Source organism: Podarcis filfolensis, assembly GCF_964270895.1.
Source record: "Podarcis filfolensis genome assembly, chromosome: 9".
Classification (NCBI taxonomy): Eukaryota; Metazoa; Chordata; class Lepidosauria; order Squamata; family Lacertidae; genus Podarcis; species Podarcis filfolensis.
The window spans coordinates 5960519-6242227 of NC_139610.1; the positions used below are offsets into that span (position 1 = coordinate 5960519).

The 281709-nt window shown below is 47.4% G+C and overlaps 11 protein-coding genes across 22 annotated transcripts in view; 5 read left to right on the plus strand and 6 right to left on the minus strand.

The window, feature by feature from the left end:
* Positions 1 to 12543, minus strand: part of LOC310770147 (cytochrome P450 1A5-like) — a 13700-nt gene extending 1157 nt beyond the window's left edge. Inside the window, exons 1-6 of the mRNA XM_083630535.1 lie at positions 12373 to 12543; positions 6590 to 7460; positions 5805 to 5916; positions 4930 to 5019; positions 4462 to 4585; positions 2396 to 2482 (exon numbers count right to left, since the gene is read on the minus strand). Coding sequence (XP_083486661.1) covers positions 2396 to 2482; positions 4462 to 4585; positions 4930 to 5019; positions 5805 to 5916; positions 6590 to 7423 — 1247 coding nt within the window. The 5' untranslated portion in view covers positions 7424 to 7460; positions 12373 to 12543. The remainder of the gene's footprint in view (positions 1 to 2395; positions 2483 to 4461; positions 4586 to 4929; positions 5020 to 5804; positions 5917 to 6589; positions 7461 to 12372) is intronic.
* Positions 12544 to 42864: 30321 nt separating this feature from the next.
* CYP1A1 (cytochrome P450 family 1 subfamily A member 1) lies at positions 42865 to 51128 on the plus strand. The gene is made up of 7 exons (XM_083630536.1): positions 42865 to 43021; positions 45294 to 46149; positions 47182 to 47308; positions 47704 to 47793; positions 47893 to 48016; positions 48513 to 48599; positions 49652 to 51128. Exons 2-7 carry the CDS (start codon positions 45313 to 45315, stop codon positions 49938 to 49940), a joined length of 1554 nt encoding a protein of 517 aa, XP_083486662.1. The 5' UTR covers positions 42865 to 43021; positions 45294 to 45312; the 3' UTR covers positions 49941 to 51128.
* A 1066-nt stretch (positions 51129 to 52194) lies between these two features.
* Positions 52195 to 75349, plus strand: EDC3 (enhancer of mRNA decapping 3). 4 transcript variants are annotated; one of them, XM_083630555.1, is made up of 7 exons: positions 52195 to 52810; positions 54573 to 54750; positions 58972 to 59291; positions 65868 to 66200; positions 71376 to 71529; positions 72534 to 72751; positions 73571 to 75349. In XM_083630555.1, coding segments are annotated over exons 1-7 (1539 nt in total). In that variant the 5' UTR covers positions 52195 to 52809; the 3' UTR covers positions 73906 to 75349. The 4 variants fall into 4 exon arrangements, with proteins under 4 accessions (XP_083486681.1, XP_083486683.1, XP_083486682.1 ...); XM_083630557.1 differs by having other exon boundaries at positions 52718 to 52814; XM_083630556.1 differs by having other exon boundaries at positions 52719 to 52818.
* Positions 75350 to 76472: 1123 nt separating this feature from the next.
* On the minus strand, positions 76473 to 96405 carry CLK3 (CDC like kinase 3). 4 transcript variants are annotated; one of them, XM_083630503.1, is made up of 14 exons: positions 96102 to 96405; positions 89634 to 89785; positions 88932 to 89148; positions 86437 to 86530; positions 86104 to 86170; positions 84952 to 85068; positions 82556 to 82603; positions 82038 to 82204; positions 81587 to 81681; positions 81020 to 81149; positions 79549 to 79631; positions 78634 to 78713; positions 78232 to 78322; positions 76473 to 76994 (listed from the first exon to the last, which is right to left on the minus strand). In XM_083630503.1, the coding sequence occupies exons 2-14, from the start codon at positions 89783 to 89785 to the stop codon at positions 76809 to 76811; spliced, it is 1527 nt and encodes a 508-aa protein (XP_083486629.1). In that variant the 5' UTR covers positions 96102 to 96405; the 3' UTR covers positions 76473 to 76808. The 4 variants fall into 4 exon arrangements, with proteins under 4 accessions (XP_083486629.1, XP_083486627.1, XP_083486630.1 ...); XM_083630501.1 differs by lacking the exon at positions 96102 to 96405 and adding an exon at positions 95587 to 95812; XM_083630504.1 differs by lacking the exon at positions 82556 to 82603 and having other exon boundaries at positions 96102 to 96256.
* Positions 96406 to 100187: 3782 nt separating this feature from the next.
* Positions 100188 to 127018, plus strand: LOC310770069 (uncharacterized protein). 4 transcript variants are annotated; one of them, XM_083630262.1, is made up of 16 exons: positions 100188 to 100358; positions 101643 to 101997; positions 102098 to 102249; positions 103908 to 104172; positions 105672 to 105766; positions 107318 to 107420; positions 108107 to 108214; positions 111587 to 111670; positions 112035 to 112223; positions 113517 to 113752; positions 115284 to 115506; positions 117960 to 118052; positions 121789 to 121890; positions 123429 to 123545; positions 124043 to 124103; positions 126138 to 127018. In XM_083630262.1, exons 2-16 carry the CDS (start codon positions 101770 to 101772, stop codon positions 126692 to 126694), a joined length of 2613 nt encoding a protein of 870 aa, XP_083486388.1. In that variant the 5' UTR covers positions 100188 to 100358; positions 101643 to 101769; the 3' UTR covers positions 126695 to 127018. The 4 variants fall into 4 exon arrangements, with proteins under 4 accessions (XP_083486388.1, XP_083486389.1, XP_083486391.1 ...); XM_083630263.1 differs by having other exon boundaries at positions 100188 to 100353; XM_083630264.1 differs by lacking the exon at positions 100188 to 100358 and adding an exon at positions 100450 to 100475.
* Positions 127019 to 131032: 4014 nt separating this feature from the next.
* LOC310770173 (synaptotagmin-5-like) lies at positions 131033 to 148925 on the minus strand. The gene is made up of 5 exons (XM_083630622.1): positions 148081 to 148925; positions 137445 to 138277; positions 135831 to 135996; positions 134604 to 134770; positions 131033 to 132148 (listed from the first exon to the last, which is right to left on the minus strand). The coding sequence occupies exons 1-5, from the start codon at positions 148154 to 148156 to the stop codon at positions 131987 to 131989; spliced, it is 1404 nt and encodes a 467-aa protein (XP_083486748.1). The 5' UTR covers positions 148157 to 148925; the 3' UTR covers positions 131033 to 131986.
* Positions 148926 to 154631: 5706 nt separating this feature from the next.
* ARID3B (AT-rich interaction domain 3B) lies at positions 154632 to 211687 on the minus strand. Of its 2 annotated transcripts, none has more exons than XM_083630480.1 (9): positions 211255 to 211687; positions 204660 to 205315; positions 188105 to 188176; positions 187600 to 187672; positions 166257 to 166440; positions 165180 to 165439; positions 163548 to 163808; positions 161852 to 161956; positions 154632 to 161321 (listed from the first exon to the last, which is right to left on the minus strand). In XM_083630480.1, exons 2-9 carry the CDS (start codon positions 205233 to 205235, stop codon positions 161164 to 161166), a joined length of 1689 nt encoding a protein of 562 aa, XP_083486606.1. In that variant the 5' UTR covers positions 205236 to 205315; positions 211255 to 211687; the 3' UTR covers positions 154632 to 161163. The 2 variants fall into 2 exon arrangements, with proteins under 2 accessions (XP_083486606.1, XP_083486607.1); XM_083630481.1 differs by lacking the exon at positions 211255 to 211687 and adding an exon at positions 211118 to 211137.
* Positions 211688 to 215499: 3812 nt separating this feature from the next.
* Positions 215500 to 227300, minus strand: LOC310742706 (actin, cytoplasmic 3). Its single transcript, XM_083572133.1, has 2 exons — positions 227176 to 227300; positions 215500 to 216659 (listed from the first exon to the last, which is right to left on the minus strand). The coding sequence occupies exon 2, from the start codon at positions 216646 to 216648 to the stop codon at positions 215518 to 215520; it is 1131 nt and encodes a 376-aa protein (XP_083428259.1). The 5' UTR covers positions 216649 to 216659; positions 227176 to 227300; the 3' UTR covers positions 215500 to 215517.
* Positions 227301 to 232707: 5407 nt separating this feature from the next.
* Positions 232708 to 235319, minus strand: LOC310770205 (actin, cytoplasmic 3-like). The gene is made up of 2 exons (XM_083630696.1): positions 234964 to 235319; positions 232708 to 234200 (listed from the first exon to the last, which is right to left on the minus strand). Exon 2 carries the CDS (start codon positions 234187 to 234189, stop codon positions 233059 to 233061), a length of 1131 nt encoding a protein of 376 aa, XP_083486822.1. The 5' UTR covers positions 234190 to 234200; positions 234964 to 235319; the 3' UTR covers positions 232708 to 233058.
* A 6418-nt stretch (positions 235320 to 241737) lies between these two features.
* Positions 241738 to 245294, plus strand: LOC310770209 (actin, cytoplasmic 3-like). Its single transcript, XM_083630704.1, is given in 3 exon segments — positions 241738 to 241817; positions 243774 to 243853; positions 243855 to 245294. Coding segments are annotated over 2 exon segments (1113 nt in total). The 5' UTR covers positions 241738 to 241817; positions 243774 to 243784; the 3' UTR covers positions 244899 to 245294.
* Positions 245295 to 250927: 5633 nt separating this feature from the next.
* Positions 250928 to 264516, plus strand: UBL7 (ubiquitin like 7). 2 transcript variants are annotated; one of them, XM_083630662.1, is made up of 11 exons: positions 250928 to 251081; positions 254504 to 254749; positions 255604 to 255723; positions 255960 to 256042; positions 256172 to 256256; positions 258023 to 258080; positions 259503 to 259636; positions 260634 to 260683; positions 262119 to 262286; positions 262895 to 263017; positions 263896 to 264516. In XM_083630662.1, the coding sequence occupies exons 1-11, from the start codon at positions 251018 to 251020 to the stop codon at positions 264031 to 264033; spliced, it is 1269 nt and encodes a 422-aa protein (XP_083486788.1). In that variant the 5' UTR covers positions 250928 to 251017; the 3' UTR covers positions 264034 to 264516. The 2 variants fall into 2 exon arrangements, with proteins under 2 accessions (XP_083486788.1, XP_083486789.1); XM_083630663.1 differs by lacking the exon at positions 250928 to 251081 and adding an exon at positions 251142 to 251246.
* The last annotated feature ends 17193 nt before the right edge of the window (positions 264517 to 281709 follow it).

Consider the following 281709-nt stretch of genomic DNA (forward strand, 5'->3'; position numbering starts at 1 on the left):
TATGTGTCTACAAGGAGAAATTTGTTGAATTATTATCATGAGGACATTTTTTAAAAGAAGATTTTTAAAGAAGATAACTGAAAGAAACTAAAACTGGCCAATTCATCAATCCCTAATCTCATGTGCATCTATTTAATATTTCTCTGAACTGGGGTGTGGCGTGGCAGGGCAGGGTGATATGGCCCCGGGCACACACTTTTGAGGGGGTGCCCCCCCAGGGATCCTCATCCTGCCCTGCCTACCACTGGGGGGGGTCTCTGGGCCCCAGAGCCCAGCCTGGCCATGCCGCCAAGTCCCTGGGCCCCTCGCTCAGATGGCAAGCAGGTACAGATGGAAGGAGGCAGGCAAGGAATGACTCCAGTGTAGCCTGGCGCTCCTCTCCGCAGGCACTGGGGGGATTCACCTGCCAAGGGCTGTGTCGACTGGCTGGGCTCCGCTGTACGTAGGCGGCAGGCAGCACGGCTCAGCCCCACTTCTGTCTGGTGGTGAGGGCTGGGCTGGTGCAGCAGACTTTGTTCAACTTCCGCGCCCGGGTGCCAGCAAACGCCACTACGCCACTGATCTGATATGGCCAATGTGGTGCCCTCACCTCATCCTTGACCATTAGCTATGTTGGTTGGGACTAAATGGACATTGAATTCAGCAATACCTGGAGTACAACACAAGTTGTACTCATTTTTTGTTTTAAAAAGCTACTTGTGGTTGTTGTTGTTGTTTTTGTTGTTGTTAATAATAATAAATAGCATTCCTTGGGCCAGGGAGTAGCTTCACGATTGCCAGAGGGAGCAGCTAACCAGGACTCTCTCTTCTAGACTGGAAACAGGGAGAAGCAGCTGCCCTTGAATTCGACATTTTGAGGAAGGTTGTGATGTCTGTTCAAAAAGGCATAATGGTGAATCCAAAGCTGGTTCGCTGTTCAAGATACATTCTCTTACACACTACCTCATCTCCACAGCAGTGTGAGATTTCGGGGGTCCAGGCTTACCCAGGGTCTGAGAATCCTTTGGAAATGAGGCACAGAGGAGTCTGTGGCATCTTTAGGGTATATGGTTTCATTTACACATATATACAACCTGCCCCTGGGTGGTGAGACTGCAGAGCAGTCACATCCCAAGAGGGCCTTGTTTCACCCACGGCTGCAGCCTCAGATTCCAAGAGACCCCAAACATCATGTGTGACCCTCTCTGCAGGATAAAACAGACAGACCGCCTTGTGCTTTGCCCCACCCCCTCCAGCTTGCAAAATCGACCCTTTTTTCTTTTTCGCTTAGCTCATCTCCCACTTCAGTCCTGGATGCTTCCTCTCCCATCTCTGGTATGGTCTCAGCAGTGAGTGTTTTGCCTTGTTGATGGCTTTCCTTGAGGGTTACCATATTTTTCACTCTATAGGACACACTTTTCCCCCTCCAAAAATGAAGGGGAAATGTGTGTGCGTCCTATGGAGCGAATGCAGGCTTTCGCTGAAGCCTGGAGAGCGAGAGGGGTCGGTGCGCACTGACCCCTCTCGCTCTCCAGGCTTCAGGCAGCTATCCGCAAGCCTTCGGAGCATGGCAGGAGTTCCCGCCGGGCTCTGAAGGCTTGCAGATAGCAGCCTGCAGCCTGAAGCCCGGGGAGCGCAGCGCCAACTCCTGCTGCGCTCCCTGGGCTTCCCCCGCCCCAGCCCCGCGGCTAAAAACGAAGCCAAGACAGTGAGTGGAATCCATCCCGCTCGCTGTCTTGGCTTCTGCCAAAGCCACGTGCAGCCTCTCCCGGCTGGATAGGTTGTGCGTGGCTAAAGAGGAAGCCAAGACAGCCAGCGGGATGGATCCCGCTCGCTGTCTTGGCTTCTTTGCTCTTTGGGGCTGGGGGGGGAATAATTAATTTTTTCTTTATTTCCCCCCTTAAAAACTAGGTGCGCCCTATGGTTCAATGTGCCCTATGGAGCGAAAAATACAGTAATAACTGGCCATCATCTTCTTCTGTCTTCCTAATGACCCTCCCTCAGGGAGCTGGTCTGACTTGTAAACATAAACTAAGCCCAGGGATTTCCATCTTTAACACAGTTTAGTCAAACTTTGATCAATTCTAACTTTTACTGAATCCAAGAATTTTGGGTGAGTTGCACTCACAAACTCTGGCACCCAGAACCTATACCAGTATGTCTGTAACATATTCACACTTAAAATCAGGGATGGGGAACCTGCAGCCCTCCAGATGTCGTTGGACTCCAACTCACATCATCTCTGACCACTGGTTACACATGCTGGGACTTTCGGGAGCTGGAGCACAACAATATCTAGAGAGCACCCAATTCCCCATCCCTGCTTAAATGAGTGCTAAGGAACATGACTGATCGGTACAGTGAGCATGCACAAGGTGTGGGGAACATGTCTTCCCAAGGGCTGAGATACACTTACTCATCATGGTTGACTTGCCACTGGTTGACAAAGACACAGAGGTCCCTTGGGATGTAGTAGCCATTCAAAACGGTGTCTTTGGTTGTACTGAAATGGGAAATAAATGTATTCATTGGGAAAACACCACAAAGCACCTGAAGGGATGGAAGAGTGGAAGGAATATCAAATGGAATTTGGGAGGCTGTAGGAAGGAAATGAATGCCATGCAATGGGGAAAGGGATGGAGATTAATAGGGCAGTTTCAGTTTTGGTCTTCTCCGACCCTGCCCATTTCCCCTCTGATCCCATCCGCTTGGTCCCCAGAAGGCACAAATCTGCCCCCATGGGCTGAAAAAAACCCTGCCCCCTGCTGCAGTGGCCAAGGTCAAGTCATATTAGGCACCCGTAATGACAAAACAAGAAGAAAGCCACTCCAATCTTCCTAGGTTGCCATGCATTGCCCTTAAACATTGATCAGTCTCAAACTAAGGTTACAGGTTTTTTTACAGGTTACAGGTGTGTATCTGAAGAAGTGGGCATGCACACGAAAGCTCATAGCAAGAACTAACTTAGTTGGTCTTTAAGGTGCTACTGGAAGGGAAAAAAAAATTTGTTTTGACTATGGCAGACCAACACGGCTACCTATCTGTAACAGGTTTTTTTCAGTAAATCTGGGGACACTTTAAATGAATGAATGAATGAATGTTCGGGACATTGATGCTGCAGTGATAGCGGTGGCAGAGAGGCAGCCACCGCCTTGACCTCAACCACCATGTTTCCCCTTCCTCCGAGGCTCCTTTCTCCTTTCTCCATGAGCCTGGCAGCCCCTGAGTTGTTGGTTCTTTGGTGGCGGTGGTGGGGAAGCGGTGCACGGTGGGTCAGGCATGGAAGGCGGGCAGGGGGCAGGGATCTCTCAGGCAGTGCGATGTCTCCTTTCTCCAATCCCATTCCTACTTTCGTGCAAGCAGGAGGGGGCGGGGATCCCTCAGCTGGGAAGGGAGGCTTCCCGTTGCCTAACTGAGAGATCCCTGCCCCCTTCTGCTTGCACACAAGCTCTGATAGGCAGCATGAAGCCTCCCTTCACAGCTTGGTTGCTGGGGTCAAGGAAGGTGGAGGCATCCCGGAAGCTGCATCTTTGAGCCCCTGCACCACCATCATATGGGGACTTCTGAGCAGCTCCTGAAGCCAGCCAGAGCCAACTGCTCCGGGCTGCTGAGACTGCCGCTGCTGCGTTTCCTGGGGACATTAGATGAAATCCGGAGACGTTCCGGGGATGGAATTTGTCTGGGGACATATTCGCAAATCCGGGGACTGTCCCCGGGAAATGGGGACGTCTGGTAACTCTATCTCAGATGTTTCTCTCCCTGATCATGAAGAGCTGGAGTTTTCTTCATTTTTGAAAGGTGGAAACCCTGAAAATGCTGATAATTCCATACCAGATGACCCACCCCATGTAGACGCAAGGAAGGCACAGGCCGAGGGTGAGGCCCCTCGTGGACATGAGCTGGGGAATTGGGATGGGTTTGTGTGGCGATCACACAGGGTCCCTGGATGTTTAACGGTCTATTGATCCCTGTGCCACCACTGTGCTCGCTTCCCCGCTGCCGCCAACCAGTTACTCTCTGGTAAAACACTGAGTCCAGTCAGTTGTTAAAAGTGAACCAAAAAAACCAAGTTTATTTTACAAACATTAACAAGTTTATGGTTTCTCAGATAATATTCCTGTCAGTATCTTAACTTTAGTTTCTTTACCGGCCTGTACCTTCCTAATACCTTCTGACTGATTATCTCAACTGTTTGACTGACTCCTCTTAACAAATTCTCTCCCTCTCTCACATCAGACTAGCCCAACCCACAGACTTATCTTCCCTCTCTCCCTTAACTCCAGACTGTCTTCTCAACCACCCTAACTCACTAAAAAACCTCTGTGCTTAAACCTTATGCACAGTTAACTCCTCCCCCTGGGTTCCCATTGGTTAGTCATTTTACAATTAGTTACCCCTTTTCCTATGAACCCAGTATGATGTCACACACATAGGAAGGCAAACGCCACAGTTTGCCTGTCTCTTTGGAGGCTCAGGACTTACCAGTGAGGGATTGTGAAGGGCAGGAAGGAGGAGTGCCTGAACACCTCCAGGATGAAGGCTTCGGTGTAAGGCATCAGGGGACGGTCCGACAGCCGGGGCTTGCGCTCTCGGCCAATGCTCTCATCTACAGGTTAAGCATAAGAACATCAGAAGACTCCACTGGATCAGGCCAGTGACCCGTCTAGTCCAGCCTCCAGTTCTCACAGGGGCCAACCAGATGCCCATTCTGTGAAACCAGCAAGCAGGACCCCAGCACAATAGTCTTCTCCCCTCCTCTGGTTTCCAGCAACTGGTATTCAGAACTATTGCTGGCTCTGTCTGTGGAGGCAGCCATTGCAGCTAGCAACCACTGAGAGTCCTTTCCTCCGTGAATTTATCTTTTAAAGCCATCCAGGTTAAAAAGGAGAGAAAGAAACTGGGATCCAGTCTGCCAAAGAGACGTGTGAACTATTATAAACAGAGTTTTACCTATTTCTTCCTGAATCTTCTTTTGGATTTCTGGATAGACAACAAGATACATGAGGCACCAAGACAAGGCTGTGGTCACTGTGTCAAACCCTGGGGGGGAAACAGAGCAGTGTTTTTTAAAACAAAATAAAACAAAACAAAACACAAAAGCCTTTTTTTAAAAAAGTGAACCTCCTTTTTTAAAGGTGAATATAATTTTAGTCCGCATCAATTAAATAGTATCCAAGTCTCAATAGTTCCCATCTAAGTGAGTGTGTATGTAATTAGACATGCTGTTGAGAATGGGGACACATATCTGTACGTCTCCCAGATGTTCATAATACCAGAGCTCAGGTTCATCCAAAGCAGCGGACTGTGGGCAGATTCAAGACAGACCAAAGAGAATTGGGGAACTACCTTACAATTACAGTGGTACCTCAGGTTAAGAACTTAATTCCTTCTGGAGGTCCATTCTTAACCTGAAACTGTTCTTAACCTGAGGTACCACTTTAGCTAATGGGGCCTCCCACTGCTGCCGTGCCGCCAGAGCACGATTTCTGTTCTCATCCTGAAGCAAAGTTCTTAACCCGAGGTACTATTTCTGGGTTAGCGGAGTCTGTAACCTGAAGCATCTGTAACCCGAGGTACCACTGTACTTGGTACTGGGAAACCAATTCATCACAGCTCAAGAATCCCTGACAGATGGTCATGCAACCTTCAAAGGAAACCTGTTCAATGGGTCTTATCATCAGAAAGATCTTCTGAATGTTTAGTTGGAACCTCCTTTCATGTCATTAGAATCCATTGGTTCTGAACCTCCCTCTGGAGCACAAGAAACGAGCTTGCTCCATCTTCCATGGGGAAGCCCTTCAGATATTTTCTCGAAACCTCCTTACCTGCCCCAAATAGGTCATTGACGAGGTTCACTACTTTTTCAGATGAGAGTTGAAGCTTTGCGTTTTCTTGGCTTTGGTCGATGAGGGAGTCTGTGATGTCCCGGATGCTGTCCTGGGAAGGAATAGAGACTCAGTTCACAATTATGGCAATTAGAAGCCAGTTCTTGGCTTCCCAGCTTTTGTTCTGGTGCTGCTCTTGTGATTTGACATCAAGGACAGCCTGTATTTGTTAAAACATGCATTTTCATTGGATTTTAATGGGTACACACTCTTAAAATGAAACTTCATCGAGGTTTTTCTAGTGTTGACTCTGGTTTTGTTTTGTTTTTTAACAACAACCAACCATGTGGTGGCCATCACATACAAGATGAAATGCAATCAGAAGGTGGAAGAGAAGTAACATGGAGGGCATAACGTTTCATGGCCTATCTGGGAAGTCCTTATTTCAGGCATAGGCAAACTCGGTCCTCCAGATGTTTTGGGACTACAACTCCCATCATCCCTAGCTAGCAGGACCAGTCTGTCAGGGATGATGGGAGTTGTAGTCCCAAAACATCTGGAGGGCTGAGTTTGCCTATGGCTGCCTTAGTTCATTATACAGGGAAGGGCCATAGCTCAGTGGTAGAAGATCTCCGGTTCAGTCCCCACTGGCATTGCAGGGAAGGGCTGGAAATATTTCCTGCCTGGAACGATGGAGAACCACTGCTGCCAGTCAGAATGGACAATGGTGAGCCTGAAGGACTTATAGCCCAACCTGGCATGAAGCAGTTCCCTGCATCCCTTACCTTGCTGAAGCTCTCATAGTGCTCTTGGACGATCTTCTGCAGGAAGGTAGTGAAGCGTTGGTTGATGGCCTTAAACTTCTGTATGTTGTTGCTCGGGAGGTACTGGAGGGCAGGGATGTAGTCAGCTGGGTTGCCGGAGGATGCAAACTCCACAAAGTCCTCGCTCACGTTCACTATGCTGAGCAGCTCCTCATCTTCATGTCTGTAGCGCTTGCCAAAGCAAATGGCACTGATGACGTTGGCCACAGAGACCACCAGGTACCGGTAAGGGTCGAGGCTCTTCTTCTCCAGCATCACCTGCTGCAGTTTCATCACCAGGTAGGTGGCCTCTTTGGAGACGTGCTCTTCCAATAGGCAGGTGGAGGAGGAGTCAGGGCTGGGGGAAGCAGCGAAGCTTTTGAGGGCACTCTGGGCCAGTTTCCGACGCATCTGCCACACCTCCCCAGAGTCTGTGCTGAAAACCAGGCTGTTGCCTCCTGACACAAAGCGGGAGCTGAACAGGTCAGGACGGCCCATGAAGTCTCCTCCTTGCCTCACCAAGGCCTGCTTGATGGTCTCGAGGCCACTTAGCACTACCACCGGCCTCATACCAATATGGATCTTCATCACATCTCCGTACTTCTTGCTCATTTGTGTCAGACTCAAGTGGGGGTTCTGCCCCAGATCCAACATGTTGCCAATGAATGGGTAGCCCCATGGCCCTGGGAGACTCTTTAGGCCCTGTGGCACCGGTGTCTGGAGGGATTTGATAGCGATGAAGATCAGGCAGAAAACAGCAATGGCGATGAGGGCTTCTGCAGCCGAGATGGTGCCCAGGATTCCCATCAGCGACATGGCAAATGGGGGCAGGGTGGACGGGTAAGAAACCCTCCTGAAATAAGCCAAAGGACAGCCCAGGAGGCAGGGTTAGCGGGCGAAAGTCTGTGTTTGGCTTTGTTGAACTCAGAGAGTTGCAAGCAAAGAACCAAATACTTGCAGATTAAGTTACATCATGCAAGAGAGTGTGTTCAGAAAGGACTCATTCAGGTGTCCTACATGCCAGGAAACGAAATTCCTGCAGATCTGTTGTCTAAGGTTGTTAACAGAGAACAACTTAAGGTTTATGTACAGCAGTTGCAATTGGGTTGAACCACAGGTGAAACAGGTTACACGGAAAGGGGGAGGATGTTAGAACATTCCGTTCCACCTTAAAAGGAACAGGCATGATTGTTGTGTGTCACATGCATGTTTACCTTCCAGCACAGCTTGCTGGGAACTTCCGTTGTGTATAGCTTTTGCTTATGCTTCTTGCTCGGACACGAAAGGGGGAAGACATGTTTTTTTTCTTTGTCCTGATGTATGCTGAATAAACTGCTTGTAAATACGCTTTACATATGCCTCTATCTGCCTTTCTGTTGCGAAGTTTGCTGGCTTGTGTGCTCAGCTTCTGAAAGACTTCTGAAGCTCTGAGTCACAGTTTTGATGCAGAACCAAGGACTTGAGTTTGGCCGGCAACTGGCCGGTGGGCTGGAGCCAGCTGATAGGACATGGAGTCCAAACACTCTTGGAGGGCCGCAGTTTCCCCAGCCCTAGTCTATAGGGATATCGCTCTATGAGTAATACCAGTTTTCATGGTTGTTAAATCAAACTACCACTCCCTCGGAAGGTGGTGAACTCTCCCTCCTTAGAGGTTTTTAAAGCAGAGATTGGGTGGCCATCTGTCAGTGATGCTTTAGTTGAGATTCCTGCATTGCAGGGGCTGGACTAGATGACCATCGGGGTCCCTTCTAACTCTACAGTTCTATTATTCTAAAACAGCTAGATACCATGTATATGGAGGCAATGCATGACCTTCCTTAGTTGGGGCTGATTCATACGACCATTAAAAATGCATTTGCTATTATTTTTAATTTAACCACTGCTCCTTTCACAACGTCCTCCATCTGCTTCCTACTTGTCTTGCCATTTTCAGTGTCTTTCTGCTTCTCTCTGTTCTCAGAGCTGATTGCCAATGACCTTTCATTACTGGTTGTCAATGAACTTGCAATGGTCAATAAAAACACATTCTCCATCTGCTATATATTTTGGAAAGTTCGAGGAAGTTGTTTGTTTGTTCTTCATCTGGACACTTCTATCATAACTGAATTTTGCATATTGGCTATTGAGATCAAGGAGCAGGTTTTTGCCTCTCTTTGGAGACAAGTGGATGCCAGTTTGAATCAAGGGCTGAACCTTTCACAACAGAGCTGGTTTTTTTATTTTGGGGTTGTTGTTTTTCGGTGTCTCAGAATTCCTGAGCAATGCCAGGTATGAGGCTGCTAGCCTATAATAAATGTTCTACATCATAGGAATAGAAATCTATTCTTTGACTTTTTGGTGGAGAAGCAGCAGAGACTGTACCACAGTCGCTAACATTAACCAGTTGTAGAAACTTTTCAAATGCCTGTCATAATCTTCCAATCTTCCAAACTGCTTCCTTCTTTCCCTCTGTGGAGAGCGGGGAAACCTTCCCAGATCGCCCCCAGCAGCAAAAGTGTGCTATAACTTATAGAAAATCTTCTTAAACTTATTTTTTTGGGGGGTGGGCAGAGGGGGTTCTCCAGATTTATTTATTTTCTTACATGTATATCTCTACCTTCAGGTAGCCCTAAAGTTTTTAATGTTTGACGTTTTACTATGTTTTTATATACACTGTAAGCTGCCCAGAGCGGCTAGGGAAACCCAGCCAGATGGGTGGGATATAAATAATAATAATAATAATAATAATAATAATAATAATAACAATAATTACACCATATGACACGACTCTGCAGTAAACTTCCAGGCTCTGGCCAGATTCAGTGTCAGCCCACCAATAATAATAATAATAATAAATTTTATTTATATCCCGCCCTCCCCAGCCGAAGCCGGGCTCAGGGCAGCTAACAACAATAAAATAGTGCAACATTCTAAAAACATTATAAAAATTAATTAAAATCAAATTGATGGCAACCATAAGCTAAAGTTCTGTAAAGATTGCCAAAGGAGGGAGTCAGGCTGCGCCCTGACCAAAGGCCTGGTGGAACAGCTCTGTCTTGCAGGCCCTGCGGAAAGATGTCAAGTCCCGCCGGGCCCTAGTCTCTTGTGACAGAGCGTTCCACCAGATTGGAGCTGCAGCCGAAAAAGCCCTGGCTCTAAATGAGGCCAGCCTAACCTCTCTGTGGCCTGGGACCTTCAGGATGTTTTTATTTGAAGACCGTAAGTTCCTCTGTGGGGCATACCAGGAGAGGTGGTCCCGTAGGTACAAGGGTCCTAGGCCGTATAAGGCTTTGAAGGTTAAAACCAGCACCTTAAACCTGATCCCACGTAACCATCCAGCCACAGCTTCCAAACATCTGATCAGTGTGTCTGGGGCCGAGTCAGGATGGCCATCCATCAACAGATAGAGTTGGGTGTCATCAGCATACTGATGGCAGCCCAGCCCAAAACTCCGGACAAGCTGGGCGAGGGGGCGCATAAAGATGTTAAAAAGCATTGGGGAGAGTATCGCACCCTGAGGCACTCCACACACCAAGGAGTGGCGCCATGACAATTCCCCCCCAAGCGCCACCCTCTGTCCCTGACCAGAGAGAAACGAGTGCAGCCATTGAAGGACTGTGCCCTGGATCCCCACGTCAGCAAGGCGGTGGTCCAGGAGTTCGTGATCGACCATGTCGAATGCTGCTGACAGGTCTAGAAGAATCAGCAGCCCCGACCCGCCTCGATCCAGCTGCCTGCGGAGATCATCTGTTAGGGCGACCAGAGCCGTCTCGGTCCCATGACCAGCGCGGAAGCTGGACTGGAATGGATCCGGAGCCGATGTTTCATCCAGAAACCTGCCAAGCTGTTCAGCAACCACTCTCTCAATCACCTTACCCAGGAATGGAAGATTCGAAACCGGGCAGTAATTGGATAGATCTAAGGGATCTAATGATGTTTTCTTTAAGAGCGGGCACACCACTGCCTCCTTCCGTTCCCCTGGGAATGTCCCGGTGCCAAGGGACAAATTGATGATATCCCCCAGGGGGGCCCGCACCTCATCTGGACACGCTCTAATCAGCCAAGACGGGCACAGGTCGAGAGGACAGGTGGTGGGCATTCCAGCTCGGAGGAGTCTGTCCACATCAGCTGGGGATATCCGGTCAAAGTGGTCCAATACTGGACTCGAGGACAGTCGAGGGGCCTCCAGTTCCTTTATTGTATCCAAATTGGCAGGGAGGTCACGGCGGAGCAACAGGACCTTCTCCGCAAAAACCTCGAGGGACATTAAAGACCTAATTATACTAAATAATTGCACCGGGTGAGAGCTAGCGGATGCAATGGAGGCCGCGAAGTAAGACTTCTTAGCGGCCTTCACTGCCATCTTGTAGGTTTTCATAAAAACCCTATAAGATGTTCTTAAAGCTCCGTCAGGGGCACCCCGCCATACTCGCTCTAGCTGTCTGAGATCCCGCTTCATTTTCCAAAGCTCCTCAGTAAACCAGGGAGCCCGGTTTCTGCGGGGTCGCAGAGGGCGCTTAGGTGCGATCTCATCGATGGCTGCCAGGAGCTGGATATTCCAGCCCTCAACAAGCTCAGTCAATGAGTCGCCAGGGGGAGCAAGGTCCCGCAAGGCTTGGCGGAATCTATCAGGGTCCATCAGCCTCTGCGGGCGAGCCCAAATTGGCTCGCCACCTAAGCAGTGTGGGGGTGGAAAGTCAATCCTGGCTTTCAGAGCGTAGTGATCAGACCATGGCACCTTTATCGAAGGAGACATGATCACATCTATACCGATGCCAAAGATCAAATCCAGCGTGTGGCCTGCTTGATGTGTGGGGCCCGAAACAAACTGGGAGAGCCCTAGTGTCGCCATGGAAGACACCAGGTCCAGAGCCTGTGAGGAGGGAGTGGCATCAGCATGGATGTTGAAGTCCCCCAATACCAATAGGTTAGGGAACTCCAAGGCCCAGCCGACCACCGCCTCCAGCAGGCCTGACAGGGTGGCTGCTGGTGCACTAGGTGGCCGGTACACCAGCCAGACAGCCAAGCTCACCTCGGAGCCCCGCACTAGGCCAACACATTCAATGCCGGGGATCGATGGCGATGGTAGAGCCCTGAAAGAACAATCTTAATAATGCCACCCCTCCCCCCCCGGCCCACAGTCCGCGACTGGTGGAGGACAGAGAAACCTGGGGGACCATCTCTCGTAAGGTAACAGTTTCCCCTTCGCGCACCCAGGTCTCCGTCACACAAGCCAGGTCAACCCCCTGCGAGGTGAAGAAATCTCGCAGGGTGGCAGTTTTGTTGCCTATAGACCTGGCATTGCACAACACCAGTGACGGGGGTGAGAAATCCTTGCTCACCCTACCCTCGTCCCTTGGGATGGGGCGCAGATTGGAAGGGGTACAAGCATATCCGTATCTCGATCCCCTTCGCCCCAGGCGCCTTCAGACTACATTTGGGACAGATAACAGAGTCCACCCAGGCCCCATCTCTGCTTCTACAGGTTTCCCCATATTCCATCCCTGCTACTTATGGTCAAAATCCCCTTCCCTGCCTGGGAAGGGTGCACTTTCCCAGCTGGGACCATCTCTATCCTATATCCCCTATACAACAACTAGCACATAGCAGACTTATACTAAACAGGTAAAATGACACATTGCTATGCTACCTTATAATAGGATGATGCAGAAAAAGGCCTGCAGTGGAAATCTATGCATGTTGACTTGGAGGTAAATCCCAGCATGTTTTCTGGGGCTTGCCAGCAGGCAATCATGCAAACATTTACAGCTTAGCACAATACAGACCTGTATAGCTCAGATGGGCGAAGGAACTAGAGTCTTGACCAGTACTGTAGCTAATCCAGTCAGGATTTTCTGTCTAGATCTCTCTCTTCCCCCTGTGGACATGCTGCGCTGAGCAGTTCCAGAGGTCATTTTATGCACTGCCCTCAGATTGGCCAATCCACGCCCTCTTCCGCTGGCCAAATCCACATCTTCCCAGCCAAGGCTGGACTAACAAACAGCTAGTACTGGATGAAGCCCAACCCACTCCACTCCAGATTGTGGTGGAAGCAAAGAACATGTCCCATATCAGCCAGCCACAGCCTTGTTGATTGCCACAAGCACATTCCAAGTGTTCTTGAGCTGTTGCGGTTTTTGCGTTGTCTTGAGTTATAATGCTGCATTGAATAAAATCGGATTTCATTTTTTTTTATCAAAGCAAGCTCTTGGTCATTGCAAGAGAAATTCACCAAACTAAAAAGACTTCTGCTTGTTGAAATGTATAGCTTGCACCAACTCAGCTCAGCAAATTGGAACGAAACAATGAGTGGTATTAAACCAGGTTTTAATAACCAGGTTTCAGAGTAAACCCATCAAAACCAATGGGCCGAAATTAATCATGTTCATTGATTTCTGTGGGTCTACACTTAGTTGAATATCACCCAAATGCAACTGATTGACATTTCTCCAGTCTTCCTGCCTGAGCCCCAATGTCCAGCTACAAAGGGCAGAGGTTTCCCAGGACTTCGAAAGAGAGTAAAGATGTCTAGTTTGAAGATAAAGAAACATACAAAGGAAGGTTAGGAGCCTTGAAGTTGCCCACCATCCCCAGTTAGCACTTCGACAGCAGACTGAGCAGACATGCAGGGGACTTGGCCACTTGGCCAAAGCCCACCCCACCAGGAGAAAGAAGAGGTCTTGTGTTTCTGTTGGAATGGTGGTGATTATTTCTATGCATTTAACTTAGCATATGCACATGTTGTGCAAGGCGAGAAGAGACAGGAGAGCAATCCAAAGCCGGAAGGTCTGTTGCCTGGAAGATGGGGCAAGCTTGTCTTCTACTGCTCCGGCGGGGCGGACCCAAACCAGCTGATTCAAATGTCAAGAAAGGTGATTCCAGCTAAAGGTTAGGAAGAACATTTGAGGGTAAGAGTGATGGCTATGACCTATAAAACCTTAAATGGCTGAGGAGCACAATGCCTCAAGGACCGCCGCTCTATTTAAGAACCTACCTGGACCCTGAAATCATCTTCTGAGTCCCTTCTTCATGTGCCTCCTCCATGAGAGGTCCAGAGGGTGAGAACACAAGAACAGGCCTTTTCTGCAGTGGCTCCCTGTTTGTGTATTGCTCTCCCCAGGAAGGCTGATCTGGAATCTTTGTTACACCAGGTGAAAATGTTCCTCTTTAACCAGGCCTTTGGCTCAACATCTGATGCCCTTTTAAAATGTCTTATGGAAGGGGGGAATAATTGGATTGTTTTCGGTTTTACAGTGGTCCCTCGGGTTAAGAACTTAATTTGTTCCAGAGGTCCGTTCTTAACCTGAAACGGTTCTTAACCTGAGGCGCACTTTTGCTAATGGGGCCTCCTGCTGCCACTGCGCCGCTGGCACACGATTTCTGTTCTTATCCTGGGGCAAAGTTCTTAACCTGGAACAACCACTTCCTGGTTAGCGGAGTTTGTAACGCAAAGCATCTGTAACTTGAAGCGTCTGTAACCCGAGGTACCACTATATTATGTATTTTCTGTTTTTTATGTTGTGATTTTATGTTGTGAACTGCCCTGAGTTCTACAGGTATATAGCAGTATAATAATAATAATAATAATAATAATAATAATAATAATAATATAATAGCTGTTTGACAGTGGAATGAACTCCCTTGCATGGCGATGGACTCTTCTTCACAGGAAGTTTTTAAACAGAAGTTGGGCATGCATCTGTCAGAGATTCTTGAGCTGTGTTATTCCTGCATTGCAGGGGATTAGACTAAATGATCCTTTGGGATCCCTTCCAAATGTACATTTCTATGATATTTCTGTCCTTAATTTCCTTTTGAGGGTGGAAGACAATGTGTTGGTGGCCGACTCATCTTTGAAAGGTGCTGAGGATTGGATTTTGATGAACCTGAATTGGAAAGGGGTCCCCAGCTGGTCCCTAAGGTGTGTTGGGCAAGAAGAGTGGTGCTGAGCGCCATGGACAGGAAATTTTCTTCCTACAACAGAACAAGAATACTGATATTGCCTGTGTGCACATAGGATTTCTTAGTTACCTTTAACCATAAGGTCCCAGAACAGGTTGCCATAAATTAATGACACAAGTTAGAATTAAATAAAACTAACAATATCTACAATACCAAATAAATAGCTTAAAACAGAGAGTAAAGGTGGGTTGAAACACGTGTTCTGAGTGGCTTGTCCCCATTCACAGGGCAGAAGATGCTCATTTTGAATAATTTGTTGTTGTTGTTGTTTAGTCGTTTAGTCGTGTCGGACTCTTCGTGACCCCCTGGACCAGAGCACGCCAGGCACTTCTGTCCTCCACTGCCTCCCGCAGTTTGGTCAGACTCATGTTGGTAGCTTCAAGAACACTGTCCAACCATCTCGTCCTCTGTCATCCCCTTCTCCTTGTGCCCTCCATCTTTCCCAACATCAGGGTCTTTTCCAGGGAGTCTTCTCTTCTCATGAGGTGGCCAAAGTATTGGAGCCTCAGCTTCACGATCTGTCCTTCCAGTGAGCACTCAGGGCTGATTTCCTTCAGAATGGATAGGTTTGATCTTCTTGCAGTCCATGGGACTCTCAAGAGTGAATAATAGAATTATAGAATTATAGAATAATAGAATTGTAGAATTGGAAGTCCAACCCCCTGCAATGCAGGAATTTTGGTACCCTAGAAAGGTAGAAACTGTTCTTATAGTGAGCCAGACCATTGGTCCATCTAGTTTGTATTGCCAACTCTGGCTGGCAGCAGACAAGACAGGAGTCTTTCCCAGACCTAACTGGAGGTGTCAGGGCTGAAACTGGAATGCTCTGTGTGCAAAGCAGAATATCTAATGCTGAGCTGCAGTCCTACCCATGTCTCTGGACCTAGCTGACTATTTCGCTCTGTGTGACGCCAAACATGTGATGCGTTGGGTCCAAAAGTGGAAATTTTGTGGGTGAGGCACCCAGCTCACCCACCCTGAGATGCTGGCTATGTTAAGGTTACCAGATCCCCCCCCCCCCCGCCATGAATCCAGGGACACTTTTCAACTTCAATGGATTTTGTATGGGGATTTTGTAATTCTGGGGACTGTCTGGTAACCTTATGTGGTTGGGTAACCACGAAGGCCTGTCCTGAGGCAAGGAGGAAGAAAGGGAAAGGAAGGCCAGTGTTGGTTAAAGCAGGTGATCAAACTCCAAAGTCCCTGGTCAGGAGCAGCACTGCAGCTTGCGACAGGTCAGGTCAAACTCTGGTTAAAGATTGTCCAGCTTTGCGTGAGAAGCCTTTTGGCTGAGCTTCCCATTGTGCCCTGGGGTCCAGCAGTTGTCACAGCAGGCAAGAGGAATGTGGTGAAAGAAGAGGTCAAGGCAGAGGAGGCTGGACTGGAAAGAGGGAGCAGCCTTTGGGGTGAATCATAGAATCACGCAACTGTAGCATTGGAAGGGATCCCAAGGGATCATCCAGCCCAACCCTCTGCAATGCAGGAATCACAAGTGAAAGTGACAGACAGTGGAACAGTTATGGAGCACAGGTATGAAGTTTACGGCATGTAATGCCTTAAAAGAGAATCTAATGAAAATGATCTACAGGTGGTACATAACACCAGTCAAGCTTGCAAAAATCTACCATTTGCCCGATAATAAATGCTGGAAATGTAATGAGACTGAAGGTACATTCTTTCACCTTTGGTGGACGTGCCCAAGGATTAAGACTTTCTGGGAGATGATTTATAATGAAATGAAAAAGGTATTTAAATATACCTTCCTGAAGAAACCAGAGGCCTTTCTCCTGGGCATGGTCGGCCAATTGGTGCCAAAGAAGGATAGAACTTTCTTTATGTATGCTACAACAGCAGCAAGAATACTTATCGCAAAGCATTGGAAGACACAAGATCTACCCACCCGGGAAGAATGGCAGATGAAGTTGATGGACTACATGGAACTGGCGGAAATGACTGGCAGAATCCGAGACCAGGGAGAAGAGTCGGTGGAAGAAGATTGGAAAAAATTTAAAGTTTATTTACAGAAATACTGCAAAATTAATGAATGTTAGAAGGATGCTGGAATGAAGTTATATGGCTTTAGCAGAAATGTTATAAAGAATGAAGTAAAAATAGATTGTTAATGGGCCAAAGTGGAAAAATTAAGGTTAGATTGTGTTAAGATAAATTATAAAGATGGAAAGGATTTGCTGAAATAGCTAATTGAATTAGAATACAAAAAAGGGAGGTGTGAGGAGGTCGATGAAACAAGTAAATGAAAGACAAAGATATGGAAATATTGGAGTGCTTTTAATTGTTTTTGTTTTTCTTTTTGTTTTGCTGTATTGTTTTTTGTTTTTTTTCTATGTATTGTAAGGTATTGATTTGTTTTGTTTAACTTTTCATTTTTTCTTTCTTCTTTTTTCTGTAATCTTTTTACTTTTAATAAATATTATTTTTAAAAAAAGAAAAAAGAAAGTGACAGACAGTGGCGTCACATGAGGAGGGCCAGTGGCCCAGGGAGCATTTGAGGGGGGGGGAGCGCATTTTACCCCAAAATGCCCTGCCCACCCGTGGCCACACACCTGAGGAGTGCACTCATGCTGTTTTGACAGCCTGTGTGAGAAGGATGAAACAGACATGCACCCTTCCTTTTCAGGGCGCATGCGTGTTGCATCCTCCTCATGCAGCGTTGCAGCATCACCAAGTGGCACAGGACTGGAAGGCAATTTGAGTGTGCCCTTTGGGCGCATACTTGTTGCATTCACCGAGGGCTGCAGGCAGGCAGGGGCACAGCGCAGTCTCACTTGGCGGCAGCAGAAGGGGCTGGGTGTGGGCTCCATTCACTTTCTGAGCCTCTGTGCCCGCACCATCCCAGGGGCACACCCGCCCCCAGCCATCTGCCACGTGCGGTATGCAGCTGCTTACAGTGTGTGGTGTGGTGCAGCATGGCGTGCTAGGTGGGCCGTTGTCCCGGCGCAAAAAAATTCAAGGGCACAAGTTGGGTGAGGGATGCTTCCTCACCTCTGAATGTGTTTATTACATTGACGACCCAAACTACAACCCCTGTTTACCTAAAACGGCCATTCGTGTATGCGCAAGGAGGACGACCCAGATGCAAGAGCTCTGTGGGAAGGTGAGGTGAGGCACCCTCTTTGGGGGCCACCCCCTTGCCAGGCTGTTGCCACCTCTGCCTCCTCCTTTGCCCCAGTGTCCTGTGCTACACAGTTCTGGAGCCCCACAAGCTCCGCCCAGGCTCCAGAGCGCAAGGCAACGACCAAGGCGACTCTCAAGGGGCGTGCCAGCCTAGGCTCAGCGGGGCAGCCCTTGCTGCATGCAGGCGAGCAGGGTCTTCTCCTAAGACTCTCTCTTTGTGTGTGTTTGTGTTTGTGTGTGTGTGTGAGAGAGAGAGAGAGAGAGAAAGAGAGAGAGAGAGAGAGAGAGAGAGAGAGAGAGAGAGAGAGAGAGAGCAGCCTGCAGCTGCCAACCCATGATACGCCACTGCCGACACATTGTTGTCTAACCTCTGCTTAAAAACCTCCTCTTTTTGGTAAACAAAAGAAGAATAAATAAACAATAGTTGCAACTGCATGCAAAAATGTGGATATTAGGAGACATGCGTGCCAAAAGGCATACAAATTTACATACTATTTTTTTTACAAAAAATGAATTGGGGTGAACTGAGCTAAAGATTTGAAAAATGAGAAACGAGTTTGAGAGATGCATTGATTCATCCCTATTTCCCCTGGTGCTGTTTCCATCGCCTTCCAATTAAGAACATAAGAAGAACCTCCTGTATCAGGCCAAGGGTCTAGCTAGTCCCACATCTTCTTCCCACAGTGGCCAAGCAGATGACCCCAAGGAAATCCTGAAAGCAGGACCTGAGCAGAAGAGGACTTCCAGCGACTGGGATTCAGAAGCACGGCTGCCTCCAACCATTGATAGCCCTCACCTCCTCCATGAATTTGCCCAGTCCTCTTTTAAAGCCATCCAAGTTGATTGCTATCACTGCCTCCTGTGGTAACAAGTTCTATAGTTTGTGCTGCATGAAGAACTTCATTTTATCTGTTCTGAATCTCCCAATACTGAATCTTCCACTGAATTCATGGAAAACGCAACTGTTTGAAACCGGAAGTGTGCAGGGAAAATCCATGGGGGGTCCCTGCTTGCTTGTTTAGAACCCAGAAGATTTCATGCCAGACTCTCCTCTGCTTTCCTCCCGGCACACGGGATGTTGACACTCCTCAGATGACAAAGCAGAATCTGCCCTCTCCAGCCCAGGTTAACCATTGCCTAGGTTTGTGTGAGGAGCTTGTTGGATCACTTTCAACCTCCTCTGCCATCACAAGCAGGGAGAGGGGAAACACAGGCAGATTTAGGGCACCACAACTAGTTTGGCCACACTGGGTTCTGAACCTTGGGCAGGGGTCAGCAAACCTTTTCAGCAGGGGGCCAGTCCACTGTCCCTCAGACTTTGTGGGGGCCAGACTATATTTTTTGGGGGGGATGAACGAATTCCTATGCCCCACAAATAACCCAGAGATGCATTTTAAATAAAATAACACATTCTCCTCATGTAAAAACACCAGGCAGGCCCCACAAAGAACCCAGAGATGCATTTTACATAAAAGGACACATTCTACTCATGTAAAAACACGCTGATTCCCGGACTGTCCGCAGGCCGGATTGAGAAGGCGATTGGGCCGCATCCGGCCCCCGGGCCTTAGGTTGTATACCCCTGACCTAGCGGGTGCTGCAGAGAGTCACAACTATGACATAGTGAATTGAGCAGAACGGAAGGTGAGAAGGCAGGTGGAGCCAGATTCTGCATCTTGCACATGGCGCTGCTGAAATTTGATCCTGGTAGGGTGCCATAGCGGCTGCCCCCCCCACCCATGCTGGGCGCCATGCCCCTGCAGGTGGTGTGCCCCGCCCCCAGGACGCATGCCTGCTCCGCCACTGCCTGAGGAAAGGAGCTGAGAAGCCATGAAGGTCCACCCTTCCCACTTTCTGGAACCATGTACGGTGTTGGCACCAGGGTTTTGGAGGCCTTTGTTTAATTATTTTTTAAATTTTGTATACCATCCCTTCATCCAAAGCTCTCAGGGTGGTCTTGAGGCAAGACCTGCTTCGCTGGGCCCACCTCCCTCAGTGGGTCCACCACCACACTGCCGTTGCCAGCTGCCAAACTCCGTATTCTATTCCACCTTCCCCATCGCTTGCTTGCTTGGCAGGAAGCCCACAAGCCACTGGGCGTCACCATCTCTTCCTCCTCCTCCTCCTCTGCACCCTTGTCTTGGATTGAGTCTGAAGTGGGGGAACGATCATGTCCATGATGATACACACAATCTAAATCCACATCCAGTGTTGAACAGAATAGGGTTAGTACATAGAATCCTAAAATTGTAGACTTGGGAGGTACGCCCAAGGATCATCTAGTCCAACCCCCTGCAGTGCAGGAATTTCAACTAAAGCAGGCACCCCCAACCTTCGGCCCTCCAGATGTTTTGGACTACAATTCCCATCATCCCTGACCACTGGTCCTGTTAGCTAGGGATCATGGGAGTTGTAGGCAAAAACATCTGGAGGGCCACAGGTTGGGGATGCCTGAACTAAAACATCCCTGACAGATGGCCACCTGATCTCTGCTTGAAAACCTCCACCATCTTCTGAGGGAGTCTGTTCCACACTCAAACAGCTTTTACCACCTGCAGATTCTTCCTAATGTTTTACCAGAATCTCCTTTCTTGTAACTTGAAGCCATTGGTTTGGGTTCTCCCCTTCGGAGCAGGAGAAAACAAGCTTGCTTCGTCTTCCACGTGGTAGCCCTTAACATATCTGAAGATGGTTGTCATATCTCCTCTCAGTCTCCTCTTTCCCAGGTTAAACATACCTAACTCCCTCAACCATTCCACATAGGGCTTAGTTTCCAGACCCTCGATCATCTTGGTTGCCCTTCTCTGCACATGTTCCAGCTTGTCAACATCCTTCTTAAATTGTGGTGCCCAGAACTGAACACAGGACTCCAGCTGTGGTCTGACCAAGGCAGAATAGAGTGGTACCATTACCTCCCTTGATCTGGACACTATACTTCTGTGGATGCAGCCTGAAATAACATCGCTTTTTTGCTGCTGCATCACAGTGTTGACTCACACTCAGCTTATGGTCTACTAAGACCCGTAGACCCTTTTCACATGTATTCCTGGCAAGCCAAGTGTCCCCCATTCTATACTGGTGCATCTGGTTCTTCCTGCCTAAGTGTAGAGCTTTACATTTGTCCCTAATGAAATTCATTTTGTTGGTTTGGGCATGGTTCTCCCATCTTTTAAGGTAATCTTGAATCCTGATTCTGTCTTCTGTGGCGTTAGCTACCCTTGCCAGTTTGGTGTCCTCTGCAAATTGGTTGAGCATCCCCTCAATTCCTTCATCCAAGTCATTTATAAAGATGTTAAGGAGCCACAGGCCCCAGATAGAATCATGTGGCAGCGACTTGTCATCTTTTTCCAGGATGATGAGGAACCTTTAGTGAGCCCTCCTTGTAGCTGGTCAGTCAACCAGTTACAAATCCACCTCACAGTTACCTCAGCAGTGAGGAAGTGCTCTGGCATGAATGAAGAAGGGTCTTTCCAGAGCTTCCTGGAAGAGGAAAGAGAGACAGACTGTGATGGAAGGAACCTAGCTGGGGTTGAATTATTCATGTTTGATCCAATAGAATCACAGAAATTTAGAGTTGGAAAGAACCCAGGGGTCATCTAGTCCAACCCCCTGCAATGCAAGAATCTCAACTAGACCATACATGACAGATGGTCAGTACAATCAATGACCCTTGGGCTGGAGAGCTAAAGGGCAGCACACTCCAGCTTGTGCCGTTGGCCATGAAAATATATCTCAGTGGCTTACAACAGTATAAAAACATAAAAACCAAATAATAAATCACAAAAAGTTAAAAACAAGTTAACCATCAAAATTAAAATTAAAAAACAAGCATCAATAGACCATTGCAGGAGGCTTTCAGCAGGCATTTAAATGTTGGTGCAGAAGGTGCCCACTGAATCTCTAGTGGCAGAGGGTTCCACAGGACTGAGCCAGGGGCACTAAAGTCTCCATTTCTTGTTGTTGTCAAATGAGCCTCGCCAACTCAGGGAACGACCAAAGATATCAAGCAGGCACCTTTGTGGTGGTGCTTTTGGTGCCTGCTAAAAACATTCTTCTCGCACAGAGAGGTCTGTCCAGATGCTTAGAGAGTCGGTGTGAGTTTTCTTCTTAGCATTTTAACTTTTTGTATGTTTTAAACAGTTACTGTAATTTTTTCTTAATAATTTTGTTGTCTTATCCTTTATGTTAACTGCTTTGAGTGGTTGTAAATTTTATTTAAATATCTATATAATAGCAAGAATAATAATGAAGAATTGATGCTTTTGAATTATGGTGCTGGAGGAGACTCTTGAGAGTCCCATGGACTGCAAGAAGATCAAACCTCTCCATTCTTAAGGAAATCAGCCCTGAGTGCTCACTGGAAGGACAGACCCTGAAGCTGAGGCTCCAATACTTTGGCCACCTCATGAGAAGAGAAGAATCCCTGGAACAGACCCTGATGTTGGGAAAGATGGAGGGCACAAGGAGAAGGGGACGACACAGGACAAGATGGTTGGGCAGTGTTCTCGAAGGTACCAGCATGAGTTTGACCAAACTGCGGGAGGCAGTGGAAGACAGGAGTGCCTGGCGTGCTCTGGTCCAGGGGGTCACGAAGAGTCGGACACGACTAAACGACTAAACAACAACAACAATGCTTGGAGGAGCGTCAATCTGGATGATACCTGTGGGCTCCTTCTAAATCTGGGATCCTGTGCACATGAGGAAACTTGCTGAAACAGTCAGACCAGGTCCTTTGAAGGAGAAGAAGAACAGTTTGGATTTGATATGCCGCTTTATCACTACCCAAAGGAGTCTCAAAGCGGCTAGCAATCTCCTTTCCCTTCCTCCTCCACAACAAACACTTTGCGAGGTGAGTGGGGCTGAGAGACTTCAGAGAAGTGTGACTGGCCCAAGGTCACCCAGCAGCTGCATGTGGAGGAGCGGAGACGCGAACCTGGTTCACCAGATTACGAATCTACCTCTCTTAACCACTACACCACACTGGCTCTCAAAGTAATGGCCCAGCAAAGTAAAGAGTGAGCCCTGTTGCCCTTCTCCACCTTACCTGGCCGGGTCCTGTATCATCCCAGGATAGGGGATGAGAAGCCATGACAGCAGGCTGTGTGGGTTTTGGCTGTTGCTGGAAGCTGGAGACACAGAGACCTGCCTGCTCTGTGCTGGACCCAGAGCTGTGCCTCAGGGTTTCCCCCGATGCTATGAGCCCCTCCATCTTCTGCTCAGGAGGTCCATATGTGAAAAATAAGTGCATATACCCCAAAGACACCACAGTCTCCACTGACCTTCCAAGGAAACTGAACCCTGGCTAAGCACCCGGAACATCTCTCACCGCTCAGAACAATCATAGTCATCACCATCTCCAGCGCCAATCATCTTGCAACTCTCTCATAAGGTTCGCTAGAGATGCCCACTAGGGGGCACTACTGCCAGCAGGACTCACCAGTGAGGAATTCTGAAATGCAGGTAAGAGGAACTTACCATCTAAGAGGCTTCCCATCTGACAGCCTGGGCATCCTCTCTCTGCCAATGGCTTGATCTGTGGGGCAGAGAGGAGGAAGGAGGTGGGGTTGGAACCAAGCCGTGTAAGAATGGCTTTTCAAACAGTGATAGACGATCTCCTCAAGACTCTCCAGCTTCTCCCGCCATTTGCAAGTGTAAATTGAATTATTTAATTATTTCCCAGCACAGCACGTATACGTGGTCACGTGTGAGTAGAATGCGTGTAAGGGTGTGTGTGCTTGTAACGCGTGCAAAAATGTAGGTGCTGTGGGGGGGGGGTGTTGTAAAGTGTGCATAGAAGTTTATATATTAGTGCAAAAGGACGGACAAAAAAACCCCACATTCTTTTACATTGCATTATATACCGCCCTTCATCAAAAGTTCTCAGGGCGATTCGCAAGATAAAAATGCAAGATAAAAGCACAAATATTTAAACCAGAAGCAACAAAACAATGACCCCCCCCCAAGCACATTTAAAATGTGTTGTTGTAACCTGCCTTGGGGCCTTCTGAAGAGCAGATACTAAATTTAAAACAGTATAGAAATATATACAGATGCTCAAAAAGTGGGCTCTAGCATTGGCTTATGGGTAATCTGCTTTTACCTGCCAATGTTTGGGGAGGGTTACAGAGCTTCCTTTCAGAGTAGCATACTGACAGCTTCCAAAATCAGTGGTAACTCTTGTGCTCCCATTTCCTCTTCCTGGAATGGCATGAGCTTGATATAATGGAGCATGCCAGCAAGGGAAGGGAGCCCCTTGCTGGCAAGCAGTGTATAAATTTTATGAAATAAAGTAAACAATGTAAATTGTTTCGGAGGTAATAGTTGCATGATACCTTACTCTTGAAATAAAAAAGGTAAAAGGTAAAGGAGCCCTGGATGGTTAAGTCCAGTCAAAGGTGACTATGGAGTGCGGCACTCATCTCACTTTCAGGCCGAGGGAGCCGGCCTTTGTCCACAGACAGCTTGCTGGGTCATGTGGCCAGCAGGACTAAACCACTTCTGGCGCTTGGAAGACTGTGAAACTGAAAGAAGCTGGAAAGGACACATTGGCCCATCCCTGGTAGGGAGGCCATTGCCCTCCCTGCAGCTGCTCTGGCTGATGGATGGCTCCAGGTTGGCCTTCCCCTGGCCACGAGGTCCTTCCTGGTAGGCAGAGGGGTCCCCTTCGCAGGGGCACACGGGCCTCTGGAGAACAGATGGGGTCGGAGTGTGCTTCCCTTCAGCCCAGCTCTTTGGCAGGTAGCCTTTATTAAAAAAAAGTGTCACAAATGCACCCATCGTGGTATTTTACTGTTATTCAAATAAATAAATAAAAAACACACATTTGTCTTAACATATTGTGTTAAGGGCTTCCACGTCCACTAAGTCTCCAACATGCCAGGGAACTGTAGCTGTTTATCCTCCTGAATTCAGAGCCTGGAAGCTCCAATCAAGCTTAGTAAAGGGTAAAGGGACCCCTAACCATTAGGTCCAGTCGTGGCCGACTCTGGGGTTGTGGTGCTCATCTTGCTTTACTGGCTGAGGGAGCCGGCGTACAGCTTCCGGGTCATGTGGCCAGCATGACTAAGCCGCTTCTGGCAAACCAGAGCAGCGCACGGAAACACTGTTTACCTTCCCACCGGAGCGGTACCTATTTATCTACTTGCACTTTGATGTGCTTTCGAACTGCTAGATGGGCAGGAGCAGGGACCGAGCAACGGGAGCTCACCCCGTCACGGGGATTCAAACCACTGACCTTCTGATCGGCAAGCCCTAGGCTCTGTGGTTTAACCCACAGCGCCACCCGCGTCCCTAAGGTAAGGTAAAGGGCAACTCACAGCCTGGAGGGCCACATGGCTCTCCATCTCCTTAAGTGTGCCCCCCAAAACCCAGAGAGAGAGGGGGGGGAATGGGTGATGTGTGAATGAAGAGAAAAAACGCTTCTGTGCTTTGTGAATGGGTATGTGAGTGAAAAAGGGATGTGGAAGCTGTACGCCGGCTCCCTCAGCCAGTAAAGTGAGATGAGCGCCGCAAGCCCAGAGTCGGCCATGACTGGACCTAATGGTCAGGGGTCCCTTTACTTTTATGCGAGTGAAAGAGAGGAGAAGGCTGGCTCAATGGGTGGCAGATAAATTAAAGGGAGACAAAGGGGAAAAGAAAGCACCTCACCCACTCTTTTGGTTTGGTGCTACCTGCTCACACTGAAAAGAAGCCAAACATGGGTTGCTGTGTCTCGCCGCTTAGAGAAGGGGCCTGAATGAGACATGCTGTCACAGTCTGGGAAGCTGAGGCTGCAGAAGAGGTGCCCCCAGCACCCAGAGTCAAGAGAGTGAAGGCATGCAACTGAGAAATCATGCCCAAGCAATTGCAGGAATGCTTCCTCACACACAAGTCCAGCATGTGCGTGACAACAAGAATTTGGAACAAAGCGCTTTGCCTATGCCAGGCAGGGCTGGATACCTGCCGTGCCTCCTCCTGCCTGCTGGGTATCAGGTACCATCTTTGCGTGCCAGGCAGCTGTAGCTCTGCCTTACCCACTTGAACACACCCTGCTGATCTCCACCTGGGACTCTGGGCTCTTGAAGATAATTCTCTGCCACGCAAAACGTGCGCCACACTTCTCTCACAGCAAGAGCAAGTAAACAACATTGAGGGCTCCACTTGGAGTTGACTTATTTTCTCATGGGTAGTCACTGCAGTCCAGCTGGAACAAACAATCCCTTTCATGTTCAGTCTAGTAAATCAGGGCCAAAACAGGCATGACAGATTTGTGATTGTATCTCTCTATTCATTAACATGATAAAGTTTCCAAGCTATGGTGAATATTGGATGGCATGCAATGATGTTTTACTCAGAGTGGGCCCGATGAAATTCATAAGCATGGCTAAGTTGTCCCTTTAATTTCAATAGGTCTACTCTGAGTAAAACTTTGTTAAACACCATCTTTTTTTTGCATGTGCAATCATGTGTTAATTGTTTTCTTATCTGCTGCAAGCTATGACTGAAACATTCAAGGCTGACTGTTCCTGAATGTAACTAAGCCCACAAAAGTGACTGGCCTCTGGCAACTTCCAGAGAAGGGCCGGGGGGGGGGGGAGAATTCCACTTGCAAGAACCTGTGGCATCTTCACTGGGGCAGAGAAGCCCTCTGCCACTCCCCTGCCAGTCCAGCTCTATGGGGGGCTCCCCTCGCGCCTGACCCAGAAGCTGCAGTGAGTGCAGAATGCTGCAGCATGATTGCTGACAGGAGTTAGGCCTCTCCAGCATATCACACCTGTTTCATCTTTACTGGTTGCCAGTTTGCTACTGGGCCAAGTTCAAGGAGCTACTATTAGTATATAAAACCCTTAACAACCTAGGACCAGTTTACCTACAAGATTGCCCTACCCCACCTGTGGCCACTGGACTGCTTTGATCGGTGGAACTGGCAGAGTTTCAGGTCCCACACAATACCCTCTCTGCACTTTTAAGAACTCGGCTGGCCATTTAGTGCAGCGGCACCTACACTTTGGAACTCCCCGCCTCTTGATACGAGGCATTGGCATCTTTGTGACATTCTTTGGATTGGACAACCCTACCCAGACATGTAGAAGGGATGTGAGTTTCAATCTGTTTTTTTTTTTTTAGTTTATTGCTGATGTTATCCTTTGAATGTTGAATCCTTTGAGAAGGGTTGTTTTTTCCTGGCAGTTTTATTCTCTTGGGAAACCGCTTTTGTAGCTGTCAAGCGGTTTATAAATTTTAGGATTTTTATTTTTTTTTAGGGCATTTTCAGAAAAAGCTGCTGGTGGCTCTCAGCTGCTCCCTCTCAGCTGCTCGCTCCTAGTTTGTGGGAGGCTGTTTTTAAGGCGTGACGCGGGGGGGGGGCGGGTTGCGTGCGAAGAAGGGCAACCTCTCCCCACTCCGCCGCTTTGCTCCACCCTGGCAGGCAGGCTGGCAGGCTGGCAGGCTGGCTACACGCGACGCGCTCCGAGAGGGCTTCCGGATCGTCCCCCGGGCTGGGCAAGGGCTCCTTCTCACGCAGCGGCTGTTGCGCAGCCTCGCCGCCGCCGCCCTTGCTCCTTCGCGTGCGGGGAAAGGCCGCCGGCAGCCCTGGGAGCGCCTCCCTCCGCCCCTTCACACGCAGCTGTGCCAGCCCGGCAGGCGGCTCCCATCATCCCCGAGCCCGGCCGGGCTAGCGGGGGTTGTGAGCCGCCTGCAGAGAGCCGGGGGTCCTAGCAGGCTCCCTCGGAAGGTGGAGCGGGGCCCTCCTTCGCTGGAGCTTGGGTGGCCAGCTGCGAGGATTTCTTAAGCTGCGATTCCTGCCTTGTAGCGGGTTGGACTAGATGACCCTTGGAGTCCCTTCCAAATCTAGGGTCCTATGGTAATCCGTGCTCTGGATGATGATGTTCAACTGTTTGCCGGTTTTCTTAGCCTCCTTTCTTTAGAGGAGTCCAGCGTATATGAAAAACAGCAATAGGACAAAATGCAATCCTTCATAAAACTATAAGAATAAATTTTTAAGCATTTTTGTAAAAAAGAGAGAGAGAGAGAGAAATAATATAGCCTCTTTAAAATTAATCTGAAAAGAGATAAGCCTTAATCTGGTGCAGAGAAAGAGTGGCATGTGGACCCCAGTGGCACATCTCTTCCAAAGTTATTGGTTGGTTTGGCTTCACTCCAAAAGTAACAGGAGGATAATAAAAACCTTTATCAGGACCTATTAAAAATGGGATGGGCAGGCCCAGGGCCATTTGTGGCCCTCCCGGCTTCTATGCCCGGCCCTCAGGACTCTCCTTAGCCACACTCCATCTCACGTGTTGATCAGTTTATTCTGCAAGAGAGATCATTGGTCCTCTTGATGCATTGCAATTCCAAAGTCTCAAGTTGCAAATCCCGTCCCCCCCCCCCCCCGCTGGCTTGTGAACCATGATGTCATATTTGTGTCCTTTGGTGTAGAGACTGGCCTGTTTGTCATACAGAGAATGCCGAAGAGCACCCGTTGACAGTTGATGCCACCTTGAAGAATGGGCAGCTGGATGACATTGTGGGTGGCATTATTAAGTCCCGTAAAAGTGTTGTCGGAACAAATGTAGAAACAGTTGACTCCTTGCAGGGGCCAGCTCCTGCACCCACACCTCTTTGACATTCTGTTGTTGCTGGTGAGCAATGAGGGGGCCTTTCACAAGCAAGCAAATAACTCAAATAAAATAAACAGTACAGGCCTATCACATTCCTACAGGCCTGCGAGAGAGAAGGTTCATGGTGTAGGACACGCAGTGGGGAGCCTTTTTCAGGCGGAGGTCTGCATTCCCCTCTGGGACAGCCTTCGAAGGGCCACATGCCAGTCACACCCTCCTCTCTGTACTCCCCATCCAGGCATCAAAGATCAAGGACACATTTCCAGACAGGCAAAAGTACTCAAGGAGGGTGCCAAGCAGGGCCAGTGGGAGGTTTGGCTTGGAGAGAGGCCTTTGCCCCCTCCCCTGAAACCTAGGTCCCCCACCCCTGGTCTAGGATGGCCCATGAATCACTGGTGATACATTTGAGGAGCTGCAGCTGGGTCTGGGAACCCCAAGTGACAACGAGTGATGGTCAGTCATATTCTTTTCCAGGTGTGCTCTGTAATAGATCACTCCTGAGAATCAGTCTAGCCTTGTTCATCTGCTCTTGTTGCTTTTACTTTGTTGGGTAGTTTATTTACTTACTTATTTCATAAAATTAGGATATAGTGGTACCTCAGATTAAGTACTTAACCGACCCCCTGCTGAAAAAGTTTGCTGAGCCCTGCTCTATTCTATTTAACCTTGGCGAAGGATACAATCCTGAACGAAACATGTTATTTGAGCTGGTCATGTTGTTCCTCGACTGATACCTCTCCTCCCACCCTGACTCTGACACCAGTGTGAGAAAGAAAAACACATCCCAGCACAAACCAGTGTGATTCAGTCTCTTCGTGTTCCTATGAGAAAGAACTATTGGGTATACAACGTTAGTTCTATTCAAGATAGACTGACTTAGGCTCATTAATTTCATTTTTTTATTTTTTTATTTTCTATATAAATATTACATGCATGCCAAAAAAAGAGTACAGTTATACAAATAATACAAGTTACCGAATACCAAAAAGCTACTAATAAGAAGAAAAAATTAAAAAGTGATACATATTGAAAAGAAAAGGGGAAAAAAGAAAGAGAGGGGGGAAAATAAAAAGGAAAAGGAAAATAGAAAAAGCTGACTTCCTTTGACCACTATACAGTTACTATGATCTCATATCTTTAGTTGTCTGTAATCATTTTGCATTAATGGAGAGACTTGTTGTTTAGTCATTTAGTCGTATCCGACTCTTCGTGACCCCCTGGACCAGAGCACGCCAGGCACTCCAGTCTTCCACTGCCTCCCGCAGTTTGGTCAAACTCATACTTGTAGCTTCGAGAACACTGTCCAACCATCTTGTCCTCTGTCATCCCCTTCTCCTTGTACCCTCAATCTTTCCCAACATCAGGGTCTTTTCCAGGGAGTCTTCTCTTCTCATGAGGTGGCCAAAGTATTGGAGCCTCAGCTTCAGGATCTGTCCTTCCAGTGAGCACTCAGGGCTGATTTCCTTCAGAATGGATAGGTTTCATCTTCTTGCAGTCCACGGGACTCTCAAGAGTCTCCTCCAACACCATAAACTATTTGTTTAGCTGTGGAATTTTTAGTCTAGACCATGCCAATTATAATTTTGGGAACCGACTGTCTTCATATAATTTGTAAAGACATCCCATTCTCTCCTGATTTTTTCACTTGGATGGTTTCTTACTACTTCCATTAATTTCCCGAGTTCAAGGTATTCGCTTAATTTTAATAACCATTTTTCTTGGTTGGGATTATGTTGCTTTTCCAATATTTTGCAGTCACTATCCTGGTGGCCGTTACTGCGTACAGAAAAAAATCTTTTATTATCTTTTGGGATGTCTGTTGTGAATAAACGTAAGTAGAATAGTTCTGGGTTTTTGTTTTTTGTAAAGGTGTATCTTAACATCTTTTTTAATTCTTCATATAGCATGTCCCAAAATACTTTTATTCTGGGACATGTCCATCACATGTGGAATATATTCCCATCCTTGTGATTGCACCTCCAGCACTTACTACTGTGTTTTTTATTCATTTTCGCCAATTTTGATGGAGTGAGGTGCCACCTATACATCATTAAAAAATTTTTTTTAATTAAATAGCAGGCTGTGAACTTGATGTCATATTTCTAAAGATTTCCCCATTTCTCTAAATCTATTGTATATCCAAAGTCCCGGGTCCATTTTACCATTACATCTTTTAAATGCCAATTTAATAATAACTTGTACATTTTGGATAAGTTCTTTGTGTTGTTTGAGAGCAACTCCCTATCTAAATCTGATATTTCATTGTCAAATCCTTTTGTTGTTTTTTTTATCATCCTCAAAGATGCCATTTAATTGATGATACTGTAGCCAACGTAGCTCAGTTTGTTTGAGTATACAGTGGTACCTCGGGTTAAGTACTTAATTTGTTCCGGAGGTCCGTTCTTAACCTGAAACTGTTCTTAACCTGAAGCACCACTTTAGCTAATGGGGCCTCCTGCTGCTGCTGCGCCGCCGGAGCACGATTTCTGTTCTCATCCTGAAGCAAAGTTCTTAACCTGAGGTACTATTTCTGGGTAAGCGGAGTCTGTAACCTGAAGCGTATGTAACCTGAAGTGTATGTAACCCAAGGTACCACTGTATCATATTTTTTCAATTTTAATTGGTTATTTTCTTTTATTAATAAGTCTTTACATCTGTCAGTTGGTATCTATATTCTTCCTTTTCACCACCACCTCCTCCACTGGTGATAACAAATAGGGGGTTTTCGATTCCAGCAGCAATCTATTTCTGTCCCAAACTTTGTACAGTGCTTTTCTGATGATATGGTTGAGAAATCCTTTATGTATTTTGATTTTATTGTATCCCAAATATCCATGCCATCCTACTCTATTATCCCACCCCTCTATATCAAGTATCTTAGCATTTTTTAGTACCATCCATTCTTTCAACCAAACCAGGCAGGCAGCTTCATAGTACAATTTTAGATCAGGGAGTGCAAAACCACCTCTATCCTTAGAATCTGTCAATAATTTAAATTTTATTCTGGGTTTTTTGCCTTGCCAAATATACCTTGCTAAGTACCTATGCCATTCTTTGAAACAATTGAGTCCATTAATTATTGGAATAGATTGAAAAAGAAACATCATTTTCGGGAGGACAACAATTTTAATTGTTGAAATTCTTCCCCATAGTGATAGTTTAAGTCTGTTCCCAGATTCCAACTCTTTTTTTAATCTCACCCCAGACCCTTACATAGTTGTCTTTGTAAAGATTAATATTTTTCATGGTGATCCAGCTACCCAGACACTTGGCCTTATTTGTCACTTTTAACCCTGTCGCTTTTTCTAGCTCTGCTTTTTCTTCTGTGTCCAGATATTTTACCATTAGTTTAGTCTTCTCTATATTAATTTTGAAACCAGATATGTGACCATATTCGTTCATTTTCTCCAATGTTCCTAAAATATGGGTTTTCGATTTTTATTATTAAATAATCTGCAAAGGCTTTAACTTTGTAGGCTCTTTGTCCCAGTTTTATTCCTTCTATATAGGCTCATTAATTTCAATGGGTCTACTCCAAGTAGAACTTAGTTGGCTACAGCCCTTCATTTTGGCAGCTACCTTGATGATGCAGATCAGTCCACTCCTGGCATCAGGGAAACCTCCAGGCTGTCAGTGTTTTTAGGGCAGGATTAAACCGCTTTCCAGAACTCTCCGTTTGTGTACTGAAAGAGGATTAAAGCACTTTGTCACCCTAGCACAACATTGCCACTTCTTGTGGTTTGGAAAATGACAGAGAAATTCTCTGGAAGGTATGGGGTGAATGAATGGCATGCAAGCAGCTATGCACAGCGTAAATCTGAATGAATGGTCACCAGAATGATTGAGGGGATGGAGCAACTCCCCCATGAGGAAGGTTGCAACTTTGGGTGGCTTTTCAGTTCTGAGGAAAGGCGAGTAAGATGGAAGTGTGTAAAAGAAGTATATAAAATCATGCATGACATGGAGAAGGTGCATAGAGAACAGTTTCTCTCCCTCTTGCATAACAACTAGAGCTCAGACATCCAATGGCTGAAGATTTAGGGGACACACACACACACACACCCCTGAACTCTGGAACCCCCTCCCACAGGAGGCAGTGATGACCACCAATTTGGAGGGCTTTAAAAGAGGACCAGACCAAAGATGGCGGAAGGCTGTTAGCCATGATGGCTAAGAAATGCTTGTGAAAAAGACATTCGGTGGAAACAAAAGACGCTATGCCCGTGGCTGAGGATAATTGTCTGAACCCTTCCAATGGATATTGGAGGAGGGGGGAGGAAAAATTGTACGGGAAATTTTTTAAAAATTGGAAAGAGGTAATATAATGTATGTAAAAATCCCGAAATAAAAATTTAAAAAGGAAAAAAGGAAAATGCTTGTGAATAGCATCTGCTGGAATGAAGGAAGAACACCATGGGCGTAGACAGGATTTGTGTTGGGGGGCAGGCCTTACGTTAGGGGAGGGGCAGAACTGAGCTGTTAGTTAAGTATTTCTATTTATTTATTTGATTTAGGGCAGGCAGCTGCCCCGCCTATCCTTGGCTATGCTTGTGCTTGAATCCTGCTTGTGAGTTTCCCACTGAGGCATCTGGTTGTCCACTGTGAGAACAGAATGCTGGACTAGATGGGCCCTTGGCCTGATCCAGCAGGGCTCTCCTTATGCTCTTATGGTCCAATCAGTACAGTCCTGGGAGCCACAATTTAAGAAGGATATTGACAAACTGGAACGTATACAGACAAGGGCAACCAAGATGATCAAGGGCATAGAAACCAAGCCTTATGAGGAATGGTTGAGAAAGTTGGGTATGTTTAGCCTGGAAAGGAGGAGAGTGAGAGGAGATATGATAACCATCTTCAAATATCTGAAGGGCTGTCACATGGAAGATGGAGCAAGATTGTTTTCCGCTGCTCCAGAGGAGAGGAACTGAACCAATGGCTTCAAGTTACAAGAAAGGGACCCCTGACCATTAGGTCCAGTCGTGACCGACTCTGGGGTTGCGGCGCTCATCTCGCTTTATTGGCCAAGGGAGCCGGCGTACAGCTTCCGGATCATGTGGCCAGCATGACTAAGCCGCTTCTGGCGAACCAGAGCAACGCACGGAAATGCCATTTACCTTCCCGCCAGAGCGGTACCTATTTATCTACTTGCACTTTGATGTGCTTTCGAACTGCTAGGTTGGCAGGAGCAGGGACCGAGCAACGGGAGCTCACCCCGTCATGGGGATTCGAACCACCGACCTTCTGATCAGCAAGTCCAGGCTCTGTGGTTTAACCCACAGCGCCACCCACGTCCCTTTACAAGAAAGGAGATTCCAACTAAACATTGGGAAGAACTTTCTGACAGTAAGAGCTGTTCGACAGTGGAACAGACTCCCTCAGAAGGTTGGATGGCCATCTGTCATGGATGCTTTAGTCGAGATTCCTACATTGCAGCGGGTTGGACTAGAGGAACCTCAGGGTACCTTCCAACTATGATTCTATGAAGGCATGTTGTGATATAACCACCCTGTAAATAAACAGGACAAATGCTCAATAAAACCAAGATACAGTTTAACCTCCTTGTAGGCTTGGGACGCGGTGGCGCTGTGGGTTAAACCACAGAGCCTAGGGCTTGCCGATCAGAAGGTCGGTGGTTCGAATCCCCGTGACAGGGTGAGCTCCCGTTGCTCGGTCCCTGCTCCTGCCAACCTAGCAGTTTGAAGTGCAAGTAGATAAATAGGAACCGCTCCGGCAGGAAGGTAAACGGAGTTTCCGTGCGCTGCTCTGGTTCGCCAGAAGCGGCTTAGTCATGCTGGCCACATGACCCGGAAGCTGTACGCCGGCTCCCTCGGCCAGTAAAGCGAGATGAGCGCCGCAACCCTAGAGTCATCCGCAACTGGACCTAATGGTCAGGGGTCCCTTTACCCTTACCTTTAAGCTTTGTGGAAGCACATCAGGGTGGATGTTCCATAAACAGGTCATCCGCAGAAGCCCTGAGACCGCTAGGCATTGAATACACAAGGCCGAGACAGACTATTAGTCCATCTAGCATCGTCAGCTCCAACTGGCAATGGCTCCTAGTGGTCTCAAAGGAGGAGGATTTCTCCCACCCACTACCTGATATTTGAACTGGACTGGAGGTGCCACTAGGGATGGAACCTGGGACATTCTGCCAGCAAAGCGCTTGCTCTGCCAGTGAGCTACCAGCCACCCTTGATATTCCTGGTAGCGTTACAGAGGCCTCCTTTCATAGAATACGAGAGCAGGAAAGCACACAAGGAATCGTGCAGGTGACGCATTCATTGCAAAGAAAAGAAAAGAAATTGTTTTACAAGACACAACTGACACGTGCAAGTCAATTATGGAGGAACACTACAAACCAATGGATTTCCTAAAAAGAACCAATGTGTTTGCTGGAGTAGCCACCAGGGCCATGATTTATGACGACGGGCCTTGCTCTACGGTGCTACAGTCCTTCCTCCTATCTTAGGTTCCCATTAAGATTATGAGTCCCATCATCCCTGAACATGGGCTGTGCTGCTTGGGGCTAATGGGAACGCAGCAACCTCTGGAGCAGGGGTAAGGAATTTGCAGCCCTCTAGATGTTGTCTGGCTTCAGCTCTAGTCAGCCTCAACCAGCATGGCCAACAGCCGGTGGGGGTAGAAATTGTAGTCCAGAATCACAGAAGCCCCAGTCCCAATCTTCTCCGTTGGCCAGCACCCTTCCTGAAGAATTTAGGCCTGGGTGCCTGTAATGGGCCTCTTGTTTCAGCCTTGCTTGACAGTTCTTCTGTCCCTTTCATCTGGTGCTAACTTGAACAGGTTCTGGAAGCAGGGTGTGTTCAGGTGTGTGAGACTCAGCCGCTGCCTGGCACGCAAGGCTGATATCTTGACCTCATTAACCCTGGGAACAGGCAGCCTCTCTCGCTTTGGCAGAGATCATGAGATAGACACAAGGGAGCCACTTACAGACAGCTGGCATGTTTGCTCAGAAAGGAATCCCCACTCTTCAACGAGGCCTACTCCTAACCAGTTAAGTGTGTGCAGGATTGTAGCCACTGAGGCTAAAAAATTCAATGAAGCTGAATGGAGAAAGAGTCCAAAGAGACAAAGTCCTTAACACAGCACACCATGGAATGATGGAACTCACTTCTGCAAGATGTCCTGATGCCTGCCAATAATGACTTTGAAGAGGGGTTAGATCGGGCATAGGCAATCTCTGGCCCTCCAGATGTTTGGGATTACAATTCCCATCATCCCTAGCTAACAGGACCAGTGGTCAGGGATGATGGGAATTGTAGTCCCAAACATCTGGAGGGCCGGAGTTTGCCTATGCCTGGGTTAGATAAATTAATGGGGGACAAGGCTATTCATTGCTACCTGACATCATATTAACTGTGTGCTACTTGCAGTGTCAGGGACGCGGGTGGCGCTGTGGGTAAAACCTCAGCACCTAGGACTTGCCGATCGCATGGTTGGCGGTTTGAATCCCCGTGGCGGGGTGCGCTCCCGTCGCTCGGTCCCAGCGCCTGCCAACCTAGCAGTTCGAAAGCACCTCCAGGTGCAAGTAGATAAATAGGGACCGCTTAGCAGCGAGAAGGTAAACGGCATTCCGTGTGCTGCACTGGCTCGCCAGATGCAGCTTGTCACGCTGGCCACGTGACCCAGAAGTGTCTGCGGACAGCGCTGGCTCCCGGCCTCTAGAGTGAGATGAGCGCACAACCCTAGAGTCTAGCAAGACTGGCCTGAACGGGCAGGGGTACCTTTACTTGCAGTGTCAGAGGTAGTTTGCTGGAGAACACAAGCAGGAGAATGCTGCTGCACTCCCGTCTCACTTGTGGGTTTCCCCAGAGGCAGCTGAGCCAGTGTGGTGTAGGGGTCTGAGTGTTCAACTGGAACCTGGGAGACCAGGGTTCAAATCTGCACTCAGCCATGGAACCAGACAACTGATTCTCAACCTAACCTACCTGTAGGGATTAAATGAGGAAAGGGGAAACCATGGAGAAAAATGCAATGAAATAATAAATTTTTAAAACCTGGCTGGCCACTGTGAGAACAGGATCCTGGACTTGGTGGGCCATGGCATGATCCAGCAGGGCTCTGCTTATGCTCTTCTGCATGTGAAGGACTGAGTTCACAGGAATGGCTACTGGCCGCAATGGCTGTATTTGACCTCCACTGTCGGAGACAGTATGCCCTTGAGTACCAGCTGGAGGGGGCCACAAGTGGGCAGAGTGCTCTTGCTCTTGGGTCCTGCTTGTGGGCTCCCTTTGGCGCAACTGGCTGGCCACTGTGAGAAGACGGGGCTGGACTGCATGGGCCTTTAATCCAGCAAAGCTCTACTTCTGTCCTTATTGGCTCTGCTGATGGGAGCTCGAGGCCAGCAACCTGGGAGGGGGGTCACGGGTTCCCTATCCCCGTTGTGGTATAATTTAAAGGTATATCAATAATGATAACCAACAGTATATTTAATCAAAACTATGTTTATTTTTTTAAAAAATATTTCGTTAAAAAGTATTTCCACCCTAGCAAAAAGGCATTGATCTCTGATGGTGCTTTGGGGGCTGTAGAATCAGAAGAATGCAGCCCGAGCAGTTTGGGACCCGGAGGAGAGAGCAGAGCCTCTAGGTCTGCCAGGGCTGGCCCAGGGGTCAAAGTTTATCAGGCAGCATCCCAGTTCTTAGAGGCCACAGTCCGCCCCCCTCACCCTCGGGTTAAAGTTTGCCCTGGTTTGCGTGAGAAGGCGTTTGGCTGCCGTTCATCAGGTTTCCCGTGCAAACACAAACAGGGACTGGGGGGAAGGGGGAATGGTCCTTGGGGCCGGGGAGGTCACGTTCGGGACAGGACATCGCGTGAGAGGAGTGGAGCAGGAGGCAGGAGCAGGGAGGGGCTGTCGGCCTTAGGGAGAACCAAGGAGGGCAAAGTGCTCCCCGCATCAAGGCCACCCAGCACAACAGCCTTCAGCACCAGGACTGGGCTAGAGGTGACGACTTCATGCTTTCTTAGATACATCCTGTAGGCTGCTGCAGATTCTTATTGCACAGCCAAGCGATATCCTCCAGTTCATTCATTCATTCATTCATTCATTCATTCATTCTCAAATCAATTCCACACCTGTGGAGATCAAATGGGCTTTACAAAACAGCACGTTGATGTCAGCTATCCAAACTACAGACATGGTCTAGTCAGGCTTGCAACTCTATGCATACTTTTCTGGAAGCAAGTCCCACTGAATTCAGCCTGACTTACTCCTGAGTATGAATGGGCAGATAGACAGGTGGATAGACAGGGCTGAGGTGTACAGTATAGCACTTAGAAGAACCAACGGTTTTGATGAGAGAGTCCTACACGTGCTTAAATCTCTCCTGTTGAGATTAATATCATTAAAAATATATATATTAACAATTTCAACATAGCAAATTATCAAAACAAATCATCTTCATTATTCCCCCCCATTTCCCCCTCCCTCTCTCTGATTTCTCATCCAATGTTAACTTCTGCATATTATAAAACTGTATACAGTGGTACCTCGGGTTACATACGCTTCAGGTTACATATGCTTCAGGTTACAGACTCCGCTAACCCAGAAATAGTACCTCAGGTTAAGAAATTTGCTTCAGGATGAGAACAGAAATTGTGCCCCGGCGGCGCGGCAGCAGCAGGAGGCCCCATTAGCTAAAGTGGTGCTTCAGGTTAAGAACAGTTTCAGGTTACGAACGGACCTCTGGAACGAATTAAGTACTTAACCCGAGGTACCACTGTACATCCTTATATTATCTACCTTCTATGTTATCCCTCAGTGAATTTGTGTATGTTTATTCAAAACCTGCCAAGGAGTCCAATTCATTTTGTTGTCTTTTTAAATAATTTGTGAAGGGTTCCCCTTCTTCTTTGAAGTTACAGTTGTCCTTGTCTCGTAATTTGCATGTCAGTTTCGCCAGTTCTGCATAGTTCATCAATTTCTCTTGCCACTGTTCTTTTGTCGGGGTTTCCTCATTCTTCCATCCTTGTGCAATCAAGACTCTTGCTGCTGTTGTAGCATACATAAATAAATTCTTTCTTTTCCTTGGCAGGTCTTGTCCTATAATCCCTAACAAAAATGCCTCTGGTTTTTTTTTATAAATGTTATTTTGAACATCTTCTTCAACTCATTATATATCATTTCCCAGAATTTTTTTATTTCTCTGCATTCCCACCACATATGGTAAAATGTCCCTTCCTTTTCTTTACATTTCCAACATATGTTTGACCCCTGTTGAGATTAATATCGAGCAATTACAGGTGCTCTCACACAGAAGCAAGTTCCATTAAGTTTACTGGCGCTTACCTACAAGTAAGCAGGTTTAGGGCAGCAATCCTGTGTAGTCTTCCCTGCCAGCAAATGCATCCGAACTCAGGGCACCCCTGGAAAGACATGTGCTTTTAAGATGGGCAGAATTACTCAAAAAATGTTTGATTTCGTGACCCACTCCCCAAAAAATGCTTTTATTTTTCTCACGCTTCTTTTTCTTTCATTTTGGAAGGACAATCTCCAAAAGGCAATATTATTATTTCCATTTTTCTCTATTGCTAGAGGTATGCAAACGGTGGCATGGTGTTGTGGGTTTTTAAAATAATGTTCCACATTTTGAACTAGTAAAACAAAAGGCAATTATTTGAAAGGAGGTTAAAATAATAAAAAAGCCATAAAACTGTAGAGTTGGAAGGAACTCCTAGTGTCAAACCCCCTGCGATGTAGAAATCTTTCACCCAAGGTGAGACTTGAACCCACAACCCTGAAATTAAGACAAAAATCGCCTAAGTGATGGAAGCTGCTTTTGGGAAGTGGGAGGGGAACCTAATGTGATGCTTTCAGAAATTTATGCCTTCGGTTCTTAGTAAAGGCAGGATTAAAATCTATGAGCAGAGAGGTTCTTTGGAACTCCCTGCCACTTGACACCAGGCAGGCAGGCAGGCGCCATTACTGTCCTCTTTTTGGTACCTGCCTGAAACATTTGTGTTTAGGGAAGCCAATTCAGACATGTAGGGCGTTGACAGGCGTTTTTAATCTGGCCATTCGCTTTACTGCTGATTTGAAACTATTTTTTTTACTATTTCAAACCAGGGGTTCCCAAAGTGGGAGGTAGCACCCGCTGGGACAGGGTTACTCCAGGGTGGGCGCCAAGAGGCGATAGCTGTCAACGTTTCCCTTTTTGAAAGGGACATTTCCTTATTCCGAATAGGATTCCTCGCACGAAAAGGGAAAAGTTGACAGCTGTGCAAGAGGCGGGGGGCGCTGGAGGTGGACAGGACTGCCGGGCGTTGCGCAGCTGATTACCCTGGGTCGAGTTCATCACTGTGGTTGAATTAATGCACGTGAATAGTTTTAATTGGGCTTGGAATAAATGTGCAATTAATTGCCACTCTCTTGAATTTCATCGAGCTATCACCTTCGTTCAAGCCGCTATGCTGAGTGATTCTTATATGGGCGGGGGCTGGATTTATGGGGACTATGGGGTTCCCCCCTAAAAAAAGTTGCGCCTCGGCGCTTGGCTCCGGGCGCCTCTGCCTCTTCTTCCCTGGGGTTGCTGATCTCCGCGCGCGATCTGCCTGCCGTGCCACTTGCGCGCCCCTTGTCACGCCAGCCGGGCCCGCCGCCTTCTCGGAAGGGGTCGGAGCCGCCCCTTTCCCGGATCGCTTCCCGAGTTTGTTTCCAAGGAAAGGGAGCGAGGCCGAGGCGCGCCTGCCTGCCGCGCCGCCTTCTCACGCGAGGCCGGGGGCGCTCCCGGGGCACTTCCGCGCTCGCCGCCGCGTCCCCGATCCGCCGGCGGGCTCGCTTAGCGCGCACGTGGCTCTCTGCCGCCCCGCCAGCCCGCGATCTTCTCCAAGGAGCTCAAGGGGGGGGGGCGCGGTTCTTCTCCTCCCCCTTTCATCTTCGCAACAACAACCCCGCGAAGTAGGCGAGGCCAGGTGCCCGGCAACCTTTTCAGACCCAGGACCCACTTGACCCTTTCTCAAAATCTCCCTGTGCTTTGGCATGGCGGTGTGGCCCTGCTGCGTCCCGTCTTGGATCGGGCCGCCGTCCACGAGTGGGTCCCAACCCACCAGTTGAAGACCCCTGAGTTAGGCTCAGTGGCTGGTCCGAGGCCACAGGCAGCAAGCCATCAGAGATTTGAACCCAGGTCTCTCCCAGGTCTTAGCCCTACGCTCTAACCACTGTACCACACTGCCGTTCCCGCAGCTTAGGTTCCCATTGCAGGGTTGTGGCAGGCATAGCTCTGCTCTCCAACAGTAGGAAGTGACCAGGGTGGTGAGATGACTTGGGAGGAGGGCAGGCTTGCCACTGCTGCTCCCAGCATCTGCTTGCCTAAGGCAGGGCCAGCCCTGGAAATGGCCAACTCTGTTTTGAAGGCCAAACTGTTCCACAGCCTGGGTGTAGTCACCAAGAAGGCTCTGTCTCTTGTCCCACTCAGCCATGCCCCCCCAGCCATGCCCCCACCTTCGTACTACCAACCTTGCTGTGTGCTTGTGAAACACGGACCACTTATAAACACCATCTCCAACTCCTCGAAAGATTCCATCAATTGTGTCTCCGAAAAAATTTACACATCACTTGGGAAGAGAGGCGAACTAATGCCAGTGTACTGGAAGAGGCAAAGATCACCAGTGTCGAAGCAATGATTCTTCAACATCAACTTGATTGGACTAGTCATGTTGTTTGGATGCCTGATTATCGTCTTCCAAAGCAACTTCTCTATTCTGAACATAAAAATGGAAAGCGTAATGCTGGTGGTCAACAAAAGAGGTTTAAAGACTGTCTCAAGGCAAATCTAAAAAAATGTAGTATAAACACTGACAACTGGGAAACACTGGCCTGCGAGTGCTCCAATTGGAGAACAGCCTTTACCAAAGGCGTCGTGGACTTTGAAGACACTCGAACTCAGGATGAAAGGGGAAAACATGTTAAGAGGAAGGCACGTTTGGCACGTTTGATCACCCTCACCATGATCAGCTTCCACCTGGAAACCTATGTCCCCACTATGGAAGGACATGTAGATCCAGAATTGGCCTCCACAGTCACTTACGGACTCACTGTTAAGACCGTTTTCATGGAAGACCATCTTACTTGGCTACAAGTGATTGCCAAAGAAGAAGAAGAAGAATGCAGAGAAGGGCCTTCTGATGATTAAAGAGTAGAGAAGATGATATGGGAAGAAGCAGTCCCTGAGGTGTCCTGGGCCCTAAGACAGGTAGGTCTTTAGTGGCTAATCACCTATGCTTTGAATTCTGCCTGGAAGCAAAGTGGCCACCAGTGCAGCTCTTGAAGGATCCTTGGGACATCCAAGTGATTTATCAGCTCTAGACCATTGTCCACTAGAGGAGGGGCAGCTGAATGCGTGAACTTTCTTGACACCACAAACAAACAAGACAATATGGATACAGGTAGGTAGCCGTGTTGGTCTGCTGTAGTCGAAACAAACAAACAAACATTCATTCCAGTAGCACTTTAGAGACCAACTAAGTTAGTAATTGGTATGAGATTTCATGTGCATGCACACTTCTTCGTGAAAGCTCATACCAATAACTAACTTAGTTGGTCTCTAAGGTGCTACTGGAAGTAAATTTTTATTTTTATTTTATTTATTTTATTTTGTTAAGACAATATGGAAGTTCTGCCCATGCCTTCATATCAGCGACAGGAGCTCAATCACGCACATAAAAAGTCTTGTCCACAGATAAAAGGACTGCATAGGATGTCAAAGACCCATTACTATTTCTGCAGTGGGGTCTCTGTCTCCAGCATTCTAGAGCAGCCCAATCCGCATGAAAAGGGAGCTTTTTACCCACTGTATGCTCGGAAACACAAATACAGCAAGGCCCGTTCCAGCTGGAACTCTGCATTCTGGCCTCCATCCAGGAGAAACCGGAGCTGCTCCTCAGATGGGGAGTCCAGTTTGGGGAGTGTGGGGGACTCGTTTGGAGGGGGGGCATGGAATAAAACTTAGTTGGGCATCTTCTAGTCAGCCAGCAGCGCCCCCTCCCTGCTCCTTTCTTTCCCCACAATAAGCGTATAAAAAGATCTTGGAATCCTGCCTTATTGCCTCTTTTGCACAAGTTTCTTTTAATATTTCCCTTTATCCCTTTCGTCTCCTTACTTTCCACTTGACCATATCTCCTCAATTGCTTCCTTCCTTTGGCTGGAATACTTTGTCAGTCTTTTTTTTAAATATACATTTAATAATGAAATCATAAAACTGAGCGCGTGGGATGCTCTAAGGGACATTCCGACGACCGGCATTCGCTGAGCGCGCGAACAAGGCTACGACAGGATTTGATAAACTGGGAGGCGAATGGGGGAATTTCTTTGCCGCGTTCCCAATATGTTGAAAAGCAATAAAATCAATCACCAATGGTTCCTTTTAGCTTATTCACATTGTCTGCAGCCGGGGCCAGGGGGCTCAGGACTTAAGCCCCCACCGTCGGGGCGCAGCTCCTGCGCAGCGAGTGTCGGAGCGCAGCGACCCGCTTCCCTGGCGCGAGCGCGCAAAGAGTTGCGAGGAACCGGGCAAAACAAAGTTTTTCGCTGCGTCCACGTGACCCGAGGGCTGCCGGCCAATCAGAGCCCGAGGAGGCGCTTATAAAGCGAGCCGAAAGCGGTGCTTCGGGGAGCGTGTTCGGAGAGGAGGAGGCGAGTGAAGGCATCCCATCCGGAGCCAAAGTGGGCATCGCGGGCGAAGCTGGTCTGGACGGAGCGGTGGAGACAGGCTGAAACTTCTGATCGGTGAGCTGAGCACTCCAAGGGGGCTTCTCCTCCTGTTCCAGTCCCAGTGCTTGACCTGGAAAACGGGTCAGATCTTCCTTGCACGTCTGAATGTGTGCATGCACGCTTGTCTGCTGATGGGAAGGACCTTTATTCGCCTGTGGCCAATTTACATTTCCCCCGGGTCATCTTTCGAGGCAAAACAATTGCTATTAGATCTTTTTGTTTAAGAGAGAGCTGGTTATTCCTAACCCGCAATGATTATATGTTGCACTCACTTTTTTTTTTTTTTTTGCTGCGGAACTGAAATCATAGAATCATAGCATTGTAGAGTTGGAAGGGATCTCAAAGGGTCATGTAGTCTAACGCCTTGCAAACGTTGGCTGTGTGCGTGTGTAAGACCTTATTGATTTAGAGGTGGTTTGACAAAAAATGCCCCTGAGCATGCACAGAATGCCTTCTAGATGCCACTCAGAACAAACCTGGTGGATGCTTCAGATCAGCTGAGAAATACAGAGAAAGGGTAGGTTGCAGTGTGAGCCTGTCCGTGCTGCACCCCTATTTTAAAAAAGACCCACCACATGCTATGTAATCATTTTTAAGAGAAATTTTTTTTTTAGATGGTGCCTCTCTTCAGGGAATGTGTGAATGGTTTTCCACGTATGCATGATCTGGATGTTCTGTCCTTGCTACAGCCTGCAAGCCTGGTCTTGGGGTAATTTACATTTCCCCAGCACAAAATGAATTGCTGGTGGGAAGATGTGGCTGTTGAAGTTATGAAATTTTGTGCTCTTTTTTTGTGTGTGTCACGGGCACGTGTTGGATGGTGACACAACCCAGTCTTCAGGTGAGCACCGAAGTCCTCCTTCCCCCTCCCTGGGTCATTTTGAATCCTGGGACATTTTGTTATTCTGTGTGTGCCTCCTCCCAGTGCCTTATGGTTTCCTAGTACAGTACTTGTCAGTGCTGAAACAAATAACCTTGCTTGTACACGCACAAGATTATTTCTCACCACCGTAAGGCAAGGAGAGATGTGGGGATATAAAAAATGTGGATCAGGGCCTATAGTACTCTTGTGCTGCAATAAAAAGAGATTAAACATATAGAGACATATAGAAAAGCCATCACAGGCTGTTCCCATTTTAAATACAGAATCATAGAACTGTAGGGTTGGAAGAGGCCCCAAAAGTCATCTCCTCCAATCCCTTGCAATGCAGGAATCACAGCTAAATAAGCCGTGATAGATGGCCATCTGACCTCCCTTTAGAAACCTCCAGGGAAGGAGAGTCCACTACCTTCCAGTTTGTTCTGACGTCCAACAGCTCTTACCTTCAGCAGGTTCTTCCTAAGGTTTAGCTTCAATCTCCTTCCTTGTAATTTAGATCCGTCAGTTCAGGTCCTCTGGGGCAGCCGAGAATGAGCTTCTCCACCTTCCCATCAGATATATGTAGAACAGAAGCAGATCATGCGTGCCTCCTCTGAGTTTACTTTATTTCATTGCGTTTCTAGCCCACCCTTTTCTCCAAGGAGCTCAGGATGGCACACATGTCCCGCCCCCATTTAATCCCTACAACCCCCCTGCGAGGTAGGTTAGGCTGAGGAGCAGTGACTGATCCCCAAGGTCACGTTCAGTGAGCTTCAGGGCCAAGTGAGGATTTGAACCCTGATTTCTCAGGTCCTAGTCCAGCGCTAACCACTGTACCATGCTGTCTCTCAGAGCACGTTTAGCTTGAGCTTGGCTCTGGCAATGGGTGTGGGCAGTCTAAGGAGGGGCAGGGTGAGGGTACCCTGCATAGCTTCCTGAGGTTGGTTTCACACCAGTGGGGAATATGGTGCCCTTGAGAAGTTGTTAGGACTCCAGCTGGCTTTGGCCCCAGCCAGCTTGGCCAATGGTCAAGGGTGACGGCAGCCATCTTTCAGCAATGTCTGGAGGGACGCAGGTTCCCTACCCTGCAAAAGAGCCCAAGGCTGCAGTCCTAATGATGCCCCAGGAGAGGAATTATCCTCTGGCCCTCCAGGTGCTCAGAGAATTGCAGCATCGGAAGGTACCCTGAGGGCCATCTAGTGCAGGCATCACAACTGAAGCATCCATGACAGATGGCCATCCGTTATTCAGCTTGAAAGTTGAGTTTGGAGGAATTTCAGTCCTGAAAACACTTCTGATGTCAAAAAGCAAGTGCAGTTCAACTTCTGCAGTGTTAAGATGGCGCTATAACCACTGGCTATTTGGTCCCTGAAGTTACTCACAATGCTGTTTCTCTCCTGCTCTTCTCTTTCTCTCTGCTTGTATTAGGACACTTAAATCTAGGAAGATGAAGGCAGTGTTGTTGGGTAGCCAAAGCATTATGTCTCCTTCAGAAATCCTCCTGGCCATTGCACTTTTCTGCCTGCTCCTGGTTGTCATCAAATCCTTCCGGCAGCAGATCCCTCAGGGGCTGAAGCAGCTCCCGGGGCCGTGGCCATACCCGCTGATTGGCAACGTTCTGGAGCTTCAGAAAAACCCTCACCTGGCCTTGACTCGGATGAGCCAGAGATACGGGGATGTGATGCAGATCCATATCGGCACAAGGCCAGTGCTGGTCCTGAGTGGGTTTGAAACTATCAAGCAAGCCCTGGTGAAGCAAGGAGACGACTTCTCGGGGCGCCCTGACCTCTACAGCTTCCAGTACATTGGGGATGGCCAGAGCTTGACCTTCGGCAGGGATTCAGGGGAAATGTGGCGAGCGCGCAGGAAGCTGGCCCAGAATGCCCTGAAGGCCTTCTCGGCTTCTGCCAACCCAACCTCCTCCACTTGTCTGTTGGAGGAGCATGTCTCCAAAGAGGCAGACTACCTTGTCATGAAGTTCCAGGAGCTGATGGATGAGAAAAAGAGCTTTGACCCCTACCGGTACCTGGTGGTCTCTGTGGCCAACGTAATCTGTGCCATGTGCTTCGGGAAGCGTTATGACCACGAAGACCAGGAACTGCTCAGTCTGGTGAACCTGAACAATGAGTTTGGGGCGGCTGCTGCTTCCGGGAACCCGGCAGACTTCATCCCTGTCCTCCAGTATCTTCCCAGCCGTGCCATGAAGGCCTTCAAGGACCTCAACCAGCGCTTCACTGCATTTGTGCTGAAGATAGTTAAGGACCATTACATGAGCTTTGACAAGGTATGTTTGTGTGTGTGAACCATTCAGTTTGGAAAGTTTCATCCTTGATTTCTGGCATGTATTCCTGGACCGTCACCAACATGGTAGAAGACCGACCAGGGCATTGCAATGACTTGCTTGCCCATAACCTGCTGCAGGGATAGGCAACAGGGTGCCCTTCACCTGCCATGGTCCAACAACATCTGAACAAGTACCATGTTGCCCACCCAGACTTTAAAAGACTGTATTTGTTGACGGAGCCGTAGATCTCCACACAGTAGATACACCAGATTGCATGTCAATGTGTGGCTTAACAGTTGCAAAGGAAGCTATATGATGCCTGGGAAATGGGCTCATGCAGAATAGAAACCACAACATGAAATTTAGCCCATATTCTGACATCTGAATTACATCCCATGTATCAGCTATGGAACAGGGTGGTGTCTACAGGGTTGTAGATGGTCTCCCATACAGGCAGTGTCTAGACCTCGACCTGCTTAGCTTTAGGAAGATTGGTATGCCTTGAAGCATCCTGCAGCCAGGAGAGCTACAATGAGCTCTTGTACTTGTAGCTTATTCTGTAACAGCTCATGGTAGATCATACGCTTTGCTTGCAGAAGGGTCGTTCCCTGGCAAACCTAGCAAGAGGATCAGGAAGCAGGTGATGGGAGAGACATCTGCCAAAGTGCTGACAGTCAACAGTGGGCTATTTGTTTATTTATTAAATTTATATACCAGCCTTCATCCAAGGACCACAGGGCACTTTACAGTAAAAAAACACAAAAATACACAGCATAATAACAATCAAAACAACATCCCCCATAGTTTAAAAGACCACAGATTGTTTAATTAGCTAAAGGCCTGTGAGAAGAGGCCTTGTTTTTGCCTAGTGCCTGAAGGTATGTAGGGAAGATACCAGGTGAGTCTCAATAGACAGGTAGCCTGACCTGATATAAGGGAGTTTTATATGTCTGTCTTCTAACTGACCGGGATTGGCTCTGCAGTAAGAGACTTGAGGACTGGCACGAGTTATCCTCTGGACTTGTATTTCAGGAGAACATCCGAGACATTACTGACTCCCTGATCAACCACTGCGAAGATAAAAAACTGGATGAAAATGCAAACATCCTGCTTTCGGATCAGAAGATTGTCAATATCGTCAGCGATCTTTTTGGAGCTGGTAAGAATCTGCTAATCTAGAGAGAACCTTTCAACTGTCTCCTCCCTCCTCCACCTCCCATTGAAGTTATCGTGCACGCTGCTTAGCATAAGAGGAGATTTGCTGGATCAGCCTATCTAGTTACAACCATTGGTCATTATCATTTGATATGATGTTCACACCAATTCACCAAATACAAGAACAGTAAACTGTAGCTTCAGATCTCCGATCCATTTTGTGAAGTAACGCATTGGCTCTCCTGTCTCTGTATCTTAACAACTAATTCAGAGTCTGCATGGTTTTGATACCTCAGTACAGAGAATGAAATCTTGGAATTGGGCTCCTAGACGTGTTGCATTAATGTTCAATAGTTTTGCACCTGATGCTGAATATTGCCCCACTTGATCCCCGTCTAGGTTTTGACACAGTCACCACTGCTCTCTCCTGGTCCCTCATGTATTTGGTGACGTTTCCAGAAATCCAGAAGAAAATGCAAGAAGAAATAGGTAAACCCAGGCACTCCTAATTCAAGCGTTTCAAAACTATGTTTGCCCCAGGCTAAATTTGAATCCATCTTATTTTCTGCCTCTTTCCGGAAACTGCAGACCAAACCATTGGCAGAGAAAGGAAGCCCAGGCTGTCAGATCGTTCCACGTTGCCCTACACAGAAGCTTTCATCCTGGAAATGTTTAGGCATTCCTCCTTCCTGCCTTTCACAATCCCTCACTGGTAAGGCTCGCACAATGCAGGATTGGCAAGGGAACAGTTTTGGCCTGGTATATTTTATTATTATTACTATTTCCCATCTTTCCTCCAAGAAGATCAAGGTGGTGTACATAGTACTCCCTGCTCCATTTTATCCTTGCAATCCTGTACCCACTTACCTGGGACTGGGAATGAAGTTGATAGGATGTACGGTATTTCCAGACAGGCATGTATAGGATTGTACCATTAGCAGCTGAAAAGATGATCCATCAATAGTGTCAACCTGTAAATCTGCCCTGTCTCCTAACTTACTGCTTGACTTCCTCCATGCTTGTCTGAACTCAGCTTTCCTAAATCATCTTACTTTGAATTGTTAAATTATACTTTATTCCAGAGAGATACATGCTTTAGGATTGCAGCCATTTTTACATTCAGCCCATGCCACCTTTATCACATAAGAACTAAACACCTACAGCTTCTTGTGTATGTATAAATTGTGTTCTGGTTTCTCTCCTTGTAGCACAACCAGGGACACAGCACTGAATGGCTTCTACATCCCGAAGGATCTCTGCGTCTTCGTCAACCAGTGGCAAGTCAACCACGATCCGTAAGCATCTCTGGAACCTGCTTTGTAATGCATGCAGTAGAGCTACCGTATTTCAGTTTGCCCCCAAATGAACGGTTTTGATTCTCAGTGCAAAATCCTGCATCCCTAAGATACTTGACTCTGGAAGGAAAGGCTGAGGCTGTAACCCAATGGTGTCGAACCTCAGCCCTCCCAGCCTGTCCCTTTGCACCCCCCATCCGAGTTCTCCCTGGCTGGATCGTGTCATTGTGTGCAGAAACTAGCTTACTTATAAATGTTACATTAATTATTCTTCCCACTTTTGTCTCAGCCATCAGTGGCATGAAGCCCCTAGAAGGCTGTCCACGAGGGAATATGGCCCATAGGCCAAAAAGAGAGGCTTCCTTTCCCCTGCTATAACTTTTCCCAGTTTCCAGTAGCTGGATTTACTATTGGAGACACCAAAATGAATGTTTTCTCCTAACCTGATATGAAATGAGAGTCTAACCCAGGGATGTCCAAAGTCTGTTTCGGGAGCCTAATCTGACCCACTGGTCAGTTTAAACTGGCCGTTGTGGCAGTGTATTTCTTGGGGTAAACTCCTAAAAAAACCTCAACAACTTCAACCCTAAAAAAAAAGCTCAACAACTTTGGTTGGCTCTCACGGCCCTTCACTTCATCAATTCTGGCCCTCTTTGAAAAAAGTTTCGACACCAGTGGTTCCCAAAATGGGGCAGTGGAACTCTAACCCAGTGGTTCCTTGGGGAATTACCTGGGGGGCACCAAGAGGCAAATGGGGGCACCGGAGGTGTAAATGACAGAGTTGGAAAAACTGGCGTCACTGGATCAAGTTCGTTTTTGTTGAATTAATGAAACTGAACAGTTTTAATTGTATTTTGAATAAATGTGCAGTTCATTGTTACTGTTCTGAATTTTATTGTGTGGCTTGTGCAAACTACTGTTCTGAATAATGCTTTTTGGAGGGTAGGGCAGGGGCCACCGGGGAAGTGTTTCTGGAACCAAGGGGGTGGGGTGGGCCCCCACAAAAAGTTTGGAAACCGCTGGTCTAAAACACCTGCTCTTTGCCTCTCCAGGAAGCTTTGGAGAGATCCTTCTGCCTTCAACCCAGAACGGTTTCTCACAGCTGACGGGACGGGAGTAAACCGAGCAGAGAGCGAAAAGGTTCTGACGTTTGGTCTGGGCAAGAGGAGGTGCATTGGAGAGAACGTTGGCAAGGGCGAAGTCTTCCTTTTCTTGACGACCATCGTTCAGAAGCTGGAGCTGAGTGTGTGCAGCGGGAAAACAGTGGACTTAACCCCTCAGTATGGACTCACAATGAAACACAAGGAGTGTGAGCATTTTCAGATTAGGCAGCGTTTCTAAGAACCAGTGGTGGCATCTGGGAGCAAAGAAAGATTGGGACGACCAGGGAGGAGGGATTCCTACCGTGCCGTATCTGTAGCTTGACTTAGGATTGGGTTGGTCACCCAGGCTGAACCGTGGATTGAGGCTTTATCAAAATAATAAAAGTGGGCAAATTATATAGGTTGGGTAATGGCATGAGGCACTGCAATCATTTTCATTTAAGTGACTTGAAGCAAACTGTGCCCTAGGTGGGCTTGTATGGCATGGAATAACTTCTCCGATTTGACCATAATACTGTGGTGGCTTTGGTCATACACTAAGATTTCGCTGGAAGAGTCTTTCTAGGATGCAGACAAGTAACTGAGAGGTTATCATGCTTGTTGTACAAACATACATTTAAGAGGAAGTGGATAGGCATGTATGTACCCATCAAATGTTGCTTCCTGAAGGCCTTGTTAAAAAGGGGCAGTGGACTCACACTTTTATAAACCTTTACTACTAACAGAATATTGTAACCAGATAATCACACTTATATATACATACTAATAGCAAACTCAGCTTCATACTGTGGGTCCTTGCATAGCAAAATGGCACCAGCCATGCCTAAGATGAGAAGAACTAGCAAGCTGGGGTTTGGGTTTGCAGAAATAACACAAACTTTAGGAAAATCCCTGATGAATCCACACAGACAAATGAGAACAGTGTCTGATCAGTAGTCACAGAACTTTGACAGTACGTTGAAAAACTAGCAAGGAGAAACAAAGGAAATATCCTTGAAAACTTCAGGAATACTTTAAACTGCAACATTTTGTTGTGGGTCTCACTTGTGTTTACTAAATGCAAGTTGTGCTTCATGAATCATTCTCATATAGTTAAGTATTATGATGCTGTACACTGAGAAACTCAAGAGTAAAGAAATTAAATGTAATGGTGGTATATACAGGAAATATGTTTATGGGGCTATCTATAGAGACATAAGGGAGAGAAAGGGGACTTGGTCACAGAACATCTCTACATCTCTTGTCTTCCTTGAAATCCCTTTTCCTCTGCAGGCACTTTTGATGTGAAAACAGTAGTCTGATCTGACTTTCCTTCGGTTGGGGATGAGGACTATGTGTGGCTGCCAAACTCTAGGCAGGGACTATATGTGTACAGTGCTGTGTATATTGATGATGATGTATAAATAAAAATAGCTTTCTACAAGAATTTCAGGCTTGCAGTTATCTTTGCTTGCTCAGCTTAAATGAAAATCTGCTTAAATAATTTTAAAGGAATTAAAAAGCAACTAGAAAACTCTCAAAAATATTTTATTAAATGTATATCTCACACCAAGAAATCTTCCAGTTTGTCTAAAACTGTTTTACAAACATATATATTAAAAAAGTGCCGATAGAAGACATTTAATCCATAAATGAATGTTTTGCTCAACATTGAAATTCAGTGATCAGTGGCACAAACCCCTCTATATAGACTGAAGACGTGCCTCATCTGGTGAGCAGTCCTTTTAAACATGGTGACAAGGGATTGCACAGAACGAGACCCACCTTGACCTAAACTATTTGTAATAGTTTAGGAACGATTCTATACACAAGAAGCTGGTGTAAAGCAGGCTGGTATGAATTTACACCAGATCCAAATTCCGTTCAGCAGCAGGGCTACTGCTGGCTCAGCCGGCCAAAGCCTGGCAGAGGAAAACAAGCTTTTAAAATAGTGTTTGAGTTACACCATCCTTTCTGCAGGCAGAACTTCTGCCAGGTGACAAGACTAGGTTGAACGGACTTAGAATGCAGCCCAAGTAAAACTCTGCTTTTTCAGGGTTTAGGCCACTTTAAGATCATTAAGGTAAAGGTAAAGGGACCCCTGACCATTAGGTCCAGTCGTGACTGACTCTGGGGTTGCGGCACTCATCTCGCTTTACTGGCCGAGGGAGCCGGCGTACAGCTTCCGGGTCATGTGGCCAGCATGACTAAGCCGCTTCTGGCGAACCAGAGCAGCGCACGGAAACGCTGTTTACCTTCCCACTGGAGCGGTACCTATTTATCTACTTGCACTTTGATGTGTTTTCAAACTGCTAGGTGGGCAGGAGCAGGGACTGAGCAACGGGAGCTCACCCTGTCGCGGGGATTCGAACCACCAACCTTCTGATCAGCAAGCCCTAGGCTCTGTGGTTTAACCCACAGCGCCACCCGCGTCCCTTAAGAACATTATCACCTGCATTAATATGAGTTATGTTTACACAAAGCAGCTTTTAAGTAATTAATTAAGCAGTGTATGACTATTATGGAATAATTGAGTGTAAAAAGCCTCAGAGCAGCTTACAAAACAGTAAAATCAAGAAAAAGTCACAACCCTACTTTAAAACAAACAAAAGATAAAAATACCTAAAACAGATTAGAATTACCTCGGTGTACAACGCTGGCATTTTACTTAGAACTGTCCGGATGGGTTTCTAATTCCGCTTCTAGTTCCGCGCGAAAACTTCCACGTGATGAAGCGAAGGAATCCCGCCTCCCGCGCTCGCAGGGACCGTGGCGCCGCCTTAGAGCGCCCGACGGCGACCCGGGAGCCCGGGGTTCGGATCCCGCGCTGGACGAGGCTCCCTCGGCGGTGCCCTCGGGGCCAGCGGCCGCCTCGCTCAGCCTAGCCTGCCTCGCAGCGAGGGCTCCTCGGCGGGGAGGGAGAAATGAACGAGCGAGAGAAGAGCCAGCAGCTGCTCCCCCGCGACACGCTCTGCGCATGCCTGGATGAAAAGCCCCGCGTGCGCAGCGGCGCAGGCGCATTCCCCACGGACGCTGCCTCAGAAGTGCAGCAGCGGACGGAAGTGACGTCGGGACGCCTGGCGCTTCCGGTGTGAAGAAGAAGAAGAAGCTCTGAGGGGGCAGAAGCGAGTGAGTGAGTGAGTGAGTGAGTGGCCGGCCGACCCGCCGAGTGGCCTCCCTACCTTCTCGCTTCTAGCCTCTCGCCTCGTTGCCGGGAAAGGCCGAGGAAGCCGGGGGGGCGTGGCTCTGGTTCTGCGGGTGGGGGGAGAGGAGCGCCGGGGCCTCTTTCGGGGCCCTTCGGGAGCAACTGACGGGGGGCGCGTGAAGGGGAGGGGAGGGGCCGCCGTCCCCTGCCCCCTCCCCCCCCCGCGCGAGCGGCCCCTTCAAGCCAGCGCAGGGGGTTAAAGGGAGTAGGTGACGTCACTTCCCCTCCCCCCTCAGCCCCTGGAGGGATTCATCCTGTCAGTTCTTTCCTTTCCTTGTTTGCCCTCAATCTAACGTGGGCGCCGTGGGCGTCCCTGAAGCCTGGCAGCGGTTAGGGAGGCGCGCGAGAAAGCGGAGGGAGGGAGTTCCCTGCCCCGAGGAGCTTACAAAACGAGCGAACTTGGTGACGTTCCCTTTCTTCAGGTTGAGGGTTAGGTGTTTTTTTGTTGTCGTTTTTGACCATGTTCATGGTGTTTCAGAGGGAGAGTGATGTAGGCGAAGCGTACAGGTAAGCTCATCCTGCTGTGGAGCTCTGCCCCAAGGAGCTAACGTTGAAACAAAAAGTGGTTGGTCCTTTGGCTGCTCCTGGGCGAGAGGGCCTTCGCCACAGTGGCCCTGCTCTGACTGCACGTTCAGAGGCAGTAATGCTTCTGAATCCCAGTTGGGGTGAGGGCTCTTGGGCATGAATGCGGCTTGTGGGTTTCCCACAAGAAGGATCTGGTTGGCCACTCTGAGAACAGGTTGCTGAACTAGATGTGTGCGCCCCCCCCCCCCAATTGGCCTGATCCAGCAGGGCTCTACTTATGTTCTTATAGAAACTGGGAGGGGAAGGTGCCCTTGTTCTCAGGGCCCACCTGTGGGCCTCCCATTGTGACATTTGGTTGGCCACTGTAAACGCATAATACTGGACGAGATGGGCCTTTGGACTGGTCCAGCAAGGCTCTTCAGTTCATTCAAGTCAAAGGATTCGTAACAATAGTAATCATTATTGATAGCAGGGTATGATGTTAAAACAGCTTAATAATAATAATTATTTCCCCAGCGACTCTAGGCAGCTTGCAGCACATAAAAAATTGTAAAACATCAGACATAAAAAAAATCCTGATATAGGGCTTAAAAGTGTTTCAGAGCAGGAATGACTTGGCCGTTTGGCCCTGAAGGCTAAAAAGAAGGAGCCCCTTGAGTTTTCAGCCACAAGCCTGGCCTCTGCAACTGAAAAACCCTTGTCCTCTGTCCCAGCCAGCCACACTTCTGAAGGTAACAGGACAATGAGCAAGACCTCTGATCATCATTAATGGCCAGCAAACTCATGGGAGAAGATGATCCTGCTAATAACCTGAGCCCAAACCACTCACAGGTTTACAGTTAGTCATCAGAGTCTGGAAACTAATTGGAAACCATCAGAGATCACATAAGATGCCTGAAGAACTGAATAAAATGTGAAGGAGGGAAAAAAAGTTAACTTTTATTTTTAACTTGACTAGTTGGTATTGTATCCATTCTGGTTGCTCAGTTTACATATATTGTATTCATTCATTGTAGTGATATTTAATGTTCTAAAGTATTGAGAAAATACAAAGGAGTGGAAGCCAAGCCTTGGAATGGTGGTCAGTGTTATGATGCAAGAAAAAAAAAATCAGACTACAACAGCAAACTTTATCCCATCTTTTTCACTTTCATTTTGCAGTGATCAGGGAAAATATGGCTGCAGATTGGCTTGGAAGCATTGTCTCAATCAACTGTGGAGAGAGCTTGGGAGTCTATCAGGGAAGAGTGTCTGCTGTGGATCAGGTCAGCCAGACCATCTCCTTAAAGCGGCCTTTCCATAATGGTGTTAAATGTTTGGTACCAGAGGTCACCTTCAGGTAAATGACCCCACCTGTCTGCTTTTTCTAGACTCTGACCATTTAAGTGTTTGAGTGTTCGAGACCAACCATGAAAAACTGCCATGAGCTGGTGGGGGAGGGGGGCACTGCTGATATGTTGTTCACAACCACATTTTCTTATTCCCAGGATTCTGGCTGATGATGCCAAATCAGTACATAAACCAGGAGCTGAGGTGCTCTCAACCTCCAGGCCAGATTAGGCTCATCGCTGCCATGGTGCAGTTTCTCCACTGTATCTGCAATACCTCTGCCTTGCTGTCTTTTCTGTCTGTCTGTCTGTCTGCCTGCCTCACTTTCATATTCTCCACATTGCAATCCAGCTGTCACAAGAAGAAAATGAGAGGGAGAGAGACCTGGAGCCTGGCAGGTGCACATGCGTATGTAGGTCAGAAACCCAACCATGGAGCACGGTATCATTGGAAAAACCCTTTTAAGTGCTGTTGTCCATGCTCTGGCCCCAAGTCCATATGTTTCCTGCCTGGCTATCAGTCTCTCTCATTCTCTTTGCAACAACTGGATTGTAAGTTGGGTGGGGGAAGAAACAACAACTTCTGATGCCTCTATAAACAGTGAAGACTTGCAGGGATTGTAGGGAATGATATGGGACCAGGAGGATTGTTACCAGCCCCTTTCATATGAATGGATGTAAGAGAGAATGAATGGATTATGTAGCAGCGGATGGGTGAAGTAAGTAACAGGGAAGGATTGGCTAAGACGCTGTCCACTTTGGCTTCAGCCCTGCCCACCACTGTCATGCAACCCCCGAAAGATAATCCCCAAGGAGCTTTGCTCCTACTCCAATGTAAAAAACATTTCTTTTTATTGGAACTTTTTTTTAAAAAATGGATACATATCACATTTGAAAAACTGGAGCCATCTCTTAAAAGATCTTGATATACTGGCTGGTAACTGGCTAGACAGTTAAAAACAAATCTTGGTGATGATACTTGCATGCCTTCTTGTTCATAGTAGTTGTTTTTCCCCTTTTTAGCAAACTCTTTTTAAAAATCTACCGCAAACATACTGAATTTCCTTCGCACTAACAAGTGTGATGGTTGGGGGTGCAAAGATGTTCAATGAGCCAGATGCTTCTGGCTGATTCCTTGGATACTGGTATCTACAGTTCCTCCTGGCAGCCCCCTGTGCTTGCTAGAGATCTTAAGTGAATTTTATCTCTCTTTTGTAACACTATGAATGTCACCCAATGCAGCTGAATGTTGGAAGATTCCAACTCTACAATTTTATAAGTCTTTTCTTAAATTGTGGCATCCAGAGCTGGACACAGGACTCCAGGTGTGGTCTGACCAACGCAGAACAGAGCGGGACTGTTACAGTGGTACCTCCAGATACGAACAGAATCCGTTCCGGAGCCCCGTTTGCATCTAGAATTAAACGTAACTAGCGACGGCGCGTCTGTGCACGCGCGCGTCGCTTTTCACTGCTTCTGCGCATGCGCGTTACATCATTTTGAGCGTCTGCACATGCGCAAGTGGCGAAACCCAGAAATAACGCGCTCCGTTACTTCCGGGTTAGAATCATAGAATCATAGAGTTGGAAGAGACCACAAGGGCCATCGAGTCCAACCCCCTGCCAAGCAGGAAACACCATCAGAGCACTCCTGACATATGGTTGTCAAGCCTCTGCTTAAAGACCTCCAAAGAAGGAGACTCCACCACACTCCTTGGCAGCAAATTCCACTGTCGAACAGCTCTTACTGTCAGGAAGTTCTTCCTAATGTTTAGGTGGAATCTTCTTTCTTGTAGTTTGGATCCATTGCTCCGTGTCCGCTTCTCTGGAGCAGCAGAAAACAACCTTTCTCCCTCCTCTATGTGACATCCTTTTATATATTTGAACATGGCTATCATATCACCCCTTAACCTCCTCTTCTCCAGGCTAAACATGCCCAGCTCCCTTAGCCGTTCCTCATAAGGCATCGTTTCCAGGCCTTTGACCATTTTGGTTGCCCTCCTCTGGACACGTTCCAGTTGGTCAGTGTCCTTCTTGAACTGTGGTGCCCAGAACTGGACACAGTACTCCAGGTGAGGTCTGACCAGAGCAGAATACAGTGGCACTATTACTTCCCTTGATCTAGATGCTATACTCCTATTGATGAAGCCCAGAATTGCATTGGCTTTTTTAGCTGCCACGTCACACTGTTGGCTCATGTCAAGTTTGTGGTCAACCAAGACTCCTAGATCCTTTTCACATGTACTGCTCTCAAGCCAGGTGTCACCCATCCTGTATTTGTGCCTCTCATTTTTTTTGCCCAAGTGCAATACTTTACATTTCTCCCTGTTAAAATTCATCTTGTTTGTTTTGGCCCAGTTCTCTAATCTGTCAAGGTCGTTTTGAAGTGTGATCCTGTCCTCTGGGGTGTTAGCCACCCCTCCCAGTTTGGTGTCATCTGCAAATTTGCAGAGGAGCGCAACTCGAACGCGCTCAACTCGAAGCGTATTCAACCCAAGGTATGACTGTACTTCCCTTTTTTGCTGCTGCGTCACACTGTTGACTCATGTTTAGCTTCTGATCTACGAAGGCCCCTAGATGTTTTTCACATGTACTACCAGCAAGCCAAGTGTCATCCTATCTTATATTTCTGCAGCGGGTTCTGCCTGCTTAAGTGTAGAGACTGACATTTGTCCCTATTGAAATTCATTTTGTTAGTTTTGGCCCAGTTCTCCCATCTTTTAAGGTCATATTGAAACCGGATCCTGTCTTCTCCAGCATTAGCAACCCCTTCCAGTTTGGTGTCATCTGCAAATTGGTTGAGCATCCTCCTCCTTCCTTCATCTAAGTTATTTATAAAGACATTTAACAACATTGGGCCCAGAACACAATTTGTATTTGTATACAGTGGTACCTCGGGTTACAGACGCTTCAGGTTACAGACTCTGCCAACTCAGAAATAGTACCTTGGGTTAATGACTTTGCTTCAAGATGAGAACAGAAATCGCACAATGGTGGCACATCTAATACATGTTAAATTTACAAAAGGCCACAATAACAAGTGTTCCTTGGTGAAATGAAATTTTTGTACCAAGAAGCAAAATTCTGTGGCAAGGTTTCTAAACTATTGTCATTAGAATGCTACAACTTGCTTAGTGTTTAGACAGTTATTTCTCCATTGCCTGCATCTTGATTTTTTTTACCCCTATCTTTGCACTCCTAAGAACTGCAAACTTAGTAATATTAGAGAAAAGGAAAAAAGAAAGCTAATATACTGTGAATGATGAATTGGTTCCTCAGTACCTGTGCTGAGTGCCAGCACGAAATTCATACAACCCTTGTAATGCTCCACCGTCAATAATACCGAGCTGAATATACCAGTGTGATAGTCTGAAAGCTGAATTTTTAGACTGAAATGGAAGAAGTTGTTATACTTTTCGTTATTTTCCTCCACCCACTTGGATTTCTTCCTAATGTTTCATTTTTCACTTCAAATCTAATGAATGTGTCTAAAATTTCAGCTATGAAACTTCTATGATGATAGGCAACGTCCCACTGAATGCCAGTCACTGGGTGGAAACAACCAGCTCAGTTATTGTCTTCACACCTTGTTTCTGAGCTTCTCATGAGCCTCCTGTTCATCTGTGTGGGAAATGGGTGCTAGGCTGGATGGGCCTTTGGCTAGCAGGGCTCTTGTATCCTCTTTCTCCTTCCCTTCCTTCTTGTCCCCAAATATTAGAGTAGTTCTACCAGGGGGTATTGACTGTATGATATGATGTATTGATGTGCATAAAAAATTGCTAATAATTTTTCAGCATTTATAATATAACTGATGGCTTGATGAAGCCTGCTTATGTTTCATGATGTGATCAATTTGAAAAACTGGCTCTTTTCTCATATCTGCTTAGCATATGCCAATTCCTGAAAATTTGATGGTACTTAGTTTTTTGCGGTTATTGCCTCTTGTGTAACTGAAGTATCTGTTGTTGCTGGCACCGCTTCTATCACATTTTTACACCTGCTAAACTTGTCAGCTAGCTGGTTTTGTGGTGCAATAGATCAGGGCTGGAGAAGCTGTCCAAGATGTTGCTGGACCCTTATCTCCTATCAGTGCTGGTTAACATGACCGTAGGTCTGGAATGATGGGAATTGGAGTATCCTGGTATCTGGAGGATCACAGCTTCCCTATGCCTGATGTAGAGGTAAGCACTATTGCAAAATCACACCTTGTTTGGGCCTCTTCCTTTCGTTTAGGGCAGGTGACATTACTGAACTGAAGATCCTGGAGATTCCAAGCCCTGGTGATAATGGGCAATGTGGAGACTTTCAGCACACTGACCTTTGTATTCCTGGCATTGGATGTCCAGGGGGTACCAGCCAGAATGGCCCAGGCAAATTGCTGAAGAAACCTGGTGCTTCTAGTAGTGCCCCACAGAATATCCCCAGGCGAACAGACGTTAAAAACCAGGAGGTTGCCATTTCTCCCCAGCAGCAGCAATGCTCCAAGAGCTATATGGACCGGCACATGGAGTCCTTGAACCAATCCAAAGGCTTTCGCCGGAGGCACAACTCATGTGAGTACATTGGCCACATAATACTCTTCTTTCTCTTTGTCCTGAGCATGCATTGTTACTGCCATTCTTGTACCCATTTCCCTATCTGGGAGCTGAAATGGGGCCTGCAAGCTGGAAGTACATTTAGAAATCAGGGTATGAAGTTTTGTTGCTTAAACTGTTTTTAATTCTGAACCTTAAATTGTTTTGTTTTGTTTTGTTTTGTTTTATTTTACAGTATTTTATTTTATTTTAATTGGTTAGGTTTATTTACCGCCCTTCATCAAAAGTTCTCAGGGTGATTTGCAAGATAAAAATGCAAGATAAAAGCACAAATATTTAAACCAGAAGCAACAAAAAAATGACCCCCCCCCAAGCACATTTAAAATGTGTTGTTGTAATCTGCCTGGGGGGCTTCTGAAGAGCATATACTAAATTTAAAACAGTATAGAAATATATGAAAAGTAAAGGTAAAGGTACCCCTGCCCGTTCGGGCCAGTCTTGCCAGACTCTAGGGTTGTGCGCTCATCTCACTCTATAGGCCGGGAGCCAGCGCTGTCCGCAGACACTTCCGGGTCACGTGGCCAGCGTGACAAGCTGCATCTGGCGAGCCAGCGCAGCACACAGAACGCCGTTTACCTTCCCGCTGGTAAGCGGTCCCTATTGATCTACTTGCACCTGAAGGTGCTTTCGAACTGCTAGGTTGGCAGGCGCTGGGACCGAACGACGGGAGCGCACCCCGCCGCGGGGATTCGAACCGCCGACCATGCGATCGGCAAGTCCTAGGCGCTGAGGTTTTACCCACAGCGCCACCCGCGTCCCTATAGAAATATATACAGATGCTCAAAAAGTGGGCTCTAGCATTGGCTTATGGGTAATCTGCTTTTACCTGCCAATGTTTGGGGAGGGTTACAGAGCTTCCTTTCAGAGTAGCGTACTGACAGCTTCCAAAATTAGTGGTAACTCTTGTGCTCCCATTTCCTCTTCCTGGAATGGCATGAGTTTGATATAATGGAGCACTCCAGCAAGGGAAGGGAGCCCCTTGCTGGCAAGACATGTTTTGACTTAACCTGCCAGATTCCAAAGATGTGTGCAGCTGTCCTGAAGCTGGGCATGTTAGCAAGGAAACAGGACCTCATCATGCTCATGCCCACCAGTCCCTCTTTTTTGTCTAGCCTTCCATCAGAAGAAGACTTGGGATTGCAGTACTCAGATAAGAAAAGGGAGCCTTCCCTTTGCTAGTGCACTCCAGCGGTCAGTCTGCCCACCTGTCTTCCAAAGGTGACTGAGCAGCTGTACCAAGACTCATTTAAAACATTCTGTCTGTCATTCTCTTTTGTGTCATGCCCCACCCCCAACATAAAAACCCCCACCCTGTTTCAAGTGCCGAGAGAAGGATTTAACAGCTGTGGGATGGAATAAGAGAAGGCAGTTCTGTGATAGGTTTGCCCATTCTGGCTGTAATGAAATGCCATTTGTGAAGCTAGGCCTGTTTTCTTGGCAGATGTCCTAGGACTCGTCCTGACATACTTGATGAGGCTTTTATGATGTCATCAACTTGACCATAAAGGCTCATTAACATTTGTCTTGTGGGCAAATAGTCATGCTCATAGTATTCCTGCTTGCAGGAGTGTTTGGTCTGCAGTGACTTAAGTGAGAAATGCCAGGTATCAGCTATTCATGTTTCATGCTCCTGTAAACGGCCGTGTAATAGGTGACCGTAATGCCTTCAGAGCAATGGCTTTCATTACTTTAGTAACTGTCTTTTTGTTAATCCTTCACTTTGAAACTGCTCTTCCCTTTAACTTGAATCTTACTTCTAGTCAATGCTTGAATGTTCCTTAACTGCAGCCAGCCACTGCAGATTATAGCCACAAATGTGTGTCTGTACCTACCTCTGCAAATGTGCCAAGCTGTGAAAACCAGATCTCGCTTCTTTAGTTTAAACTTGTTTGTCTCAGTCTTTCTAACTTGAAACACTTGCTTACTCTAGTTTCCTAATAAGTTCTATAAAACCGAGTTTGAAGGGAAGAAAATCTGGATCCCTTTATATGTTCTCTAAAAACCTCCCATCCATAGTTACTGTCAGCCAAATCAGAAAGGAAAGTTTAACTTAACATTAAGTTTAGTTTAGCAAGATTACCTAGTGAGTGGGAGTGAAAATGCTTCACTGACAGTTTCCCTGTGTTCTGCCATTGCTGCAAATTAACCACTTGTGGTAAAAAAACCTTTTGATCAAAGAGAACTCAGGAATGACTCTCATATTGAGCACCAAAGAAATGTGTTTATTCATGTTAGGGCTGTAACATGACTGCCTTGAGGTGGTGCAAACATTAAGCCTAAACTATAACCTTGTAAATTAGTTTGCTCTAAGGACAGGTGAGGGGCAGTTAGGACAATGCAGGAAGGGACATAATTCACAGGGAGAATGTGTGCCTTAACCGCAAAGAATAAACAGATTTATTTCTTGGCATCTTTAGATAAAAGGATCTTTGGTAATCTATCTATCTAAGACCCCATAAAGCTGTTGCCAGTTAGAACAGCAGACACTGCACTAGGTGGAACAGTGACCTGGCTAATCTATGACAGCTTCTTATACTTATTCACTTCTCTTTGGTCCTGTGGTGAAAATAAGCAGTGTTTCTAGATCATCTCCTTTTTGAATCAAATCTTGCTTCTTTAGTTTAAACTTGTTTGCCCCAGTCTTTCTAACTTGAAACACTTGCTTACTCTAGTTTCCTAATAAGCTCTATAAAACTGAGTTTGAAGGGAAGAAAATCTGGATCCCTTTATATGTTCTCTAAAAACCTCCCAGTCAGTGTTGGATGGATGGATCCTGTCTAGTTTCCCGACTATATTGCCCCCGTCAGGGTTGCCTAGCTTTCAAGGGAGAAAAACATTTAACAGGTTGTGGAGAGCACAAGCTATGCAAATATCCAAAGACTGGTTCAGCTGTTTTATTTGCCACCTGTACCTGCACTGTGCATCCTCGTTCTAGGTTAGAATCTTGGGCATGAGGTTAAATAGTCTAGAAGATGCTGGCTGTGAAAACCCAAGGAAGGTGATGGTGCAGTGTGGCTGAATGTTACTATTGCTGGAGGTGGTGCCCTGCATTGAGTGAGCAGCTGTTGACCTTCAGATGCCCTGTAGCGTGCATGCTGAAGGCAGGGGCAAAGTTACCTCTTTATAATGCTTGTGCAAAAGGAATCAATAAATAATAGCATTGGGGTTACACAACAATGAGTTGCGTGCAGGGCTGGTACTCCCTGCTTCAGACTGGGGTTGGCAGGGCAGCCTTGGAAAGGGTTTTGCAGGAAGGCAGGCGGCTTGCCAGAGGCTTCATGTGCCTGGCTTGTTGGCTGTAATGACTGAATCTGTCTGGGAGCCCTTGTTTACCTTTTCCAAGGGAGGGACTCCTTGGCTGCTGGCAGGTGGCCAAACTGAATTCTCAGCTGTGCAGCATCTGACATTACAACCAACTGTTCTAGAGGTAAGCTAGTCCATAGAGGAGATGCAAATGGCCCACTGAAGGCCAAGCCCCTGTGAAGTCTGCTTATCAGCCCATCTACTGTTTTGACTGTATTTAGCTTGGCTTAGAGGTTTTTTGTTGTCCCAGCATTTTGGCTGATTGCATTGTGCTGTGTGGAAGAGGCCCAGCTTTATTCACTCTTAGTGGTAGGCCTGCTGAGCATGTGCAGGCTACACTTGGAGTAGTGTAACATAGCCTTGGTTGGAACACCACATCACACACCTCTTGAAGTCCTGAGTGGTGTAGGAAGGTTGTAAGTGCTTGCTCAGAGCAGCCATTCCTTTTTCTGCCCACTGGATATAATAGTATTGGTAGGGCAGTTAATTGGTAGCTACTCACAGTGGATCCCTTGGTTTTGTGGCATAGCTCCCAGTTGTGAAAAGAGCATGCATCCTGTTTGTTAGATTACTCACTCCAATTGCTTTTCCTCATGTAGACCCAAAAGCTTCATGCAACCACCATCCCTGTCCACCTGTGTCAAAAATATAAGCCCTTTCAGAGCTTGACTGGTCCTTCAGGGACGTAACAACATATTTATGGTGGCCGTTATGCAAGTGATGTCACTTTTGGTTGCAGCTGTCAGCAAGTTTTCAGAACTGGCTGTCAGGAGGGTGGATTACATGGCTGACCTCCACAATCACTGTGTATTTAACTCTGATGGAGCTGGAGCTTGGCCTTCATTCAGGATGTCTCATGGGAGCCCATAGAGAGTGTTCTGACTATTGTTTTTCCTGCTTTTGTGGCTTGTTTTGTTCTGTCAGCATTTAGACTCCTGGCAGGCTGTCCACCCATCCCCTTTGGAATTAGCCACTGTGGGTGTTTTTATGTCCTTGTTTTTTGAGGGGGTGACGGAGCTGTGAAGTAGAACACAGTTTATTTGCAGATGAGTCTGGAAATATCTAAACACTCAGTTTGGAGCTGGCAGCAGCAGAGTATACAGGCAGCCCCCCCATTTACACAGGTGTTAAGTTCCGAGGCACCGCATGCGTCTGAAATCATGTATTGAAACCCATTGAAAACACCTGCAAACATCCCACCCTGCTCTTTTAGTGATGTTTCAGTGTCGTCTTTATGATGTTTCTGGGTCACTTCTGGGTTCAGTGCGATGCATGTATACAGGCTTAGGCAAACTCAGCCCTCCAGAGGTTTTGGGACTACAACTCCCATCATCCGTAGCTAACAGGACCAGTGGTCAGAGATGATGGGAGTTGTAGTCCCAAAACATCTGGAGGGCGAAGTTTGCCTATGCCTGTACGTATACATAGTTGCACACATTTTGAATGCACGTAAACAGGGGGGCTGCATGATTGAGCTGACCTCTTTCTATCAGGTGCCTCCATGGGTGACTGTGCTTTGCTTTTCTGAACTCATGCTGTTGGATGAGGTAAGGGTGGAAATTTAGGGGTTGGAGAGACCAGGCAAGGTCTTCCTGGAAAACAAGTGTCAAACCGTTTCCTAGATGTCCATAACTTTTGGTTGGCCTTGGTAGCCAAGCCAAAACTTGAGTTTGCTAAGATCTTTCCCTGTCCCATTCCCCCATGTGAAGTTAGGGATAATCCCCTGCTCTTTTCCCATTTGAAAGTTGGTGCTAGAAAGAGTGGCAGTGGGCTTCTTGGTTTAGCTGTGTGCCGTCCATGTGCTCTAAATGTCTCTGGCAGTGACTCCCAGAGAGCCACTGGGAGAGCAAGACAATACAGAGCAACTGGGCAAGATCAACAGTTTTTCACTGATAATGTTTGAGTCATTCAGGCAGAGTGAACTATGTTCTGAAAGAAACAAGAATAGGCTGGTCAGACAGACAAGTCTCATGCAGTGTTAGAAACTCTGATATATAAGCTAGGCGTCAAATAGCATCCTAAACCTAGGTTACGGTCCCCAGGAGGTTAGACTAGATGACCCTCGGGACCCTTCCAGTGCTACAATTCTATGATTTTGTGACACCAACTACATTGCCTGACTGTAGTTTGCTCTTAGAATAATTCACATGTCCCTGTATGCAAGGAGAAACACACACGGTAGAAATGGAAATGGTGTAAGCTATAGACTAAGGCAGAGGTTTTTAAAATGTTGTCTGAGTTCCATTTGGGTGTCCTTTGGAAAGGTTGCAGAACAGTCAAATATCTCTGCACTCAGCCCTGCACTTACTTTCCTTGATGTGATGATAGAGGACTGAATTGTCAAAAGCTTAACAAGGCTCTAGCCCAGGCCTCATAATGCAGTGCTGGTTTTGATCATGATAGAAAAAAATGGGAAGGGGGAGCTCTTCTTCAAGGAAGAAGGGTAGGGGGATGCAGGGTGGCACCCACATGAAAAGTGGGTGGGGCCACCCTCAAACTACAGTTAAATGGACCTGGGGAAGCCGAGCCAAACCTGTGGCAGAGGTGTCTGTCCTCCAGTGCACCTCGAAAGAATGTGCCACCGCTGCCCTGGTCTACTGCCAGAGCCCAGCCTGGCCCTGCAATGGAGACGCGCTTCTCAGGGCGGCCTGGGTGGCCCAGCGTGGCTGTTTTGAGGCACCAACTGCCTCATGAGAGATGGGTGCGCAGGGCTGATCAAGCTTGGCAATGTAGGCCCAAGGACAAACACGCTTTGCCCTCTTTCCTCCTAGGCATGTTTGCTTAGAAGTAATCCCCTCCATGTCCAGAAGAGCTTTCTTACCCTCACGAAAGTGTGCCTAGGATTGCAGCTTGTGCAGTAGCACAGAAGCACAGTTTGCTACCGTGCGAGCCAGTTAATTCTTGTGGGAGTACAGAAGAACAATACGTGCATCTGTTGCAGCACATGAATCAGCTGGCTTGTTGAAGATGTCAGTTGCCAACCTGGTGCTCAGAAATCTACACCTGGTTACAGTTGGACCCACACCAGAAGAAAAATGCACCTGACGCTTGGGAAATTTCAAACACTGGCCTTATGGGCAGTTTGAAACACAATGTGGTGGGTGGCTTTGCATCACTTGGCAAAATAGTCTAGAATCCATCTTGTGCAGTCAACAGTTTGTGTTCTTTGTTTTCATAAATATCTGCTTTCCTTGTTGACTAATCCTTGAATTGCCGTGTCCTTTACTTCAGGGTCCTCCAGTAGCCGCCATCCAAACCAGGTGACTCCAAAGAAGAGTGGTGTGAAGAATGGGCAGATGAAGAACAAAGACGATGAGTGTTTTGGGGACGACATTGAAGAAATCCCAGATACAGATTTTGATTTTGAAGGGAACCTGGCCCTCTTTGACAAGGCAGCTGTGTTTGAGGAGATTGACACTTACGAGAGGAAGAGTGGGACTCGCTCAAGAGGCACTCCAAACGAGAGATCTGCACGCTATCGCCATGATGAGAATATCTTGGAATCTGAGCCTATCGTGTATCGCAGAATCACTGTGCCCCAGGCAAGCAAAGAATTCTGCACTGGTATGCTGGCTTTTTAAAATTGAACACAGCGGCTTCTTTGAGGGATGATTTGAAAGGGAATGTCTGTTTAATACAAATGTGGCTGTTCTGGTTTTTATCTGTGCTGGGCCACTTGCTCTGTGCTGCACGGCCCTTTTTCTTTCATGGATTGGATCAAAAACACTCCGTCTCCCACATAGGTAGGTAAGCATGCAAAGATGTGTCTGTTTATGAGTGTTTGGCTTTAATATAGAACTTTCAGGGCTTCACATATATTCATGTAATCTTTACAGCAGCTCTACAGAGCAGGCCAGTAGCACCCCACATTGCAGGGGCTGAAGGGGCGTTGGCTGATGAAGAGGGATAGTGGGTTTGGATCAGGCCATGCCGTGACTTTCATGGCTGAGGTGAGACTTGAAGGACTGGCCTCTTGGTTCACAGGTCATGCCTTTAGCCACTGTGCTGCCCTAGCTTTTCCTTTTCTGGGCGTCCGTCCTTAAAATACTTGCATTCACTGCAACTTTACTGCCATAGTTGCTGCTCATATTTGGATTGGATTCAGCTGTTTTTGCCACCTTCTCTGAGCGAGGTTTGAATCCAGGTCTCCCTGGTTCTAGCCTGACAACTTTAGCTCACACTTTCCATATGTTGTTGGACTCCAACTCCCATCATCCCCAGCCAGTGGTCAGAAGGGATGGAAAATGTACTCCAGCAACTTCTGGAGGGCACCAGGTATGCAGTGTGAGGGCAGGGTGCAATTGCTACACCATGCTGGCTGTCAGTGCTGGACCCAGACGCATCCCCAAACCCTGAACCTTGGTGACCCCCCAAACAGTTAGACAATGGTGACACTGACCTCCTTTGCAAGCTACTGGAAGGATTATTGCAGCCAAGCTAATGGATGGATTATTGCAGCCAATAATAATAATAATAATAATAATAATAATAATAATAATTTTATTATTTATACCCCGGCCATCTGGCTGGGTTTCCCCAGCCACTCAGGGCAGCTCCCAACAGAATATTAAAAGCACAATAAAACACAAAACATTAAAAACTTCCCTGAACATGGTTGCCTTCAGATGTCTTCTAAAAGTCAGATAATTGTTTATTTCCTTGACATCTGATGGGAGGATGTTCCACAGGGCTGGTGCCACTACCAACAAGGCTCTCTGCTTGGTTCCCTTTAACCTCACTTCTTGCAGTGAGGGAACTGCTAGAAGACCCTTGGAGCTGAACCTCAGTGTCCAGGTTGAACAGGGCAAGAAAGTGTTTCTTATAAAGGAAGAATGATGCTTCTGCTTTGTTACTGTTGCATGTAACTATTAGGTGGCATTGATGGGGACAAGGCAAACCCCAAACAGCACAGCACTTCACAAGAGGAAAAGGAAATGAGCAGCCATGAGGGTGGGAGGCAGGGAAGGAGCAGAACAAGGAAGGAGTGGGCAATGTCCCTTCCAGTGTTCTACACCAGGCTGTGTGAGCTCGATCTGCTTTTATTACCTTAATTATGGAATAATACAATCCACCTTCTAACACAAGTGTAATTTGAGTCTGGCTTTGATCCAGCCCTCATTTGCGGCACTATTGTTGTTTTCCAGAGTTACACGCTACCTCTTAGATTGCCTTCCACCCTGAGTTTATTTAGCACGGTCTGGTCTGGTTTTGATAAGCCGGTCTGACAAGTTGTCCTTTGCGTGAGTGAGGAGAAAGGAAGTCCTCTTGGTACTTGCACGCTCATGCCAAAGATCAATTAGGGCAAAGTGTAACAGAGCTCTTGTTTTGCTGGGATTGCATGCAACAATGCTGTGTAATCTCACACCTTATCTCTCCCTCCACTTCAAACAACATCCCCTTGAATGGGGGAGAGCGGAGCATGGAGAGTTCCCAAAGGCAAACAGACACTAGCAGAGTGGGCACGTGGTGACACCCATGCGGGCCCTCTTCTCTTGCAGGTTGGGGTGCCCACCCAGCGAAAACAAAATGCATCCTTTAAATGTGCGCAATCCTGCAAAGAAGTTCTACACACAGAACAGTCCCCTTATGCAGCTCCTATTTATTTCAGCAGATCTTGCTCAGGAGAACATCTCAATGTGATGGCACTTCTGTCATCCCTGTTCGGATGTTTCCTTGAAATAAGTTGATCCAATAGTGCATAGAACTGGTCTGCAGATTTCTTAGAACTATTTGAAACTCTCTCTTGAAAACCGTCTCTCTTATTTGTTTTCATGCCTGCCTTTATGGAACTTGCTACCACAAGATGTGATAGCTACTAGCTTACAGAAAGCTTTGAAAGGGAATTGGGCAAAATTTAGGATAGATCTGAGCAGCTACTGGCTGTGATGGGGCCATGAAACTTCCATGTTTGGAGGCAGCACTGAATGCCAGTGGCTGGGCAGGGCTGTTGCATTCTTGCCTTGCTTGTGGGGCTTCCTGGAGACATCTGGCTGATCACTGGAGGAAACAACACTGGTCTAGATGTTCTGTTCAGATCAAGCAGGGCAGGGCTACTCATTGTTTTATTTCTAAAAATACTTATATGCCATCACCGTTTCTAAAATGTTCAGAACGCAGCTTCTTTATCAGCTTTGTTGCAAAGTAACTGAGCCAGGGGGTGGGTTGATTACTGTTACTAGGAAGGAAGGAATATTCCACATGGTACAAGACACAGAAGTTGAAAGGATCTGACAGGAGTTAGCCAAGGCCTGGTTAGAAAACTGTGTTGCAAAACTTGAAAATCACCTCTGTGCATCACAGATCAGGTAGTGTGAGTTCAAACCTGGGAATATGTTGCCCACCCCCAAGACATAGCTGTCCCTTAAGCTATTGCTATGAGAGTCTTTGCTTACAAGCAAAACACTAATGCTGAATCTTGTTTGAAAAGGAAGGAGGCTGGTGGATGCTGTGAGACTAGATTGACTTTGAATGTTCTGGGTTTTTTCTCCAGACTATGGACCACCCTGAAGCTAGTTAAAATAACACACTAGCATTAACATGGGTCCTGCATGCAATAAAACTGATTAAGGCAACACAATTATCTTAATTGGTTCTTAACATGCAAGGTCAGTGTGTAAATCAGTTTGCCTCTCCCATCACGGTCACAGGAGCTGTTAAAAAAACAAACCAAAACCTTGACATTTGAACTTCAGTTGGCCCTCCGTGGAGTGGGACTCCGCAGAGCTCTTTGTTTATGTAGAGCAGGTGTAGCCACCGTGGGTGGACTGCTAATCCCATCAGCCCCAGCCAACTTGAACAATGGTAAAGGATGATGGGATTTGCAGTCCAAGAACACCTGGAGGGAACCCTGTTTTTGAGTGACTAGCCGCTTTTCTCGCAGGACTGATACAGCCGCATTTAAGGATTCTGTGTTGCTATGATGACCTAACCATCCTTGACTGGAAGAATGTTCCACTGATTTCAGTAGAATGCATAGCCAAAGAAGGGTAGATAAAGAGGATGTGTGCCGTGTGGCCACTGCCTGTCTGAGCAGACAGCTCTGAGCTAGATGCAGCAGTACTCTTTCCCTATAATAACTGCATACACTGGGTCATTCCCGTGGCTGTGAGAAAACACACTCCTGTCTACATAGATTTGGGACTCCTGATTGTACTTCCAGGTGAGTGTTTCTAAAAACATGTGCATGCGTGTGTCATTGCTGAATATCTGTTGCGCTAAGCACAGCTATACTGAATCTTTATGGTGAGAAGAGCTAGAGGAAAGCACAACAAAACACATACTTATGGAGAGCCATGTCTCGGTGGTAAGAACTTAAGAGCCTACTGGATCAGGCCAATGGCCCTTCTAGTCCAGCACCCTCTTCTCGCAGTGGCTGAAAAGTTGCCTGTGGGAAACCTGCAAGCAGGATTCGAGTGCAGGGGCTCTCCTCCCCTCGTGGTTCACAGCAACTAGTACTCAGAAGCATTGCTGCAGCAAACTGGAGGCTGAGCATAGCCGTCATGGCTAGTAGCCATCAATAGCCTTATCCCCCGTGATCTTGTCTAATTTTTTTAAGTCATATGAGTTCGGTGGCCATCACTGCCTCCTGTGGGAGCAAGTTCCATCGCTTTAACTCTGCAGTGCATGAAGGATGACTTTCTTGTATCCCTTCTGAACCTTCCAACACTCAGCTTCATTGGATGCCTACACATTCTAGCGTTAGTGGTAGAGGGCTTGCTTTATGTGCTGAAGGTCCCAGTTAAGTCCCAGGCATCTCCAGTGAAGTAAGATGTATAGAATATATTTGCTTTCTTGTATTGCACTCTATTACATCCTGCCTTTTTTCCATCATTTAACCCAAGGCAGTGTGCCTGTGGTGCCCGATCAGATCCCCCGTTCAGGCACTTGATCAGACCTAGACATGCTTTCTTCCAGTGAGGTGGTGACCCCGGATAGCCAAGCTGGGAAAGGCTGCCTGAGACATTGGAGTGCCCAGTGCCTTTCTAGAGTAGATAGTGGGCTTAGATAGGTTTGGATATATGGCAGGGAAGGATCACTACTCAGTGGCACAGCAAAGGTTTATTCCTTGCAGCTCATGCATCCTGCCCTGGGGATGGTTCACTGTCTGAGACCAGGCAGTACTGATCAAGGTGGGTCAACAGCTGGGCTTTATATAAAGCAGCTTCTTCGTACTTCAGAAGCTTCCGTTTACATCTGCATGAAGTTACAAAGGACTGATGAGCACAGATTACCGTAAAGCATCTCATGCTTCATTTAATTTCTATAGAATTTTGAATCTTGAAGGTTTCATCAGCATTTTTTAAAAAGACAATTCTAGGCACGCTTCAAGGGGTGTGTGTGTGTGATCTCACCAGAAACTTTGCATTTTGAATGTTACTAGATGTTACCCTTCTGTCTTCCTCAGTTTGCTGCACTAGCCTTTGGTATCCTATAATCCCAAGACGTGACATGCACACTTATGATGCAAACCTCTCTCCTGTAGACTTGTTTCCATGCTGGTGTATAGAAATGGGATCGCTGACAGGTTAACTGAAATTTATGTGAGTTATACAGCTGTTGGTTGTGTCTATTTGTCCCGAAGCCTCTGGGCAGTTGGGTGACCGTGTTTAGAATGGTCCAGTTCTTAATGCAAAAACTGAGCATGTGAGTGCTGTCTCAGGCTCAGGCTCTGGACCTGAAGAGCAATGCTGTTTTTGCCAAGCATCTCCTAACAAATGGCTCCTTCCCTCTGCATTTCAGACTCTGGGCTGGTCGTTCCAAGTATCTCCTATGAGCTTCACAAAAAACTTCTTTCGGTGGCAGAGAAATATGGGCTCACCCTTGAACGGAGACTGGAAATGACGGGGGTATGTGCCAGCCAGATGGCCCTGAGTCTGCTCGGAGGGCCCAACAGGTAAAACACCTTTCCTAGAAAGTAGCAAGCCTCAGCGGATTTTGCACGCTTCCTGTGAAAATCACAGAATTCTAAATGACATGACCTGCCATGCTGCAAGCCAGTCTAGCCATATGGCTATTATTGTGGATTGGAAGCCTGGGTCTTGGCTTTCAGCTGTTCTTGGTTCCCTGCCAATCAGACACAGGAACTGTGTTCAGGGTGTAATTCCTTGTAGTGCCTGGGATGGTTTTCTTTGTGAGGCACCTGGAGCTGATTTGTTAACTCATCCAGTGTCATCTGCCTTGTTAGCTCCGGCTCATGGCAGGCCTTGGCTTTGTGGATGAATTTCTACAAGGGCTTGAACTTACATAGTCCTTGGGGTCCTTACACCTCTGACATTCTGTGCTGGGCGTTTGGCTCTGAAAGAAACTAGCCAAGTTAGGGCTTTATCCCTAAGAACTGACTCTTGGTCTACTTCGTCTGGAGAACAGCTGATCCAGTCCCTCCATGCAAGATTACCTCAGAGCGACCTGACCCAGGAACTTGTTTGGCAGTGATGCAGCCTGGCTGATTGCAAAACAGAAGAGAAAACTGGAAGTTACACAGGGATTGTGAGATTTAAACATTAGATTTTTATTTCCCTTGATCATCATGAAAACATTGTTATTCCAGTATTTTAAAAACCACTAAGCAGTTTCATTATTTTAAAACCTAGCTTCCTAATCAGCAATGCTGCGTTTTGTTAACACATGCCCTTGTGACACTGCAAACCTTTGCATGCTTAGTTGGAAGAAAGCTGCATTTGAATTCAGTGGTGTTTCTTTCTGAATAAAGAGAGAATTGTTTGGGAAATTATGGAGTGACTGAGGAGTTATTGTGACTATTGTATGTCTTAACTTCTGAGCCTTGGTTGCATGAATCTTAAATATTTTGAAAGTATCTCCTCTCCCATTAAGAAGGCAAGTTTTTGTTTGAGGAAACTGCTTTTGATGTTTAAGACCCTTTGTACATCTAACTTTCAGGTTGAACCCAAAAAACATTCACCAGCGACCCACGGTTGCCTTGCTGTGTGGCCCTCACGTGAAGGGGACCCAGGGAATCAGTTGTGGCCGGCATCTTTCCAATCATGATGTGCATGTCATTCTCTTCCTCCCCAACTTTGTCAAGATGTTGGAATCAATCACCAATGAGCTGACACTTTTTAGCAAGACCCAAGGCCAACAGGTGTCCAGTGTCAAAGGTGAGCCGGGTACAGCCATGGATAGTTTTTCTAAATATATAGAAAGAACAATTATTTGCTATATTGCCAAAGCCTCAAGTCAGCTGAATAAAGAAAGATAAGTGTGCACTGGCCCAGTCCATGTGTCCTGCCAAGCCAAATCATGGCTGCTTAGCACAAACACACAGCTTCCAAGAAAGGAAATAGCAGTTGCTTTTCTGTTAGCAGAAGAATCTAGTACTGCCATCTCCCGTCTCCGCAGACTGAAGTGGTGCACTTTTGCCACTGCATCCTGGCTTTGTATAGGTTCTGGGGTGGAGTGGGACAGGTTGTAGATGCTAATGTGATCTTTGTGGGGCTGTGGAGGCAACCTCTAATGCAGCAGCGCCATCTACTGGCAAGGAGCTAAGCTATTTTTATACCCACTGGACTTGTAGGGAACACTTTAGTTGGAAAGAGGCGAGTTGGGTCAGTTGCACAAGCTGCTAACCAAATCCTGGGGCTTTGAAGTACATGCCTATTTTAGACTTTATTCAAAAGGAGTTTTGAAAAAGTTGTAGAGGACAGATCTATGGGTGGGTGTTAGTCCTGCTGTCTGTAAGGGACATTCCTGTTCAGAGGCAGCCTGCCTTTGGGGCCCAGTTGCTATAAAGCAGAAGCAGGAGAGGAGCATTGCCTCCTGCATGTCATCTTCTGTGAGCCTCCTAGAAGCATCCTGCAGGGCTCTGTTGACGGCTGGGCAGCCTGCTAGAAGAGTCTTGGGGAGGCTTTCCTAAAGTCCCTTATAGGTTTCTACTTGACAAACATGTAAAGTGCTCTCTTGTTCCTCCCGCTCCCCAGATCTTCCAGACTCGCCAGTTGACTTGGTGATAAACTGCTTGGATTGCCATGAAAATGCCTTCCTGAGGGACCAGCCTTGGTACAAGGCTGCTGTGGACTGGGCCAACCAAAACAGAGCCCCCGTCCTCAGCCTGGACCCCCCGGTGAATGACATGGAGCAAGGGATCGACGCCAAGTGGTCTCTGTCCCTGGGGCTGCCACTGCCCCTAGGTGAGAGGGCTGGGCGTGTGTACCTGTGTGACATCGGCATTCCACAGAAAGTCTTCCAGGAGGTGGGGATAAACTACCACTCGCCTTTCGGCTGCAAGTTTGTCATCCCTTTGCACTCTACCTAAAGTGGGGGGTGGGCTTTGGCCCCGAAGAGGAAAGTGGGGCAGAACCGCCTCGAACCGCACGACTGATCCTGACCATATTAAAACTCTTTGAAGCCTTAAGGATGTTGGAAGTTCTCAACTGTGTTTCTTTCAAAAGAAATAGCAGTATTGAGGTGAACCAAGAGGGCTCGTGCTCCTCTGAGCCTTGGATGCTCTCCTGATGCCATGAAGGAACGCAGAGGCAGCTGGTGTCTTCACCCAGCTCGGCAAGTTGGTGGTGGGAGGGCAGGGTGCGTGCTTGCTTACACATGCAGGTGCCCCTGCCCGTTCAGATATGCAGCTGACAGTATGGTTTCATTTTTCCTTTCCCCCCCAGGACTGGCAGGGGACATGTGTCCCCCTTGCTGATCATGTGGGAATGAGGGCTGACCTGCTGCCACCAGGGCACCCCTCTCTTGTGCAGCTACAGCCCCATCTCTCAAGCTATATGGTACCTTGGCTTGCTCAGCCTAGGCAGGTGGTGGGAGACACCTGCTTCTCCTGCTGGCAGCTTGAGAGTTTGTAGAGCAGCAATTGTGTCTCTGAGCCACTGCCAGCACACACTTGTTTCCTTTTTGCTTATTTGAGTGAATGATAATGTGGTTGCAATACTTGTGGCTTAAAAGAAGACTGAGGAAGCAGACTCATTGGTGCTGTTACTTGTGCTTCTCCACAAGTCGTGTCCTGCCATCTTACTGTAGAATTCACGTTACTGGCATCTGCTCCTTTTTTAAAAAAATACCTACTTCCCAGGGCCCGTGTTTGTGTGTGTGTGTGTATGAGAGAGTGTATGAGAATATTGAGACTGTCTAGCTGCCACTGGATTTGAAACCCATAGAAAAATTCATGTTCTTGATGGTGGCACTGTCCTGTTCCCTCTCGATATGTCCAGAACAAGCACATGGCTACACTTTTAAGTGAAGCAATGAAATGTGATGGGGCTTTGTCTAGCGGTGCAGACCAGTTGCAAAGTGGCATTGGAACAGAAGCGGCTTAAGATTTAAAGGCCTGTGGAGTGAGACAAATGGCCAAGCAAAGCCGCCTCTTCCTGCATGTTGCTTTTGCACCAATGTCTGGTCCTCTTGTGCTTCAGGCATGAGCTTGTATGACCCACTGGTGAATTGTGCATCTCAGCTACTGCCTCCCTCTTCCGATGTGCCGTTCTTCAGTGGGAAGGGCACAACGTTGTGTTGCTCTCTGGGGACCAACTCATTGCTGCCACTGGCTTGTTCTTATTCCGAATGCTGCCAGCAGAACATTTTGGTTTGTAGCCAGGCTTTTTCTGGAGTTCAGGGGTGCAACGCACTGTTAAGTAGCTGAATACCTGTTAGCTCTGAGAAATCAGCCATGCTTGACCTTCTTGTCTCTAAAGGTGCCATACAGAACTCTCTCACAAATCACAATGATTAAAATGTGCAGTAAAGCAGTTGCTCTTCTGTGTTTTCATTTCTAGAGTGCAGAAACTGGTTTTCTTGGTTTGCAAGTGACCATAGTTCATTCACACTTTCCTGCAGCCATCTTGGGTCCAAAAGAGACAATCACAAGAAGACTTAATCACTTTGACTTAAAGGCATAATTATCTCAATGTATTTGAGAAAAATACATTGTGGGACGCGGGTGGCGCTGTGGGTAAAACCTCAGTGCCTAGGATTTGCCGATCGCAAGGTCGGCGGTTCGAATCCCCGCGGTGGGGTGAGCTCCTGTTGTTCAGTCCCAGCTCCTGCCCACCTAGCAGTTCGAAAGCACCCTTAAGTGCAAGTAGATAAATAGGTACCGCTTTATAGCGGGAAGGTAAACGGCGTTTCCGTGTGCGGCGCTGGTGCTAGCTCGCCAGATGCTACTTAGTCACGCTGGCCACGTGACCCGGAAGTGTCTCCGGACAGCGCTGGCTCCCGGCCTCTTGAGCGAGATGAGCGCGCAACCCTAGAGTCAGACACGACTGGCCCATACGGGCAGGGGTACCTTTACCTTTTTATTTGAGAAAAAATGGAATTCACTTCAATATTTAAATGATTTCGCTAATTTTATTTCCTAAAAACTCTCAACTACAGTTATACTGGAAAATGCAGATTCACTCTTCCAAGAACCTTCCATTCATGCCAAAACATTTTAAAAGAGAACCCTGTACCTCTAGGAGAAAAACAGATGTTTATTACAACCACTGAGAACCTACACTGACCAAAGCTTTACTATTAGAATTGATCAAGCCACTTATCTGCCCTATATCCATCTCTGATTTACCAAAATGGCAGGACAGCCTGCTAGATGGCCTGAGATGCCTTTTTGCAGGCATAATTCAGACCATAAAGCCTTCCAAACAATTGCCCGATTTAAGCTCCTCCAAAACTTTGAAGTGAACTGAACAAGCACATACCTGTGACAAAATGCAGGCAATAGCTAAGATTGCATTACCCACACAATATGAAGGAAGCAATTGGGGGAGCGGGGAACAAACCTCCATCCTCTTTCCCTCCTTCATGCAGGTTTCTTGTAAAGGAAAGATGACTGATAGCACAGCAAGGAAGAAACTACTTTGTAAACGCCCAGCAGAGATTGGTGGCAAGCTATAAAACCACTATTTTATTGTTAACAGAAAAATTCAGTAGGGCAGGGAGCAAAAATAGCTGGACACAGTCATACAAGTAAATTATCAAACAATATGAAACACTTTATTTGAACTTTACAACATATAAATATATGAGACAAATCTGTGCTTTTGGGTTGCTGTCTCCCCCCCCCCCCCGGCCCAGGCCCAGGGTCCGCCTGACATTGCACCAACCCCTTGGAACACTGCTACAGAAGGGTCTCTGGAGTCTCCACAATAAATGTCAGGCCAGTCTTGGAGTATGTACACATCCTGCAGGAATCTCCATGATCCACATCTGTCATCTGCTCAGGTCCCGGTTTGAATCTCGGCAACTAAGCCGCCTTTCCTCTGCAGATAAGCCAGCAAAGAACGGGTGGAGCAGAGCTTCGCCAAACGTGATCCGCTGGGCAGGATCAAATGCTAACATTTGCCTCATCAGACTGAACAGCTGCATGTGCTCAGCAGAATCGTGCAGCATGTATGTCTAGAAAAAGGAATAAGCAGGGGAGGAATTAGACCTGATATGGAGAGAACCAGAGCATGGGGTCATGAAGAGTCGGACACAACAACAACAAATGGAGAGAACCGGTTTAGTATTGCCCTGGAGTATTAAAGGAAATCAAGTTATGTGATTACAATAGTGCCAAGCTCTATTATTTTGGTGTAAGGTCTAAATAGTAGGGAGTTTAATAAGTCGCTCTCCCAGGACTTTTACTGTAAAACTAGTAGTGGCAGAGTAGCAGGCAACACAAAGTGTCCTAAGTAGTCCTAAGACTACCCAGTGAAGTCCTGTACCAGCAGGGCTGCACCTGCATCATGGCTGTCTGAAGCACACAATGCCAGAGGAGCTCAGCTTTCATTGTTGATGCAGTTCCAAGGGCTTCTGGCTATGGAGACATACCTTGGCTCTCCATCTTGGCTAAGAGAAACAGGTGTGCAAAGAGGCACCTGCCAGTTGATGAATACACACAATTTAGGAAAGTCAAAGTCAAAGCATTTGGGGTTTCTCAAAAGAGGGACAAACAGTATATTGTTAGTCACCACTAGTAGCTCCTTTTAGGGATGGGTTGACTAATTTCTCCATGCAAGCACACATTCACAAAATCTGCCCAGCATTATCAAGCCAACAGGGTGCTGTGGTAGACTTGTGAAGAGCTATCCTGCAACCCCCCCCCCCCAAGACAAAACTCTTCTTTAGCGTGGGACAACTGCTTACGGACAGCACGGGCTGGCTTGCATGTTTTTTGCTTCACTTATCAATACAAGCAGAATTACACAGGCTATAACTGCATCAAAAAGTGGTAAGGCTTAAGAGTTTTTTGGGAAAGTAAACAAAGCTCTTTCCACAAAATATGAGACCAGGAGCTCAGTTGACAGAGCAGCCACAAAAGTGGAGTGTCGTCCTCATGAAAAGCTCCTACCTGGTACGTGGAAAGGTGTGGTGCAGAAAAAATGGGATGGGGAGAGTGGAACATAATTATTCCACTCTGCATACACACAAGCAGAAAAGATGGAAGAAGATAAAAGAAAGGTCCAGTATATTCAGAAGATGGTGTTTCTAATGGGCTTGGCTTCCTGTTTCAAAGGCCTTGCTGAGAAGCAAGCAATGCGGATGAACACAAATGAGAGTAATTTAGCTTTCAGGTGCTCAGTTACAAACAAGTATTTGCATAAAGAACTGCTTAATGCATTCTGACCAGAGCAGATCAAGTGGTTCTTACCTGCAATGGTTTGCAGTTTTCCTGGACATACCTCCCATCAGAGGTGTTCTCATCCCATACCAGACTTCCCTTGTGAAAATACTTTTGTTTCCTGGGTGAGGAGAGAGAGCTCAAATTGAACACATGTACTGGGCTGAGTTAGGCAAAAGAAATGGCATCTTCCCCCCAAGCAGTTGAATAAATCCATAGACTGCCTCTAAAAATGTACAGAGCACTTGAGTTGCACATCTAAACATGTCATCTACAGGCCTTGCTGCCTCGTGGAATTTTTTTGAGAGCATAAAACACAGGAGAGTCCATATTAAATTGTCAACAAATCTCACTGACCTGGTTTATTTGCCCAAGGTGCCTCTCTCTAATTTGGGGACCACCTATTTACCAGTCAAAACCAAGCATTCCTACCGTGTTTTGCGGATCATATGCTGTGGGATTGGGCCAAGGATCTTCTCCATCATCACAAGGTGCTCTCTATTCTCATGAGTCTGTAGAGAGAGAAATATATGCTAAACTTAGCAGGGCAGGTACGGGGCTTCAAGCAGGAATCTTTTCAATCCCTACCTGGAGATGCTGGGGATGAAACCTGGGACTTTTCACATGCAACTCAAGAGCTACAGCCCTTCCATAGGCATCTGGCTGGCTGGTGTGGGAGACAGGATACTGAACTAGGCATGCCTTTGGTCTGGTTCAGCATGGCTCATCTTATATGCCTCTTGGGAAATGGTCACTCCATAAGGAGTGAAATGTATGACAGCCTTTCCAGGAAACTGGGAGAGGTGACCAGGCCCACTGGTCTCTCCAACAACCCCAGCCTTGGGGTTTTGAAGTAAGTAGTATGCTAAAGCCTAAAATGCCTATTTGTGATAGTGATTTCTTCAGCACTTTACAAGGAAAAGAACCAGCAAACACCCTTAAACAGGAGGGGAAAACATGCCGGTTAATGTCTTCAAAAGCACAACTAGATCTCTAGGTTGCAGAGCAGGAGCCAAACTGCAGAAAAACCTGGCAGGCAGAGCAAGGAACTGTAGCCATTCAAGTAAAACCTCTTGGTTGTTATAAAAAACACCATAGGGCCTGCATCCTGGTGGGGTCCTCCCTTTCAGCAAATACTGGACACTGTGGTGCCATTTCTATCCCTTGGTGTAGCCAGGCCAGCTTTTGGGGAAGATTCAATGATTTTATTCTGCTCTCCGCAAAGCTCTTTCCACTGAGCAAAAACCAATAAACAATATTGTACCGAGAAGTACGCAGCAGGTTATTCAGCAGAAAGCAAACTACTATGCTGAATTGGTCCAAAAAGGAGGACAGCAATTCCTGTACCTGAAAGAGTGTGAATCCACGGTAGTACTCAAAGAGGATGCAGCCGATGCTCCAGACGTCACAAGGCTGTGACCAACCCAGCTCTGCAAAGGAGAATACAGAATGAAGACTGCCATTCTACTCTGTAACCAAATGCCACCATTTTGTTCTTCAGTTGCTAAGTAGGGCTTTTCTGCTCAGCAGCCAAGGAAAACCTTTCCGTGGTTTGCCCTTTAAAAGGGGGCTGAGAGAATCTACCAAAGGAAAAAACCACCAGGAAAAAAGCCACTGCAATTGGGATATCTGCTGAGCTCAGTGAAAGTAGATGGTAGAACATTCCTCCTTATGCAATCTCCCCCTTCCTGCCCATTAGCGGAAAAAGGTTGGACGAGTAATGATGCCATCCTTCAGCTCCATAAAAGAAAGGAGCTGCTGCTCTGTCTTACATGAGGTGAGCCACAACAGAGTTTGGAAAGAACTGCAAATTGACAGTGGGTGGGAATTCACATGCTGATGTGCATGTTCAGCGAAAGAGGGCAATGCGGGTCAGCCTGCATGTTCAGGATGTGGCAGGCGGTCTCTGCGCAAGGCTGCAGGGCACAGCCATACTCCTGCATTGTATGCAGACTGTGTAGATATGCTCTGGCTACTATGCCCTCTGCACATCTTGGGGACTGTGCCCCCTACTGTTCAGTAACAGCAAGTGTGACTAAAGGGTGAATGCAATTGTTGGGGGGGGGAGAAACACCCCCCCCCCAAATATATTCTTTGGCCACTTTGTGAGAATGTCAGTGGGTTTAAAAAGGACTGAGGAGGACTACGTTCCCTCCACCCATCAAATGTCACCATGGTTAAATCAAAATGACCTTTAAGTTACCATTTTTCTTGTTAAGTGCCCTCCCATTTCTGTAGTTGATAAAGGACTGATTTTGTGCAAAATCACTTAGGGGTGAAAGTGATGCAAGCCCTCACCAAGAGGCCACGGGTTAATTTATAGTGATACTGAAGTGGGGATTAGCAACATCTAAACTAGTTTACTCCCCACTCATCAAGATTATTTAAATGTGATGAAGTCACACTTGCCCTCTTGAATGGGTCACATGGAGAGACCCTCATTTGGGGAAATAAATAGAGACTGAGTTCCTTAATCAGAGGAAGCAGACTAGAATCTCCAGTTCATATGCAGGCCACGAAGAGTGTGCAAACTGCTGTAGTGAAGGTACAGATACCCCCCCTTACAGGGCTAGCTCACCCAAGCAAGCTAAAACGCAACTATTTGCTCTGAAATATGTTGCCCCCTTTTGAACCTTGATGCCCAGTTGCTTCACTCCTTTTCATTTCAGGCATACTCCTCCCCACAAGCCCCTCTGACAAGTAGGTTCCTCTTCTTGCTTATGCAAAGCAACCCATTTTGCAAACTGAGCACTCACCCACCGTTTTTTGAACTGCTACACTCGACTCCCAAGTGCCATAGTAGTTAATGCCAACTCACCCAAGATCACTTCTGGTGGGCGATAATGCCGAGTGGCCACAATAGTGGTGTGATGCTCATGATCAAACGTGGCACTCCCAAAGTCCGCTACTCGGATGCACGTGTTTCTGACAGACTTTTCCTCGCAGCTCTGTAATGCAGAAGACATACCCATGGTTACTGAGCTGCCTTTGAAAAGGTAGAGAGTTCCAGACAGAAGGCCCTGCAGCCTTCAGTGGGCCTTTCCTTTCAAAAATGAAGGAACTGTAAGTCTACAGTCTTGGTGTTGTACATTCAAAAAAGCCAACGCACCGCGTACCAAGGAGCCCAGATTTCAGAAGTTGGAGGGTGTAACCCGTCCCATTCTCCAATTTCTGGGTGATCTGAGATGCTGAATGTGATCCTTGCCACCAGTTCCTCAGCTGCACCCACTTCCCAATACTCCTCCCCTATCTTTCATTCAAAAAGGACAGGCTATTCTGCAACTTAAGCCATCCTGAGCCCGGTCTTGGCTGGGGAGGACGGAGTATAAATAAAAATTTATTATTATTATTATTATTAACTTCTATGCTCTTAGGTGTAACCCACCTTTTTCTCGTTGTACAAGGTATCAAATTCTGAGTTTACAAACAGTATGTTTTCAGGTTTGAGGTCAGTGTGAGTTAGCTGGTTGTCATGAAGAACTACAGAAAAATGGGAGAGAAAAAAAGAGGTTTTAAGAGGCCTGACATTCCTGCTATACACTTTGGCTCTCAAGCAAAGCCTATCTCAACAGATGTTAAACAGGACTAAATAGAAGTATAGAATCAAGATTCTGCAGACCCGAATGTTCCAGTGATTTATATGGGTATATAAATGATTTAAATAAATGCTCATAAAAGGTTGTGGGAAGGCAATATAAACTTTGCCTTCAAGTTTATATTGCCTTCCCAACTTCCAAGATATTGAAACAGCATTAAGGTGGAAGCGAAGAAACTTTCGAACAGGCTCCCCCCGCCGTCCTCTTTTCCCAAGCAAGCAGAGCACGTGCCATACTTACACTTCAAGGCATGGCACAGCTGGTAGGCCATGTGTCGGATGTGGGAGAGAGGGTATGGCTGGAAGTTATTCTCCTTCAAGAATTCAAATGTGTTCTTGCCCAGGAGTTCAAAAGCAATGCACATGTGACCATGGAAGTTGAACCAATCCGACATCAGGACACACAGGCTGGGCCAGTGGAGAGAAAAAACACACCGTAGCTGTAATTGTGGCTCTTGAGGTCACACTGCCCATTCCCTTCCCTCGCTGAGGCTAGACTTGGGGGCCACATAGATGATTGCCTGTCTCATCCTGTTCTAGAATCATTTGGAGTTGCCTTTCAAATTCCATCCTCAGGCCACCCCTCACCCAGCAGGGCCCAACACACAACAGCACAGCCAGCGGCCCCATCAGTGTGAGTGGCAGGCCTGGGGGAAATGGGGGTGCAGGGAACACAGCTATCAGGGGATTCTTCCTTCTCTTAAAGGAGGATAAAGATGTACATAACAGATGTATAACAGAGAATGTTAATGTTTGCACCTGCTTGAAAATCCATGAGTCTGAGAGTGGAAGCCCTGTTGAAAGCATCTGGGTAAGGATAGAGAGAGAAACAAAAATGACATTGTTGTGGCAGTATACTACAGACCTCTCAGCTGAGCAGAAGATATGGGTGATGGTTTCTTTAAACACATTACAAAATGGTCACATAAGTGAACAATAGCAATAATGGGGGATTCCAACTATTCTGGCCCCCCTTGGAAGTCTAACTCTGCTAAGAATGGAATGTCCAATATATCCTTGCCATGCCCTGCCAACAACAGCATCTTTCAGAAGGCAAAGAAAGGAACAAGGGTATTATAATTCTGTACTTTATCGTAACCCACAAGGGAGAACTGGAGTGAAAGCAGCAGGAACCTTGAGGAGAAGATGACCATAGCATCTTGGAATTTGTGATGGCAAAGGATGTAAAAATTGAGTGTAGCAGATTTCAAAAATCAAAGAAAGTAATTGGGTGGGAATTCTAAAATCCATGGCTAGAAATTCTAAAGGAGGGAGGAGCTCCAAGAGGCATGGGGCATTTAAAAAACTGAAATACTGAAGGTACAACAGCAAACAATTCCAATGAGAAAGAAAAATGGGAGACATCTAAAGAAGCCATTGTGGCTGCACAAGGAGCTTTCTCATTATCTGAGATTTTAAAAGGACACGCTTCACTTGAGAATTGGAAATATAAGCAATGACGAAAGTGATACAGTAGCATGGTATCAGAAAGGCTAAAGCCTAGCATTGCCTGAGATCTACAATGGATGCTAATAACATTTTTAAAAGGGCTTTTTGGCTACATTCAGAGCAAGAAGAAAAAGAAAATTTGCTGCTTGAGAGCAGACAGTGAGATGTTAATAGGTGACAGAGTTAAGGTAGAACTACTCAACTTCTGTTCCACCTCAGTCTTCTCCTGCAGTGGGAATGTTAGAGCAAATGATACGAGGAGGCACAAGCAGCTCAGGGTAAGTAAGGAGATAAGAGAACATTTAGCTACTTCAAATGAATTCAAGTCTCCAGGGTCACATCCTGGAGGTGCTTGCCGATAATTCTTTTGAGAATTCTTAAAGAACAGGCCAGTTTCTGAAGACTGGAAATGGGCAAATGTTGTTGCCATCTTCAAAAGAGGTGGCCAGCCTAATGCTGAAACTAGGCAAAATTCCAAAAGCTGGTCTATGAGTGTCTAAAAAAATATGCACTGATTACGACAAGTCAGCATGGGATCCATCCTGTTCAAAAAATTTTAATATGACTTGAAGATGTAGAGGGAATGCTGATTAAATTTGCAATGGCATGAAGCTGGGAGGGTCAGCTAACATCACCAGCAAACAGGCTTGAGATTCAAAAGTATCTTGCCAGGCTGGAACACTGGGCTGAAACCAGCAAGATGAAATCTGAGGTCTGCCCTCAAGTTTCACTTAACACGTGTTCAGATGAATGCCTGCACGTGGCTATAGTTCCAATATATTCTGCACTGGTCAGACTACACACCTGGAATACTGTCTCCAGTTCCAGGCATATTTTAATGAGAAATTAGAGCCTGTCCAGAGGAGGGCAATCATGATGTTGAGGGGGTCTTGAATCCAAGCCCTATGAGAGTGTGGGGGGAAGCTGTGGATAACATTGAAGTACAACCCTCACCATCCCTGACCACCGGCCATGCAGGGGGCGGGGCGCTGATGGGACTGAACAACATGGGGAGGACTGAAGACTTCCCCAGCCCTGTCCTACGAAGAATGGTGGAAGAAGCTGGGGAGGTTTAAGGGGAGACAGGATAGCTATTTTCAAATATATAAAAGGCTGCCATGCAGAAGATAGAGCAAGCAAGGGGACGAAACTAGAACTAGTGGGTGGAAACTGCAGGGAAGGAGGTTTGGCTGAACATGAGAAGAAACCACTTAAGAGCGACAGCTCATAGACTGTGGAACAGGCTGCCCTGAGATGTGGAGGCTCTCCTTTGTGGGAGATGCTAATCAGACGCTTGGGTGGGCATGTGTCAGACATGAGCTAGTTGCATCCTGTACTACAGATCTTGCATTGAGCAGGGCTTGGACTAGACAATGACTATGTACGTTCCTCCAAAACTGAATTTTCATCCTGTGACTTCCCGCTCCCGCCCCCCCCCCCCCGGGATGCATAAGCACCAAGCCCTAACCCAGGCAGTTAAATATCTATGTTTCAAAGCAATTAACAGAACTGCACTAACCAGTTCTAGTTGCCAACTATTCCTGAGGGGAGAGGGAAGGTGGTGATCCTCTGCTTCCCCTGCAGTGGGCAGAGCTGGTTGCTTTCATGTTCTACCACACTGAGCAGACTGACCAGAGTTCACACCTGGACCCTTCCTTTAGGAAAGCAGTAGCCAACCTCAACCCAATCCCAATGGCAAAACTTACTGTTTATTTTCTTTGTCTTTTTCTTTAATTTTCTTTAGGACGTTAATTTCTAGTCTGGCTGCTTCACGGTATTTGCCAACATTTCGAATAATTTTCAGAGCTACCAGAGACTTGCCTCTACAGAAGGGGAGGCAGGCAGGGGAAAAAATTGAGTAATGAGATATAAGGAACAACAGCAGAGATCTCTGCAACAGAATTCAAGCCTAACTCTTGGTCACACCATAAAATCCTGAAGGGAGAGGAATCAACTCCAACCCCTTCTTTGTAATTGCTCCCCATGGAGCCAAAGGTTAAAGAAAGAAAAAAGAAGTAAAGCATTCATCATTGTATTCTCTAGTAAAGGTCCTGGATGTGACTACAGTTTGAAAGGAGGACCCAGGCTTTAACTTTCTCTCCTGCTCATTACTCATGGGTTGGATCCAGACTAAGTGAGCTGAACTCAGTTCCCACTAAAATCAATGAAAGAAGTTAGCCATCAGTCCTACTGATTTAATTGGGCATTCAGTTCAATTAACTCAGTCTGGATTCAATCCAATAGGGTCACATCTGGTACAGCCAGGCCTATAGAGCTTAAGTGAGCCAGGGAACATATTTCATACTCTTTTCATGGCAGGGAAGCACTTGCAGATAGAATGAGAACGGATTATTGTCCAGGTCCTCATGCCACTTGCAACCGCTGACCTGCCACAAGACTTTTTTGCTCAGAACTGTTACACACAGTTTGTGTTATTGTCTTGGTTGTCTAGGGTTTAACTTGGTTATAACATATACAGCTGATCCGCTGTTTTAATGTTGCTCTTTGGTTCTATTTGTTGTTTTAATAAGGATAATCATTAGGCAGGAATTAAAAGCAGTGCAGAAACAGTGCACAAGGGGAGTGGGAACCAACCCAGATATTCTCTACCCCCACCATTCAACTAAGTTTTATTCACAGTAGAGTCACTGAAATTTATAAACCTCATTTTGTCATGTTCATTAATTTAAATAGGTTCACTACCCACAATTCTTACCTGGAAAGGGCTCATTAACTACTATCTACCCCACACCAACTTCTCTCAAGTTCTGGAGCTCGGGGCCACAATCCTCTTTTAGCCTCAAGCCAAACCAATTAATCCCAATATTCCTTGGCATAAGATCAGCAGGACAGCTTACCTGGCGTGGTCCACACACTCCACAACTTTGCCAAATGTGCCTTCGCCCAGGCTCCCCACAATTTCATCTAGGAGAGAAAACAAAAGCAGATGTGAGCCCTGGAGACTTAATGAGTGTGTGAGGTCCTGCAATTTCAAAGCATTCAAGTCTCAAGAAAGGCTCTCACTGCTACACTCTTTAACACACAATTGTCTACTTCCTGTTTCAAGTATTTACTGTTCAGTCCATTTATAAGCAATAAACACTAGAGACCCCTCCCGTACACTGAGAGCGATCTCGTCTAACATGGGGATAGAAAGTAGAGAGGTAAAGTTTTACGAAAGGTGGCTGTACATCGCTCATGGAGCCAATCGCCGATCCTGCACACCAGGTGACCTTCTTTGTCATCTTCCACGCTCCTGCTGCGCTTATTGCTCTGTTGGCTTCTCTGCACACACCGCCCCCCGAAACGCCATCCGACCAATCGCACACAGCGGGCAGTTCCGATTGGCAGATTGAGTTGTCATTCAGAGGCGGAGAGACGACGATGCGTCGGTGGTTGGATTTTCCAGATCCCAGCATTTCATAAGGCACACAGCATATATAACGATAGGGATATTGCAAGGGACACGTCAAGACACAAACCGACTTCAAAACAAAAGTTTAAAAAACAGCTACAGGTATGTAAAGAAACTCTGATTAGCTATGGAAGGCAGGCAGGCAGGCGCAGGAGCCTCGCAGCAGCAGCAGAACCACGCGGTCCTCGTGTGGGGAGCAGCGGCTGGGATGCTCCAGCCCCTGGGCACCCTCCTCCCACAGAGAATTACCATCCCTTCTTAACCACCAGGGAAAGACACAGCAAGCAGCGCAGAGAGGAGGACTCAAGGACAGTAGCTTCTCCACCAGCATCTGGGACGACAGGCAGCCCAAAGGCAGTTGGGTCAGCAGAAGTCTAAGCAGCTCCCTTCCCCACCCCAGGCCGCCTCCTCCTCTTCCTCCCATGAAGCCTCTCTCCCTGCCTGCCAGTTTCTGTAAAGTCCCTCTGATTCCAGCATGATCGGATTTGGATGTCGCTGCCTGAAAGAAACCACTACAGATCTGACCCTTCTATGTGCTTGCAAGTCTGACCTGTGCCAGATCGGTTTGCTTTCACTTCTGAGCTGGAATCAAGCCTAGAAGAACTCTAGAAGCAGTGGCTGTGTCCTGATTCGGAATCAAGTATGTCTTGTGTTGCTGGCAAGCATTGTGCGAAGCATCAAAATCCAAGTAGACGACCCACCCCCCAGGAAAACATCTCGCTTTCTCAAAGAGAAGGAGGGGATGCAAAATCAACCTGGCATTGCTACTCACTTCTAGTGAAGTGGGGAAGGTGGGGGAGAACAGTCAAGTAACCTGAAGGGTTCCACTACCATGAAGAATTATTCCAATCCCTGATCCCCCCCCACTCCACTTTTAACCTTTCAAAATGCAACGAAGTGCAGTCTCCCAAGGCTGAGTTGCAAAAATAGGTTACAGACTCCAGGCCTGCACTTCTTTTCCTCTCCCATTCCCTTCCACTGTAGAACAAACCACATACAAATCCTAAAAGAGACTGTCTGAAATGGAGAGAAGTTGAGACAAGACCCTAAAAGAAGGTGTACAATATTGAAACAGTTTAAGCCACGCCAACCACTGTACTGTACCCTTAGCACTGTACAAACATAACTTTGGGATAAATTCCAAGAACAGGAATGAGGGGGAAAGAGTGGGGTTAAATGAGATTAACCTCAGCTTTACAACATAAGCAAGCTTAACTGAAAAACAGAGGAATAGAAGAGATTGTAGTGTGTTCCAGACCAACAACAGAACTCATATTACATCAACGTGCACAAAATTGCACATTGATTAGAGCACTGACAGGTCTGTGACTCAGTGAAGCAAAACTGGGTGTGTGCTTCAAGGCTCATTCCTCTCGGGTTTCTTTCCACTTTTTTCTTTGTGGTTGGGGTGAGTGAATGGGCAAGCTGCTTGGGAATTCTAACAAAAAAATTATATTAACAAAGGAAGATGATATGCGTATGTGCTGCAATCCAAAAATCCCCCCCCCACCTGAAGCCAGTACAATCTGCCATCCAACAAGTGATATGCAGTCCACCAGCCATATATGGAGACCTGACTGGTACTCTTCATGTCCCCTCTCTTGGGGGTGCATTCAGCCTCTCTTGGGCTGCCATATACAACTTGTGGGCTGCAGCGACACAAGTTGTGCAGACTTGCTACCGTGTGAGGAAGGCACCATCTTATACCAGAACTGTTCACCCATGAAGGGTCTTAGAGAGGAGAGGAAGGTCTGTGAGTGTAAAAGTCCTGAGAAATTAGTCTAACACAGCTTGACCTGGCCCTAGGAAGGAGAGGGTGCTGGCAGAAATGGCCTCTCCAAAGCAGCTGCAAAGGCAAGACTGCTCTGTGCCCCTGAACACAACCGCTGAGCAACACAGGATGTGAAAGTCAAGAGCAGAGGGTCATGTGTGCAAAACAAAGGGTGTGGCACAGCCATTCTGAGCCATGTGCACAAACGTCCCCCCTCACCCGCACATTGTCACTGATGCCATGTTTGGCTTCTCTCCCTCCCAATGCATCCTGAGAAACACACATGAGTCTCAGACGCTAAAATTATTCACAGCTGCATCATCAAGACTAAGAACAGCTAATATAACCAGTTATCACACAAGCAGAAGAAAAACATAACTCTGCATTGAGGAGAAAGACAGGGGATTAGAAGTACTCACCCAGTATGATTCAAAGCTGGAAAAAAGCTACAAGTTAGTTAGGCCCTGACCAATCCTGATCTCATTTTGGATGATACTCACCGAGGAGGTACTGCTACAAGACCTGGTCCTGCGTTTCCGGCAGCGATGCTGGTGCTTCCTTGTCCGGTGGCGCTCTCTGTCTCGAGATCTCCGGTGGTGCCGTGAATGGCGTGCAGCGTAATAGTCTTCTCCAAAAGATGAGCTCCGCTCTTCAAACCTGTAGACATCACTGTCATCTCTGTCTCTGTATCTTCTCTGGTAGGGCATTCTCTCATGGCTGTGTGACAAATAAAAACCTGTGATTAGGAAATGGGAAAGGTGCCCTGGGGGTGGGGGTGGGGGACAGGAATCTGTGCAGCAACCCCAGTGCAGTGCTGTGTGTAACCTATGTGGATGGATTTCCCCCCTAAATTGATTTTTGAATACTGAATTTATTGTTATTCATGCTTTATGCTGTTTTTTGTTGCATCAATTAAGTGTTTTAAATTTGTTGTTAGCCACCCTGAGCCTGGTTTTTTGAACCGGGAAGGGCGGGGTATAAATAAAATTTTTTTATTATTATTATTAACCTGCACTAGACACTGCTTTCTGTCATTTCACTGCAGGGCACAAAGAGAGTCTTGTGGTAGCTACAGGGGTAGCTACACAGGACTAGAAGGGATCTGGATATCTACAATTCCAATTTAGAAGGACCATTTAGTACCAAAGCAAGCATTCACCATGTGGGTATGACTGCTTGTTCCAAGATAATCTCTTGCTCACCTTCTAGACCGTGACCTCCTTGACAGATCCCGGCGAACTGGGTATCGTGTTCTTCCATCATGTTGCTCCCTGCTGCAAGACCGCCTCCTCTTCCACCTGTGGCTCATGTAGGGGTCCTGCTCTGGGGAGCGGTAGCGCTTACAGTGATGCATCTAGACATACAAGGAAGGCACCTATATGAACACCAGAACAACCTCTCCAGCAAAACAAACTCATCCCGGCAATCTTCAGCAATCTTGGCCCACAACGTTTCACCACCTTTTACAAGCCTCCCAAATCTTGCTGTATCTTAAACATCATGTTTTAAAAATACCTCTAAGAGAACCAGGCCGGTGTGCTATGAAACACAGGAATGGTCATTTCAGTGGCACTAAAAGGGCCTTTGTGACATAATCAACAGCTTCACCAAGAGCTATCTAGTTAAAGGAATACTACCTATTTACCCCCAACCCATTTAGAAAAGTCATAAAGTATACATGGGAAACGTCAGTAAGAGAGGCATACTTTCAGTCTGATTGCCGTAAGATGAGCAGTGCAAAGGGGCTGCCACTTTGGAATTCGTTTCTCACCAGCAATCCTATTTTAGAAGTTATGCTTATGCAAAGAGCTTTTAGGACTGCAGGTTAGATCAGTTTCGTTACCGCCTCTACCAGCTTCTGAGAGCATTTCTTACGAACCCTGCAATTACAGACTAATACTGCCAAGCCTCATGAAATAAAATAAACTGGATTTAAAGCATTTTTATCCTAGCTATTTTCTCAATATTATTTACAGCATATTGACAGATTGAACAAATGTATATCCCACCTTTCCCAACAGTTCAAGAGGTACAAAATGATTGTTCATTTACTGCCCTGCAGTCCGTGCACATTTCTCAACATGGGAGGTTACACCATAACGGTATACGTTGCTAGAGATGGGAAGGCCTGGGGGAAAAACAGAAAAATTGGGGGGGGGGGAATCTGGGTTTTTTTTCCATTTTCCCAAAGCTGTTTTCCTCCGGAAAAAATGGAAAAAAAAGTTTGATATAGTTTGAATATTCCACACTCCCCCCTCATTTTCCTGTTTTTTTCTAGGCCTTCTCATCTCTATGTTTGACATCTGTACATTATTGAGTTTCAAATGCTTCCTAACCTGCAATTTTGTGTTTTGCTAAACAAGATGAAATGCAAGTGTAAATTGTAGATAGATCCTACTTATTAAAGGGTGTGAAATAAGTTGTCTCTTTTAAACACAGCACTTGTTTCACTTTCCACACTATCTAGGATTATGTCATCTCTACGAAGTTACCAGAAAATAAACGCTTGAGCAAATATTAAATAGATGCCTGAATTGGAACACATGGCAAAAAAAGTTCATTTCCCACTCAACGAGGATATGCTGGTCACAAAGGGCGGTTCTTTAGTTATCAATATAACTTAGAAATCTAATGTCTGCCCAAGTACATACAATTGGAGTTCCCATGTATGTGCATTAGCAGCCGAAGAGAACAGAATGTTGGCTATAGAATTTAGTAAATTTTGAATGTTTCTTTGGGCAACTTCACTTAATGCTTTGAGCTTCCCATCAACTTGTGTCCTTTCCCTCTACTGGCTATTTTTGTTTAATAAAGGTGAACCTTTAATAATGAGTTGAAAATCAATCTGCTTTAATTTAAATGATTGCCGTGGCTATTTTATAGAGGTTTCTACATTCAAAAAATAAAATGTTTCTCAGTAATATTATTTATAAAAAAATTATATACTGCTAATTTACAAAACATATCAAAGCAGTTTACAACATTAAACGATAAAAGCCATACAATAAAAGCACAAAAAATAAAAACAAGTTAAAAGCAAAAAAGGTTAAAAGCAAGTATCAATAAACCATTGTGGGAGATGTACTCTTAATTGCCTGCATAGGCCTGGCGGAATAATAAAGTTTTCAGCAGACATTTAAAAGTTGGCATAGAAGACACCCACTAAATCTCTATTGGTAGGGTGTTCCACAAGATGGGGCAGGTGACACTAAAAGCTTGGTTTCTCACTGTTGTCAAACAAGCTTTGCCAACTTGGGGAAAGACCAAGGAAAGATGATCCTGCAAATTGAGCTGAGCTATAATCAGACCTGAGGTACCCTGGACCTAAGCTGTTCAGGGCTTTGTAAATTAATACAAGAACCTTGAACCTGGCTCAGTAGTAAATTGTCAGCTAGTGCAGCTGTTTAAACAATTGTGTCTCATGTTCTCGGCCAGAGGCTCTCCATCAGCAGTCAGGCCACAGCATTCTGATGAATCTAGCTCAAAATTAAGAAAATGGATGCAAGGGGTGTTTAAGAAAGCTTGCTGCGCTTTTAGGCGATCTAGAATATTTCCTTTGTGATCTTTTACTTTTACTGCTATCACCTATGATTTAAACTTTTTATTAAGTAAGGGCTGGAAAAAACACCTTCCTATTGAGGTACTGGGGCCAACCAGACCCCAATTAAGGGTGGTGGATTCCATAAGCTACCTTGAGTGCAGTTTCTGCTGGAAAACATGATATAAATTATTTTTAACAAATAAATAAAGGCAGCAGTAAAAAAACCCATCAAACTTAAAAGCTAACGTTTATGGCACAAGCCTTCATGAAATCAGATGAAAGCAGACTCTATTACCAGTGTTCAAAATTAACCAGTCCTTTTTTGCGATTCAGAAGCACCACCTAGAGACCAGGCTGGTTTGCTTCTGATATCTCCTCTCTGCAGGAGAGCCAAGGGCAGTTTCTGACAGAAAGGCTTTTGAAGCGCTGAGAAGAGGGGAACCTTTCCATAAGTAAGCAAACTGGAAATAAGCTCTTTCACACAGTTGCAGGAGGCAAGATCTGGCTAATTTTAACACTCCCCCATAGGTAATGGACTGCTTCTGTCTTGGGGGAGGCGGGAAGCAGGAGGGCTGGCTGATTATTTAAGGGGTTTCTATTTGTGATCTAAAGCAGTGTTCCCCAACCTTGGGCCTCCAGCTGTTTTTGGACTACAATTCCCATCATCCTTGACCACTGGTCTTGCTAGCGAGGGATGATGGGAGTTGTAGTCCAAAAACAGCTGGCGGCCCATGGTTGGGGAACACTGATCTAAAGGACACAGGTGTTGCCGTGGGTTAAACCACAGAGCCTAGGGCTTGCTGATCAGAAGGTTGGCAGTTTGAATCCCCGCGACAGGGTGAGGAAAGCACGTCAAAGTGCAAGTAGATAAATAGGTACTGCTCCGGCAGGAAGGCAAACGGCGTTTCTGTGTGCTGCTCTGGTTCACCAGAAGCGGCTTAGTCATGCTGGCCACATGACCTGGAAGCTGTACGCCGGCTCCCTCGGCCAATAAAGCGAGATGAGTGCCGCGACCCCAGAGTCGTCTGCAACTGGACCTAACGGTCAGGGGTCCCTTTCCCTTTCTTGGTGATCTTGCTCCTCAAAAGTGAAATGGCTCTAGCGGTACGGTATAGCAATGCTTCTTTTCTTGCTTTGCCTTTCATTTCTTCTCATAATAATATTTTTGCTGGCTTGCCCCCTTTTTTGGATTCTGCTGCATTTTTTTCCCTAGGAATGCAGGTTGAGTATGAGAATGGGGAGAGCACACTGGAAATTATGACAAAAAGGAGCATTTTTGCAGAAGGGGTTCCTTCCTGTGTACCTGCCCATTCCTGAAGTTTGATTGTGCTTATCTGTTGGCATGTTTAGTATGAAGGGAGGAGTGTAAGTAGAATAAATATTCTTCTATCTTGAAATATACAATAAAACCATTCTGGTCTAGTTCTTGGTGTCTTTCTAGCCTTTCTTTTCTTCACTAGCAGCCTCAAGCATTCCTGTTTCACATGTTTTCATGTGCAGGAATAAACTTTTATTTGGGTGAGATGGATTCCAAATTGAAGCATTTGGGGTGGGAGGGGTATTCACAAAATAAAACTTATCTCCTACATGCATTTCTAAAGTGACTAACAATATTTGCAATGGCAAGAACACTGTTCTCTACATAGTTCAGAGGTGATCATTTTCCATTCCATTTACAGAAGTGCTATGTGAAACCCAAGTATATGTATCCCTTCATACCAAAGTATGCATGTGCTTGAATTTCACAGAACACCTCAGTGGATGGAGTGCCCCAATAACAGAAAGTTCTGTGAGCCAACTCTTTTTTATCTTTTAAAGGAAAACGGCCTTGCCAGGTAAGATTGACATATCAATATTCTATCAGCAGCAGCAGCCCCCAAAAAGTTCATCAGGAGGGCATGAGGATGAGGATGGCCATTCACTGCTCGTCTCCTGCATCTAGTCATCAGGTATGCTGCATCTAAACACACAGGCTGATTTCAACCTCTCTCCCATGAACTTGCCTTTTAAATGTCACCAGAGCTGGTGGCAATGATTCACAAGAAAAAAAAAAACAGCACTACATCCACACACAGAAAAATATTTCCATTCTTTCTCCAAACTCTACCATCAACTTCATTAGATACTTGCAATTTCTAGCACTTAGAAATGAACTCTCTCTCTTTATCTATATGTACTTGATCAAATTTTTTAAAAATTATAAACTATTTTCCTGGTTGCCATTGACTAAAAAGTTACTGACTGTAGTTCACATTAATATGCTGGACTTGAAGAACTGATCCCTCTCCCTCCCTTTCTCTTGCATGGCCAGTCTTTCTAGTTTTAAGTCTGATGGGAAGAATGGCTTGCCTCTTTCTCAGCCTCTCTCTTAATTGATGTGAGTCACCATAGAAGGCAATAGTTGTCTGAGGTGGGATAAAAATCTAGCAAAAGTACAGTGGTACCTCTGAATGTGAATGGGATCCGTTCTGGAGCCCCGTTCGCATCCTGAAGCGAACACAATCCGCGTCTGCGCGTGCCGCGATTCGCTGCTTCTGCGCATGACGTCATTTTGAGCGTCTGCGCATGCAGCGCAACCCGAAAACGCTCAACCCAAAGCTATTTCAGCCCGAGGTATGACTGTAATATAATTTTAAAACATCCCTAAAATTGCATTTCTTTATCAAAGGGATATGCCCTACCACCAATGACCCCGATGACCACAGCTCCCAGACTATTTAATCACCACCTTTTTAAAGGACTATATTTGAAGGGTTGTATTTTTATAAAAAATCCCACTCCTTGTTTTTCAGCAGGTGTAAGAATTTTTTGTGTTAAGCTGGTGCTCAAATTAAGGGCTGGGGGAGGGTTCCAGTGACAGCCAGACCATGGAAAAACCCTCTTCTCCCTTCGCCGCTCTCACAATTTTGATTACTGGGTTACTACTAAAAGCACACCAGATTTAATACACCCCATCCCACAGTGACAAGTAGATCAAGTTTCTGAGAGGCAGGTAGGAGCTGGGTAAGGCACCTGGCTGTCCTCCAGATATTCCTGGTCTACAACGCCCATCACAGTCATCCTCCTCCTCCTCCTCGTCCATTGGCCATGCTAGCTAAGGAATGAAGGGTGATGGGAATAAACCCAGGAGGAAGGAGAGGAAGGCTGTAACAGGCAGTGATAGAGCATCTGCTTTGCGTGCACAAGGCCCCAAATTCAAACCCCTGGTGGGGCTGGGGGAGTTCCTTGCCTTAAACCCTGGAGAGTTGCTGATACCAGTCGGTACAGACGATACTCATAGCTCTCAACCTTTCCTTTTTTGCGGGAAACCCCCTTATTCCAGTGCCGTTTCCCACCGCTTCCCACTGCTATCCCGGATTGTTAGCTATCCCGTAGACTGTCCCCGGGACAGGTGAGGCTGCTGATCCCTATTTTCGAGGCTGCTGATCCCTTATTTTCAAATCTGAAAGTTGACAGCTATGACAATACTGAGCCAGATAGATCCAACAGTCTGACTCGGAATAAAGCCGCTTCCTGCACTCTCGTTTAAATCGGCCCCTTCCTCAGATCCTTGAGGACTGTAGCCTTATTTTTAAGGGAAGGGCCACCGCAAAAGAGGCTGCCCCTGTTCCTACTTGGGAAGGGCCGCAGCTCGGCAGCCGAACATCTGCTTCGAATGAAGAAGGTCCCGGGTTCGATCCCTGGCAGCATCTCCAGGTAGGGCTGGCCATCTCCCTGCCCCAAACCCTGGACAGCCGCCAGCCAGTCAGGGCAGGGCCAGGGGGCCGGAGTCTTGCTTCCAGGGAACTCGGGGCACGGCAGCGGCCTGGGCTTCCTGCGTTCCAGCCGCTTCCCGAAGCGGAGCCGCAGAGCCACGCCCAAGTCCCGCGAGACTTCCCCCTGGCACCGCGAGACCGCGCGGCCTAGAGCCAAGATAGCCGCTTGCCCACCGCCCAGGGGTGGTCGGGACGAGGGGAGAATAATGGCGAGGCCCGAGGGGCGTGGCTTACTCGAGGCCCCTCCCCTCCCGCACAGACCGCAAAGGCTCGGCCCGACCCGACAAGGCCCGACGCAGCGGGGCCTGAGGCCTTCCTCTCCCGTCGCTTCTGGGGCTCCTTTCACCACCACCACCCGCCCCTCCGTCCCTCACCGCTGTCCCGCGGCTCCTCCGACTCTCCTGGTCCCGCTCGTTCTCCCCTTAGCAGCGGCGGCGGCTGCAGCGACAGAGCGGAGGCGGCGGCGACGCAAACGGCACCCTGCGCATGCGCACTCTGCCGTCCTATGCGCAGAAGGGAGCCGCCGCCGCGCGGGCTAGAGCGGCCGACGCTTCATTTTCCTCCTTTCCTTTCCTGGACGCGACGAGTCTGAGGAGCGTGGGCCGCTCTACCCGCGCGACTTCATGGTGGAGGAGGAATGCGGCAAAGAGAGAGGTTGACCGGAATTACGTGGCGGCGGCTATAGGCAGTCCAAGGGGATGCGGGCTAAAGAGGTTACTGCGGAGACTTCCGGTTCGCAATTATGTATTAAAACCAGCATTTAAAAATACCCTAACACACAATTATGTTTAAAAAGGCAAACAAACTTACATTAAAACCACAGTTCCCCAAGCTGCCTGTGTCGTGTGCCTTTTACCTGCCTGCCCCATCTCCCACCCCATAGCGCCCCTGACCCAGAGCAGGAGGGACCAGTTGGACCAAGACCATCCCTATAGAAGCGGGTTACGGGGGGACGGACCAAAGCAGCTGGACAACTTGTCGCTGCCCCAAATTGGACTCCAGCACTTTCAGAAAAACTGACCAATGAAGGGAGTCAAAGCTATAGCTGGAAAGTGATTCTGTAGAGACACAGCATCCCTTCATGTGCATAGAATCATAGAATCATAGAGTTGGAAGAGACCACAAGGGCCATCGAGTCCAACCCCCTGCCAAGCAGGAAACACCATCAGAGCACTCCTGACATATGGTTGTCAAGCCTCTGCTTAAAGACCTCCAAAGAAGGAGACTCCACCACACTCCTTGGCAGCAAATTCCACTGTCGAACAGCTCTTACTGTCAGGAAGTTCTTCCTAATGTTTAGGTGGAATCTTCTTTCTTGTAGTTTGGATCCATTGCTCCGTGTCCGCTTCTCTGGAGCAGCAGAAAACAACCTTTCTCCCTCCTCTATGTGACATCCTTTTATGGCTATCATATCACCCCTTAACCTCCTCTTCTCCAGGCTAAACATGCCCAGCTCCCTTAGCCGTTCCTCATAAGGCATCGTTTCCAGGCCTTTGACCATTTTGGTTGCCCTCCTCTGGACACGTTCCAGTTTGTCAGTGTCCTTCTTGAACTGTGGTGCCCAGAACTGGACACAGTACTCCAGGTGAGGTCTGACCAGAGCAGAATACAGTGGCACTATTACTTCCCTTGATCTAGATGCTATACTCCTATTGATGCAGCCCAGAATTGCATTGGCTTTTTTAGCTGCCGCGTCACACTGTTGGCTCATGTCAAGTTTGTGGTCAACCAAGACTCCTAGATCCTTTTCACATGTACTGCTCTCAAGCCAGGTGTCACCCATCTTGTATTTGTGCCTCTCATTTTTTTTGCCCAAGTGCAATACTTTACATTTCTCCCTGTTAAAATTCATCTTGTTTGTTTTGGCCCAGTTCTCTAATCTGTCAAGGTCGTTTTGAAGTGCAAGGGAACATCAGCTACAGTGGCATCCACAGAGCTCGCTTGTGCAACTTTGGAACAACATTTCGCCATAAGACTGCAATTATTGTTGTTGCCGTTGTTATTTTATTTATACCCCAGCCACTCTTGGCGGCTTACAACATATCTGTATTCTGGGGGAGCTGGGTGGAGACAGAAATATTTGTTAGAAACAGATTATGGTTTCATGTTCTTTTGGGAAAAAAAATCCAAGTTACAAAAATCAAATAATCCAATGTCATTCGTCTCCAGGTGTTAAATGTATGGCTTGTACATACATTGGGTTAACAGACCTCTGATCATCCCAGTCGCCCTCCAGTGTCCAAATTCCAGTACACAAGAGTATGTTTTTAATTTAATTTAATTTGTATACCACCCTTCAACATAAGATTTAATTCACAGACTAAAATACAAGATAAAAACACAAGTAAATAATCAAAACGAAACAGTGAAACAATAACACTCCCCCTTTCCATAGGCACATATTAAAAGGCTGTAAAATATTAATCAGTCAAAGGCCTGATCAGTCAAAGGCTGAAGAGGAACAGTTTTGCCTGGCGCCTTAAGATATATAATGAAGGTGCCAGATGAACCTCCCGGGGGAGAGCATTCCACAAAAAGGGAGCCACCGCAGAAAAGGCCCTGTTCTCGTGTTGTCACCCCCACCCCCCAACCTCACATGGAGGAGGCACATGAAGAAGGGCTTCACCTGATGCATGCAAAGTCTGGGTCACTTTATATGGCCAGAGATGATCCTTGAGGTATTGTGCTTCTGAGCCATTTAAGGCTTTATAGGTCAGATCCATCACTTTGACTTGGGCCCAGAAGTTAATTGGCAGCCAGTACAGTCAGGTCAGGATCAGTGTAATATGCTCAAACCATATTGTCCCAGTGAGCAACCTGGCCACTGAATTCTGTGCCAACTGAAGCTTCTGAACCGTCTTCAGAGGCAGCCCTATGTATAATGTGTTGCAGTAATCTAGCCTATTGGTTACCAGAGCGTAGACAACAGTAGTTAGGCTATCCCTGTCCAGATAGGGGCATAGCTGGGCCGCCAGCCAAAGCTGACTGAAGGCACTCTGTGCCGCTGGGGCCCCCTGAGCCTTGAGTGACAAACCTGCTCCTTCAGAGGAAGTATAACACCATCAAGCAGGCAACCTCCCACCCACCTGGTCCAGGGAACCACCCACTAACAGTGCCTCAGTCATATCTGGATTGAGCTTCAGTTTGTTGGCTCTCACCCAGTCCATTACCAAGGCAAGACACTGGTCCAGCACTTCCACTGCCTCACCTGCAGATGTAAAGCAGAAATAGAGCTGAGTGTCATCAGCATATTGCTGACAACATACTCCAAACCTCCGGCTAACCCCACCCAGCGGTTTCATGTAGATGTTATGTTGTTGTTTAGTCGTTTAGTTGTGTCCGACTCTTCGTGACCCCACGGACCAGAGCACGCCAGACACTCCTTTTGTCTATGGAGTTTTCTTGGCAGGGATACTGGAGTGGCTTGCCGGTTCCTCCTCCAGGTGGTCAAAAGTCTCCACTATAACCTGTCCATTTTGGGTGGCCCTGCACGGCATAGCTCATAGCTTCTCTGAGTTATTCAAGCCCCTTCGCCACGACAAGGCAGTGATCCATGAAGGGGAGATGTTATGTAGCAGGGAATAAAATTGAGCCCTGAGGAACTCCACACTGAATGCTCCATGGGGCTGAAAAGCACTCCCCAAGCATCGCCCTCTGGAAGCGACCATCCAAGTAGGACCAGAACCACCACAAAGCAGTTCCACTCACCCCCAACTCAAACAGCTGCTCCAGAAGGATACCATGGTCAATGGTATCAAAAGCCGCCGAGAGATCAAGAAGAATTAACAGGGACAAGTTTCCCTTGTCTCTCTCTTGACAGAGGTCATCATACAGGGCGACCAAAGCAGTTTCTGTGCCAAAACCGGGCCTAAACTCCAATTGAAATGGATTTTTTAAAAAATTCAGTTTCCTCGAAGAGCATCTGGATCATAGCTGTCAACTTTTCCCTTTTCTTGCGAGGAATCCTATTCGGAATAAGAGAATTTCCCTTATGAAAAGGGAAACGTTGACAGCTATGATCTGGATCTGAAGCACAACCAATTACAGTGGTACCTTGGGTTACATACGCTTCAGGTTACATACGCTTCAGGTTACAGACTCTGCTAACCCAGAAATATTGCTTCAGGTTAAGAACTTTGCTTCAGGATGAGAACAGAAATCGGGCTCCGGTGGCACGGCAGCAGCAGGAGGCCCCATTAGCTAAAGTGGTGCTTCAGGTTAAGAACAGTTTCAGGTTAAGTATGGACCTCCAGAACGAATTAAGTACTTAACCCGAGGTACCACTGTATCTTTGTTTTCACCTACAGAATGTTCAAGGGTGTGTCATTTCTATTGACACACATACACACACACACATACAAACACCCTTTTCTGTGTTCTTCCTTTCTCCTCCCTGCAATGGCGGCTCCTCCCTTTTTGAGAGGTGACCCACGTTTCACAATGGCCACGTTTCACACTGCCTCGTTGCCACCACAGTTTCCATAGCAGCAGCTGCCCTGCTTTTTGTCTTGGGGATATGTATTTCCCCACAGCAAGCTGGTGCATACAGAAGAGAAAAGAACGTATTTGCAGGCCTCTCTCTCAGCACTGGGAATTCAGAGACACACCAGCATGCTTTGTCAGGAGGTACGGTAAGCCTAGAAAAGTCCCAGAGTTCTGGACGCTTCATTGCTGCAAGCGATTTCTCCCTTTAGAATGCTACTTGGGCTCACTTACTCAGAGCAGCTGACCTCTGGAGCAGCTTACCCGTGAGAATCTCTAGAAGGGTCTCAGAAGGGGTTGGCACAAGGATCCGGTCTTTGCAAAGGGAGTTGAACGCAGTGGCGTAGCGTGGGTTGTCAGCACCCGGGGCAAGTAATTTGCGCCCCCTAACCCGTGGATTTGCGCCCCCTAACCCTAACCCGCCCGGGTTGCGCCCGGTGCGGCCGGGCCCCCCTGCACCCCCCATGCTACGCCACTGGTTGAACGGCCACTATTTCGAGTGGGGTTCAGTCACATACCAATAGATTCAAGTGGCACAGTTCTGGTTCCTTGGGAGATCTTGTGCAACAAACCTGGTTCCCTGACCTTTTGCAGTCAGGAAAGTGACAGGAAAATACACTGGGAAGTGTGGGATAGCACTTCCTTTGATGCAATGTCAGTTTAAAGCACCCCTCCAGGAATTGTAGTTTAGCCTTCCCAGAGCTACAATGCCCAGCAGCCCTCACAAACTACAGTTCCTAAAATTCTGGGGAGGAGGGGAGGGATATAAAGGCATGGTATTTAACCGCCCCTCAAACAAATCAGAATGACTGCTCAGTAAGCCGGTAATCTGCAAGTGCCCTCACCTTCACAAGCTGATTCTTGCACACCATTATTCTGCTATTTGTGATATCCCTTGGATCGCACGCTGTTTGAATCCCAGCAGGAATTGAGTTCAGGATGTCAGTAATGGATAAGCCCATGCACAGTCCTCTGGGAGGTTTCAGAAAAACAGCACTCACTCATTATACTTTTAAGTGTTTTGCAATGACTTTGAAACTCACAATTTTAACCAGTGTGCAACTGTGCAATTCCAAAGAAAAAACAAACACATTTTAAATTGTCTTTAAACAGTTTTTAATTTCAGTTTTTCATGCAAATTCTAGAAATATGCTTTTGAAAGAGTCACCAAATCTGACATTTTCAGTTCCGCATAGGTAAGTGTATCAGGTAAAGGAGATCATCAGAATTCAGGGATGGATCCAGCAATGTGGATTCTGCAAACGCCGTGATGCTCAGCGTTTCTCAGTGTTGAACAGCTTAGTCATAAGGATTTCCCAAATTCCAGGATTGTGGAAAAATCTCTATAGGCTGGGAAAGACACAGGTTCGTGAGATCTCTCATTATGATCCTTTTTTTTTTTTTTTGGCTATGTTTGGTAACATGTCTTTTAGATCCCACGATCTTCCTGGATCATCTGCCATTAACTTGGATCCATAGATCCCAATTCTGGATCTGTGTCTAAATCTACACAACTGGAGACAGACAAAAAGACTGGGCTGTGACCATTCAACTCTTCACATGTTGCTCCAGAATTGGAGAGGATTTGCAGGCTTGCCCTCCCAGCCCTGTCCTAGCAATAAACATTTCTCACATGGCTTCGCAGAAATTGAGTCCTTGGGATTGCCCAGCAAAGTTGCAGAAAGTTCTAGAAGAAACCACCAGCCCTCTCAACCATTTTCTGCAGCAGAGCTGAAGAGGATCAACATGGACAGGGCTCTTTCTCCAAAGGTTCTCTTTCCATCAAAGGTAAGAGAGCACCTTTTCTGCCTGTCAGGTTTATCCGAGGTGCTCCTGGATCTCAGTCAGCAACCCACCTGCCTCTTTCTTTCTTTTTCCTCTTGATCAGAGAGTTGTCAACGGGGCATCAGGACCGCTGGAGCTCAGCAGCTCAAGAGGCCGAGTGGGAGAATACAGCGGGGAACCCCTTCATCCCAAGCATCCCCAGAGAGCCAAGTCTATGAGTCCACCAAAAGTGCTCCACACGAAAGGCAGCAGAATGTACGTGTGTCAGGCAAGGTGAAATATACTCGGAGTCCTGTAATGATTTCATGCTCTTTATTGCAGCTCATAAAACAGTGATTGAATTGCCCCCCAAACCTCAGGCTTTTATATACATTATTTACACAATGAGTCCCATCTGATTGGCTGATTCTGCTTCCCTCCTGGAGCCTGGTTGGTCTTTTCCTGCAGGTGAATCAGTTGCTGCATTCTACGATCCTACCAGCCTACTTCTTCCTGGAGCCTGATTGGTCTTCTCCTGCAAGCCAATCAGTTGTCGCATTCTTGGATCCTACTTGCCTATTGTTCTAGGATCCAAGCTTAGTACATAACACAAGGTTCTGCTTTCAAAATCCTTCTTAGGAAAGGAAGCACGAGGTACAAGATGTCGTGATGGCCAGCAATTGAAATGGCTTTAAAAGAGGATTAAACACATTCATGGGGGAGAGGGCTATCAGTAGCTTCTAGTTATGATGGCAGCAGTGCTTCTGAACAGTAGTTGCTGGAAATCATAACTGGTGAGAGGGCTTGTGAATTCAGGTCCTGCATGCAGGTTCCCATATGATCCTCTGTCTCCACAGTCAGAGGCAGGAAGCTTCTAAATACGGTTCCTGGAAGCTGCAGGAGGTGCTCAGGTCCTGCTTGTGTGCTTCCTACAGGCATAAAATTGGAGGAGACCCAAAGAGTCATAATAAGAATAAATAATAATAAAAATTATTTATACGCCGCCCTTCCCGGCCAGAGCCGGGCTCAGGGCAGCTAACACCAATAAAATCAAAGTAAAAACATACCATATTTTTCGCCCTGTAGGACGCACTTTTTCCCCTCCAAAAATGAAGGGGAAATGTGTGTGCGTCCTATGGGGTGAATGCAGGCTTTCGCTGAAGCCTGGAGAGCGAGAGGGATCAGTTCGCACCGACCCCTCTCGCTCTCCAGGCTTCAGGAAGCTCTCCGCAAGCCTGGGGAGCCCGTGGGAGTTCCTTTGGGCTCCCTAGGCTTGTAGATAGCAGCCTGCATCTAGAAGCCTGGGCTTCGGTTCCCCGACCTGGTTTGGAGGCTGGCGGTGGGGAGAAGCGTGCTTCTCCCCGCCGCCAGCCCCACAAGCTCGGGGGACAGCGGGGAGGTGGAACACTGCCATCCCGCTGTTCCCCGACCTGGTTTGGGCTTCAGGCAGATATCCGCAAGGCGTGGGAGCCCGGCAGGAAGTCGCGCCGGTCTCCCAAGGCTTGCGGAGAGCTGCCTGTTCTGGGGGCTGGGGTCGGGGGAAGCTCGGGCTTCCCCCGCCCCAGCCCTGCGCCTGGGGAGGAAATAAATTTTTTTCTCTTTATTTCCGCCCTCCAAAACTAGGTGTGTCCTATGGGTCGGTGCACCCTATGGGGCGAAAAATATGGTAATAGGGGGGAAAGCGGGGGTGGAAGAAAAGAAAAAAAACCACAATTTAAAATACAGGTTAAAATGCAGCCTCATTTTAAAGTAGCTGATAAATCAAGACCATAAGGGGAGGGAAACTGAGTCCAAACCAAACAGCTCTGTCTTGCAGGCCCTGCGGAAAGTTGTCAAGTCCAACGCCCTGACATGAAGGGATGACTCTGGCAAGCCACTTGTTGGACTAGATGGGCCTTTGGCCTGATCCTTATGTTCTTCCTTGTTCTTGCCAGAGATATACCAGATGGTGCAGAACACAATAGCTCAACCGTCAGAAGAGGGCATTATTTCTGTCGCCTCCCAAACTGGAAGACAAGGGAGGATAGTCCCACACAGCCACTTGCTAGAAGGAGACAGAGCTGCTCAGAGTTGGACCTGCGAACATCTTTACCAGAAGAGCTGCCAAGGAACACTGAGGCAGGAGAAACCTGCTCTGTGAGGAACCTTGAGCTGGAACTCAACATGATGCACTTTGAGCTGCTCTCCCTGAAGCAGAAGGTAATGTGGGGTGTTGTGCACAGTTTTGGATGATGCGCCTCAGAAACGAGAGAGATTCAGAAAAGGGCAATCAACGCAATCAGGCAGATAGAGCAACTCCTCTCTGGGGAAAATTTGGGCTTTTCAGTTTCGGGGAAAAGCCTAATGTGTAAGATCACGTGAGGTTTGGAGAAAGAGGCTAGAGAGACATTTTTGGAGGCCATCTGTAATGGATGCCTTAGTTGAGATTCCGGCTTTGCAGGGGGTTGGACTAGATGACCCTTGGGGTCCCTTCCAACTCTACAATTCGATGTTTCTATGGTCCTTTGAATGTTGGGATATTCAGAACAGGTAGAAGAAAATACTTCTCCACGCAGCACGTAGTTAAACTATGGAATTTGCTCCCAGGAAATGTAGTGATGGCCACCAACTGTGGTGGCTTTCCGTGAGGATTAGACAAGTTCATGAGGTTAAGGCTCTCAGTGGCTAGTCATGATGATTCCAGAGTGCCTCCAGGATCACAGGCAGCGTGCCTCTTGAATAGTTGCTGAAAGCCACAGGAGGGAAGAGTGCTGCTCTTGCACTCAAATCCCCCTTGTGGGCTTCCCACTGGCATCTGTTTGGCCCCTGTGAGAAGAGGATGCTGGACTAGATGGGCCACTGACCTGATCCAGAAGGGCACTCTACCTCTCTTTCAAATCAGAACCAGTGAAGGTCCTGTGTGAGTGTCTGGAGGCGGTTGGAGGATGGATGGTGGCTAACAGATTGAGGTTGAATCCTGACAAGACAGAAGTACTGTTTTGGGGGGACAGGGGGCGGGCTGGTGTGGAGGACTCCCTGGTCCTGAATGGGGTAACTGTGCCCCTGAAGGACCAGGTGCGCAGCCTGGGAGTCATTTTGGACTCACAGCAGTCCATGGAGGCACAGGTCAATTCTGTGTCCAGGGCAGCTGTCTACCAGCTCCATCTGGTACGCAGGCTGAGACCCTCCCTGCCCACGGACTACCTCGCCAGAGTGGTGCATGCTCTGGTTATCTCCCGCTTGGACTACTGCAAGGCGCTCTACGTGGGTCTACCTTTGAAGGTAACCTGGAAACCACAACTAATCCAGAATGCGGCAGCTAGACTGGTGACTGGGAGCGGCTGCCAAGACCATATAACACCAGTCTTGAAAGACCTACATTGGCTCCCAGTACGTTTCCGAGCACAATTCAAAGTGTTGGTGCTGACCTTTAAAGCCCTAAATGGCCTCGGTCCAGTATATCTGAAGGAGCGTCTCTACCCCCTTCGTTCTACCCGGACACTGTTGTTGTTGTTATAAATCTATGACCTGTAGAATCTGGTTTGCTGCCAGAGCGCCACTCTCAAGTGTCTGGAACAATTTGCGCTCTGGTCCTTGGTGGGCTAAATGCCTTCTCACCTGGGAACACAGTCTGGGACCTCCTTCGTTTCATGCAAATGGGTCTTAATGCACAGTTTGCCTCTGAAATCTCCTCTGATCCCTTGCATTTTCCACGGCAGATGGAGAGCTCTTTCGCTCACATAGAAAAGGAAAAGCAGTGGTTGGAAATGACTTGCTCAGAAGACAGGAAGCACAAAGGAAACCTGGATGATAAGTGAGTAGGGTCTTCCCAGGGCATGACCTCAAGAAGGCTGGTGCACAACAAACTTGATGAAGCTAAGCAGTCTGGAGGGGAGTCCCACGCATGTGTTCCATAGAAGAAAAGCAGGATATAAATACATTTGAGTTGGAAAAAAACAAAAACGAGGGAATATAAAATCGTAGATTAGTCTGAATTATTATAGAATCATAGAATTGTAGAACTGGAGGGAACCCCAAGGGTCATCTAGTCCAACCCTCTGCAATGCAGGAATCTCAGCTAAAGAACCTCTGACAGATGGCCATCTATCCTCTGTTTAAAAGCCTCCAACGAAGGAGAGCTTTCTGAGGGCTCCATTCTACACTTGAACAGCTCTTGGCACCAGAAAGTTCTTCCTAATGTTTATTGTTAATGGCTGATTCCCTTCCAGGAAAGAAGGCTCGCATGACCAGTTGAGGCTGGTCCATTAGAGCAAGTGGGGCCCTTGCTGCTCCGCTAAGCTTGGTCCTCAGCAAGCCCCTGTCTCCCAACTTACTATTATTATTGCATTCATTCACATCCTGTCTTTTTTTCTGACAGGGACTCAAAGTGGCTTATAGAGAAAACAGAAACAGCTAAAAGCATAGGAAAAAAGAAATTGTTTAAAAACAATTAAATATTAACATATCTAAGATCTATTAAAACATACAGTGGTACCTCGGGTTACAGAAGCTTCAGGTTACAGACTCCGCTAACCCAGAAATAGTACCTCAGGTTAAGAACTTTGCTTCAGGATGAGAACAGAAAGTGCACAGTGGTGGTGCAGCGGCAGCGGGAGGCCCCATTAGCTAAAGTGGCACCTCAGGTTAAGAACAGTTTCAGGTTAAGAACGGACCTCCAGAATGAATAAAGTTCTTAACCCGAGATACCACTGTACAGATAATTACAATAAAAACATCACAGCAGCAGCCCTTTCCTTAAAAACAGTCAGTTCCCAAAGGCCCTGTTGGAATATAACAGTCTGTGCCTGCCAGCAGAAGCTGGGCGTAGCATTGGGAGGGCCGGGGGGGACGACGGAGGGACGTAGTCCCGGGCACGTGGTTTTGAGGGGGCTTGAGTCAGGCACTTCCACACAGGATTCCCTGCCCTGCTTGCCGTCAGGGGTCTCTGGGCTCCCCCCTGAATGGGTGGGCAGCCAGGCAGCGCAGCCTCGTGAACCCTCTGTGCCCAGCACCTGCCCAGTACTTCGTGCCCGTCTCTATTTTCACCGGAAAAATGTTGGAGGGAATGATTTCTGCAGAGCACGTAAATGTTATGTTCTGGGTACTGTTACTCTTTTGATGCGTAAGCAAACTTAGGAAACAGGAATGAACTATTCTTAGCACGGCAGACAAGAGCCCAGTGGCGTAGCGTGGAGGGTGCAGGGGGGGGGCCGGCCGCACCGGGCGCAACATCTGGGGGTTAGGGTTAGGGGGCGCAAATCCACGGGTTAGGGGGCGCAAATTACTTGCCTTGCCCCGGGTGCTGACAACCCACGCTACGCCACTGCAAGAGCCTCATATTTGTCTGGATGTGCCTGCCTTTTAGGCTCTTCAGTTTGGAAACAGAGCTGGTAAAGGCCAGATCTTCTCTAGGCAAAAGGAACCACGGATCACTTTCATCCCTGGGCTCCAATCAGAACGCCACTGTGGTAAGCATGGCTCCCTAAAATTGACCTCAGCCGGGGCGTGTGGGTATGTCTGGACTTAGCACAGGATCGGACATAGATAGGTTATCATGTTTAAAATTGCAAGAATTCATAAAAGGTGGTGTATGGGCACAGAATTTAGTGTCCTAGGCCTTCAGTAAAAAAAACAAAGTTGCTGGTCTTCATGAAAGCACCGATATATTTGAAAACATCTGAGTGATACCTCTTGAAATCTAAGAAGGCCGATTCGCAGTTGTTGGAGGGGGGGGCGACTTTGGTGCCTGCATAACTTCTTACCCCCTCCGCACAACAATCAAAACCAGAATGAATGATGAAAATAATAATTGCTTACTGAATTCAGATCACAGAATTCATCCCTACCCCCATGCAGAATTTGGGTTGCTTGGCAACATAATTTTCATTTTCCTTAGCACAAAATCCATGCAGCCCTGCTCATCAAGGTCAGAAGCCCCACTGCCACAAATATAATGTCCTTATCGATGATGGGTTAAGGTGTTAGGGGTTAATGTGTGATGTTCTATTGTGTTGTTGTGTTTCTGTATATTCACCTGGAAGCCCTGACTGGGCAACCCAGTCAGATGGTCAGGATACAACTCATCATCATCATCATCGGTTTAAAATGTATTTAAAAACCACAGAAGTCATTCAAATGCACTCTTGATTTCCAGGAAGAACTGGTCAGCCTTCAAAGCAGCCTGTTGGCTCACGAAAGCCACATCAAGGCCCTAAAAGAAAAACAGGAGGAGATGGTGCAGAAGCTGGAAACTGCAAAAGAGGTTTGCCAAGGAGACTGCAAGTTGCCTGTAGGGCTGCGGAGTAGCTAAGATATAGAGTTGCAGAGGGACCTACACTGTACATTTCAAGCACACAACTTCCCCCAAACACTCCTGGGTCCTATATTCTATTATGGGGGCTGGGAATTTGCAGTTCTGTGAGGTGGGGAACTATAGTTCTCAGGGGCCAGAAACCACAGTTCCCAGGATATAAAGCCACATGCTTTATACACTTGCTAAATGTGCTTTAAATATATGGTGTGAATGTGACCAATGCTTGGGGAAGGGCATGTTGCCTCCTTAGTCCCCTGCAAAAGTACCTTTACCTAATTCTGCAAACATTGGGGTCCCCCCAATTCTGCTGATATCTCCCGCTTGTTTCTCAGTAGCCCCGTTTTGGCTACATAGCTGTTGGCACTAAGTGGTGGTATATAGTTTTACACACCACCCCAATTTCTGAGTGGCAAGAGATTCTGGGGTATCCAGGCTTCCGTTTCCTTGGAATGAAGACCAGTGGTGTCTTTATGATATATGCTTTATTTACACAGAGGTACTGAGGCATCTGATCAAGACTTGTATTTTAAAATGAGCTTAAAAAATATATTTGCAGATGCTTGTGTGTTTTATGCCAGGCAGAAGACCAGCTGGCTAAAAGGCTTTGGCAGATGTTTATCCTCCTGGACAAGGGCCCCCCTGATTTATAGCAGGAGCCAAAATTCTCAAAGTTGTAAAAGGGAATTATAGGCTGGGAACAAAAAGGTTACACTGACCCCACATATTACAGAATACAATCAAGCTGCAAAAACACTAATTAAGAGTTAGTAAATAGTAGGATTTATTGTTTAACAGAAAATAATACCATGTGCCTCCCATTAGGGTTTAGCCACATTTTCCTAAGGTTAAAGGGCAAGAGCTAATAGAAACAGCAGCTGGCTTGAAAGGGGGGTGTAAATTTAAGGGATTGCTTTTGGAAAGTGTTTTTACTAAGTTCCTTTTTACTTTGAAAAGGCCTTTGCTTCTAAAAAATCTATATATGTTATGTATGAAATATATTGGCTTAAATGTAATTATGCAAAGGATTTAGAAAGTAAGAAATGTTAGATTCTTATTTCATTGATGATGTGTGAGAATGTGAACCCAAGATCTGTTTAAAACCATGAGGCATCTGTTTTAGCCATCTATTTTGGAATAGGGCAATAGGGCAATAGGGCAAAAGGTGATCTGGTAATTAAGGTGCCTTGTTGAGGCAAATGTAAGATATATGGCTACTTGTTTGCCATTTATAGATAGAAGGAAATATAGCTCTTTGTCTCCCATAAAAGGTAATAGGAAATGGGCGTATCTTTTATGATTGGTTCTAGCAAACAGCCAATAGGAATTTCAACCAGGCTGATTGGACAAAGGCAGCCAAAGCAGGAGCAAGGGGGTTGGGCTGAGGAAATATAAGTGCTGGCCATCAGGGCTGGAGTGGGCAGAGCTTTGGTAACCATATACCACTGTGTCTCTCATTTATTTCAAATAAATTATTATTTTAATTTCTCTATTGCTGCGTTGAATATTTCATTCCAGCTAAGCGTTAACCACAAGCAGGGTGCTACAGTACAACCTGAGCTTAAGATGGAGGGGCTCACAGAATTAACACCCCAACAGATCTTGCTTCTCCATTAGTCTAATCTTTGGATCCATCACGAAACAAAAAGTTCTCTGTGTCCCCAGCTTCCAGCTCTGCTCACACTGGCTATTGTCCCCCTACCTCGCAGATAGTTGAAGGGGGCGGAGGAGAGGGCCAGCCTTTGGCTAGAAGGGCCCCATCACTTAGTTGCAGATCTTGAAACCTAGCTCATTGTTTGGGGACACTGATAAGAACAAAAGAAGAGCCTGCTGGATCAGGACAAGGGCCCATTGAGTCAGGCATCCTCTTCTCACAGGGGCCAGCCACATGCCCACTATGGGAATCTTGTTATTAAATATACCAAGAAAAAAACAAACCAAGAACTCAGGCCAATGTAAGTTTCAATAGTGGGAGTAGTCCCTACTCACAAATAAATAATCAATTTTAACAAAAACTGATCCATTCAAAAGTATGTATTCTGATAAGGATTACAAACTCAAATAGAGATTGCAAACTCTAACAGAGATTACAAACTCCAACTCATAAAGATATGTATAACACAATAATTTGTTACAGAATTAGAAATAAGAGTTTATGCTTAGAGACAAGTTCATGTTAGTCCATAGTCAGATTTGACGTGAAGGTCTTAGTTTCAATCACTGAGCAGAAGTCAGAAGTTAATTATGGATCAGAAACCAGGACAGGGCCCTGTTTCGATGTATTCACCTTCATCAGCTAGAAGTATCAAATATTACATGAAAACACATTTAAATTCTAAATTACCATAGATTATAAAGCAGTCATAAATTATAAAACAGTATTATATAACATTTGGTTCCTTACCTAATTTTTAAAGGGTCATGTAAGTTTGAAGACTTTCGGATAAACATATCCTGTTATTTTCTACATTTCTCAGAGATAGCAACTGAAAATAATATTAATAATAATGACATGTGTTGAATCAAATTAAAAACTCTAAGGCAGCATATAATCATATGATTCCTCATCTACGTGTGGGTAGATCAACGTGTATCTTGTGCTTTTCTGTGTGTTTTCAATTTGGAAGTGAGCCTGTTGCCTTTTATATGCACTTAAAGGGGTAGATGAGATTCCCTAGATCTTCTTAAAGGCATAGAGTTCTAAACTTCAGAGGACAGCTACAGTTTAATTTAAAGGTCTTAAAGAAATGATGTATAATCCTGATAGCTATTCAGACCCATAGGGGTCATGGTCTTAAGTAAATGGATGTACTGGACTTCCTGTTGTAATAACAGTCTATTGATATCTCTCCGATTGGTTTCCAGATAATGAAAATTACAAACCAGATAGGTTTCCAGATAATGAAAATTACAAAAGCATCTTCCTGGTGTTTCTGTTGTATGTAGTGTTCTACTAGTGGGGTGTGTCCATGCAAGAAGTTGTACATTGGCAAGAGTACCAGACCGATAAAACTACACATAAATGAACATCGCTCACGAATCTGTGGATAAATGCCGGCTCCCTCGGCCTGAAAGCGAGATGAGCACCATACCCCATAGTCACCTTTGACTGGACTTAACCGTCCAGGGGTCCTTTACCTTTACTGCCCACTCTGAGAACCTCTGCGTTAAGCCAGAGGGAAGGGCAGAGGGGCGCTGGGAATGAGTTTATGGAACCAAGGTGGACCCTGAAAGTGTGGGAACTGCTGGTCTATGCACTCTTCACTCTGACGAAATATGTTTGAATGACATTTTGAGGGGGAAATGTGCTGGTTTGCCTGACAGGAGAAGGATCGGTTGGAGGAGAAGGTGAGGGAGCTCATCCTGAAGTTGGAATCTGCCCTTTCTGACTGGGAGAGACTCCTCCAGGTATGGGGCCTGGGCAGGACATTAGCTAGGGGGTGTTGAGGTGGGCCCCGCCAGGGGTGCAGGCAATGGGGGGGGAGCACAAAATTGGCTAAAAATATGTCCATAAATATAAATAAATGATTATTGCCTCATAAGAAATGGTTTTAAATAGAGGGTGAATTGAATGGGTGGAAGGGAGGGGGTTGGAGGAGAGGCGGAAAGAAGAGTTGCCATCTGATGGGCAGCATAGTTACCTGTGCTGCTTTGAGTACTGCAGGCGTGTGTTGAGCTATAGCGTTTCAATCCTGCCAGCCGCTTTGCTTTCATTTTGATGAAGAAGAGTGAGCCGTAAACAACCATAACGACCATAGCGACTGTCTTGCAGGAGAAGGTGGCTCTCCACCAGGAGGTCCAACATCTCACCTTGGAGCTGGAGCGTGCACTGAAACAGCATGAAGGCTCCAACGACCAAGTCTCAGCCCTCCGTTTGGAGCTCGTCTGTGCCAAGACCCAATTCAAACACCAGGACAAGGAGAAGGTTCTCATGGAGGAGAAGCTGGAGTCCACCAGACAGGTGAGTTCCCCCATTCTGGCCCATTCTCCAGCTGTGGGTGGGATCCATGAAACACCTACATCACTCTCAGTTCCTTGGAGAAAAAGGTGGGGAAAAAATGCAATACATTATATTAAATTGCTTCACCCACTTCTGTCTCTGGCCACGCACTGCTGGCATGCAACCCCTCCCCTGGAAAGGAATGTGCGCCTCACACGGAAAAATGTTCTCCATCCCTGAAAGATTACTATTATTAACTACAATTTATCACCTGCCCTTCGTCCTAAAGTCCCAGGACAGGTTATAAGAGTTAAAAAACAGCAGTAATATTAACACACAATACCACACAACTTCAAAAACAGCTTAAAACATCATAAAAAATATACATATGAATCAGCTCTGTATAGGTATGCTCAGTGGAGACACAGGAGAGGGCCCTCTCAGCGGCTGCTCTCAAGCAACTTTGGAACTCCTTCCAAGGGAAGCCAGACTGGCTCCCTCCTTGCTGCCAGCAAGTGAAGACTTTCTTGTTCCAAAAAGGTCTTTGGGGAATGACTGTTTTTAAGGAAAGGGCAGGTGCTGAGCTGTTTTTATTGTAATGATCTGTATATAATAATAGTAATAATAATAATTTATTATTTGTACCCCGCCCATCTGGCTGGGTTTCCCCAGCCACTCTGGGCGGCTTCCATAAAAACCAAAAATACAATAAAATATCACACGTTAAAAACTTCCCTGAACAGGGCTGCCTTAAGATGTCTTCTGAATGTCAGGTAGTTGTTTATCGCTTTGACATCTGCTGGAAGGGCGTTCCACAGGGCAGGCGCCACTACCGAGAAGGCCCTCTGCCTGGTTCCCTGTAGCTTTGCTTCTCGCAAGGAGGGAACCGCCAGAAGGCCCTCGGCGCTGGACCTCAGCGTCCAGGCAGAATGATGGGGGTGGAGACGCTCCTGTATGTTTTAATAGGTATCACACACACACACACACACAATTTTAATTCTAATTAGTGTTTAATTGTTTTTTAATGATTGAGTTTTTCTGTTTTTAGCTATTTCTATTTTATCTGGCATCTTAAGTCCCTGTCTGGGAAAAAGCTAGGCTATATATTATATTATATTACCATTTTATATTCTAATAATATTTTCATAGGTGGACAGTTGTGGTTAGGTAGCGATCTGGCCCTGTGCCCAACTGTTCACTAGATCAGCAGTTCTACCCAGAAGGTCTTGAGTTTACCAAGTGGCCGTGTGCATTCACCTGGAAGGGTCTCCGGGCTAAGTGAATAGAGCAAAGGCCTTGCAATCTCCCTTGCAGGCGTGCAAAACGCTCTCTTCCGAAGCAGCCGAGAGCCGCCAGAGGCTGGAAGCCTCTCTGGAGAAGCTCCATCGCTCCGAAGCAGAGAAGAAGATCCTTGAGAGCCGCATCCAGGCGCTGGAGAATGAGCGGAGCCAGATGCTGAAAGAGGCGGAAGGAGCCTCTCTGAGTCAAGAGGACAGGAGGAAGCTGGAGGAAGAGGTGAAGGCTCTCCAGGAAACCTGTGCGAATCTCAGGTACTTGGCAGGAAACACTGGGAGATAGCCTTTTTCCTGAGCTGCTGCTTTTCTCCAATTAACCACTCCAGTCACAATGTTTAATATGGCTTTTATTTGGTCAAAGCAACAGCAACTGTTGGGAACCCTCCAGGAGTAGAGTCCGAAGGACTGTTAGCCACACAGACTTCCAGAGAGGCATTCCCTCCCCTTAGCTTTGCATGTGCACAGGAATTAAGTCACGTTCCAGAGGAAAAGTGTGCCTGTATTATCAGAGCTGGATGCCTGAATTAGCAAGAAGAATTTGGTGTCTATTTTCCATCAGTTTGGCTCAAGGCTGAGTTTTCCCTGCACAAATGTCCTTGACACATCCTTAATACAGTCTGTGGAAGCATATTCTCTTAGTTGTAGTTCCCCTATCAGTATGTATAGCAGAGCTTTCCAAACTTTTCCTGTTGGGGGCACACTTTTTAGACATGCATCATTTCGTGACGCAGTAATTCAGTTTTATTAGCAAACTGAAGGTTAAACTACCCCCTTTCCAGCTCTGGGAGGAGTTTGGGGAGCAGTCATGCCACACACTTGCACACTGCAGTCAACACAATGACATATTGTGACACACAGTTTGGAAAGCTCTGGTATACAGCAATTTGTTGACCTGCTACAGTAGTAAATATTAGGAGATGGCAGAGATCCTGCAGCCTGATATTCTGCTTTTCGGGGAGTGGTTTTTTTTTTTGTACGTTCCTCTGTCACAAGAGGGCAAAGTCTTGTTCTCTGCTGCCCAGAGGCAGGGATGGGGCAGAAATTGAGTTCAATGTAGCTTAGACTGAGAGAATGATTCAAGGTCATGAAGTGAGCTTAACAGCCAAGTGGAGGTTTGTAGCTTCTATTTGGTTATTAGTTGTTTATTTATTAAAGTGTTATACACAGCAAAATTGTGAAAATAAAACCTCAAAGCGGTTTACAAAGAGACTAAAATGATAAAATTACCTGTTAAAAACAACTCTTAAATTCAGTCAAAAGATAAACTCAGCAATTGACTAAAAACGGATTGAAACTTTCATCAACTTTCTAAACATCTGCCTAAGCAACAATATTTTTAGCAGGTGCTGGAAAGAGCACAGTGAGGGTGCCTGCCTGATATCAACAGGCAGGGAGTTCCAAAGATAGTGTTCTTACAATTGTAGAATGGGTATTACGTGGCAGGTGTAAAAATGCCAGTTCCAGCAGTTGAAGTAGTCAGATACAGGGGGGCTATAATTGGGGATATGGGGAAATGAGATCTCAAGTTGTTCAGGATTTATATGCTAATCGTAACACCTTGAACTTGGTCTGGTGGCAAACTGGCAGGCAGTGCAGATCTCTGGGCACAGGGGCAATATGCTGACCAGACCTCCCCTCTGTCAGCCTTAACCCTTCAGCATCCTGCACTGACTGCAGCTTCTGGACCAAGAGCAAAGGAAGCCCCACATGGGGCTTGAAGTAACCCCTGTCACCACGAGGTCAGAAAGCGAGCGAGCGGCTGCCTTGTCCCCTCTGTTTCTTGCAGGGAATCCTGGAGGCTCGTACAGAGAGAGAAGGACATGCTGCAGGCTCGTACCCTGGAGCTAGAAGCAGCTCTGCAAGCCAAGCAGGAGCAGGTGGGCAGCCGGCTGGACAGCCAGGAGCACATGCCCCAGGACGGGAGAGGTCGGCAGGGGCAGCGGACGGCAGCCGCGAAGACCAGGGAGGAGGAGCTGCAGAACATGAGTGCCCCAGGCCTCTCTGCCAAGGTGTGGGGCCGCTGGGGAGATGACACTCTGCTAAGGCTGTTGCCTTTTTCTTCCCTTTTGCTATTGCAGGGGTGGGGAACTCCAGGGCAGTGGCGGAACTTGGGGGTCAGCAGTGCCCTGTGCAACTCCAAAATTTGGCACCCTCCCATCTCTTGTGCTCCATGCAAAATCACGGTTGTGGTGCCCCCGAGGCTTGGCACCCAGTGCAATAAAACGTGTAGTGCTCTCCTGAATCTGTGCAGGGAGACTTCCAGGGCGCTTGCCATCTAGCCACCAGGACTCTCTGCAAGCCAGGCCTCTCCCTGGCCCTACTTCACAGCCTCTTGGAGCCGGGACGTCCGGCTTTTCATACCAAGTGGGCCTCAAGAAGGCTTTGACACAGAACCCTGCAGGCTCTTTCTCTGCCAGAGACATGACACCTCTTTCCCAAAGCCCAGCGCCTCCTTACCAGGCTTTGGGAAGGTAGCATTGGGGCTGGGGGAGGCGTCAAATGTTGCCAAGGGCCATCCCATAAGGCCTCGAGGCCTGCATGCTGCCCTCAGGCCACGTATTGGACCGCCCTGTCCTGAAGTGTTTTTGTCTAGCTGGAAATATGTCCTGGAGCTCTGACCCTGCCTTGTGCTTGAGTGTGCCAGCTGGGCAAAGGAATAATTTGCATCTGTTGCTCCACCCACTTTTGCTTCAGGCCCCGCCCACCACTGGCATGTGGTCCCCGGAAGGTTGCGCCACGGGAAGGCAGCCCTCCGGCCCTAAAGGCTTTGCTGTCCCTTTGCGAGCGCCTTTAGCCGCAGCCTGTCTTGTTGAAATCTGAACGGGTGAAGCTTTTCTCTCTGGCCCCAGCCAGGCCATGCCTTGAAGCAGACAGCTTCCCCCACAGAGCCCTTGGAGTTGTATAGTTTCCACCACCCTAAACAAATACCATTCTGAGAATTCTTTGAGGAACCGTGTACTTTCTGTGTATGGCATGGATGCGACCAAGGAAAAGCTTCCCTTGCTTTTAAGTCATAGAACTGCAGAAATCCTTTAGGCCAGCTTGCAGCAAACTGTTAAGGGGGTAAGGAGTGCCATGTTTTGCTGGGAGCTGTCAGTAGCCCTCTCCTCCATTAATTTCTCCAGTCCTCCTTAACAGGCTGGCGGCCACCACTGCCTCATGTGGCAGGGAGTTCCATAGTTTAACTGTGTGCCATGTGAAGAAATGCTGCCTCCCTAATCCATCTTGAATCTTTTCCAACATTCAGCTTCATTGGATGCTCATGAGTTCCAGTATTATGAGAGAGGGAGTGAAACTGTCCTCTGTCCACTCTCTCCATGCCATGTATTATTATTATTATTATTATTATTATTATTATTATTATTAATTTGTACCCCGCCCATCTGGCTGGGTTTCCCCAGCCACTCTGGGCGGCTTCCAACAAATACATTAAAATGTCACACATTAAAAACTTCCCTGAACAGGGCTGCCTTCAGATGTAGTTGTTTATCTTTTTGACATCTGATGGGAGGGCGTTCCACAGGGCGGGCGCCACTACCGATAAGCCCCTGTGCGTGGTTCCCTGTAGCTTTGCTTCTCACAGTGAGGGAACTGCCAGAAGGCCCTCAGCGCTGGACCTCAGTGTCCGGGCTGAACGATGGGGGTGGAGACGCTTCTTCAGGTAAAAAGGACCGAGGCCGTTTAGGGCTTTAAAGGTCAGCACCAACACTTTGAATTGTGCTCGGAAACGTACTGGGAGCCAATGTAGGTCTTTCAAGACCGGTGTTATTTGGTCTCGGCGGCCAACCCCAGTCACCAGTCTAGCTGCCGCATTCTGGATTAGTTGTAGTTTCCGGGTCACCTTCAAAGGTAGCCCCACATAGAGCGCATGGCAGTAGTCCCTAGGAACCTCTGCCCATAGCTGTCAACTTTCAGATTTGAAAATAAGGGATCAGCAGCCTTGAAAATAAGGGATCAGCAGCCTCACCTGTCCCGGGGACAGCCTACGGGATAGCTAACAATCCGGGATAGCAGCGGGAAGCAGCGGGAAACGTCGCTGGACTAAGAGAATTTCCCGCAAAAAAGGAAGGTTGACAGCTATGCCTCCGCCATTGGCGTCTTCCTTGCCTTCAGAAAGGAGTCTCCCGCAGCCCCACCAGGAGCTGGACAGAAGCTGGGACCTTCTCCTTGCGAGACAGACACCCTGCCACTGTGCTGTGTCTCTTCCCTCACCTTTAGCTGCCCCCCCGCCCCCGCTAAGCTGGTGTTGTCCTTGAGGGCGTTCGGAAGGCAGGTGCAGGGCATCACAGGGCAGGCTTGGGAGGGTTGCTGCGGCTGGCACAGCACCCAGCTGGGCTGCCAAAAACCCCAAGGCTTCACCTCCCACTTCCAGAAGCCGAGATCCGTGAAAGGGACGGGAGCCGGAACAGGGCCCTGCTATCCTCCGGCCTCTCTGCCCACACAGGTCCGTTTCCTCCCCCAGGAACAGAGTCAGGACTCGGAAGCGAAAGTCACCAGGAGCCCCCAGGGAGAGCAGGAGAGCCTGAGGCGGCAGCATCAGCTGGTGACCGAGCAGGTAGGCATTACCTCTGTCATCGCCCCTCCTCACCTTTGCCTCTTCCTCCCTGACTCACCATGTTCTTCACGGCTCTTTGGAGACAGCAGGCCGCAACCAAGGAGGAAGGAAATGTCATCCTGGGAGCGTTCACAAGGTGTGTGTTTGTGGGTGTACACACAAGAGCCTCTGTTGACTCATCTGCCCACCACTTCCTGCTTTGAAGTACGAGCATGAATCCACTTGGTGCTATATTCATTGTTTTGTTTAGTCGTTTAGTCGTGTCTACCTCTTCATGCCCCCCTGGACCAGAGCACGCCAGGCACTCCTGTCTTCCACTGCCACCCACAGTTTGGTCAAACTCATGCTGGTAGCTTTGAGAACACTGTCCAACCATCTCGTCCTTTCATGCCCTTCTCCTTGTGCCCTCCATCTTTCCCAACATCAGGGTCTTTTCCAGGGAGTCTTCTCTTCTCATGAGGTGGCCAAAGTACTGGAGCCTCAGCTTCAGGATCTGTCCTTCCAGTGAGCATTCAGGGCTGATTTCCTTAAGAATGGAGAGGTTTGATCTTCTTGCAGTCCATAGGACTCTCAAGAGTCTCCTCCAGCACCATAATTCAAAAGCATCAATTCTTCGGCCATCAGCCTTCTTTATGGTCCAGCTCTCACTTCCATACATCATATATTCATAGGGTTGTAGAGTTGCAAGGGACCCCAAGGGTCATCTAGCCCAACCCTCAGCTAAATATATGGTTTTGAACGACACTTGCTTTCATTTTGGAACCCAGAGCAGCCTTTGCCTGCCTGACATCCTCTAACTGATGGGCATCGTAGTTCAAAGTGTGTTGAAGGCACCAGGTTGGGAAAGCTTGCTAGAAAGCTGCCCTGATATCGAATCACACTTTTGCTTCATCTTGCCCAGGACTGGCCACGCTGAGCGACAGCGGCTGTCTTGACTTTAAGGCGGGGGGAGGCACTTCCTAGCCCTGTGTGGGGATACCAAGGATCAAACCCAGGACCTCCTGCATGCTCTGCAACCTCTGGTCTCCATCTGGAGCAGGGCTGTTATCTATTTAGAGCAGTGAAGTCGGGTCATCGTCCTCTGTCCCCCCGTGCATTTCACAGCTCTTCCTCAACCCCCTGCTTCAATTCATTTATGTTTATGTACACTATGCAACACATTGTTGGACTGCGGAACTCCCTCCCACAGGAGGCAGCAATGGCCACCAACTTGGATGGCTTTAACAGCGGTTTAGAAAAAATTTATGGAGGAGGAGAGAGCTATTGATGGCTATTAGCCACAATGGCCGCACTCTGCCTCCGCGGTCAGAGGCAGAGATGCTTCTGAATACCAGTTACTGAAAGCCTCAGGAGGGGAGAGGGCGGACTAGGTGTGGAGTAGGTGGACCACTGGCCTGATAAAAGAAACTCAGCACTGGAAACGCAGTGAGGGCACAGGAAACCAGGGTGGGAACACAAGGCCAGCATCCCTGGCCCCGTGGTAGGTACTGTGGAGCACTCTTCCGACAAATTCACCAGGCACCCTCCCTTTTGACTTCCAGGTGTCTCTTGAAGACTTCCTTCTGCAGACAAGCCTGTGTCTTTGTTTAAAATGTCCTTGGGTAGCCAGACATTTCAATTATTGTGTTCCACTGCTTTTAGTGTGTGTGTGTGTGTGTGTGTGTGTGTGTGTGTGTGTGTGTGTTTATACAGTATTGCTGGCATTTCATGAGACGGCACCAAATCAGTGCTTGTATAAGCAATCAAACAAACCAACAGACTTGGGGAAGGGCCATAGCTCAGTGGCAAGAGGGTCTGCCTTGCTAGTAGAAGGTGCTGGACTCATTTCCCCCTGCTACCTCCAGGCAGGGTTGAGAGAGATTCTTTGCCTGAAACCCTGGAGAACCACTGTGTTATTTATTTATTTATTTATTTATTTATTCATTCATTCATTCATTCATTCATTCATTCATACATACCCTGCCCATTTGGCTGGGTTTCCCCAGCCACTCTGGGCGACTTCCAACAAATGATTAAAAATACATTAAAATACTGAGCTAGATGGACCCGTGGTCTGACTCAAGCAGCTTCCAGTGTTGCTCAACCAAGCACAGCAGGGCAAGCAAGGCACAGGAACAGATTTAAAAGGGGCCTCAAAATTACCCAGCTTGCAGCACAGCACCATAAAGGTTAGGCATCCAACGGTCACGGTGGTGTGAAATTCTACCCTCCGCTGCATTGGCTTAAGTGCATACAGCAGAATGAATGTTAGAGCTGGCATGGGGTCGGGTGATGTGACATTGCACAGGCGCCAGGAATGCCCCTGGCAGGTTAAACTTCCCCTCAGAGGAAACCTTGTTCCTGCACCAACAGAAGGAATCCCCTCCGTGTGACTGACTTGGGGGCTCCTCCAGAAATACAGATTATTTAGCACCAATACTGATTTGTTTGCAAAAAGGGTACAAGGCAGCCAGACTCTGCCTGGTCTTTACTGAGCATTCATTCTGATTTCTTTGTGTGGCAGTTACGTGAAAATGAGCCTGTGTCCTGAGCTGCTTGTGGGGCGTTTATTACACACGTTCCTGTTCGCAATCCGTTCACCCCACACTTTTCAATGTGTTTCCACTGTCACTTTCCAAACCACAAAGAAGTCTGTGTTGTTGCTGCTGTTTTTTCTTCTTCACAAAGTGGATTTGTTGTACTAGGGGCAGCAGAACACTTTTAATCAGCTTTAAAATTACATACATAAAGTTACAGATAGGTAGCCGTGTTGGTCTGCCATAGTCAAAACAAAAAAAAAATTTTTCCTTCCAGTAGCACCTTAAAGACCAACTAAGTTAGTTCTTGGTATGAGCTTTCGTGTGCATGCACACTTCTTCAGATACACTGAAACAGAAGTTGCCAGATCCTTCTCTATAGTGAGAAGGTGGGGAGGGGTATTACTCAGAAGGGTGGTGGGAATGGGTGATTGGCAGATAGCTGTGATGAGCCTGTTGACGACTCTTAACGACTGCAATAGGTCTTACAGGAAAAAGCAAGGGGTGAGAAGGTGAAAAATGGCTTTGTCATGTATAATGAGATAAGAATCCAATGTCTTTGTTCAGACCAGGTCTCTCCATGGTTTTAAGTTTGGTAATGAGTTGCAATTCAGCAGCTTCTCTTTCCATAAAGTTGATTCATTTATTATGTTTATAATCATCTTTCTTCCAAGGAGCTCAGGGGGGCGTATATGGCTGTGCCCACATCCTCCTTTAAGCCCCACTGCAGCCCTGTGAGGCTGGTTAGGCTGAGAGTGGGTGGCTGGCCCAAGGTCACACCCAGTGAGCTGCATGGCTGAGACAGGATTCGAACCCTGGCCCTAGCCTGACACACCACTATGCCACATGGGCTCTCAGTTTTAGCATGAACTTAATTCGCTCCTTCAAAACACCGACAGTCCAGACGCACCCAAAATATGTAATCCAAATTAGCAGTGTTACTGTTTAGGGGCCTCTCCTGTCTTTGGGTGGGTGGGAGTATTCTGCAACATGTTATTGATGGTGCATCAGAAGTGGGTTTATACCGCACCGCCCACACAGCATTCTGCTTTATTTGTTGCTCTGTGATGCCTCCCCAGCTGTTGCCAGGAAACTTGGAATATACCATGGCACAGCTCAAATATTGCATCTAACCCAGATTACCAAATTTTTCATAGCTGCTTTTGAGAATCCCTGCTGGCTAAGCTTAACCTTGCATCTGTTTTCTGCCCTTCTGACAGCTGAAGGAGCTTTTCAGGCAGCAGCAGGCAGGATACAAGAAGCATCCCGGAGGACCGAAGGAAGAAAGTTTAGTGGTGCCTCTGAAGTCGCAAGGGATGCTGGTAATAAGTCTTCCCTCCCTCCCTCCCTGATGGGTTTCTTGTGGAGTAACACTGCACTTGGGTGTTGAGAGTGGCAAGAGTCCCAAAATCCGTCACATTTGTCAGAGGAAGGGTGGGGAGAAAGAAAGAGATGAGGCTGTGGCAGCCCTATATGGTGTCCTCCAGACATTACATGAGAACCTAAGGAGAGGCCTGCTGGAAGATAGGAAGATTCAGAACAGAGAAAAGCAAGTCCATCGTCATGCAGTGCAGAGTTAAACTGTGGAACTCGCTCCTGCAGAAGGCAGGGGTGGCTTTAGAAAAGGTTTGGACAAATTCATGGAGTTGGAGAAGGCTCCTGGTTCCTGGCTATGATTCCTGGCCAGGATGGCTCTGCTCTGCCTTCACAGTCAGAGGCAGCAATGCTTCTGAATGCCAGTTGCTGGAAACTGCAGGAGGAGAGAGGACTGCTCTTGTGCTTGTGTGCTCCCCACTGGGGTATCTGGTTGGCCACCATGAGAACAGGATGTTGGACTGAATGAGCCCTTGGCCTAATCCAGCAGGCCGCTTCTGATGTTCCTGTCCCAGCTGTAACACAACGAGCATCAGAAAAGGAATTGGCTTTCTCTGGTTCAACAACGTGCCCAAACCCTGAAAAACCCTTTTATTTGGGGGGAAGATGTTAGGATTCCTGCTCTGTGATTGCAGTCATGGGATTGTTGTCTATCACATGACGGTGTATGTTTTGACTCCACAGAATGGGAAGTGATGGAGACAGGATGTTTGTGTTACTGTGTTCAGTGAAGTGGGACTATTGTCCTTTGTTTTTTCTCTTTGCTGTCTGATGCTAGAGAGAGAGGGAGCCATGTTGCAGTGCTCCGTGTGTGTTTATATGTAAATAAAGTAGATTAGCCAAAATGCTGAGTTGCTGAGGTCTGTCACACATAAGCTGCGAAGACTCTGCGGATCCCTAAGTGTGCTGGTGTCGGTTGGCATCAGTCGCTGTGATGTTCAGGCTGAAGAAAGCTTTTGAAGCTCCCGAACGAAAGACCAGGAGGGAGAGAACATGCCAGTCGGGCATGTGTCTCTGCCAGGGTCCTACTCGAGTGTAGGCTGAACTCCTGACAGAAATGACTTGTCCCAGCACTGTATGGGGGGCACTTATTCAAGGGCAATGGAAGCATCATTACATCACTCCCTCTGCCCCACTATTTTTAGAGCAGTGGAGAAGATACAGAAGGACCCTCCATCCAAATGAGCCTTTCCAGGGGAAACCCTGAAGTGTCGAAGGCAGGTGTGGACAACCTAAGCCTCGCGGACGGCTTGTAACCCTCGGATGCCCTCTGTGTGCCCAACCCACCCAACCTTCATGCTCCTGCCACCATTGTAGTGGGAAACAGAGTAGCTGGCTGGAAGGGGGAACTGAACCCCAGAGCACAGAGCCTAGTGTGTGGTTCCTACACCTCTCTGGGTGCATGATGTCTGTGGTCGGGTTTCAGGGCATGGTGCCCTCTGGAATTTCAAGGATTTCTATAGCCTCTTCTTTGTGCTTCCTGCAGACTGTAGCCAAACCCATCAGGCTTCCTGAGGAAGGTCAGGCAGAACATCAGGGTGTTGCCGGCACCAGTGGAAAAGCCCAGAGTCTACAGCAGCAGCTGAGAGAGAAAACGGAAATAGTAAGGAAGACTGCTGATGGGGGTGGCAGGAAAATGTCAGGGGTTCCTCCTGCTCACTCAGGGGCAGACCAGCCTGCCTCGCCGCCTGAGGCAAAACAGGAAGGTGTTGCCCTGGGTGCACACCTTGTGCTGTGCACCGCCTGCCCCCCATTGCTGCCTGCGCTAAAGCCTTGCTTCCCAGGGTCCCGAGGCTGTGGCCTCCAGTTTCCGGTGAGATCTCTCAAGGCCACAGGGCTCTCGAGAGATTTCTCCTTACCTCTGCTCACCGCAGAGCAGCTGCCTCAGTCCGCCTGGTGGATGGCCCTGCTCCTGCCACCCATTCAGAGAGGCCACTTGACAAGTCCACCTTCCCGATCTGATGAAGCTGGCGTTTGGAAGGTTCAGGTCACATAAAAGAAAGTTCCCCAGGAGTTCTTTGGTGGATGCCATGACTGCTAAACATGATGTATGGTGCAGATGTGGCACCCCCCCCCTTGTAATTCATTTCTCCCTTCCAGATCACCTCCATGGCCTCTGAGATCCAAGCTCTGAAGCAGAAGAATGAAGCCTTAATGAAAGGTAGGAAGGATGATAAGGAGGAGGATGATGGTGATGCTGCTGGACTCGGAAGGCCTTTGGCCTGCTGTAAGGTGTTAGAGCACCTGCTTGGCATGCAGAAGGTGCCAGGCTCAGCCCCCGGCATCACCAGGTAGGACTGGGAAAGATTACCTGGGTAGTGTTGACAAAACACACTTTGACAGAATCCTCTTTTTTCCTTCCACATTATTTAAGAAGTATTAATCACTTTTTTGCCACAGCAACTCAAAGTGACTTACAGTATGCTAAGCAAAAAACACATACAGTGGTACCTTGGGTTACAGACGCTTCAGGTTACAGACTCCACTAACCCAGAAATAGTGCTTCAGGTTAAGAACTTTGCTTCAGGATGAGAACAGAAATCGTGCTCCGGCGGCGCAGCAGCAGCAGGAGGCCCCATTAGCTAAAGTGGTGCTTCAGGTTAAGAACAGACCTCCCAAACGAATTAAGTTCTTAACCTGAGGTACCACTGTACATCCATTGAAAGCAGTACACATATTTTTGAAACACCTACATTAAAACACACATGCAAGAAGGCCACAAAGCTAAAGGCCTGACCCAAAAGGAATGTTTTCTGAAGATATATAAGGAAGGGTCAAGATGAAGCTCCCTGGGGAGAATCTCCCACCCTTGGGAGGCCAACTCAGAAAAGGCCCTGTTCTTGTGTGGCTGCCCGTGAAGGGTGGCTCATGCAGAGAAAAGGGCTTCAGATGACAATTGCAGGACTCAGGTCGGTTCCTATGAAGGGCGGTGGTCCTTGAGGTTTTGTGGTCCTGAGCTGCCTAAGGCTCTGTGGGTGAAACCAGCTCTCTGACCTGAGCCCAGAAAATAATCGACAGGAGCATCAGGCAGAATTAGTCCAATGCGCTCAGTCCTTCTGCTCCCAGTCAATGATCTGGCTGCTGAATTTTGGCACCAGCTGTAGCTCCTGAACTGTTTTCAAAAAGAGGTATGTACAGCGCATTGCAGTAATCTAATCTGCGGTGGCATAGCTAATTTATTATATTTGAGACTGTAAGCATTGTTTTTGTGTTACTGGTTCTTATGTTTCTGCTTGTTTGCTATAAGCAAGGGTCACCAACCCTTTTTGGAACGGTGGGCATTCTTAGGCGCCGGGTTCTACCCAACTTTGGGGGGGGGCCCAGTGCATGTGTGTGGCGTCACACAGCAGAAGGAGGCAGTGAGGTCGGATGGGGCCCATTGCGGCCGAAGGGAGGCCCAATGGTGTCTGTTGCAGCCACGAGAAGGCCCAGTGATGCCCACAGGAAGGCCTGGTGGGGCCCGGCCCCTCCTTGAATTTTTTTTGGGGCCCTCGGCCCACCCTAGATGGTCCCCTGGTTGAGAAACTGCCATGGGTGCCTCTCACAAAATGGCTACTGTGAGGGCATGGTGTAACACAAAATTGTGGGATGTGAAACAGAAGAGCAGTCAAGTACAACCTTCCTAGAGTAAACATGTTTACACCTGGGGAGGAATGTTTGTCCAGCCAGCAGGTAAACTTCCTGTTTCCTTCTGGGCTGGGACAGACTTCCTTTGCATGTGACCAGAGGTGCGTGTGGCCTCACCTGTTCAGGTAACGACAAAAGCACAGGGCAGGACAGCCTTCTCTCTCTTTGACTACATGCATCGAAGAGTTTGTGCTGAAATAAATCTATTAGTCTTTAAGGGGCCACCAAACTCCATGGTTGCATTTTCTTGCAAGGACTTCTTAGACAGCCTAACTTTGGAGCAGCTGAGGTTGAACCATTGGTAGTTTTCTACCGATGCTTAAATGTTATTGAAGAACTTAAAAACCTAAGAAGAACTTAGCTGCTTGATCAGACCAAAGGGGACCCATCTGCACCAGCATCTTGTTCTCACTGTGGCCAACCAGATGTGCCTTACAGTTTTATATAGGGATTTAAAAAAAAACCCCAACTGTATTATTTGCTGCCCTGGAATCTCTTGGAGCTGAAGGTGGGGGAGATAATATTTCTTTACTAAATCTCTGCTCCTGTTTCTCCACTCCCCAAATAGCCAAACTGAGGTTCCAGCAACAGATCCAAGAGATCTGCAGACTTTCGAAGCAAGGACCAGAAAGGAGCAGGGCTGAGTGCTTGGTTCCCCAGCTCTCCGCTAACCCGGACCAGGATGTGCAAAGCGCTCATGGGTGCAACAGCCCTGTGCCTTCGCCCCAAGGGAATGAACTCACATCCTCCATTTGTGGCAGAGAGAACTGGCCTGCGGCTGCACAGGACGCTCAGCTCCACTCTGGTGCTGAAGAAGAGCAAAGCCGTGTCTCTTCTGACACAAGTGTCGCACATTTGTCAGCCACTAGCTCTGCTGCCCATGGAAATCTCCTCTCTGCATGGCCTCTCCCCTCGCCCCCGGGGTCCTCCGGTCCCACTGTGCCTTCTGTAATGCTGTCGTTGCCCCCCGTGACTTCCCACCAAGAAGGCCAGGGCCACCTGGAGGGCGAAGGGACCTTGCTGAGCCCCCGGAGCTCAGCTCTTTTGTCCCCAAGGCCATTTGGGTCCCCAAGACCATGGTCCCCCTTTAAATTCAGAGGGAGCCCTGAACCTTCAGAGGACTGAATTGAAGGAGAGCTGGAGAAACTCTGCCATATTTGAACCTTAGGAAATTCAATGGGAAGATCACTTAGATCAGGGGTAGGCAACCTAAGGCCTGTGGGCCGGATGAGGCCCAATCGCCTTCTCAATCTGGCCCCCAGCAGTGTGTTTTTACATGACTAGAATGTGTCCTTTTATTTAAAATGCATCTTTGGGTTATTTGTGGGGTCTGCCTGGTGTTTTTACATGAGTAGAATGTGTGCTTTTATTTAATATAGAATAGAAATAGAAATACTTTATTGTCACTGTACGACTTGTTTACAGTGAGATTCAACGAGCCCCTCCACAATCTCTCAGTCCTTGTTACACACTGTGTGTTGTCGTACGACCACCAGCCCTGAACATCAGCTGCAATGTTGCTGTTTTCCATTCAGCAGCCTCACGGACCATGGGTAGAAACTGTTCTTTAACCTGTTGGTGCGGCTTATAATGCTTCTATATCTCCAGCCCGAGGGCAGTAGATTAAAAAGGTGCTGGCCAGGGTGTGAGTCATCCCTGAGAACGTCCCTCGCTCTTCTGAGGCAACGGTCTCCTGCGATGACATCTAGCGGACTCAGGAGACAGCCCATGATATCGTGTGCTGTCTTCACCACCCTCTGTAGGGACTTTCTGTCTATGGCTGTCAAACCAGCGTACCACATTGTAATACAGTATGAGAGAACTGTATTACGGTGCATCTCTGGGTTATTTGTGGGGCATGGGAATTCTTTCATTATTATTTTTTCAAAATATAGTCTGGCCCACCACATGGTCTGAGGGACGGTGGACCAGCCCACGGCTGAAAAAGGTTGCTGACCCCTGACTTAGATCATCTGGGGAGAGACTCCTTGCAGTATTATGCCCTGCCGGGTGTCCCAGGTTGGTGACTCCCAAAATGGGCTTTTCTGCTATTGTCCTTCCACCATGAAGCAGCACCCATCTTGCTGAGACACCCCTTCTTCTCCCCCAGGCTCTCCTGGAGCATAAGGCCAGTTTTTATCTGTAGAAATTCCCTGAATTCTTGTTTCTGCATGCTTTCATACTACATTTTTACTGGTTTTGTGTGGTATTTTTGTAGGACTCGTCTTATTTTTATGGTTAAATTGTTTTTCCTATTGTGTTATAATCTTGCAACCTGCCCTGGAATCATCCCAAACTGTGGGCCTCCAAAGGTCATTTTATGCAGGGGGGAGAAGTTTGAACCTTCCCAATCTGCCCTTTCCACTTGGCTTTGCTGGAGCCCTGCACTGCTGAATTTGAGGAAGTGCAGATTTACCGTATTTTTCGTTCTATAGGACGCACATTTTCCCCTCCAAAAATTAAGGGGAAATGTGTGTGCGTCCTATAGAGCGAATGCAGGCTGCGCCGCTAAGCCCAAAGCCAGAACAGGAAGACGGAGCACTGCGGAGCGCTCCGTCTCGCTGCTCTAGCTTGGGGACGGCTGCGCGCACAGACTCTCCAGGGCAGCAGGGCGCTGCACTCCAAAGGCTTCAGGGATCTTTGAGGCTGGCGGTGGGGGAAAGCAGCGCTTCCCCCCACCGCCAGCCCCACAAGCTCTGGTGAATGTACCTTGAACGCACCTCATTTTAGAGGGGGAGAACAAGAAAAAAATTTTTCCCCTGTTCTCCCCCTCCTATGGTCCAGTGCGTCCAATGGAGCAAAAAATACGGTAAATGACTGCTTTTTAGTTTGCCCCTCGTTTCACAAAGTGTCAGGTTCACCTCTAAATTATATAACCTTTAGGAGACACCTGAAGGCAGCCCTGTACAGGGAAGCTTTTTGAGATTTCATGTTTTACTATGTTTTTATATATATGCTGGAAGTCACCCAGAATGGCTGGGGCAACCCAGTCAGATGTGCGTGGTACAAATAATAAATAATGATTATTAAATGCAGACTGTCTGGGCATTCTCCTGTTTGAGAGCCAGTGTGGTGTAGTGGTTAAAAGCAGTAGTCACGTAATCTGGGGAACCGGGTTCGCATCTCCGCTCCTCCACATGCAGCTACTGGGTGGCCTTGGGCTAGTCACACTTCTCTGAAGTCTCTCAGCCCTACTCACCTCACAGAGTGTTTGTTGTGGGGGAGGAAGGGAAAGGAGAATGTTAGCCGCTTGGAGACTCCTGAAGAGGAGTGAAAGGCGGGATATCAAATCCAAACTCTTCTTCTTCTTCTGCCTTTGAGCCATCCTCTTGGATCTTAGCTGGCTTTATACAAGATACGCAGACACTGATTACATCCCCCCCCCTTTGGGTTATCTGACATGATTATGATGTCCCACCTGTCCAAATGGCCCAAGGGGGAAGCTCAGCATCCCTCCCACCTGCCAAAATCTTTCCAGTCACCACCATATAGAGAAGAACACACACCTGGCTCAGGTGCAGCAGGGCGAAAGCTTGTCTCCTGGCGGGGAAAGGGCAAGAACTTTGTGGCAAAGCAGACTGAGCCAGTGAGCTGCAGGGGATGAGCTGGGGTGGGGAACCTGTGGCCCCCGCTATGGCATTGCACTCCAAATCTCATCGAGCCTCAGGGCCAATGGGAGCTGGAGCCCAGTGACCCCTGGGGGTCAAAGGTTGCCTTTCCTAAAAAGGACTGAATTAGGAAGGGAAAGGACAGGAGGGCAACCAGGACGACCAAGGGCCCAGAAACCAAACTTTGAGGAACTGAGGATGTTAAGTCTCCTCTTCTCCAGGCTAAACATGAGGTGACATGAGAGCCACCTTCAAACACCTGAAGGGCTGTCACAAGAAGGTGGAGCAAGCTTGTTTTCTGCTGTTCCAGAGAGTAGGACCCAAACCAACAGATTCAAATGACAAGAAGAACTTCTTGATGGTAACAGCTGTGCAGCTGCAGCAGACTCCCTAAGGAGGTTGTGGGCTCTTCTTCCTTGGAGGTTTTTAAGCAGAAGTTGGACGGCCATCTGTCAGGGATGCTTCAGTTGCAATTCCTGCATTGCAGAGGATTGGACTAGATGACCCTTGGGGTACCTTCCAACTCTACAATTCTATGATTCTCAAAGGACCATAACTCAGTGGTAAGGTAAAGGGACCCCTGACCATTAGGTCCAGTCGCAGACGACTCTGGGGTTGTGGCACTCATCTCGCTTTATTGGCGGAGGGAGCTGGCATGCAGCTTCCGGGTCATGTGGCCAGCATGACTAAGCCACTTCTGGTGAACCAGAGCAGCGCACAGAAACGCCGTTTACCTTCCCACCGGAGCGGTACCTATTTATCTACTTGCACTTTGACGTGCTTTCAAACTGCTAGGTTGGCAGGAGCTGGGACCGAGCAATGGGAGCTCACCTCGTCGTGGGGATTCAAACCGCCAACCTTCTGATCGGCAAGCCCTAGGCTCAGTGGTTTAGACCACAGTGCCACCCGCGTCCCTCAGTGTAACTCAGTGGTAGAGTCACCTGATTCACAAGGTTCAGTCTGCAACAGCATCTCCAGGTGAGAGACCCCTGCATGAATCCCTGGAGAGCCATTGCTGCAGGTCGGTTTGTACAATATTGAGCTGGATGCACCAAGGGATCCGACTAAGTACAAGACAGCTCCTTGCATCCCTCATAGTACAAGAAACTAGAGTTCAAATCCTTGCTCAGTCATAAAGTTTCTGAGGAGATTTTGAGCTGGTAGGTTGCCCTCCAGTCTAACCTACATCACTCAAAATAAGTTTATTGTACTAACTGAAGGCCATGACAATTCCATACAATCATAAACAGTTTCAAATATGACTCAGACATCTGCAAATAAAAGCAGCAAACATATAATGTGAGATATATGATAACAGGGATGCCCCTGTTTCAGTTTAGTGCTCCAAATTCCCCCTCACTTTTTACGGCTATTTTATCCAGATGCTTCTTCTTGTTCCCAGTGCAGTGTGGTCCCTCAACTCAGGGAGAGTCTGCTATCCTGCACAAACCCCATTATATCGAGACTCAAGAAAAGAGCTGATCGAACCGATTCTGAGGAAAATACCTCGCAGTACAGACGACATCTATATCAGACACCTCTTAGCTGACAAAGAGCCCGAAATTAACAGGTCCATGGCAAAGTTCTGTTACATTGCAACAAGAATAAGACGAGCAATGATGTCAACAACGGAGTTCAAATTGTAAACATCGAAGGAACGATAATAAACAGTAGCGACACCTGAATTGAATTTTTAAAACTTTAAAAGTCAAAACCTGGTTATAAATATAAGCACCAATTCTGTGAATTGGCCATATTACTACTGTATTTGTAGCACAATACTACTTTTAATGTCATATTTTTATAAATTGCTTCCTGGTCACTGACCGTATTAAAGATATTTGATTTGATCCTGCACAAACAGGGCTTTGCAAAAAGTGCCTCTTTGGATTTGCATGTAGGGGATAAGTTAACGTATAGTGTGAAACATCTTCCACATGGCATTGCCCACTAATACAACCTCGCAGGGTTGTTGAGAGGATACGAAGGGGAGGTGGTGGGGAGATCCGTGTGTGCAGGTCCTGAACCCCCTGGAGGGAAGGGTGAGATAAGGGAATGAAATAAGCATGTTCTGAGAAGGAATGCAATAAAGGCTGTTAATGGGCAATGCATGTGCTTTATACAGAGAGACTCTCCTTGCAGAGCTCTGTCCATCGCAGCCTCCAGCACAACAACCCTTCCAGGCTGCCTTGCAGTGACGCCACCAGCACCTTCTGTTCTGACATTTCTGTTTGCACCCAACTGCCCCAGTTCAAGTTTCTCCTCGTTGCAACACCAGCAGGAGAGCAGTCAACACCCCACCTAGAACAGCGCCATGCCTTTGAGCGCCATCCAAATCCAGCTTTGCTGATCCGGTTTCCAGTTCTCTTTCGCTATGGCTGGCAGCCGAAAGTTACGCAGATAATGCAATGCCCCAGAAGGTGCTGCTGCTGCAGCGGATCTTAGATCTGAGGTCAGCGTGCCCGGTGGAGGTGGGGAGTGTTATGGAGGAAGAAAGCTTGATCCACCTGCTCTTTCTGCCTTTGGCTGTCCTGGAGAGCTTGCAGTCGACTTTTCAATCCTGGGATTTCTGAAGGGCTCCGAGCAGCATCACCTCTCTTTGGGCAAAAAGTCCCTGCCTTGGCAGGACTTGGAACTGGCTTGGATTTCTCCAGCTGGACTTCCTTGCAGTCCTGCGTACCTTAAAGGTGTGGCAATGCCAAGTTCCCCTCAAACCAAGGCCATTTCTCGCAGAGTGCCATTGCTTTGGCCGCCATCCTTCGCCATGACAGGCAGACGACTCCCCAGCAGGAAGATCTGCACATGCATCTCAAGGGCAGAGCTGAAAGCCTTCTGACTGAATGGCATGCCAGCGAGCAGATTCCATGTTCCCCCGGCTGCACATCTCCTTCCAGTGGACCTGCCCCATCTCAGGGGCCACAGGACCAATCAGCACTCGGCCAACAGCGCAGCTGCGGGTGTAGAGGCGAGCCTGGGACGAGATGGAGGGGGGAACAGAGTCAGGGATAGTTGTGGGGCTGCCCTATAGCAGGGCTACCCCGTCCTGAGACGGACTGAGGCAGCCACCGTGCGAGGTGGAATCCAAGCCCTGCCAAACCCCCACCCCACCCCCCGATGCCGGACGAGTGAGGAGAACTGTCTGGCTTCCAGCAGGGCTCTCTTGCTGGTGGCCCCCCTCCCATGCACCCTCCCGCTGCTGCCAGAGAAGCAAGGACAAAGCGGCAGCGACCTCCAGGTTCTGGCAAGATCCCCCAGACCCCGTCATATCCCACCAGAACCTGGCAGCTGCCACTGCCACCACAGGACCCTGGCAAGCAAAGTTGGGCAGAGGGGCACGGCAGCACTTTTCCATTTCACCTCAGGGGTTTTTCCTGCCTATAGGAAATCTCAGCCCAAGTTTTCCCACCTACGAAATACTTCTTGAGGAAGTGCACCCTCTTGTGTAAGTTGGCACAACAACAAGCAGGAATCAATGCATTGTTTTGTTTCCTCCTTGGACAGAAAGGATTCACCAGGTTCTCCTCCTCCTCCTTTTACCCCTACAACAACCCTGTGAAGTAGGTTAGGCTGAGGGTAAGTGAGCTTCATGGCAGAGTGGAGATTAGAACCCTGCTCTCTCCTAGGTCCTACTCTAATACTCTAACCACTGAACCACACTGTCTATCTAAAACCTCATTTCTCTTTAGCTCAACTCAAAGGCTTAAGACATACCTCTTGACCCCAGCTTTTGACACTCAAAGAGCATATTTTTAGGACCCCACCCCATAATTTTTGTGACTGAATTGTTTGGAACTGTTTTTAACATTGCATTTCAATGTTGTGACCTGCCCATGGACCTTAGGGTGAAGGGAGGATTTAAAAAATCACAATAATAGATAAATAAAAAATCTATACATTTGTACAACTGTTCAGCAAGTCCAGAAGTGTGGATCCAGAGTGGGCTGGGCTCAGCACTCAAGATCGTATGTTGCATTTGGGCCCAGGGAATTACCTCTGTGCCTGCACCTTTCAGGCCAACCCAGGATGCAAGCTGTTCTACCCTTGCCTGCCTCCCCCTGCCCCGCAATGGGCTAGGACAGGCTTCCTCAATCTCGGCCCTCCATATATTTTGAGACTACAATTCCCATCATCCCTGAGCACTGGTCCTGCTAGCTAGGGATAATGGGAGTTGTAGGCCAAATACATCTGGAGGGCTGAGGTTGAGGAAGCCTGGGCTAGGAGAAGGTAAAGGGACCCCTGACCATTAGATCCAGTCGTGCCCGACTCTGGGGTTGCGGCGCTCATCTCATTTTATTGGCCAAGGGAGCCAGCGTACAGCTTCCGGGTCAGGTGGCCAGCATGACTAAGCTGCTTCTGGCAAACCAGAGGAGCGCATGGAAACGCCATTTACCTTCCTGCTGGAGCGGTACCTGTTTATCTACTTGCACTGGAGTGCTTTCAAACTGCTAGGTTGGCAGGAGCAGGGACCGAGCAATGGGAGCTCACCCCGTCGCGGGGATTCGAACGGCTGACCTTCTGATCGGCAAGCCCAAGGCTCTGTGGTTTAATCCACAGCGCCACCCGCGTCCCTTTGCTAGGGACCTTTGCTAGGGAGCTGCATATAGAATCCTGGCCATAAAAATTGTTCAGAAGAGCCTGCTGGATCAGGCCCAGGGCCCATCTAGTCCAGCACCCTATTCTCACAGTGGCTCTGAGGAACCAGCAAGCAGGATTCAAGAAAGGATTCCTTACTGGCTAGGAGGCATCCTTGACCCCCTCCTTTGTGAATGTGTCTAATCCTCTTTTAAAGCCATCCACGTTGGTGGCCAGTGGCCATCCCTGTCTCCTAGGGAAGCGAGTGCCATAGTTTAATTACGCATTGCATGAAGGACTTTTATTTTATCCGCCCCAAATCTTCCAGCACTCAACTTAGTTACGGCCAGAGTGGAGTCAGAGGTTCAATGGAAACCACAGCTCTTTGCATCTGTCTTCACCCTACTAACTAAATGTGACAACCGTCACCATCTCCATCACTGGTCATCAGGGAGAGACCAATCCCTTTCCCTAACATAAAGGTAAAGGGACCCCTGACCATTAGGTCCAGTCGTGGCCGACTCTGGGGTTGTGGCGCTCATCTCGCTTTACTGGCCGAGGGAGCCGGCGTACAGCTTCCGGGTCATGTGGCCAGCATGACCAAGCTGTTTCTGGCAAACCAGAGCAGCGGACAGAAACTGTTTATCTTCCCACTGGAGCGGTACCTATTTATCTACTTGCACTTTTGACATGCTTTCGAACTGCTAGGTTGGCAGGAGCTGGGACCGAGCAACGGGAGCTCAACGGGATTTGAACCGCTGACCTTCTGATCAGCAAGTCCTAGGCTCTGTGGTTTAACCCACAGCACCACCCGCGTCCCTAACATACTTTGGCTCAAATCTTCCATCCATTACCTGCATGACTGTGAACTCCAGGGACAACTGCTGTTCCTGGATGTCTCCGGCAGGTAAGCTGAAGAGGAACGGGGCATTCCACACGGGGTTGTAGCCCGCTATGGACTTGGTCTCCTTTGTGTCAATGACCTTTCCGTCGTGGCAGAGGTGGATCAGAACGTAGTGGTCTAGAAAGAGGAAAAGCAGAGGACAAGGGATGGGAGATGCAGGAATCCTCAAGACGGACAGGTTTGTGCCTGACAGCTAGAAGAGGCAGAGATGGTGAGCCTTGGAGTCACTTCCAATTCCACCATTCTATGAAAGAAGGGGAACGAGAGAGATTCCTCTCTCCCCACTTTGATAGGTGGACAGGGCTGCCCACCACCTGATATAACCTGTCAAAGTTCAAAGAAAATTGCTGATTGGCATTTACAGCCATCGTCTTTGGAGATGTGCTTTCATTGCCCATCTGTTGATGAGGAGCAGGGCCTGCAAGAGGCTCCCTATAATGGATCATCACCTGATCATCAGTCCCAGGGAGCCCGTTGGTAGCCGCTATGGAGGAAGAAAAGCTCCCCTAAGCTAGCATTTCCCACTCTGCAAAGAAAGCAGTTTCAAGCTGCAATTTCCAGAGTGGCTTAACAGTCCTGCCCTCTTCCTGGAGAACTCTGGGAAATGTAGTACTATTAAGTACAGAAAAGGAGTCTCCGAACAACTCTCAGCACCCTCAACAAACTACAGTCCCCAGGATTCTTTCCATGTGTGTTTAATGTGGTATCCTAATGCTTTAAATGCATAATGCAAATGGGGTCTGAGAGATCCCCATCTTAATTTGCTCACAGATTTCTAAAAAATGTGTGTGTATGCATATAGATTAAAATATGCAAATTTTGTGAAAATTTGTGTCCTGAGTCCTGTACCTAAATCTGTTAAGGTACTGAGCAATACCTGCACCAGATCCCAGTTTAAAGACAGAATTATTGCATGTGGAGATCACAGAGGAAGGCATATACAGGGAAGGGCCATAGCTCAGTGGCAGAACACCTGCTTTGTATGCAGAAGGTGCCAGGTTCAATCCCCGCTGGCGCCTCCAGGTAGATCTGGCAGGGACTCCCTGCCTGAACCCTGGAGAGCTGCTGCCAGTCAGAGTAGACAACACTAAGATATAGGGAGCAATGGTCTGGCTCAGCAGAAGGCAGCTCCCCATGTTTGTGTGTTCCTATACATGTGCTGGTACTTGCATCCTACCTGGTGTTCCCAGCATCCGGCTGACGCGTCCCAGGTTCTCTGCTTTGCGAACCAGAACTTTGATGCGATTGGCCAGAGCTTGATACTGGAGCAGGAGGAAAAGCTGCCCCAGGGACCTGGGCTGAGAGAGCCAAGAGGCGGAGCTCATGTCCTGGGAACTGTGGCACTGAAGGGGGAGAGAATGAACACGTCATGACATAGATGTACACACATACAGGAGTTAGCCAGCTCCAGTTTTATATTTCACATGGATTTAAGAACCTAAGAAGAGCTGGCTGGATCAGGCCAGTGGATGCCCATCGAGTCCGGCATCCTCTTTGCACAGTGGCCAACCAGAAGCCTCAATGGGAATCCAGGAAGCAGGGTTCCAGAACAAGAGCAACTCTCGCCTCCTGTGGTTTTTGCACAGGTCACTTTGCGCTGCTTACGGCCTCTTTGTTGGGATGCCTGCGTGTCAAAGTCACTTGCCTAAGGCTTTAAAATGCTGTTTAGTTACAGTGATACCTCAGATTACATATGCTTCAGGTTACAGACGCTTCAGGTTGCAGACTCTGCTAACCCAGAAATAGTGCTTCAGGTTAAGAACTTTGCTTCAGGATGAGAACAGAAATCATGCTCCGGCGGCGCGGCAGCAGCAGGAGGCCCCATTACCTAAAGTGGTGCTTCAGGTTAAGAACAGTTTCAGATTAAGAAAAGACCTCTGGAACGAATTAAATACTTAACCTGAGGTACCACTGTATTTCACTTATATAAAACTGCATGAGCCTGCCCTTCAGGGGCCCACATACCCCCCAGGGCAGCAGCCAACAGGGGTTGGAATCCAATAACATATGGAGGGCCAGTTTCCTAACCCTGCTCTAAAGGGAACACCCACCCACTATGGGCGTAGCCACGGGGGGGGGAGCTGCCCCTCCTAAATCAAGTAAATCATTGCAAAATACATAACTAACTGAGGTTCTGCCCTCCCCCGGAAATAAATCCTGGCTACGCTCATGACACACATAAATACAAATAAAACCAGCCCTTACCCATCCAATCCAGGGTTTCTGCCCGGACACTGAGGTCCAGCTCCGAGGGCCTTCTGGCGGTTCCCTCGCTGCGAGAAGCCAAATTACAGGGAACCAGGCAGAGGGCCTTCTCGGTAGTGGCACCCACCCTGTGGAACGCCCTCCCAGATGTCAAAGAGAAAAATAACTACCAAACTTTTAGAAGACATCTGAAGGCAGCCCTGTTTAGGGAGGCTTTTAATATTTAATAGGTCTTTTAGTGGTTTGTTGGAAGCCACCCAATGCTCTTTCTACCCGTGAAAAAGGCCTAAAAAGGCTGCACAGCCAGATGGGTGGGGTATAAATAATCAATAATTATTATTATTATTCTCAAACTGTGCCCATGGGCGACCAGCAGGGTGTGAGCATTTGTGGTTGCAGGTGACGCCACCCATCGCTCGGAATATTGGGGACTGGTTCTCAATTGCTTTTCTGTTGCTCTTTTTATTTCTTATATTACAATTTGAATTTTAGGGAACTACCATTGCTGCCCCAAGACCCTCCAGAGGTCCGCAGGCGAAGCGGGAATTGGGGGTCCCCGCCGGGCGGGAGGCGACGCGAGCCTCACCTTCGCGAGCGACAGCTCCTGGGCGTGCGCCGAGGGCGAGTCGCCCTGCTGGCCGGCCACCTGGGCGCAGGGGAACAGCACCTCGCCCACGAAGGCGTCCTTCCGACGGGCGAAAGCCCTGGCGTACACAGCCAGGCGCAGCGTCAGGCCCGGCAGCTCTTGGCGGGCGCAGCCGGGGAAGCGGAGCTGCTGGTGGAACTCGGGGTGGAGGCTCCTCCGGCGCCGGGCGGTGCGCTGCGGCTCCGCGGAGCCCGGCAGCAGGCGCGCCTCGACGTAGCAGCTGCGGCTGGCGCCGAGGCCCCCGGGCAAGTGGGCGACGCCGACGACGTTCACCGTGAGCGTGGCCTCCGGAGGAGAGTAGCCGACGGCGAAGTGCAGGCGAGGTCGCGGCTTGGGCAGGAGCCCCGCGACGGGGCGCACGGCGAGGGGGCTGCTGTCTCCCGCGGCAATGGTGCTCCGGCGCTGCGGGCCCCGAGGGCGCTGGGCCGGCGGCGCGCTCAGCCCGGGCGGGACGGCGAGGCTGGGCAGGGAGGCGCGGCCGCGCAGGAGGGCCGTCGGGGGGCTGCCGTCGGGCGAGGCCGGCGCGCGAGCAGCTGCAGCAGGCAGGCTCTCCAGAAGCTGCCCCGCCAGCTGGGCATACTGTTGCTGGATGGGCACCGCGGTCGTCGGAGAGGGCACAGCGGGGCCCAGATCCACCAGGGCGCGGCCCGACGCCTGCGCCTCGCCGCAATCCGGGCGCCGCGTCCTCCGCCGGTGCCAGCAAATCGCGCAGCCGAGGAGCAGGCAGAAGCAGAGCAGGGCCAGCCCCACGCCCAGGAATACCTGTAAGTGCACTGAACAGAGGAGAGGAGGAGAATCATAGAATCTAGAATTGGAAGGGACTCTGAGGGTCATCTAGTCCAACCCCCTGCAATGCAAGAATCAGATCTAAGCTGAAGCATCCCTGACAGATAGCCATCCAACCGCTGCTTAAAAACCTCCAGCGAATGAGTGTGCACTGTTTTCCGAGGGAGTCTTACCACCTGAAAGTTACTCCGAATGTTAAGTCCGAATTTTCTTTCTGTTTGCAGAAGAGGGTCATATTGTGGGAAAAGCAACTGCAAAGCCTCAAGGGGGCAGGTCCCAGTTTCAGGGGAGGGCTCATCATGGACCATCTATTTAATTTATTTACTGCATATATACCCCCACCTTTTTCTGCAAGGAGCTCAAGTTGGCTTACCTGGTTCTCCTCACTTCCTTTAATCTCTGCAACAACCCTGTGAGGTAGGTTAGGCTGAGAGGCCGAGACTGGACCCCCAGTGAGCTTCATGGCCCAGAGGAGATTCGAACCCTAGTCTCCCAGTTCCTAGTCTAACACTGTAATCTCTGAACCACCACCGGATCTCCATCTATGTACTCACTTCTCCACTCACAAGTAGGGATGGCCAAACATGTCCATTTGGGTTTTGCTCGGTTTTGCTTTTTTGTTTTCATTTGTAAGTTCTGTTCACTTGTCCACATAAAGTTGCAGGTTTTTGAAGTATAACAAGTCACCTTGAAAATTATTATGCAATCTGTATGCAGTTTTGCCTAACATGCACATTCCAAATGCAGCTGCACCATAAAGGTAAAGCTAAAGGGGCCCCTGACCGTTAAGTCCAGTTGCGGACAACTCTGGGGTTGCGGCGCTCATCTCGCTTTACTGGCCAAGGGAGATAGTGTTTGTCGTCAGACAGCTTCCGGGTCATGTGGCCAGCATGACTAAGCTGCTTCTAGCGAACCAGAGCAGCCTATGGAAACGCTGTTTACCTTTCCGCCGGAGTGGTACCTATTTATCTACTTGCATGGGAGCTCACCCCGTCGCAGGGATTCAAACCGCCAACCTTCCAATCGGCAAGCCCTAGGCTCAGTGGTTTAGACTACAGCGCCACCCACATCCCATAGCCGCACCATAGAGCTGTATAATGACATTGCACTATCACTATTGGCAGCTTTGGAATGTGTGGATTAGGTAGTATAGTATCTCCTTTAAGTGTGAACTGGATTCCTCCCCCATCTGTGCTCACAACAGCTGGAACAGATTGGCAACAACTACTACCACTAAGGCTCAGAAGGGCAAGAGGGGGAGCTCACAAGGAGAGTAGAGAAGGCAGGGAAGGGACCCCATCCCGACTCCCACTCTCTCCAAAAGACGCCTGCAGAGCAGCTCTGGCCTGATGACATCAGTTCGACATGTTTGCTCAGGAGCTAAAATAAAGCCAGACTCTCCTCAAACCAGATAAACCCCAGGGAAAGAAAAGCTCTGCTTATCAGGCCTGCAGTTTTGCTGACGCAGGGCTGTTGTGGAGCTCAGAGGCCCTTGCCTAGTCAAACAGCCCTTTGCAAAGCACTCAATCTGTGCTTGGCTTCCAGGTCAGTTGGCAGCTGACCCCAGAATGTGTGTGTGTGAGAGAGAGAGAGAATGTTGCATTGTCCCATGAGATGGGAGGAGGGAGGGCTGCAGCGCAAGGCTAGAGCGCATGCTTCACATGTAGAAGGCCCTGGGCCAATCCCCTGCACCTCTGGATTCTAACAATAACAGGGAAGGGATCCCAAGGGTCATCTAGCCCAACCCCGGCAGTGCAGGAACTTGCCAATGTTCCTTTCTTCGTCTCACATCCAGAACAGAAATCAGTCCAGAGAATACCAATAAATAGTGGCTGCTGCTGCTCCTGTTTGCATACTGTGGCCCCCAGGATGTTGCTGGACTGTCTAGCTTCCACCAACCCTGAGCACTGGGCATGCTGGTTGAGGTTAATGGCAGCTGGACGCCTTACAACACCTGGAGATCCGTGTTAGAAGGCTGCCTTTGATTTTTAGAGCATACGACGCACAGCTGACTTTTTAATGCTTTCCCGCTCCCTGAAAAGGGATGGGAAATAGAACCAGATACTGTAGAATCATATAATGGTAGGACAGGAAGGGAAACCAAGGGTCATCTAGTCCAACCCCCTGCAACGCGGGAATCAAATATCCTAATGCCAACGATGTGCTGTAGTAGCGATAGGCCCCATCTGCACTATACTTTGAAAGCAGTATGGTATCATACCACTTAACAAAGCAAACAAACAGCTATGGCTTCCACCAAGGAATCTGGTAGTTTGTTAAGGGGGCGGGGGCCCCTGCCCCCGCCCCCCTCACAGAGGTGCAAGTCCCAAAGTGGTTTAACAGTCCAGGCCTCTTCCTAGGGAACTCTGGGACGGACCCATCTGGGGCCTTATCTACCTTATAACCTTGAAGCAATATCTTTCAGGAGCCATGGAAACCCAAAGAACCCTGGAGACGGTAGTTGGCTCAGGGCGCTGGGGCTAAAGGTTAGACCTTGTCCATTTTTTTACTGAGCATTGATTCTGACTTGTATACAGGGTGGTTATACGGCAATGTCTGCTCACCCTGATCTGCTTGCAAGGTTGTCTCCTTGTTTATCCCACACACTTTGCAATGCATCTTCCCATCACTTTCCAAACTGCCCACGGCCAGGGTGCTTTAGTCCCCTTCCAACGCACAAAGCTAAAACACGAATCCCTCCTCCTGCAAAATGCTATCGGTCCAGATTCACCCATACAAAGGATAATCATCTGCAGAATGCCCACCCTACGGGCTTAAAAGGCACTTTTGCACCACGTTAACAGCCATGGCTTCTCCCAAAGAATCCTGGGAACTGTAGTTTGTTGAAGGTGCTGAGAGCTGTTAAAAGGTAAAGGGACCCCTGACCATTAGGTCCAGTCGCAGATGACTCTGGGGTTGCGGCGCTCATCTCGCTTTATTGGCCGAGGGAGCCGGCGTACAGCTTCCAGGTCATGTGGCCAGCATGACTAAGCCGCTTCTGGCAAACCAGAGCAGTGCACGGAAACGCCGTTTACCTTCCCGCTGGAGCAGTACCTATTTATCTACTTGCACTTTCATGCTTTTGAACTGCTAGGCTGGCAGGAGCTGGGACCGAGCAACGGGAGCTCACCCCGTTGCGGGGATTCGAACCACCGACCTTCTGATTGGCAAGCCCTAGACTCTGTGGTTTAACCCACAGCGCCACCCGCGTCCCAAAAGGCACTTTAGTGCCACGTTAACAGCCATGGCTTCTCCCAATGAATCCTGGGAACTGTAGTTAGTTGAAAGTTCTGAGAACTGTTAGGAGACCTCTATTCTCACGGGTGCTACAATCTCCTTAGGAAACTATAGTTCCCATGATACTTCGGGGAGGGGGTGCAGATGGAGGAGGAGGAGGAGGGCATACTCACCATGCTGGTGTTTGTCTAGTAGTACCTGGACCAGCAGCCACAGGAAGAGGAGGATCACCAACCCTTCAATCATCCCCTTGCAGAAGAAAAAGATGATCGACTGGCAGAGGGACAGAGCTGGGAAGATGTGGTCCTTGAAGAGCGCCATCCCCTGCCTTGCCCCAGATGGGAGCGAGAGCCCAAGGAGGGTCCTTGCTCACCTGAGCCGGGCACTTGGGGCTGACAGAGGAGGACAGTGGAGATCAGCCATGGAAGAAGAGCAAGGCTGCAGCAGCCAGGGAGAGCTCTGCAGCAGACCTGGCAGGCAGGAGAGGTACCCTAGGTGACCTCCCTGAAGCAAGGTCCCTGGGGGGATGGAGGAAAGGGGCTCGTGGGGCGCAAAGGATCTAGCATCCCCGGAGCCTGCCTGACAGTGTGCAAGTCAACGCGTCTCTCTTTAAATAATCCAGAGCTCTGCAGGCAGATCCTCCGGTTCACACCCCATCTGTTCCGGTCCGCTTGAGGCAACCGGCAGTGACCCCCTTTGCCTTCCTCCCCCCGCCCCCCACGGGTTGCCATTCCGCATCAGGAGCAACAAGACCAGCCACGCAGAATGTCATCTGCCTTGCAGGGCAGGTACATTATTGGAAGGCCCATGACCTCCCCAAAGGTGGGCTCCTTGCGAAACAGAGAAGGAGGTATAAATAGATCCTGGGCGAGAGATGCCGTCCGCTTCGTAGATCTTGCAGGCAAGAGATGGTGATGTGGTAAGACAGCTGTGAAGATCAACCTCGCCTTTCTGGTAGGGAAGGCAGCTCTTTGATCTCTCACTTTTGTCTTTGGTGTTGAGATGACCATGCGCAGGGGGCGTTTTACTCCACAGAGATTACTCAGCCGAGCAGAATTAGAATGGTAGTTGAACATGTAACTTCATGTAGGGATATCTTGTACTGCAGTGCCTGTTCCTACAGTGCTTCCTATAATGTTCATGCAAAACCCATGCCCATCTAGCGAATTCCCCTTGCAAAGTTAGTTAAAACCTTCCCATTTGCAGCTTCTGCCCCTTTGTTGGGTGACAACAGCATGAAAGATGAATAGCTTATTGGTCCCTCGCATCACCCTTTAGCCCCCGTTTCTGTAGCAGGGGTGAATTACTGCTTTCCACTATGTTTTGTTTTGTTTATAGTGAAACAGTGTTATTTCTCATCTAAGAATGAAAACCATTTTTTGCTGCACTCAGGAGGAGGCGTGGTAGCCATGAAAGGGTCTCACTGCATGGCCCCAATCCACACCGAACAGGTGATGCCTGGGGGATGTTGTGCGTCATCTATGTGTGATGTGTGTGTGTCACAACATCACACATCTCCTGACACCACGCAGCCTGGTGCAGCCTTCTGCAATGTTCCACCAGCCCCCCTAAATATTGAGGGGCTGGGCCCCCTGCAAACAAATATTAGGGGGCAGAAGACACCTCCCGGCAAGCAGCAAAACGCCAAACTGTCAGTCCTTTGCAGGAGGGATTCAAGTGCACAGCAGAACTTTAGGTTTGTGCATTTCAAGTGGATGCGAGCTTTCTATTGCCCAAGTGCAACAAATCCGCTTGGTGAAAAGAATAGGGCATTTTGTGGAATAGAGAGTGGCAGGGAAATGCCCTAAAAAAGTGTGGAGTGAATGAATGACTAAGAGGAAGCTGCCTAAACACACTGAGAAAATCGGGATGAAGGCAGGACATATTCGTGTTGTGTGCCCTTTCCCAAAAAAATCATACTGCTCAGTAAAAGACAGGGCAAGCTTTGGGCCAGCAAATCAGGGTGGATGCTCAAGAAACAGGTACTAAGGGAATGTATTAATCCCTCATGGCGGAGCTGCCTGCTAATACAGACACTTTGGGGACTGGTATCCTCAGAAATATTCGAAATAATTTGGGAGCTCCTGCATTTCTCCTTCCATACTTGTTTATTATACAGTGGTACCTCGGGTTACAGATGCTTCAGGTTACATACGCTTCAGGTTACAGACTCTGCTAGCCCAGAAATAGTACCTTGGGCTAAGAACTTTGCTTCAGAATGAGAACAGAAATCGCGCGGCGGCAGCGGGAGGCCCCATTAGCTAAAGTAAACTGTGCTTCAGGTTAAGAACAGTTTCAGGTTAAGAACGGACCTTCAGAACGAATTAAGTTCTTAACCCGAGGTACCACTGTACCTCTTCATAGGCTTGTCTCTCTTTAGCTGAAACTTGGTCTTAAAGGAGCCACCCCCAGATTTATGGCCCAACAACGTTTGGCGAATAGCCATCGCTGATAAAATAACACTCGTTTAAAAGTGATAAACAGAAAAATGGATAAACTTTATGCAATATGATGGCCTTTTGTTCTCCTGGAGAAGAGAAGGCTGAGAGGTGATCTGAAGGGCTGTCACAGGGCAAGCTTGTTTTCTCCTGCTCTGGAGGGTAGGAGCAGAACCAATGGATTCAAATTGCAAGACGGGAGATTCCAGCTAAAGATTGGGAAGAATGTTTGAAGGTAAGAGCTGTCGGGCGTTGAAGTGGACTCTCCTTCGTGGGTGGGTGGCTGGCTTTCGGGGGTTCTTTTCCGACAATTCCTGCATTGCACCGGGTCAGGCTAGATGGCCCTTGGGTTCCCTTCCAGCTCTGCAGTTCTCTGATTCTATTTGTGTATCATCCACAGGGGAAAAGGCTCCCCGTCCTGGCCTACTGGATTGCAGCAGTGGGGGACACGGCCAAGGGCATGCCAGGAAGGGTGGCTCAGAGCCAAGAAGTCTGACGCTGGCATGCTTCTGCTGCCTCGGCTTTTCCAAGGGCGTGTGCAGACCAGCAGAGGTGCAGGTGGCCTTTTTTCAAATTTTAACTAGTAGTTTTGTTTTGTTCCTATTTAATTTAAACCCTGCCACTTCCCCAAATTTCTGAATCTTTTCTACCACTTTAGGGAGTGAAGTTTTTGGATCTTCTACTGTTATCACTAAGTCATCTGCATATGCTTTTAGTTTAAACTCACTTTTCCCAGTTTTTACACCTCTGATCTCTTGATCTGCTCTTATATTTCTGGCAAGTACTTCCCGTACCAGGATGAACAACAATGGCGATAGTGGGCATCCTTGTCTAGTTCCTTTTTGTGTCTTACATTCGTCCATTATCACCTGATTTATAATTAATTTTGCTTTTTGTTCTGAGTAAATTGCTTATATTCCTTTTAAAAATTTAGAGCCACATTTAATTTCTTCAAGCAGCTTTGTCATGAATTTCCAAGAGACGTTGTCAAAGGCTTTTTCATCATCTACATTGCTGCTTTCTTTTCATTTTTGACCTCCAGGTATTCTATTATATTCATAATATTCCTTATATTCTCCTTCATTTGTCTACCTGGAACAAACCCTGCCTGATCTTGATGTATATATGCATTTAATATTTTTTTCAATCTGTTAGCTAATATTTTTGCAAACAATTTGTAATCATTGTTCAACAGGGAAATGGGGAAATAGTAGTGCCTGAGCAGTGGACCAAGGGTCCGAAGCAGAGCCCATCTATTTTTACCTTATCTGAAAAGCTACAACCGTACAGATTAAGATTGTCAATGATTGTTCCCCTGTGTGCTCAGAGGCCAAGGGAAAATGTTCCGATAAAAAAGATATTTCACTTGCAGTTTCCAAGCTGTTGCGGTGGCAGCGTCCTTGGCTGGGTCTGGAGGGCTGACCTGAGATAACCCTGGGCCAGCTTTCCCTCTATGTCCCGCCCCTCCCTTGGGTTGCTCTAGGGGAGCATGATGTGGGACATGTCCTGGTGACTCCAAGGACCTTTTCATCCATCCCTAATGGAGATGGAGGAGGAGATCGGAGAGGAAGAGCGCTAGTTCCACAGGATCTTCAATTGCCGAAACCCAAGTACAGCTATTAAAGGGTAAAGGGACCCCTGACCATTAGGTCCTGTCGTGGCCGACTCGGGGGTTGCGGCACTCATCTTGCTTTATTGACCGAGGGAGCCGGCGTACAGCTTCCGGGTCATGTGGCCAGCATGACTAAGCCACTTCTGGAGAACCAGAGCAGCACACGGAAATGCCGTTTACCTTCCCGCCGGAGTGGTACCTATTTATCTACTTGCACTTTGATGTGCTTTCGAACTGCTAGGTTGGCAGGAGCTGGGACCGAGCAACGGGAGCTCACCCCGTCGCAGGGATTCAAACCGCCGACCTTCTGATCGGCAAGTCCTAGGCTCTGTGGTTTAACCCACAGCGCCACCCACGTCCACCCCTGCTCTAATGTTGGGCCCTTGTGACCTCAATATGCTCTAACCCCCTACAGCCCACACAACTGAAACACTTCCTACCTCCACTGATAATTCTGAAAACTATAGTTTTCTGAAAACTATGGGACACAGGTGGCGCTGTGGGTTAAACCGCAGAGCCTAGGACTTGCTGATCAGAAGGTTGGCGGTTCAAATCCCTGTGACGGGGTGAGCTCCCGTTGCTTGGTTCCAGCTCCTGCCAACCTAGCAGTTCGAAAGCACGTCAAAGTGCAAGTAGATAAATAGGTACCGCTCCGGCGGGAAGGTAAACGGCGTTTCCGTGTGCTGCTCTGGTTCGCCAGAAGCAGCTTAGTCATGCTGGCCACATGACCCAGAAGCTGTACGCCGGCTCCCTTGGCCCATAGAGCGAGATGAGTGCCGCAACCCCAGAGTCGGTCACGACTGGACCTAATGGTCAGGGGTCCCTTTACCTTTATCTTTATAGTTTGTTAAGGATGTTGGGAATTATAGTTCTCTGTGTGGGTGAACTACAGTTCCCTTTTTTGTAGAGGAGGAAATGTGCTTTAAATGTATGGTGAGTGTACTGGAGTTAAGAAGGTATGGGAGAACTGAAACAAATTTGTGTCACTTGTAAGTTTGTGATATTAATTTATTACGTTTGTTTGGGTTTGGAATTCTGCTCCTATATGTTTGGCTGCAGATATCCTCAATTGCCTCTGTTTTTGTTTTAGTTAGCATCTGGTATTATATTTTGTTGTGTTTTCTCATAAGTAAATATATCACAAGTAAATAATAAACAAACAGAAACCTGGGGACCCCCCCTCAAATTAATAAATAACTGTAGGGTTCTCTCGCTGCCTGCCAACATGCCTGGGATCCCGCAGCCAGCAGCAACCTCTTGGCTGCAACCCCTCCGCGGCCCCCTCCTTCCCACCCTCTGAACAAAGCTCCTTGCTGTTCTGCTGGGAGAAGGGCCCTCCTCTCCCCACAAGCAAACAAAAGAGGCTCAGAGCGGAAATGGACAGGCCTCCTGCAGCCGCTCCTCAGCATCCCTCCTCCGCTGCCCACCTTTGCTGCGAGGGGAGGGCTAGAACTCAGCGCTGGAGCACCTGGTCTGCATGCAGGAGGCTCAGTCCCCAGGAGCAGCATCTCCAGGTGGGGCTGGGAAGTCAGTCCCCTGCCTCAGACCCTGGAGAGTCGTTGCTGCCAGTAGAGTAGACAGCACTGGTCTGAGTCGGTATCAGGCGTCTTTCAGTGAGCCAAGCACAAGCTACAAGCAGGCTGGCTCCACTGTTTTGGGGTCTCTGAATTTTTGCTTCCTTGGTTGCAAGGCAGTTCTCCAACCAAGTACAGTGGTACCTCGGGTTACAGACGCTTCAGGTTACATACTCCGCTAACCCAGAAATAGTACCTCGGGTTAAGAACTCAGGATGAGAACAGAAATTGTGCTCCAGCTGCGCGGCAGCAGCAGGAGGCCCCGTTAGCTAAAGTGGTGCTTCAGGTTAATAACAGTTTCAGGTTAAGAGCGGACCTCCAGAACGAATTAAGTTCTTAACCCGAGGTCCCACTGTAATGTGTACGCATAACATACATAGTGGGGTGAATGGAAATGCATTGTACAGCGAAAATAACAAACGAGCATATAAGGGGAGATTGCTTTGCAAAAATTGCATGCAGGATGGGCACGGTAGGAGAAATTCGCAGTACAGTGGTACCTTGGGTTACAGGCGCTTCAGGTTACAGACGCTTCAGGTTACAGACTCCGCTAACCCAGAAATAGTACCTCGGGTTAAGAACTTTGCTTCAGGATGAGAACAGAAATCGTGCTCCAGCAGTGCAGCAGCAGCAGGAAGCCCCATTAGCTAAAGTGGTGCTTCAGGTTACAAACAATTTCAGGTTAAGAACGGACCTCTGGAACAAATTAAGTTCTTAACCCGAGGTACCACTGTAAAATCCTGGTGCACTTTTCACGTAACTCAAATTCTTCTTTCTTGCAACGTGATGTGGAAAACAGAACCCAAGAGTGGAAAATGGCCCGAGGCCTTTGCACTTCATTTGGAAAGAACCTTGTGCCCCAATAAGGGTTGCTGGCCTTGCTCTCCCCCAAGATGCCCCCCAAACCAGGCCTGTTAGTTTCCACTTACCTGTCTCCACAGCCTTGCTCCCAAACTGAGCTGGGAGGATGGAGGAGTCCTGGAACGGCCCTGGCAGTGCTGGCATGGAGGCGCCTGGCAGGAACCAAGGGAAGGTGCCCAAAGCGTCACTGTGGAGAGGTGGAGGAGGAGGAGGAAAAAGAAAGAAGTGCTAGGTCCCCAGCTGGGAGCCGCTTAGAACTGGCAGTAAGGTTTGCAGGCGGCAGGTGCCTGTCGCTGGCAGCGCTGGAGAGCGGGGTGGCATTGGCAGGGTTGATAAACAGAAGCCAATAAAGCTCTCTAAGCCCACAGAGCTGAGCAAACAGGTGGGGGAAAAAATATTCTGGAGTGTTTACTCCCCTTCCAATCCAGGGAAAGGGCGGGCTCCCAAAGCAGAGGGTGGGAGGGAAGATGCCAGAACAGCGGTGGAGTCAAAGCCATTCTTAAGTGTTTGCTGCCAGGGAATGTGGTGTTTGAGAGGCAGGATGGCAGGAGGGGCAGCCAAGCACAGGGTGGAGGGGCAGGCCCAGCGCGAGGGGAATGCAAGAGGGCAGCGGCCAGGGACAGACAGGCCTGTCCACTTGGGTTCTCAGTTTTCCAGTCTTCAATTCAGTTTCTCCACATTTCTGCAACTACCCGGCTCGATCAGCTCTGCTCTGCCTCTGCAGTTGGAGGTTGGAGTGCTTCAAAATACAGTGGTACCTCGGGTTAAGAACCTAATTCGTTCCGGAGGTCCGTTCTTAACCTGAAACGGTTCTTGACCTGAAGCACCACTTTAGCTAATGGGGCCTCCCGCTGCTGCTGCACGATTTCTGTTCTCATCCTGAAGCAAAGTTCTTAACCCGAGGTACTATTTCTGGGTTAGTGGAGTCTGTAACCTGAAGCGTCTGTAACCCGAGGTACCACTGCTGGAAACCCCATGGGAGGGAAACTGTTGTTTTTGTGCTCATTTCCTGCTTGCTGGTTTCCCTTTGGGGCATCTGGTTGTCCACTGTGAGAGCAGCATTCAGGTCTAGGTGGGCCATTGGTCTGATCTGGCCGGCTTTCCTTATGCTCTTATATGTGTTTTAAAGTCCTCGTGAAAATGCACCAGAATCTTAGTGCACATTTCACCTAAAAGGCACCTTTTTTTGGAAGCAATTTTGCCTAAAGCACATATTTTTGCAAAGCATCCCCCCTCCTGCCAAATATAATGCATTTTTGGGTACCGTATTTTTCGCTCCATAAGACGCACCTTTTTCCTCCTGAAAAGTAAAGGGAAATGTGTGTGCGTCTTATGGAGCGAATGCAGGCTGCGCAGCTATCGCTGAAGCCAGCACAGTAAGAGGGAGAGCTGCACAGCGCCTCTTGGTCTGCTGGCTTCCCAGCGAAGCAGGATGAGGGACGGAAGGGGCTCCGTGTAAGGGCACCCTTCTGTCCCTCATCCTGCTTTGCTGGGAAGGCAGCACAGCAAGAGGCGCTGCGCAGCTCTCCCGCTTGCTCTGCTGGCTTCAGAGATAGCTGTGCAGCTTGCTCTGGCTTTTCAGGGAGGTGGGAGAAGGGATGGAGGGCAGCCTGTCAGTCCCTTTTCCCACCTCCTGGAAAAGCCAGCAAGAGCCGCTCTATCTTTAAAGAGCCGCGCCGAGCGAGCATGTCTGTGGCTCTTGCTGGCTATTCTTGTTTTTCTCTTCTAAAAACTAGGTGTGCCTTATGGAGCGAAAAATACGGCATGTTATTTTCACTCACAGTTTCATTTTTCTGCACACTTGAACCTAGTGCATACCTCTGTGTACACACTACCTGGCTGGAGAGCTGCACTGCAAAATTCAGAAAAGGACAAATCATGAAGGATGGCTATGCTTCAGTCTGCGGATTGTTTGAGATGGTGCAAATGAGGCAGGTTTGCCTTTCAGTGTGAAATGAGTCAAATTTCTCCCTGCTCTCTAATAATGGGGCATTACTGGAAGGAGATCTTGGGAGGGCCACAATTGGGGACTCTGCCTTTAACAGACACCCCACAACTTTCTGAGTGCATATTGCATGCAGAAAGAAAAGCTGGCAAAAGGGCAGGGTGGGGGTGTTCCATGCTGGGCCCAATTCTCCCTAACCTCATTTTGCAATGCGCCCGTTTGCTTCCACAGCAAACTCTCCGCCAGGGTACCACTGGCTCATTACTGAAAAAAAGGAGGCACTAATTTGCATAAACTTTGCATATGCTGATGTATATGTACCGATGCAAATTTAGAAATGGCTATAATTTATATATCAGCATTTGTCCTGGTTTGAGCACATAAAGCTTACACAGAGGTTAGACCATGGGTAGGCAAACTAAGGCCCAGGGGCCGGATCTGGCCCAATTGCCTTCTAAATCCGGACGGTCCGGGAATCAGCGTGTTTTTACATGAGTGGAATGTGTCCTTTTATTTAAAATGCATCTCTGGGTTATTTATGGGGCCTGCCTGGTGTTTTTACATGAGTAGAATGTGTGCTTTTATTTAAAATGCATCTCTGGGTTATTTGTGGGGCATAGGAATTTGTTCATCCCCCCAAAAAATAGTTCACCCCCCCCATAAGGTCGGAGGGACAGTGGACCGGCCTCCTGCTGAAAAGGTTTGCTGACCCCTGGGTAGACTATCTCTGGTCTTTGAGTTTTGACTTGTTTGCAGGAAGGTCATACGACAACGGGTGCTCATTCGGCACTCACCCCAATTTCCCTTTTGATATTCATTCATCCCAGGTTTCAATTTATTTCCCTGTCACTTTCCAAACTGCAAAAAGAAAAGCCAGTTTCTTTTTAAAAGTGGATTTACTGCACAATTACTGTAGTTTTAGTTGTTGTTAATTCATCGTAAGGTCCCAGGGCAGGATACAACATTAAGACACAGTATTAAATTAATTGTGGGGATTAAATGAGGAGGCAGAGAATTATATACAGCGGTACCTCCGGTTGTGGATGGGATCCGTTCTGGAGCTCTAGTCGGATCCCAAGGTTTCTGCAACCGGAGGTGCCTGTTCTGTGCATATGTGCAGCGCAATAGAGTGCTACTGCGCATGCATGCGCGGTGAACCCTGAAAATATACTTCCGGGTTTGTCGCGTGTGTATCCCGAAGGATACGTAACAAGAGGGGCACGTAAGTAGAGGTACCACTGTGCTTGAGCTCCTTGGAGGAAAAAAGGTGGGTTAGAAATGCAACCGATCAATTCATAGAATCATAGAATTGGGACCCCACGGGTCATCTAGTCCAACCTCCCGCAATGCAGGAATCTCAACTAAAGTGTCCATGATAGATGGCCATCCAATCTCTGCTTAAAAACCTCCACCACCTTTATTGATTCAAGCAAACCTGATTAATTCAATCAGTCAAGGGAAGAAACATGGGTGCAAAAAGGAGCAACACTTTTAGCAGGAGTTCCTTGCCAGTACTGCCATCTAGTGATAAGCATAGAGAACTGCAAGCCAAGAGGGCTTCTAACATGCTCTGAAATTGATCAGGGAAGAAGGCCTGCAAAGTAGGTCAGGCCCAAAGAGCCGAGGGTCACTGGTTGGAGGTCACTCATCGAGAGCTGTGCAGCCATGTGGGGTTTCTGAACCAAGCCTTCCACATCCTTCTACAAGCCTCTTAAGCACAGCACCGCAGGGACTCATATCTGTGTTTCCTTATTGACACTTTCTTTTTTTGGTAACTGTGCTCATCTATTTACAGAAATGCAACCAAAACATCAGGCAATAAAGCCTAAGGCATGGGTAGGCAAACTAAGGCCCGGGGCCCGGATAAGGCCCAATCACCTTTTAAATCCGGCCTGCGGACGGCCTGGGAATCAGCGTGTTTTTACATAAGTAGAATGTGTCCTTTTATTTAAAATGCATCTCTGGGTTATTTGTGGGGCATAGGAATTTGTTCACCCCCCCAAAAAAATATAGTCTGGCCCCCCACAAAGGTCTGAGGGACAGTGGACCGGCCCCCTGCTGAAAAGGTTTGGTGACCCTTGGCCTAAGAGAGCAGTGGTTCCCAATTAGGGGTCTGTGGACCCCTGGGGGACCATGAATCCATCACTTGCCTCTCCCCAACTAATTTTTTTTTTTGGTCATTTTTGCATGGTAATATCACAGATTTTATGGCCTGTTTTAGTACATTGGCCAAACTCTGTTATGAAATCCCACGGCAGTAATAATTTTGCCCCGCCAATAAGCAGCAATATATCACTCCTCTCGTGAGGGAGAGCAGGGCGTCCAATTTCAAGGCATCATCAATATCACACAATGATCTCAGCCAGTAACACTGCTGATCTGAGCTGCCTTCCCTCACAGGGCAGCTGGTTGCCCTCACTTCAAGGCACCGTGGCACTACCTTCCCCTGGCACTGAGGCGGAACAGCCTTTCTCAGCCAGCAGGAAAGCAGCCTCTGCCACAGTAGACGCAGCTTGATGCACCCACATCCCCATGTGGTGGAGGTGACTACCCTGCTTCTCCTCTTCCCACCCACCCAATCTCTGCAGCTGCTCCTTCCCTCATCCCCACACCTGATCTCCAATTTGACATTGTGATATACAGTGGTACCTCGGGTTACAGACCTTTCAGGTTACAGACTCCGCTAACCCAGAAATAGTACCTCGGGTTAAGAACTTTGCTTCAGGATGAGAACAGAAATTGTGCTCTGGCGGTGCAGCGGCAGCAGGAGGCCCCATTAGCTAAAGTGGTGCTTCAGGTTAAGAACAGTTTCAGGTTAAGAACGGACCTCCAGAACGAATTAAGTACTTAACCCGAGGTACCACTGTATTGGAATATCACAGTGTTTAACTGCTGATATAGCACGATGCTGAAAACCTGGTACCACTCAGCCCTAGTCTGTTTTTTTAGTACAGAAATTCAGTGATTAATTTGATGAAGTGAAGGGCCGTGAGGAGACCGACCAAGGGGTCAACCAAAGTTGTTGTTGAGCTTTTTTTAGGATTTTACCCCAGGAAACTGCCACAGGGGCTGCCGGATTAGACCCCAAAACGGACTTTGTACATGCCTGCTATAAAGGAAGTCCACGTGATTGAAATATGAAATATCTGGGCCTTCTGACAGATTTCAGCTCACCAATCACAAAGGACATATCAGATGTGGTAATTCGAGGTGCTCTCTTTTCCCCAGTATTTTTACTGGGTTTTTTTATTTACTGACTTTAAAGTTGTCAGCTCATAGTATTTATAGGTCAACAATTTTTGATAGAGATAGCTCTCTGCTTAGTCTACCTCAAAGGTTTGGTGTGAAGATAAAATGGAGGGGAAGGGGGAACCCTGGGCACCAACTAAATTTCCCAAGCGCAGGGCTAGGGAGCACGTGTCCGTCCAGACCATGGGCATACAAACTAAGGCCCGGGGGCCGGATCTGGCCCAATTGCCTTCTAAATGCAGCCCGTGGACAGTCTGGGAATCCGTGTGTTTTACATGAGTAGAATGTGTCCTTTTATTTAAATGCATTTCTGGGTTATTTGTGGGGCATAGGAATTTGTTCATTTCCCCCCTCCCCCCCAAAAATACAGTCCGGCCCCCCACAAAGTCTGAGGGACAGTGGACCGGCCCCCTGCTGAAAAAGTTTGCTGACCCCTGGTCTGGATGATGCTTAGCTCCAACTCCCATCCTCACTGGCCACTGGCTATGTTGGCTGGGGTCCAACAACATGTGAAAGCCCCCCCCCACTCTCTTAAGAGACCAGGATGCAAATGCAATAGAAAGCAAATCAAGAGGTGGCAGCTCTGGCCATCGCTCCCTGGATGGGGGACCCCTTTGGGCCTCTTATGGCACCTTGAGCTTCATGAAGAAGAAAGCAGGATGTTCAGCACCTGGGAGCAGAGAAGGGGAAAGACTCATCTCTATCCAAGACCCAGCTGTCAAAGCAAGCCAGGGACAGGGAACCTAATGTTGCCACCATCCCATCAGCCATGCAGAGAACGCCAATCCTGGCCCGACTACACTGGCTGCCAGTTAGTTTCTGGGCCCAATTCAAAGTGCTGCTTTTGACCTATAAAGCCTTAAACAGCTCAGGACCACAATAACTCAAGGACCACCTCTCTCCATATGAACCTACCCAAGATAATCCTCTGAGGCCCTCCTTTGTGTGCCTACTCGTCTGGAAGATGGCAACATGAGAACGGGCCTTTTCTGTGGTGGCTCCCCACTTGTGGGATGCTCTCCCCAGGGAGGCTCACCTAGCACCTCCATTACATATCTTTAGGTGCCAGGCAAAAGCTTTCCTCTTCAGGCAGGCCTTGGGCTAATAAAACAATTTATGGCCTTTTAAGCTGTGTGTATGGGTGTGTTTTGTTTTGTTTTGTTTGATATTATGTTATGTATTTTAGGTTCTGTGTTGTAAACTGCCCCGTGGTCTCCTGATGAAGGGCAGTACATAAATTTAAATAACAACAAGAACAATGTCCGCTTCCTGGAAGGGCTTTTAAATCCTTTCCCACAACAGGATTCTGCCAAAGTGTTGGAATGGAAGAGCTGCTGTTTGGCTTTTCCAAGGAGCTACAAAAGGGGAAGCAGCAGTGGGGGGAAACAAACGAAAAATGGCACAAAGAGGAAGAAGTGCATAGCCGTTGTATGAAGAGGTAGAAGTTTATTGGAATATAAACATTCAGATAACATGTAAGATAGAAAAAAAAAACCCACCAACAACATATACAGACACTTGCTGGAAGGAAACATCTGAGGTATTTATTTATTCACCATCTAGGCTATCACATTTTATTTCTTCCTTTAAATAGTTAAGAGAGAGAGAGAGAGAAAAACACCCCTAGCTGTGCAGCTGCTGCAAAAGTGGTGGCAGATCTTAGAACCACCTGCCTCCTTCCCTCCTTTGGATCTGCCTGGAAGAGGCAGCCGCTAAGAAAGGGCTCTGTCTGTGTGTGTGTTGTCAAGTCCTATTTGCTTGGGAGGACCCAGAGCTCCTCTCTGGGGCAGCAACCCCACTTCCACCTCCACGGCTGAAGGGCCTTGTCCTGGAGTCTTCTGGTGCCACTGGGCCCTCTTTCCCAGGGCAACAGAAAGGAGGGGTGGTGTTGTTTTTTACCGTAGTTCAGTGGCAGAGCACAGGCTGTGTGCAACCCTTTGCACAATCCAGAGCTAAGCCAAGGAGAGCCTGGAAGATCCTTTCTTGTGGGGATGCACCTCACCCACAAGACCAGCATCTCTGCTGTGGGATTTCGTGCTTGAGCTGGGGGTGAAAAGGAAACTGCCTCTGCAAATGAAACTAAGACCAGGGTGGAGGGGCAGCCCTTTCTGTCATATCAAAAGCCCTGAGCGTCATACAATCTTTCAATATTCAGAATTGGGTAAGGTGGAGTGAATGCCCCACCTGCACCTCACCGAGCCAAAAACCTGCTGCTGGTTTCTCCACCGACCTCCAAAGCCTGGCAAAGCACAGCACAAACAGCGATACAACCCTGCCCATCAAAAAGAGGGGAAGGAAGGAGAGGGGATGGATTTCTACAACCTGAAATGGCTGACCCAGAAAACAGCCAAGGGCCTGAAGTTTGATGCTGCAGCTTATTTTAATGAGGTATATACTTATAAATGTCGTTACAAATCCCAAAATCTACCCTTTTCCCTGAACTGGATTCAGAACGACCCTTTAGCTCCCTGGCTGCTTTCAGTTTAGGTGAGTGAGGAAACCGATGGGCCTGGAGGGCAGAGGCCACCCCAGGGCTCCAAGCACCTTCCTGTGCAAGAAATGCAAACGGTATCGAGTGCAATGGGACCAAACTGGACAGAGCAGTGAGAGACCCGTTGGCGGAAACTCAGCTCTGCCTGAAACTCGAGGTAACGCAGATGACTGGGAGGAGTGGGCTCCTTTTTAAATCAATTGGGGCACATGGGTTTGGAGGTTGCCCCACAGTTTACCCTTCTTCCAAGCCAGTTCCCATCACCCTCCAGATGTTCCCTGTGCCCAGAGCCAAACTCTGACACCCAGGAGAGTGTGGTTGAGAGGAAAGTGCTGGAGGGTGAAGGTTCACCTCCCAGTAACTATATGAACTTTTATGCTTTCAGTGATTTATTATTAAATCAGGCCCCTTATCCTCCCATGCCTGCTTCACACATAAATCAGAACAGACCCAAGTTCTCTCTGCCACTTCTGTGTCTAGCTTGGTACACATTAAAGCAAGAAATCCCAGAATCCACTGCTGACAGAGCTTGGGGTGGGGGGAGAGAAGGTGTTTAGGAAAAAGCCATCCCCCCCCCAACTTAGAACTCTGCACTAGGATAAAAAAGAAAAGAAAAGCTGAAGCCACAAGTTCTGAAACCAGGAAACCGAGTTATGCAGATCAAGCAACTCTGCACAATATTCACCTGTGTTTATATGGTTACAGGATTTTGTTCTGTGTGTTCCACTTGGGTAGGGATTGGGAGAGGAAGTGTCAGGTCACGTGAGTATTGGGGAAATTTGTGCAGGAAAGGTTAGAGCCGTATTAAATGCAGAAACCATACTGGACACCTTCAAGTGCTCATCCACCACCACCAGCCCCCAAAACTGAGGCCTGGAAACCTATGCTTACAAGACAAAAGCAGTCTTATCAGGATTCGTTAGAATTACTCAGTGGATCTCAACTTCCTAATGGAAGGGGAACAGCTCAGTGCTGCAGCACCTGTTTTGCTTACGGCCTGCCTGAAACCCTGGAGAGCTGCTTCCAGTTGGTGCAGAGGATGTTGAGCTCAATGGACCCACGGCCTGGCTTTGTACAAAGCAGCCTTGTAGGATGCTAAGCTGGAAAACAACCACCGCTGCAAATGGGACAATCTTCCATTGCTGGGAGTGGTGGTGGGGGAAAACACACACACACAATACAGAAAGAAAAAGAATTAGCCAGCAAAAACGCCCGAGAAGATTCACACCCAACCCTGGTTGTGGTGCAGGCTCTGCTTAAAAGCGAAGGAGGCCTGAGGCAATGAGCCAAGAGGCCCACGGAGACAAATCCCATGCCAACTTTGGCAACCTTCCTGCTTGCTAGAATAAAGTCAGCCAGCTGCCTTTACAACCAGACCACCTCTGCCAAAGGAAAGCAGGTGGACTACAGGTTTTACTGCTAACAGATACTTTAGCTCCTGGCTCCTGGTGGAGGAAACACCTAGGAGGACAAAATGTTTTTGGCTGGGGGCTTCCAATGCAAATGGGGGCAACAAGCAATATGCCGTTGTGGAAAGCTGAAGGCAGCCTTTGGATTTTCGACACCACAGCCTCCAGCTGCCACTTCTCCTACCTTCTCTGTTTCAAGAGGAGGAACAGCCATACTCTTGACAGTAAGGGAGCCAAGTAGAATCGCAAGGGGCCCTGAGAACTGGCCACAGATAAGGCCTCGGCCTTATCAAGTCAGCTGGGGGTGGGGGTGGGGGGTCGCTGCTGCTGCAGGGGAAAGAGCTGGATTTTGCTGCACAATCCGCAACACACCTTAGCGTAGTCAGGTCTGGGATATTATTTGCAAAGACCCAAACAGAAAGAGAATGCTATCCTGTGGAATCCCCATCAATTGAGTATGCTGGGAGAATTCCAGCCACATGTTTCATTCAAATCTAGCAAGGTTGTGGGAGGAAAAAAAATGTTTGCAGACTATTTGGTCCACAGCTGGCCAGATCTGACCCAGGCTTCTGTGCTCCCTAGAGCAGCAGCCCAGGGGCCAGAGGTGTGTTTTGACACACTATCTGCCCCGAATCATCCAGGACGAATGAGTGTCACAGTTTGGGAGCAATGCAGTCACTTGGGATAAGGCAATCGGTTGGGGGAGGGGGGCAGAATTGCTTCGCAAAGATCTGCAAAAGAGGTAGCCTGGGTGTGGAGCTTTGTTTTTCCCAGAATCTGCATGAGACAGCAATACAATGAAATGGGTAGGGAATCTCCTACAGTAACAGCAGTGTAAATCCTTTATCAGGTCAACTAAAACACCCCAAGTATGAGCAAGCTTTCAGTTTCAGCAGATCTTTTCTTCAAGGTTTGTTTGTATTCTGTGACAATTTAGTAGTAGGATTATGCTGCTGTTGCATTTTTAAAAACAAGATTTTGATGGATCGACTTGGTTCTCTGCAGTTTTGTCTGCTGGAAAGCATCCAGTGTCCCATTGCTTTTCCAAGCAGCTGTTGGCTGAAGAGAGATAACACTGAAGTGTGGAATCTCTTTCTCTCCTACAAAGGCTAGACTTTTTACAATGCCTTGCTTAAAGTTTGGCAGGGTGGCTGCAGGCCAGGTAAGATTGCTTTGCAGGCCACATCTGGTTTGCCAGCTGAGCCTCCCTGGCGCAGACTTGAGGCCTTCCAGCAGGAATGGCGTCTTCTCTTGCTCACGTTCCCTTTGATAAATCTGATTGGTGGAGGGACGAATGTGGTGTCACTTGGTGAACTTGGCACCACAGCAATTTCCTTGGCCCAGTGGTACATGCTCACATACACAGCGGTTGGGAGTGCCTTGGGTAAGTAACTGCAGAGGAACACGCCTGGGAGAAACATACTGGACCTAGAAATCCAGTATTTTTTTTAAACAGAAAACCTGCAGGACCGAGCACCATCAAAGACTAACAGAATTGTGGAGTTGGATGGGACATCGAGTCCAACCCCCGGCCATGCAGGAATCACAACTAAAGCATCCCTGACAGGTGGCTTTCCGGCCTCTGCTTAAAAAACATACAGGCAAGGAGAGTCCACTGCCTTCTCAGGTGGTCCATTGTTGTGCTCAAAGATGTGTCCAGAAAGGAACATTCTTATTTATTAACTCATAATGCATTTTAAATGCACCCTTCAAATACAAATAGTTTCCCTCCCAAGGGCGTATTTTTCCTCTGCAGGAACTTCTCCAAAAGCAACATCGTGGAAGGAAGAGGATTTAGTGCACGTGTGTCCCCCAATCTATTTCGTGTAGCCGGAAAAAAAAAAAAATCACTTCAGCCATTCCCAGTAGCTTCACAGTTACAGATGTGCCTAGCTTTTCCAAGCTGGGGGTTCTGCTTTCCCTCTGAGGGAGCCTTTAAAAAAGAGGGGAATGAAAGGGGAGAGAAACACCTGCACTTCTGAGAGGGCCTAGCTGCCTCCAGAGCTCCACCTACCATGCAGGCCTTGGGTTAGAATCCCATGAGAACCAGCGAGCTCTCAAGAGGCCAGAAATAATCAGAATTGCAGCACAGGACTTTACTTCAAGGGTAATAAGGAAACAAAGTCCTCTTACTGTTTTGGGACTGAGATGCACCTAACATGTATTGTTTTGAAAATCCTGAACAACTAATAAGCCCTTCAAGGAGAAAGCAACATCAAACCAACAAGAGGGAAAGAGAGAAAGTCAGCCTGAGAAATCAACCTGCATCTTCCACCACCACCTATTACCCCATGAGCCAAGTGCTTCCATGCTATCTTGAGGACATCAAAGGTTTCTGATCCTTCAACTCAGGGGGCTCTTTTTTTTTGGTGTGTCTTTGGTGCTACAATATATAAAATTTAAAATAAAAAGCAGTCAACAAGACATATAAAAAGAAGCTTTAACATATGCAAATCCTTCCAGAAGAGAGAAAGAGAAAAAAAATAAATCCCAACAACAACACAGCAATAAGTACATATTTTTGAGGTATTTCATCTGCTCAGGAGAAGCTGATGCAGATCTGTAGCATGACTGAGACTCGTCAGGGTAGGAGAGGGAGGGCGGATCCCTGTTGGCAAGGAGGTGGGGGCTGCCGGTGCAACAGGCAGGCAGCGGGCTTCTGCTACAAGGAGGAAGCAGAAACAGGCAGAAGTTCAAGGGGGGAGGTACAAGGAAGTGCGAAGTGTGTGCACAAGTGTGGAGGGGGAAGCAACTGAGGAGTTCATCTGTCCTGAGGAACAACACACGGCTCCCTCATCAAGATTTTAGAAGGGAAGATGTGGGGGAAGGTGCTCAGAAGCCCCTGGTTGTTCTAGGGCTGTGGGGCAGTCAATTTGGGCTGGCCCCACCAACGCACAAGGAAGCAGCCAATCCGCCTTTGATAGGCTGGGATCACAGAGGATTCTCGGCAAGTGTCAAGTGAGTGGACACAGGCAGCAGCAATGCAAGAACAGCTTTGTTTTTTCAGCATCAGGGTGCCCAATCCCAGTTACATTTGGGGGAGAGAGGACAGGGAAGCAAGGGTGGGTGGAGCATAAAATGTGCCTGACCTAGATGAGCCCCTAACCACTTTCACCTTTAGCTTTCTGACTGGTAAGAGTTTTTTAAAATAAAATTAAAAATTTCCATGCATCCCCACCCACCCCTGAGGCAGAAAGAATGGAGAAACAGAATTGCACAACTTGACCTCATGGGGAGGCTGGATAGGAGTGAGGCTGAGCCCCAGTTCTGCAGGGAAGGCTGGGCAAAGCTGCGAAGGGCAGCTGGTGCAGATTCCTCCAGAGACCTGTCCAGCCTCCCAGGGGCGCTTTGCTCAATGCTGCAGAAGCAGCACGAAAGGGAACTTCCATGCTGTCAGACTCCTCCCGAGGAAGCGAGCAGGCCAAACCTAAGGCCAGAAGGAGAGAGGGAGGCAGGAGATGCACTGGCTCTTTGAGTCAAGGCTGGCTAACTGGGAAGAGGAAAGAGACCCAGTAAGACCTGCACATTAACACACAGAGGGATCAAATATGGGTTTGTGTGTCTCTGTGTGTAAAAGCAAGCTGGAGAGAGGAATTAAAGGATGTGGGGGTGGTATATGAGAGAAGAGAGCTATGTTCCCCCCCTGCCTCTGGGGGGGTAGGATTGTCAATACACTGCAGTCACGTTAGGGGGGAAAAGTCGTGTGAAGCATGGAAAAATGGGTTTCTTGCCTTCGCCTTTTGCTACAGTGGCGATGCTCAGTCATCTACAAAAACTCACACAGCCTGTCCAGAGAATCCCTGATTGAAACACGCCCTGTGTCCCCTCCCGCCCCCCGCCCCCGCCCCCTTGCCCTCCTTTTCCCACCGAGGACACAGCAAGACCTGAAGAAAGGTGAGATGGGCAGCAAGAGACCACCTCGGCAGGATCCTTGCCAGCACAGGATCTTTGCTTCTCTGCCACTGGCTGGTCTTCTAAGCGGGCTCCTCGAGGCGAGGTCACCGGCAGGACCGCTTGGGGCCAGGGAGAGAGAGAGCACCTCCTCCCTGCTTCCCCCTCAGAGAGACCAGCTGGTTGAGGGCTCAACACCAGGTGTGCCCCTGGAGGAGGTCGGGCTAGGAGAACAGTGGGAGGAACTGCTGCTGCCGCCGCCGGTGCTCTGCGTGCTGGATCCGGCAATGAGGTGGACGACAGGTTTCTGGGCAAACAAGACCCCTGCGGGGCAGAGAGAAGGGAGGAAGATTAGCAGGCCAAGGATAACATAAGAATGCAAAAAGAGCTCTGCTGGATCAGGCCAAAGGGGACCCATCTAGTCCAGCTTCCTGTTCTCACTGTGGCCTTCCTGATGCCTGTGAGAAACGAGCAATCAGGATCCAAGCACAAGAGCCTTCTACCCTCCTGTGGGTCCTAACAACTGGCGTTCAGAAGCACTGCTGCATCCATCTGTGGAGACAGAAGCATAGCCATCCTGGCTAGGAGCCATCGATAGCCCTCTCCTCTTTTAAAGCCACCCACATTCGTGCAGCTCCCTGCTCTGGCTTCCTCAGAGCGGCAATGGCGTATCAATAGCCATGTGTGTGATCAGAGGATTGTTCTGAATTTTTCTCCAGAGACCAGCCATTCCGCAGCTTGGCAGAATGCTCAGCCTGAAGCTGGATTATTCCAAATATTGGGCGGCTGATTCCAAGGGATCCACCTGCTTCAGACCCTTGCCCCATTTCAGAAGTGGACACTTTCTCTCTCACCAGCATAGATTGTGCCATTGATTTCCACAGACATATTAATGCTTCCAAAGCCAGACGGGGTCCAGTTCAGTGCTGCTGATGTTGCTGCTGAATCTGATTTATCCTCTGGTGGGGGAGGACAAAAGAATAGTGTGAGTTGTGTTATGCTCATCCCACTACATAGGACAGACCCGGCTTGGGCATCTCTCTCTCTCTCTCTCTCTCTCTCTCTCTCTCTCTCTCTCTCTCTCTCTCTCTCTCTCTCACACACACACACACACACACACCTCCTCCCCAGACCTGATAGTTGTAACATAGTTGGTCAGCTGGTAGAGATTTCACCTTGCTCTGCACTATGCCTTGATCCACCATTAAAATAAATGGAAGGAAACCATGGGCCCCGAATGGCTCAAAGTACCAGCTGGAGAAACACTGGACACAGGAAGTCATGCACAAGGGGTTTAAACCAGGGATGGCGATTTTTCTTGCTTGGACTGAGGGTCACATCTGGCGTGGAAACTGTTCAGCATGCGGGCCTGATCCCTGCATCTGGAAAACACCACATCCCAGCTGGCGGTGGGCTTTGAGACTGGGCAATGGCCCCCAGCACCCTCCTCCTCCAACATGCAGCTGACTGTGATAGACCCTGTAGACCTGCCGTTCTTGCCACCCCTTTGGGTCCCTTCGAACTACCATTCTGTACTCATGCCTCTCTGGCTGAGGTGATGAAGACGCATCAGTGGCAAAGCAAGTCCAGTGCATCTCATGAGACTTCTGGCAGGCACCTCATCAGTGCTATTTTTCTGGAAAAAGAGGTGCCGGAATGCATCAACACCACCTCCCTCGTTCTCTTAGAATGGCAATGGCGCCCACCTGAGAGGTGCCAGAACTGAGTTCTGGCGAGTTCCGGCTGAAAAAACCCCCTGCTTGCACAGTTTGCCAAGCCAGCTTTATTGGGAAGGGACAGATCAGCTCTCTGGTCCACTCCAAGGGGGTCAGGAGTGAGAAGGAGGAGTAGCCAGGTGATTCTCAAGGGGTAAAATCTCCAACGAGGCCAAATGTGGTCTGAGGGCTGTGGTTTGCTCATCACTGGTTTAATCCAAGAAGTTGCACCTATCTGCCCACATCCCTTTCTTGGGCGGGGGGGAGGCCAGGACATTGTGATGAGTACTGTGCTTCCCTCATGCATCAAGTCCCTCCCCTCCAAAAAGCATTATTCAGAATAGCAGTCTGCACAGCCCACTAAGGAAGATAATTACACAATAAGATTCAAAACAGTAGCAATTAATTGCACTTTTATTCAACATCCAATGAAAGCTAGTTCCATTAATTCAGCTTAACTGATGAACTTGATATAAGATAAGCCTGTCAGTCACTGAACAAGTCTTAGATACCACATTTAGTCATGGCTTCACTGTTCAGCAAACTCTTAATGCGATGGGTGGGCTTGATGGCGACACCTGTTTCCCAATGTCTGGTTTAAGGTCACTTAGCAGGAGATTTAAATCAGCACCTCCAGTGCCCCCCCTGCTGCCCTCTTGCCTCTTAGAGCCCCCTAGGGAACCCCACCCCCAGGGGATGCTACCACCCACCAATTTTAGACTACAACTCCCATCAGCCTTTGCCAACCTGACGCTCTCCAGATGAACTACGTGCGCTCGCTGTGGCCGATGGGAGTTATAGTCCAAAGGCTGCAGCAGAGCCAGGGCGGCCTCACCTCGGCCGTTGATCTTGATCTTCATGGGCAGCTGCCGGGCCATGCTGAAGAGGTTCCGCTGAAAGGCCTGCTGGATGAAGCGCTGTTCCTCCTCCGTCATCCGCGCCACCTTCTCCGCGGGCTCCCCAGACTCCAGCCTCTCCCTCAGCTGGTCCAGGGTAGCGGTTCGTGCCGCTGCCGTCACAGCCGCCTGCTGATTCGCCAAGGCCACAGGCATGGCAATGCGGTTTGGCGTGGACACGGTCAAGGGGACGCCGTCACCTAGGAAAGCAAACGGGCCACTCAGGGACCTCGAGGCAAGCTGAGGTGGGAGCCATGGCTCAACCGGCAACTTGCCCAAGGCTGGAAGCACCATCCCGACAATGCTATTAGTAGCACTGCCCTTCTCTTTCCCCTCTCAGCCAGCAACTGCTTCATCCCTGGCACTGACATCAAAAAATTATGTGATCTTTGGGTGTAGGGCAGTATACACGCTAAATAAATAAATAATAGGCGAATGAGGAAAGAGACCGTAGGGGTTCTGGGGACAGGGAAGAGCTGGGTCCAGGTGGTCTGAAAGAAATCAGTAGGGTCCTGCTCCCTGTCTTTCTCCTGGCACAGGTCATCATCCATTGCGGCGATTAAAGTGGTTTTGGAAATAAGTCCAGAAATTCAGTTTCATCTGACACAGCACAGTGTTGCCCAGCCACCACTTACTAAGTATTCTGCCCCAGAGGAGGATGCTTGAGACTGGCTGAGAGCAGTTGTAAATCTCTGCCCCAGAGGATAGGACTCAAATCAATGGATTCAAATGACAAGAAAGGAGATCCTGGCTGTATGTTAAGAAGAACTTTCTGAAGGAAAGAGCTGTTTGATAGCAAAACAGTTGTGCAAGGTAAGGATTCGAGTGAAACCGACCACCTGCCTCCTTGATCCTTGCCCATCCTAGCTAATAAAAGCAAGCTGGGAAGGGCTAGTAGTGGACTCTGCGGGGTGGTGAATGCTTCCCTCTACGAGGGAGCCTTCCCAAACCCAATGAAAGAGGAGGTTATTAAACCACTTCTTAAAAAAACATCTTTAGACCCGGCCAATATGGCCAACTATTGCCCAGTCTCAAATCTTCCATTCTTTGGCATGGTGATTGAGCGGGTAGTTGCTGAACAACTCCAAGCACGCCTGGAGGATGCGGACCATTTGGATCCCTTCCAGTTGGGATTCAGGCCTCACCATGGGACTGAAACTGCCTGGTCGATGGTCACCGATGGGCTAGGGACAAAGGTGAAAGCTGTTTCCTAGTTCTGCTGGATCTCTCAGCGGCCTTTGATACCATCGACCATGACATCCTTCTAGACCGCCTTGAGGGGCTGGAGGCACTGTTATACAGTGGTTCCGCTCCTTCCTCCTGGGCCGTGTCCAGAAAGTGGTGTTGGGGGATGAATGTTCAGACCCCATGGCTCTCACTTGTGGGATACCTCAGGGTTCTGTCCAGCTGAAATGCTCACATCTGTTGGAGGAAGTGGCCACTGTGAGCCACACCGTGCGTGCATGTATGCATGTGCAAACACACCCTCACCCACTGTATCCATCTGACTGCTAAACCTGAGCACCTGGCCCTTCAGACCACCCAAATGACGAACCAGGTAAGTGGCTGACCTTTCCTGAGAGCGCCTGCTGAAGACAGGTGAGGGTTGCTGGTTCCGCCACCAGGGGTGAGGCTAACGATGGGGAAGCGGATCTTTGGAGGGCACAGGAGTGAAGGAGGCCCCGTGGCAGCAGGGGAGTAGCTGAACAAGGAGGAGCTGTAGCTGGGCCGCCGGCCTTCCCGCCTGTTGCCGTCAATGGCAGCCTGCAGCTCAGCGGGAGAACTTAAGGACTTCTTCTCACATTCATAGGCGTAGAGGTACTTCATATACCTAGAAAAACAAAACAAAGAACAGGAGATGCAGAACCAGACAGAATGCAGCATTTGGTACAGCAGAGATGGACTCTAGTCAACACTCAGCCCAGGCACAGTCACAGGGCTCATTCAGACATCAAGCCATGGTTTGTGCTAACCATAGTTACAACAGACCCCACCATAATTTGAGCTGCTTGTCTGTTTAGTTCTCATCTGATCAGGACTCCGCTCCTGTAAGTTTGTGTTCATGTCTTTGTGCCCTGTCATTTGCCAATGATCTGCGGATCCAAACATAACAATGAACCACAGTTAGCACAAACTGTGGTTTGACAGGCCAGCTTGGAAGCTCTTTTTAAAGCATGGTTCATAAGCAGACAAAATTTCAGATATAATGCCAGAACATTTCATCTGACTGCAGTTATACTACCTAGGGGTTGCAGGGGAGGGTGAGAATAAATAAGATAAAAGTAAGTAAAAAATGGCATTATGGAAATGCTATTAAAAGGGTGAAGGAGATGGCAGGCTTCAATTTGGTGATAACTTCAGTAAATCAACAGTTCTATCAGCTGCTGGAAGAAGGCACAACCCAAAATACAGAAGAAGCTAAGCAAAATAGTATGTTTTTCTATAACTAATTACAGCAGGAATGTAGAAATTTCAGGGTTCTGAATCACAGTTTACTGAGATGGGGAAAAGTTGTGATGGGCCTCGGATTCAGGTGTTCCCCATCTCCTTTCCTAGGGTAGTTGCAAGGAAACTACACCATTTAGAACTCAGCCACAAACTCTTAATCTAGTTCTAGACTGAGAACTTGTGGAAGGTCCAGGACTTACTGGGTGCGAAGTGTAAATGCAGCACTGGTGATGGAGGTGGGTAGGTTAAGGCCTTTGGTGATCTCCCTCCAGATCTTCTTGTTGATGATTTCCACCAGCCCTCCCTTGTCGGTCACCAGCTTGTAGAGCATGTAGAGGTCGAGGATCTGCTTTGCCATGATGGGGATGCGGTTGATTGGCGTCCCTGCAGCCAAAAAGAAGGAAGCAGGAAAGAAAGAAAGAAAGAAAGAGAAAGGGAAGAAGAGAATGAGGGCAAGGAAAAGCCACTTGACTCCAGCTGGACTACCTCTGTGATCCCACAGTTCCTGTAAAGCCTTAGCCGCAACCACTCAGTCCCCTCCTAAATCTAAATCCAAGTATGTGTAAACCCAAGTGCACATGTATTCTTCCCATCTCCTCTCTCTGTTTTTCCTCCTTCTGTTGCCCTGGTGGAAGTTAAGATTGTAAGTTGTGTTCCATCTAACATTTGTTAAAAAACCTGAAGAATTTTTGTTAGGGATTGTAGGGAAAGTTCTGACAAGGAAATTGAAAAATATATTCATGTATGCGACAACGGCGGCAAGAGTCTTAATAGCACAAGGATGGAAGAACGAGGAAATCCCGACTAAAGAACTATGGCAAGAGAAACTGATGGACTATGCAGAATTGGCAAAATTTGACACATAAACTATGGGAGAAGGATCACTGTGACTTTAAAGATGAATGGGAACCTTTTACAAAGTACTTAAAGAAACAACAAAATGAATTGGACTCCTTGGCAGGTTTTGAATAAACACTCACAAACTTTTTATTGATAATAGCTAGTTAGATAAATTAAGGATCTATACAATTTTGTAACATGCAGAGAATAACATTTGTTGATAAACCAGAGAGAGGAGCTGAGGGAAGTCTGGGGGGGGAAGGGGAGGGTGGGTTACTTTATGGGGATGGGGGAAATAGGGGGGAATTAAGGAGGATATGTTTTTTGATAAAATGTCTTGTTGAAATTCCTAATAAAAATATTTTTTTTAAAAAAAAGGTTGTAAGTTAGTGTGGGCAGTGACTGAGAGGTGATAGGCTAGCCATCTTGAAATATCTGAACGGCAGGCGAGGGCATGGAAGATGGAGCAAGCTTGTTTTCTGCCACTCCAGAGAGGAGGATCCTAAGCAATGTATTTAAATGACAAGAAACAAGATTCTAACTAAACACGAGGAAGAACTTTCTGGTGGTAAGAGCTGCTCTAGAGTAGAACAGACTGCCTTGGAAGAAGTCGGACTCTCCTGCAACGGAGGTGTCTAGACAGAAGTTGGATGGCAACTTGTCAGGGATTCTTCAGCTGTGCTTCCTGCATTGCAGTGGGTTGGACTAGATCACAGAATCATAGAACTGTAGACATGGAATGGACCACAAGCGTCATCTAGCCCAACCCCCTGCAATGAAGGAATCTTTTTGCCCAAAGTGGAGCTCAAACCAACAACCCTGGGATTGAGAGTCTCACACTCTACCAACTGAGCTAACTCTCAGATGATGACCCTTGGGTCCCTTTCACTTCTACAGTTCTATGATCCTATGAGTGACCTGTCCTTTGCCTGTTACTCAAAATACCATTCACATTGTTGGTGCTGTGTGCATTCTATAAAATATAAGAATATCCCCAGCTACCCAGCAAGAAGAACAGGGTCCCTATTTGTGACAGAAGTGCAGTAACACCACTAAAGCTCTCCTCCTGGCACCCGCTTCCCCTTAGGGCAAGCAAAAACACCCGACCATACGGAAGAGCTCTGCACCTAGGCAACGGACAGAGAAGAGGCCCGGCTTAGGGGAAGAGGAACAGCCGGCTTATTATGTTTAGGAGGCCAAGGTGTGAAAACTCAACAGTTTTGGGTCATGCGCAGGATTACTGTGCCATTTCTGAGCACGATTTTAATGCTCCTCCTCAGGGGTTCCCATGTACCAGTACACCAGAGATGGGCAACTTTTCCTGTATTTAACTGAATTTATTGTGGTTTAAGTTTTGCCTTCCATTTCCCTGACCGTGGCAGAAGTCAAATTGCAACCACTGGGAATTGCATGGCAGTTCTGCAGCACTCACAACCTGGAATGGGGGGGGGGGGGGAGAGATGAAAGCATCTTCATTTTAGAAATGGAAACAAAAACAAAAACAAAATACTTTGTTTTTTGAGCTGGGGTGTCTTATTTTTATATAATTAAATACCGTATTTCACTACATAATCACCGCCACCGCATAATAGTCACAGCTCTTTTTCAGGCCCTAAAATTGATCCCAAAGTTTTCACCACATAATCGTTGCAGAAGGAACGCTGTGATGCCTACTGTGCCTGTATAAGTGTCAAGTTTTTGGGTAGCACAGCTCAGGGGAGAATACAGTCGTACCTTGGTGTTCAACAGCTTAGTTCTTAGTCCAGAACAGATTCCATTCAACTTCCAAGGTACGACAGTATAACAAGGTGGCGTTTTGTTTCTGATTTGCTTCATTAGGAAGGAGTGTAGAAGAGAGGTTTTATGGTGCAATAGTATTAACTATCTGAACAACTCTTTTGAAGTCTGGCCATGGTGCCGTTCCGGACCTATTTCCTAACCACTCAAGTGTTTGGTAACCAAAATGACGCATTTATTTCCCACCCTGTCATGGGCAGCCGGTGAGCATGCAACATCTGGGTTTCAACACTGACTGGAAGCTGCATGTTTTAGGGCCATTGGCTCTAACTTTCCTTTCTGTTCCAGCACAACTTCCTTCTGTCAGCCAGCAAATCTGGTCTTGTTAAGTCTCCTAATATTTTGAAGATGGAAAGAACAAGCCAAGCATACCCCACCCCCCAGAAATGTGAAAATGGAACACAGGCCAACACCTTTGTCAAGGAACAAAGCTCAGCTGACATGCTGGAAACTAGAGGGCCAAATTCACAGTAAGGTTTGGCACGTTTTAAAAAAAACACACACAAGGAAGCAGAATTCAATTGATATACACTTAATGACTAGAGGAACACTACGAAACCCTCAAATGGAAGAAGAGCCCTTTTCAGCAGGTCCTCTTTGCTGGATGGATTGTGAACACAATGCTTAGCTGAACCAGAACTCCCAACCTATGGTTCTCAAGGAAGCCCAATACTGGGCCTGGAGTAGAGGCTGGAGCTCAATGGATGCATTAGAAAGGTGGATCACAATCTCTTGCCACCATAACTGTGTTATTTTGGGGTTGAGGGTGATACAGAGTTGAGAAATGCCCCTCCCATGCCATTGCTTCTTTGGTCTAAATTCCCCATCTGTTTTTCTGGTGCCTTTGTTTTTGGAGAAAGAGGTGCCAGGACACTTGCACACAGTTAGATCCAAAGCTTTAAATCAAAACTTCCTCCTAACCAGAAAGTTTGCAAGCAAGGGATTTCTTGGCAACATTAGCAAACCCTATTGTGTTATATGGCAGTTCATAAATAGCAAACCATGGTTTGGTGTTGTCTTTAATGAGCATAAGAATTCTTGGGTTCAGGTACTCCCTCTTTCCCTCCCACAGAGAGATTTCTCTCCCTCCGATCCTGGTGTGAAACAAACCATTGCCAGTTTGTAAAAAATAGCAAACTATGGCTTACTTCAAGCCAAAAAAATGAGTGGGAGGGTTGACAATCATGAGAGAGCTCCCGAGTTCCAAGGATTCTGGCTGCTCCCTCAAATAATGCCAAGCCAGGCTGTGGCAACATTTCTGAGCTGTCTTCACCTGTCCGACAGAAGCAAAACACTTGCTTACGGAAGTCTTAGCAGCCCATGTTGCTCCCAGGTAATTAGTAAGGGTCCGAGACACGTACACGTTATTAAACTAACTGTTCCTTAATGTTAAAAGAAAAGGTCAACTTTATTACACCACCAGGCCAAAACATTAAAAAAACACACAAAAAAACACCTAAGTTGGCTTTTCAGTCTAAGCACTGCTGAATAAAATCAGTCTCCCAATAATTAAGCTAAAGCTTTAAATCAATCAAGCTGATTAAAGCATGCAACTCTCATTTTGATTGTTTGAGGCAAGCAAAAAACGGCTAAGAATAAAAAAGTGTCCTTGATTTGAAGGATTACTTTGGTTTTTACAACCTCAGGAGTTTTAAGCCTCTGTAAGGAAATTCCTCTTCTGGCAGGGATGTTTTTAAAAACTACTTTATCACTTCTGAACTTAAGCTTGCTCCTTTTCTTTTCTTTTCATATACATTGTAAACAAATCTAGGCAATGGAATACAACAAAAACAGGCGAGCAAGGCAGAATAGGAAATGCCACAGTGGGTAGATCACATATTAAGGGCCAGTTTGACAGGAAAGGGCAAGAATCCCCAACCAAAGATGACAGATGCTGCCCAGAGGACAGATTTCCTGCAAAATGTTGTCAGGCTCCGCAGCAGAAAACATTCATAATCCTTAGGAGTTTGCTTTGCTGCTCTTCCTAGGATAAACAAAAGTTCCTGTTAACCAATTCTCTGGAATTCTTTTATGCCACATATTTTTAATGTCAAAAAGCCTGACAAGTTAACAGGGTATGTATGCTTGTGTGCGTGTTTCAACCCTTCATGGGTGATTTGCAACTAAGTAGACCCACTGGAATGAATGAACTGGACTAAGTTAGGTCCAAGAGGTCTACTTTGACCAAAATATAGTTGACTACCATCCCATATGCTTAAAATGTAATACTCTGGGGGCTGCAGCAGCCTTACTGGTGCAGAATAATGGTTGCTCCAGCCTAGTGGTTCGTCCTTCCAAAAGTTAAGAGATCCAGATGTTTCTTGCTGCTTTTATGGGTCTCAAAGGCAGCTGAGTCCCACAGTCAGGCCAGTGACCCATCCAGCTCAGAACTGCCTATACTGACTGATGGTGACTCTCCAGGGCTTCAGATGAGACACTTTCCTAGGCCTAACCTGGCGATGCTGAGAATTTTTAAGCCTTCTGGCCACTGAACAAGCAGCATGACCTTCCCCACTAAGCTGCAGCCCTAAAAGAAATGGTCTGCTGGATCAGACGAACAGCATCTCTAGGGACCCAACAAGCAGAGTGTGAAGGCAGCAGCCTTCTCCCTCTGCGGCAACCTGTACTCAGCCACATACTGCCTCTGTGGTGCTCTTGAGGAAATATTCCCAACATTACACTTTTGTACAGACAGGGCCATAACATTTGAAGAAAGACTAATAAGAATCAAGGAGAGTAGTTAGCATTTGTACAGTGCTGCTGAATGTTGTACAGAGCTTTATGTACACTTTTGGAATGTGATCTTTGCAACAGCCCTGCAAGGTATGAGAGTATTATCATCATCTCCATATTGCACATTGGCTTGAGACAGAGAATTCACCTTGCATCAAACAACTTCACGGCGGAGGTAGATACACCAGGCCAGTTCTCACAGACAAGGATATATGGGTTTGGCCTAAAACATAGTTTGGTTGAGATGTTCTACTTCCAATACATACACCAGTACCAAAAATGCAGAAGCTGCAGTTTGTGCAGAATGTTGCAGCATGATTGCTGACACAAGTCAGGCTTTGTCAGCATATAACGCCTGTGCTCAGAGATCTCCACAGGTTGCCAGTTTGCTACCAGGTCAGGTTCAAGGTGTTTCTATAAGTATATAAAGCCCTTAGCAATGTGGGACTACTTGAGAGATTGCCTTACCCCATAAGCATAAAGGCTCACTTGACCGTTTCAATCAGCAGAACTGGCACTATTACAGGTGCCACAGGTGTTCCGAATTTGTAAGACACGGGTCATTTAGCGTAGCAGCACCTACACTCTGGAACCTCCTGCCTACTGGTATCAAGCAGGTGCCCTCACTGTACTCGTTCTTGTGCAGACAAACCCACCCAGATGCTTGGAAAGTTTAGATTAATCTTTAGTATTTTAACTTTTCGTATGTTTTAAAGTATTGCTGTATGTTTTTTGATTTTCTTGTTTTATATTTTTTAAAATCAAGCAGTGTATAAATTTTATGAAATAAATAATACATAAATAGGGGAATCAGTTGTGAGAACAAAGAGGAACCCAGCTTCTGTCTGAAATGGTTTTACAAGTATCCGACAGACCTCCCATTCCTCTGTTGAACCAGTTTTATGGCAGCCCACTTAACATCTGTGCTAGTGGCTCCGTGCAAGACATGACATGATTCAAAAGGCACTGCAGAGCTTTGCGGAGCCACCAGATAAAACTGCAAATAAAGGACAAGGCCAACTACCCATCGTCTTGCTTTCACAAAAGCAGAAATAAAACTGATATGCACATTTGTGTGTGTGTTTCCTTTCACTGTTGGGTGTCATTCTTCTGCCCTGGTGAATTCTCTGTGAGAAAGGCAGGAGAGAGCTGGGTGCGTGAAAACATTAATAAAGATTAAGCCCAGAATGCATGCTTTGCGTATCCAGTAAATGCACTTTTACACTCCCCTGGGGCCTCCTGTGGGACTAATTACCCACCCACTCTTCCCCAATCCAATTTAGCGTATGGTATTAACTTATCCCTAAGCATGCTTGATCCAGTGACCAGATGGGAAGGCAGAGAGTGAAAGGGGAGGTACCGGTAACTAACAAATTTTCCCAGGAAAACGAGGGGCAGCACTGAAGGCTGGTCTATGCAACCAATGGATAGATGTAAGGTGGCTGCAGGAAGACAGCTTGGCAAGTCCTGGGTCCCTGAAATATACATTGGATGCCACATGCAGAACATATTGTCAAATGCTCAAGACAGCAGCATTTACAGTGGGATGCCAGAAGTGAAAATCTGAATTTGCCTGCACTGATATGATTTCAAAGATGGTGCTGTACAGTTTTAAACTATTGTGACTTTCTAAACGAATGGGAAGTTGAATGTGGGCTATGTTGTTGGCTTATTTGCATTATTATAGTTGCATTTTTAGAATATGTTTGCATGCTGCCCTCAGACTGCGGATCTGAAGGCATCTTGCCTATGAGGCGCTTCCAAACCTGGACCCAACACCAAATGCACCGTGTACAAACACTGAATGGGGCACAAAATCACCATGCATTATTATTTATTATATATATTACTACATTATTAGATTTAGATGTAGATTTAGATTTATTATATTTGAATATCACTCTTCATCTCAGGGCAGTTCACAACATAAAACAGCAATATATGAAACACAATATATGTAATAAAAATAAGAACAAAAACCAATAATCCCCACTCCCACAACACATTCAATCAGCCAAAGGCCTGGTTGAAGAGGAATGTTTTTGCCTGATGCCTAAATGTGTATAATGAAGGCACCAGCCAAACCTCCCTGGGGAGAGCACTCCACAAACGGGGAGCCACTGAAGAAAAGGCCCCGTTCTCGTGTTGTCACCCTCTGGACCTCTCGTGGAGGAGTCACACAAAGAAGGGCCTCAGAGGATGATCTCAGGGTCCGGGCAGGTTCATATGGGGAGAGGCAGTCCTTGAGGTATTGGGGCCCTGAGCTGTTTAATGCTTTATAGGTCTACACCAGCACTTTGAATTGGGACCAAAAGCTAATTGGCAGCCAGTGCAGTCGGACCAGGATCGGTGCAATATGCTCAAACTGCCTTGCCCCAGGGAACAAGCTGTCTGCCATCTGTACTAGCTGAAATTTCCAAACCATCTTGAGAGGGTAGTTAGGCTGTTTTACAACTTCAGAGTGTTGCTTCTTCCAAGGAGTGGGGAAGTCAAATTCACACTGAAGAAACAAGATGTTGAGGACATAGCCTCTCTCACACGTGCAAAGGGCCATAGAATGAACAAGTGACCAACTTAAAAGACAACGGCAGACTTCCTACCATCAGTCTATATGAGGGGTTCCCAAATGTTTTTGGGACACTACCCACTTGGTTCCCATAAACTCATCCCCAATTCAAAACAGTAACAATTAATTGCAATTTTATTTAAATCCAATTCAAGCTATTTAGTTTAATTCATTCAACAAAACTGACCCACTGAGACCAGCTTTTCAAAGTTTGATAGTCATTCATACCTCCAGCACTCTCCTGCCACCCCTTGCCTCTTACCACCCACACTAGGTAACCCCAACGCTCCCCAGGGACTGTTACTGCCCACTTGGAGAACCGCCGGTCTATACCCTCTGAGGGGAAGAAACCCTTTTATTACACGGAGAGCTAAAATTAAAGACTCTAGTGTGTGTGTGTGTGTGTGTGTGTGTGTGTGTGTGTGTGTGTGCGCGCACACACACACACACACACACACTCCATTCAGAAGGGACCTAAGTTTTATTTCTTTTTGGGGGGGGGGGGGGTAGAATAAACCAGCCCTATCTATTTCCTGTACTCTTTCTAAAAAATCTACAAATCTGCCAGCTCCTTGATTCTTTAATCTTAAGATCATTAGACTCAAATAGGTTAACATCATTCTCAACTTTCTTTGCTCTAAATGCCTATGCCCAAAGAATATAGTTCTGCAACTAAAGTGGCATATTTCAAGATAAGTAGGTGCTCCAATCAAGGGGGCATTTATATTGCTCTGTTTACCCTTCCAAAAAGCTTTCCAGAATTACCCTGTTTCCTGATACGATCCAGTAATGGCTTTGAAATTTCAAAACCCAATAGAAAGTGTAGTTATATATTTAAAATATTTACATCCCACCCTGCATCGCATCATCTCAGGACTGGGTGCAGTAAAACAAGTACTTAATACCAAACATACAAACTAGTAAAATTAATCTGCTTAAATCCCTCTGTATGCTGCTCTGTATATTCTGTGGTGCTGTATGCCCCTAGCACAAAGAGCAGCATAGTCCACCTTCATAAAATGAAATCTAGCCCTGTTTACTTCCTGTGCCTGACTCTCTCGCCCTTTTTAAAAAGTGGCTTAGGTTTTACAGCACAATCCTATGCATATCTATTAAAAATAAGTCTGAATGTGTTCAGATTTACTCTGAGGTGAAGTGCAGCCTTACCTTCACAGAAATCCTGTGAGGTAGGCTAGGTTAGTCATGAATAGAATCATAGAACTGTAGAGGTGGAAGGGACCCTGAGGGTCCAACCCCCTTCAATGCACAAATTTCAACTAAAGATCCATGATAGATGACCATTGAACCTCTGCTTAAAAACCTCCAGTAAAGGAGTCCGTTCCACTGTCAAACAGCTCTTACCATCAGAAAATTACAGATAGGTAGCCGTGTTGGTCTGCCATAGTCAAAACAATTTTTTTTTCCTTTCCAGTAGAAATAGACTGGAAAGAGAAGCTGCTGAATTGCAACTCATTACCAAACTTAAAACCATGGAGAGACCTGGTCTGAACAAAGACATTGGATTCTTATCTCATTATACATGACAAAGCCATTTTTCACCTTCTCACCCCTTGCTTTTCCCTGTAAGACCTATTGCAGTCGTTAAGAGTCGTCAACAGGCTCATCACAGCTATCTGCCAATCACCCATTCCCACCACCCTTCTGAGTAATACCCCTCCCCACCTTCTCACTATATAGAAGGATCTGGCAACTTCTGTTTCAGTGTATCTGAAGAAGTGTGCATGCACACGAAAGCTCATACCAAGAACTAACTTAGTTGGTCTTTAAGGTGCTACTGGAAAGAAAATTTTTTTTTGTTTCATCAGAAAATTCTTCCTGATGTTTAGTTTGAATCTCCTTCCTTGTAACTTGAATCTATCGGTGCCCAGAACTGGACCCAGGACTGCAGGTGGGGTTTGATCAAGGAAGAGAGCAATACTTCACAGAGCTGGGGTGAAGAATCTGTGCCGCTCCAGATGTTTGTTGTTGGACTACCGCTCCTACCAGCCTCAGGCAGCATGGCCCAATGGTCAGGGATGGTGGGCGGTGTAGTCTAACAACAGATTCCCCACCTCTGGCCTAGAGCGACTGCCCACATGGATGGAGTTGTGTTTTTTGAGAGCCACTAAGCAAAAGTGCAGCCTGCCAAGAGCTATCAGTAATAGCAGAAATATGTAATACCAAGACTTTTCTTTTTAGATAGGCTTTTAACCTCCATATGATGCAGTTTAGTTTTATTGGTATCATTCTTCCTGGTGAAATTATACATTTTCCCCAGAGCTCTCTGCTTTGAGAACTTGTTTTAGTTTAAGAACAGATGTAAAAACAAATAAACAAACTTGGGACTGATACACTGGGAATATACTGATACACTGCACCACAATGTCTTATGCTTGAAATCTGAATTCTATGTTTTGCTGTTTTCATACCATTTTTTTAATTGAAGGATTGAATTAATGTTACAAATGTGGTTTTTTAAAAATTGCTTTGGTGTTCCCTAGGGTTGAAAAGCGGTCTATAAACAAAATACCAATTAGCCAGCCACCAATAATACCTTAAAAAACCCATCTGAAATCAGAGGAGGTCCAAGGATATGTTTCTGATTCAATGTCTTTGTGGAAGTCGCTGCTCCCTCTGACTAAATAAATAAGGACCAGTAAACATATGCAAATGTTATTTGTTAGCACTGCTTCTTTGTGCAGAACTTCTATCTAATAATAATAATAAAAGCAGAAAGCAAAGCCCAAATAGCACTGCTCATTTTTAAAGAACTGCATCAGTATTTGTTTGGCCTTGGGTAACAGATGTGAACAGTGCATTAACTTCCTTGTATACAGTGAATTTTTAAAAAATAAACCACATGGGCTATATGTGTATTTGAAATCCACGATACAAATATGTGTTAGGAAAATAGGAAGTTGCCTGTACAGAGTTATAGCCTTGTGTCTACACCAGGGTTGAGGAACTCCAGCCCAGGGGCCAATCTTGGCCTGCCAGGGAGTCCAATCTGTCCAGCCAATTTCCCCCACACCACACCCACCTGTCAATCAGCTGTGTTGGGAGACATCAGCTGATGTGGGGTGGGGTCAATTATGTGTTGGCTGCCCCAGCCAGTTCCCAACAGGGGAGTAAGCAGCAGCCAAAGCAGGATTTAACCTCTGTCTCATCAGCTGATAAGCGGGCATTAAATCCTGCTAGATGCTGTTTCTCCAGCACATGCTCAGCATCTGCTTGCCTGGGTTTTATTTTTATTTTGTTGGTGGTTTTTTTTGGAAAATTTTATTTGACCAGTTTTATTCTAGTATTTCCTCTGCTTTTAGTGCTGGTTTTCCAGGTTTTAATACTGCGCTGCATTTACTTAACATGAACTGCTTAATTTTAAATGCACAGTTTGGTGCTTATTTGAAAGGCTGGACAAAAGCCATTTAAAATAGATTTTATAAATAGATTTAACAGTAAAGGGAAAGCAGACTCCATTTTCCATCCCAGTGCTGTTTCGGATGCTCGAGCCTTTCACAGGTGGAGACTGAGAGAAGCAAACAAGACACAGTAAGTGTGGAAAGGTTCCTCGTACAGCCCTCAGCCGCCTCTCTTCAAAGCCCCCTGGTAGGAAGAGAAAGGCGTTAAGTCTTTATTGGAAGCCCCCAGTGCTGAACAGGAAAGGCTGAGAAATGAGCATCATGGGACAGAAAGAGAGAGACGGAGGCTGAGCAGATCCTTTCACGGCCGGCTGCGAGGCTTGTCAGGGCCCATGATGGATTACTGTCATCTGGCAGTGGGGGGATTAATGATCTGGGGGTCAGAGGGGAGAATTCCAGAGGGAAAGGTCACTGACCGGGGGCACGGGGCAGGACTTGTTGCCTTTTGATGGCAAGCTCATTTCTACTGTACTTTCCAGTGTCTCTCTCTATTCCGACAGCACGCAGGGACCTCTTGGATTGCGGCGATGCAGACAGAGGGCCCAACCTCTTGCCAGCAAAGGGAGTGGGCTGTTTCCTCTGTCCTTACATTCTGCATGCACTTCCCCTTTTCACTAAGAGAGGACCCCCCCCCCGCTTCACCCCTGCTGCTACATGATCCCAAGCCACCTCACCTCTGATACAGGGTAATCAAAATCAGATGGAGCCCTGGGCACAGATAATAAACAGCAGCCCAAGGAGTCTGCTTTCAGGCGCAGGGGACTACAGAGGCTTTTCTGAGTCCAGAACTGGAGATGACAAAATGTCTATAGCCTGGAGAGAGGAATAATTCTCCAGGGCTCTGTGCCAGCAATTTAAAATATAAACTGTCCTGGGCTCTGTGTTCATCATCCGAGCCCCTTCTTCGTGTGCCTCCTCCACGTGAGATCCAGAGGGGGGCCAACATGAGAAAGGGCCTTTTCTGTAGTGGCTCCCCGTTTGTAGAATGCTCTCCCCAGGGAGCTTCAGCTGGCACCTTCATTACACACCTTTAGGCACCAGGCAAAAAAAGTCCTCTTCAACCAGGCCTCTGGATTATTAATAGTCTACACCCTTTCAAACATGTCTGTGTGAAGGGTGGTGGTATTGTTTTGCTGTTTTGTTTCACTTATTTATTTGTTTTTATCCTGTATTTTATTGTGCGAACTGCCGTGAGATCTTATGATGAAGGGCAGTATATAAATCTAATCTAATCTAATCTAAAGAAAATAAATGGAACTCAGTTGCTGCAACAGACTTGCATGCATGCATGACTCCCTGCCCCAAATCGGCATGTTTGGGACCTTGGCAGAAAGAACTCCAGGACAGCAAAGGTGCTACTTGAACTGTGGTGCTTGGTGCCCAACTCCAGAGGTAGGGCGAAATTAAGAAAGGTATTTGCTGTCACAAGCAAACAGGCTGGTGGCAAATATTGTGCACCCAACAGGATGTCCCCTGCCAAATAAGGTGGCATGTCTATGGTTCCTAGGCAGCTGTCCATCCAGGCAGCTTAGCTTTGAGACCATGACTCTATTTTAAAGGAAAGGAGATTCCAGTGGCTAGCTGACACCTATCCAATTTACAGCAGAACCTAAGAACACAAGCTAATTACCACACGCTGCTATGGGGTAGCCAACATGCTGCCTGGCGGATGCTGTGGGCCTACAGTTCCCATCCAACCCAGCCTTTGTGCTGACTGCACCTCTGCTAAGCAGAGGGGCGAGGCCTGCCTCTTGACAGACGTGTATTCAAATCCTACCTTTGCCATGAGCTCTATGCATGGCAGCCTGGAACCCTCCATACAATCTGGAGTACAATTTCCATCAACCTTGACCACTGGCCTTCATGCATGTGGCTGATAGAAACTGTAGTCCAACAACAGCTGGAAGGCACCAGGGTGGGGAACAAGCATGTCAGGTCTTGGAACAGATGACTCTAGCCATCTGCCAGGGATACTTTAGTTGAGATTTCTGCATTGCAGGGGGATGGACTAGGTGACTCTTGGGGTCCCCTTCCAACTCTCCTATTCTATGATTCTATGACTCCCTCTGACCTCCAATTATCCATCCACAAAGTACAAACACAGTTAAGACTGCAAAATGGTCCTAGAGAGACATGGTAACAAAGGCCTGATAGTCCTATCACCATAGGACAGAAAAAAAGAAACACTGATAACAATATGCCCTTCCTTCTCACTGCTCAGCAGCCTACACACTTTGCTAGAAAAATTAAAAAAAAACTTCCTATTGAATCTCAACACTGGCTAGGAAGACAGTGTGGTAGTATTAATGGGCATGCAAAAGGATCCTTTGCTCTCTGTGAGCCTGAAAATTTACCAAAACTCCACTCTTCTGCTCTGTGCCACAATTCTGCCTCCCCAAAATGGAGTCAATGTCATAGTACAATCAAGTCTTACACACATTTAACTTGCACAATTTCAGCCAGACATGGTTATTATTGTAATATATTTACTGAATTTATATACCGCCCTATACCCAGAGGGTAAATGTCGCCAGTTGAAATCCAGCAAATTAACACAAGCAAGGCAGAGGACTTAAAAGTTATTTTTGCTCCAGGGTTTCCTGGTGCAAAATAGCTTTGCTGGGATGCTCTTGCGAGATCTCGCAGGGCCATCAGAGCTTCTGAAAGATGTCACACAAGTATCCTTAGCCTTCTGGAGCAGGTGTGCTGAGCAGCCCTTCCCAGCAAGCATGGTAAAGAGTTTAAATACTCTTTTTGCACTGGGAAAACTGTCTCAGATAGATTTAAAAAAGAATTAAGCAAACTGTAGGCGGACTGGCCGATCAGTGGCTACTCTAGCTAAGACAGAAGCTCCATATTCGGAGTTAGTGTACCTCTGAACACCAGTTGATGCAGTAGGGAGACAGTTATGGTGGTGGGAGTGGGGGTGGGGATGGGGGCTAGGGTCTTTAATTCCTGCTTGTGGGCTTTCTGAAAGCACCTGTGGGGAAACTCTTTCTAATTTGTCACCTCCCAAATCTGTTGTATGCCCCAACCTTGCAGGATACCTTGCTGATGGAAACAGGTTTTCAGTGGTAGCACCCCAATTTGCAGTTCCCTTCCAAGGGAAGTTGGCCCCATGCTAGACCCCTTTTAGGTCTCCCCTCCCTCCACATTGAATGGTATGAAAGTATTAAATTCTTCTCGTCTTTGTTTTAACACTCTGGTTTATTTCAAGCTATTGTTTAAAATTTGTATTTGTGATTGGCTTTTAAAATAATCTTGGGGGTCCTCATTTGGGCCCAAATGTGGTTTTGAAAAGCTTTAACAAGTATAAGAAATATGGCGCTTGGGGGAGGTGGCTGGAGGCCCTGGAGGAATTGCCACCATCTGGTTTTACCAGTTGCTGGAAAGCACAGGAGGGGAGAAGGCTCTTGTGCTCGGGCTCAGCTTGCCTGTTTCCTGGAAGAGGCATCTCTGTGGCCACTATGAGAACAGGATCCTGGACTGGATGGGCCACTGGCCAGATCCAGAAGGCTCTTCTTATGTTTTTATGTCACAGGCGGCAAAGAGCAACCAATCCTGCAGATGCTTTTCCAGGTGCTATCACAATGTTTCAATAAAGGGCCAGAAATGTTCCAGATCAGCCTTCTACAACCTGGTGCCCTCAGATGCTCTGGACTTCCACTCCCGTCAGACGCAGCTGACATCTGTTGCCAGAATCTCTGTGCATGTGGCAAAGCAAGAAGTTACAGGCTCTGCCCTTAGGACTTGTTTGAAATGTAAGAAAATGCAGTCCGGAGAGAGGGCCTGTCTGCCCCTGCCCCCCGGCCATCCCATAGCAGCCCTCATCACTCATCCCATGCCCCAAGCCTCTTGTCTAGTTCCACAGTGAATCTTCACACCTCCTGATGTGATAGTCATTACCTGATCTGCTAACCTGTGGGCCCTCACATATGTTTATCAAAGCAGGAGCTGGGAAGGAGAGCAATTAATCATGTTCTATTTGATGTGAGGCCCAGTTCTTATCTGCACCCATGGAAATGCCATTGGGCTCTGCTTCCCCTTCACCCCCTGAATAATGCAAGACTGACAGATTGCTTCTGCTTATTAGATGAGCTGCCAAACTGAAGGCAACTTAACAGGCACATGTGTCCTTGTGTCAAGGCGACCCACCCAGTCAAAGTTGCCTAATCTGCCCCGATGCGCCCACCGTGTCCCAACACTACTCCCTAGGCCTGTTCTCATGGAGTTTGTTCACGTTAAGCCTCGCTAGTGTTCAGTTGCTCAATGGCTACTGGCACAGCTGGGTTCAATATACTTCACGCTCATAACATCTTTACCAGATGTTCAACAGCTCTGCTACTGGTGGGGTTCTCACCCCTCTGACCCTTGAACTAACTCCCCCAGCGATATCTGAAGCAGAAACACAGTTTTTCAAGAAGTAAAAGCAGATCCATTGATGTCTTAAAGGCTTAAATGGGCAGGCTTGAGCCCACTGGCTTCAGATATGAAGCAAAGGCCTCCACAGGCATGTTGGCGAAGAGGCCTGCTTCTTTCTTCGGCACTCAGGAGACTCAGCCTCATCATGTGGCCTGAGTGCCCAGCTTTCAACTAGTAAAACACATTAACTGAAGCATCTGAACAGAAGTCATCAGCTCTTAAGCTGGATGGGGAAAGGGCCCTAGCAAGACAGAAAGATGGAAGTATCTTCATGTGACTTACCTTAAAGAAAGCTAAGTGTGGATGACTCATAAGGAGCTATGCTAACATGAGAGGTACGCTGCTATGAAGTGAAACAGGGCACCGAGATTTCTCTGATGAGCAAGGGCCCACAAATTTGGAAGACTGGCAGTCAACAACAACAACAACAACAAAATGCACAGTCCTGGGAGCTCCAGATAAAGGTGGGAGATCTTGCTGGTATGAACCATTGATACCCTCTCCAAAAGTCCTCCCTGCTCACACCTAATTCACACTTGGAAAGAGACTGGCACTTCTACATAGTTATAAAAGGCTCCTTCTGAGGGAAATTCCAACAAAGGAGGAACAGGCTGTTTTACAGCACTCCATTCTGTATGTTCCTTCATTCTTACTTAGTAATTAAAGTATCCGAAAGCTGGAATCGGTGAATGGCTTAACTCTCTCTGAAGCCATGACTTCCTTTCCAAATTCCTCAAGGCAGTGCCACAGAAGGTTCCACAGACAAAAGCCTAATGGAATAGCATCTTCCAAGCTCCGAGATGGAAAAAGTAGCCAATAACAGTGTATATGGTAAAAGAAACTTCCGCTTTTCATCAGTATTCTTCTCTTATCTTTTCCATACAAATACAAATACTCCAAGTTCATGATATGGACCAATTTGCCCACAGCAGCAAATAACTGAATTTTAGTGTCGCAATAGTTTGGAGCTCAGGAGTTTGAAAAGGCATGGGAATTTTTCACTAGTTTTAGTTCAAAGCAACAGAGCACAATTTCCTTATTTCTTTGCTCATCACTAATCTCCTCCAGGACCCGCAACAGAAAGTCCACAACACCATTGTAAGGAATTTGTATAGTGGAATTAGGGTAAACATGCTCCTGTTAGCTCACTTGATTTGGCCTGCTACTGAAGGAGAAATATCGGCAATATTCAGACTCTAGGATATCCTCCAGGTAGCAAAAACTTAGTGGTGAAGCTGCAGGAAAGAAAAGGGGGGGGGGAGGAGGTATTAAGGGTATTCCATAGATAGGCTTGATAAGTGCCACTGCTGCCTGGAGATAAAAGAACCCCCTGCCAAACGCTTTCATCAATATCAGTATTTGCTGCAAGCTTTTCCACATCTGAAAACATGCAGATAAGGCATACAACAGCAGGAAAACATTAAAACCACACGCTTGGGCTTACAAAGCCTCTTCTATGTATATATACATCAAACTCAGAACGGACAAGCCATCTGGGAAAACTAAGGTCACGTAGGAAACCTTGAGCAGCAGCAGAATGGCACAATCAGAAGCTTTTTATGAGATCTTCACAAAGGAGGAACTTAAATGAACAAAACAGTTTTCCTGGCTACAACACCATTTGCAATCCAGCATCCTTGCCTTCTTGAGAATTGATGCACACCCATATTCCCTATGTAGCATAGTTTATTCGCCTGGAAAACAACCTACCTTTTCCAGAAGATTTCTAAAGAAATCCAGACAATGGTATTCTGATATAATGGATCTGTTGGATACTGCGAGAATAAGATGCTGAGCTAGCAGAAGAATGGAAGGGGAAAGCTAATGCTGTCAGGCCCTTCTTCACGTGTCTCCTCCACAAGAGGTCCAGAGGGTGGTGACACAAGAACAGGCCTTTTCTGTGGTGGCTCCCCATTTGCAGAATGCTCTGGCCAGGGAGGCTCATCTGGCACTTTCATTACATATCTTTAGGACCCAGGCAAAAATGTTTTTCTATAACCAGGCCTTTGGCTGATTAAGCATTCTATGGCTTTTTAAATGTGTCTTTTTTGAGGGGGGTGTTATTTTGTTTGTTCTTGCTCTTGTTTCATTATGCATTTTGTATTTTTATGTTGTGAACCACCCCATGGTCTTCAGACGGTATACAAATTTAATAAATAATAATAAATAATAAATGAACACAAATTCTATAGCTTGAACCCAAGACTAATTTCACAGGATGTGGAACTATCTGCCACTGGAGATGCTTGCTCCCATTTCCCCTCAAAACCTAATGAAGAAGTTTAAGCAAACTGACAGCTTGCCTGCTGAAATTTGAGGCATTGGTCCCTGTTGCTTGGAATATTTTTATGGTGCTTGTCTTACTTTAATTATTTGTTTTATTGTGTTCCTGTTTTTACTATATGATTACCACATGAGCCACTCAGAGCATTTCCTCAGATGTGGAAAGACAGGATAGAAATATCTTTCACAAATAAACATTGGATCAAGGTGACTAGCTACTAGCCATGATGACTATGTTCTACCTCCAGCTGATGGGACTTACAAGCGGGGAGAGGCCTGGAGCACCTAAGTCCTGCTTGTGGGCTTCCCATGGAGGCATCTAGTTGGCCTAGATGGGTCTGATCCAGAAGCCAGGCTCTTATATTCTTACAATGAATTACCTTGTGTAAGCTTTGAACTAGAGCTCAAGTTCCGTCACAGGCACCCTCAATAAGCAGAGGAAAACAGCTGTTGGGGCGCATGAGTATAATAAGTGAGCTCCCAAAGTCATGACCATCACATGTCAGTTCTCTCACACAACAGCCACCAAATCATCCAGGAGGGCTGTAAGCAGAAACTCTCTCCTCCAGCCCCCCCCCTCTAAAAATCCCTACTTGACATAGAATGTTGTAGGGAAGACAATACGAGGAGGGGGAGGCTGCCTACACAATTTTTGTGGAGGGTCTGACAAAGTCTGGCCTTTTCTCTCTCCTTAATAAATTACTTTTATGGCATTGTCCCTTTCTGCATTTATTGTGCGCTTTGAGATTCTCTGGCAACAGCTCTCTGACAAGGGGAAGTGTATGACAGCACTGGGCACTATCGGAAGGGCTGTCACATGGAAGATGGAGCAAGCATGTTTACTCCTGCCCCAGAGGGTAGGACTCAAACCAATGCCTTCAAGTTACAAGAAAGGAGATTCCTACTAAACACCAGGAAGAACTCTCTGGCAATCAAGAACTGTTCAATAGTGAAACGGTCCCTCTTGGGAGACTGTGAACTCTCCTTCCTTGGAGGTTTTAAGAAGAGGTTGGATGGCCAACTGTCTTGGATGTTTTAGTTGAAACTCCTGCATTGCAGGGGCTCGGACTTGATGACCCTTGGGGTCGCTTCTAACTCTACAATTCTATAGAAACAGAGGGGACCATGAGCATCATCTAGTCCAACCCCCTGCAATGCAGGAATATTTAGCCCAACATGGAGCTTGAACACATGACTCTGAGATGAAGAGTCTCATGCTCTACAGCAGGCATAGGCAAACTCAGCCCTCCAGATGTTTTTTAAGACTACAATTCCCATCATCCCTGACCACTGGTCCTGCTGGCTAGGGGTGATGGGAGTTGTAGTCCAAAATCATATGGAGGGCCGAGTTTGCCTACGCCTGCTCTACAGACTGAACCATCTAATTTGAATGATTCAGTCTATCCCAGGGGTCAGCAACCCGCGGCTCCGGAGCCGCATGTGGCTCTTTTACACCTTTGCCGCGGCTCCGGGGCGGATACTAACGAGGGGAGGAGGCGCATTGTGCGCCCCGACACTCCCCACTGTGGCGGGCGCTGTACTGGCTGTGACGTCACATGGGGGCGGTGCGTGCATTAGTCACGCACCGTCCCGACGTCACCTTCCCGCCCGCTGTCAGATCGCGGCTCCGGAGATATATTTGTTTTAAATGTCGCAATGGTTTTGCGGCTCCCAGTTTTTTTTTCTTCGGAAACGGGTCCAAGTGGCTCTTTTTGTCTTAAAGGTTGCAGACCCCTGGTGTATCCAGAGAGACCCCTATTACTTTGATCTCCTTCTTGTTTCCTCTCACTCAGTCATTGCAGGATCAATCCAGACACCGATGAAAAGGAATCCACCATGATAACTCTCATTAAGCTTACATAGCAAATCCCTCCCTCTTTTCTGGGATGCAGCCTGTGCCTGTGGGTGGGTGTGCCAGGTAGCAGTAGCTCCACTCCTCTGAAATTTGTTGTTTTGATCCATTTTTAAACTCATGTAACTTTATGCACAAGGGACAAGGACGTCGGTTGCTTAACCAAACCTTAGCCATAACACCTGAATAGCCCTCAGGAAGTCTGCTGGCCCTAAAACAGATGAGAGTGCTTTTGCAGAAATGCAATTCTCCAAGGCAACCTTTCATCTTCAGGACAGCCCAAGAAAGGGACGAGGTCTTCATGAATCCAAAACAGAGTCCTATAATTTGAAGGCATGGGCTAAAGGTTGACGAACCAGCTCCATTTTTTCTCATTTCTCTATTTTAGTGTCACAGAGGGGGCAATCTCCCCCCTCCCCAGTGTGTTAAAGCCTTCCTATCCTCTCTCGTCATTACTGCCACTGAAGAGGCATTTTATCACTTGCAGGTGCAGCTGCTTTGTGGCAACCTGCTGTGCTCAGAAGAGGCCCGCACATTTGATCTGCATTAGGTCTGATGCAGCAGGGCACTGGACACAAATAGCCTGTCAGGGGATGGTATCCAGGGCCAGGGCTTTTCATCCTCAACTCTTTTTTCAGGAGCTCATGTGAAATCTGCTGTTTGTCTTTCACACTGGGCCTCCAAGATCAATCCTCAACTTACCAGCCTGTGCTGATTCAACCTTACAATACTGGTGCAACCTAGGAAAGGATGAGCAGGTTGTTCAACTTCAGAAATCTATCTAGAGCTAAAAGGGCCTCACAGCAACCCTGAATTTTGTGACTGACGCAAGCAAAACACACTACAGACAACAGAGGTTATGTTTTTGCTTCCAAATTTAGTGGCACTAAGCAGGGAGGAGATTTGTTGTATTTATCTGACAGTAACAGAAAAACCTGTTTTTTATGGGTTGCCTTAGCTGTTGAGATTGTTTAGAAGCCTCTTTCTCTCTCTCTCCCTGCCCCCCCAGCGCTCGCTCGTGCTCTCTCTCTCTCTCTCTCTCTCTCACACACACACACACACACACACACACACCTTCTTTTCTTTGCTCCATTAAGAACATTTGCTATTTAAACACTTCAGCATACCATGAGGACAAGAAACTTGTGGTTGCAGAGTGAGGCACATTTACCTAACAGACCTCTTGCTTCTACTTGGGTTGGTGTAGGGGAAATGGAAACCCATGTATGCGCAAATGCTGTCATTCCTGCTGTTTCCTTTCCTCCTATCCTCTTTCCATTCCCGCTGTCAATGTTTACACTGCAACCGCCTCGCAAGAGGTCTCAATAATAGCAAGTCTATCCTTGTTTCAAACCAAGTCTGGAAGGGGGGGAAACGACAGTATCTCTTTTACTTAAACTTCAACTAAGCTGCCTGTTTCATGGGATTCTCTTTCATAACTCTCCACCTTCGAAGCAGCAGGTACTGTTTCCTCTCCTCCCCATCCACCAAGAAACAAAATCTCTGAAGCCAATCCAAGCAGCAGCTTCATTAGAAGGACTCCAATTCTAGCATAGGACACCAGCAGGTGTATTCCTCTCTGTGACTTTTCAGGTTATCGAAACAAAACTCAGCGTAAGAGTTCTACTCACCCCTCTTCTGCATAAAAATGAAGAGGTCATCCAAGAACTTCTTCCGTTCAGGATCACCATCCAGTTCATACAACTGGGGAATAAAGCAAGTAGATTATAATTCATGCTGGGTTGGGTTTGGAAAAAAACAAGGCAACCCAGACATATAGTTAATTTGGGCTGTATCTTTGGACCTTGAAATCTAGTTTGTTGGATTCTCGTCCAGCTGCAGAACCATCCCAGGGATTAACACATTCTTCACTGCAATGGGCTGCATTGAGCACTGCTGTTTGTGTAACAGGACTACCCCTTCCTCTTATCCTCCCCTGAAGCCCACCCCACCAGTGCCCCCTCAAATTCTGCTCCAAACAGATTTTGGGGAGCTACAGTGGGGAGGAGAGGATAAAGTCTTGTGTGAGTGAAAGCAGGCTCAACGCAGCATCAGATACACCCTAAAGAATGCAAATCAAATGTTGTTTTCCCACTAGGCTCAAACGTGCACTCAAACTCAAGTCATTGTACTGACCTTGGCAAAGTCTCGAGATACCTCTCTTCCTCTGCTGCCATCAGCTTCTTCGTTCCAGCTCAGGCTCCCATTCTAAAGAAGAAAATGAACAAAGAGGCAGTGATTAAAAGGTAGAACGCTAATGGGTTATTTACAACAGAGGAAGCATTTAGGTCAAGAAACAGGAAATCCTAACTGCTACAACCACCTTCTGTGGGTCAACATCAGCAAGAACTAAGAGCTGAATTCAGAGAAGACCTCCCCCTGCTCAAGGAAGGGCGATTTCTGACTCTGTTCTGGAACAGTGCATATGAAAAGCAACTGTTTTTTTCAATTTGCACAAACTCTTTTCAAGCCCTTTACATGGCCTGCTTATGTATATGGGTTACACGCCCCCCCCCACTGTAATGGAACCACAAGACACGGCATGTGCACCTTGCGTCAGCCCTATATTTAACATCTTATGTTCAAGCAAACCCCTGAACACCGTTTAACATGTATCCACTTTGTGATTATGTGAACCTTTAACTTCATGGGACTGAGGTGCAGTTGCCCTCCCACTAGGACCTGCTCCCACTGCAGACACGTTTCAGTGAGAAACTCATCATCCCAAGGAGTTGCCAGAGCAGGAAGAAGTGGCCAAGCAGCATTTGCTTCTAATGGTTGTGGGAACGGAAGGACAAATTCTGCTGCCATCTGAACTGCAAACACCACAGTGTAAAAGGTAGCCTGGGCAACAGACAAAAAGCGAACCGGGGGAGGTCAAACACCACCGGCTGGTTCAGATCACCCACCCACCATCTGGTGGTGAGCACATAGGATCTTAAATCAGATAAAAAGCTACTGAATTCACGAAGGGAATTCCAAACAAAAACAGTTTTTAATTAGAGCCACTTTAGTGTCTACAGTCTTAGTGTCATCTGGTAGTGACACATACACTGAATTACCAAGATGAATAGTCCCTGTCAGAGTCAGGCAAAGCTACATTCTCCCTTTCGAAACAGCAGCAGGCTGCCCTAATGCCTGCTGATTTAGTTTGAGCCAGTAATTCCTGCTGGAAAGTCAATTATCCGGTGAGCCCCATCAGCTGAAAGATATTTAATGGAGGATTATTGCCACTTCTGTTATGTCAGCTGTTTATCACAGCACACTGCTTTCCCAGCCCTTCTTCAGAAAGAGCTCAGAAAACAAGCTTTGTATATATGGAAGGATGACCACTCATCTACCCTTTGTGCAGAAATAATGCACACCTTTCTTCCACGCTCATCTGCACCATTGGTCAACAGATGCTCCAAAATGTACTGGTAAGCAAGTAGTTTACGACTACCAACACCCTGTGAGGACTGTTTGACACACAAGCTGGAGGAAGATCCCCCACCCCCACCCCAAAATAAACAGGAGCTGAATTGTTCCTTCGTTTGTGGACTGTTGGCATCCGTCTGTCTTCAGAGACAATGGGAGTGCACCTACAGGGGTGAATTCAAACCGCTGTGTTACCAGCATCAAAGTAAACTCCCCTGGACACAATCCTGTGCTGTTAGTATGAAGGTCCCAGACTACAGACCAGGACTTTAAACAGAAACGTCTATCAGCAGAGATGCACGAAGACATAGTCAAAGGCAGTAAATTAATGCCCATATTTTACTGGTGAAGAACACAGAGGCAGAGAAAGGCTCGTTCACGTCTCACCATAGTTTAGCGTGCCATCTGAAGGCAGCCACTGAATTAAAACCTGCTTTTCTTGTTAAAAGTGGGAGAGAGAAAGAATGGGGGGAAATATTTGTCTTGGGTTAAAGGTATGATGCAACTGGGCGTCCATTAATTTTTTGTATTGTTAATGTATTTATTGCAACAAATTAAAAATATGCATTATTCAAACAGACAGCATGGACATTTACTTTCCATTTCACTAGAGAAAACACTTTTGCTCACTAACACTACGCCTTGTTTCTGTAGAGTTCTGGACACTTAGCCCAGGATCAAGCACATCCAATGTGTTAGTAGCACTTGTCCTTAAATAAGTGACCTTGCTTAGTGTCCTTATGTATATAGAGAACCAAGAAGAAATATATGAATTTTATAACTGTACCCCTTATTACTAAGCAGAAACAACTGTGCAGTGGCAAAAGGGTTGTGAACTACATAACCAGAGGTTTTAGTTGATGTTCCTCAGAAATACTAACATTCCATTTGGTTGCAAACAACTATTTTGAATTGTTACAGCAACCACAGTTATATGATTCTACGCACTCATATTCAGGGAATTCATGAATCACAAAAAATTGAAACTTTATTTATAGCATACCAATACACCAATCCACTCTGACTTCCAGCAGGTGGGAAGGCTTCAGGGCAAGACATGGCTGCTTGCTCTTTCCCATGACTGGCAGAAGGAAAATATATAGATGTATGAAATAGTGAAAAAGCAGAATTATACAGAGAGAGTTGTCAGACAAACTTGCTTCATTTACCTAAATCGTACAAATTTACTTAATGGTATAGAGTTGGGGAAGGGACGCGGGTGGCGCTGTGGGTAAAACCTCAGCGCCTAGGACTTGCCGATTGCATGGTCGGCGTTTGAATCCCCGCGGCGGGGTGCACTCCTGTCGTTCGGTCCCAGCGCCTGCCAACCTAGCAGTTCGAAAGCACCCCTAAGTGCAAGTAGATAAATAGGTACCGCCTTATAGTGGGAAGGTAAACGGCGTTTCCGTGTGCTGCGCTGGTGCTGGCTCGCCAGAGCAGCTTTGTCACGCTGGCCATGTGACCCGGAAGTGTCTTCGGACAGCGCTGGCCCCCGGCCTCTTAAGTGAGATGGGCGCACAACCCTAGAGTCGGACACGACTGGCCCGTACGGGCAGGGGTACCTTTACCTTTATGGAGTTGGGAGTATTTGGCATTATATTAATCATAGAGTTGGAAGAGATTCATCTAGTCCAACCCCCGGCAGTGAGGGAACCTCAACTAAAGTATAAAAGACAGATGGCCATCTAACCTCTGCTTAAAAACCTCTAACAAAGGAGAGTCCACCACCTTCTGAGAGTGCTCATTCTACCTTCGAACGGCTCTTACCCTCAGAAAGCTCCTCCTAAAGCTTTCCCTTGCCTGTATAAAATGAAACGCAATACAACATGATCACTTCCTCCCAAGTTTCAGAGTACTTCCACTTCGTCAATCAGTTCTTCTCTGTTGGTGAGAAACAGGTCCAAGATGGATGATCCCCTTGTTGTTTCTCCCACTTTCTGGGAAATGAAACTGTTGGCAAAGCAATGGAAAATTTTGTTCGACCTTACATTCTTGGCAGAGTTTGAGTTCCAACAGATATACGGGAAGTAGAAGTCTCCTATGACTACTATATTGCTCCTTTGTGAATGTCTGGTAATCTGTTGTAGGAAGGCATCATCTAAGTCTTCAGTCTGGCTTGGAGTATAGCAGACACCCACAGTAAGGTCACTGTTGTTTCCCTCTCCTACCATTTTTATCCATATATTCTCAATCTGTCTTCTATGCTCCGGGTCATGGATCTGTTCACAAGTGGACACTTCCTTTACATACAATGCTACTCCTCCTCCCTGCTTGCTTGGTCTATTCGTTTTGAATAGATTATACCCCTCAACTTCTACATTCCATTCATGAGTCTCATCCCACCAGGTTTCAGTAATACTTATTAGGTCATATTTGCCATCCTGTATTAAGAGCTCTAATTTGTCTTGCTTGTTTCCCATGCTCTGTGCATTAGTACAGACAACTGAAACCAATAGTCTCTCTAGCTGCTTCCTTATTGTAGTTTCTTGCCCTCTGACAGGTTTTAGGAGTACCACCTCAGTTTCCTGTGCATCAATGAAGCTATTATCTCCAGAACCAGGTGTTCTTCTGTCATCTGTAATGTTGTCTCCTTCCCTCTCAAGATCTAGTTTAAAGCTCACCTGATCAGGTTTGTGAGACTCTTAGCAAACATATTCTTGCTACCCCCTGTGGGGTGCAGCCCATCTCTTGCCAGAGGTCCCTCCTCAAGGAACTGGAGATCATGATCCAAGAAGCCAAACCTTCCTGATCACACCACCTACACAGTCAGTGGTTTACCTCCAGTATTTTCCTCTTCCTTCCTGGGCCATGACCTTCAACAGGAAGGAGTGATGAAAAGACCACCTGTGCCCCAAGGCTCTACAGCTTCTGCCCAGAGTCTCATCGTCCCTAGCTGGAAGGCTGTCTGTGGCAGTATTGTTTGTATCCACATGAATCAGAAGGAGCGGTTGTGGTCAGGGGGCTTTATAAGACTCGGCAACTTCTCTGTCACATCGTGAATCTTTGCACCTGGAAGATAGCACACCCCCTGGGACATCCTGTTTCCTTCACACACTATTGCCTTTTTCCTCCTCAGCAGGGAGTCACTTACCACCACCACAAGTTTCTTCCTCCTCGGGGGAATGGCAGGAATCGTTCTATACAGTGTGCCTTCTAAAGGCTCCTTGGAATGTTCTAAGGTCTGCAACTGCTGTTGAGTCTTCCCCTCTTGTATATTGGAGCTTAGCTGGATATTATTGGGATAGGTTACAAAGCCAGGAGCCTAATGGCTCAAGTACTTGCTGTTACTTCCTCTCGGCTTGTCTTCTTCAGACTGCAATTCTCTTTCTCAGAGTTCATTTCCTTGAAAGGTAGTGTCAGGGAACTGCCATCGGAGCTAGAGGAGGAGGCAAGGCTCCACAGCGATGCTGGAGAAGGGCCCAGCAGGGAGAGAGGCAGCTCTTCGGCTGGGGAAGGAAATCAGCGTAACACCAGGGATAAAGGGGGGTCGATGGGGGAAGCGGAGAGGGGGCTCCAGGACTCCTCGCAGGAGACCAGCGAGGAGAGCACGGGTCCTCCGCTGCCCACACCCACCCTGCGCAGAAGACTTCCGCGCAGGGAGAGTAGGCGGCGACTTGGCGTCAAAGAACTTCTTTGCTGGAAGAGGTTCAAGAAACGCCCACTGACGGATTCTGCTAGCGACTGAACAGCCACGAAGTGAATGGCTGTCCAGACAGAAAAGGTTTAACCAGGCAACCTAGCCTAGAGTGGCGGTAACTTACGCACGAGCAACCCCTAAAACCATTACAGGTAGCATCCACATCTGAAGGGTTAAGGTCAAGAATAAAAATGACTCCTCCAAGTCCATCTCCTCCAAGTCCATCTCCTCCAGTCTCTTCGTCTTCTGGGGGGTGGCAGGAATCATTCTGTGCACTGTACCTTTCACAGCCACTTTGGTATATTCTGAGGTTGGCAACTGCTGTCCTAGCTCCTCAGGCCCAGAATCGGTGTCTGAGATGAGAGCATGAAATTGCTTTTGCAGCTCCAATGACACACCATGGACCCTGACAGTCCTACTTGTGCGTGTCATGTTCCTCCAGGGGGCTGTCTCTTGCAATGGGCAATCTTTCTCCTCTGTAGTGGCACCCCACCTGTGCTGCTGTTCCAGCACAGTCCACTCAGCTCTATCAAGAAACTATGCATCTTGTCCTACAGCTCAAAGTGTGACTAGGTGGGCCTCAAGTTGCTATACCTTCTCTTCCAGCAAGGCAACCAGTTTGCACTTGCTACAAGTATATTTACATGTTCTCCAGACAAATATGGCACAGGTACTGCAGGTAACTGCCGCAGCTCTCTCACCCTTCATGTTTCTTGGTCCTTTGCACAACATGAGACATCTTAATATTTATTATTATTAATAATACACAGAATACAAAAAGTCTTGGCACTAACCAAGTAAAAAAGGTCACACACTCCTTCTCCAGACACACAGACAGAAGCTTCTGGACTTCCTCTCCCAACCGATTCACCCTAGCAGTCATTTCCCCTGCCCGCCTCAAGCAACTGAGCAGGTAAATGAACTCCTGCCTGGTCCTCCACATCTTGTTCCTGCTTAAGTCTTTGCTCCCATCTGATCCTGGACCACTTGCTGCATACCAGCAACTTGTAGTTACTCTAGAAGTTTCTTTTCTTGCATATTTACTAGAATACATACTTGGCCATGGTGCATGCTAGCTATGGCATGTTTTGGATCAACACCAGCAAGGTTTTACAAAGCAGAGGGGTGGTGGTAAATGCTGTGTTCCTTGTGTTCACCTGAAATCTCTAACAGACATATCACAGATAAGGATTCCTCTCTCTCTCTCTCCCTCTGTGTGTGTGTGTGTGTGTGAGAGAGAGAGAGAGAGAGAGAAGAAAGAGAGGCAGCTTTAGGCCTTAGGGGCATCCCTAAAACCTGCTGGCGACATTCCCCTTCATCTCTGATCCACAAACACACCTTCTAAGGTTAGTCAGGTATCAAAGCATGCCAGGGAGCTGTTCCTCCCCAGAGATTGCAAGCCTGACTTTACAAAAGCAATTAAGAGCTGCAGCTATTTTAGGATTACTCCCCAGCCACCTGGGACATCTTATTAGAGTGGAATTCAGATGTCCAAAACAATTTCAGTTTCCCTAGTACTGCCCACCCCCAAAGCCACTTAACCCTTTCCTCAAAGACTGAAGTGGAAATTCCTGACACAACGACACTTCTCCATTTCTATTTCTTCAGAAGCCAAACTTGCAAATGGTTGGAGGGCCCCTCCCATGGGGCAGCTTTTCCCACCAAAAGGATGAACCATTTCTTTCATTTATGCACCATGGGCCCTGCCTATGCAGAACTCTAGTCTTCAAAAGGCTGCCTTTTGGCAGGGGATGTAGCAGCACTTAAGATCTCTCACATCAAAGTCCTATGACACCTTCATTCTGGAGGAACATGCCAAGGACCATCAGAGGCATTTATTACCGTTATTGCAATATTTGCTGCTGCAAACCTTATAAAAACTGGTGCAACAGAAAACTGAAGCATAAGACAAAAACGTTTTGCCTAATACTGTGCAACTCTTTCAACAACTGCTGTCAAATGGGCAGCCGCCCTTGGTTCCATTTCTCTGTTGGTGCTTCCCAGAACTGCTTTCCTCAGAACTGCCCCAGCCTAAAGGGGGGGCGGATCACAACCACCTGAAAACAAAACTAAAAGAAAAAGATAAAAATCTAAAGCACGTCATCCAAATAAAAACTGCACCAAAACCTAAATATAAGGCTGAACTGACAAACTCCAGAGTGGCTTAGCTTCAGCCACCAAATGCCAGCCCAAAGAGCAATGGTTTTGCAGCACCTCCACAAGAAATTCAGGCCATGGAAAAAGGATTCCAGCACTGCTAAGCCTTTACCAACAGCACCCACACAGGAAAACTTCCAGTGGACTGTGCCCTTTGGGCTCAGATACGATTGTAATAGAAACACTCAATCTTTCAGGGAGGGAAGTAATTTCAGATATTTGTGCACTAGATTCTTATAAAATCACTCCGAGAGCTCAAAGCAATGTCTACAAAGGCATCTGATATTGCTATATGCCGCACCCAAGCTATTTAGGGCTATAAATGTCAGAAACAAACTTAAGAGCAGAAAGGCTGCAAACATCCCCTGCAGTTGCTTAAGTTGCTGTGATGCATTTCACCCTGTCAAAGAAGTGCCATGGCATTTAGGAACAACTTGTGACTAGTCTTAGAATCATAGAATTGTAGAGTTGTAAGGGACCCACGAGTGATCTAGTTCAACCCCCTGCAATGCAGGAATCTCAACTAAAGCATCTATGATAATTGGCAACCCAATCTCTGCTTAAAAACCTCCAAGGGAGACAAGTCCACAACCTCCTGAGGGAGACCGTTCCACTGTCAAACAGCTCTGTCAGAAAGTTCTTCCTGATGTTCAGTTGGAATTTCCTTTATTGTAACTTGAAGCCATTGGTTTGAGTCCTACCCTCCAGAGAAGGAGAAAACAAAGTTGTTCCCTCTTCCATGTGACAAGTACAAATCACAATGGCTGAACCAGAATCTCCAGCAAGGAAAGGCCAAAGCCTTCTCCAATCATCAGCCTGAATTTGTGAGAATTGTTCTTACCACTGAGAGGTTATGGGAGCAGCAGTGAATGTAGGACCATTTGAAAATGTGAATGCCGTGAAAATTAAGAGGTTCAGCCATATCTGAAGATGGCTCTTCAAATCACAGACTAACCATCTTCATTATTTTAGTCCTCTTTGATTTGTAACCCACCCCCCTATTTATTTAGAAAATAGCAAGGCTTCAATATCTAAAGTGGTGGTTTCTCCAGGAATAAGCACTCATTTTGAGACAAGGAAAGGTTGACCAAGGATCTGTTCTGGTTTTGCCCACCAGCTTTGCCACACACACACAGAAGTGAGAGAGGTGGCGGTGGGGGTATTTGAAGATTACTGGGGAAGCAGCAGAAATTCCTTCTGTGGGTGGAGAGAGGAGCCCTCGGAAGTGAACCAGATGCTGTTAAAAAGAAAAACTGTTGTAGTACAACACTATGATAAGATCAGGTTTACTATACTGTGCTGGAAGCTCTTAAGCACTAGCAGAGAAGAATGCTGCAGTAATTATCTCTCCCACACATACACCGCCCCCCGATGTACACCTTCTATTGCCTGTTATACTTTGCATGAGCTGCCTTGAGTCCCTTTCTGGGGAAAAGGCAGAAGATAAAGAAATAAGTATAATAATAAGAACTGGGAAATCCTACTCCCCCCACCAGCAAGTGGTGTGAAAGCGCCTGTGGCTTTCTAAATGCTTGAGAAACATGAAACCAATCAAGGTTAATTGTGACAAAAAAGGAAATACACTAAATTTTGCATGTGTAGTTGACCAGTTGACTCTTTCGTTAGACTTCCTTAACAACTTTAAAACCCATGGTTAGGCAACGCCTCAGTTGGGACCAACCAAAATGTCACAAAAGTGTGGCAAGCTGCTTAGTTCTCCAGAACTCTTCAACACACAAGTTACCCAGAGTGGGCAGGTCAGCAGTGGGGGCAAGAAATACTAGGTTTACGCTGTAACCATGAGCTCAGCTTAGAGACTCAATTTCAAAATGAAGCCTGCAGGCTGACTAGGTCCCTCCCAGATGCTACACATATCAGATTCCACACCTATGATAAAACCATACAAACTAGACACTCGTGGCAAAGACCCATTTAACCAGCTGGAACAAAAATGTCTCCAGTTGTTTCTGGAAAGTGCAGACAGTGGGTGCCTGTCTTATTCTGAGAGGAATACTATTCCACAGAAAAGCCCTGCTCCAGGTTACTGTGGAGCAGGATTCTGGAGTCTTTGGAATTTGCAGGAGAAACTGTCCTACAGACTGCAACTATCCCCTGAGCATTTAAGGGATAAGGCAGTTTCTCAAGTAACCTGGTCCTGAGCTGTAAAGGGTACCAACAAAGGGTACCAATATATTGGTACAAGCACTTTGAACTTTGCCCAGTAGCAGATTAGCAACCAGCACAAATCCTGCAAGCAGGCTGAGTTTATTTTGCCCCCCGCCCCAGCAACCTAGTCATTTGGTTTTGCATTAGCTGCACCTTCCAGCTCAGCCAATGCACCCACACATGGTGCATTGTAGTAATCCAACCAAGAGGTTAGCAATGCATGGACAACTGTGCTCAAGCTATCCCAATCCAAGATTGGCCATAGTGATCTTACCAATTGAAGGCCGTAAAAGGCACTCATAGCCACCAAGAACGCCTGTGCATTCAGCAACAGAGCTGGATCCAGGAGCACCTCTTAACTATGCACTTACTCCTTCAGGGAGAGAGCAAGCCCGTCCAGCACAGGCATCTGAATTACTTCCTAGACCTGGGAACCACTCACCGACAGAGTGTCCACCCTGCCAGGATCCAGACGTAGTTTATTAGACCTTATCCATCCCACTACTGCATTCAGACACCGGTTTGATCACACATCTTTGCACACATATCCCTCACTTTCCACAGCAACCATTACAAAACTGAATCTAGGATGTAGCTCAGAAGACAGAAGCAAGGTTGATTTTCAGGGACTGGGACCACTCATGTCTCTGGGACAGGGCGCAGTGCTCCAAGTACCACCACCTCTATTATTTTCTCTCAAGTAAGTACATAGTTGTTGTGCATCTCCACACCTAATGGCATTCTTGGTTATAATCAGTGCTATTCTTCTAGAAAAAGAGGTGCCAGAACTCACAACGGACATCTTCCTTGTTCTCCTAGAATAGCAAAGGAGCCCCCTGAGAGGTGCCGGAACTGAGTTCCAGCGAGTTCCGGCTGAAAAAAAGCCCTGGATGCAATGTAAGCTGGACTTGCTGTCCATCCTTAATACTGGCCACTGGGATAGATGCAGGTGTCCTGTCCCAGAGACACGAATGGCCCCAGTCACTCAGAATCAACCTTGCTTCTGCCTGCTTAGCTACATTCTAGATGTTTTAGTCACTATACAGTGGCAGAACTTTGCAAAGAATGCAACAAACAAGACAGCAGTTTTTGTCCAAAGCAGATTAAAATTCATATTATCTAAACAAATGGACTTGGGACATCTAGAGAAAATAAATAACAAATTTCAATGCATGGACATGACTATTTTGAACACTGTCCTAGGAGCATCACATTTTCTCCTCCAGCCATAAATTTGTGTGTGTGAGAGCATTCAGAGGTTTTATGTTCATGGCAGAGATGTTTCAGATTCCAAATTCATCATCAGCATCTAAACGGAGCACTGTGCTGCATGTGCAAGGCTTAAAATAATAATAAACCCATACCATACCACATTCAGCTTCCGGACTTCAAGACTGTTTCTTCACTTTTGACCTCAATCTGACACATTTTAAATGGATCTGATGGAGAACTCAAACATCCACAAGTGTACACATATTAAGATAAACTTATCTGCTTGAAAATCTGTGCCACTGTTTCTATGCAACAAAGTCATATAAATGTAAACACAAGCATTTTAAACATGCAGTGGAAGAGTTATGTAACTTGCTGTGAAATATTACCCCAAGTGAACAGAACTTGATGCAATTCTCTCTGCACTTCTTCTTCTCCCTGGTAACCTGAGAAAGTATTCAGCTATGCCTACAACTGGAGAGGGGCCCACACCTCTGCAAGGAACACCCTTCCCCTGCAAAGTTTTCATTTCTCCTCTGCTCAATTGCAGCCGGCCATAATAACCTTCCTACTGTAGCCGACTGAGCCCAGATGGATCTGGGAAGCTTAGGGGAGATAAAAAGCCGAAATGGCTCCCTCTGCTTTCCTTTGGGGATTTGCCAGTCCCTTGACAAGCGGCCAACCCTTCCCTCCTCATTTTGTGCTGACAAGATTCTCACCGCCCCTGTGTCATAAGCTGAGCCAGCTCTTTTGTCTGCAAGGGTGCTCTGCAATTATTTACTTGACTGTGGGAGGCTGAATGGAACTCCAAGCAGCCAGGCATCACCACCTGCCTGCCTTCCAGTAGTATTTAGCAACTGAAAACAGGACTTGCCTACAGCGGGATGGAGCTCGAGTTTTAAAATGAGTTTGAAGAGCGGGGAAAGTGGCATCATGCCAAAAACACATTTTGGTTCAGAGTGTCAATTTCAAGTGAAGTTACTGCAGCAGAGAGCCATTTTTAGATCAAACATATGTACTGGTCAATGTAAAACACCATTTAAGGAGAACTTGCTAACTATCTGACAGAAGAACATTACCAAGAGAGATCAAATGATTCCATTTCTTCCACCTGCACAAGGGTAAGCATTTGATGTTGTGGGACTACAATCTCATTAGGCTCTGCCAAGGGTATGGGGTGAGGGGAGCTGGTCCACCAGATGCCTTAAGGAAGCCAGTAAGCAGGGTATGATGGCAAAAGCTCTAGTCTTTGCCTCCTGATCAACTTCTAAATCAACCTGGAGTTTACATATGACCATTTATGACCAACAGTCAAAGACAGATGTTTTCTGTGAATTTACCTAGCCTTCTTTCAAAGCCATCTAAGCTAGCAGCCATCACTATATCATGTGGCCGTGAATGCTCTGGAGCGACTGCCCACCATAGCCCGAAACAGGGTGGGTAGCCTGTGGCTCCTTCAGATATGGGCAGATAACCCTCATTTTCCCTGATGAGTAGCCATGATGGCTGGGGCTGCTGGGAGAGGGAGTCCCAACAGCAAGTGGAGTACTGTAGGCTGACCAGTCCTGGCTTGTAACACTGTCCTCCTTGAGACACATGCCTTTCCAGTGTTTCTCAACCTGTGGGTCCTCGGATGTTGTTGGACTACAACTTCCATCATTCCTAGCCAACATGACCAGTGGTCAGGGATGATAGGAGTCTGGGGACCCACAGGTTGAGAACCGCTGCAAGTAATCAAGACTGGGTGACTGGTAACAAACTCCATGTGGGCTGATTTTAGAGGGCATTCAGGAACTTCGGTTGTAGCTGTGAAAAGTGCTGACCAAACCCAGGCCTTGAAGCATGTTGCTCGACCTATGGGTCTATTTCCAAGCACAGCTGAAACTGCTCAGTATGTCCATTAAAGTCTTAAGCAAGATGGGCTTAGGAAACGGAAGAGAGCCAGCTTTCCCCATACACACCAGCTGTCCACTGAGGTCAGTGAGAGAGATCCTTCTGTGTATCCTGCCACCATCAGAAGCACAGCTGGTGGGCACACAGGGAAAGGCCTACTTGAGTGCAGTGCCCAGATGTGGTTTCCAGATGCGGCTAGAAACCACGTCTCATGAGGCTACATGCTTCACCTAAGGAGACCGAGGTGGTATGTTCAAGTAGTTAGAGGGTTGTCCCATGGAAGATGAAGCAAGCTTGTTTTCTCCTGCTCCAGATGGGAGAACCCAAACTATTCAAATGACAAGAAAAGAGATGCCGACTAAAGATTAGGAAGAACTTGCTGGCTGTAGGAGCTGCTCAACAGTAGAACGGACTCCCTCAGAAGGTGATGCGCTCTCATTTCTTGGAGGTTTTCAAACAGAGGTTGGCTGGTCCTGTCAAGGACTCTTTAGCTGTAATTCCCGCATTGCAGAGTTGGACTAGATGACCCTTGAGGACCCCTTCCAACTCTACAATTCAACGATTCTGTTAAACTTGCTTAGCCCCCTCTCTGTGGACCATCCAATGTAGGCTGAAGACCTTTTCATTTCATTAGTTTTCAGTTTGCCTGATATCTGCTATTTTATTGTTTAGAATGTTTTTATTTTAAAGGTATGCATTGTTTTTAATTAGATATGAAAACTCTGTAAAGTAAAATGCCAGAATAAAAATCCTAAAATAAAGCAAGCAAGCAAGCAAGCAAGCAAGCAAACAAACAAACACACACACACACACACACACACGTAGTGGTGCAGCAATAAAACTGCTAGCCCATTTACAAAGCTAAGCAGGGTCCAGTATGATTTCAAATTGGATGGGGAACCACGTATTGAGATTCCTGCACTGAAGGGGGTTGTACTAGATTACCCTCGGGGGTCTCTTCCAACTCTACAATTCTATTGTTCTAAGTAAACAAACAGGAATGCAAACCGTTGGCACCCAGCACTCCCTTCACCATTGGCTATTTATAACATTCAAGGCCAGGAATTTCTGGAATTATTTAGGGACTGCTCACATTGAACAGCCAGCACAGCACCTTGACATAGCATGACAGAATAGTGACAGAATTCACATCACACTATTTACAATGACACAGATTGCACACCTCTGTCAGGGTCGGCTTATATCGAGCAGGTTGTGATATGGCAGATGGTAATTGTCCAGTAGGATTTCTATACATCAAAAGCTCAACTGAGCTGTGCAGTTTATCTGTGGAGGGCCAATGATCATTTGCCAGATGGCTTGCCAACACCTGACTGACACTCCTCCTGCTCCTTTTGCAGATGTGCTCACTGCAACACCAGTTACTGCTGTTGTGAATGGTCATGGGACTAATCTGTATACATTTCATCCATGCACAGAAATGGCAGAAGCTGAACCTATTGCATGCTATGACCTTTATTGTGTTTTCTTCCCATATGGGTACACAGATCTCTCTCTCTCTCTCTCTCTCTCTCTCTCTCTCTCTCTCTCTGTGTGTGTGTGTGTGTGTACACACACACACACACACACACACACACACCTGTCATCTCTCTCTCTCACCTGAGGATGACATTTCATCAGGAGCAAGAAATAGACTATACTTCACAAACACTGATGCTACTGCAAAACTGCTCAACTTTAAGGTACCACAGGATTTTTTCCTTTTTTCTTTTGTAAGATAAAGGTAAAGGGACCCCTGACCATTAGGTCCAGTCGTGACCGACTCTGGGGTTGTGGCACTCATCTCGCTTTATTGGCTGAGGGAGCTGGCGTACAGCTTCCGGGTCATGTGGCTAGCATGACTAAGCCACTTCTTGAGAACCGGAGGAGTGCACGGAAACACTGTTTACCTTCCCGCTGGAGCGGTACCTATTTATCTACTTGCACTTTAATGTGCTTTCGAACTGCTAGGTTGGCAGGAGCAGGGACTGAGAAACAGGAGCTCACCCTGTTGCAGGGATTTGAACCACCGACCTTCTGATCGGCAAGTCCTAGGCTCTGTGGTTTAACCCACAGCGCCACCCGCGTCTTTTGTACTTGCTGTAAAATACCAATGTGCTAATTCTCTAGAACCATTTAGAGTAATCACTCCTCTTGGAAGACACAAGATTTACCCACTCGAGAAGAATGGCAGATGAAGGTGATGGACTACATGGAACTGGCGGAAATGACTGGCAGAATCCGAGACCAGGGGGAAGAGTCAGTCGAAGAAGATTGGAAGAAATTTAAAGTTTATTTACAGAAACATTGTAAAATTAAGGAATGTTAGAAGGATGTTGGAATGAAGTTACGTGGTTTTAGCAGAAATCTTATAAAAGATTAAGAAAAAATAGATTGTTAATTGGTGAGAATGTAGAGTTACGCTATATTAAGATAAATTATTAGGATAAAAATAAAGAGGGAAAGGATTTGCTGAAATAGCTAATTGAAGTAGAATACAAAAAAGGGAGGTGTGAGGAGGTTAAGGAAACAAGCAAATGAAAGATAAGTTATGAAAGGATTGATTTGTTTTTTTCCCCTCTTAATTGTTTTTATTTTTCTGTGTTTTTGTACTTCTTCTTTTTTCTTTTTTTCAGTTTTGTAATCTTCCAAAACCTTAATAAATATTACTTTTAAAAAAATAAAAATAGAGTAATCACTCCTCAGCAACAAGCAAAGAGGATGTGCAACTAAAGGTCAGTCAACCCCCATGCAAGACGGTTCATGAACACCTAGAGACCAATTTGCAATTGACTCAGCAGGCTGTCTGAACTTCTGCCAGTTGCATCACACTGCATGATTTGAATTGCAACACCCGAAAAGCTCTTTGACCACAGAAGAGTCACACATAGCAGTATAGAGTGCCCATTACTCTCCAGCCAACAATACCAAAGCTGCCAGCATCAGCTGCAAACGGAAACTGTTAAGGGAGCAGGGGAGACTTCCCAGGGTGTGCTCAGAGGGTTCGCCACATTCCTGCCATGCACTTCACCTTCCTTTCCTGGGCCCACAGTGGCAGGCAGGAGCTGTAAAAAGCTTCCCTTCTGTTTTTGAAAAAAGCTACAAAGGGGCTGCTTGACAGCTCACAGGTACCAGCTGCACAAATACAAGTCGGGGGACACCTGGATTGCTAGTAGTAGATGTGAAAAGGATCTAAGGGTCTTAGTAGACCACAAGCTTAACACGAGTCAACAATGTGATGCAGCAGCAAAAAAAGCTAATGATATTCTAGGCTTCATCAATCGAAGTATAATGTCTAGGTTAATGGGAAGTTATAGTACCACTCTATTCTGCCTTGGCCTTACCACATCTGGAATACTGTATCCAGTTTTGGTGCACAATTTAAGAAGGATATTGAGAAGCTGCAATGTATGCAGAGGAGGGTGACCAGGATGAGAAAGGGTCTTGTGGGGAATGGTTGAGGGAGTTGGGTGCGCTTGGCCTGGGAGGGAGGAGACTGAGAGGAGATATGGTGGCCATCTTCAAATGGCTAGGGGGCTGTCACACGGCAGATGGGGCAGGCTTGTTTTCTCCTGCTCTGGAGGAGAGGACCTAAACCAATGGATTCAAGAAAGGAGATTCCGACTAAACATCAGGAAGAACTTTCTGACAGTAAGAGCAGTTTGACAGACTCCCATGAAAGGTGGAGGTCTTTAAACATAGGTTGGAGGGTCATGTGTCCTGGATGCTTGAGTTGAGATTCCTGCACTGCAGGGGGTTGAACTAGATGACCCTCAGGGATCCCTTCCAACTCTACAATTGTATGGTTTACCTTTCCCCCTTTTCAGAACTGACATTTCTCAAGGGATTGGACTGCAATAGCCTTCACCACAGTGCTGCAGTCTTTGCTATTATTTTATAGGCAGGTAAACTACTTGATCTGCCCTTATGCTGGTCTACGACCGTAATAAAGATTTAATTGATTGATACTTGATCTGCCCAAGACAGTCATTTGGCAAGCTCTAACACAGCTTTCTGCCAACCTGCTACCTGCAGGTGCTTTTAGACTACCACTCCCACCAGCCCTGACCAGCTGATGGAAATTGCAGTCCAAAACAGGGCACCAGGTTAGCAAAGGCTGCACCAATGGAATCCCTCAAGGGAAGTGCCAGCTTCCAGGACCACCAACAGTCAACCCGGGTGGCAGGAGTAACAACCACTATTACTGACCTGCTTGAGCTGCTCATCCAGCCTCCAGGCTTGCCTTCCAGATGATGAACCACAATATGGAGGGTTGGCAGACTCATTACCCTGCTCATCCTTTCCCTGCTGTCCCCGCTGCCCCCCTAGAATAGGCAGAGGATTAGAGGAAGAAGCCACTCTTTGGTTGTGGGGGGCAACTTTGGAAGCATGAAAATACTTCAAAGCGGAACATGACTCTTTCCCAGTTCTTGGTGCATCATCCTCAAGGTCACCATCTTCCAAATCTTCTTCTCCTCCCTCCTCCTCCTCCTCTTCTTCTTCCTCCTCCTCCTCCTCCGAGTTCATACTGCTCTGATCAAACGTCTGGGCAGCCCCAAGCACAGGTGGGACTCGGGCAGAAGGACCAAGGAGGGGGCCACCTGGAGCCTTTCCAGATGTGGCACCAAGAGCAGCTTGCTGCACCGTCAGCTGCTGGGCATAATGCAGCTGGGTTTCCCTCATCTGCCTCTGTTGCCTCTCCCTGGAATCCATCTGCAGAGGGGCTGCTTGCTGTTGCTGCTGCTTCTGCTTTTGCAGCTGCTCCACGACAGCCTCCAGTTTCATCCTGCTGTTAACATGGCTGCGATAAGGTGAGAGTTCTGCTGGAGAAGACTCCAGCCAAAGCCTTCGGAGAGCAGTGGAATCTGAAAAACAAATATTGACCTGTGTAAGCTACTTGCCGCTGTCCTCCCACCAGGAGTCCTCCCACCAGGACAAGAAGAAAAAAATGCAAAGCTCATATTCCCCCGCTCCCTGAATGAGAAACCACGCCATTCAGTCCCAGATTTCACTGCATATTTGGCACCTTTTCATTTACAACTCCTCTCCCTAATGAAGTGTAGCCTCTGAAGCAGCTTCATGATCTGTGCAAAAGGAACATCCTCCCATCTTGTCAAATTTACGAAATATTTGAGTGTTAGGTTTTAGCCTATTTTTATTAAGTCCATACCTCTTGTCATCTCTCCACAATGAGACCCAAAATACTTAAATTTTGCACAATTAAAAGGAAACAAAATCCAATCCAAGCAGTAAAAAGCAGCACTGAGACCTATTTAAGTACTCAAGAGTCCTATCCTGAATCAAGTGCCCCAGATGACTCTTTATTCAGAAGCTTATTTGCATAAAAATAAACTTTTTCCTTTGCCTGCTATTTTACTATGGACTGATCTGATCAGTCAATAGTATTTAAGGAACATAAGAAAATCTGGAGCTTTGTTTGTATGCATTGGCAGTCAAAACCCAGGCAGGAGCCTTTTAGACTCAACGAGGGGCTAACAGGGGCTGTTTTAACTCTCTCTGTTCCTTTTCTCCAGCCTCCAGTTATGTCAGTGCATCAGATTAGGCTGGCCAAAGCCAGCGTGGTGCAGAGTTTGGAGTATGTGCCCAGAAGTGAGGAGGCTTGCTTGGGTACAATCCCTTACTGAGCCACAGAGCTCCCTTGGTGACATTGGACCAGTCACTATTTTGCAGCCTAATCAATCTCACCAGTTTAGGATAAAATGGGAAGGTGGGAAGAACACGCGCCACCCTGAGCTCCTAGGTGGGAGGATGGGATAAAATGTCATAAAACAGATACTGCTGAATTGCATTTGCTAGAAACCACCGGAGGGGAGAGTGCTGTTGCACTCAGATCCTGCTTACAGGCTTCCTACAGACCTCTGGTTGGTGATTGTGAGAGCAGGATGCTGGACTACATGAGCCACTGGCCTGATCCAGAAGAGCTCTTATTATGTTTTTAAACAAGAAACTACCTTTGCATCAGTTTTGATTAGATCAAAGATGTGGAAACATCCTTAAGGTGATAAGGCATCTGACACAAGAGTTTGTGTGCCCAATCTGCACACTCTGAATAGGGCCAGTTTCATTTTTTTCAGCAGCTTATTGTTTACGTGGGACGCGGGTGGCGCTGTGGGTTAAACCACAGAACCTAGGACTTGCCAGTCAGAAGGTCGGCGGTTCGAATCCCCGCGACAGGGTGAGCTCCCGTTGCTCGGTCCCTGCTCCTGCCAACCTAGCAGTTCGAAAGCATGTCAAAGTGCAAGTAGATAAATAGGTACCCCTCCGGTGGGAAGGTAAACGGCGTTTCCGTGCGCTGCTCTGGTTCGCCAGAAGCGGCTTCATCATGCTGGCCACATGACCTGGAAGCTGTACGCCGGCTCCCTCAGCCAATAAAGCGAGATGAGCGCCGCAACCCCAGAGTCGGTCACGACTGGACCTAATGGTCAGGGGTCCCTTTACCTTTACTTATTGTTTACGTGACTACTGTACATGCTATGGAAGTGAGAGCTGGACCATAAAGAAGGCTGATCGCCGAAGAATTGATGCTTTTGAATTATGGTGCTGGAGGAGACTCTTGAGAGTCCCATGGACTGCAAGAAGATCAAACGCATCCATTCTTAAGGAAATTAGCCCTGAGTGCTCACTGGAAGGACAGATCGTGAAGCTGAGGCTCCAATACTTTGGCCACCTCATGAGAAGAGAAGACTCCCTGGAAAAGACCCTGATGTTGGGAAAGATTGAGGGCACAAGGAGAAGGGGACGACAGAGGACGAGATGGTTGGACAGTGTTCTCGAAGCTACAAACATGAGTCTGACCAAACTGCGGGAGACAGTGGAAGACAGAAGTGCCTGGCGTGCTCTGGTCCATGGGGTCACGAAGAGTTGGACACGACTATTTCACTACTTTTGTATTCACACAATTATATACTCATTTGGACTCTGTCTCCAGTTGCAAAACTCTTGCAGCAACAGGCCCCTCATTCATACAACTTGGGAAGCAAAATGTGTGTGAAAACTGATGGGGGGGGAGAAGAGGCGAGAGAAAAGCCTCAGCACTATCAATCAACAGGGCAGCAACAACAGGGTGCCAAGAAAGAGTTCCACTCTCCCTTAGCAACTGCCCCAATAATAGTAAGACCTGCCTCACAGTTTTGGATGCAGGAAAATACAGCACAATAGCAACCTGCGAATATCAAATGGTTCACAAGATACACCAAGAAAACTTGCAATTCGTAATTATGTGATCAACTCTCCACAAGGAAAGTTACCTCCTGATAACTAAGAACTAAGCTAGCGATTGCAGGTTTTAAATGTAATAGTGGTCCTGGTGAGATCTCTTCTGTACAAGGGTAAACATAAGGTAGACATGAAGCCCCTTTCCCTGTCCCCTACTGTAGCTGTGCCTAATACACAGTTGAACTAAACGTATTATGCTCCCATTTTCTGCAATACTTCAATTTTCTTCCCCATATCAAATTTTACATTAGAAAGTATAAGAGGAACGGCCTGACAAAAGTGCCATATGCAATGATGGCACTTTATGAAAAAATTCACCTCCCAGTGTGAATTTTGTACACATCATTTTTACAAAGGCAAGAAGGATAGTCAGGAAACAGAATTTTAATATACAAGAAGGCAAAAGGCAAACAGCAACTGAACAAAGTGTTGACCCTTTACTCCTCCAGCCCCCGTCCATCTACTGAAACTTTAAAATAAACTTGCTTCTTTTTCTTGCCCTCTTAAGATTGTATTCTGACATTTAGCAAAATAACTTCTCTCTAAATGAAAGAGGCTATTTTGCTAAGACTAAGTATGCAGTTTCAAGAACAAGTAGAACAAGCCCATATCTCATTTTGGAGAACACCAAACAACCAAAAGAAGACCAAGAATTTCCAGTGTGCGTCTCAAATGTTCTGCTAAGCTACAGTAAATCAAAATCAAACTAATCCCTTAGCTATAAGTCAGGGAGAAATGCTCAAGAGCTCATAGTGCAATCATCCCATCAATCCCAACCCCATGCTTTCAGTTAGATTAGAATGCCACAAACAATCTTGTAATGCCTGAACTAGTACTTGACATACTGTTTACATACTGTTTATAAACTGCAAGGACAACTATGGATTTTGGATAAAAGAGCTGTGACATCTATAAAATCTCTACTTTTCTTGAAACATGCTTTAAGGACATTACTGTAAGTTGTTTACAGTGCCTCAGGTGAAGATCCACAAAAGAACAGACAGGGAACATGTGCTACAGGTCCAATACTATAATTCATGACCTGGTATTCTCTTGCTGTGTCCAGTAAACACTTCAGGTGTGGGAACATTTGCTGTGCTCTCTCTCTGGTTCCTGCAGGTCTGACCCAGGTCCAGAACAACTCTACTTGGCAGGTTCCAGCAAGACGGATGCATCCTTGCCGAAGGCTACAATTAGACATGAATGCAAAACCCTACCAGCCTCCAGTGCCAAAGAAAGGGACCTGAGCAAGGGCAGCCACACCTTAAGTATTCAGGCAACCATCAAATCCCTATCATAGCAGTTCAGTCCTGAGAGTGCTTCCCCCAAATTTCAATGTGCACAATCAATTTCAGATTGCATGTGCTTGCCATACCCTTTGTTTCATTGAAATATCCCTGTCCCCAGCAAACACAGGTTGGATTTGTGGTGTCCATTTGTGGACATCCAGTTGCATCTGCGTTTCAATCTTTGAACAGTATCTGTGCACTGACTTTAACCATGCTTATGTGCAGAGTAAGCCCCACCAAGTCCTGCATCCTGATATAGGTACTTCAGATTGCAGCCTTAAAGGAGAAAGAAAAGCCTGCTGACACCGTACCACCACTTCTTCAGGGTATACCATGCAAGACCCTAAAGATCAAGATACACTCCCCAATATACTAAAAAAAAAAACCTCTGCACAATGTTCTGAGAAAAACACAACCAACATCACTGCCCATTCCAATTAATACTCTAGTATCATCTATGTGGGGACGCGGGTGGCGCTGTGGGTTAAACCACAGAGCCTAGGACTTGCCGATCAGAAGGTTGGCGGTTCGAATCCCCGTGACGGGATGAGCTCCTGTTGCTTGGTCCCTGCTCCTGCCAACCTAGCAGTTCAAAAGAACGTCAAAGTGCAAGTAGATAAATAGGTACCGCTCCGGCGGGAAGGTAAACGGCATTTCCGTGCGCTGCTCTGGTTCACCAGAAGTGGCTTAGTCATGCTGGCCACATGACCTGGAAGCTTTACGCCAGCTCCCTTGGCCAATAAAGCGAGATGAGCATCGCAACCCCCGAGTCGGCCACGACTGGACCTAATGGTCAGGGGTCCTTTATCAGATATGTGTGTACTTGTTTCCATCACCCACATCCCCTTCTTCACGTAACACGCAATCATATTGACTACTAATGATGAATAAAAATAAGAAAATTCACTAACAGTACACATTATCTACAAATGTGTATGTTCAAAAACAGCAGCTCACAGCCAAAACAGTACTAAAGAACTTGGTAAAACTAGTGCTTTTGTCAGGGGGTACTCAAGGGTGTGCAGTACCGGCGTGCGCACCCCCAACCACTTTCTCTCTCTTTTGTTAAAAAGTGTTGCACTTACTGCAACAACTTCTTGGTGAGTACCAGCCCCTATTTTTCGGGGGTTGGGGGAGCCCTGGATAAAAGCACACCTGAAAAAATATAATTGGGGGTAAGAGTCACTGCTGCTTGCTGGAAATTGTGCTACAATGGGATTGGATGTACACATAACTAGGCTGCTCTGATTTTAGGTGTCCTGGTAGAAAAAGCCCTGTTATTCTTAACCTTTTCCCTGCCTTCTCTCCTATAGTAAACTTTACCCCCATCTGATGAATTAATGGTTTGTACTGGCACAACCAGAGCGCTCAACAGTCACTTCTCCATAGACTTCTCTGTGCTGCACCTATCCTAGCTTCTAATCACAGAAGCTTTATAATGTTATAGGTCTATAAAATTATGGCCACAACTAAAAACAGTTCTCTCACCCCCTTGACACTAGATCCCAAGTGGAACTGAATTGGTGGCAGCAGATTCAGGACACGGCGCATTCAACTGAAGCAGAAAACACAACTGAGCATCCGGAATTCTTCAACTTCAAACTGTGGCAATGGTGAAAGTCTGTACACTTCCCTTCCCAGAAAAGGCATTTCTTACACCCTCTGAAGTTCGCTACTAAATTCTATGCTTTCCACACAAACGAACCCTCTCAGAGAAAGTAAGTCCAACTGTAATAAATAGGGGCTTACTTGAATCGTGTGCATGATCTCTTTTAACTTAGCTCTTTTTCACACAGATTATAGAGAACTTTCTTATCCCTCCTCAAAAGCGGCTCCCGATAGGATGGGAGGGGGAGCAGCCCAAAGGCGCCCTGCGGCCCTTCCTCGAGAGTAAGACCCCGCAGCAGGATGGGATTCCTCTCAGTCAGGGTCGGAAGAAAACGCGTGGCGGAGGGTGCAGCTCCTGCCCCGCCGGAGCGCGCGGCCTGAGGCTGCGGGCGAGCCCCGTTCCCCGGGGGCGCCCAAGGGCCCCGCCACGGTCCTGAGAGAAGCCCCGCCGAGACCGCCAGGTCGACGCGCGCCCGGAGCCACCGGCAGCTGCTTTGCAGCCCGAACCTGAGGGAGGAAGCGCCGCCGGCTTACTCGCGAGGAAGCCCCTTCTCGCCGGGCGGAGGCAGCGGCAACTCCGCGCCTCACGAGCGGCCGCCGCCCGCCGCGCCAACTCCCGCAGCCCCGCGACTCCCCTCACTCCCACCCCCGCCGACAGGCCGCCTCTTTACCTCAGCGCGGCGACCACAACAGCCAGGCAGCCCAGGAGGCAGGCAGGCAACCGCCCGCTCCGGCGGGTCTCGCGCGCAGCAGCAGCAGCCGCCGCCTCAGCCGCGCCCCCAAACACCCCCGCCCCGTCCCGTGGTCCCTCCCTCCCTCGGCCGGACCGGAAGCGGAGGACACAGGCCGTGCGGGGGACCTGTTTGACAGAGCACCGGAAGTAGCGTCACCAACGGGGACTCGGGAGGCCAACAACCACTTCCGGGTTGGGGGGGAAAGACGGTTTTTTAAATTATTAAATGAATAACAAGTAAGATAATCGGGGGAAACAGGGGGTGGGAGGCCCGGTAGGCTAAGTGGAGCTTATTCCAGGGAGAAGCTCCCCCCTCCCTGCAAATGGAACGGCTCGAGAGGCGCGTCACGTGACTCCGGAGACGACGCTCGGTTCCGTTTCCCTATGGCTCGCTCTCCGATACTCTCTGGCCCTTGCCATCTCTATGCCTCTCCCGCCATAGAGACGGCAGCTAGAGTGACACCTGTGGCCATAGACGGGACACTTCCGACCGGAAATTTGGACTAAAATTTGTAGAATGTTTGCTATTTATTATCTCTGCCTGAGGGTTTTTTTGTGTAATTATTCTCTGTTTCCACAGGAAAAAGTGAGGGGAAAGGAAAATGAAGGCGGCACTAAAAAGAAAAAGAGGGAAAGATCTCCACCGAGGACTCAACCATAGAGACTGAGAGTTCGGGGCAGGCGCCTCTTTTTGCAAAATCACCATAGCAACCGATAAGAAGCAGGCCGAGGAGGGAGAGGGGCGGGGCCAAGGAGTGGACGGGCGGGACTCCATAATCAACAGCCAATGGGCGTCAGGATGAGTCCGTTCCGGGAAATATGAACGGCTCGTGGCGCAGCAGCGTTGATAGCCGCTTCTCAGAGGTAGTGCGCACGCGCGCCAGTAGCTCTTCGCTCAGATTATGGCGCCCCCTTTGGTGGGGGGCCGTGGCCGGGAGGCAGAGTGCCTGAAACTCACACTTGGAAGGCTGCGGGTTCGATCCCCAAGAGGGAGAGAAAGATATGCGATGCTAAAAAGCCCAGCACGGAGGGCAGCTAGGATCAGCCGGTTCGGTGTCTGCAGCCAGCATTTTGTCCAGCTGATTCCTGCATTGCAGGGGGTTGGAATATTGACCCTGAAGGTCTCTGACTGTAGGACTCCCGCGGATCATCTAGTATTCCAATACCCTGAAATGCAGGAATCACAATACTGTTGTTGTTGTTTAGTCATTTAGTCGTGTCGGACTCTTCGTGACCCCCTGGACCAGAGCACGCCAGGCACTTCTGTCTTCCACTGCCTCCCGCAGTTTGGTCAAACTCATGCTGGTAGCTTCGAGAACACTGTCCAACCATCTAGTCCTCTGTCGTCCCCTTCTCCTTGCGCCCTCAATCTTTCCCAACATCAGGGTCTTTTCCAGGGAGTCTTCTCTTCTCATGAGGTGGCCAAAGTATTGGAGCCTCAGCTTCAGGATCCGTCCTTCCAGTGAGCACTCAGGGCTGATTTCCTTAAGAATGGATAGGTTTGATCTTCTTGCAGTCCATGGGACTCTCAAGAGTCTCCTCCAGCACTATAATTCAAAAACCATCAATTCTTTGGTGATCTGCCTTCGTCATGGTCCAGCTCTCATTTCCATACATCACTACTGGGAAAACCATAGCTTTAACTATACGGACCTTTGTTGGCAAGGTGATGTCTCTGCTTTTTAAATGAAATAAATAAAATGTGCCCCGTGGCTATCAGAGACAGGGCCTTTCTGTTGTGGAACCCAAATTCTGGGGCTCTCTCCCTGCACCTATTCTCCCAGGTATTTATTTTCATTCATTTCACCAGTTTTCACAGCAGACTTCATCCTTTTTTATAAAACGGTGTTCTAGTAAGGCAAAGAATGTATGGTGGTTTATAAGAATTTGTCTGTTCAAATACTTTGGGGGCACTTGTTAAAAGGCAGATTAAATCCAGCTAATAAACAAATATCGCAAGGTGGGTTTGAATTGGATGGATTATGACGTTTGAGACGAATAAATGCAATCTTTAATAAATAAACTGCTCAATGATCCCAACTATTGACTCACATGGAGCTATATATTCAGGGTTATCCCCCAGAGGTTGGTACTTCCTCCAGCTGCTGCCACCTTGCCCTGTGATCAGGGATGATGGGAGCCAAGAGGTCATATTCATAAGTTAGGCCTCCCCTTTGCTAAATTCACATCTTAGCATTCATTTTTATCACATTCTCGAATTTTTAGAGCAATCATGTCTCAGATTAAAGCTGGGGAATTTGAGGCGTGATCCCTTTAGGGAGCAAACTGCATTGGGGAGATTGCATTTGCAGCCGTTGTAACCCTGGGAACTTCCTCAGAGTAAGCCCTGCGTCAGTGCAAACAGGTGAGCCTTGGTTACAGCTCGTGGTCTGTTAGGAGCGAGACCAACCATAAGGCCCATATCCAGAGGCGACGCTGAGCCAAACTACCACTCAGCTCTCGACCACCAACTTTAGGATTCAGGGCAAAGCCTCACAATGGATGCGTTCTTTCCTTTCAGGTCAGGGACAGAGGGTGGCGCTAGGGGAGGAGTTGTCGCACCACTCCTTGGTGTGTGGAGTGCCGCAGGGCACAATCCTCTCCCTGATGCTTTTTAACATTTTTATGCGCACCCTTGCCCAGCTTGTCTGGAATTTTTGGCTGGGTTGTCATCAATATGTTGATGACACCAAGCTTTATCTGTAGATTGGGGGGCCAACTCCCATCTCTTGCGGGGGCTCAATTAGTGCCAGCGCCTTCCGTCAGGAGTTTGGGTGTAACCTTTGACACCTCCCTCTCTACGGAGGTGCAGGTTGCAGCTACAGCAAAGGCAGCATTTTTCCACCTTCGCCATGCTAAGCTGCTGGTCCCTTACCTTTCTCGCCCTCATCTAGCCACAGTGATCCATGCGACAATCACCTCCAGGCTCAATTATTGTAACTCGCTCTATGCAGGGCTGCCCTTGAAGCTGACCGAGAAATTCCAGCGGGTGCAGAATGCCGCTGCGAGGCTCCTTATGGGGTCCTTGCCGTGGGACCACATTCATCCAGTGCTATACCAGCTGCACTGGCTCCCAGTGGAGTACAGGGTCAGGTTTAAGGTGCTGGTTTTAACCTTTAAAGCCCTATGTGGCCTAGGACCCTCGTGTTATGGGACTGTCTCTCCTGGTATGCCCCACAGAGGACCTTACAGTCCACAAATAATAATATCTTGGAGGTCCCAGGCCTCAAGGAGGTTAAACTGGCCTCAACCAAGGCCAAGGCATTTTCGGCTTTGGCCCCAGCCTGGTGGAACGCTCTAGCACAGGAGACTAGGGCCCTGTGGGACTTGACATCCTTCCACAGTGCCTGCAAGACAGAGCTGTTCCGCCTGGCCTTCGGTCTGGGCCCAGTTTGACCCTATGGGACTCTGTAAGTTACTTCTTTGGCTCTTTTATCGGCTCATGTGGGACCAACATGGATAGCTGGCCCTGATGAATACTTGAGGTCTCCAACCCCATCGTTGTAATTCATGAGCAGTCATTTAATTTTATCCTGATTCTAATTTTTAAGCTGTATTTTAATCAATTGCTTGATTGTGTTTTAATGTATTTGATATTTGATAGCCACCCTGAGCCCGGTCTTGACCCCGGAGAGCAGGGTATAAATAAGAATTTACTTACTTACTCACTCTGGATGCTGTGGCAGCAGGAAATGGGGCCAAGTTAAGCAGAAACCACAAGTGTGGCTCCCTGTACCCCCAATCTGCCTCGCTGCAATGCTGAGCAGTAGATGGGCTTCATGTTAAATGTTAGCTCCAAAAAGTTGTGGTTATCAAGAGAGTCGTTTACTACAAGAAGCACACCAATTTTTACTTCATTTAGCATGACTTTATTGGCTTGTTTTGTTTGGCAGAGAAAATGTATAGTAATAAAGTACTGACCTCCACATGAATCAGAAAAAAGAAAAGGCGAAGGTGGTACACAATCAGAGTGGCTGGGGTAGAAATAATATATTATTATTATTATTATTATTATTATTATTATTAAGAGTGCAGCTGTGGACAAACCTTGGCAAAGCAGTGGACAAAGGTTGCCCAATGCAGGAGCCAAATAAAGAACTGGATAAATACTAAATATCCTGCAAGAGGACAGAATTCAACAGATAAAAGCAAGGCCCCAATATATATTGACTTGGCCAGAAGAGGTTGGCTGCTTGGATTGTTAGAAGCATTTGCGGTGGACGATGGATGGGCCAGACTCATCGTACTCCTGCTTGCTGATCCACATCTGTTGGAAGGTGGAGAGAGAGGCCAGGATGGAGCCCCCGATCCACACCGAATATTTACGCTCTGGCGGGGCGATGATCTTGATCTTCATCGTGCTGGGGGCCAGGGATGTGATCTCCTTCTGCATCCGGTCAGCAATGCCGGGGTACATGGTGCTGCCACCAGAGAGCACTGTGTTGGCATACAGGTCCTTGCGTATGTCCACATCGCATTTCATGATGGACTTGTAGGTTTCCTCATGGATGCCAGACAACTCCAAGCCCAGGAAGGAGGGCTGGAAGAGGGCCTCAGGGCACCGGAAGCGCTCGTTGCCAATGGTGATCACCTGCCCATCCGGCAGCTCATAGCTCTTCTCCAGAGAGGAAGACGAGCTGGCCGTGGCCATCTCCTGATCAAAGTCCAGGGCCACGTAGCAGAGCTTCTCCTTGATGTCCCGCACTATCTCCCTCTCGGCTGTGGTGACAAAGCTGTAGCCCCTCTCAGTCAGGATCTTCATGAGGTAGTCAGTCAGGTCACGACCAGCCAGGTCCAGGCGCTTGATGGCGTGGGGCAGGGCATAACCCTCATAGATGGGCACCGTGTGGGTCACCCCGTCCCCGGAGTCCATGACAATCCCGGTGGTGCGGCCAGAAGCATAGAGCGACAGTACGGCCTGGATGGCCACGTACATGGCTGGCGTGTTGAAAGTCTCAAACATGATCTGCGTCATCTTCTCACGGTTCGCCTTCGGATTCTGGGGGGCTTCCGTGAGCAAGACTGGGTGCTCCTCGGGGGCCACCCGCAACTCGTTGTAGAAGGTGTGGTGCCAGATCTTCTCCATGTCATCCCAGTTGCCGACGATGCCATGTTCGATGGGATACTTCAGGGTGAGGATTCCCCTCTTGCTCTGTGCCTCATCCCCCACATAGCTGTCCTTCTGGCCCATCCCCACCATGACCCCCTGGTGCCTGGGCCGCCCCACAATGGAGGGGAACACGGCCCGTGGAGCGTCGTCTCCTGCAAATCCCGCTTTGCACATTCCGGAGCCATTGTCCACGACCAGAGCGGCAACCTCATCCTCCGCCATTTTGAATGGATCTGTAGGGAATGCAAAACGGGACAGACTTCAGGCAGCTGCTTTAGGACAAGGGTGGAGACACTTTAGACGACAGAGATTAGAGACAAGCTATGCAACACTAATGTATTCTCCAGCTTCATCCACCTTGAGAGTACAACTCTCTAAAAATGCACTTTAGAATTATCCATATGAGTAAGAAGTAAGAAACAAATCAAGCTAAGAAATCTGCCAAATGCAAACAAAGCTGGCGTTTAAGTACATACACATACCCAAAAAAATTACTCCTTGGAATACACGTCAATTTTACACATTTAGAGAGGTTCGCCTGACGGAGAAATGTGCCAGCAGGCCCCGAGAACAATACAGCAAAGGTGCCTTCTGGTGTCAATACGAATTAAGATGGCACCACTCAATTTGCCCCTGGTTTGGTCAACTTACCCAGCACAGACAGATGCATTTTGCCTCTCCCTGATTAATCAGTGCTGCCTGTTTTCTCTCTGCATTGCCATTTTTGCCCAAAGGCAAGGCAAGAAAGCTGTTATTTCCCCTTTACGGCCACCGTAAAGTGAGGAGTGAGGAGTCACAGTGCTTCTCTCCCTAAAACTATTCTGCAGTCACTTTCAAACTTCAGCCCATTCTAAAGAAGCAGAGGTTTTCTGAAAAAGTTTCACATCACACTAACAAGAATTTTCTTTACCAGGTTGTTTACCAGCACGTGTATTTTTTTACGACAACTCAGCTCAATCAGTAGAGCCTGAGATTTTGAATCTCGGGGTTGTGGGTTCAAACCCCACATTGGGCAAAAGATTTCTGCATTGCAGGGGATTGGACTAGATGACCCTTGCGGACCCTTCCAACTCTACAATTCTATGATTATATAAAGCCGTATTTGCCCCATCAGTTACATTTTTATGCAGTCATTTTAATTTTTCTTGAGTAGCCAGTCATTTTCCTTGGGAGGTGGGTGGCACTGTGGTCTAAACCACAGAGCCTAGGGCTTGCCAATCAGAAGGTTGGCGGTTTGAATCCCCAAGCGACGGGTTGAGCTCCCGTTCCTCGGTCCCTGCTCCTGCCAACCTAGCAGTTCGAAAGCACCTCAAAGTGCAAGTAGATAAATAGGAACCACTCCAGCAGGAAGGTAAACGGTGTTTCTGTGTGCTGCTCTGGTTTGCCAGAAGCGGCTTAGTCATGCTGGCCACATGACCTGGAAGCTGTACGCCTGCTTCCTCAGCCAGTAAAGCGAGATGAACACCGCAACCCCAGATCGTCCGCGACTGGACCTAACAGTCAGGGGTCCCTTTACATTTAGCCAGTCATTTTAATGATAGTTCTGAACTGCTTAATTTATTAGTATTTTAAAAATCTTTTTCTATTGCTGAAGTATTTGATATTTCTGTCCTATGAGAAAATAGCATTAGGGCCTTTTTTGGTTTAAAGAAAGAAAGAGGCAACATGATATACTTCTAACGAAATGTGCATAGCGTGGAGGAATTGGACTGGAAAAGGTTTACTTCCTCTCTTGTGACATGAGAATTTGTGGACATCCAACGAAGCTGAATGTCGGAAGGTTCAGAAGAGAAAACAAAGGATTTATTTGATGAGGGTGCTGGTATATGATTAAATAAAAACAAATTGGAAGCGGGGGGTAACTAGACCACACAGTTTCACTGTTGCATATTTACTAAACAAGACTGGATGTTCCTAGGGGGCCACCTGCATCTTGTTTTAGAAGAAGAAGAGTTTGGATTTGATATCCCACTTTATCACTACCCGAAAGAGTCTCCAAGCAGCTAACTTTCTCCTTTCCCTTCCTCCCCCACAACAAACACTCTGTGAGGTGAGTGGGGCTGAGAGACTTCAGAGAAGTGTGACTGGCCCACGGTCACCCAGCAGCTGCATGTGGAGGAGCGGGGAATCGAACCCGGTTCCCCATATTACGAGACTACCGCTCTTAACCACTGCAGCACACTGGCTCTCAACCATGTTTAGAAGACATGGTGCCAGATCTTCTCCATGACATCCCACCTGCCTCTTCAGAGGGTGTGCAACTCCATCCAGAACAGGTAACTTGCCAATTTCCCGAACATGGGAGCTACCTTTGCATAGAGTCCCCATCGCCCAGTTCAGCACTGCATCCAGACACCGGTCCAAAGCTTTCTCCTGATCCAGATGTTATGTTGGACCAGGGCCAGGAAGATCTGGGTTCAAATCACCGGATGACCTGGAGGCAGTCACTGTCTCTCAGGATAATTTACCTTGCAAGGTTGTTGTGAAGATTAAAGCAGGGCAGGGGGCACGTATGGCACCCTGCTTTTTGTTTTTCTTTTTTTAAAATAATTTTATTAAGTACAAATTAAAAAGACATACATATTCACAACAAAAGAAAATACAAAAGAAAAAGAAAATACATCTAACCATGGAAAAAGAATTTGAGAATATTTTGTCTCTTTTCATATTTACAGTTATTTATACCTCTATAAAATGCTGTTTACAATAAAGCAGTGATAAAGATAAGATATCGGAAAAAAGGAAAAAAGAACAAAGAAAGAATAAAGAAGTAAAAGAAAAAGATCATATGTGAAAAATTTTAAAAGTAGATAAGTACTCACAATACATAGCCGTTTCCCATCTATATTTATATTCAATTGTAAAATTTCATCTTGTCCTTATCTACCTTAAATAAATTGTTTCTTTTGAAAAGAAAAAAAGACTTCCACCGTTTACCTCACGCGTTTTTAATAATCCATTCTTCAGAGCCTCTGTTCTTCATATTTTCCCTTTGGATTTCCTTAATGTCTCACTTTGTTTTTTTTTTTTATATTACGCACAAGATTATTCTAAACACAACCAGATTTTTGTAGTTGAGCCCTGGTTTTGTAAATAATCATTTAAGCACTCCCATTGCTTCATAACCATAGTTTTGGATTTTCTCCTTATTATATCTGTCAATTTTGCTAATTCCAGGTACTCACAAAGTTTCCCCAACCATTCTCTTTTTGTTGGGATGCTGTCAGGGAACTGTCATCTGAGACGAAGGAGGTGAAAGGGCTCATGGAGGGTGAGAGAGACCACTCAGCGGAGGAGGGGACCAGCAGGGGGAGAAGTGGAGTTACAAGGGAAAGTGAGTCGGAGGGAGAGCTCAGAGATACTTCAAGCGGGAACAGTGGAGAGGTTTCAGGACCTCCCGTAGGCACACCCACTCCTGGGCGGAAACTGTCACGCCGAGAGTCCAGAAGACGCGTTTCCGTCAAGGAGCTTTTATGCTGGAAGAAATTCCGTAAACGCCCACTGTCCGATTCAACGAGCGATTGATGGAGCCATGCTTAAGGAGCTCCATCACAGACAGAGGTTTGGGAACTTAGCCAAGCTCTGAGGGATCAGGATTTTACGCACAAGCAGCTCACCATCCCATCACAGCAATCGGACAGTCCCTGAAAGCAGCTTGTGCAGAGAGGCATCATGAGCAACCCAGCTGGAGCCGGAGGAGCAGCAGGAGCTGGAGAAGGTCCAACTCTGGAAGAAAGGTGCAGAGTTTTGGAACTCCAGCTAGCAATGCAAACGGCGAGGCTAGAAGAAAGGAGGGCGCAGGATGCAGAAAAGGCAAAAGGCGCTACACTAGCAAGAAAGATGCCAGGAATGGTGCAGAAGTTTGGGGGGGACCCCAGGAACTACCAAGCCTTTAGGACAGAGATGCAGTATGCTCTTGAACTGCAGTTTAACGACTTTCCCGATGAGGCATCGCGAGTGGCGTTTGTGATTGGCCATCTCGAAGGAGGGGCGAGAGACTGGGTCCGGCCCCTGATGGCAGGGAATAGTGACATGCTGAAGGACGCGAGGAAGTTTTTTCGCGCCATGGATTTGATGTTTTCCAGCGAGATTGAACAGGGACTGGTGCGCAGACAATTGATGGCTTGCAAACAGGGGAGCCGATCGGTTCGTGAGTACTGCACTGAGTTTACAATGTTGATACATAAATTGGGCTGGGACCTATCGGCGGAACCCATTCAAATGCTCTTTGAAGAGGGGCTTTCTTCGGCGGTGAAAGACGAACTTTCCCGGGCGCCCAGGGCGGAGTCTATGGACCAGCTGACCAAATCAGCGTTGACCATTGGAGCGCGCCAGGAGGCAAGAGCCTTGGAGAAGCGGGAGGGGAAAGGAGAGCGTTGGAGGGATTTCCGCATTCCAGAGATTCCAGAACCCAGTTTCCCGCCCGGAGAGCCGATGGAAGTTGGAACAGCGCGCGCGCGCGCAGTTTCAAATCCCAGTGAAGGGAGGAAGAAGGAGGGAAAGAGCACCAAGAAATGTTACCTCTGCCAGCAGCCAGGTCCCTTTGCCAGAGTCTGCCCACAAAGAAAGGAATGGCAAGGGATGGCGGGAGCTGTTGGGGGGAAGGAGGAGGAAGTCCAGGAGCCAGTAAAAGCCAGCGCCTGTCTGCCGCTGTCAGGGCACTGCAGACAGGTCAAGGAGCAGTAAAAGTGCCCACTCCGGAACCTCCAAGACCAGCTCTAGTAATAGAGGTGCTGCTAGAGCTGGCAAACGGATACCCACTAAAGACCAAGGCGCTGTTGGACTCAGGCAGCTCCTGTAATTTTATGAGCAAGGAGTTTGCAGCTGAACACCAGATACAGACACTCCCTTTAAGCAACCCCCTGCAGGTCACCACGATCGATGGGAGGGAGCTGTTGGGGGGAGAAGTTAGCCTACAGACCGTCCCAATGGTTATGAGGGTGGCAAGGCACACTGAAAGGATAGCATTCAATGTAGCCACCCTGGGAGGGGCGCCAGTCATTTTGGGAATGAGCTGGCTAGCGTTGCATGACCCGCTAGTGGGCTGGCATCAGAGAGTGGTCTCCTTTGGGTCAGCACATTGCCTGGAACACTGCAAAGAGGGAAAGGTGCCAGAAGGGGCAAAAGCCTCTCTAGCAGGGATGGAAGTGGCGGACAAAGGGAAGGTGCCCAAACAATACACTGACCTGAGCAAGGTCTTCAGCGAAAGGGAAGCAGATAAACTACCACCGCATAGAGACTTTGACTGCCAAATTAACCTGGTCCCTGGGGCCCAGCTCCCCGTGGGCAAGCTGTACGCCATGTCAGACAGGGAAATGCAGGAGTTGAGGGAGTTTATTGACAAAAACCTGAAGAGAGGTTTCATCAGAGAGTCCAGAGCGGTGGGGGGCAGCCCAGTGTTTTTTGTGGACAAAAAAAACACGGATAAACCGAGATTGATCGTGGACTACCGGCGGCTGAATGCCGTGTCAGAACCAGTGACTTTCCCCATGCCCAGAATTGATGACATTTTGACCAGGGTGAGGAAGGGAAAGATATTCACGAAACTGGACCTGAGAGGAGCGTACAACCTGATACGAATAAAGAAGGGGGATGAATGGAAGACAACGATGTTCACCCCCCTAGGGGCTTTCGAATATCTCGTTATGCCCTTTGGATTACAAGCAGGCTCCGCCTGTTTTCAATCGCTCATGAACCATGTACTGGGACCTTTGCTCTACAAGAATTGCGTGGCCTTTCTCGATGACGTGCTGATATATTCAGAGAATGAGGAGCAGCATGTAAAGGATGTCAGGGAAGTGCTGAGCCAGCTGCAAGCAAACCAGTTGTGGGTGAAATTGGAGAAGTGTCAGTTCCACGCCAAGGAGGTGGAATTCCTGGGGTACCGCCTATCAGACAAGGGATTAGCCATGGATCCAAGCAAGGTACAGGCGGTGCTGGAATGGAAGACACCAAAAACGAAAAAAGATGTGCAAAGGTTCTTAGGGTTTGGGAACTTTTACCGTAAATTCATCAAGAACTTTGCCCACTTAACGGCTCCCATCACGGACTGTCTGAGCAGCAAGAAGAAATTCGTTTGGACGGCGGAGGCGGAGCACGCTTTTGAGGAATTGAAAAAGGCATTCGCTTCGGAAGAACAGCTCCTGCATGTGGATTTACAAAAACCCATGAGAGTGGAAACTGATGCCTCAGACCGCGCGGTGGGGGCGGTGCTGCTTCAGCCAGGGAGCAATAAGTCGGAATGGAGACCGTGTGCCTTCTTTTCGCGTAAGCTGAACAAATCCGAGAGGAACTACACGGTATATGACCGAGAACTACTCGCCATTCACGAAGCGTTCCGGAGATGGAGACACTTACTAATTGGTGCACAGCATAAGGTACAAGTATGTACGGACCACAAGAATTTGGAGTATTGGAGAACGGCACGAGTGCTCAACCAACGACAAGTGAGATGGGCCCAGGAGTTCTCCAAATTCCATTTTGAAATCTGCTATGTGCCAGGTCCAGAAAACATCAGAGCGGACGCTCTCTCTCGCAAACCTGAATATTTGGAGGGGGAGGGAGCGCCAGAAGAGAGACATATTATCCCAGAGGACCACTGGGTGTGTGGTGCGGCCTGGGTGGGGCAAAGAGAACTGGTAGAGGGAACGGTAAATGATGAGTACGCCCAGGATAAGCTCAGAGGTTTAAGGGGAGAGGGAGAAGACCCCGGAGGTTTTGAAGAAAGAAACGGGGCATTGTATTACAAAGGGGCGCTATATATACCTGAAGGGGAATTGAGGGGGAGAGTACTCAAACAGCTGCACGACAATCCCACAGCGGGGCATTTTGGGCAACACAAGACCATGTGGTTGGTGACCAGGGAGTTTTGGTGGCCCAAGGTGAGGGAGGATGTACGGGAGTATGTGAGAAGGTGTGACCAATGCCAGAGAGCCAAAGGAGAAAGGCGGGCGCCAGCGGGGTATTTAGAACCGTTACCCACACCAGAACGACCGTGGGAGGCGGTGTCGATAGATTTTATGACTGATCTGCCCAAATCCCAGGGGAAAACCGCCATACTAGTCGTAGTAGACCAGTTAACTAAGATGGGTCACTTTGTAGCTTGCTCACATGCAGTCACGGCGGAAGAGACAGCAAAATTGTTTGTAGAACATATTTTTAGGCTGCATGGCGCCCCCTTGAGGCTGGTTTCCGACAGAGGGAAACAGTTCACGTCCAGATTCTGGAGGAAGCTTATGAGCTTGTTGCACGTAGAGGTCAACTTTTCGACTGCCAGGCACCCTGAGACCAATGGGCAGGCGGAGAGGGCAAACGGTATCCTTCAACAATACCTGAGGTGTTATGTCAATGACAGAGAAAACGATTGGGTCGAAAAGTTGGCACTAGCGGAATTTGCTTACAATAATGCAGAGAATGTGTCCACCGGGATGAGCCCCTTTTTGGCTAATTATGGGTGCCACCCCAGGGCGTTTCCAGGGGAAGGAGGAGAGAGATGGAGTGTTCCGGCCGCTGAACTTTTTGTAGAAGAAATGGAAGCGATCCATCGTCAACTCCAACACAACTTAGAAAGGGCCAAAGAAGAATATAAGAGGCAGGCAGACAAGAGCAGAAGGGAAGGTGAAACAATTAGGGTGGGGAGTCGGGTCTGGCTATCAACCCAAGGGTTGCCGTTCAAGGGTAGTTGCAAGAAATTGAGACCCAAAAGATTGGGACCATTTGAGGTCATCCAACAGGTCAACCCAGTGGCTTTCAGACTCCGGTTACCGAACCACATGAAACTGCACCCAGTATTCCACAGGTCATTACTGTCACCATACAGGGGGGAAGGTGAAGGGGTATCCACACGGGGGCCAGCCATAGAAGAAAGGGAAAGCCGCAACTATGTGGCAGAAATCATCGACTCCAGGTGGAAGGGTAATCAGGTGGAGTATTTGGTCGCGTGGGAAGGGGAACCGGAGTCGGAAAACACCTGGGTGAAGGCAGAGGAGGTCCATGACGAGGTCTTGATCGAAACGTTCCACCAAAGGTTCCCCAGGAAACCTCAACCAGTAGCGAGGTTCCGGAGGGAGTACTTTGGCACCACCGACGATGAGGAGGAACTGGAGGGATTCAGGGAATCGGAGTTGGAAGAGGGTACAGACTCCGAGGAGGAGGAGTACTTGGAAACCGGGAACAGCAAAAGGTGGAGGGAAGTGTTCGAAACTTCGGAAGATGAGGGAGGTTCCTTCAGGGGTTTTGCTCCCTCGCCTCCCGCAGAGGAGGGGAGGGAAGGGGGTGAAGGGGGCCCTAGAGGGGAGGTGGATGTCAGGGAACTGTCATCTGAGACGAAGGAGGTGAAAGGGCTCATGGAGGGTGAGAGAGACCACTCAGCGGAGGAGGGGACCAGCAGGGGGAGAAGTGGAGTTACAAGGGAAAGTGAGTCGGAGGGAGAGCTCAGAGATACTTCAAGCGGGAACAGTGGAGAGGTTTCAGGACCTCCCGTAGGCACACCCACTCCTGGGCGGAAACTGTCACGCCGAGAGTCCAGAAGACGCGTTTCCGTCAAGGAGCTTTTATGCTGGAAGAAATTCCGTAAACGCCCACTGTCCGATTCAACGAGCGATTGATGGAGCCATGCTTAAGGAGCTCCATCACAGACAGAGGTTTGGGAACTTAGCCAAGCTCTGAGGGATCAGGATTTTACGCACAAGCAGCTCACCATCCCATCACAGATGCTTTCCTCTTTCCAATAGCTAGCAATCAAAATTATTGCTGCTGTTGTCGTGTATAGAAATAAGTTAGTCTTATCTTTTGGGATATCTTTATCTAGAATTCCTAATAGATATGCCTCTGCCTTTTTTGTGTGTGATGTCCTTATCAATTTTTTTATTTCGTCATGAATCATATCCCAAAAGGTTTTAATCTTTGGGCAAGTCCACCACATGTGGTATAACGTACCTTTTGTCCTGTTACATTTCCAACATTTGTCGTTGTTCCTTTTATTTATTTTTGACAGTCTGTCAGGGGTTAAGTACCATCTGTGGTGATTTTTTCTGAAATTCTCCCTTAATAAATCACACACAGTAAAATTTATGTTTTCTTCCCAAAAAGTTTTCCATCTTTCCAGATCTATCTCATATCCCAAATCATGCTCCCATTTTAACATGTTTTCCCCTTTCGTCTCTTGTTCTAAGCTTGTTTTCATTAATAATCTATACATTTTTGCAAGTATTTTTTGATCGCTCTGCAATATTTCCTTTTCTAATTTTGAGGTTTTATTTTCAAATCCCCCCCTTTTTATGTCTTTTTCACATGTTGCTTTTAATTGATAATATTGTAACCAATTTGTTCCAAATGTTTGTAATTGTTCGTAAGTTTTTAATTTAGTATTTCCGTCTGCATCCTCTAATATTTCCCTATATGTTGGCCATGTCTCTTTTACATTACTCTTTAATGTTGTAGTTGCTTCCACTGGCGAAACCCATTGGGGAGTTTTCTCAATAATTTCCCCTTTTGTTCTTTCCCAGACATCCAATAGAACCTTTCTTACTATGTGATTTGTAAATTTTTTATGTTGTTCTTTTTTGTCATAGAATAAATAGCCGTGCCAACAGTGTATTTTGTCCCAGCCCTCTAATGTTAGGACTTCATTATCTTTTAATAATATCCATTTTTTTATCCAACACGCTGCCTCAAAATACTTTCTTAAATCTGGCACTGCGAATCTTCCACTTTCCTTTGGGCCTGTCATTACTTCTAATTTTATCCTTGCTTTCCCCCCATATAACATTTGCACGTATGGCACTCTGAGCTGCTTGAAGGAAAGGGTGTATATCCGTGAAATAAATAATCATGACGGGGTAGCCTATATGGGGCTCAACAGATGTTTCTGGACTATAGCTGCCCTCATCCCGGACTACTAGTTGTGCTAGCTGGAGCCGCTGGGAGTTGTAGTTCAGCAGCATCTGCTGGGTACCCCATTTCCCTGGAATGTAAGGTGGGAAGTTCAGGGTCTAGGGATGATGGTGACCATTTCTCCAGTTGCTCCTGCATAGCTGCTCAGTCCTACAGCTTCTTGGAAATGATTCCTGTGTTCCGATTCAGACCACAGGCTCCGTCCCTGAGCTACAGCTACTCTCTAGCAAAACTCTGCCCATAGACCAAGTCTGGTTGTCAGTCCATTTAGCCGACTGCATTGCTTACCCTGACCAGCAGCAGCTCTTGGGTCTCCGGAACAACTGCTGCTTTCCACCTGGGGACGCCAGGAACAACATCTGTGCTCGGCTGCTGCGCCAAGGCCCCTCCAACTGCCCAGGCTGCCGTTTTGAATTTAGCCTAGGAGGTCAAGAAGGTGCCTTGTATGAGATCAGACCTTTGGTCCATCTGGCTCAGGGTGGTCCAGCCGCAGCTCTCCGGGATTTTAAGCAGGGGCCTCTCCCAGTCCTATCTGGGATTGAACCCAGGACCTGTGTGCAAGGCAGGTCCTCTCCCGTTGAGCTACAGCCTTTCCTTTCCTCCCTCAGGCAGCCTCCAGCACAGCTCACCTTGCTTCTGTTCATAAGCTAGAGGGTTTTTTTAAAGAGAGGTGGGATAGCCAACTGTCAGGGATTCTGTAGTTGTGATTCCTGCATTGCAGGGGTTGGACTAAATGACTCTTGGGGTTCCTTCCAACTCTACAGTTCCGTCATTCTACAGAGTAGAAAGGAGACAAACAGAACAGGAAGGATCAGGCAGAGAAACCGTGGGTGCTGAGTCCTGTTTCATACTTACCTGAGGGAGATGCAGTCGCCTTTGCTGTTAATCTCACGGGGATCCCAGTAAACGCAAAATCTTTTCCTTCCTCGTTCCACTTACCTGTTCCTATCCAGTCCGCCCCGGTCTTATACCTCAGCTTATCTGTTGAAAATGGTTTTATTGGAAACCACGTGTGCAATAAAGAAATATCATAAATACACCTCCCATAGCCTCTCAGGGCAAAGAGGAAAAGGGCTGCATTCTGCAGTATGGCCAAATATGGTAAGATTGAAGCATCTCTGGTCATATTCTAGCAATTCATTGGTATGTCTAAAGTCCTTCTGCTGACTTAACATGTCCTTTATGTTGACAGATTTCACTAGCTTCCTCTGGAAATCCATTTAAAGAGGTGATTGATCCAGCCTGCTCTTTGGAGATTGATTATTGGTTCCCCTTGCAAAAACGTGCTCCAGACTGTGCCTCTGAGGTGCCAAGTAAAAGGTGGGTTTAGGATGCAACCCTGTCCACACCTGTTTAGAAGTAGGGGCAGGGGAGAAATTTGGTGGCTTACAAAATCACAAAATAATAAAAGCATGAAAAATCTACAGTACTTTAAAACACACGAAAAGTTAAAATGCTAAAACAGGTTAAAATTCACACCAACCTTCTAAGTATCTGGACATAATGTTTTTAGCAGGTGCCGAAAAGGCGCCCGCTTGATACCAATAGGCAGGGAGTTCTGAAATGTAGGTGATGCCACACTCAGCAATCTCATTCTTACAAATGTGGGACGGGGTCTTACGTGGCACATGCAGAGTGCCAATTCCACCGTTCATAGTGGTTCAAGTGGGGAGATGTGGGCACATGTAGGGTTGGTTTTGATGGGTGCTGTGAAGGTTTGGCAACTGAGCCATTCACTTGGGCTTGCTTCACTGTCAGCCTTGGTTTGTTTTAAAATCGCACTGAAAAACTTTTCGCAGCCTGTTGTTGGCTGTCAGAACCATGGGATGGAAAGCCAGCTGGACAGACCCCGCCTGGAGCGTCTCCCTTCTCAGCCTTGCTGCTGCGGAGATCCATCAGTCACCCTTCTCTGACGTGCGTCTGTGACTCATGCTGCTGTGCGTGAGCATACGTTACTCAGCAGAGTAAACACACAACAGATCTGGCTTGAGGCGTGGATACTAGGCTACGTTTATTGTACATATATCAGGACAAAGAAAACATGGCTTCTCTCCCTGTAGTTATTTTCGGAGAGAGAACACAAACGCAATACAGAGCACATGTTCCGCTCACGAGACTCCAACAATCTGTCCTAGAATGTAAACAGATATGTGACATGTAACAATCCCACACATCTGCAGCGCGGGAGGAGTGGAATTCTCCAGGCACAGTGGTTGTCTGCAAGGGATTCCCACCCGGTGGGGTTGATGTTACTAGCCTTCATGTCATATTTGCAAACATCTCTGTGACACAGAGTTGGTCTGCCAACAGGCCTGGTGCATGAAGCCAGCTCCCCATAGAGCACATCCTTCAGGAAGGATCCATCTTCTCTTCTGTTGACATGACCAAGCCAGCATGGACATCGCTGAGACAGGAGTGTGAACATGCTGGGAATGTGGCTTGGGAGAGCACATGTTTCTTTGAGACTCTGTCCTGCCATGTGATGCTCAAAATATTCCCAATGCAGCACATCTGGGCACCATTGAGGAGTCGCTTCTGACGGTTGTAAGTTGCCCACGACTCACTTCCATAAAGCAGCGTCCTCATCTTGGTATTGGCTGTTGGCATCACATTTTCCCATACCCTTTTGGAAAGGCGATTGCCATAGCTGTCTTACCAATACTCTTGTCCAGTTCGGCGTCAATGGAGAGATTACTAGTTATGGTGGAACCCAGGGAGACAACATAGTCTTGCCCCTCACCAGTGCTGATGCATGGAGTGTTGGTGACATCCTGCCCCAAGATATTGTCTTCATCAGGCTGATTATCTCCTAATATACACATTTTTGTGTTCTAATTAGCTTAATAGTCATATTTTTGCAAAGAAATTTCCCCTGATAGAATGCATTTAAATATTGCATTTAGGTATCTTTTCCTATATGTATTTTCACATATGCATTTACACGCACACTTTGCCCGGGTATATGCATTTCTGTACTTAACTGGAAAACTGTATTGCCAAAATTGTCGAAATGTGAACTCTGATGGCTGTGCTTCAGTTCATCTCTTGTTTTGGAAAGCGCAAATTAGCTGGGCTCACCATTTAAAGGTAAAAGTAAAGGGACCCCTGACCATTAGGTCCAGTCGTGACTGACTCTGGGGTTGCGGCGCTCGCTTTATTGGCCGAGGGAGCCGGCGTTTGTCCGCAGACAGCTTCCGGGTCATGTGGCCAGCATGGCTAAGCCGCTTCTGGCGAGCCAGAGCAGCACACGGAAACACCATTTACCTTCCCGCCGGAGTGGTACCTATTTATCTACTTGCACTTTGTGCTTTTGAACTGCTAGGTTGGCAGGAGCTGGGACCGAACAACGGGAGCTCACCCCGTCGCTGGGATTCGAACCGCCGGCCTTCTGATCAGCAAGTCCTAGGCTCTGTGGTTTATTTATTTTTATTAAAGGTTTCTTGGTTTACAAAAGTATGTACAATCTCTCTTTTCTCAAGTTTATGTTTTCTGCAGGTCAGTTTCATTTGTTGTGAGACAGTAGTGTTACATTAGTTTTTCTAATAAGGCTCTTGGATAGTATGCATATCCCATACTATTTGATACTGTAATGGTTCTAGGGGTTGCTCGTGCGTAAGCAGGTGTCTATCTCCCCGGCTGGGTGCAAACACCTGGGTGGGTTGCCAAGGTGAACCTTTTCTGTCCGGACAGCCACTCACCCGTGGCTGACTCAATCGCTGGCAGAATCCGTCAGTGGGCGTTTCTTAAACTTCTTCCAGCAAAGAAGCTCTTTGACTCCTAGTCTCCTCCTACTCTCCCTGCGCGAAAGCCTTCTGCGCAAGGAGGGCGTGGGCAACGGAGGACCCCTATTCTCCCCGCTGGTCCCAGGCAAGGAGTCATGAGACCGCCTCCCCGCTTCCCCCATCTGCCCCCCTTCTCCACTGGTGCTACGCTGATTCTCTTCCCCAGAAGATGGGCTGCTTCTCCCGATCCCTGGACGCTCTCTGGAATCCCTCTGGCTTTTGCTCTCTCCCTCCAGCACTGATGGCAGTTCCCTGACAGATACCATTGGTCTATGCTTACTCCTAACAGGTCTCTCCAGTATCTGGCTATGATGCTTCTGAGCTCTTTGCGATGTGAGTGGGCATTATTATCTTGGAAGATGTTTAGTAGGGCTAGTTCTGGGGTGACTTCTAATACTTGGTTAGTTATTTTGCATTATTTCTTGCATGATTGATGTCCAGAAGAGTTGGATTTTAGGACATTCCCACCACATGTGGAGGTATGTGCCTGTGGAGGTGCATCCTCTCCAGCGTTTTGGTGAGCTTCCTGGGCGTATTAGTGCTAGTTCCCGTGGTGTTAGTTACCACCTGTTAGCGAGTTTCATAGTGAATTCTTTTCTTTTCGCTGATATGGATTTAAAGGGAGGTTTAGACCACATTCTGGTCCATTGGGTGGGGTTGATCTCATAGCCTATGTTGCCCTCCCATTGCTTTTAGATTACGTCTAGGGGGGTTGTGGGATTTTGGAGTAGTATTTTGTATATTGTAGATACCATCCCTTTGCTGTGTCCCTTTGTTGTTAGGAGGGGTTTTCCGAAGGTTGTCAAGGGCCTAGTTGCTGCTGATTTCACTACTGGATTGTTATAAAGTGTTAGCCCAAGGCATCTGAGTGTCCCCTAGTTTGTCTTGTATTTCTTGTGTTGATGTGGATTTGTTATTTCTGTAGAAGTCTGTTAGGCTGTATAAGCCTTTGGTTGGCAGGGTTGTTGTCAAGCTGGGTTGACACCCAGCTTTATCTGTTGATGAATGGCCATCCGGACTTGGCCCCGGACACACTGACCAGATGCTTGGAAGCTGTGGCTGGATGGCTGCGTGGGAGCCGGTTGAAGTTAAATCCTTTGAAGACAGAGGTCCTCTGGCTGGGTCGGGAAGACATGGGATTGGGGGGCCAACTCCCTTCTCTTGCGGGGGCTCAATTAGTGCCAGCGCCTTTAGTAAGGAGTTTGGGTGTAACCTTTGACGCCTCCCTCTCTATGGAGGCGCAGATTGCAGCTACAGCAAAGGCGGCATTTTCCCACCTTCGCCATGCTAAGCTGCTGGTCCCTTACCTTTTTTGCCCTCATCTAGCCACAGTGATCCATGCGACAATCACCTCCAGGCTCAATTATTGTAACTCGCTCTATGCAGGGCTGCCCTTGAAGCTGACCTAGAAATTCCAGCGGGTGCAGAATGCTGCTGTGAGGCTCCTTATGGGGTCCTTGCCGTGGGACCACATTCATCCAGTGCTATACCAGCTGCACTGGCTCCCGGTGGAGTACAGGGTCAGGTTTAAGGTCCTGGTTTTAACCTTTAAATCCCTATGTGGCCTAGTACCCTCCTACTTACGGGACCGCCTCTCCTGGTATTCCCCATGGAGGACCTTACGGTCCGCAAATAATATCTTGGAGGTCCTGGGCCTCAAGGAGGTTAAACTGGCCTCAACCAGGGCCAAGGCCTTTTCGGCTTTGGCCCCACCCAGCCTGGTGGAACACTCTATCACAGGAGACCATGGCCCTGCGGGACTTGACATCCTTCCACAGTGCCTGCAAGACAGAGCTGTTCCGCCTCGCCTTCGGTCTGGGCCCAGTTTGACCCTATGGGACCCTGTAGGTTACCTCTTTGGCCCTTTTATTGGCTCATGTGTGACCAACATGTATAGCTGGCCCTGATGAATACTTGAGGTTTCCGACCCAATGGTTGTAAATCATGGGCAGTCATTTAATTTTAACCTGATTCTAATTTTTAAGCTGTATTTTAATCAGTTATTTGATTGTGTTTTAATGTATTTGATATTTGATGTTAGCCGCCCTTAGCCCGGTCTTGACCGCGGAGAGCGGGGTATACAGTAAATGTTATGTACTGAAGTTCTCACCCTGGGCCAGCAGGGGGATACTGTAGATAGTTATGCAAATGAAGGATCGAAAGTGACGTTCAGTGATTGGATAGTTTGTATGCAAATGAAGGATCGAAAGTGACATTCAGTGATTGGATAGTTTTAGAAAGTTGTTACCGTAACAAGGTACTGGAGCTCTATATAAGCAGGATGACTGAGCCCTTCAGTTCAGTTCAGTTCTGGCCTCAGAATAAAGAAGAGCTGTTTGAAGAATCGCTGTGTCGTCTGATATGTTCACCCACAACTTAACAGTAAATAAAAATTTACTTACTTACTTACTCACTCTGGATGCTGTTGCAGCAGGACATGGGGACAGGTGAAGCAGAAACCACAAGTGTGGCTCCCTGTACCCCCAATCTGGCTTGCTGCAACGCTGAGCAGTAGATTGGCTTCATGTTAGATGTTAGCTCCAAAAAGTTGTGGTTATCATATCAAGAGAGTCGTTTACTACAAGAAGCACACCAATTTTTACTTCATTTAGCATGACTTTATTGGCTTGTTTTGTTTGACAGAGAAAATGGATAGTAATAAAGTACTGGCCTCCACTTGAATCGGAAAAAAAGAAAAGGCAAAGGTGGTACACAATCAATCAGAGTGGCTGGAGTAGAAATAATATATTATTATTATTATTATTATTATTATTATTATTAAGAGTGCAGCTGTGGACAAACCTTGGCAAAGCAGTGGACAAAGGTTGCCCAATGCAGGAGCCAAATAAAGAACTGGATAAATACTAAATATCCTGCAAGAGGACAGAATTCAACAGATAAAAGCAAGGCACCAATATATATTGACTTGGCCAGAAGAGGTTGGCTGCTTGGATTGTTAGAAGCATTTGCGGTGGACGATGGATGGGCCAGATTCATCGTACTCCTGCTTGCTGATCCACATCTGTTGGAAGGTGGAGAGAGAGGCCAGGATGGAGCCCCCGATCCACACCGAATATTTACGCTCTGGCGGGGCGATGATCTTGATCTTCATCGTGCTGGGGGCCAGGGATGTGATCTCCTTCTGCATCCGGTCAGCAATGCCAGGGTACATGGTGCTGCCACCAGAGAGCACCGTGTTGGCATACAGGTCCTTGCGGATGTCCACATCACACTTTCTGATGGAGTTGTAGGTTTCCTCGTGGATGCCAGACAACTCCAAGCCCAGGAAGGCGGGCTGGAAGAGGGCCTCGGGGCACCGGAAGCGCTCGTTGCCAATGGTGATCACCTGCCCATCCGGCAACTCATAGCTCTTCTCCAGAGAGGAAGACGAGCTGGCCGTGGCCATCTCCTGATCAAAGTCCAGGGCCACGTAGCAGAGCTTCTCCTTGATGTCCCGCACTATCTCCCTCTCGGCCGTGGTGACGAAGGTGTAGTTCCTCTCAGTCAGGATCTTCATGAGGTAGTCAGTCAGGTCACGACCAGCCAGGTCCAGGCGCCTGATGGCGTGGGGCAGGGCATAACCCTCATAGATGGGCACCGTGTGAGTCACCCCGTCCCCGGAGTCCATGACAATCCCGGTGGTGCGGCCAGAAGCATAGAGCGACAGTACGGCCTGGATGGCCACGTACATGGCTGGCGTGTTGAAAGTCTCAAACATGATCTGCGTCATCTTCTCGCGGTTGAGCTTCGGATTCAGGGGGGCTTCCGTGAGCAAGACTGGGTGCTCCTCGGGGGCCACCCGCAACTCGTTGTAGAAGGTGTGGTGCCAGATCTTCTCCATGTCATCCCAGTTGCCGACGACGCCATGTTCGATGGGGTACCTCAGGGTGAGGATTCCCCTCTTGCTCTGTGCTTCATCCCCCACATAGCTGTCCTTCTGGCCCATCCCCACCATGACCCCCTGGTGCCTGGGCCGCCCCACAATGGAGGGGAACACGGCCCGTGGAGCGTCGTCTCCCGCAAATCCCGCTTTGCACATTCCGGAGCCGTTGTCCACGACCAGAGCGGCAACCTCATCCTCCGCCATTTTGAATGGATCTGTAGGGAATGCAAAACGGGACAGACTTCAGGCAGCTGCTTTAGGACAAGGGTGGAGACACTTTAGACAGCAGAGATTAGAGACAAGCTATGCAACACTAATGTATTCTCCAGCTTCATCCACCTTGAGAGTACAACTCTCTAAAAATGCACTTTAGAATTATCCATATGAGTAAGAAGTAAGAAACAAATCAAGCTAAGAAATCTGCCAAATGCAAACAAAGCTGGCGTTTAAGTACATACACATACCCAAAAAAATTACTCCTTGGAATACACGTCAACTTTACACATTTAGAGAGGCTTGCCTGACAGAGAAAAGTGCCATCAGGCTCTGAGAACAATACAGCAAAGGTGCCTTCTGGTGTCAATACGAATTAAGATGGCATCACACAATTTGCCCCTGTTTTGGTCAACTTACCCAGCACAGACAGATGCATTTTGCCTCTCCCTGGTAAATCAGTGCTGCCCGTTTTCTCTCTGCATTGCCATTTTTGCCCAAAGGCAAGGCAAGAAAGCTGTTGTTTCCACCACAGCTCACCTTGCTTCTGATCATAAAGTTAGAGTTTTTTTAAAGAGAGATGGGATGGCCAACTGTCAGGGATTCTGTAGTTGTGATTCCTGCATTGCAGGGGTTGGACTAGACGACCCTTGGGGTCCTTTCCAACTCTACAGTTCTGTAATTCTACAGAGTAGAAAGGAGACAAACAGAACAGGAAGGATCAGGCAGAGAAACCGTGGGTGCTGAGTCCTGTTTCATACTTACCTGAGGGAGATGCAGTTGCCTTTGCTGTCAATCTCACGGGGATCCCAGTAAACGCAAAATCTTTTCCTTCCTCGCTCCACTTACCTATCCAATCTGCCCCTGGTCTTATACCTCAGCTTATCTGCTGAAACAGGTTTTATTTTAAACCAAATGTGCAATAAAGAAATATCATAAATACATAAATACATCTCCTGTAGCCTCTCAGGGCAAAGAGCAAAAGGGGTGCATTTTGCAGTATGGCCAAATATGGTAAGATTGAAGCATCTCTGGTCATATTCTAGCAATTCATTGGTGTGTCTAAAGTCCTTCTGCTGACTTAACCTGTCCTTTATGTTGCCAGATTTCACTAGCTTCCTCTGGAAATCCATTTAAAGAGGTGATTGATCCAGTCTGCTCTTTGGAGATTGATTATTGGCTCCCCTTGCAAAAACGTGCTCCAGACTGTGCCTCTGAGGTGCCAAGTAAAAGGTGGGTTTAGGATGCAACCCCGTCCACACCTGTTTAGAAGTAGGGGCAGGGGAGAAATTTGGTGGCTTACAAAATCACAAAATAATAAAAGCATGAAAAATCTACAGTACTTTAAAACACACAAAAAGTTAAAATACTAAAACAGGTTAAAATTCACACCAACCTCCCAAGTATCTGGACAGAATGTTTTTAGCAGGTGCCGAAAAGGTGCCCGCTTGATACCAATAGGCAGGGAGTTCTGAAATGTAGGTGATGCCGCACTCAGCAATCTCATTCTTACAAATGTGGGACGGGGTCTTACGTGGCACCTGCAGAGTGCCAATTCCACCGTTCATAGTGGTTCAAGTGGGGAGATGTGGGCACATGTAGGGTTGGTTTTGATGGGTGCTGTGAAGGTTTGGCAACTGAGCCATTCACTTGGGCATTGCTTCACTGTCAGCCTTGGTTTGTTTTAAAATCGCACTGAAAAACTTTTTCGCAGCCCTTGGCCTGTTGTTGGCATCCGTCTGTCGTGAGAAACCGTGGAAAAGTGCACCATCAGGGGTGAAGACAAACTGTTGCAGAGTTACAGCACTTTCTGTGGCTGTAGAGAGTGATACATGAGAGACAAGTTTTCATCTGCACCTGGGGCAGAGGAAGGCGTCCCCGTTGCACAGTCATTCCTCCTCTGGTCACTGCTGTCGGAACCGTGGGATGGAAAGCCAGCTGGGCAGACCCCACCTGAAGCGTCTCCCTTCTCAGCCTTGCCGCTGCGGAGATCCATCAGTCAGCCTCCTCCGATGGACGTCTGCGACTCATGCTGCTGCGCGTGAGCATACATTACTCAGCAGAGTAAACACACAACAGATTTGGCTTTAGGCATGGATACTGTTGTTGTTTAGTCGTTTAGTCGTGTCTGACTCTTCGTGACCCCCTGGACCAGAGCACGCCAGGCACTCCTGTCTTCCACTGCCTCCCGCAGTTTGGTCAGACTCATGTTTGTAGCTTCGAGAACACTGTCCAACCATTTCATCCTCTGTCGTCCCCTTCTCCTTCTGCCCTCCATCTTTCCCAACATCAGGGTCTTTTCCAGGGAGTCTTCTCTTCTCATGAGGTGGCCAAAGTATTGGAGTCTCAGCTTCACGATCTGTCCTTCCAGTGAGCACTCAGGACCGATTTCCTTCAGAATGGAGAGGTTTGATCCTCTTGCAGTCCATGGGACTCTCAAGAGTCTCCTCCAGCACCATAATTCAAAAGCATCAATTCTTTGGCGATCGGCCTTCTTTATGGTCCAGCTCTCACTTCCATACATCACTACTGGGAAAACCATAGCTTTAACTATACGGACCTTTGTTGACAAGGTGATGTCTCTGCTTTTTAAGATGCTATCTAGGTTTGTCATTGCTTTTCTCGAGGCGTGGATACTAGGCTACATTTATTGTACATATATCAGGACAAAGAAAACATGGCTTCTCTCTTTGCTGTTCTTCTTGGAGAGAGAACACAAACGCAATACAGAGCGGATGTTCCGCTCACGAGACTCCAACAATCTGTGCTGGAATGTAAACAGACATGTGACATGTAACAATCCCACACATCTGCAGCGTGGGAGGAGTGGAATTCTCCAGGCACAGTGGTTGTCTGCAAGGGATTCCCACCCGGTGGGGTTGATGTTACCAGCCTTCATGTCATATTTGCAAACATCTCTGTGACACAGAGTTGTTCTACCAACGGGCCTGGTGCATGAAGCCAGTTCCCCATAGAGCACATCCTTCAGGAAGAATCCATCTTCTCTTCTGTTGACATGACCAAGCCAGCATGGACATCGCTGAGACAGGAGTGTGAACATGCTGGGAATGTGGCTTGGGAGAGCACATGTTTCTTTGAGACTCTGTCCTGTCATGTGATGCTCAAAATATTCCTGATGCAGCACATCTGGGCACCATTGAGGAGTCGCTTCTGATGGTTGTAAGTTGCCCACGACTCACTTCCATAAAGCAGTGTCCTCAACACGCAAGCCTGGTAGACCTTCATCTTGGTATTGGCTGTTGGCATCACATTTTCCCATACCCTTTTGGAAAGGCGATTGCCATAGCTGTCTTACCAATACTCTTGTCCAGTTCGGCGTCAATGGAGAGATTGCTAGTTATGGTGGAACCCAAGGAGACAACATAGTCTTGCCCCTCACCAGTGCTGATGCATGGAGTGTTGGTGACATCCTGCCCCAAGATATTGTCTTCATCAGGCTGATTATCTCCTAATATACACATTTTTGTGTTCTAATTAGCTTAATAGTCATATTTTTGCAAAGAAATTTCCCCTGATAGAATGCATTTAAATATTGCATTTAGGTATCTTTTCCTATATGTATTTTCACATATGCATTTACACGCACACTTTGCCTGGGTATATGCATTTCTGTACTTAACTGGAAATCTGTATTGCCAAAATTGTCGAAATGTGAAGTCTGATGGCTGTGCTTCAGTTCATCTCTTGTTTTGGAAAGTGCAAATTAGCTGGGCTCACCATTTATTTATTTTTATTAAAGGTTTCTTGGTTTACAAAAGTATGTACAATGTCTCTTTTTTCAAGTTATGTTTTCTGCAGGTCAGTTTCATTTGTTGTGAGACAGTAGTGTTACATTAGTTTTTCTAATAAGGCTGTTTCCCATACTATTTGATACCATTGGTCTATGCTTACTCCTAACAGCTCTCTCCAGTATCTGGCTATGATGCTTCTGAGCTCTTTGTGATGTGAGTGGGCATTATTATCTTGGAAGATGGTTAGTAGGGCCAGTTCTGGGGTGACTTGCTTAGTTATTTTGCATTATTTCTGGCATGATTGATGTCCAGAAAAGTTGGATTTTAGGACATTCCCTCCACGTGTGGAGTTATGTGCCTGTGGAGGTGCACCCTCTCTAGCATTTTGGTGAGGTTCCTGGGCGTATTAGTGCTAGGTCCCGTGGTGTTAGTTACCACCTGTTAGTGAGTTTCAGAGTAAGTTCTTTTCGCTGATATGGATTTAAAGGGAGGTTTAGACCACATTCTGGTCCACTGGATGGGGTTGATCTCATAGCCTATGTCACCCTCCCATTGCTTTTAGATTACGTCTAGGGGGGTTGTGGGATTTTGGAGTAGTATTTTGTATATTGTGGATACCATCCCTTTGCTGTGTCCCTTTGTTGTTAGGAGGGGTTTTTCGAAGGTTGTCAAGGGCCTAGTTGCTGCTGATTTCACTACTGGATTGTTTAAGAGGGCATGTACTGTATTTTTCGCCCTAAAAGACGCACCTTTTCCCCTCCAAAAATGAAGGGGAAATGTGTGTGCGTCCTATGGGGCGAATGCAGGCTCCTTGGCTTCAGCGATAGCAACGCGAAGCCTCCGAAGCCTGCGCTCCGGAGGCTTCGCGTTGCTTTCGCTGAAGCCAGAAGAGTCTGCGCTTTGAGGCTGGCAGTGGGGGAAAGCAGCGCTTCCCCCATCGCCAGCCTCAGAGGATGGGGGGCAGCAGGAAGGCGCGCGACGCCTTCCCGCTACTCTCCAACCCGGCTTTGAGGCTGGCGGTGGGGGAAAGCAGCGCTTCCCCCATCGCCAGCCCCAGAGGATGGGGGGGGGCACAATCTGGGTTCAAAAGCCCACAGGAGCCGGGCACTCTTTAAAGAGCGCACCGCTCTTGGGGGCTTTTCCCCAAGGAGGGACAAGGGACTGACTGGCCGTTTCAGTCCCTTCTCCCTCCTGGTCGAAAAGCCCACAGGAGTCATGCGCGGCTCCTGTGGGCTTTTGCGGGAGGTGGGGGAATTCCGCCACCTCCCGCAAAAGCAGGGAGAAGGTCTTGGAGTAGCGCACAGGCTGCGTGCAGCCTGTCCGCTGCTCCCAGAGCTGCGGGGGGGAAATCATATTTTTTTCCTTGATTTCCCCCCCTGAAAACTAGGTGCGTCCTATGGGCCGGTGCGTCCTATAGGGCGAAAAATACGGTAATTGGTGGGGTGTTAGCCCAGGGCATTTGAGTGTCCCCTAGTTTGTCTTGTATTTCTTGTGTTGATGTGGATTTGTTATTTCTGTAGAAGTCTGTTAGGCTGTATACGCCTTTGGTTGGCCAGTTTTTTACTGGAGGTTTTGTGCTGCATGGTGGAATAGTGGGTGGTGTGCCGGGGAGTTAGTGGGGATGGGGTTGGGAACAGTTTACCTACTTCTTCTTTTCATGCTTTAAGCATGGTCTGTGTGAACCGGTTTAGTGTTGTGGGGATTTTCCTTCGTTTGTTTGGAAGGAATGAGTATGCTGTGGTGCGTGTATTTTCAATTGTGTCCCTCTCCAGGTGTACCCATTGTTTTGTCTCATCTTCTAATGTATATAATATAATATATACAGGATAATAATAATAATAATAATAATAATAATAATAATAATAATTAATAATAATAATTTATACCCCGCCCTCCTCAGCCAAGGCTGGGCTCAGAGCGGCTTACAAGAAATAATAAAAACAAGTTGAATGATTACAACTTAAAAACAAAATTAAAATACAACATTAAAATATTGAAGCATTAAAATATTAAAATGTAGCCTCATTGCAGGAGGAGAAGGAAAAGAAAAAAGAAAGAGAGCGAGGGAGGGAGGGAATCAAATTGGCTCCAAGCCAAAGGCCAGGCGGAACAACTCTGTCTTACAGGCCCTGCGGAAAGAAATCAGATCCTGCAGGGCCCTGGTCTCATGAGGCAGAGCGTTCCACCAGGCTGGAGCCAGTGTTGAAAAGGCCCTGGCTCTGGTTGAGGCTAATCTGACTTCCTTAGGGCCCGGGACCTCTAGGGTGTTGCTATTTATGGACTTTGAGGCTCTCCGTGGGGCATACCAGGAGAGGCGGTCCCGTAGGTACGTAGGCCGTGAAGGGCTTTAAAGGTCAAACGCAGCACCTTAAATCTGACCCTGTACTCCACCGGGAGCCAGTGCAGCTGGAAAAGCACTGGGTGAATACGCTCCCATGGCAGAGACCCCGTGAGGAGTCTCGCCGCGGCATTCTGCACCCGCTGGAGTTTGTGGGACAGCTTCAAGGGCAGCCCCGCGTAGAGCGAATTACAGTAGTCAAGCCTGGAGATGACCGTCGCATGGATCACTGTGGCCAGGTCGGGGCAGGAACGGTAAGGGACCAACTGCTTGATGCGGCGAAGGTGGAAAAATGTCGCCTTGGCTGTTGCTGTAACTTGCGCCTCCATGGAAAGGGAGGCGTCAAGGATTACACCCAAACTCTTAACGGAAGGCAATGGCACTAATTGGGCCCCCGCAAGAGAAGGGAGTTGGATTATGTGGCATATTTAGTTGGCAATGTTATAGGCTTCTGTTTTGGGGATTCCCCATCCTCCTTCTGAGCAGGTATTTGGGGCTTATTCTTGTTTTTTTGTGTGAGAAGAGAAATGAGTGTAATTTTTTCTGCCATTTGCGAAGCTGGGCTGGGGAAATCCAGATTGGGATCAGGAGGTTAATTTTGGGAGGGTGATCATTTTGATCATGGCTGTTTTGTCTGAGAGAGTGAAGTTGGTGTTGTTCCATCAGGTCTTTGTTGATTTGTCACCACAAGGAGTTGTAGTTGTGGAGGTATAATTTGTGGAGCTTTCTGGTTATTTGTACCCCATGGGATCTGAACGTGGTGTGGCAAAGTCTTATCTTGGTGATGTTGGTGAATTGAGAGGGTTGTTGAAGCACTTAGCCTCAGATCTGGCAAAATTTACCTGAAGGCCCGACACCATTGCAAATGTGTTGAGCTCTCTGATTAGGGAGGTTGCTGTGTTTATGGGGTCTGGTGTTGTGGCCATTAGGTCGTCTGCAAATAGCCCTAATTTATAGGCTCTACCTTTTATTTCCACTAGCTGGGTTCACCATTAAATGCAAATGAATTCTTCCTCCATCCCTACTGCTAAACAGGTGTTAACAGCGTTGCATCCTAAGCCCACCGTTTACTTGGCCTTTACAGAGGCACAATCTGGGACACGTTTCTGAGCAAAACCAATAATCCATCTCCAAAGATATGTGGGAGGCTGCATCAGCTTTCCAGAGAGAGCTCGTAAAATCTGGCAACGGAAAGGAGATGTTGAATCAGCAGGACTTTTTTTTTCAAAGCCACACCCATGAATTGCTAGAATATGGCCAGAGATGCTTCAATCTGACCATATTTGGCCATACTGCAAAATGCTCTTTGCCCTTTTGCTCTTTGCCCTGAAAAGCCACAGCAGGTGTATTTATGATACTTTTTAATTGCACACATTGTTTCCAATAAAACTTGTGTCAATAGAGAAGCAGAGATATAAGATCAAGGACAGATTGGCCAGGAACAGGTAAGTGTGATGAGGAAGGAAAAGATTTCGTGATTACTGGGAGCATCGTGAGATTAACAGCAAAGGCAACTGCATCTCCCTCATGTAAGTATGAAATGGGGCTCAGCACCCACGGTTTCTCTGCCTGATCCTTACCTGTACTGTTTGTCTCCTCTCTTCTCTGAAGAATCACTGTAGAGTTGGAAGGGACCCACAAAGCTCATCTAGTCTGCAATGCAACGTACGCAAAACACCAAATTGGCTAACCCGTCATGATTATTTATTTCATGGAAAGCCCCTTCAAGTAGCTCAGCCTGCCATACGCACCCCTACTTTGCTTTAATACAGTGGTACCTCGGGTTACATACGCTTCAGGTTACATACGCTTCAGGTTACATTCCGCTAACCCAGAAATAGTGCTTCAGGTTAAGAACTTTGCTTCAGGATGAGAACAGAAATCGGGCTCCGGCAGCAGGAGGCCCCATTAGCTAAAGTGGTGCTTCAGGTTAAGAACAGTTTCAGGTTAAGTACGGACCTCCGGAACGAATTCAGTACTTAACCCGAGGTACCACTGTAATCACAACAACCTTGCAAGGTAAGTAACACTGAGAGACAGCGACTGCCTCCAAGTCACCCAGTGATTTGAACCCAGATCTTCCTGGTCCTGGTCCAACATAACATCTGGATCAGGAGAGGCTGTGAAAGACTTGGACCGGCGTCTGGATGCAGTGGTGGACTGGGTGAGGGCCCATAAACTGTGCTTGACTCCTGGAAAGATGGGGGCTCTTTGGGTAGCTAGCTACCATGTTCAGGAAACTGGCAAGTTACCCGTTCTGGATGGGTTGCATGCTATCTGAAGAGGCAGGTGCACAGTTTGTGGGTACTCCTGGATACATCTTGGTCACTAGAGGCCCAGGTGTCTTGTGGCTGAGAAGGCCTTTTACCAGCTTCGTCTGGTTCACCAGCTATGGCTGTTCCCAGAGAGGGGTAGCCTAACCCCTGTAGGCCATGCCCTGGTAACATGAGGCACTCTTGTTAAAAGAGCTGCACCGGCTGCCCACCTACTGCTGAAAATAGTTCAAGCTCCTTGTGCTAATTTACAAAGCCTTGAACCACTCGGGTCAGGGATCCTCAGCGTGCCTGAATCCTTATATCCCAGCTTGATCACGGAGATCAGCTTCAGGAGCACCACTGGTTGATGCTCACTTGATAACAGCAAGAACTCAAACCCTTAGTGCCACCAGCCCACTCCTGTGGAACTCTCTGCCACTAGACATCCAGCAGGTGTCTTCCATGCCAACTTTTAAAGACCTGCTCAAAACTCCCCTATTCTGCCAGGCCTCTGTAGGCAGTTAAGAGTGCATTCCCCACAGAAGTCTACTGATGTTTGTTGTAAATTAGTTTAACTTGCTTTTAACTTTTTAGGATTCTGTCGTTTTATAGTTTCAAATTGTTGTAAGCTGCTGTGATATATTTGTATGGTACAACAGTGCATAGATATCTATTATTAAAAACCCCATTACCAACAAAACCACGAAATGGAGTGGCTACGGAAGGAGACCTTGAATTAGGAGAACTGTTCTAGTGGCAGTTGGTTCGGGTCACTGAGACAGCTCCTCCATGTGTCCTTCCTGTTCTCCAAACATTGGCAGGGGAAAGGGATGGAAATGGAGAGTTGAACATGGGGTAAAGCAGTCTTAGATACAGTGGTAGCTCTCGTTACGTACTTAATTTGTTCTGGAGGTCCCTTATTAACCTGAAACTGTTCTTAACCTGAGGTACCACTTTAACTAATGGGGCTCCTAGTGCCGCCGCGCCGCTGGCACACAATTCCTATTCTTATCCTGAGGTAAAGTTTTTAACCCGAGGTACTACTTCTGCGTTAGCAGTCTGTAACCTGAAGTGTTTGTAACCTGAAGCGTTTGTAACCCGAGGTACCACTGTACTTGAAAATTGTTTATATGAGCACATTTCCTCCCTTGCAGTGAGTTCTGGAATATTCATAAACCCCAACATGAATATTATCTGGGGGGTAAACAACTCTTTGCTTATTTCCTGCAGACTTGCTCCAAATGGCTGCCGCTCTGGTCATTGACAATGGCTCTACGACTTGCAAAGCAGGTTTTTCAGGAGAGGACGCCCCCCCGGGTGGTCTTCCCCATGGTTGTGGGGAAGCCCAGAGACCAAGATGCCATGGCAAGCTTAGGGCAGGACAGCTACGTGGGGGCTGAGGCACAGAGCAAGAGGGGCATCCTCACCCTGAAGTACCCCATCGAATATGGCATCGTCAGCAACTGGGATGACATGGAGAAGATCTGGCACCACACCTACAACGAGCTGCGGGTGGCCCCTGAGGAGCACCCAGTCTTGCTCACAGAAACCCCCGATAACCTGAAGAACCACCGTGAGAAGATGACACAGATCATGTTTGAGACTTTCAACACGCCAGCCATGTATGTGGCCATCCAGGCTGTGCTGTCGCTCTATGCTTCTGGCCGCATCACCGGGATTGTCATCGACTCTGGGGACAGGTTGACCCACACGGTGCCCATCTATGAGGGTTATGCCGTGCCCCGCATTCACAGGCCCCTGCCCATTGGGGGCCATGACCTGACTGACTACCTCATGAAGATCCTGTCTGAGAGGGGCTACACCTTCGTCACCGCAACTGAGAGGGAGATAGTTCGGGACATCAAGGAGAAGCTCTGCTACGTGGCCCTGGACTTTGATCAGGAGATGGCCATGGCCAGCTCGTCTTCCTCTCTGGAGAAGAGCTATGAGCTGCCGGACGGGCAGGTGATCACCATTGGCAACGAACGCTTCCGGTGCCCCGAGGCCCTCTTCCAGCCCCCCTTCCTGGGCTTGGAGTGGGCTGGCATCCACGAGGCAACCTACAACTGCATCATGAAATGCGATAAGGACATGCGCAAAGACCTGTATGCCAACACAGTGCTCTCTGGCGGCAGCACCTTGTACCCTGGCATTGCTGACCGGATGCAGAAGGAGATCACATCCCTGGCCCCCAGCACGATGAAGATCAAGATCATCGCCCCGCCAGAGCACAAAGATTCAGTGTGGATTGGGGGCTCCATCCTGGCCTCTCTCTCCACCTTCCAGCAGATGTGGATCAGCAAGCAGGAGTACGATGAGTCTGGCCCATCCATCGTCCACCGCAAATGCTTCTAACAATCCAAGCAGCCAACCTCTTCTGGCCAAGTCAATATATATTGGTGCCTTGCTTTTATCTGTTGAATTCTTTCCTCTTGCAGGATATTTAGTATTTATCCAGTTCTTGATTTGGCTCCTGCATTGGGCAACCTTTGTCCACCGCTTTGTCAAGGCTTGTCCACAGCTGCACTCTCAATAAATAATAATAATAATAATAATAATAATAATAATAATAATAATAATAATAATATATTTATACCCCGCCCATCTGGCTGGGTTTCCCCAGCCACTCTGATTGTGTACCACCTTCGCCTTTTCTTTTTTCTGATTCATGTGGAGTTCAGTACTTTATTACTATCCATTTTCTCTGTCAAACAAAACAAGCCAATAAAGTCATGCTAAATGAGGTAAAAATTGGTGTGCTTCTTGTAGTAAACGACTCTCTTGATAAACACAAATTTTTGGAGCTAACACGTAACATGAAGCAAATCTACTGCCCAGCGTTGCAGTGAGTCAGATTGGGGGTACAGAGAGCCACACTTGTGGTTCTGCTTCACTTGTCCCCATGTCCTGCTGCCCCAGTGTCCAGAGCTGAGCGGTAGTTTGGCTGAGCATCACCTCTGGACACGGGCCTTATGGCTGGTCTCGCTCCAAACAGACCACGAGCTGTGGCCAAGGGTCACTTGTTTGCACTGACCCACGGCTTACTCTGAGGAAGTTCCCAGGGTTACGATGGCTACAAATGCAATCTCCCCAATGTAGCTTGCTCCCTAGAGCAGGGGTAGGCAACCTAAGGCCCGGGGGCCGGATGCGGCCCAATCGCCTTCTCAATCCAGCCCGCGGACGGTCCGGAAATCAGCGTGTTTTTACATGAGTAGAATGTGTCCTTTTATTTAAAATGCATTTCTGGGTTATTTGTGGGGCACAGGAATTCATTCATTTTTTCCCTTCAAAATATACTCCGGCCCACCACATGGTCTGAGGGATGGTGGACCGGCCCACGGCTGAAAAAGGTTGCTGATCACTGTCCTAGAGGGATCATGCCTCACATTCCCCAGCTTTAATCTGAGACATGGTTGCTCTTAAAATTTGAGAATGTAGTAAAAATGAATGCTAAGATGTGAATTTAGCAAAGGGGAGGCCTAACCTATGAATACGACTTCTTTTTTTTTTAAATATTTATTGAAATTTTACAGACAAAAGAGAATTACAGAATAAAAAAAGAAAAATAACAATAAAAAGAAAAAAGATACAAAAATGCAAAGAAAAATACAAAATACATGAAGAAATAAAAAACAATTAAAAACCGATCAATCTTTTCATGTCTTATATTTCAATTACTTATTTCCTGACCTCCTCACACCTCCCTTTTTTGTATTCCAATTCACATAGTTAATTCAGCAAATCCTTTCCCTCTTTGTTTTTATCTTAATTCTATATCTTAACATATTATAACTCTATATTTTCATCCATTATCAATTCATTTTTGCATATTCTTATTAACTTTGTTGCTAATGCCACTTATTTTCAATCCAACATCATTTTAACATTCATTAATTTTACAGTGTTTCTGCAGATAGTCTTTAAATTTCTTCCAGTCTTCTTCCACCAACTCTTCTCCCAGGTCTCGGATTCTGCCAGTCATTTCCGCCAATTCCATATAGTCCATCACCTTCATCTGCCACTTCCAGGGTGGGTAAATCTTGTGTCTTCCAGTACTTTGCAATCAGTATTCTTGCTGCTGTTGTTGCGTACATAAAGAAAGTTCTGTCCTTCTTTGGCACCAATTGGCCGACTATGCCCAGGAGAAAGGCCTCTGGTTTCTTCAGGAAGGTATATTTAAATACCTTTTTCATTTCATTATAGATCATCATAGATGTGAATTTAGCAAAGGGGAGGCCTAACCTATGAATATGACTTCTGGCTCCCATCATCCCTGATCACTTGGCTACGTGGCAGCAGCTGGAGGAAGTAATAGGAACCTCTGGTTTGTTTATTAACTGGATTTAATCTACCTTTTGACAGGTACCCCCAAAGTACCTCAGAAGGCCAATCTTTATAAACCAACATCAGTTTTGTGCCTTATCAGTATTAGAGTGTTTTCTTAAAAAAATGATGAAGACAGATAATGATCAGAGCATGATAAAAATGGGTGCTAAACCCAATTACTGTATTGGCCAGAATATAAGACGCCCCTGCAAATAAGCTGCACTTTTAAAATTAAAGGGGGGGGGAGTCAATACCTGAATATAAGCCGCTCACTTAAAATTCTGCAGGCACTCACGCCCGTAAATGGCAAATGTAGAAGAAAATCCTACAGGTACCATTCCCCTGCGCTCCCAGTCTGCTTCCTGGGGGGACGCCACACCACTTTGCCGTCGGCCTTCCCCCCTTCCCCTTTCTTTCCAGCGGTTCTGGGGAGGCTTGTGAACAGCGGTTCAGACGGGCATTGTTGTCCCGCACCCGCTCTCCATTTCGGCCTTGGTAGGCAAGGCACAGCCACAGACCTAGGGCAGCTGTTTCAGCAACGATATCAGAAAAGCCCGTTTTTGTAAGGTCGCGAATATAAGCCACACTTTAACTTTTCACGGTCAGAATTTGGAAAAAAAAGTGTGGCTTATATTTGGGTCAATACGGTAAATGGTCCTAAATACCATAAATACATGGGAGGACAAGAATAGGTGCAGAGTTTGGGTGCTGCAGCAGACAAGGCCCTGTCTCTTATAGCCACGGGGCATATTCATTTATGTCATTTACATACCCTCCATCATTTCTCCGATGAAAATAGGAATGTCCTAAGGAAAAGCAGGACATTCCAGGATCAAATCAGAAACCGGCCCGACTTCTGTAAATCTGGAACTGTCCCTGGAAAACAGGAACACTTGGAGGGTCTGAAAGTACCTGCACCAGATGAAGGAAATGAAGCTGGCCTACGAAGCCCTTCCTATAGTTTTGAAGAAAAAGGTCACCAATCCACTTCAAATTATTAAATTGCAATGCTTCTTCAGCCAGCCATTTTTTAGGAAGCATGGAGAATGCTTATTCCTTTCTTGTAAATGGAGCCTGACACTTGGAGAATCTGCATTTATTCTACGGTGTTGGGATTTCTGCATTCCGGGGGATTGGACTAGGTGATTCACAGGGTCCCTTCACATTCTATGATTTATATTACACCTTTCCTCCAAGGGGCTCAAGCTTGCATGCATGTTCTTCCCATTTTATCCTCACTACCTGTTGCCTCCTTTTTATCCTTAGGTTAGTCTGAGGGTGAGCAACTGGCTGTACATAATTAATAATAATAATAATAATAATAATAATAATAATAATAATAATTTATTTATACCCTGCCCTTCCCGGTTCAGAAAACTAGGCTCAGGGCAGCTAACAACAAATTTAAAACACTTAATTGATGCAACAAAAAACAGCATAAAATACAGTATAAAACGTGAATAACAATAAATTCAGAATTCTAAAATCAATTTGGGGGGAAATCTATCCAATAAACATTAGATGATCACCAGGGCTAGCTGGCTAAATTAGTCCTACTTGGGTCAGTGAGGAGACCAGGGGAGAATTAGCTGTGGGATCCCAGAGCAGGTGATCTTCATAAAAAGGGCAGGGGGAGGGAAGAAAGGGGAATAAAAGATCAGGCTAAATTCAAATTGAAAGCCAGGCGGAATAGCTCTGTCTTACAGGCCCGACGGAAGGAGGTTAAATCCTGAAGGGCCCTGGTCTCATGGGACAGAGCATTCCACCAGGTCGGAGCCATCACTGAGAAGGCCCTGGCCGTGATGGAGGACAATCTAACTTCCTTAGGGCCCAGGACCTCTAAACTATGGTTATTCATGGACCTTAAGGTCCTCTGCGGGGCAGACCAGGAGAGGCGGTCCCATAGATACGAGGGCCCTAAGCCACAAAGGGCTTTAAAGGTCAAGACCAGCACCTTAAACCTGACCCGATACTCCACTGGGAACCAGTGCAACTGGTAAAGCACTGGGTGAATATGCTCCCATGGCAGGGACCCCTTGAGGAGCCTCGCATTCTGCACCCGCAGGAGTTTCTGGGACAGTTTCAAGGGCAGCCCCGCGTAAAGCGAATTACAGTAGTCAAGCCTGGAGGTGACCGTCGCATGGATCACTGTGGCCAGATCAGGGCGGGAAAGGTAAGGGACTTAAAAGAGCTCTGCACTTAATTGTGTGTCAGGATTGGACCCTTCACCCACCCCTTTTTTTTGAGGTGCAAGCAGCATCTCTGTGACAGCTGTTGATGTGCCTTTCCCCTTGGGACAGGGGCATCTGGCGCTCTTCTTCTTCCGCTCTTTATGATGCGCCACCCATTGTGCCCCCAACTCTGTCAGCATTTTGTTACTCCACGGCCCAGCAGCAACCATTTTGTTACTGTCCCGCGCGGAGCTTTCTTCAAAGTCCAGCTGCACCCCCTGCCCCGTCCCCCATGCTCCCTGGCCACCCGCTCTTGTCGGAACATGCGAACATGTGGCAAAACATGTGCCACCCCCCCCCCAGGAAAAGGGGCAGCAGCCTAAGCAGAGGGAACTGGGCCAGGGAGGGTGTTTGCCCCCAGCCTAGCCCACTCACTCTGCAAACTGGGCATCTGCAAGGCCAGGTGCTGGAGGACGGTGAGCTGCCCCTGCAAATGGCGTTTACAAAACAAGATCTATTTTATGCCAGTCAGTGATTTGTAAAGACAATCCTTGTATGAGTCAAGACTTCGTCGGTTTTGGAGCTGCACTGTATCTTTGTACAGTGGTACCTCGGGTTACATGCGCTTCAGGTTACATACGCTTCAGGTTACAGACTCCGCTAACCCAGAAATAGTACCTCGGGTTAAGAACTTTGCTTCAGGATGAGAACAGAAATCGTGCTCCGGCGGTGCGACAGCAGCAGGAGGCCCCATTAGCTAAAGTGGTGCTTCAGGTTAAGAACAGTTTCAGGTTAAGTACAGACCTCTGGAACAAATTAAGTACTTAACCAGAGGCCCATTCGCAACCTGAAAGGAACGCAACCCGCACCTGTGTGTGTGCAGGTTGCGATTTGCCGCTTCTGCACATGCACGTGATGTCATTTTGCGCCTCTGCACATGCGCGAGCCGCGAAACCTGGAAGTAACCCTTTCCGGTATCTCCGGGTCGCCGCAGGACACAACCTGAAAACGCTCAACCTGAAGCAAACGTAACATGAGGCATGACTGTACTTCTTTTAATAATGTATTTTTATTAAGAACAGGAAACCATGCAAATAATGGGGACGGGGTCACCAGATACAATATGTTTGTGCTTTGTCCTTCTAAGCTGTGGTGATTCATGGTTCTTTCTTTCTTGGAAGGGAGACCTACTCCCCTGCAACTCAGGAAAGTTTGCGGACTTAACATATAGAATAAGAGAACAAGAACATACGTTTAAAGAAGATTGGGAAATGTTTATTGAATATATGGGGGGAAATTGTGTACACTTGAAAACGTTGGCAGCATTAAGATAAATTCAACGATGTAAATTTGATGGATGTAATAACTGAATACTGAATGGTTTAGTTTATGTAAAATATGCAGGAATTTATGATATGCAAAATGAACCATGGAAAGAGAAGAAGGGAAGTCACTGATATTTTAAGGATGTTTAAATGAGTATTCTAAATTGTAAAACAGAAAAAAATTAATAAAAATTATATATATATATATATATAAGGAAAGTTTGCACTCTTCCAACTCCTTTAAGCAGTCACTAATGACATTAAAAATAAAAGCAAAACTCAATTCAAGGACGAAAGGCGCTAGACCTCCAACTACCGTAACTGAGGAAGAGAAGCGCATTAGAAACATCGCGCGCCCAGATTCCTTCAAAACTCACGGCAGCTCCGAATTCCCGCCGGCCTATTGGCCCCTCCTGGCACCCTCCTCTCTTCTGATTGGCTCGGGCGCCTAACGTCACGACGCTGCTCTACCCCGATCCACGGGCTTCAGTCTCTCCCCCCCCACCATCGGAGCTGGGACCGCCGCTCCCAGGATGCCTTGCGGCTCGACTGACGAGGGGGCGGGGCTTAGCGTCGCTCCTCCTCTTCCCTCTCCGGCCGCCCAGGCGAGAGACGCGAGGCTGCTTCCTCCGCGCGGACTCCACTCCCCAGCATGCCTCGCGCGGGGTCAGGGAAGCGCTTCCGGCTGGAGGAGACCGTCGGCTGTAAACATCCCGGTAGGCAGAGCAAGGAAGGGGGATTTTGTAGGGAAATGGGCTTCTGTTGTTGCTGCTGCTGCTGTTTACGGCATTTGTGGCCCACCTTTTCCTCCAAGGGCCTTAAGTAGGACAGTCAAGCGCTTCTCCCTCCCCGGTTTATCCGCGCCACAACAACCCTGCGAGGTGGGCCAGGCTGAGAGGGGGAAGGGGCTGCCAGTGGGCCAGTGTGGTGTAGTGGTTAAGAGCGGTGGACTCGTAATCTGGGGAACCGGGTTTGCGTCTCCGCTCCTCCACCTGCAGCTGCTGGGTGACCTTGGGCCAGTCACACTTCTCTGAAGTCTCTCAGCCCCACTCACCTCACAGAGTGTTTGTTGTGGGGGAGGAAGGGGAAGGAGAATGTTAGCCGCTTTGAGACTCCTGAAGGGGAGTGAAAGGCGGGATATCAAATCCAAACTCTTCTTCTTCTTCTTCTGTGCACAACCGCACCCACCCCCAAAGTTCAGCCTAGACTTAGCTTGGAAAGTTCTAGTATGCCTCTAGCTCATCAGAGTGCTCCCTTACCCACTCACAGGATGAGAAGGAAGGGAGAGGAGATGAAGAGCAGAAGAATGCAAAGATATATGGAGTGAAGGCGAGTGCCCCAAAGTAGCCCAGTGCAGGTTGGCTCCATTATAGGTCAGTGCAAGGGCTGCCCCTTGTTGGGCAGGTGTCTTGACCCAGCGGCTCAAGGGCAGGGAGAGGGAGTCCTGTGTTGCTGAAGTCCAGCTCCCATCATCATCCCTGACCATTGGACAAGATTGTCGAGGCTGATGGGGGTCCAGAGTCCAGCAACACACCCAGTCTCATGTTGCACCAAGGGTGACGTAGGGTTTCTCCAGGAATCTGACAACCAGAGATGAAGTTTTGGTTTTGGAACCTCGGGTGCCAAAATCCCCTACAAACGTGGGGTTCTGCCTCATGCAAAACCAATCCACAGTCCCTAGTTTTCGTTAATTGGGGACAGGTGTTACAGAGAGCCAGTGTGGTGTAGTGGTTAAGAGGGGTGGACTCATAATCTGGTGAACCGGGTTCGCTTCCCCGCTCCTCCACATGCAGCTGCTGGGTGACCTTGGGCTAGTCACACTTCTCTGAAGTCTCTCAGCCTCACTCACCTCACAGAGTGTTTGTTGTGGGGGAGGAAGAGAAAGGAGATTGTTAGCCGCTTGGAGGCTCCTTAGGGTAGTGATAAAGACGGATATCAAATCCAAACTCCTCCTCCTCCTCTTCTTCCGTGAGAGCTTCAAGGACTGGGTTGGGGGGGCAACTGTAGGGTTGCCACCTTTGTTCTGGCAAAATACGGGACAGGGTAGGGTGGAGACAATTATATTTAAGACAGGAGTGTCTGGCGTGCTCTGGTCCATGCGTTCACGAAGAGTCGGACACGACTAAACAACAACAACAACATACAGTCATACCTCGGGTTGAATGTGCTTCGAAATGAGCACGTTCAAGTTGCGCTCCACGGCAACCCGGAAGTAACGGAGCGTGTTACTTCTGGGTTTCGCCGCTTGCGCATGCGCATACGCTCAAAATGACATGTGCAGAAGTGCCAAAATGTGACGCGTGGACGCGGGCTACGTTTGCTTCTACATGCGAACGGGGCTCCGGAACGGATCCCGTTCGCATCTGGAGGTACCACTGTACATAAAAGGTAAAGGGACCCCTGACAGTTAAGTCCAGTCGCGAACGACAGAGAACAATGTTGGAAGTCTGGAAATACAGAGGTGAGGTCTTTATTCCAGGCATTTCCCCAATAATCCCATCACATGAACATCCAGGTTTTTAGCTGAAGGATAGGGAAAGAAGCATCAATGCATTAAAAGAAATTAATGTTATTAACTTACAATATTTATATACAGTGGTACCTCGGGTTACAGACACTTCAGGTTGCAGATGCTTCAGGTTACAGAAACCAGAGCAGCGCACAGAAACGCTGTTTACTTTCCTGCCGGAGCGGTACCTATTTATCTATTTATTCTTCCTGAACTTCCTTATTGTTAGAAAGCTCTTCTTGATGATTAGTTGAAATCTCCTTTCTTCTAACTCTGTAGTTTGAGTCCTACCCTACAGAGCAGGAGAGAATAAGTATGCTCCCTCTTCCATGTGACAGCCCCAACTCCCTCAACTGTTCCCCAGAAGGCTTGGTTTCCAGATCCTTGACCGTCTCGGTTACCTTCCTTTGTACCCATTCCAGTTGACTCACGTAAACTTGTGGTCTCCTAAGACCCCTCAATCCACTTGACATGTATTACTGGCAAGCCAAGTGTCCCCCACCTGATATTTGTGCAGTTGGTTCTTCCTGCCTAAGTGCTGAACCTGACATTTGTTCCTACTTAAATTCATTTTGTTAGTTTGGGCCCAGTTCTCCAAAGTGTTAAGGTCATTCTGTTCTCTGTGGCATTAGCTACCCCTCCCAGTTTGGTGTCATCTGCAAATTAAATAAGCATCACTCAATTCCTTCATCCACGTTGTTTATAAAGATGTTGAACAACAACGGGCCCAAGGCAGAACTCTGCAATAACCCATTTGTCCCTTTTTTCCAGGAACCCTTTGTGAGCACACTTTGGGTTCTGTCAATCAACCAGCTACAAATCCACCTAAAAGTAACCTCATCCAGCCCACATTTTACGAGATTCTTCGCAAAAATACCATGGGGGACTTTGCTAAAAGACTTACTGAAATCAAGATACACAACGTCCATGGTATTCCCATGATCCACCAATCTTGTAACTATCCCACAAAAGCAGTGAGATTTTTCTGGCATGACTTGTTTTTGAGAAACTCATGCTAGGTCTTAGTAATCACAGCATCCTTTTCTAAGTCTCATAGACCAAGTTGGGCACTACTTTCCTTTTGGGTGAAGACAGAGGCAAAGTAGTTGTTGAGCAGTTCTGCCTTCTCTCCGTCCCCCAATAGCATTTCTCTTTGAAAGTAGGCAGAGAAACCTTTTAAAAATTATTTTTAACCTCTCTTGCAAGCCTGAGCTTATTCTGAACTCCTGTCTGACCTCCCGGCAGCTGGGTGTTCTGTGAGGTCTGCAACTGCTGTCCTTGCTCCTCTGGCCTAGAATTGATGTCCAAGGTGAGGGGATGGAATCACTTTTGCAGCTCAGGTTATACAGTTTGCACCCAACCAGTGCTAAGGGCAGTTGGGAGGGAGGTTCCACCATGGATAGTGGTGCCCCTTGGAGGAGACATTCCTTACGTGGAAGGGCTGTAGCGTAGTGGTAGAGGACCTGCTTTGCATGCAGAAAGTCCCACGGTCAACCCCTGGCATCTCCAGATAGGCAAACCCCTGCCTGAAACCCTGGGGAGCTGCTGCCAGGCAGTGTAGGCAGTACTGAGCTCAATGAGCCCATGGTCTGACTCAGTAAAAGGCAGCTCCCTGTGTTCCTTTTACAGATTCCACTTGGAGCTCAGATTGGGGCCTCACCGGACCAAGTCCTCCCAGGGAATCGGACGCCATGGCTCTCTCTGAGTGCTACATCGCAGTCAAGCTGGCAGATCAGCCGCTGGCTCCCAAGTCCATTTTGCGCCTGCCAGAAACGGAGCTGGGCGAGTGGCCCTTGGGGGGCTGCAGCATCTCCTACCTGAAGCAGCTCATCACAGGGAAGCTGCAGGAGTCTGTCCCCGACCCAGAACTCATTGGTGAGCTGCTGTTCTTAACTTCCTGCCATATCATCATCACCATCATCATCAGAACTCAAGGCCATGAAATGCCCTGGCCACACCTTCACCGCACATTTAAAGCGGTGCCATGGCTTCCCCCAAAGAATCCTGGGAAATGTAGTTTGTTCAGAGTGCTGAAAGTAGATCAGAGACCTGCACCCCATTCCTTTCGCAGAGCTACAGTTCCTGGAGTTCCAGGGAAGGAGAATCCAGGTCTCTCAGAGACAAGGCTAACCACTCTGTTTCGTGCAGGTGTAGCTGTTGTTGAACGCCACCTCCCACCATCCCTGACCACTGGTCATGGTTGTTGTCGCTGATGGACATTGGACTCCAACAACGAGGCCAAATCCAAGGTGTTACTATAAAGCACTTAGCAACTTGGACCAGTGTGCCCATGAGATCTCCTTGCCCTGCATGTGCCCGTTCAACAGCTTTGATTGGTGGAATTCACCCTATTACAGGCACCACATAAGACCCACTCCACATTTGTAAGAACTCGATCCTTTACTGTGGCAGCACCTAAACTCTGGAATTCCCTGCCTATTGATCTCAAGCAGGCACCTTCACTTTATTCCTTTTGGTGTCTGCTAAAATGTTCTTGTAAATTGTAAATTGATCTTGATCTTATGTTTTACCTTTTTGCAAAGCGCTTTCGGGGTTTTTTCTTTTTACAATCAACCAGTGTATTAATTTTTATGAAACAAACAGTCAGAGATCTGGAGGGGGGCACCATGTTGTCCAGCTCTGGTTCAGAAAATGGTGCTGGTACCTCCACGGCCCACAAGCCCAGCTTTTTCACGTGTGCCATGCTGCACTGCCTGTCTGCCTTTCAGATCTGATCTACTGTGGACGGAAGCTGCGGGATGACCAGACACTTGAATTCTATGGCATCCAGTCCGGCTCCACAGTCCACGTCCTCCGAAAGTCCTGGCCAGAGCCAGAACAGAAGCCAGGTAAGCCGGGATGGGACCAAAAACATTGGGAACCACTGATCCAGTGCATGGCGCATGAAGGCCAAGATGTCCCTGCATCATCAAATCCCTGCTTTGTGTCCCTTTCTGGCACCTCAGACAGTGGAATTGCAGAATATGCTTGACCCTTGTCTTATGGATGCCTGCTGCTGCTGTCGCCTTTTGCTGACTGATTCCACCGAGTGTCTGATCTCGTGCTCTGCCCTTCTTCCCCCCAGAGCCAGTGGACAAAGCTGCCGCAGTCCGGGAGTTCCGGGTCCTGCACACTGCTCTGCACAGCAGTCCTGTCTTCAGGGATTCGGTGAGTATATCTGATGCTGCCCCTCCTGGGCCCATTGCGCCCCTTTCGCAGGGAAGTGGGAAGCGTCAATATGTTGCGGCTGCTGTTCTCAAAGGCAGCTTGTGGATTTTCTCTGTGTCCCCCATGCAGGTCTTCAAGATGCTGGGGAACAAGGAGTCGCTCGATCAGATCATTGTTGCTACCCCCGGCCTCAGCAGCGACCCGGTCGCTTTGGGTACGTAGGCTTGGTGTGTAGGCAAAGACACTGCCATTCTGCATTTATCTCAGGCTGTCATACCTGAGCTGGCAAAAGTTTGACACGTAGGATTTAACCGTGTGAGGTCAACCCGCCTTGTCTTCTTCAAACCCCTCCTACCACCTACTGCAGGTACCAGAATCATTGCAATCAGGCCTGCCAGCCTGCCTTCCGTCTGTCTGTCTGGATACTGCCTTCAGTTCCCCTTATCATCCAGTTTTCTGACCCCCTCCCCAAACCAGGTGGTCAGTCAGCATGTTATGCCCACTGAGCACGCTCAGTCCACATTGGGCTGGCTTTTTATGGGGTTCTCCCCGCCAAAATGTACTTATACATACCTTGGGGTTCCTCTGAGTTTTCTTGGACTTCCCCCTTGTTCAGGAGTGGTGCCAGTTTCGTGGGTGATGGCAAAGTAAGTGACAGGGCTCTCCCTCTGTAGACTGGAAATAGAGGGGGTGGTGATTAGATGGAACCCTTGAATACAAGTTCGGGGGGGGCGGGACCAGTGGGGTACACCCATTTGGGAAATAGGATTTTGGAATAGGAGGACTTTTGATTTGATCCAGGAGTGTTTCTGCTGTAGCCTCAGAGGTTAGACGGCCGTCTGCTGCGGATTCTTTAGCTGTGATTTCTGCATTGCAGGGAGTTGCACTAGATGACTCTGTAGTTCTATCATTCAGTACTCTAATCTTCCGTACTTTCAGTTAGAAGGAGGTCCTTGTGGTTTCAGTGCAACTTCTTTCCAAGTAAATGTGCTTGGGGCTGCAGCAAAATGTTGTTGCACTACCCCTACCCCTAGGAAAACACTAAATTAATGAGATTTCCAATCATATTTGGCTTCCTGCCTGATAGGATGGATTGCTTCATGCCAAGTCAGTTTAGGTCTGTTTTGCTTACAGGCTTCAGGTTTGCACTTTTTAAGGCAGGGGTTTCCTCTGCGGTTTCAGAAAGGGCTCACAGATGGTGTTCGAAACTCCCATTGTTCTAGGCGCATTTTGCAACAGAGAATTTCATTAGTGTTAGTAGTTTCTGAGCTGTGACCATGGCATTGCAGGTTAAAACTGCAGAGTGGAAGGAAAGGAGGACCTTCTTCTGCCTCCCCACTTTCAGCTACTCTCTGAAGTCTGGAGAAGAGACTCTCTTAAGAATATTAGAGGGGTGGGCAGGGAAAGGACTAGACCACGTGAAAAATGAACATGATACTTTAGCTGCAGTTCATTCATTTTCAGCTTTGTATTCGTGTTATAAAAAAGTGTTCCTGTTCCTGTTGCACCTAGGCTCATGGTGCCATTTAGCTCCTAGCTTTCATATACAGTGGTACCTCAGGTTACAGATGCTTCGGGTCACGTGTTTTCGGGTTGTGCACCACGCCGAACCCATAAGTACCGGAACGGGTTACTTCCAGGTTTTGGCGCATGCGCAGAAGCGCTAAATCGCGCTTTGCGCATACACAGAAGCGCCGAATCGTGACCCGCAAAAGCGGTGCTGCGGTTGCGAATGCTGTGGGTTGCGAACGTGCCTCCCGCACGGATCACGTTCGCAACCTGAGGTTTCACTGTATCAGTTTCTAACACTGCTCACATATTCCTGTGCACCACACTGAGATCTTCTGAAGTATATATGGTAAGTTTTCTTCTGAAGTATATAAATTCTGCAGTATGCATATTTAATAATAATAATATTTCTTGGTGGATAGGATGTTGCAGATTTTTCTTGTTGATTACAATAATTTCGTTGTCTGACAGGTGTCTTGCAGGATAAGGATCTTTTCTCTGTCTTTGCTGACCCGAATATGTTAGACACGTAAGTTTTTGTTTAAACATCATAGACCTGAGTCCTGCTGTCCTGCTGAGTCACTCCAGAAAGTGCCTGGAGGCTGATGGAGGATGGATGGCAGCTAACAGATTGAGGTTGAATCCTGACAAGACAGAAGTACTGTTTTTGGGGCACAGGGGGCGGGCAGGTGTGGGGGATTCCCTGGTCCTGAATGGGGTAACTGTCCCCCTGAAGGACCAGGTGCACAGCCTGGGAGTCATTTTGGACTCACAGCTGTCCATGGAGGCACAGGTTAATTCTGTGTCCAGGGCAGCTGTCTACCAGCTCCACCTGGTACGCAGGCTAAGACCCTACCTGCCCGCGAACTGTCTTGCCAGAGTGGTGCATGCTCTAGTTATCTCCCGCTTGGACTACTGCAACACGCTCTACGTGGGGCTACCTTTGAAGGTGACCTGGAAACTGCAATTAATCCAGAATGCGGCAGCTAGACTGGTGACTGGGAGTCGCCGCCGGGACCACATAACACCAGTTCTGAGAGATCTGCATTGGCTCCAAATACGTTTCCGAGCGCAATTCAAAGTGTTGGTGCTGACCTTTAAAGCCCTAAATGGCCTCGGTCCTGTATACCTGAAGGAGCGTCTCCACCCCCATCGTTCAGCCCGGACACTGAGATCCAGCGCCGAGGGCCTTCTGGCGGTTCCCTCATTGCGAGAAGTAAGGTTACAGGGAACCAGGCAGAGGGCCTTCTCGGTAGTGGCGCCTGCCCTGTGGAACGCCCTCCCAGCAGATGTCAAAGCAATAAACAACTATTTTACTTTTAAAAGACAACTGAAGGCAGCCCTCTTTAGGGAAGTTTTTAATGTCTGATGCTGTACTGTTTTTAATATTCAGTTGGAAGCCGCCCAGAATGGCTGGGGAAACCCAGCCAGATGGGCGGGGTATAAATAATAAATTATTATTATTATTATTATTATTATTTTCACAGACAAAACAGATTTCGTGTCAAACCTCAAATCTTTTGCCCCTGCCCCTGAAAAAAAAGGGTCAAGATTTTTGTGGTGCTGATTTTTTTGTAGCTGGCACCTATTTCCCTATGTGAAGGCATCTCAACCAGTTCTGAGTTACTGAACCATTTTTAAAAAGTTTTGTTTCTGAATTGGCGAGTTCAAACTGATGAACTTGGACTGGAACTGAAGCCAAACCTTGCAAAGTTTTAGGAAGAACGTTAGGAATTTTTTGATATCACAAACTGTTGTGCAGTTGAAAAGGCTGCTACAGAAGGAGGCAACTTTATTTTGTTAGAATTTTTTGTTAAGTCTGGATGGCCTACCAATCAGGGCTGTTGTAGGAGCTGGTTTCTGCCATAGGTGGGGCTGGGGTAGATTTCTTTGGAGGGTCCTGTGGCTGTTGGGCCTCCCCCAGCTTACTTGTTCTTGCCACTCTTTCTAGGCTCATCCCATCCCACCCTGCCTTGGTGAATGCCATTATCCTGGTTCTCCACTCCGTGGCCAGCAGCACCCCCTTGCCTACGGGAGAGACCTCCTCGCGCAGCATGCCTTCCAGCTCCTACCGAGACATGCCAGGTGAGCGAGGTGCTCCCGCTTGGGGCACAGATCTCTGAGGGGCTGAGAAGCAAATGTAATAAGAATAATACCTTTATTGTCAATGAACAACCTGTGTACAATGAAATTAACTGAGCCTCACCCTCCACCCCATGAACACTCAATCTCATTGCACTCTGTGTGCTTGTCGTACAACACACTAAGCCTGAAAGTCAGTTGCACTATATTATTTTCTGTTCAGCAACCTAACAGACCACGGATAGAAACTGTTTTTTAGCCTGTTGGTACGACTAACTATACTTCTATATCTCCTGCCCGAGGGTAGAAGGTTAAAGAAGTTCTGGCTGGAGTGTGAATCATCCCTGAGAATTTTTCTCACTCTCCTAAGGCATCGATCCCTTGCGGGCTCAAGGGACAGCCCAGGATATCATGTGCTGTGTTCACCACCCTCTGTAAAGACTTTCTGTCTGTGGCTGTCAAGCCAACATACCACACTGTGATACAATATGAGAGGACACTTTTTATTGTGGACCGGTAGAAGGAGGTCCTCAATTGTTGCTTAAAATTGTTCTTTCACAAGACCCTGCGGAAATGGAGTCTCTATTGGGCCCTCCTAACCACCTGAGTTATATTGTTTTTCCAAGTGAGGTCTTCACTAAGGTAAACCCCCAGGAATTTAAAGGAAGAGACTCTCTCCGCACAACCCCCCCGATATACAACGGGGCTAGTTCCCCTCTCTTCCTCCGAAAGTCCAACACCATATCCTTTGTCTTGCTAATATTTAGGTGCAAGTTATTCTCTAGGCACCATGTAGATACTTTTTGAACCTCCCCCTGTACACTGATTCATCTCCACCTGTAATTAGACCCATTATGGCAGTATCAAATATAGTGCATTTCTGATACTTTGTAATTCTAAAATGGGGAGTTTGCACATCAGAATTTGTGCCGTCGGTATTGAATGGTACCTGAGTTTGAGGAGAACCCTTTCCTTCCCTCTGGTCTCTTTTCTTGGGCAGGTGGCTTCCTGTTTGAAGGTCTCTCTGATGATGAAGACGATTTCCATCAGGTAATGTTGAAAAAACCTGAGAGTTGCGTTGGGTGTCCCTGTGAAGGACACAAGGCCAAAGGACCATCCAGTCCTGCCTCCTGTTCTGTTAGAATTCCTGCTCCATGATTGCAGTCCTGGGATTTATGTCTATCACATGATGGTGCGTGTTTTGACTCCACAGAGTGGGAAGTGACGGAGGCAGGATGTTTGTGTTACTGTGTTCCGTGAAGTGGGACTATTGTCCTTTGTTCTTTTTTTACTGTCTGATGCTAGAGAGAGAGGGAGCCATGTTGCAGAGCTCCGTGTGTGTTTATATGTAAATAAAGTAGATTAGCCAAAAATGCTGAGTTGCTGAGGTCTGTCACGCATGAGCTGCGAAGACTCTGCGGATCCCTAAGTGTGCCGGTGTCTGTTGACATCGGTCGCTGTGATGTTCGGGCTGAAGAAAGCTTTTGAAGCTCCTGAACGATCGACCAGGAGAGAGGGAACATGCCAGTCGGGCATGTGTCTCTGCCAGGGTCCTACTCGAGTGTAGGCTGAGCTCCTGACATGTGGGAAACCACGGGGCCAACCAGATGCCTCTTCTGACAAGCCCATCCGCAGGACAGGAGGGCGACTTTACTTAACCCAATTGTGGTGGCCATCAACTGACATTTGGAAGCATACGGCCTCTGTTACCAGAGTTCAGCACACAGTTGCCCTGGCAAATAGCCTGTGCTGGTTCCGGGGGGGGGGGGGTTACCGTGAGGCGTGGTCAAAGTCTGGTTCTGGGCAGTTGGCAGGAGCTGTGTATCGACTGGATTTGCAAGGATGCAACTGAATTGCACTCAAAAATAGCAAGAGTCTAGAAGCTGATTCCTCCTGTTGTTTGCATCATGAGAGAGGTGAAGCAGGAGCAGAATGAACGTTAGAAGAGCCCTGCAGAATCAGGCCAATGGCTCACCCAGTCAAGCATGCTGCCCTCACTGTGGCCCACCAGATGTCTCTGCAGGAAGCTCACAAGCAGGATCCGAGCACAAGAGCCTCTCCCCTACCAGCAACTGGTATTCAGAACCATTTACGGCTCCCAACTGTGGAGGCAGAGTGCAGGCATCTTGGCTCGGAGCCACTGATAGCCCTCTCTGCCATGAATTTCTCTTAAGTGCGCTGAGTGCTTGCTGGCTTATCCTGATTTGCGAATGCAGCCAGTCTATGAAGTCATCCAAAGATGATCTGGAACTCTGCCGTATTTCCTTTCTAGAGAGGAAGCAGGTGTCTCTGTGTCAGGCAGAGACTCCTCTAGTGGGGATTCTGAATGTTCCCAGCTGGTTCAGAAATAGAATCACTCTTTAAAAAATGGAACCCGGAGGCACCGCTCCTGGTCTCTGCTCGCTTGGGTTGGGGAGTCAGCTGTGCAGTTGAAACAAACCTTTTTGTGCAAGCAGTAAGCAGCATTTCCTCTTTGCTCTTGCAGAGCACAAGGACCACACCTTCCAGCAGCACCTCTGGGTCCCGCCCGGCGTCCCTTGGCTACACTGGGGCAGCCGGCCCCCGGCCCATCACCCAGAGCGAATTGGCGACAGCCCTGGCTCTAGCCAGTACCCCTGAGAGCAGCTCCCACACTCCGACCCCCGGGACCCAGGTAAAAGGGAAGCATGGGGTGCGGCTGGATGCTGCTGGGCACCTTCCAGAGGCGTTCATGGGGGTTGGACTAGATGACCTTGGGAGGACCTTCCAACTAGGATTCTATGGCATTAAAAAGACCTGGGGTGCAGGCCTGTTTCCTGCCCATGCTGTATACACACATGTGCTTCTATGCCAAGGGTGAGGGGTTTATTCTCCAGCTGAGGGCCACATTCCCCTCATTGACAACTTGCTGGAGGCCAGGGGTGGGGTGGGGCCTGGCAGAAGAAGCCCTGGGGCTTGGGCCCTGTAACCTGAGGTACCACTGGGACACAAAGCACTGCCTTAGTGGTACAGGAGCGTCGGAGGGAAATATTCTGCTCCCCCTGCAACAGGGATGAGGCAGTTGTGGCCCTCCAGGGGTTATGGGTGGCCTCCAGCTCCCATCCACCCTGACCATTGACTTTGCTGGCCCTGGTTGGTGGGCTGGGAGTCCAATATCACCTGTAGAGCCACAAGTTTCTCCACCCGTGTGGTAAAGAGACCTTTAATGGGAAATCCTCCATTCCCTTCTATGCACCAAAAGCACCTTCTTCTTCTTCTTCCTCTTCCTCTTCCTTTTCCCAGGGGCATTCTTCAGGCACGTCTCCGATGTCCTCCAGCGTCCAGTCAGGAACGCCCATCACCAATGACCTCTTCAGCCAGGCCTTGCAGCACGCCTTGCAGGCTTCCGGGCAGCCAAACCTTCAGGTCCGTAACCTTCAGGCGCACCTGCCCACCCCAGTGGCGCAGTCGGCTTGGCCAATGCCTTCCTTGCTTTTGTGGCCTGGGCCGCGCACTGCGCCCACAAGCCACTTTTACAAGGAGAGCTCCTTTGGGAGAAAGGGTGGGGTGGAAATGTAATTAATAAATAAATCAACCTGGTGACATTACATCCTCTTTAATCACCCTACGCAAGATGGGTTAGGCTCAGGGCTAGCAACTTGCCCAATTTCTTTATCTCTCCCCTACTCTGTCTCCCCTGCTTGGAGCTAATTCAAGTGAGCATTTAGTTTCATGACAACCCAGCAGAGCCAGGGAAGCCAAGCCCGAGGCTGCCTGAGGTGATTGCAGGCAGACCTGGATTTGCCCTGGGGATTTCCTGTGAGTTAAGCCTAGTGTTCTGCAGCCTCCATGTGCCCCCTCCTTCTCCCTGAGCAGCTTTATGAGGTGGGTCAGGCAGACGATTATCTTGATTGATTGATTGAATAAGGTCCCAGGGCAGGTTATAGCATTAAACACAACATTTAAAACCACGGAGAAGGCCCTCTCCCCTTGTCCCCCATCCCTGCAGGCAGAGGAACTGCCAAGAGGGCCTCCTCTGCTGATTTCAGCACCCACCCAAAAGTGCCTGTCAGGAAGGAGGTGGCCTCAGGTATTTGGGGCCTGAGTCATTTAGGGCTTTCAAACATTCACCTTGAATTGGGCCTGGAAATGAACTGGCAACCACTGACTTGCCCAAGAGCACCGTGCCGACTTCTGCAGCCCTGGCTCTGGTTCTCTCCCACAGCCCCTCCAAATCCAGCCATCCCACTTGACTGTGTTGGGCCTTGGGCTAACTCTGCTCCTTCCCTCTCTTCCGCCTACAGAGCCAGTGGCAGCTGCAGCTGCAGCAGTTGCGGGACATGGGCATCCACGACGACGAGCTGAGCCTCCGAGCCCTCCAGGCCACTGGGGGGGATATCCAGGCCGCTCTGGAGCTCATATTTGCTGGAGGAGCCCCCTAATGTCTCTGCATGCTTACCTGCGTGCCTCTGACGGAGAGGCCTTGGACCCTGGGAGGTTATTCTATTGCGCTTGATCCCTGCACCCACTGAGCCCGTCTTTGGGCACCCGGCACCCATCATTGCCCTGATCTCCGTCCACGCTGCACTGGGCCAGCCCACAATCTCCCCCACCCTCCACTTTTCCTTGTCTGAAGAAAAGCCTTTTTCAGGCAGAGGGGCTGATGGACAGCAACAAGGCAGAAGCTCTGACTTTGGGATGGATTGTGATGAACCAGCAGCTGCTTCCAGGGCTGGGTGAAAAGACTCTGCACCCCAGACAGCTGGGTGCCCATGTTCCCCTGTGGAAGAAGATTGGGCACTGCCCTCTCTGAAGGGATCCTCCATCGTTCTGAATAACTTGCATGCTTTTTCCTCCTGTGTTCATGACTCTTGTCTAGTCTATATGACTCTCAGGCACCTTAATTAAAGCTGCCCTTCTCCCAACAGGCTGTGCTTCTGTTGTCCATTAAGGTTTTGAGCCTCTGGTGCCCAGCTGACAGCCGCCTAGTGCTCTCATGAAACAAGGGTGGGCATCCAGCAAAGCTGAATGTTGGAAGATTTAGAGCAGCTTAAAAATGGGAGTTTTTCGTGGAGTGCACAGTTAAGGCATGGATCTGGCTCTCCCAAGAGGCAGGGCTGGCCACCTGACAGTTTTAGAAGAGGATTGGACAAATTCATGGAGGAGAGGGGAACGATGGCTACTAGCCCCCATGGCTATGCTGTGCCTCCACGGTCAGAGACAGCAATGCTTCTGAATGCTAGTTGCTGGAAACCACAGGAGGGGAGAGGGTTTCTCTTGTGCTTGGATCCTGTTTGCAAGCTTCCCACAGGCGCCTGGTTGTCCACTGTGAGAACAGGAGGTTGGGCCAGATGGGCCATTGGCCTCATCCAGCAGGAGCTTCTGATGTTCTTATGGGAGGACAGAAGGCAGATCAGGATTAAGGCAGGGACTGTAGCGGAGTGCAGAGTGCCTGCTTCATGAATGCAAAAGGACCGAGTTTCAATTATGGCATCTCCAGCTCCTGGATTTTTTGAAAAGATCAGGTAGCAGGTGAATGGGAAAGATCTCTGCCTGAGATGTAGGTTTAAATATGCAGGTGATTCCAGTGGACATCTTCTGGTGGTGCATGGACTAACAGACTATCCTCTGTTAAAAAATAAAATCAATACATTAATAAACCTATTAAGAAAATATAAAATTAGCTGTGCTAAATATGCATTACAGTGGTACCTCTGGTTGCGAATGGGATCCGTTCCGGAGGCCTGCTCACAACATGAATAGAATGCAACCCGCAGTGGCACGTCTGTGCATGCGCAGGTTGCGATTCGCCGCTTCTGCGCATGCGCGAGAGGTTATTTTGCATGTCTGCGCATGCACGAGCAGCGAAACCCGGAAGTAACCCTTTCCGGTACTTCTGGGTCGTCGCAGGACGCAACCTGAAAAAACGTATCATGAAGCAAACATAACATGAGGTATGACTGTACCCTGAATATTTAATAAAATTATCAACATTTATTTAATTAGACCCAATGGTATGATGCTCAGTTCATCAAAATGCACACAACAGCAACATCATTGTCTGTAAATTCTGAAAATGCATGAAGGGCTTCAGTTCTAATTTGGCAATGCGTTGATCAACAGTAAATAGTGTGGCTACATATTACGTCAACCTTGAAAGCACTGAATCTTCAAGAATACTCTCAGCTTTTTTCTTAACCTCTTAGTCAACATGCCCTCCAGATGTTTCTGCCCCCCCCCAACTCTCGTCATTCCAGACAACTGGCCATGTTGCTGTAATCCAAAGAACCGTGTAGCTGTAATTCCTGCATTTGCAACTCTACGATTCTGTGAACCTCTAGAGGCCCACAGTTTCCCCATCCTTGGCTGTCATGAAGTTCAGAGGCAGCAGGCGGTGCTCTTCGCACGGAGGGTGTGCAGCGCTCCAGGGAAGTCCCAGCTGGCTGCCAGGATGAGCTAGGAAGGAAGAGCATTTAGAGGAGGGCTGAATAGAAATCCGTGGGCAGGTCTCAGAGAGGGAGGCGATCTCCCCCCATCCTGCAGCCCTGCCACCTGGGGATCCAGCATTGGCATCATCTGAGGAAACTAGGAATGCGTAGGGAGTTGTGTAATTAAACCCTGTAACCTGTTTTGAAAGGGAGTCACGTTCTGTGTTTCTGGCTGCCTCTATATAATGAAAGATACAGGACTTCCCTGGGGTGCTGGAAAGGGAAAAGGGAGGAAGATCATCTGCTTTGTCTGCAAAAGGTCCTCAGCATCTCCAGGAGTCCCTTCTGCTGCCTGTCCTGACTTTTTCCACATTCACCTTCCTTCCATTGTGTCGTTGGGGTTTTCCAAACACAAGAGCTGTAGTTTGGTCCTTAAAACATGAATCCTTTGCGGTGTAGGAACCTTTTGTTTCATGTGCCCTAGGTAGCTGTTGGACAGAGCTTCAAGGTAGGTCCCTATGACTCCCTTCTTTGTTCCAGAGGTTGGGAAAACCAAGACCACCCAAAGAAGCCATCAAGTCCTTTTGTTGGATTGTTATAAATGAAAATTAATTTTAAATAATAATAATAACAATAATAATAATAATAATAATAAGGCCATCAAGTGGATGATCTGAAACTCCCAAGCACCATTTTGCCATTCTGTTCCACTGCAAAAGCAAAAACGCAAGGCAATGAACATGTATATTATGATAAACTATTTTGGGGTGGAAGTAAAAGGCACTCATTGTTACCTAAATAACCATAAGCTTGAAGGAAGAAAGGGGTGGGACCCAAATATTGTGACGCTTCTCCCTCGTAGAAGCCTCAGTGGGGGCTGACTCTTAGTAAATTGGCTGCGTACAGCACATGTCTTCCCTCAAAAGACTCCTGGGAACTGTAGTTCGTTAAGGGTGTCAGGAATTGTAGCTCTTTGAAGGGTAAACTACAGTTCCCAGGATTATTTGGGCGAAGTTGTGCGCTTTAAACGACCTTTGGACGTATGGTGTATATACACTGGAGTCTCTCTATGAACTCTACCTTACAAGGAAGGCCTGCAACAAAGTGTTGCAGTGTGGAGTCCTGTTCAGGGTGCAAGCCAGCCATGCCCCTTTCAAGATGCTCCATTCCACACCCTGTTCTTCATTTCTCTGGAAATTCTCACTTATCAGCATTCTTCTCGTCACTGTGGAATGTTGCTGTGATAAAGCAATAAGAGGATTTCGGAAACGGAATGCAAAGCAAACCACTCAGAAGTCACAGGGTGGAAACTTTAATCTGAGAGAATCTTCAGGCTGGAGTTGTGGAAAGAACTCTATGTTGAACAAGCAAGACTTAGTGAACACTTCTGCTTTGGGGAGGTGCCGTAGCTACAGGATAGAACAGGAACTTTTAGACTCTGGACTTGGTGGTTCCACAATTATTATTTGTGCATTACATTTATATATCAGCCCCCCAGCACATTTAAAAGCCCATAAATTGTTTAACTTCTCAAGGCCTGGGTGAAAAGGCACCCAAAGACACGTAATTTGAACACCAGAGGAGCCTCCCTGGGGAGAGCATTTCACCACTGGGGAGCCACCACAGAAAAGTCCCGTACTTGTGTTGCCACCCTCTAGACCTCTCTCGGAGGAGGCACACAAAGAATGGCCGCAGAGGATGATCTCAGGATCAGGATCCAGGTGAGCTCACATGGAGAGAGGCATGTTTAAAGCTTTATAGGCCATTTCTACATCACCTTTACAAGAGGAGCGTTATTTCCCTTAACTTTAAGATTCGGTAAACCATCTGTCCAGAGTTGGGGGGCCGTCCTGCTCTTTCTGGAGTCCTGGAGCCAGTGTGGTGTAGTGGTTAAGAGCTGTAGACTCGTAATCTGGTGAACCGGGATCGATTCCCTGCTCCTCCACCTGCAGCTGCTGGGTGGCCTTGGGCCAGTCACACTTCTCTGAAGTCTCTCAGCCCCACTCACCTCACAGAGTGTTTATTGTGGGGGAGGAAGGGAAAAGGAGAATGATAGCCGCTTTGAGACTCCTTCGGGTAGTGATAAAGCGGGATATCAAATCCAAACTCTTCTTCTTCTCTTCTTCTCCACAACTTCCTGCCCCAATAGCACATCCATCATCCTTCTGATGCTGTTTTTCTTGACCTTCATAGTCTGTAAGCTGCTTTGATCAGCTGGTAGAAAACACGCCCTCCAAAAGTCCTGATTTTCTAGGGATGGTCCCGGAAATACAGAAGCTGTCCCAGTTTCTGATCTGATCTCAGAATGTCCCGCTTTTCCTTTTTCCTCCCCTTCACATCTCAGAGAACAATGAAAAGCATTGTGTGTGTAGAGGTGAAAAAATGGGCTTCTGTTTCTACAAGAAAAGTAATGCATACCCTCCTACATTTCTCCGATGAAAATAGGGATATTCCATTCCATAATGATAATTTTACTATTTATACCCCGCACATCTTACTGGGTTGCCCCAGCCACTCTGGGCGGCTTCCAACATATACAAAAAACATAATAAAACATTAAACACTTTTTTAAAACTTCCCTATACAAAATTGCTTTCAGATGGCTCAGAGGTTGGTAGCTCCACGCCCTCCAACATTTATCAAATGAAAATAGCAACATCCTAAGAAAAAGCAGCACATTCCGGGATCAAATCAGAAACCGGCATGGCTTCTCTAAATCAGGGACATCTCTGGAAAATAGGGACACTTGGAGGGTCTGAAAATACCTGCACCAAATGAAGGAAATGAAGCTGGCTTTCGAAGCCCTTCCTATAGTTTTGAAGAAAAAGGTCATCAATCCACTTTAAATTATTAAATTGCAATGCTTCTGCAGCCAGTCATTTTTTAGGAAGTGTTAATGGAGAACTCTGAGGGCTCCCTTGGACAAAAAACAAGGACACCAGCCAGGAATACCAGAGCAAAACAGCAGCCAGTAGGTTTGGTCTTTATTGAAGACTGTCCCGACAGGACTCCCACCTGCCACAAGGTGGAACAAGATGGAAGCCCCGAACAAAAGAGCCCCCAAACTTTTATTAGCTGCTAATCCCCATGTTACAACCCCCCCAAAACTACATCACTCATGCATCACGGTTACATCATGAAAGGGGAGGTCTGGTGGCAGTAATCTGAGCATCCTGGAGCCTGCCCCATGGTTCCCCTTGCCCTCCACCAAACACCCATCAAGTGTAACAAAAGAGATATTTACATTTCCCTGTTTCCCAGCCAAGTTAATTACACCCTTTTGTCTTCATCTGGGTTTGTTATTTCTGGAATGGCTACCTGTCCGGCACTCAGGTATCAAGATGCCAGGGATTATCACTCAGGCAGAGGGGCTGCTGAGTAGCTGAGCTCACATGTCTATATGAGTTTCTGAAGTTTTCCCAGTGAGCCAGTACATAGATACATTTATCAGTGAATTCTTACATTTGGTATCGTGCAGCAAGGGCCCTTTGAATAGATAGGAAGAAACTGTGATGAAGTGTTTTGTGGGGACAAATAACAAAAGTCACAAAAGTGATTGTGCTGGTTTTGGTAGTGGGCTGCATGTGCATGATATCTGCTGGAAGGGCAACTATACATAAATTCCTGCAACAGTTGCATGGGGAATGTTTATTCCTTTATTGTAAATGGAGCCTGACACTATCTACTCAGAAGTAAGTCCCATTGTATTGAATGAAGCTGACTCCCAGGTAAGCCTTACACTGCAGTACTGATGAGGAGGAGGAGGAGAAAGAGAAGGAGGATTTGCCAAATGCAGCCACATGCTCAACACATTTTTGGCCCTGAGCTTTTCTGGAGAAAGTCAGCAAGTTCCTAAATGTGTAGTAAGGCCATGAAGACAAATCATGAAGCAGGAGAGTGTGTTACGTGCACTATAACTCGCTCTACGTGGGGCTGCCCTTGAGACTGACCCAGAAACTCCAGCGGGTGCAGAATGCTGCGACGAGACTCCTTACGGGGTCCTCGCTGCGGGATCACATTCACCCGGTGCTATACCAGCTGCACTGGCTCCCGGTGGGGTACAGGATCAGGTTTAAGGTGCTGGTTTTAACCTTTAAAGCCCTATACGGCCTAGGACCTTCGTACCCACGGGACCGCCTCTCCTGGTATGTCCCACAGAGGAACTTACGGTCTTCAAATAAAAACATCCTGAATGTCCCTGGCCACAGTGAGGTTAGGCTGGCCTCAACTAGAGCCAGGGCTTTTTCGGTCGTGGCCCCAATCTGGTGGAACGCTCTGTCACAAGAGACTAGGGCCCTGCGGGACTTGACATCTTTCTGCAGGGCCTGCAAGACAGAGCTGTTCCACCAGGCCTTTGGTCAGGGCACAGCCTGACTCCCTCCTTTGGCAATCTTCACAGAACTTTAGCCTAATGGTTTCCATCAATTTGAGTTGAATTAATTTTAATGGAATGATTTTAGAATGTTGTATTATTTTATTTTTGTTAGCCGCCCTGAGCCCAGCTTCGGCTGGGGAGGGCGGAATATAAATAATAATAATAATAATAATAATAATAATAATAATAAGGCATAGTTTTAGGTGTAGAGGCAAGAGGGGGAGCTGTTTATTTGTGCTGGTGTTGCAAAGGGGTCTCCTCACTGGCAACGCATAATGAAGTAATTCTCTCGGTCTCCGCCCAGTGGAACCGCAAGTGGCGATAATAATTTCTATGATGTAGTTAACTGGAAACAGAATACAGTACATGATGTTTTGTTTTAATAGGAACTCTTAGTAGTTTCCTTTCTGAAGCCTACAATGACTTCACCACGGATCCATAAATTTTTAAAGCAGCTTAAAATTCTTAGGAAAATATGGGAAACTGCTGTGGGTGTGTATAATTACAATGTTTTTAAAGGGAAAGGTGGGGAACTGGTGACCCCCCCCCAATGTTGAGAGCCGACAGGAGTGACTTGTGCCTGAGGAAACCCAGGCCAGCTCTGTAAACCTGCTTTGAAAGCTAGAGCTCAAAACAGAACAAGAAAGGTGAACATATACGTTATTTGCAGTAATATATTCAATTTTAGCTCACTTTCTCCTAATTTATGCACATTCATAAACATTGGTTGGAGAACTGCATTGCAAAATTTGGATAAATGAACATTTTGGATCAGAGCTGTGGGTTGGTTTGCATATTGTTTCTAAAAGAGCAGCTTTGATAGATTTGCCTTTACCTGGGCCGGGGACTGAAACAAATTTCTCCTGCTTCCCTAGACAAAATGCTCCAGATATTTCACTCTAGTGCCTCTTTTTATCTCATTGAATGCAATTAGTGGGAAGGACAAATACATTTTGTAATCTCGGAGAACAAGTTATGAGCTAGCAGTTTCCATCACACACAATTACCTATTTTCCCACTTGAAAAGCAGGTGGGCCCTGTCTAACTTTGGCCTTGGGTATTGCTGCTATATTTGATGTCAGCATCTTTCCATGTTACGCCTCCGCTTGCATTTTTTCATCCATGCCTGTAGCCTGTTAACTGGAATCTTCTCGGGGGAAATGCCATGGAAGGGTGCGTCCAGCTACAAACTCAGTGGTTATCACAAGAGGTTGGTGGACTTTTTGTACACCAATTCCTGTACGCAAGAAACTGTGGAGGTTATTTCCTGTGCAATGACCTGGAGGAGAGAAGTGCAGTGCAGTTGCTGACCAATGTGTGTGTGTGGAACTAACCATCATACATTAAAAGTGGACTATCTGAAAACAATTTTGCTGGAAGAGGAAAAGCTTTCGGAGACAATCCGAAAGCCGGTCATCGCCTACAAAATCATTTTGGTGAAACTTAAAGGTAGGCTTCCATACAGCACAATCCTTCAGTGAATGTGTTGAAAATCCTTTGCAGACCACCCATCTCATCCAATGCCCTATTGGCTTATTGTCCTGGAGGGAAGTTCAGGAGTTGGCAGGGGTTTTGTGTCCTTATTTCTCTTTCCTCTTAATCTCCAATTCTGGTTGTTATTATTATTATTAGTTTATTATTTATACCCTGCTCATCTAGCTGGGTTTCCCCAGCCACTCTGGGCGGCTTCCAACAGAATACAGTGGTACCTCAGGTTACATACGCTTCAGGTTATAGCCTCCGCTAACCCAGAAATAGTGCTTCAGGTTAAGAGCTTTGCTTCAGGATGAGAACAGAAATCGGGCTCCGGCGGCGCAGCAGCAGGAGGAGGCCCCATTAGCTAAAGTGGTGCTTCAGGTTAAGAACAGTTTCAGGTTAAGAACGGACCTCCGGAACGAATTAAATACGTAACCTGAGGTACCACTGTATTAAAATACAATGGCTCATCAAATAGTAAAAGCTTCCATAAACACCAACGGGCACAAACTCCAGGATGGGTGCAGCTTATGAGCACCTTGGGGGAAAGTGGGGACTTAAGACCCTGTGGGGAAAAAACCCTCCCCCATTTCTCTCTCCCCCCCCCCATCCCTGCAATTCCTGGTGGAGCAGCAATGGCAGAGGAGATTTCCACAACAACAAGACCTCTGGGGGCCTCCATCCTGTGGACAGCAGCATCTACAGAATGGCAGAGAGCTCCTTCCAGCCCAAGGGCCACATTTCCTTCTGGCAACCGCATGATCCTGGTGGGCGTGGTCAGGGCAACAAATGGAAATACAGTGGTACCTCGGTTTAAGAACAATCCGGTTTAAGAACGATTTGGTTTACAAACTCCGCAAAACCGGAAATAGTGTCTTGGTTTGAGAACTTTACCTTGGTCTAAGAACAGAATCCGAATGGAATCCCCTTTTGTCTGTAGACTGGCTGCTACACCCACCCACAAACACCCCTTTATTTTCACTCTATCCTTTTTGATCATGTGAGCACTTAAAAAGGGATGCTGTGATTACTAAGACCCAGCATGGGTTTCTCAAAAACAAGTCATACCAGACAAATCTCATTGCTTTTTTTTTGGGTTTGATTTGGTTTTGAGTTACAAGCTTCATGAATCAGGGGAATGATGTGGAAACAGTGTATGTCAGTTTCAGTAAAGCTTTTGACCAAGTTCCCCATGATATTCTTCCGAGGAAGCTGGTAAAATGTGGACCCGACAAGGTACTTGTTGGGTAAGGTTACCAGACGTCCCCGTTTCCTGGGGGCAGCCCCCGGATTTACAAATCAGTCCCCTGACAAAATCCATTGCAGTTGAAAAGTGTCCCCGGATTCATTGAAAAATGTCTGGTAACCTTATTGTTGGGTGGATTTGTAGCTGGTTTGACTGACCCAAAGAGTGCCCCCTAATGGCTCCTCATTATCCTGGGGAAAAGTGACAAGTAGAGTGCTGCAGGGTTCTGTCCTGGGCCTGTTGCTGTTCAACGTCTACAAATGAAGGAATCGAGGAGATGCTCATCCAATTTGCAGGTGACACTGGAAGAACAACATGCACAAATATAAGATGGTGGACACCTGGCTTTCCAGAAGTACATGTGAAAAGGATCTAGGGGTCTTAAAAGGTAAAGGGACCCCTGACCATTAGGTCCAGTCGTGGCCAACTCTGGGGTTGCGGCGCTCATCTCACTTTATTGGCCAAGGGAGCCGGCGTACAGCTTCCGGGTCATGTGGCCAGCATGACTAAGCCGCTTCTGGCGAAACCAGAGCAGCGCACGGAAACGCCGTTTACCTTCCCGCCGGAGCGGTACCTATTTATCTACTTGCACCTTGACGTGCTTTCGAACTGCTAGGTTGGCAGGAGCAGGGACCAAGCAACAGGAGCTCACCCCGTGGCGGGGATTCGAACCTCTGACTTTCTGATTGGCAAGTCCTAGGCTCTGTGGTTTAACCCACAGTGCCACCCGCGTCCCTCTTCTAGGGGTCTTCGTGGACCACAAAAAGAAGGGAAAAGCTTCCCAATACAGGAGGTTCAGGATAAATTCCCATGTTGAAGCATTTCTTTTCTATATAAATACTTTTTATTAGTTTTCAACTACAAAAATCCAATATATTACATCAATACTGAATTACAATGCCCATGCTGAAGCATTTATAATTCCTATGCAATGCAACCACTGAACCAGACCCGTTGGCATTTGAGGGGGAAGCAGGAGAGAAGTGGTTTCCGACTCTTGCCCATCTTCGCTCCATTTTTCTGCTGAAACTTATTCCCTCAAATGTCTTCCCCGCAGACACACAAAAGGTATTAATACCCGTATTGTTCGCTGGCAGGGAAAAATCAGCTGGGTGGTGGTGGTGGGGTGAACCTTCAGCGGGAAAACTGAGTGGAAAGAGCTGACGTGCCCTTGGATCGTTGCCTCAAGAGCAGGCAGGTTCTTTCCTCTCCTGATCTTAGCTCTAAAACACTCAGCACTGAGGTCTGGGTTGCATGCACACCATACCCTTAAAGCACATTGCTTCCCCCCCCCCAAAAAACCCCCAGGAACTGTACTGCACTCCTCAGAGAGTTACATTTCCCAGCACCCTTAAACTACACTTCCCAGGATTCTTGGGGGGGGGGAGCCATGTGCTCTAAAGGTATGCTGTGTTCTAAGGCAATAAAAGGCTCTGTCATTTTGTGTTCATTTCCTTGGGATGCAGGCAGCTCCATGGGACTCAGTTCTGAGCAAACAGACACAAGGATTTGAGCACGCAGTAGATCTCTCTCTCTCTCTCTCTCTCTCTCTCTCTCTCTCTCCATTTTTCCAAGGGAGGAAGCCATAGCTAATTTTTAACCGGCTCACTAAATGCAGAAGTTCAGATTATAGTGGCATCTGCCAAGAACAGAATTGCTAAATGTGTGGCAGTTTCAGAAATTGCAGAGGAAGTTACGCTGAAACAGACATGTGCATAAAAATTCCTTATTTTCTAATATTTACAGAAGATGCACGGAAGTTTTGTTATTGCTGCACTGTCTTAATTATGTAAGGTGCAAATCACCTTTTCCTGCCCGAGGGCCACTTTCTCTTCCAGGGGCCACATGGGCAGGGCCAGAGATCAAAGTGGGTGGGGGCAACAAACGCCAAAGCTACCTTTGCACAGGAGGCTGATTTCCACACCTGTTCCTCCTCATTCCAGGTGAACAAAAAACCATTTGTCAGAGTTCAAGGAGGAGGAATCCCAGCTGGGCAAAACCTCGAGGAGGGTGCAAAGGGTGACACAGGTGGCAGGAGCAGGGCAAGGTGTGGCCTGATGAAATCCTCAAAGACTAGTTAGAGGCTGCAGGACAATTGCTGACGGGAGTAAGGCCTCTTCAGCGTATCACACTTGTGCTCAGAGATCTGCACTGGCTGTCGATTCGCTACCAGCTGCTCAAGGTGTTACTATTAGCATATGAAGTCCATAACAACTTGGGACCAGTTTACCTGCAAAACAGCCTTACCCCACATGCTCCTGCTTGATCACTTTAATCCATGGAACTGGCACTGATACAGGGGCCGCATAAGGCCTGTTGTGCATTTGTAAGAACCCGACTGTTTAGTGTGGCAGCGCCTACACTTTGGAACTCCCTGCTTATTGATCTCAAGCAAGTACCTTTGCTATGCTCTTTTCGGCTCCTGCTTAAAAACATTCCTCTTTAGACAAGTCTGTTCAGATGCTTAGGAAGTTGAGGTAATTTTAACCTGTTTTATAGTATTTTAACTTTTGTATGTTTTAAAGTATGGTTGTAATTTTTTCTTACTTTTATTGTTTTAGCTTCTTGTAGACTGCTTTGAGTAGGGACGCGGGTGGCGCTGTGGGTTAAACCACAGACCCTAGGGCTTGCTGATCAGAAGGACGGCGGTTCGAATCCCTGTGATGGGGTGAGCTCCCGTTGCTCGGTCCCTGCTCCTGCCAACCTAGCAGTTTGAAAGCACGTCAAAGTGCAAGTAGATAAATAGGTACCGCTCCGGCGGGAAGGTAAACGGCGTTTCCGTGCGCTGCTCTGGTTCTCCAGAAGCGGCTTAGTCATGCTGGCCACATGACCCGGACGCTGTACGCCGGCTCCCTCGGCCAGTAAAGCGAGATGAGCGCCACAACCTCAGAGTCGGCCACGACTGGACCTAATGGTCAGGGGTCCCTTTACCTTTACCTTTAGACCGCTTTGAGGTTTCTTACATTCATATACATTTTATGAAATAAATACATAAGATGTCGTTCCTTGGTTGCAGATTCCAACCCCATCCCCCCCCCGCTCCCTGCCCAAGCTGTACATGTTTATTGTTTCCAGCGCTGGTTTAGTTGCTCTAAGTGGAAAAAATGAGCCCCTTGGCCTGCTGTCCTTCTAGCGAGCTCTAGCCATGAAGGGTGTTACAGTTTCAGCAAGTTTGGGTGGAAATTCAGGAAGAGGATCAGGCAAACTGCCTCCTGAACCGTGATCTGTCACTGTATGGGAAGCACGAGGGCAGATTCTGGTAGCAGGAGCTCACTTCCTGCCACCTGATGAGAGACCTGTGCCCCCTCCTTCCTGGATTCACCCCCAATGCCATGGGTCACTGTGGAGTTCTTAGAAATTAAGCATGATCCATTCTTCCATTAACCACAACAGGTGATCATCACTCAACAGAGGGTCAAGGAGTCCACGCTGGAAGGGTGGAAATGGAAATAAATGCTATGGAATTGGCGGAAATGACTGGCAGAATCCGAGACCTGGGAGAAGAGTTGGTGGAAGAAGACTGGAAGAAATTTAAAGACTATCTTCAGAAATACTGTAAAATTAATGAATGTTAAAATGATGTTGGATTGAAAATAAGTGGCATTAGCAACAAAGTTAACAAGAGTATGCAAAATTGAATCGATAATGGATGAAAATATAGAGTTATAATATGATAAGATACAGAGTTAAGATAAACGAAAGAGGGTAAGGATTTGCTGATTTGATTACTTAATTGGGAATACAAAAAGGGGAGGTGTGAGGAGGCCAAGGAAATAAGATAATGAGTTAGGGTTACAAAAATGGATTTGTTTTTATTCTTTTCTTTTTTCTTTTTTATGTATTTTTCTATTTTTTTTTGTATTTCTTTCTTTTTATATGACCTTTTTAAATTTATGTTTTTGTAAAACTTCAATAAATATCTTTTTTAAAAAAAGGAAATGGAAATAAATGCTTTCTGTTGAAGGCTCAGGGATTGTCAGCTGTGGCATCAGCTCTCAAAATAAGCCGTCTCATCCCAGAGGAAAACATCTGTCTGTGAGAAAATTGGCTTCCAGGTGGAAAAATCAAAACTGGAAACAGAATTGTTAGATCCTAAAATTAAGAATCTGTCAAGAATGTATAACTTGCTGTTGAAATGGAATACACAGGATGAAATGGTGAAATCTGCTATGATTAAATGGGCACAAGATGTTGGACATAACATTATGATGGCTGACTGGGAGCAGTTATGGACCACCGGTATGAAGTTTACGGCATGTAATGCCTTAAGAGAGAATATTATGAAAATGATTTACAGGTGGTACATGACACTAGTCAAGCTTGCAAAAATATATCATTTGCCTGATAATAAATGCTGGAAATGTAAAGAGACTGAAGGCACATTCTTCCACCTTTGGTGGACATGCCCAAGGATTAAGACTTTCTGGGAGATGATCTATAATGAAATGAAAAAGGTATTTAAATATACCTTCCTGAAGAAACCAGAGGCCTTTCTCCTGGGCATGGTCGGCCAATTGGTGCCAAAGAAGGATAGAACTTTCTTTATGTATGCTACAACAGCAGCAAGAATACTTATTGCAAAGTATTGGAAGACACAAGATCTACCCACACAGGAAGAATGGCAGATGAAGGTGATGGATTACATGGAACTGGCGGAAATGACTGGCAGAATCCGAGACCAGGGAGAAGAGTCGGTGGAAGAAGATTGGAAGAAATTTAAAGTTTATTTACAGAAACATTGTAAAATTAAAGAATGTTAGAAGGATGTTGGAATGAAGTTATGTGGTTTTAGCAGTAATGTTATAAAGGATTAAGTAAAAATGGATTGTTAATTGGTGAGAATGTAAAGTTATAGTATATTAAGATAAATTATTAAGACAAAAACAAAGATGGAAAGGATTTGCTGAAATAGTTAATTGAACTAGAATACAAAAAAGGGAGGTGTGAGGAGGTCAAGGAAACAAGCAAATGAAAGATAAGTTATGGAAAGATTGATTTGTTTTTTAACTGTTTCTATTTTTCTGTGTTTCCTTTTTTTCCCTTCTTTTTTACTTTTGTAATTTTTTGAAACTTTAATAAAAAAACTCATGTTATAATAATAATAATAATTTATTATTTATACCCCGCTCATCTGGCTGGGTTTCCCCGGCCACTCTGGGCGGCTTCCAACCAAATATTAAAAACAATACAGCACCAAACATTAAAAACTTCCCTAAGCAGTTGTCTTTTAAAAGGAAAATAGTTGCTTATTGCCTTGACATCAGCTGGGAGGGTGATCCACAGGGCAGGCGCCACTACCCAGAAGCCTCTCTGCCTGGTTCCCTGTAACCTCACTTCTTGCAGCGAAGGAACCACCAGAAGGCCCTTGGTGCTGCACCTCAGTGTATGAGCAGAACGATGGGGTGGAGACACTCCTTCAGGTATACTGGGCCGAGGCCGTTTAGGGCTTTAAAGGTCAACACTGACTCTTTGAATTGTGCTTTGAAATGTACTGGGAGCCAATGAAGATCTTTCAGGACCGGTGTTATATGGTCTCGGCGGCCACTCCCAGTCACCAGTCTAGCTGCCGCATTCTGGATTAATTGCAGTTTCCAAGTCACCTTCAAAGGTAGCCCCACATAGAGCGCATTGTAGTAGTCCAAGCGGGAGATAACCAGAGCATGTGCCACTCTGGCCAGACAGTCCACGGGCAGGGAGAGTCTCATCCTGCGTACCAGATGGAGCTGGTAGACAGCTGCCCTGGACACAGAATCGACCTGTGCTCCATGGACAGCTGTGAGTCCAGAATGACTCCCAGGCTGCACACCTGGTCCTTCAGGGGCACAGTTACCCCATTCAGGACCAAGGAGTCCTCCACACCAGCTTGCCCCCTGTCCCCCAAGAACAGTATTTCTGTCTTGTCAGGATGCAACCTCAATCCGCTTTGAGACTGGGCGATAGTTGGCCATATTGGCCAGATCTAAAGATGTTTTTTTAAGAAGTGGTTTAATGACCGCCTCTTTCAGTGGGTCTGGGATGGCTCCCTCACAGAGGGAAGCATTTACCACCCCACAGAGCCCAGCACTCCCCAGCTCGCTTTTATTAGCCAGGATGGGCAAGGATCATGAAGACAGATGGTTGGTTTCACTCGTCCAAGCAGCCTGTCCACATCCTCGAAGGTAACAGATTGAAATTGATCCCATGCAACTTGACTAGACAGGACTCCGGCACTCTCCCGCCCCAGCCCTGCTCCCACGGTGGAGTCTACCTCCTTCCGAATTTGAGCGACTTCATCTGCAAAAAACTTTGCAAAAGCATTGCATGTTGCAGTGCAACTGCAAGCAAAACACGCACACACAGAGAATTCTGTTTGAAATGAAAGAAATGGAAATAAGAAATGGAAGAAAGGGGAAATCACGAAAGAAGAGTATAAATGAGCAGGCAACAGTTGTGGGGAGAGGGACTTGAACATGTTTAGCCTGGAAAAGAAGAGAATTAGAGGAGATATAGTAGCCATCTTCAAATATCTAAAGGGCTGTGACATGGAAGATGTTTTTTTCTGCTCTGGAGGATATGACCCAAACCAATGGCTTCAAGTTATAAGAAATAAGATTCTGACTAAACATCAGGAAGAACATTCAACAGTGGATGCTTTACTTGAGATTCCCGAAGTGCAGGGGGTTAGACTAGATGGTCCTTGGGTACATTAGACTAGATGGTCCTTGGGTCCTAGATGGTACATTAGTCAAACTGGCCTATAAAAATGTACTGATTAGGAGAAATCTGCACTAAAATGCTGATGAATTTTCAAATGGATTTTAAAAATAACAACAAGTTGCTGCAAAATGAACGAATTTAAGTTTTGGGGTATGTGGAAATGAGAAACTGAAAGAGCCCAACATCGACAGACCTTCCTGCAATAAAACAGAAGTCTGGTAGGGCCTTGAATTTGCCAGTAGGTGATTACTGTATTTTTTGCTCTATAAGTGAAATATACTCAGAGTCGCAAAGTGATTTCATGCTCTTTATTCAGCTCATAGTGGTGAGGAGGAATGAATGAATGTCCCCTCAAAGTATCTGCTTTATATACATTATTTACACAATGGGCTGCACATGATTGGCTAATTCTGGAATTCTACTGTAAGCCAATCAGGTTGTGGATTCACTTATATCTGGAGCATGATTGGGTGGTTCCTGCCAACCAATCATACTGCTGCATTGTTCTAGGACCAATCAGACTGCTGCATTTTGGATCCTATTGTTCTAGGACCAATCAGACTGCTGCAGTTTGGATCCTATTCAACTCAGTACATAACAATAAGACTCAGGGGAAATGTGTGTGCGTCTTATGGAGCGAATGCAGGCTGCGCAGCTATCCCAGAAGCCAGAACAGCAAGAGGGATTGCTGCTTTCACTGCGCAGCGATCCCTCTTGCTGTTCTGGTTTCTGAGATTCAGAATATTTCTTTTCTTGTTTTCCTCCTCAGAAAACTAGGTGCATCTTGTGGTCTGGTGTGTCTTATAGAGCAAAAAATACGGTACATCCCAGCTGAAAATAGTGACCTTCTGGGAACACTCCAGTCCTGTAATATGCTGTAAGGCTGCAAGACCGTGTGTGTGTGGGGGGGGGGGTTCATAAAGACCCCAGGTCAAGGCTTCCTGTTCCCACAGTTTCAAACCCTTTAATTGCTTGATGCCATTAATTCTTTTCCAGTTGCAATCCAACGTGTGAAAGGGAGGGTTTTGTTTTGTCTGCTCCATTCCCCCTTAATCTCTTGGTCTGCCAAAGCATTCTCATGGGTCGAGTTTCCTCCGATTCTGAGCTCAAAGTTTAACATTTTTTTGTGAATTACTGATGCCCTGTTGTATCGCACAATAGCAGTTTGAGACAGGAACACAGAAGGGGAAATGGGAAATATTATTTTGCCGGGAGAGGTTTTATCTCCTGTTCAACCTTCTGAGTTCTTTCCTAAAAGGATATATTGTGGAGAGGGATGTCAAAAACAAGTTAAACCACACACAACTAAACACCCCTCCCCTGAAATCCTACCTACAGTTGCGACCTTTTCCGTCTGGCAGGACTGTGAATGGTATCTAAGAAGAACTTTCCCAGCCAAGTGCTGAAAACATTTTAAAAACGGAGAGTGGGGAGCACACAGGGATCGTAAAATTGCAGCCCAAAGTGCCTATTTGCTTGCCCAGTCCTGGGATTCTGGCCACTTGAGGCACTCAGTTTTGCCGGTCCAGCTCTTCAAAAGGAAGCTGCAGGGGCCTCGTCGTCGTTTGTTGGATCGTCTTAGCTGGTACTTAGCCAGGCATCTCTGCCTCTCTTGCACCTGCTGTTCTGTGAAAGCCAAGCACTGCTTTGACTGATGCATTAAAGCCTTGGGCAGAAACTGATGAGGACCAGGGCAACCAGCCACCACCGGTGTGTGTACCTGCTTTCTCTCTTTGTGTGTGTGTGTGTGTGTGTGTGTGTGTGTGTGTGTGAACCTTCTAGGACAGTGGTTCCTAAGCTTTCGGGAGGACCACTCCCTTGGTTGCATAAGCTCAGGGTAACAATTCATTGCACATGTATTCACAATCCAATTAAAACTACAGTCATCACTCTTGTT

Bases quoted from the DNA above. Each gene is read 5' to 3' on its own strand.
- CYP1A1 (XM_083630536.1), top strand. From the start codon at position 45,313: ATGAAGGCAGTGTTGTTGGGTAGCCAAAGCATTATGTCTCCTTCAGAA. The intron at 46,150-47,181 runs GTATGTTTGTGT...CTTGTATTTCAG, and splicing joins ATTACATGAGCTTTGACAAG to GAGAACATCCGAGACATTAC. The intron at 47,309-47,703 runs GTAAGAATCTGC...ATCCCCGTCTAG, and splicing joins CAGCGATCTTTTTGGAGCTG to GTTTTGACACAGTCACCACT.
- EDC3 (XM_083630555.1), top strand. The intron at 66,201-71,375 runs GTATGCTGGCTT...TCTGCATTTCAG, and splicing joins AAGCAAAGAATTCTGCACTG to ACTCTGGGCTGGTCGTTCCA. The intron at 72,752-73,570 runs GTGAGCCGGGTA...CCCGCTCCCCAG, and splicing joins ACAGGTGTCCAGTGTCAAAG to ATCTTCCAGACTCGCCAGTT.
- CLK3 (XM_083630501.1), bottom strand. From the start codon at position 95,682: ATGGCCAGCCCTACCTGGAGATGCTGCCAGGGATCGAACCCGGGACCT. The intron at 89,149-89,633 runs GTGAGCAAGAGA...TTTGTCACACAG, and splicing joins AGGAGGTCACGGTCTAGAAG to CCATGAGAGAATGCCCTACC. The intron at 86,531-88,931 runs GTGAGTATCATC...CGGTGTGTGCAG, and splicing joins CTTGTAGCAGTACCTCCTCG to AGAAGCCAACAGAGCAATAA.
- LOC310770069 (XM_083630262.1), top strand. From the start codon at position 101,770: ATGTTGCTCCAGAATTGGAGAGGATTTGCAGGCTTGCCCTCCCAGCCC. The intron at 108,215-111,586 runs GTTTGCCAAGGA...TTTGCCTGACAG, and splicing joins AGCTGGAAACTGCAAAAGAG to GAGAAGGATCGGTTGGAGGA. The intron at 124,104-126,137 runs GTAGGAAGGATG...CTCCCCAAATAG, and splicing joins GAATGAAGCCTTAATGAAAG to CCAAACTGAGGTTCCAGCAA.
- LOC310770173 (XM_083630622.1), bottom strand. From the start codon at position 148,156: ATGCCAGCACTGCCAGGGCCGTTCCAGGACTCCTCCATCCTCCCAGCT. The intron at 138,278-148,080 runs GTAAGTGGAAAC...TCCTCTGTTCAG, and splicing joins GAGCAAGGCTGTGGAGACAG to TGCACTTACAGGTATTCCTG. The intron at 132,149-134,603 runs GTAATGGATGGA...ATCTCGTCCCAG, and splicing joins TGGAGTTCACAGTCATGCAG to GCTCGCCTCTACACCCGCAG.
- ARID3B (XM_083630480.1), bottom strand. From the start codon at position 205,235: ATGAAACTGGAGGCTGTCGTGGAGCAGCTGCAAAAGCAGAAGCAGCAG. The intron at 165,440-166,256 runs GTAAGTCCTGGA...TTGTTTTTCTAG, and splicing joins GCATTTACACTTCGCACCCA to GTATATGAAGTACCTCTACG. The intron at 163,809-165,179 runs GTCAGCCACTTA...TTGCTTTCCTAG, and splicing joins AGCAGGCGCTCTCAGGAAAG to GTGACGGCGTCCCCTTGACC.
- LOC310742706 (XM_083572133.1), bottom strand. From the start codon at position 216,648: ATGGCGGAGGATGAGGTTGCCGCTCTGGTCGTGGACAATGGCTCCGGA.
- LOC310770205 (XM_083630696.1), bottom strand. From the start codon at position 234,189: ATGGCGGAGGATGAGGTTGCCGCTCTGGTCGTGGACAACGGCTCCGGA.
- UBL7 (XM_083630662.1), top strand. From the start codon at position 251,018: ATGCCTCGCGCGGGGTCAGGGAAGCGCTTCCGGCTGGAGGAGACCGTC. The intron at 254,750-255,603 runs GTGAGCTGCTGT...TCTGCCTTTCAG, and splicing joins CCCCGACCCAGAACTCATTG to ATCTGATCTACTGTGGACGG. The intron at 262,287-262,894 runs GTAAAAGGGAAG...TCCTTTTCCCAG, and splicing joins CTCCGACCCCCGGGACCCAG to GGGCATTCTTCAGGCACGTC.